This window comes from Haliotis rubra, unplaced genomic scaffold (genome assembly GCF_003918875.1).
Source record: "Haliotis rubra isolate DU_JTF1 unplaced genomic scaffold, ASM391887v1 Scf590, whole genome shotgun sequence".
Lineage (NCBI taxonomy): Eukaryota > Metazoa > Mollusca > Gastropoda > Lepetellida > Haliotidae > Haliotis > Haliotis rubra.
The window spans coordinates 247,501-517,500 of record NW_025767291.1 but is presented as its reverse complement, the minus strand read 5'-3'; the positions used below and the strand labels follow the sequence as shown (position 1 = coordinate 517,500).

At 40.6% G+C, this 270,000-nt stretch overlaps 6 protein-coding genes and 1 long non-coding RNA gene across 7 annotated transcripts in view; 4 read left to right on the top strand and 3 right to left on the bottom strand.

The window, feature by feature from the left end:
* Positions 1–43,626: 43,626 nt before the first annotated feature.
* On the top strand, positions 43,627–122,493 carry LOC124255061 (fasciclin-2-like). The gene is made up of 7 exons (XM_046688897.1): positions 43,627–43,867; positions 117,071–117,248; positions 117,679–117,815; positions 118,983–119,114; positions 120,519–120,656; positions 121,222–121,335; positions 122,357–122,493. The coding sequence occupies exons 1-6, from the start codon at positions 43,813–43,815 to the stop codon at positions 121,254–121,256; spliced, it is 675 nt and encodes a 224-aa protein (XP_046544853.1). The 5' UTR covers positions 43,627–43,812; the 3' UTR covers positions 121,257–121,335; positions 122,357–122,493.
* On the top strand, positions 122,397–172,705 carry LOC124255060 (neural cell adhesion molecule 1-like). Its single transcript, XM_046688896.1, has 14 exons — positions 122,397–122,534; positions 123,394–123,537; positions 123,925–124,093; positions 125,683–125,879; positions 126,968–127,073; positions 129,022–129,189; positions 129,999–130,139; positions 130,727–130,854; positions 132,415–132,619; positions 134,190–134,204; positions 158,984–159,161; positions 160,202–160,270; positions 164,484–164,583; positions 165,217–172,705. The coding sequence occupies exons 2-14, from the start codon at positions 123,517–123,519 to the stop codon at positions 165,505–165,507; spliced, it is 1,788 nt and encodes a 595-aa protein (XP_046544852.1). The 5' UTR covers positions 122,397–122,534; positions 123,394–123,516; the 3' UTR covers positions 165,508–172,705.
* LOC124255063 lies at positions 137,566–154,180 on the top strand. The gene is made up of 3 exons (XR_006892616.1): positions 137,566–137,579; positions 142,882–142,887; positions 150,817–154,180. It is a non-coding gene; the product is annotated as an uncharacterized LOC124255063 (long non-coding RNA).
* A 34,535-nt stretch (positions 172,706–207,240) lies between the features above and the next one.
* LOC124255064 (uncharacterized protein DDB_G0271670) lies at positions 207,241–207,900 on the bottom strand (the record flags this gene model as incomplete). Its single annotated transcript, XM_046688898.1, has 1 exon — positions 207,241–207,900. A coding segment is annotated over one exon (660 nt), but the record flags the coding sequence as incomplete, so codon positions are not given.
* Positions 207,901–208,086: 186 nt separating this feature from the next.
* Positions 208,087–209,976, bottom strand: LOC124255057 (putative uncharacterized protein DDB_G0271974; the record flags this gene model as incomplete). The annotated part of the gene is made up of 2 exons (XM_046688895.1): positions 208,087–208,140; positions 209,920–209,976. Coding segments are annotated over 2 exons (111 nt in total), but the record flags the coding sequence as incomplete, so codon positions are not given.
* Positions 209,977–211,656: 1,680 nt separating this feature from the next.
* On the bottom strand, positions 211,657–215,181 carry LOC124255056 (uncharacterized protein DDB_G0271670-like; the record flags this gene model as incomplete). Its single annotated transcript, XM_046688894.1, has 2 exons — positions 215,171–215,181; positions 211,657–212,680 (listed from the first exon to the last, which is right to left on the bottom strand). Coding segments are annotated over exons 1-2 (1,035 nt in total), but the record flags the coding sequence as incomplete, so codon positions are not given.
* A 33,679-nt stretch (positions 215,182–248,860) lies between these two features.
* Positions 248,861–270,000, top strand: part of LOC124255051 (integumentary mucin C.1-like) — a 44,490-nt gene continuing 23,350 nt past the window's right edge. The window contains exon 1 of the mRNA XM_046688891.1: positions 248,861–249,117. Coding sequence (XP_046544847.1) covers positions 248,878–249,117 — 240 coding nt within the window. The 5' untranslated portion in view covers positions 248,861–248,877. The remainder of the gene's footprint in view (positions 249,118–270,000) is intronic.

The window sequence follows — 270,000 nt, the reverse complement described above, 5'->3', positions numbered from 1 at the left end:
ACTCACTACACGAGCAAGGACGAACTGACACCGGTCATTGTTGGATTTAAATTAAACATTTGATAAAAAATAGAAATAAAAAATCACCGTACGACCTATATAATCTTAACGCAGATTTCAAATCGCGTATTCGCAAATCAAAACAAAATCCTAACCCCAGCGTGCGACATTGAAAATGGATTATAAAATACGCCTTGTCAGCGCTTTGATCGCTGTGCGTGCCTACGTTATGGTAAATCCATATCGCTGTCAGAGAACCCCGTCCCCCCGGGGACGGTCCCCCATAATGGCAGAGATGAGGCTTTAGCGGGGATACAGCAATCGCGTCTATTATTGATACAGTTTGCAGTGATGCCGAGTCACGGACGATGCCTGATTGTTTTCATTGTCGGGCTGATATTTCATAACGTCACAATTTCGTAATGGTATCGCTACTTTTAACATAACATTGACATAGTGGTGGCCATTTGTTCGACACGGTCAGAGGATCCGATTCCTGTGGAACGTATTTATTCAGAAATAATCTTTTACCAACAGTGAAATCGGTTTTAGGGGTCTGCCAAGACGCCACCTGTGCCCCCCTGGCCTAAAGCGCCGCAAATCGCTTAACAGAGTTGTCTCCCTTAGCTGTGCGCGGATTCGACGATAATGTCGTAATGTCAGTTATGAACCTTGCCATGGGGTTTAACGTCGCCGCTTTGACTGGTTCCGACTGATGTCAGTTGAGGTCTGACTTGTGCAGGTTACCATGGACACCACATTCAGACACGCCCTGTTTTGTCTGCTTGATACGCAGCAGCAGGCGGGGTAATAAAGTATAACATCATATGATCTGTTTTATGGCGTGAGTGGGATAGAACCAAGCTCCCGCTCTCCGGGTTGAACACGTGAAAGTTGAAAAGAAGACTGCTAAGTGTAAAGTAACGTAAACCACGTTTATAACGAACACGCTTAGTACGATCTGATGCATATGTCGAACTGTTTGGATGTGCTTTGTTTCTATTTTTTCCTTTTATATTTTGTTTACTTTATTTTATTTTTATTTTTTTTTTTTTATTTTTGGTGGGGTAGTTTTTGTTTTTGTTTTGTTTGTTTTTGTTTTGTTTTGTTTTTATTTATATATTTTTATTATTTTTGTGTTTTTGTTTGTTTTGTGTGTTTTTGTTGTTGGGTTTGTTTGTTTTGTTTTAGGGGGTTATATTGCACTTGTATATTTTAGTTGAAAGGCATATAAGAAACTACGGTTATACCGAACAGCCTGGAGTCATCTCCGATAGACGTGACAGAGTTGCATTTAAGTTGAGTGAGTACGGTTTTACGCCGTTTTCAGCAATTTTCCAGCAACATCACGGCGGGGACACCAGAAATGGGCTTCACACGTTTTATTCATGTGTGGTATCGAACCCGGGCTTTCGCCGTGACGAGCGAACACTTTAACCACTGGGTTCACTCACTCACTCACTCACTCACACACTAAAGTCATGATACTGCTGATGACATGTGATGGAGTCACCGACTGCTGATGGTGGTATAAGGTAAAGTCGCTGTCGTGTCTGAAAGCGAACACGAGCGAACACTTCAGCCACTGGGCTGCCACACCACCCGGAGGCATATACAAAACGGGTGGTGGGGTAGCTTAGTGGTTAAAGCGTTGGCTCATCACGCTGAAGACCCGGGTTCGATTCCCCACATGGGTACAATGTGTGTAGCCTATTTCTAGTGTCCCCCGCCGTCATACTGCTGGAATATTGATAAAAGCGGAGTAAAACCCAACTCACTCACTCACTCACTCACTCACTCACTACCCAGCTCACTGAAGTCATGATACTGCTGATTACATTTAATGGAGTCACCGGCTGCTGATGGTGGTAAGATGAAGTCGTGTCTAAAAGTGAACTCGGGCGAACGCTTTAACCACTGGGCTACCCCACCGCCCGATTTATATACAAAACACCCCAGAATCAGCATATATACGGTGTAATTGTTGTAAAGGTCAGAACAGGAGCTATGCAAGACTCTAATAGATAAGGGCCAGCACATCAATATCTCTTTATGACTGTACTATACAGATGTGCCTCTGACATTTACCCAGCCGATAGTGTTCCATATGCGCATCGTAAACAAATTCGTTAGCCTTACGTGGCAGCGCCAGTTCCCCGGGGTCCAGAGGCAGGGTAATGCGGGTTTTTTGTTTAGCTGCATTAACGCGCTCAAACATAAGTGGTCCTGATATAACATGTGTTGAAAGAAAACAGATACGACGGAAAGATCAGATACATTCCTGCGTCATACATTTGACCCAAATTGTTTGAGTTCGGCTACAGTCCATTAAAGTGGGATATAAGGTCATGTCGTCTTGACGTATATGACCAGGGCGATATGCGTTGTCTCAGATTGGGGAGTGAGTGAGTTTAGTTTTACGCCGCACTCAGCAATATTCCAGCTATATGGCGGCGATCTGTAAATAATGGAGTCTGGACCAGACAATCCAGTGATAAACAGCATGAGCATCGATCTACGCAAATGGGATACGATGACATGTGTCAACCAAGTCAACAAGCCTGACCAAACGATCCCGTTAAGCGCCTCTAACGATAAGCATGGGTTACTGAAGATCAGTTCTAACCTGGATCTTCACCCCTAGAATATTGCTAAAAGCGGCGTAAAATCCAACTCACTCATTATGAACCGATTACTATCCATTTTGACTGGACTCACTCTTCTTAGCAAAATGTTTTGTAACTCCCCAATTCCAGCCCGTCCCAGGTATAGAAACTGGATTTTCACAGTCAGTAATTCCCTTGTCTCAAGAAGATGCTCCGGTTGTTAACCTTAAGTGCACATTAAACACAGAACGTAAGCTCTTGTGTTACATAAACTTATATCACATAGTCTTTTATGCAAAGTCATTTTTAGCTGACGTCATTGCTGGTTAAGCAAGAATGGCGGCGAAGTGGGCAACGTCAGATGTTTTATATGTGATTTCAGCTGGGCTAAAAAACGAACTGTGGGATACACAGTAATGTCCGATTAACTGTCAGTGAAACATTCCCCGAAATATATATGTACATTAGCAGGCTTTCGTTTGAAACACTGTTTTTCGTTAGAACTGAATGCGTTGACATTTTAAACGTGCACTTTTTGACCTCTATTAGCAATATGTCAAACTGGAAATCCCTGTCTGCTGCGTCTGCGCAGTTGTATTGTCAACTACGCACTAAGCTTCAACAGTGTACTAGTTCATGATTGGTTGGTTGGTTTGTTGTTTTACGCCGCACGAAGCAATATTCCAGCAATGATCGAGTCTGGACCAAACTATCCGGTTATCAACATCATGAGCGCGAAGTTCGTTGTACGCAAATGGGATACGGATGCCCGATCAACCGATGCCCGATCACCCGATCACCCAAGCATGGGTTACTGAAGATCAATTCTCACAGGGATCTTCACTGGTCTACAACAATTACACCGTATATACACCGATGCAGGGGGTGTTTTTAGACTAATGCTTAGTCTCTGAATATATATAATTTTGATAATAACAAACAAGCCCATTTAAATTGAAAAGGAGCCCTAGGGAGACCAGAGATTCAGAACCTGAGGAAATCTAGACTTGCTTTATTTAGGGCTTTAGCACTGCAGAGAGGGCTAGGCAGTGGGGAAAATAATGTGGTTCAGGGACTGTGAGACAGACTAGGGGTGTTTTGTACATAGGCGTTCGGTAGCCTAGTGGTTAAAGCGTCGCATGGGTTGCTGATGACCAATCGTTACCCGGATCTTGACAGGTCACTAGTTCATAACGGGAAGTTAACAAGGGATTTTGATAAACTTAATTTGAAGGCGTTGCTGTTTCGTCAATAAAACCATAAATAGAGTCTTCCTGTTTGACAACATTAACGCATATTTGTGGTTTATCTGTTGAAAGGCCATGACGTCATCGGCTTCCGCTGTGTGCCAGTGAACGTTATAATGTTGACCTTTCTATCTGTGCTGAAACTGTTTGTTGATAATTCGTCAGATAACATATCATATAACATTTATTACATTTAGATTACATGTTCTCAGTAAATATAACACTCGCTTCAGTTTCATATCAGTGCACGTCTCGTGAAAAATACAAAGTTCAGTCTACTCTCGGAAAACCTCGGTAACACTCGGGTAAACTCGGATTCACAAACAATAATAATAATGATAATAATAATAATGTGTCCATTTATATAGCGCCAAACTCCACACTAGGTATGCTCATAGCGCTAACGTGTGATGCCCATTTCTGGTGTCCCCCGCCGTGATGTTGCTGGAATATTGCTAAAAGCGGCGTAAAACCAAACTCAGACAGTCAGTCATAGCGCTAACAATTAAGGCACAGCACATTATTACCCCGGATAACCCAAGCTGCCTGTTAGGCGCTAGAAGGTTATAGTCATATGACTTTTTCTACCAGGTACCCATTTTCCTGCTGGGTGAACAGAGGACGGTGGAATGCCATTTGCCGAAAATCGTTTCAGGATAAATAAAACATTCAGTCAATCGTTTGTGTGGAGTTGAGTGAGTTTGGCTTTATCCCGCTTTTAGCAATATTCCAGCAATACTACAGCGGGGGAACACAAGAAATTGGCTTTACATATTGTACCCATGTGGGGAATCGAACCAGGGTCTTTCGCGGGAAGAGCGAACGCGTGAACCCCTAGGCTACCCCACTGCCCCACGCCAATCGTTTGAAAGAGTGATGTTTTGAACAGATCTTCAAACGTTGCATTTGCTGAAGTGAGTCATTTTCTCACACCACCCCATAGATCATGATGCTTCTTTGGTCGACTAAACCTGAGCGGATACTCTACTTCAAGTTGCTGCACGGGGAACGGTAGAATCAAAGAACGTTGAACAAGCTCTTTGAGGTGAGGTGAGGTGAAATTGGGTTTAACGTCGTGATTGAGAATATTTCGCTCATATGACGACGTGCATGGATGGTATGTATGTGCGGCTGCTTGTACTAGCCCAGACTGAAGCTGGTTTTATAGTGCTAGCTCACTGAGATACCATGCCGCAGTGAAGCATGAATACCCCACTCAGACACATTATACTGACTCCGAGCCGACCAGTCCTTGTTGTACCCATTAATGCCGAGCGCCAGGCAGGGACCAACAAGTACCATATTTTAACGTCTTTTGGTATGACTCGGTCGGGGATCGAACCCGCGACCTTCCGCTCTCCGGGCGGACGCTCTAACCACTACACCACGGAGGCGGTGAACAAGCTCTTTGACTTACAGAGGCGGTGAGGTTGCCAAAAAGCGTTCGCTCTTCAAGACACGAGTTCAAGTCCCTACATGGATACAGTGTGTGAAGCCCATTTCTGGTATGAACCGCCGTGACATGGCTTGAATAATGCTAAGAGCGGCGTAAAACAAAAGTCACTCGCTCACCTTTGTTTTCAGGTTGGCTACTGTGCAGTGTGACGATCAAAACGGTGAATTCAAAGTGACGGGCTGGGTTTATTACTATAAATTGAATTCCAGGATGCGAGTCAGGCTCACGTGACGCCATGCGACATGGAAATTAGAACATTCACGTGATGCACGTGCACCACGAGTCCCAGTTAAGCAGCGCAACGTCATGTCCAAGTATATTAACAGAATTTGAAGTCCGTAAAATGACACGTGTTCTTGGTGAGTGTATTGTCGCTTACCTTGCAATCTGCATTGATTGCACGTGCAGCACAAAGTCCTATGCAATATACAACCTATGCCACGTGACCAAGTGGCGATGTTTCATTGGATTAGGGCCTGCTACAGAGACGTTGACAGGCGAGGTTCAAGGTCTCGCCTCCAGAAAAGCGTGTCATTCGACGAACAATAGACTGACGTCATAACGAGAATGAGAAATGACGAGAGACCAACAGTGCATTGTGTCTTGAAGATATCAGGTCCAAATAGTTCGCAGTGTCTAACACAACGCAGTTAATATGGACACTAAATAAAAACCAACCTAACAGATACATAATGTTTGTGCTCGGGTTGCACAATTTGTGGGTGCGTTAGTGTTCGTGTGCATGTTGGCGTGTGTGTAAGACGGGGATTATGAGGTGCTGTATCTGAAACATAAACAAATAGGAGTAAAATAAAGTTTTTCTTGCAAGTAGTATCAAAATATCCCAAATTAATTGATATCTGTTCAAATTGGAAACATCGATTCGGAGGGCTGGACTTTGATCAGGGGACTGAGGAGGCCCCAAGCATCATGGCGGGTTACACGACTTGGACGAATTAAAACGTATTTAGTTTTTTATACCACTGACACTTGCAATAATATTGTTATTAAAAGCAAAGATTTTTTTCGGGGATTCTCATAGAAAAAGAATTATTTAAAGTGAGTGAGTATGGTTTTACGCCACTGTTAGCAATATTCCAGCAACATCACATTTCGCCCCACCGCCCCCCATTTTCTGAAAAGAGGAGTGTATCCATGGATTCCCACCTGCCAGGTTGTTCAAGGATCCTTACAGCATCAAGGATTGTCATATGAGAGAATGAATGAGTATGGTTTTACGCCGCTTTTAGCACCATTCTAGCAATATCACGGCGGGGGACACCAGAAATGGGCTTCACACATTTTACCCATGTGGGGAATCGAACCCGGGTCTTCGGCGTGACGAGCGGACGCTTCAACCACTCGGCTATCCCACCGCCCCTCATGTGAGAGAGTGCCCAAGGATTCATACAGAAAGCTAATTTCCGATGCCAGTCCAAAAAATACCTATCCTTGACAGTCGTGTCAAAAAAAGAAATTGTCTGTTTTGAAAATGTGTGTATGACGAGACTGAAGACTTTTTGCTGGCACAGCAATTTTATATTTATACGTTTCTTCCACGAACACATATACATGGCATTTTAACGGCCAGTTCTGGATGCAAATATATTGATTATCCACAGAAAGACAGTTCCAGGGGATACGCCACATGCCAAGGGTAACACTTAGAGCAGTCTGAGGAAACGCCTAGTCAATTGAGTGCATTCAGCAAATATTGATAAATGTGAAAACTACAGACTGACATAAACCAATGTTCGCCAGATGATACAATTAACAGTTATTCCCAGAACAGAATCTAACGTTTAAACGCCAGAATGGCCTCGGCGATGCTTGACGACCACAGCAGCTGTATCGCTGAGACAGGTCAATGCAGCGCCAACACGTGGGAGGAAGTGGCCATTCGGTGAAGGGGAAGACAAAATATATGATTGCTTTCACAGAGCTTTTCCGCAGTCGGGTTGGTGGCTATGGTTACATAACAAAATCGATATCGAACCTTCGTCTCTATACCCGAGTGATTGATGGCAGTTCCGTCGAGGGGTCGGGGAAGGGACAAAACTCGAATCTTAAGTGCGGGACATTTGACCAAGGACCAGTGCGTCTGTGGAAAGTTGGAAGATTTATATAGCAGTATGTGGATAAAGGACGAGGGTTTCGGGATATCTGACAGCTGAATATAGTCGCAGACGAGTCAAAGAAAGATCGTTGTGCTAAGAGAGCAACTATGTTTTCTTGTTTTTTATTTTATGTTTATCGTTACTGGCGTAGAAATGGCTTTACTTATCCTGATACAAAATCCCGAATGAGTGAGTATGGTTTTACGCCGCTTTTAGCAATATTCCAGCAATATCACGGCGGGGGACACCAGAAAAAATCCCGAATGAAATATAATCCCTTACATTATAGGAAAAAAGGATAAAGTATCCTATTCTTGCACACAAGTGCTCAAACAATACAGGACCCGTGAAGTTCCGGGTTAGAATTGATCTTTAGTAAGTAAGCAACCCATGCTTGTCGTAAGAGGCGATTGACGGGACCGGGTGGTCAGGCTCGCTGACTTGCTTGACACATGTCATCGTATCCCAATTGCATAGATTGATGCTCATGCTGTTGATCTGTGGATTGGTTCAGACTCGATTATTTACAGACCGCCGCCATATAGCTGGAATATTGTTGAGTGCGGCGTAAAACTAAACTCACTCACCATCTTTACTGGAGGTAGGAGAGCTATAATTATTATGATGAAAAAAGACGAATAAAATGTCATAATGATTAAAGCTATACCTCCGCCAGTAAAGTTTAGAAAAAAGGATAAAGTAACCTTTTCTGGCACAAAAGTGTTCAAAGAATACAGATCGTTTATTTCATTTTTTTGAATAATGAAAGGTACACCAGTGTTTCTTGGAGAGATTGATTGACCTCCTTAACATCAAAAAAGTAGTCTTGAAATGCAGATTTCTGGCTGTTGGAAACTATCTAGTCTTTTTCAACTATCGTACATGGTTTTTATCAACATGATCGTTAAGTTGGAGGACAAAAGGGATTTACGTTGGCGCCCCCGACCAATATCTGGCAACTGAATGCAACATTGCAGCTGCAATTGGAACCTCCGGAACCATGGGCTCCAATGGGACTGGCTGTTGATCTTTCATTAGACGCCCCGGAAGATTCCAGATACAACCTCTCAATTCCATCCAGGAGACCTCGCGTCCCAGAGACCAGTGATATTGAAGTAAAAACTCTTGAACACGATGTATGTTCGCATTACTGTTCTTAATTTGACTCGGTGGTCCAAGGCACATTACTGTTATTGCTATTATCATTATGTCTTACAGATTTAGTGTTTTTACCAGGCATTTTAGCAGGGCGCCCTGAACTTTTTATTTGGCACCCTGCCCTGCCTACAATAATTGATATTTACACTTGGAGGTTTTTAGTTTCTATTTCATGTTGAATTTAAGTGAAATATCTTTGGTCTTTGAGTCTTTAAGAATCATATACATTGTACATAAATAACTTAACATAATAATTAGAAATCCGTCATTGTGTGCACTTTTAAGAATAGGGGTGTCCATTTTGAAATTCTGTCTCTCTTCCCTTTTTGGATCGTGGGGAAAACACTAAGATTAAGAAAAATGCAGCCCAGGGGTTCTGTGACCCTGGCACAGTGAGGCTGGTTAAGCTAATCATCAGCTTACACACCCCTCCCCTTCTACATGCAGTCGAGACAGCGGATGGGACTTCCTATCGATACCTAGTCGAACCTATCAAGAATATGAAGAGAATATATTAACTCCCCAACACTGCAGTATTCTGCATTACCCAGAGTGTCAGAAGGGCTGTGCTCCCGGTGGAGAACCCAGACTCACTCTCCTGATCTGCGCCAAGAGACCAGGGGGTACCAAATCTAAGGCAATGGGGAGCCTGACGACAGTGTAGTTTGGATGCCAACCAGACGTGTACAAGGCGAGGTCCGCATCTGCCTTATTTTTCCTGAATCTTGCCAGGAACAGTAATGTCAAAAGGGGGATAAAATTCAATAATACAAATAATTCCTGATTACACAGTGTTAATCAAGAAACAAACAAGCAAACAAACAAACAAACAAACAAATCAACAACTGGGTTGTCTGACCGACAATGTCATTACCGGGTCACAACTGCGTCGTAAAACAATATTCCCCACGCATCCGTCCAGAGGTTATATAACCTGATCGATTCCTGGGTAAACAAACGTAATCAAATCGTAATTGATTTACAAACGAACACTTGATTATTCCCATTTTATTATTAATCTGGTGACCGCAACCGATTACTTTGTTTGTACAGATTTGTATTTGTCTGTCACACAATGCTAAATGTTTCAATCAACGATAGCGGCATGGCAAAATGGATGCGTGTCTGGTAAGTGCCGAGCTGCTTAAAGGAAATTGTCTGGCAATCTTGGCTGAAGAGCAGTTGCCGGGCAATACAGTGCCCGTCATCCCGGATGTGATTTGCCCGAGGTAAACTGATGGAGAAAATTGATAATCGTCGTGATTGGTTGTCAGGTGAACCTGTTCATTTTGTAGGGAATCAAGAAATTCTGATTTTATCTGAATTAAGTGCTTAACATAAAAGGGGCGAACAGTTGGATCTAATGGTCCGGCTGGTGGCGTCTGATCGTTTGTTTTGTTTGTTTGCTTTTGTTTGAAGCTCATCCAACAGTATTCCAGGTATATGGCGGCGGTCTGTATGTAATCTAGTCTGGACCAGACAATCCAGTGATCAATATCATGAGCATCGATCTACGCAATTGGACATGTCAAGCAAAGTTAGCGTTTCTGACCACCTCTTACGACAAGAATGAGTTGCTGAAGACCAATTCTTGTCCGGATCTTCACTGGTTGAGTCTGGACCAGACAATCCAGTGATCAACATCATAAGCATCGATCTACGCCCTTGGGACAAGATGACATGTGTCAGCGAGCCTCACCACCCCAGATCTTCACGGGTGTCAGAAGACGGGGGTCGTTGTTTATCAGTGACTTGATTTTTAGGCCCATAACGGAGGTTGTTAGTTTGTTTAACCACGTAAAAAGACGATAAAGCAGTGGGGTAGTCTTGTGGTTGAAGCGTTCGCTCGTCACGCCGAAGACCCGAGTTCGATTCCCCACAAGGGTACAATGTGAAAAACCCTCGTAGTATGCCAGGAGTCTCTCAGCAGGATAAGATAAGATAAGATATTTATTGCATAGCATTCCATGAAGAAACAGTGGCAATATTCTATAAACTACAAATATAAACACAGAAGGTACAAGAAATATAGATACATTTCATACATAAATGATGTACATTATAACGATTTTTTAGAAATCATGTGATATAATGACATGGAAATATTATATGAGGAGACTATGGTAAGATATAGAATTCATTTAAAGTTGTAAAGATGGTGACATGTTTTGGAAATTAATTCAGGACTTCTGTTCGTGAAAATTATTGGGAATTGTTCTTTTTTGAGAGTAGTAGTAAATTCTTGGTCATAATAAAGCATTGTGTGTATTAGTGATTCCCTTTCTTCGCTATACTTGGTACATGATATTACATGGTGTTGCTCATCGTCTAAGACACTGCACATTTCACAGAGACGTTGTTCTAAAGGGGTTGCAGGTTTTGTATATCTTCCAGGTTAAAGTTATAAAACCGGCATTAGACTTCTACATGCACATACACACGCACACGCACACGCACACGCACACGCACACGCACACACACACACACACACACACACACACGTGGTATAAGTGCAATTATCACCTCCCCCACCTTCAGCATCTTCATCTCGCTCCCCGGGAAGAGATCCGTTATGAATTATTGAGGTTCCTTTCCGTAGACTAAGGTTAGAGGTCAAACGTCTGGCTATTTTACGGTATTCCAGGGAGAACCAGTGTCAAGTAAACGTCTCGCTGCTACTCTATATGTTCTGTAGAAACATGGCAGAGATATGCCTAACATAACATGGCTATATTCATTGGAAAAATTGCATGAGGGATGATGTTTTTGTTAGACACCAGTGATTGTTTTTGGCTTGACGTGTTATTGTAAATTTAAAAGGTGTCCGGTTTCTCGTGTTCTTTTAATAAAAGTACGTTTGTGTTTGTCTGACAAACAGTCCCGCACCCTCAGAATATGACATGGTCCATTCTTTCGCTTTGGAGTTGAACAAAGGACATCTTTCTAGGACTGTACTGTGAGGTGGACCTTTCTAGGTCTGTACTGTGAGGTGGACCTTTCTAGGTCTGTACTGTGAAGTGGTCCATTCTAGATCTGTACTGTGAGGTGGACCTTTCTAGGTCTGTACTGTGAGGTGGTCCTTTCTAGGTCTGTACTGTGAGGTGGACCTTTCTAGGTCTGTACTGTGAGGTGGTCCTTTCTAGATCTGTACAGTGAGGTGGACCTTTCTACGTCGTCTGTACTGTGTGGTCCTTTCTAGATCTCTACTGTGAGGTGGACCTTTCTAGGTCTGTACTGTGAGGTGGTCCTTTCTAGATCTGTACAGTGAGGTGGACCTTTCTAGGTCTGTACTGTGAGGTGGTCCTTTCTAGATCTGTACAGTGAGGTGGACCTTTCTACGTCTGTACTGTGAGGTGGTCCTTTCTAGATCTGTACAGTGAGGTGGACCTTTCTAGGTCTGTACTGTGAGGTGGTCCTTTTTCTGAGGTGGAGGTCTGTACTGTGAGGTGGTCCTTTCTAGATCTGTACAGTGAGGTGGACCTTTCTAGGTCTGTACTGTGAGGTGGTCCTTTCTAGATCTGTACAGTGAGGTGGACCTTTCTAGGTCTGTACTGTGAGGTGGTCCTTTCTAGATCTGTACAGTGAGGTGGACCTTTCTAGGTCTGTACTGTGAGGTGGTCCTTTCTAGGTCTGTACTGTGAGGTGGACCTTTCTAGGTCTGTACTGTGAGGTGGTCCTTTCTAGGTCTGTACTGTGAGGTGGACCTTTCTAGGTCTGTACTGTGAGGTGGACCTTTCTAGGTCTACTGTGTGGGCTGGCCCTGTACTAGGCTGGCCCTCTCTACTGTGGGGTGGTCCGTTCTAGGTCTATACTGTGGGTGGAGGTCCTTTCTAGGTCTGTACTGTGAGGTAGACCTTTCTAGGTCTGTACTGTGAGGTGGTCCTTTCTAGGTCTGTACTGTGAGGTAGACCTTTCTAGGTCTGTACTGTGAGGTGGTCCTTTCTAGGTCTGTGCTGTGAGGTGGACCTTTCTAGGTCTGTACTGTGAGGTGGTCCTTACTAGGTCTGTACTGTGAGCTGGTCCTTTCTAGGTCTGCACTTTGGGGTGGTCCTTTCTAGGTCCGTACTGTGATGTGGAGCTTTCTAGATCTGTACTGTGAGCTGGTCCTTTTCAGGACTGTACTGTGAGGTGGTCCTTTCTAGGTCTATACTGTGAGGTGGTCCTTTCTAGGTCTGTACAGTGAGGTAGACCTTTCTATGTCTGTACTGTGAGGTGGTCCTTTTCAGGACTGTACTGTGAGGTGGTCCTTTCTAGGTCTATACTGTGAGGTGGTCCTTTCTAGGTCTGGACTGTGGGGTGGTCCTTTCTAGGTCTGTACTGTGAGGTGGTCCTTTCGAGGTCTGTACTGTGAGGTGGTCCTTTCTAGGTCTGTACTGTGAGGAAGACCTTTCTAGGTCTGTACTGTGGGTTGGTCCTTTCTAGGTCTGTACTGTCGGGTGGACCTTTCTAGGTCTGTACTGTGAGGTGGACCTTTCTAGGTCTGTACTGTGAGGTGGACCTTTCTAGGTCTGGACTGTGGGGTGGTCCTTTCTAGGTCTGTACTGTGGGGTGGTCCTTTCTAGGTCTGTACTGTGAGGTGGTCCTTTCGAGGTCTGTACTGTGAGGTGGTCCTTTCTAGGTCTGTACTGTGAGGAAGACCTTTCTAGGTCTGTACTGTGGGTTGGTCCTTTCTAGGTCTGTACTGTGAGGTGGACCTTTCTAGGTCTGTACCGTGAGGTAGACCTTTCCAGGTCTATACTGTGAGGTAAGCCTTTCTAGGTCTGTACTGTGAGGTGGTCCTTTCTAGGTCTGTGCTGTGAGGTAGACCTTTCTAGACCTGTACTGTGAGGTGGACCTTTCTAGGTCTGTCCTGTGAGGTGGACCTTTCTAGGTCTGTACTGTGAGGTGGTCCTTTCTAGGTCTGTGCTGTGAGGTAGACCTTTCTATGCCTCTCCTGTGAGGTGGTCCTTTCTAGATCTGTACTGTGAGGTGGTCCTTTCTAGGTCTGTCCTGTGAGGTGGACCTTTCTAGGTCTGTACTGTGAGGTGGTGCTTTCTAGGTCTGTACTGTGAGTTGGACCTTTCTATGCCTCTCCTGTGAGGTGGTGCTTTCTAGGTGTGTACCTTGAGGACATCCACTGTAGGATGCAATGCTGTTAATGTTCCTTTGTTGACATGGCTAGCTATAGAGTAGTCGTCACTTGCATGTGTATGTTTGTATGTCAGTGTCATCACTTTAGCCCTGGTTAGATGACCCTCCAGTGATGACGGCTTCATGAAGTCCATTCTCCGGCCACGTGAGCGCCCCGTGGTCCTCCCGTCAGCAGTTACTGAATCTCTCTCGCAATTCCCCCGATCGCTTAAGAAGGAAAGTGGACGTTTCCGAGGGGACGTTGCAGCTCATCGTAGGCATGGAACTGTCTGTCTATATACTGTGTAATACCTTTACTGTGAAATGTCTTTATATACATAATCATCCCCGGATCATACTTTTAATATCGCCATCAGTATCACATCGTCACAGCCATGGTGGGTGGTGGAGTAACCTAGTGTCACACCGAAGATCCGGGTTCGATTCCCCAATGTGTGAAGCCCATTTCTAGTGTCCCAAGAGTCGGTGCCACGCTGTTATCAGATAGGATTGTTGTTTTACGCCGCACTCATCAGATAACGGCCGTGGATAGCCCTGTGGTGTATGCGTTCGCTCGCCTCATACCGAACACCCAGGTTCGATTCCCCACATGGGTAAAATGTGTGAAGCCCATTTCTGGTGTCCCCCGGCGTGATATTGCTGGAATTTTGCTGAAAGCAGCGTAAAATTAAACCCACTCACTATCATGAATACACGGCTTTTGGTTGGGTCAGAAGGAAAGGTCGGACAGTTCGCTGTGCTCGTGATATGGTGTCTCACTCACCCGCTCTTTTTACTCCTTTCTGTAGCATCAGGTTCCACGTTGTTTACTATACCACGTTGTTTACTATACCACGTTGTTTACAATACCACGTTGTTTACAATACCACGTTGTTTACTATACCACGTTTTTATAATACCACGTTGTTTACAATACCACGTTGTTTACAATACCACGTTTTTTACTATACCACGGTTTTTTTACTATACCACGTTGTTTACAATACAACGTTTTTTACAATACCACGTTGTTTACAATACCACGTGGACGGGCCTATCAGAACATACTGGAGCCATGTTAGGAAGGAATATATCAACACTATTTATTAATTGACATCAAGAACATATACTTCTCGTCAGAAGTTTAGGCTCACTAGTGTAAATATAGCCACTTACGTCAGGCAACTGTTCTAAATTAAATTTTGCAACATATTCCATACTGTTTAAAGGTACTTTTTACACATGAACTGATGTGTTGTTAAACAAATTCGTAACGTTGAAAATATCATTGTCATGAGTTCAGTAAATGATGAAAATCGGTGAAAATTGGCAAATTCTTAACAAAAGCTTTACACCAAAACGCAGCTGTTCACATGAACGATATTTGCACATGCTTTTCAGCAATTTGATGCATGATCCCCATGCAATTCATCTGCATAAAGTTTGCAGTTGGTTCCCCCAAGTTAGTGGAGAAATCAATCTTCAATGTAACCATATATATATACATAACATATAGTGGGTGTTTTAAAGTGAGTCTAAACATTTGGAGAGAAGTATATTTTCAGATTTCAATAACACCTTTAAAATATGAATGTGTTACTCAGTCAAGTAGTGATCGTATGGTCAAATAAGGTTGTGCCAGTGATTAGCAGGTTATTAGGCATCATCAGCGCTCTCAGGAAAAAATGATTAATCTAAACCAAAAACGATTACAAAATACCATCAATTTATAAAGTGCTTAAGATTACATGTCACCCTAAATGTAATAAAGCGTTGATTACATCATTACCTCCCCTGGCCACACATCCCTCCCCACCGTCCAGCCCCGCCCTTTTTTCCAGGACAAAAGCAGTATATCCTGTATGATATTGTACATGAATAATGGCGGAGTTATGGGGTGAGTCATGTCGGCCTGGGAGAATATGTAAGTGGGAGATTATACCGGTAACATCACACCGCCAGGCCATGGCAGACACTGAACCTAGACCAGGGCAGATTCTGGTGTTGTGGGAGGAGGTGTAGAAGAGGGGGGGGGGGGGGGGTGTTGTTGTTTGATGCGGCTGGAAGAGAAGTAGGGGTAGAAGGACAGAGAGGGTAACTGAGGGAGGAAGAGATGAGAGTCGAGGCTATGTCTCTCTCTGCCCCATCTAAAACATCTCTCCTCCCCTCTTTCAATTCCTAAAACACACACACATACGCACGCACGCACGCACACAGGGAGCTGGGGCGCGAGACAGGCAGTAAGGGATAGGTGGACAGAGAGTGGGGGAGAGGGGGTGGGGGAGATGAAGTAAGAGAGGGAGAGGGAGGGGGGGCATGGAAAGTGGATAATAGACATTTAAGAGATATTATATCATAGATTTTTAATCCAATCAGTCTGAGCTCACAGCCCAAAAACACCAAACGGTTAGGATCAGGGTTCGATTCCCCACAGGAATAAAATGTGTGTAGGTAGTTTCGATTAATCGTTGATTTAACCCACCCGCTTTCTATTACCATGGGTACTAAGGGTTAGCACCTGTCCCCAGGCAACGCAGCTAGTGGCACAAGGTGACTAAATGAAATGGGAGACCAGTAACTGAGTTGTATGTCATCGGTTCCCTGTTGCCTATATAGATGTTCATGACATCACTCACTGGGATGACAGGTAAAAACGGGATATTTTGATATTTATATCTCGGTAACTGGTGAGTGAACGAGTGAGTTTAGTTTTACGCCGCTTTTAGCATTTTTCATCAATATCACGGCGAGGGACACCAGAAATGAGCTTCACACGTTGTACCAATGTGGGGAATCGAACCCGGGTCTTTGGTGTGAGACGAGCGAACGCTTACACCACCGAGCTACCCACCGCCCGTTATCTGGATGGTGCGGCGTAAAACAACATACGGACAAAACATCCTCTCTGATCACTGTGTGAGCCAACTCTCGAGGCATCCGCCGCCATTTTGAAAGTGGTTGTTAATGCAGATTACATCGTATAATTCAGTATCACATATACTGAAAATTAATCATTAATGTCGACGTTGACTCAGTCCTCAATTGTAAGAAGATGAGAGGATCATCTACAATTTATTCAGTCCAAATGTATTACAGCATTTGCATATTTTTGTATTTCTAAATATAAAAATATTTTCCAGTTGTTCCAGTCCATCCGTAAACTGAAAAGCGTCGCCATGGTAATCTACCTTTTCCACACATTAAAATCAACACGCAAAGTGCGCCCATTCAGCTGTACGACAATAAAGCTCATTGTGCAGAAACAATGACGTTATCGTTCTACAAATGGCGTTACCCTATACCTTCTCCCCTCTTCTCTTACCCCATCAATACAAATTATGTATTATATTGATGTCACGATGTCCCGGGCGTGTTCTGTCGCCTTCAGCAATGCTGGACTGCTGCATGTGTAAGCGAGTTGAGTTTTATTGGAAAATCATTGAATGTCACGAGTGTGTACCTGGTAGTCTGTATTGTCGATATTGTTGCTAATATGTGTAGTGGAAAATATTTAAAACAACACTCGCTTTACCATGTGGTTTTTGTTTGCTGCCTCGTAGTAAGAGCAGGTGGTAGTCTATCCTTGCTCCAAGGCTGTACTGAATGCTAAAGCCCATGGATGTATAGTAACTCTGTCCTTTAAAGACGCAAGTCTAGATAAGTGGACAAGGACGCTTGTCAGTTATTTATATTTGTTTATAGAAATTTTTATTTACATATTAATCATTACCTTAGAGACTTGTCCTGGTCTAGTGGTATTTGTGTGTGGATGAATGCACGTGTTTGATTTTAACGAACCGATCTGGGCCCTTATCTTTGAAACGTTCGTAGCCCTAAGAATTCTTAACTGATCGTAGCCAATGTGTTAAGAATGAGCTTAAGAAGGCCCTAGGGATACGTACAAACGTTTCGAGAATAGCTAGCCTGTTGAATATGGAACCAGTTTGAAACAAAGGTCTGTTTTGCTGAAAGACGAGGCCAGTCAACTGTGTCAACAATAATGTCAGTTTTATTCAATGTTTCGTTCTAAAAGGTGATTGCCGTCTCTAATTACTTCCAATATTCCAGGCCCACATGATTCAAATTCCAAATACCACAATCTAAATTCAAGCTATTCAAGACCCAAGAAATGAGACCAAGACAGAAATTCCAGAAACCGAAACCCAGACTCCGAAGTTCAGACTATACACCTTGACTCCAGATCCACATCCAGAAACTCCAGATCCAAGACCTCAGATCCAGACCTCAGATCCAGACCCTGACCTCTCGCCCAAAGCCAGAGCCAGAGCCAGATCCCCAAATTAGGATCAGACCTTCATCCCAGACCTCGGACCCAGACCTAGAATCACATCCAAGACCAAAGACCCAAGATTCAGGACCCTAGACTCCAGAATCCAGAATTCAGACCCAGATCCCCGTCTCAGACCCCGACCCCAGACCCAGATCCCCGTCTCAGACCCCGACCCACACCCCAGCCTCAAGCAAACCCACCACAAACCCACCCTAGCCTCCGGCGTCCAGCTCCCCGACCCCGGTCTGTGTTTGACCCCCCAGCATCTGGTCCCCACCTCTTGTTTATGGCAAGGGCCCTCACAGCCACCCGACCACCCTGTAATTATAAACAACAGACAGCACATCGCCACCCCGCTTGTCCAAACAACGTAATGGAACCCTTTCAATACATTAACCAATTCCAATAAATTGACAGACCACCGTCAAGTGACGGCGAGGTCGTTCATTAGTTCAAGGACATCTGGTGTCTCCGGTCCCTCTGTGTGAAACATGTACATTGATAGAGTTTCCACATCGGCAAATTATCTCCACAGATAAAATGTCTTTACATCGTCCTTGTTATTAAGGTATTGTGCCTATAATTACTTGATGATAACCCTTTCTCTGACGTAATCTCGGTTGTTGGTGTTGTTGGTGGTGGAGGTGGTGTTTCTGTTGTTTGACGCCGCATTCAGCTATATGGCGGCGGTCTGTAAATTACCGAGCCTGAACCAGACATTATAGCGGTTGACACCAATAGACCCAGGTTCGAGTCCCTCTTATGAATAAGTATTTTTTGTCACATTATATTATTATTATATTCACACACTTAACTGTTAAACTCCGCAGTCAGCAATATTCCATCCAGCTGTATGATCTGTGAATAATCCAATCTGGACCAGACAATCCAGTGATCAACAGCACGAGCATCGATCTGCGCAATTGGGATACGATGACATGTGTCAACCAAGTCAGCGAGCCTGACCACCCGATCCCGTTTGTCACCTCTTACGACAAGCATGGGTTGCTGAAGATCAATTCTAACCCGGATCTTCACGGGTCCTGTATTCTTTGAGCACTTATGTGCAAGAAAACCACGGATCTTCATGGCTAGCATTGTGATCAGCTGAAAGATAACCTGAATCCTTTTGCGTTTTAATATTTTCACTGACGTAATCTCTGATTAAGTGCACCAGCGACAGTTCAACCGTGAAGAGATGCATCATAGAAATTATATAACTGGTCTGACGAATGATTGAGCAATCAAGGAAATGAAATGTCAGTCGACAAAAATATATTGTACGCGGTATAATGAACACATATGTATGTACAATTATCATGAATTACCATATATTATCTTTGATTAGTTGTATAACGAGCTTCCTGGTCCAAAATTGCTTCCTGGTCCTGTCGATTTTTTATACTTCCCTTGAAATAGCTGGATATAGATCATCATCATCATCATCATCATCATCATCATCATCATCATCATCATCATCATCATCATCATCATCATCATCATCTTCTTCTTCTTCTTCTTTTAGTTTTTTCATTGTTGTAATTTAGTTCTAGCTACATTCATAAGTTGTTCATTGGGGCTCATTTCAATTCCAATGGAGTTGTTTGTTTGTTTGTATAGGAAATATATATACTGAGGGAAACAAATAAGGGAACACCACTTCATGGTAGTGTTCCTTATTCATTTTCAGATTTCCTCCCACAGCGCTATTCAAAGCTGGAGATGAACATATTAAAGGAACACTTGAATTTTCCTGTGTTCCGGTATTTCCGTCTCAGTGAGTGAGTGAGTACTGTTTTGCGCCGCTTTTAGCAATATTCCAGCAATATCACGGCGGGGGACACCAGAAATGTGCTTCACACATTGTGCCCATGTGGGGAATCGAACCCGGGTCTTCGGCGTGACGAGCCAACGCTTTAACCAATAGGCTACCCCACCGCCCTTACGTCTCAGTAGATTTTCAGTGTGAGGGGGTACTGTCCTAGGTGGCCATAGTCCGGTGGCGATTGTCCAAGTGGTAATTGTCCGGGTGGCAATTGTCCTAGACCCGGGTAGTGGTTGGGGGAGGGTGTCGATTGCAGTGGCAATGCTGTCACATCTCACGATCCACGTACACGTTACAATTATCACGGATAATATGACTGTATTCTTGTAGTTTTTGTAACAGTCGATGGTAATCAGTTTGCTATAGGTATAATCCACACACGTGTACAAACATATTCGTTTTTAAAGCACTATCTATTTACTTTGTTGCCGTGGAAACGAACTTAATATATGGATCTTGCTGACCCATTGCCATCGTCTTCACCTTTGCTGTCGTCGTTTTCGTCGTCATCATCATCATCCATCATCATCATCATCATCACCATCATCGTCGTCGTCGACGTTATCACCATCGCCATCTTCTTATCGTCGTCGTCATTTGTATAACCTTGAGTGTATAAAAGTTTGTATTTTTAACAGACAGACAGACAGATTTTACTCGGTAAAATGGCCTTCGGTACATAATACAATCAGATGACACATTGTATTTAATGAAAGAAAATACAACGTTGTAGTTTATTGTCTGTGTACCTTCCGTGAAGCTGTATTTCGTTACTGGGTGTATAAACGATGTAATGTACGAGTTGTGGAACGGTTACGTCGATGATAGGCAAATAGAAGTTGGAAGAACACGAAGCCATCTTTATTGCCTGTAGGCACGTTTCGGGGCTATTTACTCCATCAGCTGAATACTGAACGTCCGTGATGAGTTATGTGTTGTTTGTATGTTGTTTGTGTTGTTTAATGCTTCACTCAGCAATATTCAAGTTAAATGACAATGTGATTCATGTACTCGTTGGACTGTTTCCAGTATAAATGTTGCATTCTTGAAAAAAGCTGTGTGTCATTGAGTTATTAACCATGTATTTCATTAGCTGTGTTACTCTCCAGTGCGTTTTGTTAAAGTAATACACTATATATTTATATGTTGTTGACTTTTAAAGTCCTGTTTTATTGGCAGTTTAACTCTTGTTTTATTTTGTTAAAGGTACACATAATTGTTGAGTTTAAACCATTCTCTCTCATTGTAGTGGTAGAGCGTAACTCGATTTGCTTCTTTTGTTAAATGTTGTATGTTGTTAAGTTTTTTAAACGTTGTATCTTTCATTCGCTGTGTACAAGCAGCCGCACATACACATACACACGCATGCACGTCGTCATATGAGCGAAATATTCCTCAAGATCTTAAACCCAATTTTGTTTTAATTTGTGAAAGTTGCACGTTATTGAGCTTTAATTTTGTGTCTAATCAGTTGAGTAACTCCTGTTTCTTTTGTTAAAGTCGTATGTTGTTGTGATTTTAAAGGTTGCATTTCATTCGCTGAATAACAGTTGTACCTTTTGAATCAAGTTATCTGTTACTATTGTATTTTCACTGTTGAATCTCACAACCCGCAAACGCTGTATCCTATTTTCAGTTGAGATTTGTTGGACGTTGTGTATTGTTTCCGTTCTGTTTTAGAAGTGCCGTGGTTTAGTGGTTGTAGAAATGTTGCATCCACTTTTTACTATTTTCAATAGACGTGTTGTATTCATTGTTTCCGTTTTGTTTCAGAAACCCCGTGGTTTAGTGGTTGTAGAAATGTTGCATCCACTTTTTACTTGTAATTATATAATTGTAGTGTTATATTCATTGTTTCCGTTCTGTTTTAGAAGTGCCGTGGTTTAGTGGTTGTAGAAATGTTGCATCCACTTTTTACTTGTAATTATATAATTGTAGTGTTATATTAATTGTTTCCGTTTTGTTTCAGAAGCGCCTTGGTTTAGCTGTTGTATAAATGTTGTTTCCAATGGGTTAGGTAGACAGTGTATCAATAATAGTACGTTGTCCATCTGTCGACCATGATGCCGTCGACCCTGATGTTACCGTCCCACGCGCCTGATAATGATACACATGCGTCATCACAGGCCGACTGTGGCAGTTGGTGAAGTAGCTTGGAACAGAGACTGGGCAATTAATGGTCATTATCCTGTCCCTCGGCTCCCGGAGGGTCAAGTGACACAAAGGTAAACATCTGACCATTGTCCACCACGCCAAGAGCTCGCACGCCACCCTCGGGACGGTCAGCGTTGGCCCTCACCCGCGTTCGACGCCGCCGCTCCAGAGAACAGACTACCGTGTTTAGGGTGTTAGCATACTTCCTATGCTTGAGTGGGACACACTCTGACACATTAATTCGCTACTCAATTCAGACAAGGGCCGAACGGTGCTCTGTCATGAATTGCGGTAATAACGCTGGATAAAAACTACGTGCAATTAAATATCGCTCCGTGAGTCATTATCCGTGCGAGATTAATTAGCTTATTATCGGTAAACATGTCTCTCGGTTTGCTCCTGCGCAGGGGGTTTAAACAGGACATCCGCTATCAGTAAACGTTTCACATTATCAAATGTATGGTATGTGTTCCATGCTTCCCCGTCAGAGGTTAACCGCCTCTTGTGGATGTCAGTGGTGATAAAACACTCCTCATGCTAAAAGGGCGTCATTATTTTGATTAATAATTTCAAAATGCTTTGTTGGGTGCAGCGTTTTCACCATTGCCCAAATTAGGAATATGTAGTGTCTTCTCCCAGAAGCCAACTGTCATGTTTTACCACAACAGGCTAGTCATGTGACGGGTTGTGCAATGGGCCGCAGTCAAAACGAACGTCAAAATGTGTTGACGTTGTCTCGACATAGACATGGATCCACTCTCTATTTTGTTATATGGCGGTAGATGGACACGTACCTCTGTTTGGAACATGGCCTTATTTGTTTAATATATTTTTCCAGTGTGTTTATGGTTTTAATTTTATTTTGCTATTTTCTATTTACACATTCACCAGAAAAAAACATGACACCTTGATCATTCATCATTTATAGCTTGTTATTATTAGTGGTTTGGTTCATGGTAACACTTTAATATTTGGGACGTAGTTGGTAATCTTCAAGACTGCACGATTATGACCTGACAGCCATCGCTCACACACAGTTGCACACTTCCCTGCCACCACCGCTCCCACACAGTTGCACATTTCCCTGCCGCCACCGCTACCAATACACAGTTGCACACTTCCTGCCACCACCGCTCCCCACAGTTGCACACTTCCCTGCCGCCACCGCTCCACACAGTTGCACACTTCCCTGCCGCCACCGCTCCACACAGTTGCACACTTCCCTGCCGCCACCGCTCCACACAGTTGCACATTTCCTGCCGCCACCGCTCCACACAGTTGCACATTTCCCTGCCCCCCTCCACACAGTTGCACACTTCCCTGCCGCCACCGCTCCACACAGTTGCACACTTCCCTGCCGCCACCTCTCCACACAGTTGCACACTTCCCTGCCGCCACCGCTCCACACAGTTGCACATTTCCCTGCCGCCACCGCTCCACACAGCTGCACACTTCGCTGCCACCAGTTCCACACAGTTCCACACAGTTGCACACTTCCCTGCCGCCACTGCTCCACACCACACAGTTCCACACAGTTGCACACTTCTCTGCCACCACCGCTCACACAGTTCCACACAGTTGCACACTTCCCTGCCGCCACCGCTCCCACCACAGTTGCACATTTCCCTGCCGCCATCGCTCCACACAGTTGCACACTTCCCTGCCACCACCGCTCCACACAGTTGCACACAGTTCCACACAGTTGCACACTTCCCTGCCGCCACCGCTCCACACAGTTGCACACAGTTCCACACAGTTGCACACTTCCCTGCCACCACCGCTCCACACAGTTCCACACAGTTCCACACAGTTGCACACTTCCCTGCCGCCACCGCTCCACACAGTTCCACACAGTTGCACACTTCCCTGCCACCACCGCTCCACACAGTTCCACACAGTTGCACCCTCCCTGCCGCCACCGCTCCACACAGTTGCATTTCCCTGCCGCCATCGCTCCCACAGTTGCACACTTCCCTCGCCACCACCGCTCCACACAGTTTGCACACAGTTCCACACAGTTGCACACTTCCTGCCGCCACCGCTCCACACAGTTGCACACTTCCCTGCACACCACCGCCGCAGCCACACAGTTGCACATTTCCCTGCCGCCACCGCTCCACACAGTTGCACACTTCCCTGCCGCCACCGCTCCACACAGTTGCACATTTCCCTGCCGCCACCGCTCCACACAGTTGCACACTTCCCTGCCGCCACCGCTCCACACAGTTGCACACACAGTTGCCGCCACACAGTTCCACACAGTTGCACACCTCCCTAACCGCCGCCACCAGCTCCACAGTTCCACACAGTTGCACACTTCGCCGCCACTCGCCGCCACAGTTCCATTACAGTTGCACACTTCCCTTGCCTGCCACCGCTCACACAGTTCCACACAGTTGCACACTTCCCTGCCGCCACCGCCCACACAGTTCCACATTGTGCTGCACACTTCCCCCGCCACCACCGCTCACACAGTTCCACACAGTTGCACACTTCCGCCGCCACCGCTCCACACAGTTGCACACTTCCCTGCTGCCACCGCTCCACACAGTTCCACCAGTTCCACACAGTTGCACACTTCCTCGCCGCCACCGCTCCACACAGTTCCACAGCACAGCTCCACACAGTTGCACACTTCCCTGCCACCACCGCTCTCCACACAGTTGCACACTTCCTCGCCGCCACCGCTCCACACAGTTCCACACAGTAGCACACTTCCCTGCCGCCACCGCTCCACACAGTTCCACACAGTTGCACACTTCCCTGCCGCCACCGCTCCACACAGTTCCACACAGTAGCACACTTCCCGCCGCCACCGCTCCACACAGTTCCACACAGTTGCACACTTCCTGCCGCCACCGCTCCAATACAGTTCCACATCATTGTTGCACATTTCCCGCCATCGTCTATCAATACAGTTTGCACACTTCCTGCCGCCCGCGTCTAACACAGTTCCACACAGTTGCACATTTCCTGCCACCACCGCTCCACAGTTGCACACTTCCCTGCCGCCACCGCTCCACACAGTTCCACACAGTTGCACACCCCGCCGCCACCGCTCCACACAGTTGTAACATTTCCTGCCGCCATCGCTCCACACATTTGCACTGGTACTTACCTGCTTCCCAATTGCGCAGATCGATGCTCATGTTGTTGATCACTGGATTGTCTGGTCCAGACTCGATTATTTACAGACTGCCGCCATATAGCTGGAATATTGCTGAGTGCGGCGTAAAACTAACTCACCCACTCACTCATTCTGACTGACGGACTGACTGAGTGACTCGGTCACCACTCACTCACTCACAAAGTAACCATTCCATTTGCATGTACCATTCAGTTGGAGTTTACTTCGAGGATTACCTCACGGCTGGTCAGTACCATTAGAATGAACTCATTACCATGTGCCCTGATACACTAAGGGTAAGGGGCGGTAGCCTAGTGGTTAAAGCGTCCGCTCGTCAAGCCGAAGAACCGGGTTCGATTCCCCTCATGGGTACTATGTGTGAAGCCCATTTCTGGTACCTCCTCCCGTGATAATGCTGGAATATTGCTAAAAGCAGCGTAAAACCATACGCACTCACTCACTCACTCACACTGGGTCAATGACTGGCGATCGTTCAAATGCATCTGCGATCAGTAGAACCAGCACTCCAAAAGGGAGGCAACTGAAAGTCGTCGCCACTGACCACTGGACCACCCAGGTGGCCCTGGCTGTACCTTGTGGCTTGTGGGTACTGGTAAACTGGAAGCCATGAGCACAGGTGTGGTACAGGCAAACCAAGGACCCTAATCAATTTGGGATTCAAACCCACGAGCGAATCCTGACACAATTAGAGTACGTAGATGTAAGGAGTATAGTATCTCCTCAAAATGTACACCCTCAGAATATTTGGTTTAAAATTATTTTATTCTATTCAAGAAGAAAGAAACGGATTGGCAAACAAGCCTAGATGGCTTATATTAATGCCGCTCCATAATACATGTGAAGGTTCACATTTGTGCATGATACATATTTATAGTGGTTATAACAAGTTATCTCTGAATAATAACAATCATGGATATCGACAATTTATCTTGGTTTTGTTTCGTGGCCAGTTGATACAAATAAAAAATAAGAGAAGCTACAAAACTTTATGAATCAAAACGTTTTGTTGTAATAATGAATTGATGGACTGACTGTAGTGGAATATCCATATTCGTCTGATGAGATACTGAAACGATTATACTTATCACTGTTTAAGTCACTGTATCCCAATCTAAGGCGGCAGTGTATTATTTGACAAAATCGACCACCAAAATTTAGATCGAACATTGTGTTGGTATTAACTTGTGGTGTGATTGAATTCTTACACTGTCCAACAGAGGAAGCGTTTGTAGCATTTATAGGTAGGTCATTCCACAGTTTAATTGTATCGGGCAAAAACGATTTGGCATAATTAGTAGATTTGCATCTTATAGTCTGATAATTTTCATTATTCCTAAGATTGTAGTTACTGTTATCAGAAACATTCCCTGGAGCAAGATCACAAAGATAGTCAGGAACCATATGGTTTACCATTTTGTAAAATAATGTTAATTTAGAAGTTTCTCTCCGTTTCGATAAGGAAGTCAGGTTTGTCTCATGATATAGTTTCGCATGGCTCGTACCTCTAACTGCACCGCATATTGTGCGTAAGGCATCTAAGTGAAGGTTTTCTAGTGACAAGGACTGTTCGTTTGTACAATTGTCCCAGAGATGACAGCAATAGTCAAATAGAGGTAAGATAAAGGATTTATACATTGTTTCGAGAGTTTTGCGTGATAGTCTATATTTAAAACTACGAAGGCAATTAATCATAGGGCTAATTTTCCTTATCATGTCATTAATGTGGGAATGCCAAAGGAGGTTTTCCTGAAAAATAATGCCTAAGTGTTTATGAATCTGCACTTCATTTATAGGGGTACCATTCATCGAGAGGGGAGATTTCGTAGAAGGTTTCGTTTTGTGTGAAAACTGGATAGTTTCAGTTTTGTTTGGATTAAATTTTACTTGCCAGGTTTCCGCCTATTTAGATATCCTGTCTAAATCTGAGTTAAGAATAAATGTACTCGTATGGGGATCGTCGATTATTACATAGAGTGATGTGGCGTCTGTGAAAAGGCGTATATTACTTTCGATTCCATCAACTATGTCGTTTATTTATATTAAGAATAAAAGAGGTCCAAGGACTGATCCTTGGGGCACTCCGGCTATTATCGGTTTTAATTCTGATTTGTAACCTTGGATAACTACTCTTTGCATTCTATTTTGCAAATAACTTCCAAACCATTCCAATAACTTCCCATCTATCCCACATGATTTTAGTTTATGGATAATCCCTTTGTGCCAAACTTTATCAAATGCCTTGCTTATATCGCAGAATACAGCTCTTACTTCTTTTCCGTTGTCTATAGCTTTAGCAATATTATTATACAAATGCGTGAGTTGGTAAGCTGTTGAATCTCCTGGCATGAATCCAGATTGTAAATTTGAGAGGCAATTGTTATCTATCATGACGTTAAAGACATATTTAAACATACATATTTCAAAGACCTTGATATTAAGGCAACGGCTCTATAGTTCGAACAGTCGTTAATATTACCTTTCTTGTGGATTGGTATGACTGATGATTCTTTCCATATGTCTGGGAAAACTGATGTTTGAAGTTACTTGTTAAAGAGGTTAGTTAATGCTAGTGACAAGGAGGGGGATACCAAACGTAGGAAGCGGTTTCCTATACCATCTGGTCCACTCGCTTTGGTAGTGTTTAAATATTTAAATGAAACACCAACGTTAAGTTCCTTTTTCATTTACACCCGTTTCAGACAACCGTAAAATTCCATCTTAATTTACACCCGTTATAGACAACCGTAAAATGCCATCTTAATTTACACCCGTTATAGACAACCGTTAAATGCCATCTTAATTTACACCCGTTATAGACAACCGTAAAATGCCATCTTAATTTACACCCGTTATAGACAACCGTAAAATGCCATCTTAATTTACACCCGATATAGACAACCGTAAAATGCCATCTTAATTTACACCCGTTATAGACAACCGTTAAATGCCATCTTAATTTACACCCGTTATAGACAACCGTCAAATGCCATCTTAATTTACACCCGTTATAGACAACCGTTCAAATTCCATCTTAATTTACACCCGTTATAGACAACCGTTAAATGCCATCTTAATTTACACCCGTTATAGACAACCGTTAAATGCCATCTTAATTTACACCCGTTATAGACAACCGTTAAATGCCATCTTAATTTACACCCGTTATAGACAACCGTCATATGCCATCTTAATTTACACCCGTTATAGACAACCGTTAAATGCCATCTTAATTTACACCCGTTATAGACAACCGTCAAATGTCATCTTAATTTACACCCGTTATAGACAACCGTTAAATGCCATCTTAATTTACACCCGTTATAGACAACCGTCATATGTCATCTTAATTTACACCCGTTATAGACAACCGTTAAATTCCATCTTAATTTACACCCGTTATAGACAACCAAATGCCATCTTAATTACACCCCATCTTAAATGCCATCTTAATTTACACCCGTTATAGACAACCGTCAAATGCCATCTTAATTTACGTTAAATGCCATCCGTTATAGACAACCGTTAAATGCCATCTTAATTTACACCCGTTATAGACAACCGTATAGAAATGCCATCTTAATTTACACCCGTTATAGACAACCGTAAAATGCCATCTTAATTTACGCCCGTTATAGACAACCGTCATATGTCATCTTAATTTACACCCGTTATAGACAACCGTTAAATGCCATCTTAATTTACACCCGTTATAGACAACCGTCATATGTCATCTTAATTTACACCCGTTATAGACAACCGTTAAATGCCATCTTAATTTACACCCGTTATAGACAACCGTTAAATGCCATCTTAATTTACACCCGTTATAGACAACCGTCAAATGCCATCTTAATTTACACCCGTTATAGACAACCTGTTAAATGCCATCTTAATTTACACCCGTTATAGACAACCGTCATATGCCATCTTAATTTACACCCGTTATAGACAACCGTTAAATGCCATCTTAATTTACACCCGTTATAGACAACCGTTAAATGCCATCTTAATTTACACCCGTTATAGACAACCGTTAAATGCCATCTTAATTTACACCCGTTATAGACAACCGTCAAATGCCATCTTAATTTACACCCGTTATAGACAACCGTTAAATGCCATCTTAATTTACACCCGTTATAGACAACCGTAAAATGCCATCTTAATTTACACCCGTTATAGACAACCGTTAAATGCCATCTTAATTTTTACACCCGTTATAGACAACCGTCATATGTCATCTTAATTTACACCCGTTATAGACAACCGTTAAATGCCATCTTAATTTACACCGTTATAGACAACCGTCATATGTCATCTTAATTTACACCCGTTATAGACAACCGTTAAATGCCATCTTAATTTACACCCGTTATAGACAACCGTTAAATGCCATCTTAATTTACACCGTTATAGACAACCGTTAAATGCCATCTTAATATACAACCCGTATACCCGTTATAGACAACCGTTAAATGCCATCTTAATTTACACCCGTTATAGACAACCGTAAAATGCCATTAATTAATTTAACGTAAAATGCCCGTTATAGACAACCGTCATATGTCATCTTAATTTACACCCGTTATAGACAAACCGTTAAATGCCATCTTAATTTACACCTTAATAGACAACCGTTAAATGCCATCTTAATTTACGCCCGTTATAGACAAACCGTCATATGTCATCTTAATTTACACCCGTTATAGACAACCGTTAAATGCCATCTTAATTTACACCCGTTATAGACAACCGTCATATGTCATCTTAATTTACACCCGTTATAGACAACCGTTAAATGCCATCTTAATTTACACCCGTTATAGACAACCGTCAAATGCCATCTTAATTTACACCCGTTATAGACAACCGTTAAATGCCATCTTAATTTACACCCGTTATAGACAACCGTTAAATGCCATCTTAATTTACACCCGTTATAGACAACCGTTAAATGCCATCTTAATTTACACCCGTTATAGACAACCGTCATATGTCATCTTAATTTACACCCGTTATAGACAACCGTTAAATGCCATCTTAATTTACACCCGTTATAGACAACCGTCATATGCCATCTTAATTTACACCCGTTATAGACAACCGTTAAATGCCATCTTAATTTACGCCCGTTATAGACAACCGTTGTACACAAATCATGCCGTAATTGCCTACAATAAAACTAGATAACGTATCAAGATTATTTTTTAAAATTTAAAACAACCTTTCTTAACATTAATGAATTTGCCACAACGTTCTTGGGAAAATACCGGAACGATTCCCGCCTGTCTACACATGTGTTTAACGGTTATTTGAAAATATACACTCCACCAGAAACACAACCCCGACACTTGACCTAATTACGTAAGCTTTCTAAACAGGCGTGTTACAGTCATCAGCAGGAATAGTCTGTGATAGGAGAGGCTGACCTGACACTTTTACTGCAGTACACCACTCACCAGTTACTGTTGTTGTACATATAGATGGTGGTAGATTGTGTCACCTCACATATCAACGCCATGTTTAGGAACCTGAGACCACTTGACGAAAGGTGAAATTCACATGCCATCAATGAAGTGCCTATCAGGGTGATATATCATCATATTGTGGATGTATATGGTAGACATAAATTACTTTGTTTCTGGTCGCGTCAAGGCCAGTAGTGATGTACACTGATGATCAAATTTCATTTGTTTTGTTTCTGTTTGTTTATTTATGTATTTGTTTATTTGTGTGTTTTAATAATCCGGCTATACGCGGCGGTCTGTAAATAATCGAGTCTGGACCAGACAATCATGAGCGTCGATCTACGCAATTGGGAAACCATGACATGTGTCAAGCAAGTCAGCGAGCCTGACCACCCGATCCCTTTAGTCGCCTCTTACGACAAGCGGGGCTGTGGGGTAGCGTAGTGGTTAAAGCGTTTGTTCGTTACGCCGAAGACCCGGGTTCGATTCCCCACATGGGTACAATATGTGAAGCCCATTTCTGGTGTCCCCCGCCGTGATATAGCTGGAATATTGCTAAAAGCGGCGTAAAACTAAACTCACTCACTCTTACGACAAGCAAATGTTGCTGAAGACCAATTCTAACCCGGATCTGCTCTGTGACATATTTGCGATACGACGACTCTCGGCGTGAAGATCTGAGGCAATGTAGAGCCGCGGGGTGGTCTAGTGGTTAAAGTGTCCGCTCGTCACGCCGAGTATCCGAGTTCGAGTTCCCTGATATAGCGTCAACCTGACAATACGGACAGTACCCCTATCTGAACCGAGGGTGTATGGCGTGGGATGTAGTGATATAGCTACACCCTGATATAGCGTCACCCTGATAATACGGACAGTACCCACATCTGAATAGAGGGTGTGTGACGTGAGATGTTCCGAGGTACAATGTTTGAAGCCAATTTCTGGTGTCCACCGGTGTGATATATTTGGAAAATTGCTCAAAGCGCGTAAAACCTTATGTATTCACTTACTCTGATTCATCCTCAAAGAGTCTAGGGGGCGGTGGGGTAGCCTAGTGGTTAAAGCGTTGGCTCGTCACGCCGAATCCCCACATGGGTACAATGTGTGAAGCCCATTTCTGGTGTCCCCCGCCGTGATGTTGCTGGAATATTGCTAAAAGCGGCGTAAACTCAGTCAAACTCAGTCAGTCAGTCAGTCAAAGAGTCTAGTACACGTAAACCGTTGACATTTGACTGCAATCTGAATAAATAATCTAAGCTTGGGTTGCAGTCTTCAACACTATGGCTTTTGTCTGAAACTTTTCGTTCTGCCAAAAAAATGTGAGAGCAATGCTTGTTCATTGCATCAATAGTCATTAATGCTCTAAATGGTTTCCAAACAGCATGTCATCCGACAATGCGCAATCGACAAAGTGTTCAATCCATTAGACAATCATTAATACGTTGTGCTGACACCGTAAAGGGAAACCACTCTCAGTATCAGTATGAGTTATCTGCCCTTTACGGCCATGACCATTGCGACAGCTTGAGAAAATACATGTCTTTAATAAAATGATTCCCCACACGTCCCTACCTCTAGAAGTATAAACGACAGCTCGTTGCACGTTTTTCTTTTGTATGTGATTATTGTAATACGTTTTTCACCTGCCACTGGCTGGCTGTTAGGCTCTCAATCGTAATCGGTTAGTGCAATGTTTTCTCCGTTTTCTCGTATCTAATATGTCGTGTTGTGAAAGTACAAGTGGATACCGCTTGGTTTTATTATCAGAACAATAAAGATTTTTTTTGTGCTTGTGAACACAGCTCTTGCGTCGACTTGGGATCCAGCAAAATGTGCCCACATCAGCCGCACTTCATATTTCGTTGTAGAGTCGTGCTGAAGTATTTGTTGGTAGAAACAGCTCAGTGGACAAACATTGAAAGATTTCTAGCATTCGAACCCGGATTATAACAGAATATACCTGGTTCACCAGACGCACCGTGTCGTTTGAATAAAAGTCTGAGCAGTCCCCGCTTACATGTAATATATACTCTCAAAAAAAGAAACGCATATATGAATTTCAACTGTATTTTTATGTTTATTTTGAAACATCTTGTAAGCTTTATGAGTCAATGAAATATAGCGAAATTGCACACTGGGAATGCAGACTTATCCGTCTTTGGCACCAACTCGAGGAAAGTCAGTTTGAGTGTCACATGGAGACGTGTGGTGGCGCTGAAGTCAATACCTCGTGTGACCACCGTGGGCATCCAGAACTGCAAGGCATCGCCTCGGCTTCGAACGAATAAGTCTCAGAATCTCGTGTTGCCCAATCGCAGCCCACTCTGTCTGTAGTGCCTGTGCGAGTTGCTGAAGTGTCTGGGGCTGAGGGTTACGGCGTCGCACCCGTCTGTCCAGGGCATCCCACAGATGTTCGATTGGGTTTAAGTCCGGTGATCTTGAGGGCCAGGGGAGCACATTGATGTTGTGGTTCTGGAGGAAGTCTCTAGTGTGACGTGCTGTGTGGGGCCTGGCATTGTCCTGTTGAAACAACTCCCTCTGGCGATCAATGATTGGAAGGAGGTGTGGGCGTAGGATTTCGTCACAGTATCGTTGAGCTGTCAGGTTGCCCTGGATCATCACCTGCTACGGTAGGTGATCGCCCCCCACATCATAACACTTCCCCGGCCGAATCTGTCCACCTGGGGAATGCAAGCGTCGGCGAAACGTTCACGTCGACGTCTGTACACCCGCATTCTTCCATCGCGTCGTTCCAATAGAAATCGTGATTCATCACTGAACCAGATTCTACACCAATTCGGTAGGTTCCAGGCCTGAACGTTGGTGCACCATTGAACTCGATGTCGACGATGATGTTGTCGAAGCACAGGGCCAAAATAAGGTCTTCTGGCACGTAAAACAGCCTCTCTTAACCTGTTCCTGACGGTCTGTGCAGAAAGCCTCCTCAATCCGGGTATTTGTCGAGCGGTACTGGTCGCCGTAGCTGTTCGATGACGCAGGTGATGTACCCGGATGTAGCGATCCTGCGCCGCAGTGGTCGCTCGAGGTCGCCCACTACGAGGGGCATCTGCTACCGCATTCTGCCGGCGATATCTCTCCCAGAGCCGTGAAATGGTGCTTTGGTGAACATTCATGCGTCGGGCAACTGCACGTTGAGACTGTCCAGCTTCAAGCAAACCAATGGCGATATGACTGTTGCCTTCACTTAATTAGACGTGGCATTTTGCGTTCGTCAACAATATTCCAAATACCGTGAATAATCGACAGACAGCGATCAGCCTTTTATACCCATCATTGAGACTATCTGATCCCCAACTTTCATGTGCATTGCATGTGAATTGTGTATTCTGTGACACTACACGCCGAAATTGAAAATCATGCTGTTAAATACGGGTATTTTACGGATGGTGCGTTTTGTTGTGATGTTTCCAAACATAAACGCCATAGGACTCATAAACAGAGCAAAACCTTTTGTAAAATGAATCACGTTTTAATTCATTGCTACATGAAATTGCTATTTTCATGATGCGTTTCTTTTTTTTGGAGAGTATATATTTTGTTTGAAGGGGGGATTGGTTTGTTATATGACTCCATCCATCATGGCAATTAGGATGTATCAATTAATTTTACCAAGTCATCGTTCCGATACATGGCTTCGGTCTGCAAACAAATTGAATCTGGACCAGACAATCTCGTGATCAACAGCATGAGTATCGATCTACACAATCGGGATATGATGACATGTGTCAACCAAGTTAGCGACCCTGGGCCGGATTCACATTAAGCGACAAGCACGGGTTGCTGAAGATCAATTAATTCTAACCCAGACAGTGTCATAATTATTTGAGAATCCATGTGCAGATATTGAACCCCTTCGGAAAGTTGAGTATTTTCAGATTTCCGTGTGTTTTATTTTTAGGATTTGATTCCCGGTCAATCACACAACAGCGCTAAGAATATTAAATATAACACAATGTTCATCTCCACATACTGGTTCCCGCGCATTTCACTGGCTTTTCTCACTTCGCGGAGACCAGTGGAAAATGCGTACTGTGGCTTATGACGTCATAGTTTAAGATGTGACGCGCCACTCGATGGACACGTGACAGATGCATCTACTTTACTACAGTCGTGAGGCGGTCACGTGATATGAATCCGAGGCTGACATTAAGTCCCTGAAATATTCTTGTCGTTTCTACAAATGTATACTTACAAACTAACTCGATCACTGCATGAATAAATAAATACATCAATATATAAATATATGAATGAATGAATGAAATCGAATGAATGAATGAATTAGACCTGAGCACGCATTGATTTCAGGCCTAGAGTTGTGGGGGCTGAGGGGGTGTCGTTATATCGTCCAGCAACATCTTTCACAGAACGATAGTGTCCCTATTATTGAGGTGACGCTATATCTGGGTGTTGGTATATCATGGTGTAGCTATATCATGGTGTAGCTTTATCAGGGTGTAGCTACATCATGATGTAGCTATATCAGGGTGTAGCTTTATCAGGGTGTAGCTATATCATGGTGTAGCTTTATGAAGGTGTAGCTATATCATGGTGTAGCTATATCAGGGTGTAGCTTTATCAGGGTGTAGCTATATCATGGTGTAGCTTTATCATGGTGTAGCTTTATCAGGGTGTAGCTATATCATGATGTAGCTATATCATGGTGTAGCTTTATCAGGGTGTAGCTATATCATGATGTAGCTATATCATGGTGTAGCTTTATCAGGGGTGTAGCTATATCATGATGTAGCTATGTCATGGTGTAGCTTTATCAGGGTGTAGCTATATCATGATGTAGATATATCATGGTGTAGCTTTATCAGGGTGTAGCTATATCAGGGTGTAGCTATATCGGAACATCTCACGTCATACACCCTCGATTCAGATAGGGGTACTGTCCGTATTGTCAGGGTGACGCTATATCAGGGTGTAGCTATATCACTACATCCCACGCCATACACCCTCGATTCAGATAGGGGTACTGTCCGTATTGTCAGGGTGACGCTATATCAGGCTGTAGCTATATCACTACATCCCACGCCATACACCCTCGATTCAGATAGGGGTACTGTCCGTATTGTCAGGGTGACGCTATATCAGGGTGTAGCTATATCACTACATCCCACGCCATACACCCTCGATTCAGATAGGGTACTGTCCGTATTGTCAGGGTGACGCTATATCAGGTCCTGTAGCTATATCACCCTCGATTCAGATACATCGCCACGCCATACACCCTCGATTCAGATAGGGTACTGTCCGTATTGTCAGGGTGACGCTATATCAGGCTGTAGCTGTAGCTATATCACTACATCCCACGCCATACACCCTCGATTCAGATGGGGGTACTGTCCGTATTGTCAGGGTGACGCTATATCAGGCTGTAGCTATATCACTACATTCCACGCCATACACCCTCGATTCAGATAGGGGTACTGTCCGTATTGTCAGGGTGACGCTATATCAGGGTGTAGCTATATCACTACATTCCACGCCATACACCCTCGATTCAGATAGGGGTACTGTCCGTATTGTCAGGATAACGGTCAAACAGTATCGCTACATCTCACTTCATATTGTCCGCATTATGAGGGTGACTCTATATCAGGGTGCAGCTATATCTGTCCAGTAGTATCGCCAAACCTCACCCCATTGAGACTGATTACCACTAGTAGTTGATTCAGATACTGATAATGTCAGTCACGGTAAATGGCACGATGCTATAGTTAGACAATCAAGGACAATTATCTGGGTAAGGTTGCGTTGATATATTCCGTGCCGCGGTGTTTATGTGTAGGTCGGGTCATCTGCTGCACGACTTTGTGATGATGTACAGCGGAATGTGCCCTGTGTGATGTCCTAGAGTAATTGTCACATTGTCGCTGCATCGCAAATTAACAATGTAACAGAAACAAGCAATGTTATTTTGTCAAGCGGTTCTGGAGTGAGTGAGTGAGTGAGTGAGTTTCAGTGACAGACACAGAATACAGCACAATGTTTCAGTGAAGACAGACACGGTATGGAGCACAATATTTCAGAATGAGTGAGTGAGTTTAGTTTTACAACGCACACAGCATAATCCAGCTATATGGCGGCGGTCTGTAAATAATCGAGTCTGTACCTGACAATTCAGTTATCAACAGCACGAGCATCGATCTCGCAATTGGGATACTGAATTGGAACCGATGACGTACATGTGTCAACCAAGTCAGCGAGCCTGACCACCCGATCCCGTTAGATCCCGTTAGTCGGCTCTTACAAGCATGGGTTTCTGAAGATCAATTTTAACCCCGATCTTCACGAGTCTATTTCAGTAAGAAAGACATAGTATGCAGCACAATATCTGAGTAAGACAGGTATACATGATGCCCAGCTTACAGTGCAAGGGGCGGGTGAGTATGGCCTTACGTCACTTATAGTCTGTTTGCAGTGAAAACGTACCGATGAATTTCACTTTAAACAAAAATGTAAATCAAATTAAGTGAAATTAAGATTGCGAATCCTCATCATTTTATCTTGCCAAATGAACATTGAAATCTCAGAATTTTATTCAACTTAGGATAAAAGTTGTGTAACAAACGATCATAGATTCAAATTGCTATTATTGGTTTATATTACAAGGGGGTAAGCGCAGTAGATGGAACAGTGAAATAAATGCACGTGCGGTACGTGATGAGCGTTAACTTAAACCAACCCTTCTTGTTCTCGGTGTTTCATCTAATGTGCATACGCGCTTGTAATACAAACCAATAATTGCGATTTGAAATTATGATCGTTTGTTAAACAACTTTTATCCTGAGTTGAATAAGATTCTGAGATTTGAATGTTCAATTGGCAAGGTAAAATTATGAGGATTCGCAATCTTAATTTCGCTTTAATCGATTTACTTTTCTGTTTAGAGTGAAATTCATCGGTACGTTTTCACTGCAAACAGACTATAAGCTGAAAACACTCCGGGAGACCCCAGAAACAGGCCTCACACGTCACAGCCATTAAATTGTCCTATTCCTCAACCCAGTGAAAAAAGCGCTTGAATAACGTTTTACGCCGCATCTCTTTTTCAAAGGACATTTTACTTCTTGTAGTCATCAGACTTCTCTCACTGACTGTACAGAGTGGGCAGTACTTGGTCTCTAGTAGGTCTATTAAAGGCGTGTCGGAAGGGACTACTTTCAGATGAAAGTGGCTCAAGTGCTTTAAGTAGGGGAATGAGTTGTCTGACTGTTGTGTACGAAACCGGAACATTTGGGAAAAATTAAAACAAACGGTTTTCCTCCAAAATTCAGGGAGTGTCTGACGACGATGACGTTACAAATCTGTTTATGGTGGTATTTATTTCCGCATGGGTTATTGTGGAAAATTTGCCACACTTAGATATGGAACACGCGCAAGTACAAGCTATATACTAATTGCTAGTCTGTCTCATAGTCCCTGAACCAAATTTTTTTCCTTCAGCCCAACCCTTTGCGATGCAAAAGTGAGTGAGTTTAGTTTTACGCCGCACCCAGCAATATTCAAGCTATATGGCGGCGGTTTGTAAATAATCGAGCCTGGCGATGGAAAAGCCATAACCGAAGCAAGACAAGATTATCCTCAGGTTCAAGGCACACTGGGCTCAGTTTAAATGTAAGAAGTTGGTTCTATCAAAATTACATATTTTCAGAGACTAGGTTCGCTATTTAATGCCGTCTAATCAATATTTCAGCAATATGACGGCGGGCTTTAAATAACCATGTCTGGACCAGACAATCCAGTGATCAGCATTATGAGCGAACCGATGACATGTGTCAACCATGTCAGCTAGCCTGACCGCCCGATCCCGTTAGTCGCCTCCTACGACCAGTATTGGTTACTCAAAATCAATTCTAACCCGGATCTTCACGGGTCTATTTCAAACATACGTTGGTGAAATCAACATTCAGATGTTCTATCGCCCAGGGTATAACATTGTATCTTACAAGGAAACAGTAATCCAAAACATAACACGTCTTTCACTGACGAAGTACTAAATTTAGTTCCATAGTCTGTTTGCAGTGAAAACGTACCGATGAATTTCAATGTAAACAAAAAAGTAAATCAAATAAAGTGAAATTAATATTGTGAATCCTCACAATTTTACCTTGCCAAATGAACATTAAAATCTCAGAATTTTATTCAACTTAGATACAAGTTGTTTTACAAACGATCATAGTTTCACATCGCTATTATTGGTTTGTATTACAAGGGGGTTTGCACATTGAAACACCGAGAACGAGAATTGGTTCTATAGTTAACGCTCATCACGCACCGGTGCATTTGTTTGACTGCACTGATCCCTTTGTAATACAACCAACAATAGCGATTTCAATGTATGATCGTTTGTTAAACAACTTTTATCCTCAGATGAATAAAATTCTGAGATTTAAATGTTCAATGGCAAGGTAAAATTGTGACGATTCGCAATATTAATTTCACTTTATTTGATTTACTTTTTGTTTAAAGTGAAATTCATCGGTACGTTTTCACTGTAAACAGACTATATAGTAAAAAAATTGTCTGTTCACACATATTTCAATTATCTTAATTCAAATCTAATAATCGGAGACACCGGGATCACCTGGATTTGCGCTTGGCGTTCAGCGATAGCAAACCATTTTGAATTGCAATCTTCGACAAGGGAGTACTTGGTAACTTGCAACAAAGTTCAATAATGTATTATCATTTAGCAGCAGTCAACCGAAACTACCGGTACAAAGACATCGATGGTCTGACGGCAAAGAACAACACGTAGGTAAATATATATGTACTACATATATATTATGTGCTGGCTATCTGCCATCGAGACTCGAGCTCCGAGACAGAGGGGCATGACGCAACACACCTTGGAATATCGATCTTCATCGTTTCTGTGAATATTGTATGAGAACAGAGATGTATGTACCTGGGTATGAGTAGAAAACAACAGGATTACTGGGACAATGTCGCAAGGCGACTCAGTCATGCTTGTCGTGTTCTGTAGAGGTTCTCTGCAATCCAGCAGATCGGAAATTCATAAGCATATTCTGAGAAATGCAAATATACGAGCTCGTATTGTGAGTAAAAGTAAAATAGCATGTTCCTTTTTACGAGTACCAGTGAGAGAGATTGATTGATTGATTGTCAGGGATTTAGGCGATATATTTTCGCATAGGTCGGTAAGGGGTAGAGTCAGAGTCGTGCACACTATAATTTTGTATGAATCAAATTTACAATATACAACGCCCATTGTCTTTCACAGCAGTTGATACGTTAAGTTACGTATATAGGATATTCAAGGTCAACAGACACACTGAAACACTAACACGACCTTGGATTGGTAGAACCACATCAGCAACATTCAGCAACATCATCTGGGGCGCTGGGGTAGCCTAATGGTTAAAGCGTTGGCTCGTCACGCTGAAGACCCGGGTTCGAATCCCCACATGGGTTCAGTGTGTGAAGCTCATTTCTGGTGTCCCCCGCCGTGATGTTGCTGGAATATTGCTAAAAGCGGCGTAAAACCAAACTCAGTCAGTCAGTCAGCAACATCATCTACATTTCAGACACAAATAACGACGCAGCACTCAACGTATATTCAGCATCACTTCACATCAATATATTTATTATGTCTGTATTCAAGCCAAACATGCTTTTACAATCATATCAATTCGCACATCCGGAAGCCTACAGAAATTAACCATCCGTAACAAGCACATCCGGCAGATTACGAAAATTAACCACATACAAGCACATCTAACAGCCTACAATAGGAACCATACGTAACAAGCACACCCGGCGGCCAACAAAAATTAACCATGCGTTAATGTACGAAAATGTACCAAAGCACATCCCACATCCTACAATTGGAACCATTTGTAATAAGCACATCCCACATCCTACAATAGGAACCATTTGTAATAAGCACATCTAGCAGCCTACAATAGGAACCATTTGTAATAAGCACATCCCACATCCTACAATAGGAACCATTTGTAATAAGCACATCCCACATCCTACAATAGGAACCATTTGTAATAAGCACATCTAGCAGCCTACAACAGGAACCATTTGTAATAAGCACATCTAGCAGCCTACAATAGGAACCATTTGTAATAAGCACATCCCATAATATAACTACTAATCGACACACCACATTCAGTAGCTCACCACATTCAGTAGGTGAACACATTCAGTAGGTCAACACATTCAGTAGCTCACCACATTCAGTAGGTGAACACATTCAGTAGCTCACCACATTCAGTGGCTCACCACATTCAGTAGCTCACCACATTCAGTAGCTCACCACATTCAGTAGCTCACCACATTCAGTAGGTGAACACATTCAGTAGCTCACCACATTCAGTAGGTGACCACATTCAGTAGCTCACCACATTCAGTAGGTGAACACATTCAGTAGCTCACCACATTCAGTAGGTGAACACATTCAGTCAGTAGCTCACCACATTCAGCACCACATTCACACATTCAGTAGCTCAACACATTCAGTAGCTCAACACATTCAGTAGCTCACCACATTAGGTCACTACCACATTCAGTAGCTCACCACATTCAGTAGGTCACACATTCAGTAGCTCACACATTCAGTAGGTGAACACATTCAGTAGCTCACCACATTCAGTAGGTGAACACATTCAGTAGCTCACCACATTCAGTAGGTGAACACATTCAGTAGCTCAACACATTCAGTAGCTCACCACATTCAGTAGGTCAACACATTCAGTAGCTCAACACATTCAGTAGCTCAACACATTCAGTAGGTGAACACATTCAGTAGCTCACCACATTCAGTAGGTGAACACATTCAGTAGCTCACCACATTCAGTGTAGCTCACCACATTCAGTAGCTCAACACATTCAGTAGCTCACCACATTCAGTAGCTCACCACATTCAGTAGCTCACATTCACATTCATTCAGTAGCTCACCACATTCAGTAGCTCACCACATTCAGTAGCTCACCACATTCAGTAGGTCAACACATTCAGTAGGCTCACCACATTCAGTAGCTCACCACATTCAGTAGGTGAACATTCAGTAACCACATTCAGTAGCTCACCAACACATTCAGTAGCTCACCACATTCAGTAGCTCACCACATTCAGTAGCTCATCACATTCAGTAGCTCACCACATTCAGTAGCTCACCACATTCAGTAGCTCACCACATTCAGTAGCTCACCACATTCAGTAGCTCACCACATTCAGTAGCTCACCACATTCAGTAGCTCACCACATTCAGTAGCTCAACACATTCAGTAGCTCACCACATTCAGTAGCTCAACACATTCAGTCAACACATTCAGTAGCTCAACACATTCAGTAGCTCACCACATTCAGCTCAACACATTCAGTAGCTCACCACATTCAGTAGCTCAACACATTCAGTAGCTCACCACATTCAGTAGCTCACCACATTCAGTAGCTCAACACATTCAGTAGCTCAACACATTCAGTAGCTCTACCACATTCAGTAGCTCAACACATTCAGTAGCTCACCACATTCAGTAGCTCAACACATTCAGTAGCTCAACACATTCAGTAGCTCAACACATTCAGTAGCTCAACACATTCAGTAGGTGAACACATTCAGTAGCTCAACACATTCAGTAGCTCACATTCAGTAGCTCAACACATTCAGTAGCTCAACACATTCAGTAGCTCACCACATTCAGTAGCTCAACACATTCAGTAGCTCAACACATTCAGTAGCTCAACACATTCAGTAGCTCAGTACACAGTAGCCAATACAACTGTATGTGTATTGTGGGGTGGAGAACGGGTGGTTGGGGTGGTGGAAAACGGGCGGTGGGGCTGGTGGAGGCGAATCAGTTTATACATCACACAATGTTAACACTGTGTCGATGCTACAGGTGTTTCAAGCCAGCCCCGACCACACAATGCATTTCCATCTGATTATGATATTATTCATCCTAACAATATGATCTCATAACACACTGGTGAATCGATTCTCTGCTGCACTGTATGCCGAGCTTGTCACACACCGCACTAACAAATGTTCGCTGCTGTTCTGGAATGCAAAGTGCATCTGTGAGTTGCCTTTACATCGGAGAACTACAGAAGGGTTATAGAGACATATTGTCCAGGGTGCCGTTGTACAAAACAACCTTAGCGCTAAGGTTACCTTAAGTCTATGTTAAGGTATAGGAGTTACGGTCACCTTAGCACAAAGATCGCTTTGTACAACGGCACCATGTACGATATACGTCACACCATATCCCACAACCACTCACACACGCGCACACCGCCATTCATTCCAGTATGAATTCGTCGATTTCGTGGACGATCACACACATACAGTGCCCTACAACATGCGTTATCGCGACCAGGTGGTTGATAGTTCTGTAATATTAATTATTTAAATGAATTAAAAACGTGACTGAATGTAATGGATGATTACTTGTGCAGTCAGCAGTTCCAACTCTCACCACGCCCGGTCAATATTCACCGATGTTCGAGGCCGCATGCACGTGTATCTTCCATTCCCGTGAACATGTTTTGTTTACATAATCCACACATGTATGAAATTTCATGATTCTGTTGGATAACAATCAGTTCACTAAGGACGTATATGTAGTATTTTTCGATTGTCAATGTCTCACGTGAGTCAGTGTTTCTTTTTTTCTGGATAAATTATTCTGACGAAATTAATGTTTAACATTATCGCTTAAATATAACAATCTAACAACGGTGGGCCTATCTATATAAACAAAATATCTTATTACTGCTGTTTCTATAAATATTACTTTGCTAAGCCAATATACATCTTTAATATCATTATCTACTGCAACTTTCCTGAACAAACCTGTTCACAACAAAGCCCACGTGATAACTGTCAATTCCCTCGTTTTCGACCTCACCCATCACACTTCCTGTTGAGATCCTTCCGCTACATGAACTATACCCTTGCATCAACATCTCGGGTATCTCATCAAAGATGTGCACGAATGCGGAAATTTAGTGGGTATTATCAACAATTACATCACATCTCCAGTTCTCGTAACGGTTTATTGCGCGAACGAAAAAAGTGCGACCGGCTTGGTAGCGCGTAGGAATATATCAAGCACTTGCTCCAAGTCGGAGTAGATGGGAAGGCTGTGAGTGATTATTGTGCCTAAGAGAGGGAAATAGACTACTAACAGACGTTGCTTGGTCAAGCTTGAGGAAGGACAGTGTCCAGAATGGATTTATCTATTACGCCTGTTGTGTTGTCATTGCTGCTCATAGGAATTAGCTGTGAGTATTGTGAATTAGTGTGTGATCACTGTCGGAAGCCCAGCTTCGACATGACAGCGTTATTCAAATGATGATACCCAGGTATCGCGCGAAATTGTCACGTTTTTGGTGTGTATTGTGTTTCTTTTGCAAAATCGTGACAGGATTACACTTTCTATACCTCATAAACAAGGATTATAAACCATTGGAAGTATTGTCCAAGAATATTCCTGACGGAATGGCGAAAAATATCAATTATGTTGATCTATTATGTTTATGAGCAGGCTTCTGCAAAGCAGCGACAGTGGAGGTCTGAACTGACTCATCGAAGCCTGAAGCGCAGAACAACCGCTTCTCGCTTCGTATCTACCCAGTTAATGTATGACTAATGTATATGAACATCAATATTTTAATTTGCATCATTTATTTCTTTCCAAAGAAAACGGTTTTCGAAATTAAGGTCAAATTCAGTGAACACATTTGAAGGATGTTTCATCAATGGAGGATCGGTTACTTACATGACATTTACAAAACTTTGAATTTACGAGTAGGTTGATTTTCGTGAATGGTTGAGACACTTTTTTCGAATTTACGTTCGGGTATTTTATCGATAGTGTTGCTCAGCATTGTTAATATGAAGTGTTCCACAGAGATTAGCAATTGGTCCAAGAAGGGGTGATTGGCAAGCCTTAATTGCAATTAATTTTAATTGCCTTGTGTTTTTCAGTAGCCCTCTCATGTTAATTGGGTAATGAATTCAGCGAAGTGTCTTGGATTAGAATTCGAGATCAAGGGTCATTGATTCGGTCCAATGAGTCTGAGTAATAGTTCTTGATTAGGAATTCATGCCTTTGTTTCAATCGTTCCACAAATGACATGTGGCATGTAGATCTAGTACTTTTTGAGTAATAATATATCAAGTAAATCGTTAGGAAATCAGGCTTACATGGGTGAGATTTTCTAGAGCAATTTTATCATCATGTAAAAAATATTCAAATTTATTTGGCTTCATTGTCCAGCCTGTCAATTGAATATATGCAGAACAAGATAGGATCCTTTTTTTTCGCCTTTCGTGGAATTTTCTTTGATTCTGTTTGAATGAGTTAGGCCCTGGTGGTTTTTTATAAAAATCACAAAACTTTCATTTGAGGCAACAATAATTCGATCAGGATTTTAGCTAGTAATCATTTTCTTCATAGAAGAACTATTGTTCCTTCAACTTAGTGTTTGATGTCAAATTATCTTCAATTTTGGTCATCACTCTCCATTTTTAGCAGGTCTAAGGACATGCATGGGTTTATGAAAATTTGTCTACTTCATTCCAAGAATTCCAGGGCAGAATGTTTCTATGTATTATGACTGATAAAATCTTTTGGGCATTATTTTTTACAAAGAATGTAAGAAAGGCTCTTCCTGTTCATAAAGATTTTTATATTTGTGAATGTTTTGGTCCATGTAAAGAATAATTGCCAATCTATTTAACTGATTACCTGCACAAGTGAGTCTTTGAGCCATTTCACTTCTAACGCAGATACTCATGTTAAAATCATGTTCTAGATAATTCTGCTCGGTGGGCTTCCAGTGCTATCAGGATTCCATCAGGGTCTCTTGGTTTCAAAGGCCACAGGAACTGTTTCCTTGATGCTATCACCCATGACAAAGCATTGCCATGTTTTTGCTGGAGCAAGATTTCCAGATAAATTTGTTATTTCTCGCTTCCCAGCTGTCGATTATGACAAGGCTCTTTGTGAGACTGGATACATTTCTTGATAAGCTGCAAGAACTCTTTGTGGTTATGAACATATCATATGTTCTTACTAATGAGTTGTCGTTTTAGACCATATAACAATACTCTTCTGTAAGATATTTTAGCAGCAGGATGCAAAATTTTGATAAAATATGAAAAAATATTTTATAGGTATGTGCTAATTTGTGAATCTAATCACCAGAGTATTGCAAGTCCTTTAGAAAATATCTTAGGGTGAATTTTAATTGATCAATTCCTACAACATTCTTGCTCTAAAGACCAAATTGATTGTCTACAAACAAAACCTATGAAGGACAAGACTAAATGTTCAAGCTGTCTGCATGTGAACAGCATGCATTGTCGTCCAGCCGTAGATTGACCTGATACTGCTTTGTAGTTGTCCACGCAGACAATAAGCATTGTCCTCAGCTTCATGACATCACCAGCCTCCCGTGGAGCCTCCATCACTGGAGGCCGCAGTAGAATAGTCGTCCTACCATCTCCAGTAGTAATCGTAAACCAGGGGTAATCACCTCCACTACACAGCTACTGGGAATAGATACACAGTCAGGCCGATATTTTACCATCAGCTAAGTGTAGGACTGCTTCTGGCCATCCTGGCTTCAAATAACAGCCCTGAAAAATAAGTGTAAAATGGATGAGGATGAATTTGGTACAAAATTAGATGGGCCTTTTTAGTGTGAAGCCTCATGGCTGGCGATTGTGGAGTATTGATTGTGTCATTATCTTCGAGTCTCGTGCATCGGAAATGGACCTCTTTAAGTGCACACATTATTTTATTCATATGAATATTCGGAAGTTGTGGTCACAGTTTCATCAGGGAATAAATAGTTGTACAAATGTTGCATATTTTTTAAACGAAGCCAATACTTCTCACACGTCGTAGGTGTTTGTGTTGTGCCACAGCAGCTCACAAGATCATTCCTGGGGAAACTGTCAACTTAACACACAAATACAAGCCAGTCGATTTTAGCCTGGACCATATTCACGTATAAGTAGCATCCCAATTTTCCTGTCATTATCAAAGTTCAGACATAAAATATACAACTCCACATTGCGGTCGAAATGTCAGTGTCCGTGGTGCTGGGACCGGCACGGTTGCCAGGTGTAATCATCTTCAATCCCAACTTCATCCCTGGTTCGGCTGCTGGTGGTAGGGGCTTAGTGGATAACATCACATGTTAGTTGTTACTGCAGTAAGAGATCCTGGGCTAATATTTGTATTTAGGCAGGGCGGACGGGAGACCATATCCTTGTGTCAACCTACAGTGACCAATGCACTCGGTTAGGTCCCCTGATTCAAGTTTGATAGGAAAAAATAAAACACTTAAACACCCACTGGTGTGACTTTGAATTTGAGTTACTGAAGGTGTTTCACAAAAAATACTCATTGTGAAAAGAGGTATATGAAATAGAAAGTTGCCTGGCATTAGGCTCAGAATTAGAGACTTTATTTGTATTTTGCTGTGCAGACTTTATCTCGGTATTGTTGTTAATTTTGATAGACAAAACATGTAAGTTTTTCTGAGATGTGTGAACTTTGTATGCAGTAGCAGTATTGTATTTGTGGAGGAAAGTCAAGGGTCTTGCCATAGTGCTATTGTTAATACTGACAGATTGAAGAGGAGGATGGGGCATCGATTTCGGTAATATAGGACAGTTTCAAGCAGTGAGATAAGTTGGCTTAAATGCTTTCAGAAATGTTGATCAGAGGCAATGTAGGATTTTTGAAAATCATTATTATAAAATTTTAGTAATGTAGGAACCTTAAAATTTCAAGAAGTGAGGTTGAGATAAGTTGGCGTAAGTGAATAGTTGATCAGAGGATGTCAGGTTTTTGAAAATCATTATGATGAAATAGGGACATGGATGGTATCTTTTCCAAAATCACTTTTTGTTAAATGTGGAATAATATGTACACTGGTGGTTGTGTTTTATGCAACTGAATGAGTATGTAATTTCAGACTGGTGGTTGGATTGAGATTTTGGAGGAAAACCCTCTTCCTTTTCCACAAGGTGATCATAGTGCAGTACTAAGCAATCGATCATGTTTTCTCATAATCGAACACAAACAATTCTGGAACACTTGTTTTCATTAACAATATTTTTCACAAGGTTGGTTTTGTCTGTTACATTTCATAAGCACTCCAAGCTCGTTTCAAGTCATGATTGAATTTATCTTAAAGACTTTAAGAAATTTATGTTCCTAACATACTAGTCATCCTTTAAAGATGTCAAATTGTGCAAAAGAAACCCCAAATAACTACATGTTTTTTCCTTAGTTCTATGTGCATTAACAAATTTCATTAATGGCACTAACCAATTTTTGGATGATTGATCGGTTGTAATGAACCAATCATCAATTATGAGATTTTAACCAATTCCCAACACTAATGTAAGCCTGAAAAGCTGATGACATCCTACTGTCGTATTGTTTGGGCTGGTTGTGAAAGCTGATGAGAAAGAAACAGAATGTCACCCATTTTTCACACATCTTACACGCACAAGTATTTCGGTTCATGGCCTGTGTTGTAATTCAGCCATATCAACATACATATCAAATCACATCTTCCCATATCGTTGCAACCTATCTGAGTTCTCCCAGCTTCTAGATTGGTGCCAGTGCATGTTGATACGAGCACTGTCCTAACACATGTTTACCATGCTGAATTGTCATTAGTTTATTTTTTTTACAAAAAGTAAATTATTTTCCATTTCAACTCCAGTGATTATAATGTGACAGATGGCATGATATGTGTTCAAGAATTAAAAAAAATCCTTTTCACATTTGATGACAGACCAAAATGAAAGCAGCCTAAACAGTGCATCTGTGAAAAATATCGGTTGTAATTTCATTCATTGGCTTAGCGCGCAAGTTACACTTTCTCATGAAATTCCTCAGCTGTTACAGTAAGAGAGGTAACTTCAGCGAAGTTCCTCATTCCGACCGCCATGAAGGATTTCACTACAGTGAAATCAGCTGTGCTAGACATTGAGAAAATATGTAGTCTGGCACGTGTCAGTGCCCCGTAGTGTGCCCCTGCATTAGTTCCGCCATGCTGGTGCATGTCCCTCGCACAAGCACCGTCTCCACTTACACAGGAAACAGAAGGTAGATCGTGTTGTCTGTTTCCACTGAAGGAGGAGTGATGCCGGTCACGTGGCGCGCCTTCGCAGCTGATGCTGTTGTACATTTGTCGTAGACTGTGTTGTCTGTTTCCATGGACGGAGGAGTGATGCCGGTCGTGTGGCAGCCGTCACAGATGATGCTGTTGTACATTCGTTGGTGAATGCAAACACATGGTTCATGTCTGAGACTTAACTAGGTCTTCTTGTTAAAACTGTTCCAGATACATGAAATACCGTTTTTACATCAAGCACAGGTTGTCTTCATGCATCAGATACAACCAATTGCTACATGAAAGACTTCAAAATTCATGCTTGACTGCTAGTCAGAGGCTACTAATTTTTGAAGAAGGCAAGTAAAAATCAAATGATAGTAATCCTCACTGGCTAGAAGCATTTGTGAGGTATAATTTTGAATGAGTGCTCAGCTATTCATTTTTGTAACAAATTGATAATGAATAACACTGACAGATAAATTATGAAAATAATAAACATTTTGTTTTGTTCAAGCAATACTAACTAAACATATTGACCAGTCACAATAAAGTCTGTAGGACAAAGGGGTCTTATCTCACATACCAGTAGGCCTTTTGACCCTGTTTGCTGACTTCTGTAGAATTCAAGCTTCTATAGGTAAAAACATTCCATTTTACTGGGAAAATTGACACCAAATTGCAGGTTTTCTAGTTCCTGGAATCGTGCCCAAACTCATATCTTCATAGCCATGCTGAGTGACAGATCTTATTCCAGCCTGGTTTTGTGTATAACTGTATCATTTGTCGGAGAATACAGACCTTTGAAATTTTCAAATTCTGTCTTTGATATGTTCTTGCTGGTCATTGGAAACAACTTGCAAGTGTCTCGTTTCTTCAAGGCATAGTGTGATGGTCCTTTAAGTAGTTTCATACCCAGAGTCAACATGATTAAGTTAGAAGGTTTGTTAGCCCCGATAAGTTGTACCTTTGGTCATTTCTCATCACAGTGGCATGGCATTACTAAGCAGGGCTACAGATAAGGGGCGTACAGGCGTAATGTACCCCTCAAAATCAATTAACTTGGGACATAATATAAGATTTGATGATTGATTCGGTGTATGCGCACATAAATATCTTCAAACGTTAGCATTTAATTTCGTGCATATCATGCAAATGGAAATCTATTTCGGATAAATACTTGTTGTTAAGTTTCTTTAAGGAAATGACGATATGACACATAAGGAAACCCCGACAGTAGGAATCCCTTAGCGTTGCCATGCAACGATCAGTCACTATTTTTCGTTTTCTACCCAGAATTAGTTTCATACCCAGAGTCAACTTGATTAACTTGTCACCTTTTCAAATTTCTCTATCACAGTGGTGACAAAATTACTAAAGTCTACTTCAAAGCAGCTGGTGATATTGCTGGAATATTGCTGAAAGCAGGGTCAAACTAAACTTAATAACTCATTCACTCACTAGTTACCAGGAGGGGCGGTGGGGTAGCCTAGTGGTTAAAGCGTTGGCTCGTCACGCCGAAGACCCGGGTTCGAATCCCCACATGGGTACAATGTGTGAAGCCCATTTCTGGTGTTCCCCCTGCGTGATGTAGCTGGAATATTGCTAAAAGCGGCGTAAAACCAAAACTCAGTCAGTCAGTTACCAGGAAAGGTTTCACATCTGTTGGTTTTCGTGAATATTGAATGAATCTAGGGCTGGGACGATACACTATGTCACGATACGATACATATCGCGATATTTTACCTGCGATACGATACGTATCACGATACATACACCTTGAAAGAATGACAAAGTATCAAGATTTAAAATGATTTATTTCAAGGTATTTGTGTTTAACAATAACACTATTGTAATAAACAAACAAGTAACTCTATCATACTTGCATATTTTTCTCTAAATAAGTACTTTATCATGTTTAAGATAATACTGTTTTGAAAAAAGTCATGTATCGTTTTGTATCGATACACCAGTCGACGATACGATAGCTGTATCAAACTTAAATGTATCGTGATGTATCAGTGAATCGTCCCAGCCCTATGAATGATTGTCCTAAAACATGTCGTACTTGGAAATAATATAGAAGAGTGTCCTGTCTCAAGTTGATAGTTTATGAACAAGTATTATGAACAATTCCCTAATGCTATTTGTCTCCCAGCTGAAATTCAGCTGAAAGCAATTACACAAACTGCTTCACCAAACTGCTTCAGCATCACTTTGCTCTTAACGATAGTTGTCCAAACTTTAGATAATGTTTTATCTAGTTAACACTCAAGTAAATTACTCAGTAAATGTTTGCTTGGTGTCATAAACTGGTGGTATTTTCTAGCTGCGGTATAATGACCGTATTCCCTATCAGCAGACGCAGCACATAGCGTACATACCTAGATAGATTGTTGTCAGAAGTCGGCACGGGACATAGGAAAAGGCTAATTATACTTAATGGATGATAATCGGGATGAGTTCTAACTAGTAGCAATTACAGAATGTCGAGCCTCATCGAACTATCTTTCCCTGAATCTGGTGTGGCGTGTTGCTGAGGAGTGACATTTTGTGGCAATGTTCAATGCTGATTTGGTTCGAACAGGATGAAATTGTTGGTATTTGTGTAATTTATGGGTTTCGATAACTTCCTCATGTTGATCGATTTCAATAAGTTTCAAGGAAATGACTGCATTTTGTTTGTTTCTAGAGTTTGGAAGAACTTGTGTATTTAAACACAGATTATATGGTGAACATTGTAATGGCGAGAACAACGACAAAATTACACACAGATTGTTAGCTGTACGGGTGGAGAGTACATTATTAGAAAAAAATGAATAAATGGGACAAATGTAAAAAAAATGCTGAATGATTTGCAATGGAAATTAAAGCATTTAAAGTGAAAAATTGTATTTTCAATGACAATCGAACACTCTTTGAATGAAAGGTATTTGCTTTCCCTTGGTTATATTAATGTTTCCAGTCCAGTGGGGAGTACAGTGAAAGCTGTTTTTCATGGGTTTTTTTCAACATGTCGGTGTACAGTGTCGTATTGTAGCTGGAACTGAAACAGAAAACCTGTACTTATAGATTTTGGCATTTTATGAATAATATGGATGTAAGGTATTGGGTGGAATAGATTTAAATAACTGATGCTCTAGCCCTACAGAAGCCACTCAACAGTCAAGGATTTGCCGGGCCGGTGGGGTAGCCTAGTGGTTAAAGCGTTGGCTCGTCACGCCGAAGACCCAGGTTCGATTCCCCACATGGGCACAATGTGTGAAGCCCATTTCTGGTGTCCCCCACAGTGATATTGCTGGAATATTGCTAAAAGCGGTGTAAAACTAAACTCAGTCAGTCAGTCAGTCAAGGATTTGCCAAAAATGTTTAACAACTTGTGTTCATGTTGAACCTTGCAGTTACATCACTCCAGCACTACAGTAACTATCGGTAAATAATGGTAAATCCAATCTGGACCAGATATTCCAATGACTGATGGCATGAGCTTCCATCTCCACTCTACGGGGAACAAAGGCCTGCGTCAACCAACTCAGCAGGCCTGCCGCTCGATCCCATTAGTCACTACGTGACAAGCATGAGCTGCTGAAGACCAATTCCAACCCGGATCTTCACGTGGTTGAGAAAAATTGTGGTGATTTCTTAGCCTGGTGATCTCACAGAAATTCGAGAGAGAGTTCCACTGAGGAGATGAGACTTGTGTAACAATCAATAGCGCAGCAGTCTCTGTGTAGCCAGGGTGTGCTAGCCTGACTGTTCTAGGCCAGCTCGGAACAAAAGGTTGTCTGGGAGGCTGTGTTTCCTCCATACTCTGCTCGCTTTCAATGAAAAGACTTCCTTGTGGAATTTTTTATCGTCCCGATGGAAGACTCCAATTTAATTAAAACTTGATTCTAGTCCCTTTTTGTAATGTCTCGAGAAATATTTAGTAGCCTGAATGAGAGAGTATATGTAGGGATATATGTAGGATTAGTCTCGTTAGCAGAAAAATTGGGGGAAAATAAAAGTTAAGTTGTTCAGAATTGAAATTTGTTAAAGTTAATATTCTTCTCATGTTTAAGAGTCTTTTACATTGAAATTAAATATTAATTCAGTGTTATAGTGAGTGAGTCTGAGTCAGATTCCCACCAATATCACGGTGGGGCCGCTTTCAGCAATATCCCACCAATATCACGGTGGGGGACACCGCTTTCAGCAATATCCCACCAATATCACGGTGGGGGACACCGCTTTCAGCAATATCCCACCAATATCCCACCAATATCGGTGGGGACACGCTTTCAGCAATATCGCTTTCAGCAATATCCCACCAATATCACCGGGGGGACGCTTTCAGCAATATTTCAGCAATATCCCACCAATATCACGCAATGGGGACACCGCTTTCAGCAATATCCCACCAATATCACGGTGGGGGACACCGCTTTCAGCAATATCCCACCAATATCACGGTGGGGGACGCCGCTTTCAGCAATATCCCACCAATATCACGGTGGGGGACACCGCTTTCAGCAATATCCCACCAATATCACGGTGGGGGACACCGCTTTCAGCAATATCCCACCAATATCACGCCTGGGGACACCGCCAGCAATATCCCACCAATATCACGGGGGACACCGGGGACGCCGCAATATTCAGCAATATCGCACCACCAATATCACAATATCGGGGACACCGCTTTCAGCAATATCCCACCAATATCACGGTGGGGACAGCTTTCAGCAATATCCCACCAATATCGCCGGGGACACCGCTTTCAGCAATATCCAGCAATATGGGGACACCACCAATATCACCAATATGTGGGGACACCAGGCCTGGATTTCTGAAACAAACTTAAGTTTTTACTCAAATCTCAAACAGCAATATCCCACCAATATCACGGTGGGGGGGAAACAGCAATATAACTCAACTGCATTTTTAAAATATAAATGCCCCCACCAATATCCACCAAACTCAAATTGTCTTCTATAATTTGAGTTTAATACCAATTTCAGTTCATTCTGTGGAATGCATTTTCAGCAATATCCCACCAATATCAGACTTAAGTTTGGGGACACCAGAAATGGGGTTCACACATTCCATCCATGTGGGGTATCGAACCTGAGTCTTCAGCGTGACGAGCGAACACTTTAACCACTAGGCTACCTCACCGCCCCCAATGTGATAGTGAAACATTAAAACCTGGTCCTGCTGTCGGGGTAAATACAAGTTAACAGCATGAATTATACTTGTTATTACTTGAGTTGGGAGCTGCAGATTGACCTTTAAAATAAATCGTGGATCTGTGTGATGTATGTTTTTGTTGTGAGACGAGCTTGCATGCTTTTGATCATTAGCAGACATTGGTGGACACCACAATCACTAATCAAGTCGCATTCACAGAGACAGATAGATGTGTGCCTTGGAGCAAGTCCCTCATTAATGACGAACAAATGGCCAGACTTGAGAACTGAAGGACTATAATGCCCCAGAAAGGCAGATAATCAGTGTCCCCCTTGTAGCCCACGCCAGCACACATGATTACTTCACAGTTTTCACAAATCAAGTAGAGATTAGACATTCTTGCATTTATTCTACTGTCCAAACCTAACACTGTGTTCAAAATTAAAAGACATTCTTGGATCTAGGAGCTTTGTTCAGTCTTAAATTTTTGGGATTGAAATATTTCCTTTGACATTTAGGGTTTGACAAAGTCCTTTGACAATTCTAATGCTAAAATCAGAGCTTGTGATTTGATTTTTGTCAAGTGTTTTTTGTTAATGGTTTATAATATGAAGAACTTTACCTGTAGTTTAAAAAATACTTAAATTGCACTGAGCAGGATTTTTTATAATCGTGGGTTAATTTGATTGATTGTCAGTTGATGGAAAATAAATAATGTTGGCCTGATTTTGGTGTGTATTAGCAATATGAATTGGAAAATGGGCAACATCGGTTCAGGTTTATGGTTGTATTTTGAAAAGAAAAAAACCCCTCCTCATGCAGATTGTACTCTTTTTCTGAATGTTGGATTTTTAAGGTCATTGCCTACAAATGTACTGTTTTTATTGTGTTTCAGTGGTGGGTCATTTGGTTTTCGTTCAGTCAGATTGCTAGATCTTCACGCTAGAAAGATTGTAACTCCCAAACCTTGACATAGACTTATGGCAGTTTTCTTGCATTTTGAAATCACCAGAGATCAGACCATCTGTTTGCAAAGTATAAAATCTCAGGAAGTTTACCCTGCCATACCTATTCCTAAGAGATCACGTTTTGAAACTGTTAAAACTGCAAGTTTGATGGCATCTGAGATCCTTAACCATCAGGACTGCTGATCAGAAAGTCACTAAATTCATATCAATAGACACTCTATGATTTGAAGGCAGTTTACTATATCTGAACACAGGTAACTCGGCAATCATTCACTGGGTCGGCTTGAGGTCACAACAGGAATAAATTCCCATCATTGCTCTCATTGTTTTTAAGCAGCTTGTTCTAACAGGCGGCAAATTGGATTCTTTTGAGCCAGTGGGCAGTCAAATCATGGCTGATTTGCTGGGGGGGTGATAGTTATAGCCATATGCTCACCATCATGATCCGCCATCATAGCAGCACGCGTGATACCACCATCATAGCAGCGCATTGATACCACCATCATAGCAGCACCATGATACCACCATCATAGCAGCACGCGATACCACCATCATGACGCGATACCACCATCATAGCAGCACGTGATACCACCATCATAGCAGCGCGTGATACCACCATCATATGATACCACCATCATAGCACGCATTGATACCACCATCATAGCATTGATACCACCATCATAGCACGTGATACCACCATCATAGCAGCACGTGATACCACCATCATAGCAGCATAGAACACGTGATACCACCATCATACCACCATCATCAGCAGCGCGTGATACCACCATCATAGCAGCACGTGATACCACCATCATAGCAGCGCGATACCACCATTGATACCACCCATCATAGCATACGCATTGATATACCACCATCATATACCACCATCACGTGATACCACCATCATAGCAGCACGCATGATACCACCATCATAGCAGCACGCATTGATACCACCATCATACCACCGATACCACCATCATAGCAGGTACCACCATCATAGCAGCACGCATTGATACCACCATCATCGCGTGATAGAGCACGCATTGATACCACCATCATAGCAGCGCGTGATACCACCATCATAGCAGCACGCGTGATACCACCATCATAGCCGCATTGATACCACCATCATAGGACCGCATTGATACCACCATCATGGGAGTTAACGCGATACCACCATCATAGCACGTGATACCACCATCATAGGAGCATGATACCACCATCATAGCAGCGCATTGATACCACCATCATAGCAGCACGTGATACCACCATCATAGAGCCGCGTGATACCACCATCATAGGAGCACGCGCATTGATACCACCATCATGCGTGATACCACCAGCACGGATACCACCATCATAGCACGTGATACCACCATCATAGCAGCAGCGCGTGATACCACCATCATAGGACGTGATACCATCATCAGCACGCGGATACCACCATCATAGCAGCCGCATTGATACCACCATCATAGCAGCACGCGATACCACCATCATAGCAGATCACGGATACCACCATCATAGCGCACTTGATACCACCATCATAGCAGCACGTGATACCACCATCATAGCAGCACGTGATACCACCATCATAGGATGCACGTGATACCACCATCATAGGAGCAGCACGTGATACCACCATCATAGCAGCACGTGATACCACCATCATAGCAGCACGTGATACCACCATCATAGCAGCACGTGATACCACCATCATAGGATCACGTGATACCACCATCATAGCAGCACGTGATACCACCATCATCAGATACCACCATCATAGCAGCACTTGATACCACCATCATAGCAGCGTGATACCACCATCATAGCAGCACGTGATACCACCATCATAGCAGCACGTGATACCACCATCATAGCACGTGATACCACCATCATAGCAGCACTTGATACCACCATCATAGCAGCACGTGATACCACCATCATAGGATCACTTGATACCTCCATCATAGCACGTGGTACCACCATCATAGCAGCACAGAGACTTGAGTGCCAGCCTGCTGATGGTGAAAGATAAACTGACTACCTGAAAACTGTTTATTGTTGGTGAACAATAATGTATAATGGTACGCTGCATGTCAAGCTGATGAGCTGAGATGGCGTTGCTATCACACACAGTGAAGATGCTTTGTTGATAATGATGCAAGGTTTGTTTGAAGTAAATGCATTCAGTAGGATGGTGGGAATTACTTTGGTTTGGTCGTCTGTGAGGATTCTTGTAATTAATTGAGAGGGTTTGTATTTTGTTTAATGATAGACTCGGCAATATGCCATATGTGAGGTGGTGAATATATCCAGTGTTTTTCTGAAGATGTCGCTCAGCAGGAGGACTCATTTCGAGTGTTTTTGGCTTCCATGATGATCGGGTTCACCAGGAGGTGAGCTGATTACATGTGGTGTATTACAGAGGCAGGAAATAAAAACGATGCAGTTAGATAACTATTTCTATTACAATGCAATCAGAGAACTAAACTTTGGGTTTGTGTGGAATAATTAGATTTTTGAAGAAAACAACTTGTCCCACCAGTTTCAGCCTAACGGACGTGTAACCAGGGGCATCCCTGCCTTGGAGGAACCCAAAGTTTGCCTAGATTCAAATACTATCAGAGGAAATCGGGGATGCCAAGGACCCCTTTTGAACTGTTGTTAGAAACATTGGGTCTATGTGGAATGACTGAATTTTAAAGAAGACTCCCTTCCAGTAGACTTGCTAGTCTCAGCCTAAATGACCAGTGACCATGTGTATCCTTGCCTTGAAAGAACATAAAGATTGAGGCTTTGCTTAGATTTAAATACCTCAGGAGTAGTGAGTACGGTGGTAAGGACCTGCTTTTCATGCACACTTCATTGTCATGATGTCATGGCTCTCCATAGACCACTGCAAGGTCACCTCATTATTGAGCATTGTATTTGTGGTGTGATAACCATTTGCTTGTTTAATCCTCGGTAATGGAGCAGAACGCTGATGATGTAAGTGAACTAAACTATCCCAGTATGAATCCTTGATACTAACTGTTCCCGCCCTGGGCAAGACAAACAGCTCGGTTGATAGAGTCTGATAGGGGGTATGTTTGTTTATCCAACAGATTTAATGGAGGGATGACCAATATGGATCAGGCTTCTCATGGCCTGGACGTTGGTCAAGCGTGGTGAGGTTGTGTACCCCCTGGGGTCTGAACAGGACTCAACAGATAGGATTCATGCTTGAATATTTCAGCGCTTGTGGAATAATTGCATGAATGAGTTGTATGGCCCAAAACTGATCCAAACTTAGTTTTAAGCATTTGTTTCTGTAGATTCTAAAAGTTAGACCGTTACCGGTTTGCTCTGTGTGGACTGAAGTAGTCATTATTGGACTTGGATTAAAGACACATGGCTGAAGTCCTACACTGGTGTGGCATCCGAGCTGTGTTGACTTGAACACCTCCAGGTAGTAACGAGGGAGGCTAATCATTAACATCCCTGCATTCAGCAGCAGGGATGATAACATGATGTCCTGTTATGATGACTACATGGATGATAACAGCACGTATATCCCCCACTGACTACATGGATGATAACAGCACGTATATCCTCCACTGACTACATGGATGATAACAGCACATATATCCTCCACTGACTACATGGATAACAGCACGTATATCCCCCACTGACTACATGGATGATAACAGCACGTATATCCTCCACTGACTACATGGATGATAACAGCACATATATCCTCCACTGACTACATGGATGATAACAGCACATATATCCTCCACTGACTACATGGATGATAACAGCACGTATATCCTCCACTGACTACATGGATGATAACAGCACGTATATCCCCCACTGACTACATGGATGATAACAGCACATATATCCTCCACTGACTACATGGATAACAGCAACTGCACATATATCCTCCACTGACTACATGGATAACAGCACATATATCCTCCACTGACTACATGGATAACAGCACATATATCCTCCACTGACTACATGGATAACAGCACATATATCCTCCACTGACTACATGGATGATAACAGCACATATATCCTCCACTGACTACATGGATAACAGCACATATATCCTCCACTGACTACATGGATAACAGCACATATATCCTCCACTGACTACATGGATAACAGCACATATATCCTCCACTGACTACATGGATAACAGCACATATATCCTCCACTGACTACATGGATAACAGCACATATATCCTCCACTGACTACATGGATAACAGCACATATATCCTCCACTGACTACATGGATAACAGCACGTATATCCTCCACTGACTACATGGATGATAACAGCACATATATCCTCCACTGACTACATGGATAACAGCACATATATCCTCCACTGACTACATGGATAACAGCACATATATCCTCCACTGACTACATGGATAACAGCACATATGACTACATGGATAACAGCACATATATCCTCCACTGACTACATGGATAACAGCACATATATCCTCCACTGACTACATGGATAACAGCACATATATCCTCCACTGACTACATGGATAACAGCACATATATCCTCCACTGACTACATGGATAACAGCACATATATCCTCCACTGACTACATGGATAACAGCACATATATCCTCCACTGACTACATGGATAACAGCACATATATCCTCCACTGACTACATGGATAACAGCACATATATCCTCCACTGACTACATGGATAACAGCACATATATCCTCCACTGACTACATGGATAACAGCACATATATCCTCCACTGACTACATGGATAACAGCACATATATCCTCCACTGACTACATGGATAACAGCACATATATCCTCCACTGACTACATGGATAACAGCACATATATCCTCCACTGACTACATGGATAACAACAGCACATATATCCTCCACTGACTACATGGATAACAGCACATATATCCTCCACTGACTACATGGATAACAGCACATATATCCTCCACTGACTACATGGATAACAGCACATATATCCTCCACTGACTACATGGATGATAACAGCACATATATCCTCCACTGACTACATGGATAACAGCACATATATCCTCCACTGACTACATGGATGATAACAGCACATATATCCTCCACTGACTACATGGATAACAGCACGTATATCCTCCACTGACTACATGGATAACAGGACGTATATCCTCCACTGACTACATGGATAACAGGACGTATATCCTCCACTGACTACATGGATAACACGATATATCCTCCACTGACTACCACTAGTACCAGGATAACAGGACATATGATTTATTTTGTTTCTTCGGATAAATTAATGTAAATTTTTCTGCTTAACTGGAATGAAACTCTGGTTAAAGGTACTTGATGGAGCTGGCATTGGCAGTAATTGACACAGAAAAGAGCAACTTGACAGTCTACTTATTTCTTAAATGTTAAATTGTAGCTGCTCCAGAGCCGTATGAATTCAGAATGGTAGTTACACCCCAACATTGCCGAGACTGTCCTGGGTTTAATTACAACCATCTTAGTTGGACTGGGAGATGGGAACTTGTCTTGTGAGTGTGAAACCCGAGAGTGAAGCTCAGTTTGAAGATACTGATGTGAACTGTGTTGCACCTGGAGGCTGAGGCAGGGGATGATTAATTTCATGACAACATGACTAAATTGTACCAAAAGCCATGGAAAAATGAACATGCCAGTCCAACCCCATAATTAGTCATCTTTTTGATCGGCTTGTGTTGATCTGTACAAAAATGAGTAGATTATTATATTCTAAATGATTACTGACAAGGCATGGTGCGTAACATGCAACAGATTCTGTTCGCATTCTAAAGAAGCAGCGTAATTTGCAATCCTAAGAATATATAACATAGAAGTTGGGTTTAATGTTGCATTCAGAATTATTGCACTCATATAAATATTTAAGTGCCATAAACATGTATGTGATACCCGTTTCAGACAAAGTAATAGTTTAACAGTTTTAAGATTTCAAAAGAATGTTCTGTATATGCAAACATAAGCCCAAAACTCACCACAAATAACTGTAATATCACTGCCTAGGCATTAAACAATAATTACTCACTAACGCATATTTGACCTTGTTTTGAGAATATAATTCAACCTCAGCATACCTAGTATATAACTTTACGAAACAATCCTAAGATAATATTATCCTAACCACCTTGCACACTAGTAACAATAAGACAATGTTGCACACCGACAGATGTCTGTAACATTAGCTCCCTCGTGGGGAATCCTTACCTTCTATTTCGTTTTGGTCTGTTGGCACCTTTGAAAGCGATGTTACCTTAGTCGGCGAGAACATGAAAACGGTATTTTGATTCATGGTATTCTTCTGAATGCTTGAGAAAGAGATGGTACATACTTGGCTTCTTCTGTAACATCTCTGAAGTCTTCATCTTTCGGGAAGAATATTATATTTTTTCTAGACTGGATTGACTTGCTGTTTGACTCTTGTAGGTCAGTGTCAGTGTTAGGTGGGTAGGAGAGGGGTCAGAGGTTTCTTAATGCTTGGGATAGACTTTCCACCATCATGCAGTGTGTGAAGCCCCTTTGTGGTGCCCCTTCTGTGATGGTGCAAAAATATGGTAAAAAATATTTAAAAATGTTTAAAAATGCAAAGAGACGGTGGGGTAGCCTAGTGGTTAAAGCGTTCGCTCATCGCATTGAAGACCTGGGTTCGATTCCCCAGATTGGTACAATGTGTGAAGTGTGACCCCCAGCCTATTTGGAATAGTGCTAAAAGCAGCATAAAACCATGCTCACTCACTCATTAATGTCAAATAGACGTGGGGTAGCCTAGTGGTTAAGTGTTTGCTCATCACGCCGAAGACCTGGGTTCGATTCCCCACATGTTACAATATGTGGAGCCCATTTCTGTTCCTGCTGTGATATTGAAATATTACTAAAAGCAGCGTTAAACTAAACTCGCTCGCTAGTTTCAAAGTGTGTGAAGTATGAATTAGCGCCAGATCCCGATGTCCAAGTAGGATCTGAAGGGTACATATTACATGAGGCACTTGAGGTGAGTGGACAGGTGCTAAATACTTCCACTGGCTGTGGTCAGTGGCATCAGACTCTCTTCAATCAGGAGAGATTCACCCCCTCAGAATCATCCCCAGACCCAGAAGAATGCTATTGTCTGATCCTAGATACACATCGGATTACCTCCAGCTGGGCCACATTCCCACACCGGTCAAGTGTAACTGTCCAGTCCAGCTAAGTGCTCACACATGTGGCCAGGTCCTACCACTGCCAGATCCTATCACAGCTAAACCAAACAGATTGTCTTCTGGAGGCAACATTCTACAGTGATGCAGATTGTCCATGGGCACGCTGATGGTGGGGAGATACAGGACAATACTGACCAGGGTATAAAACTCATATCGGATTAACTTCAGATATTTACTTTTTGTGGTAGAGCCTGCTATCAGTGGTCAGTCTCGTGATGAGGGCCTTTCAACAGCTTTATCACAAAGCCCCTGAAAAATGAAGTGGATTAGTGTCATCTTAGAGCAGTCAGTTGTTAGGCTTTGACCAAATATTCCCCCCACACATCAAGTCAGGCCAGTGTCTGTTGCTAGATTTACAAATATCTAACAAGCTGCCGCCTTATCATTCGCAGGCACAATTGGGATAAAATATGGGTGTTTCTTGCAGTGATCTATTAACACCATGTAGACAGAATATAATGATTGAAATATGATAGATTGAAAGTTCAAATTACAGCAGTATTCAGCTCAGACTGACTGAGTTTGGTTTTACGCTGCTTTAAGTAATATTCCAGCAACATCACGGCGGGGGACACCAGAAATGGGCTTCACACATTGTGCCCATGTGGGGATTCGAACCTGGGTCTTCGGCGTGACGAGCCAACACTTTAACCATTAGGCTACCCCACCGCCCTATTCAGCTCAGAGCAGACCTCCATCAGAATGTTGTCAGTAGGTTTTAATGTAGATTTGATAATGATACTCTTAAAGTATGCTTTATTGGACTCTAGCTTCTGACTAGTAAAAGTTTTATATCTATATCTGTTATCATCTAGTTATTTTATTGCCCTTCATTGACAGGGTTTTATGTTTTGGCTTTATTTATTACGGTTTATTTCTTATTCGAATCCTCGTCACGACATGGCTGCAATACTGCTGATGTGACGTTAAATTTTACCTCACTCACTCACTCCGACTAGAAAAGTCACAGACTGCTATTAACATTGTCTGAAATTAACTTAGGGTTACATGGACATTTTTGTAGTATCACGATATATTGGTCCATAAAAGTTAATCATTGTCTATGTGCAAATAAAAGTATATTCATAAACCTAGAATTGAATGCTACATTTGAACTTGGCTGACCTGTGAAATGTTTAAAAATGAAATTGTTCCTTCTGAGTTTCCATCTTAACCCCTATCAGTATCAATCTGGTTTGATTATTTTATAAAGAAAAATCTGAAATCCATATTATTATATGGGTCTGATTATTTACAAACATCTGTCATAGCAACAGGGGCGTGGGGTAGCCCAGTTGTTAAAGCGTTCGCTGGTCATGCCGAGGACCTGGGTTCGATTCCCCACATGTGTGAACCCTATTTCTGAAGTCCCCCGCCATGAAATTGCTGTAATATTGCTAAAAGCAGCGTAAAACCATACTCCCTCACTCACTCCCTCCCTCACCCAAAGCCAGAATAGTGCTGAGTGCGCATGCCAAAATAATGTCTTAAAAGCTCGGGTGTAAGACCTCTATTAGTATATTTCACCAAGTTATCAGCTTTAGCTGACTGATATAAGTCCCAGTAAATGATAAGATGGCGAAGTTACTGGTTGCCATGGACACTGAGACACCAGGGATGGAGCCCACTGACCCCTTAATGCCACTTATATAGTGAGTGACTTGTTAAGTAGAGTCTGACAGGTGGATTTCCATGGCAGACACGTTGTGAAGACCGTTGACACATCACACAGATCGGGAAAGTTAGATTGGGTCTTTGCATTGCTGTTCTGACATGATGGTGTTGAGATCTGTATCCCAGAGACCAGCTTAAATCCTACACCTAGGATCTCTGAGCATTGGTTGCTATTTAACTCTCTAGTTAGATTGGGTCTTTGCATGGCCGTTCTGACAGGATGCAGATCTCAACACCATCATAACGACTCACATCACTCACCCACCGACTCACATCACCCACCCACTGCGAGCATTGGTTGCCTTTTAACTCCAAGTTAGATTTTAGTTTTTACATGGCTCAATTTACATGATGGTGTTGAGATCTGCATCTCAACCACCAGCTCACATCCCACGCCTCAGGTCTCTGAGTATTGGTCACCTCTTAACTCAAAGTCTTTGAAGAGCAGTTGAGTCTGCAGGGATTTACAGGACGCGAATTCCTGCGTCCTATATGCATAAAAATTGACAATGGACGCAACAAAATTTATTAGTGCGTCCACAGGGACTCCGGAAAAGTCTAAATACTTTTTGTACAAATTCCAATCAAGTGTCAATACGTTATCACTGAGTTTGCTACTAGCTGGGTTATGGTATTATTTGCAATTTAATTACTGTAACAATGTGATGATCATGATACACAATACAATAAAAGTATAAATAATAATATTTAAGTATCTGGGACCCCCATTTTGTTGTCAAGGACCCCTGAAAATTAAGAGTATGAGTCCCAGGGACCCTGAAATACAGAACTCCATGTAAATCCCTGAGTGTTGTGCATGTTAAGACTGTTGGTAGACTGTGTACAGACTGTTTACTGACATATAGTCCCTGAAATAAAGTGAACTGTTTCAATAGTTTTTCAATATATATACCTATCTACAAAATATAGAAAAAAGTTCGAACAGAACCTAAAACAGTACTTAGTTTTGAAGTTGAGGCTATTTAGACTGTCAAAACATTTTTTGAGTTGGACTCCTTTGTAATTTTTTGTCTAGGGTCAGACTTACTAGACAGAAATAAATGGAGGTAGACTTGTCATCTGAACTGATATCCCCAGATAGCCATCATTGATGTCAGATGAGATTGTTCAGGAACAGCAGGTCCCACCACTCAGAGAGGAGTGGATCCCCAGTCATTGACACCCAAGTGTAAGAGATCTGCCAGTGACAAGATGGGCCACCAGATAAAGCACTTCAGCATAGGCTATGACAGAATCTTTCTAATTTTTACTTAGGCAAAATAAAAAAAATGTTGTGGTTCCGATTACCCCTCTTGAAAATTTAGGATAGGTAGGTAGGAATATTTAAAAAAACCCATTTGTTTGAGAAGTAAAGGGCGAACTAATAACAGTTTTATCAATGTGTAATTGTTTATTCCATCATTTCAACATTCTTTATCAGAATGGCCATTGTCCGTCAGTGCCAGGAAAAAATAATAGTATCTGAAAGCTTATTTTATTTATTAAAAAATATAGGGTCGGCACCAGAATTCAAGGGTCGGTCAGGTAATCGGAACCACAGCAATTTTGTTTTAGGCCCCAAGGATTTTTCATTAGACAATGCTTAGTCCCTGAATATATATAATTTTGATAGAACAAATAAGCCCAATTAAATCAATTAAATTGAAAAGGAGCCCAGTGAGTTGGGAGATTCAGGACCTGAGGAAATCTAGACTTGCTTCATTTAGAACTTTAGCATTGAAGGGTGGGCTAGTCATTAGGGAAAATAATGCGGTTCAGGGACTATGAGGCAGAGTAGGTTTCACATCTACATGTTTTCTTTCTTGACGTTGAACACCAGAAGTTGTTTTGCTTCATTGGGAACAAGTCTATCCAACTGCTCCATGGCGTGTCTGGTAATTACCTGCATGTTAAAGTCTCTACACATTCTCCATGGTGAAAGATCAGGAAAGCAATAGGAGGGAGGGAGGGTGGAGGACGGAGCTAATTGTCTGCCTCATAAATCAGTCTGTGAAATAAGTAGGAGATTCCCCCAGCCTGCTTCAGCTTATCCACTCCCTTCCTGCTAACTACCTTGTATGTATCTGCTGCCTGCTCCACCCATTCCTGGACCTCTGCCCTCTTCCCTGTACCTCAGATAACCTGCCTCCTTGCCCGGCCTTATGGTGGAAGAGTAGTCAGTCTCTGTCTCACTGCCTCCTTGCCCGGCCTTGTGGTGGAAGAGTAGTCAGTCTCTGTCTCACGAACCACTCCAGTTTCCCTTCTGTCCTGCTCTCTCTCCATCATCCAGTTCGTTCTCCAGATCTGAATGAAGCAAGTCCAGAATTCCCTCAGCTTCAGCTGGAATCTCCTAGCTAACTGAGACTAATTTTTAATTTAAATGGAGCTGGTTGATTCTGTCAATATTAATCATTTTCAGAGACTTCCTATTCACTTAAGAAGAGATGGGCAGAGAAATTTTGTCCTAACAGTCTGTGTACTAATTTTTCCACTCTCTTAATTCTCAAATTCTCGCTTCTGAAAATCAGTTGCATGTAAACATGATTACACATATGTCCTGGGGAACAACAAGTCGACACAGTGACTGTCGAAGTGCAGTGGGGGAGACTGATCAGGATAGATGTTTTCTGATGGTGAATTTACTTTTAACTTTCTGTACTAAAGTTTCCACACTGTTAGGTTGTCAAGTTCTCTTGCAGTGTAAACTTGAGCACCTAATTGCCGATTGATGAAGAACATAGATGTTTTCAGGTGCTTACATTATAGACTAAGTGGATAGTGGACAATAAAGTGATCGTAACCATATGCTTAACACTTACGACAACAGTACAAGCACCTTGTAAGTCCCATACTTAACATAGACTGATGACAATCGTATCACAAAGATGACCGTAATTCCAATACTTGAATATGGTTTTATAACAGTTGAAGCACAAGGTGGTCGTAACTACCATACTTAATCACATGACAATCTTACTGCTAAGATATCCTGGTCGTGTGGCACTTTTGACAATAAACAATTTATTGAGGAGTTCGTTGATTTTGAGAGTGTCAATATCGAGGAGGACTTTGCTGAAAGTAGCTTTTATCTCAGGCATGTAGAGGACGCTTTGGCTTTTAAAGTTGTACATCAAGGCAGCATTGATGAGATCCACCATTAGATTATTTGAGACTTGTTCCAGGCTGGGAATCGATTACATTCACGTAACTTACGCCTTACTCAATGTATTGATGGGCAGAGTCCCTTGTGACATGAGAGTGTAGATCTTGGTAGAAGGTAACATTATCATAGCCATATAGGGTGTAAAGAATGAACAAGTCGGTTGAAATGGCCAGTATTGCATTATGATTAAGACACCAAGATCTGCCGTGTGTGTGCATGTGTTGATTCAACAAGCAGCCTGCCTTATCGATAGCATGTGTGAAGAAACAAAAACCCTTTTGATCAATGAATAAAATATCATATTTGCACATGCCGGAACTATTTTCGGACACCAAAGCGGCATCTTGATCCTTCCTCATCCTGGAACTGTGACAGGATTACGCTTTGTTTCAACCAAATTCAATTTCGTTAAAACCTTCCCGATCCACTATAGCAGGGCTGAATTACTGAGATCGGCTGAACGTGTGACACGACTTTGTTGCAGGATGTGCAAATGTCTGCTCCCAGCATGCATCAGGCCTCTGCTCGAGCAAAATAACGATGTTTCCCGAGGAATTCATTAAATAAATTGAATAAACTAATGAATAAAATCAACAATAGCATTCATAAAAGTTGTCAAACGACACATATAAAATTACTATTTCCATCTTTTTGTGCGATCATGTAATGTAAGTCAAGTCACTGACAACTGACATCTCGGCTCATACGCCGCCTCAATCTTCAGCGCCGGACCACGATGTTTAATGCGAAAATATGTACATGAAGCATTTTTGTCATAGGTCATAACCTAGCACGATCACGTCCAATAGGTTCCATAATTTCACGTATATGTAGCGATTTCTTGCTTAATATGTTCAAAATAGCGTTATTTTACCCAAAACTTTCGCCTAAATCTGGAGATTTTTTCGTTTCACGAGGACGGTATCCATTGCCGTAATATGATTGGCTGCCTCATGTCGCGTGTCTGATTTTGACTAATCACGACCCTTAAAGCAGACTGTAAGCGAAAAGCGTCATTAGAAACCAATTTTATCAATAAAATCGCTTCTTACAACTGTGAAAATACTCTCGGCAAGGGTTCAGTGATGTTGTTGAGGTTCAGAGCTTCGAACGATACCGACATCAAGCGATTAAGCCTGCCATGTTTTCATCTGAAGCTTCAGCGGAGGTATTTTCCGTTGTTATGTCATGTTACCCGGCGGAAAGCCACAGATATAGGGAAATAGGCTTGATCATACATATTATTTAAGAAATCTTTTTATAATAATTTTCTGATTACGAAAAATGAAAATATGAAAGAAAAAGGCACGGACATGTTATGACATGTCACAAATTGAAAATAATCGCCATAGTTTTTGCTTCCTTCAGTGGTTTATCGGGAGGTTATAAATGTAAGCTTGCATTTTCATTAAAAAAAAATTATTTTATTTTACAGAAGTTGTAGTTGTAGTATTTGAATAATATTATAAAAATAAACGTCATATTTATCAACAGTAGGATTAGATCTTTTAAATGGTGTATGGGATGTAGTAGCAATAACGTTTTACAAGCTTATAATTTCCTTCATAAACATAGGCTTCATCTGTGACCTCAGAGTCTCTGGGAACTCGGTGTCATGGCACTAAATGCCTCTGGTTGACTGGTGTTGAAAGAGTTAATCATTTTCAGAGACTTCATATTCAGTTAAGAAGAGATGCGCAGAGAAATTTGGTCCTAACAGTCTGTGTACTAATTTTTCCACTCTCTTAATTCTCAAGTTCTCGCTTCTGAAAATCAATTGCATGTAAACATGATTACACATATGTCCTGGGGAACAACAAGTCGACACAGTGACTGTCGAAGTGCAGTGGGGGAGACTGATCAGGATAGATGTTTTCTGATGGTGAATTTACTTTTAACTTTCTGTACTAAAGTTTCCACACTGTTAGGTTGTCAAGTTCTCTTGCAGTGTAAACTTGAGCACTTAATTGCCGATTGATGAAGAATGTAGATGTTTTCAGGTGCTTACATTATGGACTAAGTGGGTAGTGGACAATAAAGTGATCGTAACCATATGCTTAACACTTACGACAACAGTACAAGCACCTTGTAAGTCCCATGCTTAACATAGACTGATGACAATCGTATCACAAAGATGACCGTAATTCCAATACTTGAATATGGTTTTATAACAGTTGAAGCACAAGGTGATCGTAACTACCACACTTAATCACATGACAATCTTACTGCTAAGATATCCTGGTCGTGTGGCACTTTTGACAATAAACAATTTATTGAGGAGTTCGTTGATTTTGAGAGTGTCAATATCGAGGAGGACTTTGCTGAAAGTAGCTTTTATCTCAGGCATGTAGAGGACGCTTTGGCTTTTAAAGTTGCACATCAAGGCAGCATTGATGAGATCCACCATTAGATTATTTGAGACTTGTTCCAGGCTGGGAATCGATTACATTCACGTAACTTACGCCTTACTCAATGTATTGATGGGCAGAGTCCCTTGTGACATGAGAGTGTAGATCTTGGTAGAAGGTAACATTATCATAGCCATATAGGGTGTAAAGAATGAACAAGTCGGTTGAAATGGCCAGTATTGCATTATGATTAAGACACAAAGATCTGCCCTGTGTGTGCATGTGTTGATTCAACAAGCAGCCTGCCTTATCGATAGCATGTGTGAAGAAACAAAAAAACCTTTTTGATCAATGAATAAAATATCATATTTGCACATGCCGGAACTATTTTCGGACACCAAACGGCATCTTGATCCTTCCTCATCCTGGAACTGTGACAGGATTACGTTTGTTTCAACCAAATTCAATTTCGTTAAAACCTTCCCGATCCACTATAGCAGGGCTAGTTACGAGATCGGCTGAACGTGTGACACGACTTTGTTGCAGGATGTGCAAATGTCTGCTCCCAGCATGCATCAGGCCTCTGCTGCATTCAGTCTGTAATTCACAATAGAGCCAAGTGGCGGCCAGTGTAATTGATTATCTTTGCCTTCAAACATGCAGTTTAGAACATGGGGCGCGCGGCATCTTCGAGGCCATCTTGTGTTCAGTAATGGCTCCTGCCCCACTGACAACTGCAACCCAGTTCCATGTCAAGACAAGGGCTTCTTTGCTCCCTGCTTGTACTGGCCTAGGGGAATGCCTGTCAGGGAGCCTTCAGTCTGTCTCACAGTCCCTGAACCATGTTATTTTCCATACAGCAGGGTCTTCCCAGCAATGCTAAAGCCTTAAATGAAGCTGGTCTAGATTTCCACAGGTCTGAATCTCTGGTCCCTGGGTCTTCTTTTCAAATTAAATGGGTTTATTTGTTACAGTCAAAATGATATACTTCAGAGAGTAAGTGTTAGTCAAGGGAGCCTTGTGGTGTAGGTTGTCTGAATGAACTGTTTAGAGAAAACCTAGACTGGTGCTTAGTCTCCGAATGTATATAATATAGATAGAAACAAACCAATAGTTTTAAAATTAAAAGGAGCAGAGATTCCAAACCAGACCATGAGAAAATCTAGAATGGCTTCATTTAGGGCTTTAGCATTGAAGAAAGAGCTGGCAGAAGGCAAACTGATGTTCGGGGACTGAGAGACCAGGGATTCATCGCTGCCTGCATGTACTGTCTTGGGTATTGGCTTTCAGGGAGTCTTCTGCTGTTGGTTGACTGAACTGTTTGGAGACAGCATATCTGCGAAGTCAGATTAGTGCTCTTTCCATAATATTTTTCTGTTTGATTTTGTTATTTTTTGGGGTGAACTTTGGGTGTTGTTTGACACTGACACTGGGTGGGGTTAGATTGTCTCCGATGGACTGACAGATCTACAGGAGGAGGCTGTAGGTTGGAGATATGCAGGATCACATCACTCAGACACAGCAGATCTGACCTGCAGATTCTTCACTCAGGATTGGGACTTAGATATCAGATACAACAGAAGACCTCAAGGACCCCAACACCACACTTTGTTCTTATAAGGAAATGAAAACTGACATCGTTTCCGAGACAACACACTGTCATGTTACAAATGAAAAAAAACCCATAGGGCAATATACACAGGGATCCAAATGCCATGTTTAAGTTTCTTCTATGCAAAGTCTATGATCAGTCACAAAAAGAGACAAATGTCTTGTTTTTTGAAAAGGTGTTTTTTTATATCTTGACATGGAAGTAGTCTCAGTTTCAATGTTTAGGGCTTCAGCTTTGCATTTGTTTTTGGTTTTTCATTTTTACATGGAAGTAATGTATATCAAAAGTACTTTAATTCTTCTACAGCGAAATTGTCCAAATGGCAGATCATGTGAATGAGGAAGTTTTCAGCTCCTCGATATTGATTATTCTCTCTGCATCATGGCAGGGGATGCTTTTAATACCCAGCGATCATTGTTCCCACGATTTGAACCCCGAACTTTGAACCAATTCCTGACACACAGGGGTAACCCCACAACTAAAAATGGTTTTACGCCACTGCTAGCAATATTCCAGCAATATCACACCAAGGAACATCGGACATGGTCTTCGCACATTGTCAGTGTTCACGAATAGCGTCTGACCCTCTGACAAATCTGGCAGATTCGAAAAAGGTCTGATAGAAGTCTACAACCTGCCGGCCCCAGTGTCTGACTGTATATTTCACAACGACTTTGACCGAAGTTGTTATATGTGACATGTGACACTTGTTTGCAGTTTGTAAATCTTATACTTGTTAATAATTTAATGCCAATTATAAGAAATGTTACATCTGAAATGTGTGTTTAGTTTTATTCTTTGGGTCCTGTGAATTTTCAATGGGTCAGACAGATACCTGAAACTTACAGGACCCACTGTCCTGTTACTTTGAAACACCATTCGTGAACACTGCATTGTACCCATGTGGGGATGGAATTCGGGTGTTCGGTGTGCTGACTGACGCTACCACGGACACAAGTAACAGTCCAGACAATCAGAACACCAAATTTCTCAGCAATGTGTCAACTTCAGTTGACTTTCAGCCCCCATCCTCTAGCTCGGCACGAGGAGGAGTTGATGTCGAGGACAACGTATTGATTAATTCTCATCTTCTATTCCACGAATAAACCGAGTAATTGCTGCAAGCGTATTCGCCAACCATTATTTGAGATGGTCAGTAAATTGCTGGACGTCAACTCAGGCTGTACAACGTTCTGTGGTTGGAAGTAGGAATCACGAACTTTGATGGCCAGCGTACTCACCTCCCTGATGACGTCGTCCCATAATTGATTAACTGACCGAACCCTAAGTCACGCCACATCTAGACATCATCAGTGACTTGTGGCAAAGATCTCAGGTTAGCTTGAGATCAATGACGGTTCCAAAATTAACTTGTGTTTGCGTGACCAGGACTTATAATATTGAGAACGAGTGACATAGACCAAAAGTGATATGTTATATTAACTCCATGTTTTATCATTAGGGAGGTCACTTAGTGAAGCTGATCAGTGAAAGTAGAGACAAACATGAGTTTTGTACCCTGTAATTTTTGCTACTTCGCAAAGATTAAGATGATGACACTGTGTGAGGTTTACGCATTATGATAATATATGTTACAATATATCAAATTGTTTGCCCAAAGGTTACTCTGAATCAATAGGAACTTGAAGACACGGATGATATTTTTTATACTACTAAAGTCAATAGTTTCAATAGTGACAATTAGTAATCTGGGATTGGGAGAGGCAGGGGCCATGGGCCATTTTGAACATTAGAATAAAAAATGGCCCATTAAAATTTTGAAGTGTAATATTGATACAAGGGTAGTGGTCCATTCTAAATTCAGAAAATGGCTTATAATCTTAAAATGTCCCATTGTCAAAGTCCTCTATCCTAATCCCTGAGCAGGGCTCCAGATAAGGGCTGTATCGGCGTATGTACGGATAAAATATATGCACGATACGGTAGGAAATAATTTAGAAAACATAGCAGATACGCACCACAGCAATGGTGTACGGTCTTAGAATCATTTACAGACTGAATTTCTTTTGTTTTATTGTTTTTTCTACCTGTTTACACAAGAGTAGCAATGTTGTGGTGCATATATGAAATGAAACAGAAGCTTACTGATACTCCATTAAATTCCATTCTGTAATCGAAATGTACTCTTTAAGTTTTTCCAGTACTCCTATATTGAAAAAATAAGGAGTACTTACTGCTGGTGTTGAAAACTTATCTGGAGCCCTGCCTGAGTAATCATGGAATATTAATTGGGTAAAAAAATGTTAGCAGTTGTATTTCAAACCTGACTTTAACTGGACAGCAAGGATTATGTTAACTTCAGAGTGGAGCTACTTCCGTTTGTGTAGCGACGTGGATGAAAATGTCCATCTTTGACATTGTTGGCAATTCTTTTTTCATTTCTTTCATTAATTAACAGTATAATGAAGATTAGATTTTGCTCAATACGATACTATTCCTGTTGTGTTGCAATAGTTGAGATTTATTGCAGCACTATTGCAGTAGTGTGGGTTACTGTCACAATCACATCACTCTGATGGAGTTTAACCTGTGAAGATGCGCGTGAAAATTGGTCCCCCATGCTCGTCGTAAGAGGCTACTAACAGGATTGGCGCAGACTTGGTTGACACATGTCACCATATCCTTTTGCGATGATCAATCTTCATGGTGTTGATCACAGGATTGTGTGGTCCAGACTTGATTATTTACAGACCGCCGCCATATGGCTGGAATTTTGCTGAGTGTGGTGTTGAACAACAAACAAAGAAACAAACAAACCGATGGAGTTCAGTTGGTAATCGTTTTTCTTTAATGGAGGTGTGACACTGAGTGTGACTATCAGCCATTATGGTGTTGAGGAACCTAAGTGTCCGCACACACAGTCGTCTTTCCATGGGGATGAAATCGATGGTTGTGTGTACTGTTGGACAGGACTAGTCCCACAGACAAACATTGCTGACACCTACAGTAGGGAGGTTGTCGGAATAGCGACTAGTCCCACAGACAAACATTGCTGACACCTACAGTAGGGAGGTTGTCGGAATAGCGACTAGTCCCACAGACAAACATTGCTGACACCTACAGCAGGGAGGTTGTTGGAATAGCGACTAGTCCCACAGACAAACATTGCTGACACCTACAGTAGGGAGGTTGTTGGAATAGCGACTAGTCCCACAGACAAACATTGCTGACACCTACAGTAGGGAGGTTGTCGGAATAGCGACTAGTCCCACAGACAAACATTGCTGACACCTACAGTAGGGAGGTTGTCGGAATAGCGACTAGTCCCACAGACAAACATTGCTGACACCTACAGTAGGGAGGTTGTCGGAATAGCGACTAGTCCCACAGACAAACATTGCTGACACCTACAGCAGGGAGGTTGTCGGAATAGCGGCAAGTATTATCAGGCGATATTGAAAGGAATCGTGTAGACAACTAGTGTCAGTCCAATGCTGAGTTCTTCATGAATAATTTATAAGCATTTTCTTGGATTTATGCGACAGTTTGCATGTTTTGCCAGCTGGAAAAATGCCACATTATCTGTTCACCACATTCATGATCCACTTCACATCCAATTTGATTTTTATGGGATAGCTCGCTCTCAAAAGGAAGTCGTAATACAGATATTCACGTCCGTATTAATGAAGTTGGTGTTACCGTTTTTACTTGTGTTCTCTATGTTTTTGATAGTTTTTGCCGAGCAGACAAGTGACTTTCTCTCAGCTTGTTTACAATGAAAGTTAGGGTTGTTGTTTTTTGTTATTTTTCTAGAGAATACACTTGTTATACAAATAAATATAAAAATAATCAAAATACACCAAAGTTGGGTTCTTTTTAAAAAAAAAATATTTAGTACTTTTGATCATGTTTTATGAAAAACTATAACATTTTAATGCTAAACTTTCATGAAAAGAGGTAAAATGTTAGTTTGTGTTCACAATCTGTCTACTCTTTTACAATTGGTACTATCTGGCAGAACAGAGTGATTGTATGATGGAGCTTTATGTTTCATTCAAAACATAGTTTGTATGTGGGTGGTTGTCTATACCAGTCGAGACTAATGAAGGTTTTATAGTGGAGAGACCTCTCTGACGCAATATACATACTCTGATCTGTCCGGATCTTGTTCTATCTCCTGTAATGTCAGGCGCCAGGCCGGAAATGCGACAAGCATCATCTGTTAGGGGCTCGCTGACTTGCTTGACCCATGTCGTATCCCAGTTGTGGTGATCGATGTTCATGCTATTGATCACAGGATTGTCTGTCCCAGACTTGATTAATTATAGACAGCTGCCATATAGCTGAAATATAGACGAGAGCGGTTGCTGGTTTATAACAAACCACAAACAAGCAAACATCTGTTGAGGTCTTTTGGTGTGATAAAAACAGGGGATTAAAACACATACATTCTCTCGTGGTAGATGACCTGTCTACTGGACCACTGTGAGCAAGATAAGCGAAAATGTAACAAGACTGGTCTTGGGACGAGTGTTGCGACTGTTACAAGCCTAAACGGAATTTCCTCATTCTGTAGGATTAAGGATTGGTGTGTCTGCTCCTGTGTAGGCCAAGTAGACGAAACACCCACCTTCAGGTCAATTGGCAGACGGTCTGTCGGCTGGACCACAGTGAGCTTAGCAGGAGAGGTGAAAATGTAAGGAGACTGGGTGTGGGGACGAGTCTTGAGACTGTTACAGGCCTACATGGATATTCCTCATTTAGAAGGATTAGAGATTGGTGCGTCTGTTCTGCTATCGGCAAAGTAGTTGATTAATCAATAGTATTTATAGAAGCTGGTAGTGGTCAGTGTTTGGAGGGATTAAGTAGGTTATGCTGGTCAAGGGAAGCAGACTAATTGTATTAGGCCCTGTAACATGGATTAGGCATTGATAGTGGGACACTGGTAACCTATACTGCTGACATGGTGACAATGGATTAGTGTTTGAATGATCACCAATGTAAGACAGTTGTCATTATGGGTGAAACGGTACGTTTTTACCACGATATGTTGCGTATTGCGGTACAAAGCCCTCGATTCAGTCCGGTATATGATATATGATCATAATGCAGAAAATTGACAAAGAAGTGTTACGATTTCTAAACATTTTAGAAAAGGTTTAAAAGGTAAATAAAATGACGGCGTGAAAACCGATAATACCAAAAGATTTTAATTGAATTACGGCATACTGAACCGAAGTCAAATTACAGCGGTTCTACTAATACAGCGGTATACTGTTTCACTCCTAGTGGTCATTATGGACTGGTATTGGAGGTCGAAAGTGAGTCATCTTATAGTATGATACGTGAGGCTGTATTGTGATGCGCATCAAGATGTTGTAGAACTCCAAACTTTGAATTCGAGAAGCAGTCTGAAACATCATTGCTGAATTGAAGTTTATAAATAGAACCGAAAAAATACAGCACACCCTTTGTAGTCAATGCATCTGGATTGGAAAATGGAAAAGCCAGCGTAACATTTGCTAAATTTGACGATTATGTCATGTCCCAGCTGCCTTGGAAACACTTCCAGCTTCACTTGGCCGGCTCGAGGTATGGATGATGGTGCCATCAGGCTCATTTACTTGGTTGACGTCATTGTATTCCAATTGCGTAGATCGATGTTCATGCTGTTGATCACTGGATTGTCTGGTCCAGACTTGATTATTTATATACCGCCGCCATACAGCTGGAATATTGCTGAGTGCGGTGTTAAACAGCAAACCCAACAAATTGATTGTTGGTTCTTTTGGTGATTCCGAGTTAGAATTGGTCCCGATCTCAGCAACTAAATGAGGCTCCTCAAAATGCTTTTTGCATGAACATAAAGTCTATAAAATCATTTCAGTACACTACACGCTCCTGTGTTAACAGGCTCATCTCTAATGGAAAACTTTATGTAAATAATTACATATATTCTGCAGAGACAAATAATCCATAAGATCTTTCAGCCAACGTTCCCGTTTTAATGGGATCAAATCTAACATACATATTTTTATGATCAAAAACAGATGTGATGCAGATATGGTGCGTGCCTACATTTGTGCAAACCTTGGGAACCTTGACTTAATGAGGAGCACTTACATTAATGCTTCATTGTAAATATCAGTTCTTGGTTATGCAGTTTTATTACATTTACTACAGACATGTATTTTTTCATTCCATCAATTCGTCATCCCGCAGTGTAGCAGTGAAGTGCATGGTGACACGGTTCATAATGGGTATTTAAGCTGAGACTAATCTCATATCGCTATGCACCCCGCAGTTAGTCGGCAAGGGAGGTAACCTAATCTGGTGGAGGGAGCTGTTGTGTGTGGCTAGCAGGACTCGTGCCCAGTTAACACACTGATGTATGATGGAAGGGCGATTATTATCCTGCACTCAGCATTCAGAGGCTCCTCAAATAATGCAATATTTATCATTTCTTGTCTCCTCATCCTCGTGTTGCCATAGAAACAGGCCTACCACGACAGTTGCATGTTTGAGATATGAGGGTTATCTATTTCTCTCACTGTGTGTTTGACAGGCTCAGGCTCTTCAGACGGCAAGCAAATTACTGCCGATGTAGTCTCCGAATTGGCTTCATCTAGCATCGTGGCTGTTATCGCAGAATGAATTACCTCCTTTCATTTCATCAAAATAAAACGGATTAGGAAAACATTGTACCAGCCGAGGGTTTTGGTCACTCGTGTGTAGGGTCTTAGTCACTATGGGGGCGGTGGGGTAGCCTAGTGGTTAATGCGTTCACTCGTCACGATTAAGACCCAGGTTTGATTCCCCACAGGGGTACAATGTGTGAAGCCCAATTCTGGTGTCCCCCCACCATGATATTGGTGGAATATTGCTGAAAGCGGCGTAAAACTAAACTCACTCACTTAGTCGTGGAAGTTAAGTATGAAAGGTAAAGGGTGTTGTTATACATCTAATACTGTAGTAAAATATCATGATATCAGGAGATCCCTAGATTAACAATGTAAGTATCTAGGGCTGGATATGGATCATAGACATTGATAATCGTTAACTAAATGTCAATCTCTCTCTCTACTTCTCTCGTTAAGTATCGAAGAAGTAACTTGGAGCCAAAATGCTAAAAAATGTCTGAAAGAAATGAATATCTTTTCAGACACTGGTGAGTTCTATCAGACATGTTTTGCATGGGTTACAAACGAACCAGCATCCTGAACATAATTTAAAACCTGACTTGTGTATTGTGTGAGTAAATTAAAACTTTTGTCTATCACAAGTACGATATCAATGACGCTATTGTCATATTGATAATCTTTAATAATTTTTCCTATCAACGATATTTCCGATTATCGATATTTTAGCCAGCCCTATAAGTATTCCCCATAATGCTGCCAAAAGGGATCTGAACAATCGAGGTTCTAGTAAAATGCCTCAGAATTAACTTGTCTCCAGCTGCAACTCTCTCTCTCACTCTTTGTTTGTATTAGCTGCTCTGATCTTCTTGTACAGTTAAGGGAGCTAGGTTAGTCTTGTGAGTAAAGTGTTCACTCATGCCCCAAGCCCTGGTTGTTTTCTCTGCATGGTTTCAATGTTTTGAAGTTTGAAGAGATTATTGGAGGATGCCAAAAAGAAGGGTGTAGAGAATTTATTGTAATTGTCGAACATTAAGTCGAAATAATGTTGTTTTGTCTCTGAAATTATTTTTTTTTCATATTGTTTCAATTTGAGTGTGACAGTGCATGCAGAGTTTTACTGCTAACAGTTTCACGGCCTGACAGTGGTACGAAGCTCCTGGTTCTCCGTCTCCTCCTTGCCCCAAATATTGATCAGTGTTCTCCTCGCTGTGTGAATTTGATGGATGTAATGCCAAGGTCGTGGGCGATTGATTGGCTGTAAAGTCAACGCAGTATCGCCTTCAGGGTTCTGATTTCTCTGGCTGCTCTGTGAACAGCAATTACTGTTAGTGACAGATGAACAATGTCGCAACCGTCCTGTCAAGTATAAATATATTTGGAGGTTTTGTGTAATTACTGTGAGTTGGACAGGATGTTGTAAACTGGGGGAGTTAATACATCAGGCGTGTAAAGGTCAGATTGTGACTGTATGTCAATCTCCGTCATTATCACCACCCTCCAGTCTGAAGTCAGTGTTGTAATGGCTTCTGGAACAATAGGAAAAATGTCTGATTTGGATTTAATTTATTGTTTGCCTTTTACCGAGACATATTTCATTGTTCCAGTGTAGACCAAGTTTGCATGTACTTGATAAAGGACATTTCACACTAAAATGGCCTTAATTGACAGTGATTTGCTCTAAAATCCCCATATTTAGCAAAACTTATCAAGTTATGATTTTACAGGAAATTAATGCATAATAAAAATACCTTGCAGTGATAGTTGGTGTCAATCTCTGTTGTGAAGCAAAACTTTTCCAGTGCAGCAATGTAGCTAACAGCTTCTTCCCTCGGATTGTTTGTCTCACATTTGACCAACCTTGTTTGTGTGTATCTGACCAACCTTGTGTGTATCGGACCAACCTTGTGTGTATCGGACCGACCTTGTGTGTATCGGACCGACCTTGTGTGTATCGGACCAACCTTGTGTGTATCTGACCAACCTTGTGTGTATCTGACCAACCTTGTGTGTATCGGACCAACCTTGTGTGTATCTGACCAACCTTGTGTGTATCTTGAAGTATCGGACCAACCTTGTATGTATCTGACCAACCTACCTTGTGTGTATCTGACCAACCAACCTTGTGTGTATCTGACCAACCTTGTGTGTATCTTGTGTGTATCGGACCAACCTTGTGTGTATCGGACCAACCTTGTGTGTATCGGACCAACCTTGTGTGTTGTATGTGTTTCTGTAGCTAGTTAAATTGTTGAATGGGACAGAAGAGCCCCTAAAAAGGCCTTACATTTGATGGCTGGTAATCTGTACGAATCCTGGTAGAGAACTTGACCTTCTCAGTAAAATTTCAGTGGTACAACGAATAGCTTTGAAACATTAGTCTGGAGTTAAAAATTAAGGTAGGCTTTGTAGGCTAGTAAGCTGATAGATTGCAGCTGATGTAACACACAATTACTACAGCAATATGTGCCATTTGACAGATTATTGGGATGTTCCAGAAGGTCTGTGTTGAGTTAATATGCATTGCAGCAAAATTAAATTCTTCCAGAACAAGCTTCTAGATCTAAACAGATCTTTGTCATTTTATTTAATTTAATTTTTGATGCTGCCCTAGGTGACTGAAGGCTTCATTGCCATAATAATTTAGTTATCATTTGATTAACGTTGAACTATAGCCATATTGGCATGGTCGCAGATGCTGTTGCCTCAGTCAGTCGCTGTGTGTAGAGTTAGGGCAGGCGTTTGCTGTCATCTGTAATTTTAGGAATGAAGCATGGACAAACTTTGACAAGGGGACGAACTATGACAATTTTTGTATGAAATCTACATTTGTGGTGAGATATATACACCTGCACCTCAGTCAGATACATGTTGAATAATGCATGGATCAATTGTACCCCTTTGGACACTGTCAGTATAGGATGATTTCTCAGACATTTCCCATTGGTTAGGTGACCCTATCTAAAACTTACAATGACTCACCCTGCACCACATGCTCATAATATACCCACTCCAAAAATACAGTGGGGTACCCACATTAGCTAAATCTTATCTGGAGTTCATGCACACGCTGTGACAATGACAGATCAAAACCATTGGTAGATGTTAGGACCCTAAATTGGTCTACTTTTCTCCATTCCACGACACCATTGGTCCAGTTGACACCACTGGTGACTGACTCTTCACTGTTGCTCACACAGATTTGTGATTAATGTAAATAACTACATGTTTTTAAATGAGTTGCGACTACAGGGGTGTTCCCGTTTGAAAGATCAAAACCATTCTAGATGTTTTAAATTGTAAAGTCTTCTTTTCTGTATTCCACGGCAGACGTCAACATGACCAAAGTACAGATGTTTATATGAGAGGGGTGTTCAAGACCAAATGTTGGACGAAATGTTGCCAGTTGTGTCGGCTGAGAAGAAATGCCGCCTATCCTTGAAGTGTCTACATTAGTGGTGTTCCGATTAATTGAAATTATCGAAGATTGGTCGCAGTGACCAAACGACCAAACAATCGATCACATTTTCTCATAATCGAACATAAACGATTTTGGGACTACTGTTTTAGTCTTTGAAATACTTGACAATGGAACATATCTTAGAAGTTGTCAGGGCCTGAAAACATGTTTTTTCTTAGAAAACTCCATTAATTGAAAAGTCATGACTGAATATTTCTCTAAGACTCCAGGAAGTTTATGTTCATGATATATTAGTCATCACTTTAAAGTAGCAAGTTGCAACATGTTATACATATCTGCAGTAACAACCTGGATAGGAAAATCTGAAAAATGACGCTAACCAATTTTTTTCGATGATTGTTCGTTGGTAATGAATCAATCATCAATTGTGAGATTTCAACCAATTCCCAACACTAGTCTACATGCTACACCCTGGTGATCTTGTTGCCGTCAGTCATGCCATACTGCGCTGTGTAGACCACACTCCGGCAGACTCTATCAATGAGCAGACTGTTCACTATTTACATCATAAAGGGGAATGTTATTTATTTGCTTGTATAAATAGCTGTAGTTGTGACAGCTTGCAGCCTGGGCTGGGATGGTTGTACAACTGAACACGGACATCGCCCACAGTGTAGTGTGAATTAATCTACATTAACTGTCACTGCCCCACGCTAGGGGCTCAGTTTTACTTGCATTATTCCACCTTGAACCCTAGTTTACCTGCATTTTCCCACCCCAGGGGCCAGTTTACCTGCATTTTCCCACCCCAGGGGCCAGTTTACCCATTTTCCCACCCCAGGGGCCAGTTTACCTGCATTTTCCCACCCCAGGGGCCAGTTTACCTGCAGTTTTCCAACCCATAGGCCCATTTCCCTGCAATACCACAGTCTGCGTCCCGGGAAAAATCAAGGGTTTTGCAGGAAATGCGAGAATACAGTACTTTGAGATTTTATTTTACACATTACTGGACCAAACATTCGTACAGTGAATATCATTGTCTGTCTCTTGGCACACTGTATATATTTCCATTTGATAGATTTGTGTGTACTTGGCTCACATTCCCTCGGTGCCCTCATCACCACAAGTAGTCCAAGCATTGCATTGTCCGTAGCCTGTTAACGTGACAGGATCATGCACTATATATGACAGCATTGTTTGAAATCAAGCATGAAGTCAAGAGTCCTTATCAAGGCCCTTATGTCGGAAGATTTATGGGCTGTAGACAAGCTAACATGGCAGCCACCCTGAAGGTTCCCAGGGTCCGAGGATGTTTAGACAGTGACAAGGAGGTGGCCATATCAGACTAATACACAGCTCACTTCAGGCTCAAAATTTATAGCATCTTAGATTTGGGGAGGAAATAACCCTTCCATTAGCCCTGATAGATTTTCACTTGTCAATAGACTAGTGGTTGTCTTCAGCCCTGTTTGGGGCGGTGGGGTAGCCTTGTGGTCAAAGTATTAGCTCGTCATGTCGAAGACCCGCGTTTCATTCTCTACATGTGTACAATGTGTGAAGCCCATTTCAGGTGTCCCCTGCCATGATATTGCTGCAACATTGCTAAAAACCCAGCTCACTCACTCACTCTCTCAGCCCTGTTGTGTGTAATGTACATGAGGACAGTATTTACAGTTTTGGTAACTTAGAACGGACCTGTGAAGATTCAGGTTAGACCTGATCTTCAGCAACCCATGTTTATCTGAGAGGCGACTAGCAATCGGGTGGTCAGGCTCGCTGACTTGGGTGACACATGTCATCGTATCCCATTTGTGTAGATGGATGATCATTGATCACTGGATTGTCTGGTCAAGACTTGATTCTTAAAGGCTGTTACCATGTAGCTGGAATATTGCTGAGTGTGGCGTTCAACAAACTTAGAACACCGTAAGTTGTGTTTATGTTCTAAAGCAACCATGCTTCAGTTTAACGCCCTGAATAATGCATGACAACAGTACCGATTCACAGTAAAATATCAATAGATATGCAGAATCAAAATGTTGTTAAATTTGCAATTTACTTCAAAGCAGGCTGTTGTCGTAACAGTTGTGTAACGATTCCGTAATACAGTATTGTATCAGTTTTCAACTCATGAATTGCAGTACATACAAAACATTACAATGCAGGTTTTATTGATGTAAAAAATGTGAATAACAGCAAAACTGTTTATGAAGCAGCAAGTCTTTATGTAAATTGTCTGGTTCTCTGGTAGACTATAACAGCAGAATCTGCATATTGGGCCCAAGATTATATGTTTCTCTGCTGCAAGATCCAATCTTTGCTGCCAGAAGTTTGAAACATATTTCAGGGTTGTGATTTACCTGCAAACTTTGAGAGAATAGGAGCTTTTGAAATATAAGTACTGTGTCATCATATATACATCGTGTCACACCTATATCATCATATCCCGATTGCGTACATCAATGCTTTTGATCAGTAGATTGGTTGGTCCAGACTCGATGATTTACAGTCTGCTGCCATATAGCTGGAATATTGCTGATGAGTGAGCGTTAAACAGCAATCAAAATCAAATCAAATAATAATATCGGGATAGGTATTGTATCGGGCTCACAGTGTCATTTCTGGTTCCTACATTGTACAGTGTATTTGAAGTTGTTCTGCCCATCCCCAGATATTGCTTCAGAAGTCATGATACACAGGCATTTAAATTAGGGCTGTAACGAATACACTATGTGGGAATATGATACGTATCATGAATTTTGGGTAACGAATACGAATAATTATTCACGAAAACAATATTGTTGTTAAGTTCCACTTTATGGAACGCCCATGTTGACAGTTCGCAGTGTTCGCGAAGTGTCTGACCCTCTGACAAATCCGGCAGATTTCACAATGACTTTGACTGAAGTTGTTATATGTGACATGTGACACTTGTTTGCTGTTTATTTTATCTTAATTTTTCTTATGTTTGTTACTAATTTCAATGCCAATTATAAGAAATGTTAAATCTGAAATGTGTGTTTAATTTTATTTCATGGGTCCTGTGAATTTTCAATGGGTCAGACAGACATCTTAAACTTACATGACCCAATGTCTTGTTACTTTGAAACACCGTTCGTGAACACTGAGTTCGATTTGTCACAGCAATAACCACTGATCTCATGACACTCAAATTTGGTATGTAATAGTTCTAGTCGACAGTACCATGTGCAGTCTACACTACTGCAATGCTAGTACATGTTCCATTCTTGCACATCTCACTTTGGAAAGGACATAAGGGTTCAAGTAAAACATGCTCCCTTAAATTTTTTGTAAATATTCGTTAATATTCGGTTCTGGTGACCACAAATAACGAATTTAATTCATGAATGGCTACGGTTCTATTCAGTGAATATGCGAGTGAATCGTTACAGCCTTAATTTAAATCCTCTTTAGGTAACAAGGCTTAGACAGGGATTACACCACTTTGTGTGACGGTTTTGAATATATTTCCTGCACCATATCATTACAATAACAATCACCTGGGCTGGAGGTAGTCAGTCTCACAGTCCCTTAAACATAATATTTTCCTTTCGCCCAGACCCTTCTGCAAAACTAAAGCCCTAAACGGAAGCAAGGTCATATTTCCACAGGTTCGATATTCAATCTTCCATCTCACTGGGGCTCCTTTTCACTTTAAGAAGAATTATTTGTTTTTATCAAAATTATTTATATTCAGAGACCAAGCGTTAGTCTAATCTGGAGGCTTCCGTGTCACAACTTGTGTGTGAAAGAGACATAGTACTCAAGTTTCAGGTCTTGACATAACATGTTATTTCTGTAATGAGGGGGACTGTGTTCGTGCTAAGCCACCAGCCACATATTCTCAGTTCTTTATGCATGTGTTGTACATGCTGAGGAACTAAATTCCAGATTTAGTGAACATTCTCACATTTCATGATGTTGATCACTGGATTGTCTGGTCCAGATTTACAGACCGCTGCCATAATGCTGGAATATTGTTGAGTGCAGTGTTAAACAACCAACCAAGCAGCCCACTGAGGAAATATATTCTTGATTAACATATCCACATTTCATTGGCAATGATAGGGAAGAATATTGGTTTCTTGTATGCCATGGTATCCACATTTCATTGGCAATGATAGGGAAGAATATTGGTTTCTTGTATGCCATGGTATCCACATTTCATTGGCAATGATAGGGAAGAATATTGGTTTCTTGTATGCCATGGTATCCACATTTCATCGGCAATGATAGGGAAGAATATTGGTTTCTTGTATGCCATGGTATCCACATTTCATCGGCAATGATAGGGAAGAATATTGGTTTCTTGTATGCCATGGTATCCACATTTCATCGGCAATGATAGGGAAGAATATTGGTTTCTTGTATGCCATGGTAAGGTAAAACACAGGTTCCTTGTTGTTCAACTGATTTTACCTACAGGAAAATAAATGGCCATTTAGAAGTGGTCAGGGCAGGTCAAGGAGTGAGTGAGTTTTAATGCCGCTTTTTGCGATATTCCAGCAGTATCATGGTTGGGGACACTAGAAATGGCTTCACGCATTGTACCCATGTGGGGAATTGAACGTCTTCAGCATGACGCTTTGACCATATGTGATGACGTGAAGGGATTGTGTGTAAGGAACTGAGTTTGGTGTCTTTTCAACCAATGTGGTTATTCCAGTAGTGAACATACAGCTTGTTTATTTGTATGTGTTTCTTACCCATGAGGAATTTCCGGGTTAGAATATTGATCTTCAGTATCGACTAACAGGATCGAGTGGTCAGGCTCGCTGCCTTGGTTGACACATGTCATGGGTTCCCAATTGCGCTGATTAGATGTTCATGTTGCTGATTACTGGATTGTCTGGTCCAGACTCGATTATTTACAGACCGCCGCCATATAGCTGGAATATTGCTGAGTGTGACGTAAAACTACACTCACTCACTCACTCACTGTATGTGTTTCTTTTGTGGATGCTCTTACTTTTTCAAAGTGTTAGTCTGCATCAGTGCTAAACCTGGTCAGTGCTGGAAACTTGAGGCCCTCTGGTTTACTCTGTCTCATAGACCTTAGGGAATAAATCGTAAAAAGGAGTCTAGCAGGACGATTGGGCAAGTCAAGAGGTTCACTCTGAAATTAACAATTCATATGGGTTCCTTTTGGAAATTACTTTTCACATTTTTAGACATATAGTTTCAAATAGGACAACTTAATTTCTGGAGCTAGATGCCTGTCTACCCTTTTCTGTTAGAGGAAGAACTTCAGATAGGACGGGAAACGTTTTGCTCCGATACAAGTGCTGCTATGCACTACATATTGACCATTGCAGACTATGTCAGTCTGGGCAATCTAATCATGGCACCAATATGGCAGCTCGGACATTTGACGTAAGCCTCAGTCAACACGATGGTGATCCTTCAGCTATGACTGGCGGCCTGGCTGTGGGCTGTATGCCGATCTCCACAGCCTTAGGTCGCATGCTGAACTCCAATGGAAACAGCAGAAATCGGGATGAAAATCCAGTGGTTCTGGAAAAGTAGTTCCAGCCTCTGTTTGTTCCGCTCGTTGGAGATGTAGGTACTTCTTGTGATGGTGGCCATGCTGGGCCTCACAGGACTTACATTGTGATCACACACTGAAGATGTGATCCTACTGTAATAGTGTATCACACAGTAAATGTGTGATCACTGATTATTGTTGGTGTGTTTGTACAGTGCTGGCATGTGGATCGCTGATGATATTGATTAACAAGGGCCAATATTGGAGCTATTTAAAGTGTTTGTGTACAGAAATGTTGAAGAATGTATTTGAAAACTAACAAATTGAAAAACATAATTCAGGTGGTGAAAAATGAAATAAGTGAATTTTATTATAGTCAATTTAAATTGTTTATAACAATACCTTGTATGAGTAACTGAATAGGAAGTACTTGAGTTTTTTTTGCCCTTGAGTGCTGTTTAATGATTTGCAAGTGTGTTGAAAGCCTATATATATTGCAAGTAAGAAAGATATTTTATGTAAAAATGGTCAATATTAATTTGATTTTAGAGTAAAAAGCAAATTAAACATCTCTACATTTGAAACGTGATATTCCATTATCACTGCTTTGGGAATTAATCTAAACTTCAAAATATTAAAATGAAACAATATCAGTTACAATTTTTCCCGAGCAATTCCTTTGTTTGAAAAATTCAACTAAATCATAATTAGATTGATTTATTGCAAGAACACATTTGATGACAGCTAGTTGTCAGGGATGTATTACAGCAACAGCAGCAGCAACTACAGGGACATCGCTGTGACCTCCGAGCGTGATACCTGATCTCCTGCAGTCTGCCACCACATCTGTTGCAGCTGCTGCTGCTGCTGCTGTGAATGTTGTAGGGCTGGCTAGTAGTACCTGGGCTATAAGTGTCGTATCTCCCAGTCTGTCACACATATACACACTGGCGTAGCTATCATTCAGGAATGTGCTGCAACCTTGAAAGCATGTATCATGTTGTATTGAATATTTCTGGAAATGTGATTGTAATGATTTGTAATCCTTTTGTAATAAAAGAAATAATGACTTTTTATATACTCTGATTACTTGTTTCCATATTGACAGGGTTGGAAGAACAATATAACAGGTATAGGTGGAATCAATATTTATTCCCATGTTAATGCAAAATAATAAAACTCAAATAGATAATGAAATTTTGATAAACATTTATTACCAAACATGTTAATGTATCCACAACCGGTAGGGTAGCCAAGTGGTTAAAGCTTTTACTTATCACGCCAAAGACCTGGGTTCGATTTCCCCATGGGTACATTGGGTGAAGCCCATTTCTGGTGTCCTGCTGTGATATTGGTGGAATATTGCTAAAGCGATGTAAAAATAACTCACTCTTAAGCCTTCTTGTTCTCTGTGGGGCGGTGGGGTAGCCCAGTGGTTAAAGTGTTTGTTCGTCACGCCGAAGGCACGGGTTCGATTCCCCACATTGGTACAATGTGTGAAGCCATTGCTAAAAGCGGCGTGAAACTAAACTCACTCACTCACTCTTGTTCTCAGCGTGAGACTGTTTGAAATTTAATGACAATAATTTCAACAGGACAAACCCTAGTGTAACCATAGTAACGCAAATTGATACAGTTCGTAATTATAATCCTTCATCAAATGCACAAAAAGTGTGAAACAGTCCCTAATGAAAGTCAAAAGGGAAAAATAAAAATATATATGGAGAAGGAAGATAGGTAAACATTGTAGCCAATGGAATGCATGCAGAATATATACATGGCGTAGTGTTTGCTATGATAAGCCTTGACACTCTTCGACCAGAAGGTGCCGACATTGGATATTGTTTGTAGAAGACAAAACAAAGTCTGTATCTTTCATCTGTTATCACCTGATACAGGAGATGAGATCGGGACTTTCATCAGCTTTCCAAATTGTCTGCCACTTGCGATACAATGGAGTCAGAATGGAGTGAAGGGTTGGATTTGATTCGTCATGATATGTCTGTCGCTGTATCCAGATATTTCAAGGTTAAGTTGCTGAATAGATGTAAACTTAGATACTTTAAATCATTATCCTAGATAATACTCTGTGCCATAGTTGTTTAAATCAGTATCCTAGATCATACTCTGTGCCATAGTTGTTTGAATTTTGTGTGTTAGCAATTTTTTTAATTGTTCATAAAGTTAGTGAGTGAGTTGGGTTTTTACGTCGCTTCTAGCAATATTCCAGCGATATCACAATAAGTGACAGGGGTGGAAATAACCCATTGCCCGACGCCCCAGTCCAGTGTTTTTTTCTGTCGGGCTAGCAAATTTGTATGTCACGCTGTACCGGTGTCCAGTTGACTTTCCAATGTTAATTATGTTGTTTATTTAAAAAATCAACAAGAAAATCGGCCGGTATAGTGGAAGAATTATCAGGGCAAGTGATTTTATGTGTGCCACTGAACCGGAGTACACTAGCAATTTTAAAGTTGTTTCCACCCCTGGGTGACACCAGAAATGGGCTTGGTATATTGTACCCATGTGGGGCCTTGGTGTGACGAGCAAATGCTTTAACCAGTAGGCTATCCCGCCATCCCTGTTCATAATGTTAACAGATACTCTGCGAAAACCAGGGTACAAACTAGTTAGTACAAGGGGGCGGTGGGGTAGCCTAGTGGGTAAAGCTTTGGCTCGTCACGCTGAAGACCCGGGTTCGATTCCCCACATGGGTACAATGTGTGAAGCTCATTTCTGGTGTCCTGTTGCTGGAATATTGCTAAAACTAAACTCACTCACTCACTAGTTAGTACTAACAGGTTTGTAATGAATATGTAAAGAGATGAATATGATACATTTATGGTGCCTCGAGGTGATATGCTGGATTATTGAAACAAATCAAATTCTTGATTAGATATGACCAGAATATAGAAAAAACACACACAAAAACCCACGATTTTTCTTGATTATCATGTGACTTGAGACTTGAGAATGAGTTGTGTAAGTTTTGTGAGATGTTAGGTCATGACCAGAGCCGTAGCCGTACATTCAGACGTTGTTTCTGTGGAAGACGAGGCAGATCAGCTTCAGACCCTGAGGCTGTGACTTGGCAGAGAACACAACCTTCCCCATCTGTTCTACACCTGGGTCTCTTGTTTCAATTCAGGAAATCAACAGCAAATGTTCGAGTTGTTTTTACAAAGAAAAGTTATAATAAGTTTGTTTATAGACCTGAATTCACATTAGTACATCCACATGGGTGTAAGGTGATACTGTAATGGGCTCCTGTAGGGCATACAGGTCTGTGGCCACAGAAGGTACAATAGCAGTCGTGGACAGTCGCCAAATGGTGAAATTCTGTCAGGTGTTGTTGCTAAAATATTTCATATATTAACAGACATTAAAGCAAAAATAACGGCCTTTAATTTATGGAACAGGTGGAATATAGGAAACACAGATACAACCCTTTGTACGCCACTTGCTTTTCCTTGTTTGGGGATAAAGTTAGACTAATGCTTAGTCTCTGGATATAGCTAATTTTCATAGAAACAATTCTTTTTATATTGAGTAGGAGCCCCAGTGAGATAGGAGATACTGAACTCAGTGTTCACGAATGGTGTTTCAAAGTAACAGGACATTGGGTCCTGTAAGTTTCAGATGTCTGTCTGACCCATTGAAAATTCACAGGACCCATGGAATAAAATTAAACTCACATTTCAGATTTAACATCTCTTATAATTGGCATTGAAATTATTAACAAACGTAAGATTTATAAACAGCAATAAACAGCAAACAAGTGTCACATGTCACATATAACAACTTCAGTCAAAGTCATTGTGAAATATACAGTTGGGACACTGGGGCCGGTGGGTTGTAGACTTCTATCGGACCGTTGGTGATTCTACGGATTTGTCAGAGGGTCAGATGCTATTCGTTAACACTGGAACCTGAGCAAAGACTTGCCTTGCTTCATTTTGGGATTTAGTACAACAGAAGGGAAAATACAGCGCTTCAGGGACTGTGAGACAGATCAGTGTCCTGTGTTCCTATGGGATGATATAAGATGTGACGATAGTATGATGGGACAATTAGCACATGTATTGAAATTGACTGGGACAGCCTAGTGGACGTTCATTAATGCATAAGGAAGTCATGAACAGCTTAGCGTGAGTTTTCCTTGAGTTGATTCCCAAGAATTCTGTTGGTGTTATTTCATTCGACTTCCACAGACGTGCAAATTATGTATTTGGATAAAAGAAATCAAGTATTGACAGACCAGACTTCAGTGAATGTTTACTTGAATAGAAATGTCAGACTGTTTTGAATGTCAAATCTTGTTTGAAGTGACCATATACAGTAATTCACTAGTAATAATTAGTAATGTAAGTTCCAGGAAATAGTAGTGTAAAAAATTCTTGAATGTCAAAGTTTGTGTTATGTGTGAACATGCATTTGCTCAGACCGCCTCTGTGGTGTGTAAAAATCCGCCCGAGTCGCGGAAGGTCGTGTTGATCCCTGACTGCGTCATACCAAAAGACGTTAAGATATGGTACTTGTTGGTCCCTGCCTGGCGCTCGGCATTAATGGGTACAACAAGGACTGGTCGGCTCGGTGTCAGTATAATGTGTCTGAGTGGGGTATTCATGCTTCACTGCGGCATGGTATCTCAGTGGACTAGCGCTATAAAACCAGCTTCAGTCTGGGCTAGTACAAGCAGCCGCACATACACATACACACGCATGCACGTCATCATATGAGCGAAATATTCTCAAGCACGACGTTAAACCCAATTCCACCACCACCAGTAACAGATCAGGGTTCTCGACAGGCCATTATTAAGTCTCCTCGTCCCTGAACCACATTATTTCACATCCACCCAACTCTCTCTGCAATATGAAAGACGTAAATGAAGCAAGTTACATTTTCATCAGGCTCAGTGCGTCTCCTTTTGAATATAAATCACGTTCTATCAAAATTACAAATTTTTAGAGACTAAGCCTTAGTCTATCCAAGACGTGTTCATGTTAAAATGTAAGCCGGGGATCTCCTACGAGCTGTGTCTGTATTTCGGTTGTTCACATCTGACAATGTGTTCTGGAACATGGTCCAATTACCCAAGTGCTGTTTGTGTTGGGGTTCAGTTTCCTCCAGCCATGATTCTTGGCTCTGGAAGTCTATTAAGAGTTTGAAGACCTGGCAAGTGCATGGCTGTGATCACTCGTGGAGTATTGGCGAAGTTAAAAACTGCTGTTCATGTTCTGCGATCGGCATTTTATGTTCAGAGACTGTAGGGTCTGGTGGCTGCAGTGGTGCCTTTGTGCTGGTGCTGTGGTGCGGTTGTGGTGGTTGTGCTGTAGGGGAGCTGTTGTGCTGTTGTAGTGGTTGTGCTGTGGGGGGTGGGGAGCTGTTGTGCTGTTGTAGTGGTGGTGCTGTAGGGGAGCTGTTTGTTGTTGCAGTGGTAGTGCTGGGGAGCTGTTGTTGTGCTGTAGGGGAGGTTGTTGTGTGGGTGTTGCAGCGGTGCTGTTGGGGTGGTGGTGCTGTGGGGGAGCTGTTGTGTTGTTGCAGTTGCAGTGGTGTGGTGGTGCTGTAGTGGTGCTGTAGGGGAGCTGTTGCTTGGTGCAGTTGTAGTGGTGGTGCTGTAGGGAGCTGTTGTGCTGTTGCAGCTGATGTAGTGGTGGGTGTTGTTGGCGGTTGTGGTGGTGGTGCTGAAGGGGAGCTGTTGTGCTGTTGCAGCGGTGCGGTTGTGGTGGTGGGTGTTGTTGGAGCATTGCTGTTGGGGTGGTGTTGTAGGGGAGCTGTTGTAATTGCATAACAAATTGTTGGTCTTGATATTTTGATACATTTTTATGTGAAGATCTGAGAAGCCTGCAAGGCATCAGTAGTCGGATCAGTTGTTCAACTGCTACAAAACACTCTCAGCTTGACAGATGGCTGATGATACTAATGGATAGCGTGTGAAGCTGGTTCGCAGTTTAATCCTTGGAGTTTTGCTGCAGTTATCTGAATGTTTTGGTTTAAATTTAGAAACTTGTTCATCAATTGACTATAAGCCATTTTGCCCCTTCCCTTCCTTACTAGGTAGGAGCAGTGGGTAGCTGAGCGGTTAAAGTGTTCGATCATCATGCTGAAGTCCTGTGTTCCATTCCCAACATGGGTACAGTGTATTAAGTCCTTTTCTGGCATCCAGTGCCCTGATTTTGCTGAAAGCGGATGAAAACCTACTAAGTTCCCACTAAGTTGCTGGGGATGTTTCAAACCCAGAATCCCCATATAGTGGGATCCCATATTGGTATCGGAGTCATCTGTACGCTGTATTTCTGGTTCTGAGGTTCATTGGCAGGTTCACTCCACCTGGTATCAGTACATTCCTGTGTCCCAGTGAACCACCCGTGAATATCCGGGTTAGAATTGGTCTTCAGTAACCCATGTTTGTTGTTAGAGGCGACTAACGGTATCGGGTGGTCAGGCTTATTGACTTGGTTGACACATGTCATCGGTTCCCAAATGCATTGACAGTGCTCATGCTGTTGATCACTGGATTGTCTGGTCCAGAGGTGCTTATTTACAGCTGCCACCATATAGCTGGAATATTGCTGAATGCAACATTAAACAGCAAACCGAGCGAAGTCATAATACGTACCTGGGGCAGATGTCCGGACCCTGTAGCACTGAGACCATGTGAGACACATCCAGGTGCAATGTCTGGTGGGAGAAGCACTTCCTGCAGGTGCCCCTTGGTCAGTGATTGGTGGGGCTGACCAGACAAGGCCACACATATTTACACAGTATGTTTGTTGTGGGGTTGGCGGGATACTTCATGATGGATAAATAACTTCTGGTTCGTGTTTTTGTAACCTTTGTGAGATGCTTTCTTTTCCATACTGGTCATCAATAGCCAGTGATTAGTTGCCGATTATTCTGTGAGATAAAACATAACTTGTGATTTGTTGAGGATTTGTTGTGGAACAGAACAGTAGTTGTTACTTATTAGCTGACAGTTCAGTGAGATCATGAGTAACATGTGACTAGTAGCCTATTGTTCAGTGAGATCATAAGTAACATGTGACTAGTAGCCTATTGTTCGGTGAGATCATAAGTAACATGTGACTAGTAGCCTATTGTTCGGTGAAATCATAAGTAACATGTGACTAGTAGCCTATTGTTGGTGAAATCATAAGTAACATGTGACTAGTAGCCTATTGTTCAGTGAGATCATAAGTAACATGTGACTAGTAGCCTATTGTTCAGTGAGATCATAAGTAACATGTGACTAGTAGCCTATTGTTCAATGAGATCATAAGTAACATGTGACTAGTAGCCTATTGTTCGGTGAAATCATAAGTAACATGTGACTAGTAGCCTATTGTTCGGTGAAATCATAAGTAACATGTGACTAGTAGCCTATTGTTCAAGTGAGATCATAAGTAACATGTGACTAGTAGCCTATTGTTCGGTGAAATCATAAGTAACATGTGACTAGTAGCCTATTGTTCAATGAGATCATAAGTAACATGTGACTAGTAGCCTATTGTTCGGTGAAATCATAAGTAACATGTCACTAGTAGCCTATTGTTCAATGAGAAAAAAAGTAGGTGATTTATATATTATTTTGTGTTGAGACTGAAAGTAGCCTACGATTAGTAGTCAGTTGTTTGATGGATTGTAGCTGGTGATTAGTAGCCACAAAATAAAGTTATTGGGAGACAGCAAATAGGGGTCTCTACAAAAACTGAGATCTTAGGAAAGTTATAAAAATCAACTTTGAAATTGCATTCAAAGTTCATGAAGTTTTATGAGAAACGTTGAGTCTGAAAGTCCAAGACGAGTGACATGGAGAAACATTTGCAGTGAAAAGGTATTTCTAATGTGCTTGAACCAGATTATCCTTTGATGTGAAGATGCTCCGTACAGCAATATCATAATTCTACCATGAAAATTGGCTGTAACAAATTCGGTATTGAAACAGTATTAAAATATTCAAGTGAAATATTACATTATATTTTTTTTTAAGATAAGTCTGCTGTGTCTCAGATGCCCGACCTCATGTCGCACTGGAGCGCATCTCCGATCTGGTTTCAGAACCAAGGCTTATTTTCTCAGGGCAAAGCAATCTTCTTGAGAAAAAAGGGATCATTTTGGAGATACATGGAACAGTTTTCATTAGCTTTGTCGTAGATTGGTTCAAGATGCCAATCTCTCACAACCAGCTCTCCCCAACCCACGGTATTATAATGAATAAGGTATTATGACGCCAGGTCATCGTTCAAGCTCCGCACAGTGCCAGCTGTTGGTGTAGTGAGGCCTCTTCCATAGTGAAGCTAATGGAGCAGATGGCACCGGCAGTGCGAGGACCAATTACAGCAGCAGCAGCATTCAGGATACATGATGTGGGATGGTTGTGATGGCTGAGGGTCTTCAGAGATCGCGGTCTAAGTTTAGACCGGTTTGATCCCTCATAATTGAAGTGTTAAAACCTTCTGGATCTTCTTAATCAGAGTGTTTGATCACTCAAGCTAACTGTTTTCTCACTTTGTTCATGGAGGTTGTCCTTATTTGCTGCTCTGAGTGGTTTTCCAGCTAGTGAAATGTATGTGGACTTTGTTAGACTTCATGATTAGGTAGGATAATATATTGCTGAAGTGTTCGATTAATGGTTCAGTTGATTGGGACAATGAAGTGATATGGTTTTACATCGCTTTTAGAAATAATCCAGCAATATCGCAGAAATGGGTGTACACATTGTACCCCTGTCTGTTTCATGGCCCCTGAACTCTATTATTTTCCAGGTGGTGGGGTAGCCTAGTGGTTAAAGCGTTTGCTTGTCATGTCAAAGATCCAGGTTCAATTCTCCACGGGTACATTGTGTGAAGCCCATTTCTGGTGTCCCATGCTGTGATATTACTAAAATATTGCTATAAGCGGCATAAAATCAAATGCACTCACTCATTCACACTATTATTTTCCCTACTGCCAGCCCTTTCTGTAATGCTTAAGTCCAAAATGAAGCATGTCTAGATTTCCTAAGGTTTACGATTTCATGTCTCTATGGGCTCCTTTTCAGATCAAAAGGAATTTGTTGTTTCTATCAAAATACATATATACATAGGCGGATCCGCACCCCCCCTTTTGTCCTGAAAGTTTATTAAATGACCATTGAAACTCGGGTGAAAATGAAGTGTGCCCCCTTCCTTTTCTCAATAACACCCCCCACCCCCCCACACCCTTGAAAAGCTGTATCCGCCCCTGATATACACAGAGACTAAGTCTTAGTCTTATTTTACCTATGTAGGCTTTCAGCGTGCCGTGCCAACGCTTGAACCACTAAGCGTATTTACCCTGCTCCTCACATTTATAGAAATTAGTGCATATTGTGCTGTACAGTACTCCTGGACTTTTTTGTCAAACAACATTTTCAAAGCCTTTTTGTAGTTTCTGCACTTCCATTTCAAACCCAGCATTACAGAGAAAGGGTGTTCCAGTTCAGTGATTGTCATAATGCAGACTGCAGATGATGGTCTAACTAATTCAGCAGCCGTGCTGATGGAGGCTGATCTACAGGGCAACCACTGGCTGATGGTGTGTGTGACCCAGATTCAGGGTTGCGCTGATTGAGCTGCTGGTGTAGCAGCCAATGTCCTCACCTTTGAAGTCCCAGGAACAAATGGTGTGATGCTACACTCTGACCTGACATTTCACTGTCCTCCCAGGAAGCTGCCCTGCTAGCTCAGTCTGTCTCAGGGTCTGGGGCAGTGGGTAGCCTAGTGGTTAGAGGGTTTGCTTGTCATGCCAAAGACCCGGGTTTGAATCCCCACATGGGTATGTGTGAAGCCCATACCTGGTGTCCCCTGCTGTGATATTATGGAATATTAAAACCAGAAAAAACATGCTCAGCTCACTCGCTCACTCACCCACTGCCCACCCCTTCCTGCTATGCTATAGTGCTAAACAAAACAAGTTTAAGATTTCCCATCTCACTTTGACAATTTTATGATTATTTGCTAGAGACAGTTAATTTGGGCCTGCTCAGTCAGTGTGTGTTGTTCCTGAAACACTTGTTAGCCAGTGTTAGTCTCTTTTTAAAAAGAATTACACGTTGAATACCTGGGTTTCAATTCATGTTTATACATTTACGTCCACCAGAACACATTTTGTGAAGAATTGGGGCCTGTGGGGTTTCCCAATGGTTAAAGTGTTAGCTTGTCACGGAATATTGTTGAATCGGAATGTGTGAAGCCCATGTCTGGTATCCCTGCAGATTGCTGGAATATTGCTGAAAGCGGCCAAAAAACTAAACTCACTCACTCCCTCACACCCTGATGAAATTCCCCAGCTGCTGTACATCAGCCGGTTTCATGTCAGTGTGTTGCTCGTTGTGTTTAAGTATCAGCTCAGCTTGTGATTCTTAATCATGTCAATCAAGAAGCGTGCATGTTTCACACCTCTCTTATCTGGGCTGTATCTGCCTGACTTGTTGAACTGATTCCAACTGGCACCAGTCCCTTGTTCGTTGGACAGGGGTTGGTTCCAGATGATGCAACTTCATCCAGCGTATTGTCTGTAACTTACGATGTTACTTACGATGGAACTTGGGCTACGATCACTCTGTGGAACGAAATTCAAGAGTAATGGAGTCTGTTGAACTTACTTCTGGCATGGTGTCTGTTTGCGACTTGTTTACTCTGTTTTTTACTCTTTGAATAAATCGCTTCGCCGTTGTCAAGTATGTGTGGAAATAGTTAAGTGAAGGAAGAAGTTCGGTACAGTCGTTATGAAGAAGGAGTACTTGTAGGTTATGAGTGCTTTATGGTAATCTGCTGCTTGGAGACGGGTGTTTGTAGCAGAGTTTCAGATATGCACTGAGAGTTGTTGGGTTGAGGGGAGATGAGGTGGTAGATAGTTCCTTGTTTGCTTTGGTTGTGCAAGAAAACAGTGGTATTTTAGGAGACACTGCTAACATTCCTTGATTCATTACAGACTTGTAGAAGAGGTGAAGATTGATGTCAGTCCATGTGGATTCATCTGTTTTATGACGTTTGGTCTTGTCCGCAATTGTATCGGGAGGAATATTCTCAATGGTTTCATGGAATCCTGAGTTGGAACTTGACAGTTAAGCAGTCATGGTTACGGTTTTGAAGGATTCTGAGGTTTGCAGCAAACACAAGATTATTATTATGCCAAAGCCTGAGTACCTGAATCTCTATTTCCATAAGCTCCGACAAGCATGAGGTACTAGGCCTTCCCTGACCCGGAATCTCCACGGGGTAATGTACTCTCCCAACCACTGCTACATGCAGTGTGTGGAGCTTGTATTTCCCATTCATCTAGCACTGTTGGGGTGCATGGTATGTCTGCTGGAACGCTTGCCCCATAACTGTGGTGTGTAGAGCAGGAAGCCTGTCTTGTGACTGTTTGGTGGAACTCACAGCCCTGCCTGGAGATTCCCTAACTGGGGATCCCCTGCTTGGAGATTCCCTAACTTAGGATACCCTGCCTGGAGATTCCCTAACTGGGGATACCCAGCCTGGAGATTCCCTAACTGGGGATACCCTGCCTGGAGATGCCCTAACTGGGGATACCCTGCCTGGAGATTCCCTTCCTGGGGATACCCTGCCTGGAGATTCCCTAACTGGGGATACCCTGCCTGGGGATACCCTGCCTGGAGATTCCCTAACTGGGGATACCCTGCCTGGGGATTCCCTAATTGGGGATACCCTGCCTGGAGATTCCCTAATTGGGGATACCCTAACTGGGGATTCCCTACCTGGGGATACCCTGCCTGGAGATTCCCTAACTGGGGATACCCTGTCTGGGGATTCCCTATTTGGGGATACCCTGCCTGGAGATTCCCTAATTGGGGATACCCTAACTGGGGATACCCTGCCTGGAGATTTCCTAACTGAGGATACCCTGCCTGGGGATTCAATGAAGGGATGGTATCTTACTCTACTAAGGTGGCAATAATGTAGCAGAGCATGGACTCATGTTTAGACTAGTGGTGGTCCGATAATTTGAAATAATCGAAGATTGGTCGCAATGACAAAATGACCAAGCAATCGACCATGTTTTCTCATAATCGAACACTTTTGGAACACTTGTTTGCATTAACAATACTTATGACAAGGTTGGTTTTGTCTGTTACATTTCATAAACATTACAAGCTCGTTTCAAGTCAGGATTGAACTTATCTTAAAGACTCCAGGAAATTTATGTTCCTAACATACTGATCATCCTTTAAAGATGTTAAATTTGCACATGCATTTTTTTTTTTTCAATTTGCAAAAACTTGAAAGGACTACATGTTTTCTCTTTATTTTTGTGTGTGCATTAACAAACATAACAGAAAACTTTGATAAATGACGCTAACCAATTATTTTCGACGATTGATCGGTTGCAATGAACCAATCAGCAATTATGGGATTTTAACCAATTCCCAACACTAGTTTACACTACAGTTTCCACATCGTATCTGTTCCCCCATCTCATTCCATAACTCACAAACAATCCCTGTTCCCGCAACATATGAGGTGTATCTGCGGCCTTGTTTATTTATGCATGTCAACTTCTATGAGGACATCGGCATCACAGAGTATATTCTTACTCCCTTTGTCAGGTGATGGAGTAAAAGAATACTGCGAAACTGAATCCCTCATATCATAAAAATTGATATCCATAAAATTTCCTCCGTTTTGTCTTACAAGCTCTGTATCCAGGGTGAGTTGAAAGCTTCCCAGCCCCATTAATTAGTGAGTGAGTGAATATGGTTTTACGCCACTATTAGCAATACTCCAGCAATATCTCAGCGGGGCACACTGGAAATGGCCCCAATAATTAAGTACATGCAGAGGCCCAGATAAGCTCCGTATCCGGGTAAAATACGCATAGAAAATTTCAAATATTACGCACTGAAAAATAATTGTTGTGTACCAATTACGCATTTAAAATGTTAGATACGCAAACAGTTTAAAACAAATGCGTACGGAATATATTTATAAAAATCGCTTGCATAATGAAAAAGACATCCATTGCTATCAAGTTGTACTGTCAGTATAGGATGAGTGATTTTTCATTAAATCATTTCCAAGATATTTAAGTTGGTTTAGATTAGGTATGACATAAGGCAGAACATACCTGCTTAGTAAACTTACTCAATGACATGATACTTATGTGAGTAAAATGACTGAAATACGCACATATTTGAAAGCAGTGGGTAACGGGAAATGAAATACCCATTCAACATTTATAATACCCACTCCAAAAAAATACAGTGGGTACAGTACCCACAGGAGCTAAATCTTATCTGGAGCTCTGACATGCACTGGTCAGCGAGATACCGTTGCCTTTACAACACCCACAAGGGTGACAGTGGGTAGGAAGGCCACCTCTTACCCTGAATATCTGAAAGTTTTCAACTGTACACTAATGAACAACAGCAAAAAAACTAACTGACGAACAAACCCTATTTTTGGGGTGAGATTCAAATAGGAAACACATTATTTGTTTTGGCCTTACCAAGGGTACCTTCCTCCTGACTTGACACAGATGCCTCCGTCATGGAGTTGAGGCTGTGCTCTACTTCCACAGGAAGAAACAACACGCTGGGGCATCTGCTCCGTGGCGTCTGCTCCTCCTGCGTTCCAGCAGACTTTAGCGCTCCAGCAGACTTTACCGGCTGTCCCTATGGAATAAACAGAACACCTTCCCATTGCAGGAATTCCGGACATTCTGGAAGATTTTGTCTCTGAAATAGATAGTTAAGCTTTCAGTTGAAGGTGGGGAGGTGGTCTTCTGCAGGAGGTAGCTGATTATTGGTGAATACAGAATAATGGCGTTTCCATGGACACTGGAACTCTTATTACTTCTGTAACAAGTGGTTATTTGTTACGGTTCACCAAAACATCTCAGATGGAACAGAATGGGTGAATGTCTAAATCTGGGACTGATTGTTCGAACATGTTCGACATCTAGGCGGAAGTATGCTGATTTGCTTATTAAGGTCTTCCGATAATTCAATAACGCTAATGACATTTGTTGGAGAGGATGGGGTTGGCGGGGACCTTGCAAATTCAGCATCTTTTGGTTTAGATTCAGTAGAAGGTTGAAAGGATTAAGAAGACTGACAGACGATAATTCTGCCTTGTCCTGAATTCCAACATTTTGTGTTCTGGTTTCTTAGAAATCAGCGCTAAATCTGGAATTCCAAATTAGGAAGTAATTGGGGCAAAGGTGATCAAATTTGAATTTTAAATATTCTTATATTCTTGCATTGTGAGGAACTGGGAGTTTGTGCTGCCGACCTTGGGCTGATTATTGGCCTCTAAAAATCCTTGGAAATGAATAGATCTTTCAAACAGCATATTATTTAAGAAAATCAACTCATTGGTGTAAAAATACCTGAGGACTGGGCTCAAGGGAGAGGAAAGATGCAGAGAGAAAATGAACATCCAGTATAAATGACAACTTGTAAATTTTCTTGACTGGAGATGGGGCTCCAACCTCAGGCTGCTGACAAAGAGTAAGAAAATACTGAGAGAGTATTGTTGCAGGTTACACTTTAACTCCTGGACGTGTGAAACATTCCAGGGGTTACGGAGGAGATTCTACCCCAAGACGAAGTCGCCATATAAAGCATGATTGCATATCAAGATATAAGTATTGTTGACGCTGTATTGATACAAGCTTATTAATATCAAAGATACAAAAACACCAAGACTTTAGTCAGATAAGGAAAGCTTTCAGGATGAACAACTTGCTTGACCTGAATAAAGAAGTTGTTCATCCATAACGTTTGTCCTTACCGGACTCTCTACCTTCTAAAAATGCCACTCAAAGAAGATTTTAGTCAAACGGTCCATCCACCACAATAATCTGTAAACCAACTGGGAAAGTTACCAAGCACTGTAGACTGTAGGTATAGTTAAATAGTCTCACAGTCCCAGAACCACAATTCTACTATGGCAATGCTTAGCAAGTCTAGATTTCTTCAGGTTCTGAATCTCCCTCTCACTGGGCTCCTTTTCAATTAATATGGGATTAATTGAGGGCTAATGGGAAAATAATGTGGTTCAGAGACTGTGAGGGCGACTACCCTACAAGGTACACTCCTGGAGTGTGGTCACACAAGTAGATTACATTTAAATAGAAAAAGGAGCCCCAGGGGACCAGAGCCTGAGCCTGGGGAAATCTAGACTTGCTTCATTTAGGGCTTTAGCATTGCAGGGAGGGCTGGCAGGGAATATAATGTGGTTCAGGGACTGTGAGACAGCTACACTGTGTCCGGTAGGCTACTCAAAGGGTATTTCTGACCGATCAAAGGAAACAAGACTGCACAAGCGTTTATTTCATCCGGTATAAGCTCTAGCAAGATCAAAACAGAATTAGCCCGCGGACTACAACATCTATTTGGATAGGACTGTCATCGACCTCCATTGTTTTCCTACAAGGCAGCAGGCTTGGACCCCACCAACAGCATCAAAGTCACATGAGATCAAGGGCGCTGGCCTCTACCCATACTACGGTAACTGTTTTGATTGTAACAAATAAACCATTTAAATTGGAAAAGGAGCCCCAGAAGGATATTAGCCTCCGCAGGGACCAGTTTTAGGGCTATGTATATATGTTATTAAGCTTAAGTATTATTCACCTTAAGCATATACTGGGGCTAATGTGGTCACAAGGTGGAGTCATAAAGGGTACAGGGCTATACAGGTACCTCCTGGAGTGTGTACAGGGGCTACCGCACAGGGCTACAAGGGTACACGAGATACCACGAGGTACACCTTCCTGGTGTGTGAGTCAGCACTACAAGGTACACGAGGTACGCTAGGTACACGAGGTACACCTTCCTGGTGTGTGAGTCAGTGCTACATGAGGTGTTGACAGAATGTGTGCCATGGAAGGCTGCACACTGTAAACAAACAAGGCCACAGATACACCTCTTGTGTTGTGGAACAGGAATTGTTTGTGAGTTATGGAATGAGATGGGGAGCAGATAGATGTGGAAACTGTTGTCTAAACATGGGCCCATGTGATAAAAAATGCTAAAGGCCAGCCTGGGTCAGTCCATAAAGCCTCGCTCTAGTTGCCTTTACTCATAATAATCCACTCCCACTCAGGGAAGGCAAACAGAGCTTTCAGATTTACCATGAGTCTGTCTCACAGTCCCTAAACCACATTATTTTTTATTCCGCCCAACCCTTTCTGCAATGCTAAAGCCCTAAATGGAGCAAACTAGATTTGCTCAAGTTCTTAATATCCCTTCTCACTGGGACTCCTTTTCAATTTAAGAGGAATTGTTCATTTCTATCAGAATTATGTGTATTCAGAGACTTATTCACCATGGACCAGGGGCGGTGGGGTAGCCTAGTGATTAAAGTGTTTTCTCATCACACCGAAGACCTGGGTTCGATTCCCCATATGGGTACAATGTGTGAAGCCCATTTCTGGGGTCTTCCACCGTGATATTGCAGGAATATTGCTAAAAGCAGCGTAAATCCTTTTCTTACTCTCTCTGTATCCATACTGTAGGGCAATAATTGTGTCTGACTTTTGTCATTTCTGCCTAAAAGTGGCTGTGGGGTAGCCTTGTGGTTAAAGCGTTGGCTCGTCACGCTGAAAACTCAGGTTTGATTCCCCACATGGGTACAATGTGTGAAGCCCATTTCTGGTGTCCTCTGTTGGATACTGCTGGAATATTGCTAATAGCGGCAAAACTTCACTCACTCACTTTGTGGCTCAGGTGAAGCTGTACAATCTCTTGATATTCAGTAATATGACAATATAGACTGAACTACAGTTGTAATGAACCCAAAGGGTCCACGGACGTTATTTCATTTATTTCATTATTTCGACTAAAATATACCGCAGGTGGATGAGATCGAAGATTGGTCGCAATGCCTAAACGACCAAGCAATCGATCAAGTTTTCTCATAATCGAACACAAACAATTCTGGAACACTTGTTTGCATTAACAATATTTTTCACAAGGTTGGTTTTGTCTGTTACTTTTCATAAGCACTACTAGCTCGTTCCTTGTCATGATTGAAATTATCTTAAAGAGTCCTAACATATCAGTCATCCTCTAAAGATGTGAAATTTGCAAATGCATTGTGTGCAATTTGCCAAAAAAAACCCAGAAAGAACTACATGTTTTTTCTTTGTTTTGTGCATTAACAAACATAACCAGGAAAATTTGATAAATGACGCTAACCAATTATTTTTGATGATTGATCGGTTGTATTGAACCAGTCATCAATTATGAGATTTTAACCAATTCCCAACACAAGTTTGTTATAAGCATGTATACATTGTTTGCTCTATGCGATATATGATGTTCTTCAGCGAATCCAATGTCAGCTTTCAAAAACAACCTGCACAATTTCTTTGCTGTTTACACAACAGAAACATTCCCACCATTTTGTCTGCAGATGCCATCACTCTCAGGTATAAAATAACATATTATAACACTTCAATAGGTTGGACATTTTTTGCAATCAGGCTTCCCTGATTTGTTGTCGAAAATCGATACATATGGATGAAGATATGGCTGAAGTTAGGATGCAGAACATTTGGAACTGTCTCTACAGTGATTCATGCTCATACTTAGTCACTGTATTAGGGAAAGGTATCACATTCACCTAATAGTGATTTCGTTGCAGCTTGTGCCTTGCTAGCAAAATAGACTACTCAAGGCCATTGTTTGTTTGGGAACCACCTCAAAAATGTTTTTGTTAGCATAGACAAGATTTTCTTCATTATTTGAAGCATATTGTTTCCCTAATCGTATGTACATAAACATATGATTCGTCAATTTACAGCTGGAGGTATTTCAATAACAGATTATGCTTGTGACAATGATAAATGATAGCACTTTCCCAACACTTCTGGATTCATATATGCAGGTAAAGACTCTATGTTATTCAGTATCGCTGAAATTAAGGATTATTCTGTGATTAATGTAGCATGGATGAGACTTTTGCCCGACCTCCAGGAAATCAATAAATAATGTGTTATTTCTGTTCTCTGAATTAATCGTGATTTGTCAAATGATAAATAAGGTTTACATTAGGGCTTTCATTAGGCTTTCTTAAAGTATTTTTTAATACTTCGAGATTATTTTTTTGCCCTTTGCAGTATTGGAAAAACACTCGTGATCAATTCCTCTGCGTTACACTTAATGGAACTTCCTTCTTTGAGGTGTGGGAAGCTAGTGAAGGTTAATAACTGAACCGTTACGCTTGAAGGTGATTGGGAGTTATGTCTTTTGTGAGTTCCTGTTAGAAGTCTTACCTGTATGTAATCATGACCCTTGCAGTGATAAGGGAATAGCTATATATGTTGCCTTTGTGAGTTCTTATTGAAAGGGGGCAGTAGGGTAGCCTAGTGGTTAAAACATCCTTCATCACATCAAAGACCCGGGTTTGATTCCCAACTTTTTTATGATGTGTGAAGCCCATTTCTGGCGTCCCCTGCCATGATATTGCTGGAATATAGCTAAAAGACGGGTAAAACTAAACTCACTCTTATTGAAAGTCTCACCTTTCAGCAGTGATGCAATAGAAGAGATTGGGGAATTATGGTATATATCTTATACATGTATATCCCTTGTGGGTTCCTGTTGAAAGTGCAGTGATAACTGCAGAAGGGACAGGGGAATTATTGTATATATAGTCTCATGTTCCTGTGAAAAGACTCATATGTCTGCATTGATGTTTACAATCCCAGTGATTGGGGAATTATGGTATATATTTCCCTTGTAGGTTCCTGTTGAAAGTGAATGATGACCATATAATTGGTCAGGAATTGCAGCATAGAGTTCGAGGGAAATAATGAAATAATAAATATTTGTGATTCACTGAATCTACATATTAGGTATGAAATATACGATCATTTGTTTTTCGTGCCAACTGAAATGTTTATCTCATCAAGTTGCCCGACCCAGTTGACATTGTAATGAAAGGATATGTCCAGGTGACAAGGTGAAATAAACATGTTATTTGCCATTGTTCTATTTGGTACTTATGTTCCTACTTTCCGTAATGTTAATTTCAGAAACATGTATCAAATGTTATATTTGGCATTAATCTTTCCTAGAGAATTAAGAATTGAAGTACTTGATGGACTTTAATTGCTAGCATTGAAGTCAGCCTTCTAACCCACTCAAATTCCACAATCGACAGGGTAGTGTAGATCATTTAAAACAGTCGTGTCTTTGATATTATGACAGACTAAATGTAGTTTCAGCATCTAGTATTACTTCTTTCAAGTGAAATGTAATTGTTATGTATTCTGCTGTATTTCCCCAGAACATGAAACTGTTTAATCTACATATTGAACAGGCAAATTTACATATGAAACAGATGAATGTACATGTTTCACAGCTAAATTATACATCAAATCTACATATTGAACACACAGATGTATATGTTACACAGGAAAATCTATACTTTAAAGTGACATATTGAAAGGGCAAATATATCTTTTATATTAATATGATAAGCAGTGTTTTAATTGAAGTATGAACTCATGAATTCCATGTTATGACCTAAACGTTGATGGTTTCGAACCCCTAGATTCAGATACAATCTAGAAAACCTGAAACACAAAAACATGTTTAGATATGACACAGATAATGCCGTGAAGATCTGGGCCTAGATTTTCGAATCTCTCTTAGCGTTAAGATAGTCGCAAGTGCCATACCTTAACATTAACTTACGACTATCTTAGCGCTAAGAGAGCTTCGAAAATCAAGGCCCTGGGTTAGTAGTCTTCAGCAACCCACGTTGTTGTAAGAGGAGAACAGGATTAGGTGGTGAGGCTCGTGGATGTGGTTGACTCATGTCATCGTATCCCAATTGCGTAGATCGATGCTCATGATGCTGATCACTGGAATGTCTGGTCCAGACTTGAATATTTACAGACCGCAGGCATATCGTTGGAATATGGCTGAGTGTTTCATGATGGAGTGGTTCTGGTAACTCGAAGATGAGAATGTGTGCTGGAGGCAGCATAATAATGGTGACTCTTGCATTAAGCAACATTTACTCGGGTACGGGTGGTGGGGTAGCCTAGTGGTTAAAGCGTTTGTTCATCACCCAGAAGACTCGGGTTCGATTCCCCACATGGGTACAACGAGGGAATCCCATTTCTGGTGTTTCCGCTGTGCTATGGCTGGAATATTGCTGAAAGCAGGGTAAAAGTCAGAAACACCAAAACAGGATTGAATGGTGAAGCTTAATTATTGGGTTCACTGCTCATGCAGGGTGAATCGTCACTCACTATATCAATCATTGGTTTGTTGGGTCCAGACTTGAATACTTTCATGCTGTCATTTGGCTTAAATATTAGGAGTTTGCCATCAAACAACTATAATTTTTACAGAACGTCAGGAATTTTGTTGGAAGGTTTAGCAAGACTGAGTGTAAGCTCCTGTAATTTTGCCTGATTATACTGCGATCAGTGAGGCGTGACCAGCAGCATGCTGGTGTCAGTTTTGTAGCGCTAATCGATATCTAATCCAAACCCTACAAGGCTGCTTGTTAATTTGTGAAGAAGTCCCATTATCTATGTGTCAGGGGGTGTAGGTATCGGCGGCACCTGAGACCGCCGGAACCGATGACGAGGATGACATCAGCTGTATATATATAGGGTTAGTCAGCCATGTTGGTTGTTGCCATGGATGATGCTGGGAGCTCAAGTCATGTCGCTCGACATTGATTGCAGAGTGGATGCATTGCAGAGTATTGTACAACAGCCCGGGAGGGATTGTGCAGAAGTGGCTCAAATGTCGCTTTAATAATTAGAATTGGCGCTTGATTTATTTCGAAATGGGAATCTGTTGCCTATGAATATTGAAATGAGGGTAGCACCACCGAAGGCCTTAAATTTGTTTATTTCTGAGATCTGATAGAATTCGATTGATTGATTTAGATGGCGTGCATGGTTTCTGGGCATCAGTTGGAAGATTGCAGGATAGCCATGACTCAACACCATTGGAATATAGCAGGGTGCAAATTGGCACATCTGTCGGGTCTTCTCATGTTTACATGTCCGAAGGGCAATCGAAATGTCAGTCTTTAGATAATCGCTATTCTGTGAGAGAGGTTTCTGGGGACCTGCGGTCTTACCCAGAATACCTACAGAATCATTTAGCATCAAATATTATCTGAAACTGTTTATTTGCATATTGAAGAGGCAAATTTACATATGGACAGATAAATATACATGTTTCACAGGTAAATTACAATGGAAATGTCAGCGTTTAGGCAGGCTCTGTTCTGTGGATTCGGGGGCATCTGCAGTCTTACCTAGAAAACCTACAGAGGCATGTGTCACAGGATGTTCTTCCTACAGTTTCTGACCGCCTCCGTGGTGTAGTGGTTAGAGCATCCGCCCGGAGAGCGGAAGGTCGCGGGTTCGATCCCCGACCGCGTCATACCAAAAGACGTTAAATTATGGTACTTGTTGGTCCCTGCCTGGCGCTCGGCATTAATGGGTACATCAAGGACTGGTCGGCTCGGAGTCAGTATCATGTGTCTGAGTGGGGTATTCATGCTTCACTGCGTCATGGTATCTCAGTGGGCTAGCACTATAAAACCAGCTTAAGTCTGGGCTAGTACAAGCAGCCGCACATACACATACACACGCATGCACGTCGTTATATGAGCGAAATTTCTCAAGCACGACGTTAAACCCAATTTCACCTCACCTCATACAGTTTCTGCCAAGTTGTATTTTGAAGTAATTGGTGTTAAGCATTCTGTCTGATGTATTTTCATACGGCTGAATAATTTTGAGACATCCAGGCTAGAACAATATAATAAATATAAGTGAAGAGACTACACAGCTTGACTTCGTCTGTCTCGCAGTTCTGAACCACATTATTTTCCCCTACTGCCTATTCCTCCCAGAAATGCTAAAAGGCCTATATGAAGCAAGCTTAGATTCTGAATTTCCCATTTGACTGGGCTCCTTTTCAATTTAAATGGGTTTATTTGTTACTGTCAAAATTATATATATTCAGAGACTAAGGGTTAGCTTATGTTGACTGTGTATATTAGAATAAGGAGTTAGTCATCTGAAGAATTAGGCTGAAATGGCTACTGATGGGCATGGCTGCCATGTTTGAGTGTCCAGACAATCTGAGATGAATGCCAGAGGACATTGTTAGGTGAAAATTATCACTATGAAGGTTAAAGTTGTTAATGTTAGTGCCTGGGGGGATTAGGTCACAGGGCACAGGTCACAGCCTCATTTGGGATCCAACTAACGAGGTCACAGCCTCATTGTGGATCCAACTAATGAGGTCACTGCTCTGATTATTCTGGACTCTGCCAGCAATGTAGACTAACGCTTCGTCTCTGAATATATATATAATTTTGATAGTAACAAATAATCCTATTTAAATTGAAAAGGAGACCCAGTGAGTCGGACTACCAGCGATGCCAATGTATTTTTTTCATCATGGAAGTCAGTAAAAATATTTTTGATATTTATTATCATGATAAAATGATATTTTATCATGCTGTTATCTTGTCCTACATATCGTTAAGCTATTCCACCTCACTCAAGGTGACTAATAAAAATTGACTTGAAACAACAATATTCATTTCTGACCCATTACAGTTGTTCGTACATAATGCCAATCCCATCTTTTCTCCGTGTTCAAAATGGGTTTATAATTTTGTTTTCAGTGAAATTATGAAATTTTGATGTTTTAGTGTGTTTGTAAATTAATCCTGCTGGAGTTACTTCCCTTGCCTGAATATTCCAAGGAAGGATACAAGCTGATGAACTTATGTTCAAGGTTAAGATACCATCGCTAGGTTTGCTGGTCCGTGTAGGATTTTAAGATGGTTATATAATTCCTGAATCCAATTGTTTATTTGCTGTTATACACCACCTTCCACAGACAACCAACTGTCTGATGACAGCGAGTCCATATATGAGTCGGCAGAAGTCGACCAGATGTTATTGTTAATAGCAATGATCCACCCTGTTGGGGAGTGATGACCAATGGCCACTTTCAAGATGTAACTAAGACTGACCACTTGGTTCATAAAGTCACTTCTTACAACAATATATTGTTTGGATCCTTTCCATTTCTGACAGACCGCCTCAGTGGTGTAGTGGTTAGAGTGTCCGCCCGGGAGAGCAGAAGGTCGAGGGTTTGCGTCATACCAAAAGACGTTGAAATATGGTACTTGTTGGTCCCTGCCTGGCGCTCGGCTTTAATGGGTACAACAAGGACTGGTCGGCTCGGAGTCAGTATAATGTGTCTGAGTGGGGTATTCATGCTACACTGCGGCATGGTATCTCAGTGGGCTAGCACTATAAACCCAGCTTGAGTCTGGGCTAGTACAAGCAGCCGCACATACACATACACACACATGCACGTCATATGAGCGAAATATTCTCAAGCACGACGTTAAACCCACTTTCACCTCACCTCACCTCCATTTCTGACCCCAGTGGGTTAGAACATCCAGGATGAACAGTATCTGTTACTTCTGTGTGAGAGGACATAAAATCATCGGCCATTGAAATTCTTCCATGAGCTCTGCCATTGCTGAAATAGCAAATGTGTTAACGTAAATTCCAACATTTATACCAGAGCTGTAAGAATCAAATATCATTGATATGATACAAACGATTTCCTTCTGCAGTTAACTCTTTAATGATGGAACATGGCAAGAACTGAATGTATTGTCATCTGTCCCAGTCAGTTATTCAGAGATATAGCATGAATATGAGATGAACAGTATCTGGTCTTGCCCATGTTGGACAGGACATACAATTCTCCTTCTTCAATTAAATTACTAAATGTGTTGATTGGAATTTCAACATTTATACCACAGCTGTACGAATCAAATATCAATCATATATGATACAAACGATTTCCTTCTATAGTTAGATCTCTTTAATGATGAAACATGACTGTATTTTAATGGACGCCAGTCAATTGTTCAGGGATACCATGAGTGTAATATTCACATTGTATTCTGCTACAACATTGTGTGCAGGGATATGAGCGTATATACACCAAGTGTTGCCACTGCAACAGATGGCAAATTGTGATACGATGTCGTACATCAGCCGTGTCTGATGATGGATCTACTTTCTGGCAACACTGGCCAAGACAATAATTCTGAGGATGAGTTCAACTCATTCTATTTAAGACTATGGTTTTATGCCGCTTTTAGCAATATTCCAGCAAAATCACGGCAAGGGACACTAGAAATGGGTTTCACATTATGGGGGAATCAAACCGCTTCTTCGGCGTGACAAGCGAGTGCTTCAACCACAAGGCTACCCTACCTCCCTCTTCAGTAGATGATAAACACCCATCAAAACAATCAGGACATTTAAATTTTAAATAAAATTAATTTTTTTACATGCCTGCAGGAATTTTGTACAGACCTTGGGCCATTAGGAAAACAAACCAATACAACGCCATACACTGACATTTCAAGGATTTGCTCAATAGTTACTTATAGTTAGTTAATACCAAGGAACATTATAAGTTGATAAACTTTTTCCTTCAAGACAACATCTATCCTCAAAATCACTGAGATGATGAATGCTGCAGTGGTTGTTTGAACTAATGTGTGTGTGTGTGTGTGTGTGTGTGTGTGTGTGTGTGTGTGTGTGTGTGTGTGTGTGTGCTTGTGCTTGTGTGTTGCATGTGCGTGTGAGTGCGTGAACATAACAGGTTGCTGTGTGAGACCTGCCCCTTCTGTCATTCCGAGCCGTGAATTTATGATATAAACTGGGATTTCAGGTTGATAATTTGAAGCATTAGTGTGGGACATCAATTTGGAATTTTCATTTTATTTCAACATATTAAAATCTTACTCAATCTATCATGGTGTGACCTTGCCAGCCAGGATATGTGTTGTAGATTGAGGATTCCAGTAAGTAGATTATGATCATCACAAACAAATGATTCACTCAGGTTAACAGACTTACGTAAATTTCAGAGGCTGGTCGCTACGTGCAAATGAATTCCTTTGTTAGCTGTACCAGGGTTCTGACTACTATGACTGTACGAGGAAATTGGAAAAAACCACTAAGCAGGTGCTCTGGCATCCAACTTAACCATATATACAGTATTGATTATTCATCGGCATCCAGAATAGTTACGGCTATCAACAGAATACATTATTAGGTGTACAGGTCGGGCAATGCCCCAGTGTTACAGTTGACTGAGTGCGTACAGCCAGGTTCGACATGGTCCAGGGAACATGGCGGAAACTCCGTCTTCTATTGTCTATCCACAAAGAAAAAACCAATAACGTACTTGGTACCGTTCATGGATATGTCTGCAGCCATTATTGCAGTATTGATCCAGCAAGACCACAGCAGACTCTGGGCTAGACTAATGCCTAGTCTCGGAATAAATATGATTTTGATAGAAACTAATTATTCTATTTAAGTTGAAAAGGAGCTGTAGAGAGATGGGAGATTCAGTAGAAATCTAGACCTGCTTCGTTTAGGGCTGCAAAATTGCAGAAAGGGCTAGGTGGAAGGGAATAAAACGTGGTTGAGGGACTGTAAGGCAGACCAACTGGTCCTAATGGTGGCGATGACGAGGATACCATCACTGACGTCATCTGTATTTGTTTGTATACATTTGTATTACAAACATATTTCTACCTCTGATGTAAGGAAAAGCGATTCAGGATTCCAAATAGTGCTTAATTTGGGTCACGGTGCCTCCTGCGGGTGAAATATATTCAATGTTGCCTGGTGGCACAACTAAAATTATAAAAATAATAATCACCATCATTCATTTTATGGTAAATACCATAAATTTGACTTATTCAAACTAAATTATTCAAGACCTATTTTTGCATCCCATGAAACTGTTCACTCAATCACAGTTTATCATGGGTAGGGCCATTTTAAATGTGTAGTTTGTGGGTTAGTTTATGGGTCCAGGCCCCAATTTCTCGAAACAAACTTAAGTCTGAGTTTTGACTCAAATTTGAGAAAACGCAGGAAAATGCATTTCCCAGAATAAACTGAAATGAATATTAAACTCAAACATAGTAGACGATTTGTTTTTGGTGGATATTACTTAAGTTGTTTGGGTTTTTTTTATTTTAAAAATGCAGTTGAGTTAAAAATTCAGCTGTTTCAAATTGTCAAACTCAGTTTAAAATTTGAGCAAAAACTTAAGCTTCTTTTGAGAAATCGGGCCCAGGATAAAGGAAGCTGAACTATTCTTGCTGTCTTGATAGTGTTCAGGAAATCCAGATCTCAAGTTTACAGGCTTACAATATGTTAACTGATTTATTAAACATTAAATTGCAATGACATAACTGTTGTGATGTTTAAAGTTTAATTGGATCATCAGAAGACAAACCTAAATAACCTGTCTGGCGCCAATGGCACCCTTTGAAAAAATTACAGTTCTATCATTAATTGAAGAGAAACGGCAGGCACTGAAAGCTGAAGAAACTCCGAACCCTTTCTTTGGTTATCTTTAATTCACCTAGTATACATTAATGAATAGATAGCAAGTATGATGGAGTGTTACATGTGGGTGGTGAGACATCAACGGGTGATGAGCAGTAGACAGGGAGATAGCATATTGATACGTTATCGCTGATATCACAACTCTACCATCCGTTATCTCTGATATTGAATATATTTTATGGATAGTAATTAGTTTCCAGTGGAAGGAAATATGTATGTTTGTACTGACTGTTTTAGTTGGTCAAGCAGGGTTTTACGGGACTCGTGATTCCTGCGTATTGGATGCAGAACTTTGATGAAGTACCCCCAATCTAAAATCCTGTGCATCCTTGTGGACGCAATATAATTTTTTTCTGTGAAAGAACTTTATAAGTTTGTATCGATATCCCATATTAAAATATAAGCATTCTGTTTACTATCATTATCCCAATGACATTGAAAGTAACACATATTATAACCTAATGATTATCAAATGGGAAGCATCCATGATCATTGATTTCATGATGATTGACTCCCAATTTTGGAAATGGACTCTCAGAATACATATGCCCTGAGTCCCCAGGACTCCCATTTTCGAAGAGCTATGTAAAACCCAGGGTCAAGGGACTCTGGAGGGGCCGGGGTTAAAGTGCAAGGTTTGCCAAAGAATAGGGTTTGATTCCTCACTTTGGTAACAGTCTATTGAGCTCATTCTTGAATTACAATAAATTAGACGAACAATGAAATACTGCTGTAAGTGATAAACTAACAATAAATTAGACGAACAATGAAATACTGCTGTAAGTGATAAACTAACAATAAATCAAACTGAAAGTAAACCTTAGAGTCATTAGTCACCTCGATGTTTCCACAAATGGATGCCCTTCATCATTCTTAAGTTGAATGGGGGCGGTGGGGTAGCCTAATGGTTAAAGCGTTCATCATTCGAATGGGGGCGGTGGGGTAGCCAAGACCCGGTCATGCCGAAGACCCGGGTTCGAATCCCCACATGGGCACAATGTGTGAAGCCCATTTCTGGTGTCCCCCCGTGATGTTGCTGGAATATTGCTAAAAACGGCGTAAAACCAAACTCAGGCAGTTAAGTTGAATGTATGAATTTAAAGATTGTGTAAGTCTCATAAACTGGCTATTATCAGAAGTTAGTTCATGAAGATTGGTAATAATGAGTTGTCAACATTTGTACATGTTTCATGTTCAGAAGTCAAGTGGCGGGGTATAAAACCCAATATTGTTTGGATGCTGGCCAGATCTGTCCTGGACCATGGCTAACATGTACACAGGAGAGGCAGCAGATGGCTTTGGTGGCTGTGCATTGTGTAATGAATAACGTCTCGCATATCCCAGCTGGGAGCTATTACCCGCACTGCCCAGGGGAGAAGGGCGGGGAATAACAACAATTACCCTGTAGTAGTAAATCATTGAAACCTTGGACTGATTTTCCCTTGTTGGGAGGATTAGCAAAATTGCCAAGCTTTAAGTCAAATTGGTTGAACTTTTGAATATTTGGAGCTATGATTTTGTGTAGGAATCTATTTTGATTTTCTTGGTATTTTGGTTGTTATGTTAAAGTGAATGTGTGATGTTTATTAAATAATGTTATCAGCTATAATTGTGAAAAGAAATTTGTCATGAAGGTGTTGGGATTAATTGTCTTTTCAGTCTGTTGATTAAAGACTGCTTGTCTTCACATTTACTGTTGAAAATGTGTTAAAATTTAAAGAACTGCAGCTGTAAAAAATAATACGTTTTAGAGGAGAGAAATGAGTTATGTTTTAAAATATTTCATGGACAACGTGTTACTACAGTACCCAGAGTGAAGTTGTTACACTCTCATAGAATCCCGAATGGATGGTATTGGATGTTCAAAGTATATCAGAATATTCAGGTATATTGAAATCTGTATCATGATATACTGTATGATTTCAAATTTTGAATTCGCAAGCAATCTGAAACATTATTGCAAGAATTACAGTTCATAAATAGAACCAAACAAGATGTTGGTGGGAATGACTTAACCATAAGTGTAGGAGTGCTCATGCACAGGATTGATTTTATTATTATTATAGGATATCCAGGCAACTAGTGCATGCTCACTGGTATTTTGCCCTCGATCATTGATGTCAATCTCAACGGCACATTATTATCAATCTCAACTCCCTGGGGAGTATACAATGCAGCCACTAACTTCTTATCTAACGAGGTACCCAAAGCTTGGAACACATAGTCACAGTACTTTGTGTTCAATTACAGGTGTTTGCACGTATTCATGTGGCCAACAGGGAAAGGGTTGTGACACCTGAAAGAGTCTGCACAGAAAGTTGATGGTGGTGGGGTAGCACTAGTGGTTCGCCCAATCGCTCTGATTTATGTGGGAATTAACTTCTTTATCTGTGCAAACTTGCATTTTGAATTACAGGCTTGTCATGCTGAAGACCCAGGTTCGATTTCCCCACATGGGTATAATATGTGAAGCCCATTTCTGGTGTCCCTTGCCGTGATATAGCAGCAATATTGCTTAAAGTGGTGTAAAACCATACTCACTCATACACTAAACACATAATAAAATTGATCATTTAAAATCGTCAATAAATCAAGCGTTATATTGTGATATGTATCATGGAAAGAATGGACCTCAGTAAACCAACCTACTGCTAATACTGTGTATCCTTACCATTATATACTGGACAAATATATTTAGGTAAATTTTGAAATTTCGAATAATTATCTATTTATTCATTGATACACTGATAAAATATCAATCATAAAAATACCAATATCCCTAACTTATTTTGTCCAGTATATATTGTAAGGATTGCTAATTGCTGTGCAGTCTTAACGGCAGTGGTCATAAGGAATCGATTAGCTATCCACATCAAGAAGCTATTCTGGCCACCTTGTTGACCTGTGCTGACACCTACAGGATATTCCTGACCGCCAGGGAATTCAAGTATTTTTCTGGTGTCTAGTATTAAGCAGTTCTAGGCCGAGCAGCATGGCATCAAAAGTCACTCCCCAAACATCCATTAGTGTTGCTATATGAAGCAGCCTCTCACAGCAGCTGTGAGATCATGAAAAACCATTAGGTAATTAGTTGGAGTGTCTTGTGACGGCTGGAAGGGCTCGTAGTCTACACTGTCATTCTTTTTAATGAATATTGGCCAGGATAATCAAGTTAAGTACATAGTGTCCAAACGTATGATTGTGGATCAAAGCTTCAAGGCCAATCTAATACTGCAGTTGTCAATCACGAGCTTGTTGGGTCCGTATTCCTGGGTTATTCCTGCACTGTGAATGGCTCTACTGTCAGGGGGTTTGGGAAGTACATTACTGGGTTGACATGATCAAAGTGTTTTTATCTCTTTTGTAGGGGGTTTGTGTCTTGGATGGATTATTGCTCATGTGTCTAGACCTGCTTAGTGGTCGATGCCAAGTCTGTAGAAGAGCTGTAACTTGGACGTGGGATTTTGTCCTATTCATGCTAGTCATGTAGATATGCTTATAAGTAACAGTTTGTCGTGGAACTTGTGTTTCACTAATAACAGAAACAATGGAAATGAAGAGATTGCAAGGTTGTAATATTGGAATTTAAGAAAAAAGAACTGAAAATTTTGCACAAAATATTTTTTTCAAATAGTTACAGGGCATGTTATAAATGTCATATAGCTGACCTGGTTACAGGGCATGCTATAAACATCCTATAGATGACCTGGTTACAGGGCACATTATACATGTCATATGGCTGACCTGATTACAGGGGATGCTATAAATGTCATATAGTTGACCTGGTTACAGGGCATGTTTTAAACGTCATATAGCTGACCTGGTTACAGGGCATGCTATAGATGTCATATAGTTGACCTGGTTACAGGGCATGTTATAAACATCATATAGCTGACCTGGTTACAGGGCATGCTATAGATGTCATATAGCTGACCTGATTACAGGGCATGTTATAAACATCATATAGCTGACCTGATTACAGGGCATGTTATAAACATATAGCTGACCTGATTACAGGGAATGTTATAAACGTCATATAGCTGACCTGCTTACAGGGCATGTCATAAATGTCATATAGTTGACTGCTGTGACTATTTCTCTCCTTTATTCTACTGTGTTTCATCCTTGTATATATCTTTCCTTGTTTGTTGCAGATGCCCAGGAAATTAAGCTTAACCCAGATGTTCCGAGTATAAGACGAGAAACAAACACGAAAGGATTAGTATTATACTGTCAGGCAGACGGGTTAGCAGATGACCAAAATGCAAACTTGGAATGGTTGGACAAAGCAGACAACGTCATTGGACCATACAACAGTGCGGAAATGTCCAGGTAGGGAGGCTGGGCATCAACCCTCTCACTCACCTCTCATTTTCACGTTTGTCTCCAGGGCTCCATTTAGTGCTTTGTTACTTGCACTGGTGCAACCCAATATTACTAAGTGCAACCTAGTTATTTGTCTAACTTGCACCAGGTGCAAGTCAATTTTTGAGCGGGTAAACTTCTGAATAAAACATCTGCATAATTCAACAGCATATTTCTGATATTACATAGTGCAATAAAAACAGTGCACTGAAGCAGACCATATTGATAGCATGGCCTACCAGTTGACATGACTGTGATATCCCCAGTTAGCTTATATCTCCAGGCAGTATGTCGGATATCCCTCCTCACAACATGAACTGAAATAAGATGAAGTAAAAATATACTGAAAAGTGTTGTCACCCCTTCTTGTTGCAGTTGTCACCCCTTCTTGTTGCAGGATCTACTCAATGTCGATTGGTAACAGTAACCGCCTGCAGTTTGACACGCTGAAGAACGGAGATGAGGGAACGTATACGTGCCGAGGCACAATCGGAGGCAACACCTTGACCAAGGATATACAGCTCAATCTCTACGGTAAACATGTAACAGTAGGGCAGCAAGGATTCACCCAGACCTCGATTCGATTCAATTTTCGATACTGGACCCTGAAGTAGATCATTTTTATTCTATTCTACATGCAAGTAAAAACATCAGATTTCATTTAGCCTCCGTGTCTGCTTTTTTAGCGTGAAATCCATCGTCAGCTTGGTGATGTCTACTAACAATAATTCTTATTGGATAATTAGCACGGTGTCAGCCAATCACGTTTCTCCTTATTTCAGCACTCTGAACTGCTCGAGTTTGAGTCAAAATTATGTTTTGGCTGGGTGGAAATAATCTAAATAGGTGTTCAAATATCGAATCGAAATAGTGAAAGTGGTTATCAAAAACGAAACTGAGGTCTCAGATTTGATTTTCTGATAATCTGATGGAAATTTTGTGAGAAGCTGTTCATGTTAGATGTGTGGGTTATCTGGACCTGTGAAGATCTGGGTTAGAATGAGCCTTCAGCAACCAATGCTTGTCGTAAGAGGCGACTAAAGGAATCGGGTTGTCAGGCTCTTTGACATGTTATCGTATACCAAGTGCGTAGAACGATGATTATGATGTTGATCACTCAGGGCTCCAGATAAGAGACGTATCGGTGTATGTATGGATAGCAAATATGCCCGATACAGTAGGAAATAATTTAGAAAACGTAGCAGATACGCACCACAGTAATGGTGTACCATCTTAAAATCATTTACAGACGTATTTATCTGAAAAAGTATTGTCTTATTATTTATTGACTTGGGTGCCATTGTACAAAACTGTTTAGCTAAGATCGCTTTTGTACAACGGCAATGTTTACACAAGAGTAGCAATGTTGTGGTGCATATATAAAACGAAATACAAGATCACTGATACGCCATTAAATTCCATTCGGTACTCTAAATGTACTCTTAGTTTATCCAGTACTCCTATATTGAAAACATAAGGAGTACATACTCCTGATGTTAAAAAAGTATCTGGAGCCCTGATCATTGTATTGTCTTGTCCAGACTTGATGATTTACAGACTGCTGCCATATAGCTGATTGCTGAGTGCAGCGTAAAACAAAACACCAAGTATTAAATTAACAACTCGACTATCTTAGCCTTAAAGAGCAAAAATCTGGTATGTATCCTCTTGTTTATATTACTTTATCACTGCTGTTTACAGATGGAATCAAGGTGTCCTCCAACCACACTCAGCAGCCAAACATCCACACGGATGCTGTGATCAAGTGCGACGCAACGGCAAACCCTGCACCCACGGTACAGTGGCTCTTTGGCAACAGGAGCGCCGTCAGAGGTCAGAACGCTTCACACGTCACTATCGTTTTAAATAATGTGCTTCCGGTTACACCTCTTTAAAATTTAGAATAGTTTGGAGTTTTGTTTTGATTTTTCTTTTTACATTTTTGGGGAAGTAAAGTACAAACTAATAACGCATTTCTCAATGTGTAATTGTGTATACGATCAAGTTTGCGGCCTTCATGTCGGAATGACTGATGTCTGTCAGTGCTGTGAAAATAAAATGGTATCTGAACGCTTATTTCATTCTTACTGCTTAAAATAAATGGGGTTGGCATCAGAATTCAAGGGTCGGTTGGGTAATCGTAACCACAACATCTTTATTTAATGGCCATATTGTAACTCTGTGGCTTTCTGTCAGTGGTACTGTAGATTCGTTGGCTGGTCCAGTACTGCAGCCAGACTGTGTATTTGCGGGATTCCGCTAATTCTACTTACCTTGGTGCTTTATTAATGAATGTATGCACCAACAGTGGTGCAAATTTTAATTTATTACACGTTTTTAGATATCAGCTGCGCAATTAATTTCAAAATACAACTATTTTCATTGAATATTCGGAAATTAGAATCAAAGTATTGAACTTCCGGAAACGAGGCTCCCTAAGCCCTGCTCATTACTAGACGTCTATTTGCATATGAAACTGTAATATGAAGGAGCTTGTTTCACTGTATGGAGCTCAACTTGATGTATCGACTTTACCATAGAATCATTTTGGCTGTCAAATTGTCAAAGAGAAGGATTACATCTTTTTTGTCCTTAAAGTTTTGTCCTTATGAGAAGGATTACAGATTTTTTAACCCATGAAGGTCCGGGTTAGAATGTGCCTTCAGTAACCCATGCTTGTCGTAAGAGGCGACTAAAGGGATCGGGTGGTCAGGCTCGCTGACTTGGTTGACACTTGTCATCGGTTCCCAATTGCGCAGATCGATGCTCATGCTGTTGATCACTGGATTGTCTGGTCAAGACTCGATTATTTACAGACCGCCACCATATAGCTGGAATATTGCTGAGTGCAGCGTAAAACTAAAATCACTCACTCACTGACAGATTTTTTACGGCTATCTATCTGAAAAATCTGTCACTTTTGGTTATTGGCCCACATTAGGTAGAGGACAAGTGGAAATCCTGGCTGCATCACTGTTGGCCTTCAGTGTGTATAGGTTGTGGGGCGGTGGGTTAGTCTAGTGGTTAAAGCGTTGGCTCGTCACGCCGAAGACCCGGGTTCGAATCCCCACATGGGTACAATGAGTGAAGCCCATTTCTGGTGTCCCCCGTCGTGATGTTGCTGGAATATTGCTAAAAGCGGCGTAAAACCAAACTCAGTCAGTCTGTCAGTCAGTCAGTCAGTGTATAGGTTGTATACCATATAGACTGGAAGAACATGTCTGGTGATGTTTGTAGGTGACCGCTACAAGCAGCTGGACCATGGACTGGAGATCAAGAACATCACCAAGGCTGACAACGGAGTCTACATCTGCCTCATCACTGTGGAAGAAATGTTCGATTCGCTGCCGTTTGCCGTCACTGTCAAAGTGACAGGTAAGTTGAAGTTTTCATTCACAAAAGGGCGATGAGGGTAGCCTAGTGGTTCAAGCGTTCGCTCGTCACGTTTGATTCCCCACATGGGTACTGTGTGTGAAGCGTATTTCTGGTGACACCCGCCTTGATATTGGTGGAATATGCTAAATATTTATATTGCCCAAAGAGACGACTATCGGGATAGGGTGGTCTCACATGGTTGACACTAGGGCTGCAACGAATACACTATGTGGCGGATATGATACGTATCATGAATATTGGGTACTGAATACGAATAATTATTCATGAATACAATATTCTAGTTAAGTTATTTATGCACAATATGGACGCCCATGTTCACAGTGTTAATTTGTCACAGCAATAACCAGTGATCTCCTGACACTAAAAATTTGGTATGTAATAGTTAATCAACAGTACCATGTGCGGCCTTGGCAAACTCACATGACTTGCGCTACTGCATGGCTGAGTGCGATGTAACAGAACAAACCAACCAATCATATTTTCATGAAAACCAGCAAATGGATTCATATATTTGCCTTTTCTAAACCTTGATTCCACATTTCAGTCCCACCTTCCCTGAAGGGCCCCCCCAACTCGTAGTACACCCATTGTCGGCAAGAGGTTCGAGATGACGTGCGTGGCAGATGGCACTCCACCACCATCATTTACATTCAAGAAGGTGAGAACGCGTTTCGCCCTCTGGCACTTTGTTTAGGATAACTTGAAGTGGTCAGTGTTTGTGTTGGGATTCTGGTAAAAGATCCTCTGTACCTTATGCGTGGGCCTAGCTATCAATATATATCATAGAGATTGATCATCGATAAATGAATGATCGATTATCGATAAATATTAGAGAAGTAACTTTGAGCTAAAATGCCTAAAACCTGAAAGAAATCAACGCCATTTCAAATGAGTGATAAGTGGTGACGTATTTAGCCTTGGTTACCGACAAAACACGTCCTGAATAGGGCTGCGCAATATAACCGGTTCAGACGTGAAAATGAAAACGATACGTATTGCAATACGCTGATCGAAAATCGGTATTTTGACTTGCATTTGGAAAACTTCGTAAAACTCGGAAATGTTCGGATATGTCCTTGTTTCATTTGTGCCAAATATTATTCACATTTTTATTTTATCATGATTAAAAGTTGTTATTAAAGCTTAATCAAGCATAGTGATTTTGTTGTGTTTTTGCTCTATAAATCAAGAAATAACTCGATTATAAGTAGTTTTTGTATAAAATTACTTCATGAAATATATTGCAATACATATCGCAATACATGCTTTCGCATCGCAATATATCGCAATATGAAAATTGTCTTCAATACCCACCCCTAGTCCTGAACATACTTTGTGAGCAACCCATGAATTAATTCCGAACTTTGTGTATTTCCTGATTAAATTATATAATTATTTTATCACAATAGTTCATTTTTGATATTAACAATTACACAATTTTCATATCGATAATCATTGATAATAATTCCCATCGATGATGTTTCTGATTAATGATCATAGCCAGTCCATCCCGTGCAAGTAATTCTATGAGATCCCCTGCCGGGATATTGCTGGAATATTGCTAAAAGCGGCGTAAAACCATGCTTACTATCTATGAGACTTTCAGATCAGAAAAGTTTAGCAATGCTATCTGTGCCTATCTTGTGCATTGTGACACACTGTCTCCTCCTATGTTCCAGGATGATATTGTTCTGTCGGGAGAGAGATACAAGGTGAGCATCGTCAATGACGTGAATGGTGTCAACCAAGGCATCCTGGTCATCGACGAGCTCCAAGACAGTGACGAGGGCACGTACTCCTGTGTCGCCCATAACCAAGGGGGGGATGTGACCGAGTCTGTCTTCATCAATACCATTGGTGAGTTTACAAGCTAAGGGAAATAACTCTTTGATTTTGTTTTGTTGCGTGGGAACATGTTCCTTTCTGACAAAGGGAAATAACTCTTTGATTTTCTTTTACCATTTGGGTGAGGTGAGGTGAGGTGAAATTGGGTTTTACGTCATGCTTGAGAATATTTCGCTCATATGACGACGTGCATGCGTGTGTATCTGTATGTGCGGCTGCTTGTACTAGCCCAGACTTAAGCTGGTTTTATAGTGCTAGCCCACTGAGACACCATGCCGCAGTGAAGGATGAATACCCCACTCAGACACATTATACTGACTCCGAGCAGACCAGTCCTTGTTATACCCATTTATGCCGAGCGCCAGGCAGGGACCAACAAGTACCATATTTTAACGTCTTTTGGTATGACGCGGTCGGGGATCGAACCCGCGACCTTGCGCTCTCCGGGCGGACGCTCTAACCACTACACCACGGAGGCGGTCTTTACCTTTTGGGGGGGCGGTGGGGTAGCCTAATGGTTAAAGCGTTGGCTCGTCACGCTGAAGACCCGGGTTCGAATCCCCACATGGGCACAATGTGTGAAGCCCATTTCTGGTGTCCCCTGCCGTGATGTTGCTGGAATATTGCTAAAAGCGCATAAAACCAAACTCAGTCAGTCAGTTTTACCATTTGGGAACATGTTCCATTCAAACTAAGGGAAGTAACTCTTTGATCTGAACATGCTCTGTCCTGACTAAGGGATATATGCAAGCACACTAGTTTTTTCATTGGCCGTAACGTGTGTCTGTGCCTGTTGTTTGCTGATAAAATCAGCATTCCTTTCTCCTAAGATCAATGATGATATTACCAATGTGCCCCTCGCATCCTTCAGTGCCTCCTATCATTGAGCCGATCTGTAAACCAGTCCGAACCTGAGGGTAATGCAGTGGAGCTTGCGTGTGTTGCCAAGGGCGACCCTGCCCCGACAGTCACCTGGAGAATCAAGGGATCTGACATGACCATTTCAGACAGTCAAGTGAGTTGCCGTCCAGCTGTTCTTGCTAATGGAGAGTCCCTCAATATGCTCTGACATGTATTTCACAGCTACTTTTCCACAAGAGGATTGTATATTACCTCGCTTCCATTCATTGGATCAGTTGCCTACTGGTTAAAGCGTCTGATCATGATGCTGAAGGCCAATGTTCGATTTCCAGGAAATTCCTACATTGGTCCAATGTTTAAAGCCAATTTCTGGTATCATGATGTTGCTGGAATATTGCCAAAAAAGGTGCTTCCATTCAGTTGGTTTCAAACATTTGTCAGTTTAAATACTTAATCATATGGCGTGGCCCTTCCTCAATGAATGACAAATGCAAATTACTCAGTTACTTTGACTATTATAATGTGTGTTTGAATATTACAGGACGAAGGAATCAGCATCGAATCGTCTGTGGATAAACAGCCTCTGATCCAAGTGATGACTGTGAAGCTGAAGTTCGCCAAACTGGAACCCAAACATGCCAACAACTACACATGCTCAGCCTCCAATGAAGCAGGAACTCAGGAGGCGGATGGCCGAGTGCTTGTGGAGTGTGAGTAGCAGATCAAGCTGACATCTGTAGTATCTGGGCAGTGTGGGGTTGTGTCCCCTGCTTGGGTCTGTGTGGAAGTCAGTGTCATGGTTTAGCCTATCACTTTGTTGCTTACGCAATAAAAATCACATTTACTCAATGAATTACAAATCCGGGAGTATAAAATGCAGCAGAATGACTTAAAACCCAATAGGTCCATAATACCTTGCATCCTTTACACAATTAACTAAATTGGCTTGCATATGATAATTCGTTGTGGCAAACTTCGATTATCGATTTTAAAAAAAATCAGTCGATAACACTGAATACTATCTTCAAGAATAACAAACGATTGGTGTGCATGCAAGATTCGTAAATACCTCCAGGTAGGCTCGCAATCGCAGCCGTAATACAGGAAGTCAAGTCTATTTATAGCTTGCCAAGGGAGCAGTCGTTTCTTTGTGCAGGTAGTGGCTTGCAGTGTAACAACAGTTTTGGCGTGGATGCATATAATATTTAGACCCATGTTTTAATTACATGTTTAAATATGCAAGCATTGATGAAGGTTTCATAAATGTAGTATGTTATGAAAGCGTGGCTTTAACAACACCAAATACTCATGAGAAATATAACACGTGATCGAAACAAGTGGTTTGATTGGCTGACCAAACTGTCAACAAAATGCCTGCTCTCCCGCACGTGGTACGCTTTGAGAAGACATTTTGTATTTGCGAAAGGCTCAATTTTTTCGCCGAATTCACGGACAAGGTTGGAGATGGATAGCTTTATTGATATTTGTCACATCTACTCTTAGATCTATATCCGTTCTATTCTGATTTCTGCATCGAAGTCGACACTTAGATCTTGAGTTCAACGTTTCTCAGTTTTCACTCACAAATAGTTGACGGATGTGTTGTTTAGCTGTAAAAAGTGTGATCTTAATTCATATTTGTTGTCAAATACTCCATGATTTTAAAGATCCTTTCGGCAAAGTGTTTTTTAATCCATTTCTAAGAAGCATGGGTTACGATCTCATGTCATATGACAGATCTTTATTACCAGCGATCTTGTAGCAGTCGTCTCATCCAGCTGGTCTTGTGGTCATAAATCCATGCTTGTAGTCGATCATTTATCGATGATTGATCGACAGAAGACATCGATAATCGATCATGGTTTTAGAGGTCGATTCTCAACACTAACATCGATACTTTTTCTAAGAGGATGCAATTATCGATACATTCAAAACTGTATCGATGTTTAGATTTGAAATTATCGGTTTAAATAGGTTTATGTATCATGTACATTTTGCAATTGGATCATGTTTTTTGATGTTATGAGAGTTATAAGTGATTATTTTTATGCACAAAGATGGGAAATTAGAACTTTTTAATCTCTGAGAATCAAAGATGTTGATCTTTTCATGGACAATTATAAAATATGTAACATTAATGTTCAAAACTAAATTTACGCAATAATGCCGCAAACATATGTTTCGTGATACGTATCGAATCGTGACATGGGTATCGTAGTACGTATCGATTCGTGAAACTTACGTATCGTGACATCCCTAGACATAACCACAGCATGCTGAGTCCATGGTTTTGTTCCAGTCAAGCCCAACTTCGCAGACACCCCCTACACGTCAACCTACAGCTGGCTAAACCAGAAGACGGAGATCAAGTGTGTGGCAAACGCCGTACCTCTCGCTGTCATCAAGTGGAAGCATAATGGTGCCATTATCGCTGACGGACCCAACTTCCAGATCAGCTCCGAGAGAGGAATTCGACAGATGACCAGCATTCTGCAGGTTTGTTGGTTTTCAACGTGTTTAATGTAGGGGTGTTTGGGTTAGCCGAGAGGTGAAAGCTTTCGTCATGCAGTGATACCAACATCTGCAATTTTATCGTTGTCGCTACGAATTTTAGCATCAAAATACGTCAATAGGATTTCACTAGAAATTCTAAAATAAATTGAAGGAAGTTGAATAAAATTTGGATATATAGATAAGAACATATATTTTCGTTGATAAAATACATTTTACCAAAAAGAGATGACATGAAAAAATGATAATTTGGAAATCTGCTGTTGGAAGTATGTGAAGTTAAAGCTTCACTCTTTATTAGTGTCATATTATCTTTCTCAGAATCCGTCAAGATTTTAAGTATATAGTTGACTACTAATTTTATATTCAAACTATTAATTTTGATTCTTGAAGCTACTAATTGCAACACTTTGGGGTTGGCATTTCTTGTCATGCTGAAGACCGGGTTGGATCCCCACATGGTACAATGTGTGAAGCTCATTTGTTGTGTCCCCCGCTGGGATGTTGCTGGAATATTGCTTAAAGCGGCGTAAAACCCAACTCACTCATGAAAATAATGTGCTTGGGTGAAATATAAACGTTTCGCACAAAGACCCCAGACTGGGACTCACATGTTTTGTTTTATTCCTGTTTATTGTTGATGCCACACTCGGCAATATTCCAGCTGTATGGTGGAGGTTTGTAGTAACTGAGTCTGGACCAGACAATCCACTGATCAACGTCATCAGATTCGATCTATGCAATTGGAATATGATGCAGTTTGTTGTCTTTAACAATGTCTCTAACAACAAACATTGGTTGCTGTAGCACGATTTCCACGCGGATCTTCACGTGTGACTCGCATGGTGATCATTGCTACTTTCAAAAACAAATTTACCTCATCAGACAGGTCGGAGCAAAGAGTTCTGTGGAACCGATTTATTCTGTCTGCAGACTGTTCTGTGTAATTTTATGAACATATACAACTGCAACAGCAAACTCATTACTCCGAAGGTTTTATCTCATTCTTTTTAATGATGAATTACGATTGTTTTCACCAGCAGTAAGTCCGACATAACTGGTTTATTTTGCAGGTTTCCGTGAACGTTGAGAATGAGAACACTATCTTTGGGAAGTTCACCTGCATAGCTGAGAACTTCCATGGCGAGTCTGAGAACGAGATAACCTTGCTTCAAGCAGGTAAGTATTATTATAGGATATTTAGATAGTGCTCATATCCACGCAACTAGTGCATGCTCAAGGTGCTGGTATTATTTTCCCTTGATCATTAGATGTCAGTCTCAACGGCACATCGTATTATCAATCTCAACTCCCTGGGGAATAACCAACACTAGCAGCCACTAGGAGTTATTGTGGCTTTCTCATCCTAACGAGGTACCCATTCACAGCTGGGTGGACTGGGACACATAGTCACAGTACTTTGTCCAAGTTTACTGCATGTTGCTGTACCCGCAACTAGGTGTTTGCACGTATTCATGTGGCCACCATCTGGTCATATACCAACGGATTCGTGGGTTGTTTTTAAGTGCACAGGGTTGTGTACTGTACACTAGGGTTGTTACAACACTGAAAGAGTCTGCACACAAAGTTGACTCCAGGGATTTTACACCCGGTCACAGGTGGGCTCGATCCTGACACCTCAACCTCGCTGGATCACTAGCCTGGTGCCTTAGCCAGCTCACCCACCGCGCAGTGATAGCAGATCTCCATGGCTCCATGTTATAATGATAAATAATGTACGAGCATGCTCTAAGTGCACACAACATATGGACATTATTATCCCGGCTAACCCAAGCTGCCTGTGAAGCGTTAGGTTGATAGTCATACAGCTTATCCCACCTGGTACCCATTCACTGCTGCTTTAACAAATTCAGGTGAGACCACATGTGCTTTGTTGTGGCGCAGGAATGAAGTTAAGTTGTGTAATTCAAACACTCATCCAAGAACGCTCCGTGACCAATGTTGCTCAATTAGAATTCTATGCGCAAGACGACACTCCACTATAGTGTATAGCATGCTGGAGCTCGGGGATTTTACGAATTCTCGACATGCAACTCAAAGTGTCAATCAGTGGGTAATCTGGTCTGTTTTTGATCATTTTCAAACCCAGGGATTTATCTAGGATTCCAAACTAAGAGCTCCATTTGCACGGAAAAAAATGGGGAAAACAATTGTTTGTTATTAGGAATTTCTGAATTTTAGATGGGTGCTGGAACATTTCAGTAACAAGTAATCTTAGACGCCAGGAGATGAGGCGGAGGAGCCTAATGGCTAAGGCGTTTGCTCGTCACACTGAAGACCCGGGTTGAATCCCCACATGGTTGCAGTGTGTGAAGCTAACTTCTGGTGTCCCCCGCCATGATATAGCTGGAATATTGCTAAAAGCAGCACAATACCATACTCACTCACTCATTGAAGCCAGGGGCCTGTTTCACAAAGGGATTGTAGCGCTAAGGTGATCGTAACTCCCATATGTTAACATAGACTTATGACAGTCGTAGCGCTACGATCGCTTTGTGAATCAGGGCCCGATCGCTGTGAATCAGGGCCCGTTCTTTAACATAGACTTACGATCAGAGCTCAAAGTTTATCGAAGTTCTCAATGACACAGTCGTAACTCCCATACTTTAACATAGACTTTACGACATGAATCAGCTTTCCTCAAAGCGTCGTAACTCCCATACTTTAACATAGACTTACGACTTTAGAATCAGGGCCCGTTAACATCGAGGACTCCCATACTTTAACATAGACTTACAAATCGCTTTGTGAATCAGGGCTCAAAGCGATCAGAGTTTCACGACAGTCGTAACTCCCATACTTTAACATAGACTTACGACTGTCGTAGCGCTACGATCGCTTTGTGAATCAGGTCCCAGGATGCTGTTCCACACTGATCATAGTTACAATGCAACAACTGTCGGAAGATTATGTTAAAGTTTGGCAGATACAATCAGTGTTTTGATGACTATGTGGAACGAGGCCCCGGTGAAACGCAGGTAAAAAATGTGTCCTATTCTTGGAGCATACTGTTTAAACTATTTCTGGAGAAAAACCTTGTTTCTCTTGATACTCCTCCTCAAATAAATGTATTGCTTCTGTATCTGATGTTCACTTTTAATTTCAGTTGTGCCATCTGCCCCAAGTATTTCCATCGATGGAGTGTCTCCCACAACCATCGACCTGCTGATAACCCCTCATCAAGAGACTGGCGGCCAACCCATTATTGACTACAAGGTTGTGTACTACGCAGAGGGTGATGAACAAAACAAGGTCACACGAATGGCTCCTGTCAGTAAGTGGACTTGTTAATTAATCACATTTAAGACCAAAATCCTTCTCCACTCTTGTCTTTTTGGCAATGTTCTTCTCTCATGCGACACCCGTGAAGATCCGGGTTAGAATTGGTCTTCAGTAATCAATGCTTGTCGTAAGAGGCGACTAACGGGTTCAGGTGGTCAGACCCGTTGACTTGGTTGACACATGTCATCGGTTCCCAGTTGCGTAGGTTGATGCTCATTCGTTGATCACTGGATTGTCTGGTCCAGACTCGATTATTTACAGACTGCTGCCATATAGCTGGAATATTGCTAAGTGTGAATATGTCCCCTAGCATGTGTGATATTCCCTGCTAGAATGTGTGATATTCCCTGCTAGCATATGTGATATTCCCTGCCAGAATGTGTGATATTCCCTGCTAGCATATGTGATATTCCCTGCCAGAATGTGTGATATTCCCTGCTAGAATATGTGATATTCCCTGCTAGAATGTGTGTTGTTCAATGTTAAACAGTGGCGGTGGGGTAGCCTAATGGTTAAACCATTCACTCAGCACGTTAAGATGCGGGTTCGATTCGTTACATGGGTGCTATGTGTGAAGCCCATTTCTGGTGTCTTCCGCCGTGATATTGCTGGAATAATGCTAAAAGCACCGTAACACCATACTCACCCACTCAATGTTAAACAACAAAGAAACGTCTCGTGCAATTCTTTCTCCCCTTCTACCCCCTCAGTGCTCCTGTACTGACAGTTCATCTGAGTTCTCTCTGTCATGTTCGCTGATTTCAGTATTAACTTTTAATAATTTGACTTTGTGTTTCTCAGGCGCAAATGCCCAGGAATTGCGAACACGGTTCCTCATCGATAATCTGAGTGCCGAGGTACGATACTACATCAGCGTGGAGGCTCGCAACAACGTCGGCTATGGAGCCAAGGCTGAAATCTCGGACACAACACCAGCTGTCCGTAAGTTGACACCTGACAAAAGGAGCTTGACAAAACTTATACTTTAGTATATATCAGGGATGTTACGACTCACGCGCACATTCAGTGAGTCATGCCATATACCCCAACATGAATTCAGTTCGTGATCACTGGAATCAAACAGTGTAGTTTTCAAGAAGGAGTTTTGGAATCACATTATTGTTTCTTATCTGGGGGAGATGGGGGTAGCCATGTGGTTAAAGCATTTGCTTGTCGTGCTGATGACCTGAGTTCAAATCCCCATATGGGTATAATGTGCGAAACCCAATTCTGGTGTCCACAGGGATGAGAGTTTTACGCGGATCCGCGGAATTCCGGGAATTTCATAAGGCCAATCGTCTAAATCCGATAGATGCTAAACCCCCGGCTAGTTTTCAGAGTTTTTCTCAAAACTTCATTCTCATCCCTGTGTCCACCGCCGTGATATTGCTGGAATATTGGCGATAAAACATACTCACTCCCTCACTTTTACCAATTTACCCAGTCTCAATTCCTCTAGAAAAATGAGAAGACTGAGGTTTGAAACAAGACTTAGCATCACTTGAAATGACATTGTTGTTTGTCTTCAGGGCAACCAAACCATCCAAAAGTTACCTCCCCTAGGTCTAGTGATAATCCTAACAGCTACAAGTTGGTTTGGGAGAAACCGGAGACTGGCGGCAAACCTCTGACTGGCTATAAGGTCAAGTATTACCAGGTACGTATCGTCCCCATGGCTGTCATCCATGACGTGATTGAAACAGATGAAAGTTCCACCTTGTGGACGTTTTGCTCACAGTGCAGGGTTGTTCGGAGCTGTCCGGCGTGCGATTTCGCTGTTTTCAACCTGCACTGTTGCATGTTAACACTGTCTGGATCAGGTGATCTTCAGTAACAGGCTGCACCTGGTGCAGGTAACACTGTCTGGATCAGGTGATCTTCAGTAACAGGCTGCACCAGGTGCAGGCAACACAAAATCCTCCTGCATCTTAAAGCAGCCATGTATTGTTTTGACTGGGAAGTAAGTGACTGGAAGTAATACGTTTCTCTCTGCATGACTTGTTTGACGTGTCATCATATCCCAATTGCGATGCTTACATTGTAGATCACTGGAATATCTGGTCCAGACTTGATTGTTTACAGACCGCTGCCATATAGCTGGAACATTGCTGTGTGTGATGTTAATCAGTCAGTCCATCCATCAAATGAGAAATTTATGCATGTCCTAGTGTCCCAATTCCATCGATTGTCATGTACCTAGAATTTTGCTACGTGCACATTGAGAAGCATACAAACCTTAAAACAAAGCACTAGGGGTGAAACGGTGCTCTTATGGTCTTACCAGGGTAAGGTGCGGTACAAATCCTTTGGTTCAGTCTGTTTTGGTTCAGTGTGTGAGTTATGATCATAATGCAGAAAATTGACAAGAAGTGCTAAACCTTACAGAAATGCATAGATTTTGACAAAATGTTCCATTTCTAGACATTTTAGAAAATATTTAAAAAGGTTACTAAAATGATGGTACAGAAACCGAAACTACAAAATGTTTTGATTGTATTGCGCCATACCAAACCCAGGGCAAAATACAGCTGTATAGCGCCATACCAAACCCAGGGCAAAATACAGCTGTATACCGCCATACCAAACCCAGGGCAAAATACAGTTGTATACCGCCATACCAAACCCAGGGCAAAATACAGCTGTATACCGCCATACCTAACCCAGGGCAAAATACAGCTGTATACCCCAGGGCCATACCAAACCCAGGGCAAAATACAGCTGTATATACCCGCCATACCAAACCCAGGGCAAAATACAGTTGTATACCGCAAAATACAGTTGTATACCGCCATACCAAACCCAGGGCAAAATACAGTTGTATACCGCCATACCAAACCCAGGGCAAAATACAGTTGTATACCGCCATACCAAACCCAGGGCAAAATACAGTTGTATACCGCCATACCAAACCCAGGGCAAAATACAGTTGTATACCGCCATATACTGCCATACCAAACCCAGGGCAAAATACAGTGGTATACCGCCATACCAAACCCAGGGCAAAATACAGTTGTATACCGCCATACCAAACCCAGGGCAAAATACAGTTGTATACTGCCATACCAGACCCAGGGCAAAATACAGTTGTATACCGCTATACCAAACCCAGGGCAAAATACAGTTGTATACCGTCTCACCCCTACAAAGAAGCTTTTAACATTAGGCTTATCGCATTCAATGTCATATTTCTGTTTCATGGAATTGCGTGTGTGTGCAGGTGGAACTGAAAGCTGATGACCCGGAGAAGGTGGAAAAGGTTGTTGGCGAGATGATCACCAAGACGATTGGCAAGGGTGATACGACCGAGATTAGTCTAACTGAACTCATGCCCAACTCGGCCTACGAACTACAGATCACTGCCATCAACGCTATCGGAGAGTCCATGGCCACAAATAAAATATTCACAACACCACCTGGCGGACGTAAGTGATTCTTTATGCTCGGGTGTCTACACCGATATGGAAACTGGCAGGACTTGTTGGACATATTGTCAGCTGTTACCTTGAAACAATTTATGAAATGCTGTAATGGGTCTGGCTCTTTGATGTAAGGTTGGTGCTGAAGCATGTCTGCACTGCTGCAATCTCGTTCTTGTATCCCCTTGGGATTGTCAGACAAGCTTAGTGGTTACCATGCTGTCTCTGGGGATTCTGTGAGAGACAAGGTCCTTGGTTGACCATGCTGTCTAGATATTCTGTGAGAGACAAGGTCCTTGGTTGACCATGCTGTCTAGATATTCTGTGACAGACAAGGTCCTTGGTTGGCCATGCTGTCTAGATATTCTGTGACAGACATGGTCCTTGGTTGACCATGCTGTCTGTGGGGATTCTGTGACAGACAAGGTCCTTGGTTGACCATGCTGTCTGTGGGGATTCTGTGACAGACAAGGTCCTTGGTTGACCATGTTGTCTCTGGGGATTCTGTGACAGACAAGGTCCTTGGTTACCAAACTGTCTCCTTGTGGGAATTGTAAGGCAGGTCCTATATTCAAACCCTGCAGAGATGTATGCCTGAATATGTCCTCAATTCGCCATACTACCTCCATGTTTAGGTTCCGAGGTCAAATAAATTCTTTGTTCCCAAAGGCAATTGAAGGTCATTGGGATGGACGAATAATCTGTTGCCCTTGGCGATGACCTCTGGCTTAACCTGTCCCGATTCAGTTCTTGACCCGCTATAAGACAGTATTCATCCCCCATTCCCTTTAAAGATATGACTCAGGTGGAATATAAACATGGCTTATTGAACTTCATTTTGTCTTTAGAGAACATAAGAACCAAAGAGAAAATCTGCTGAAATTTCAAATGCAGTGTTTTCCTGTCCAGCAAACATGCCAGTTTCCATAGAAACCCTGTTCTCTGTTGCATTTGTTTCTATCATGACAAGACTCAATTATGAAATTTTGAAACAAGTAAGTATGTGATTTGGAGATGTAATGTCAAAATTCTTTCAACAATGATTTTAACTGAGGTTTTATTCTGGTTTTATTGGTGGAAACATCTGCGAACTACGGTATGTTGCAGACACATTAATACCTTGAGAGAGGTGTTGTTCACTCACAAATTCGGCTCATGTGCCATGTTATTCCAGAACAAGGAGAAGGCAATTCTGTCATGGACAGATTGTCTACACACTTTTGAGTATAATTGTTTTAACAAAATCATGAAAATGTTCAAAATTCTAACATTGTTAATCATTTGTATGATCAGGTGTTTGGCTCATTCACAATTCCAATTAGTTATTGCTAACAAGCAATGTAAACTTCAAGGGTCAACACAAGTTTTTTAAAAGAAAAAAAAGTCTAAATGTTTACAAATGGTATAGCATGAGCCATGTGTTTGTTGTGGATTCAAAAGAAAATAAATTGGAAATTTTCTAAATGAATTAAAAAATCTACTCCAACCCATTACGTACTTAATATCCATTGTAGCGAAAGACCACACATTCCTTAACATTGTTTATTGCAGTGAATGTGTATTGTTTATTTTTCAGTTCCTAATACAGGCAGTAAGCTATATCTTGTATTGTTCACTATCATTCATCCCCATGTCGATATAACCTGTGTAGTGCTCTACAGGCAGATTCCAAGCGTTCAGGGCCGACTCTGTTAGTACGTTGCACGTGGTAGATTCCACAGTCGATCTGTGTCCGTGGCACCTTGTTTATAACCACATGTGTTCTAACAAATGAGGGCGTTGTTAGCCAAGAGGGTAAAGCATTTGCTTGTCATGCTGCAGACTGGGTTTGAGTCTACATGCTTCAGTGTGTGAAGCCCATTTTTGGTGTTTCTACTGCCGTGATATTGCTGGAATATTGCTGGAATATTGCTAAAAGCGGCGTAAAACTGAACTCACTTACTCTGACAAACGGTCCCTGGTGGGTGAAATAGGTCCTCGGCTCTAGATGAGAAACTTATTGAGTGAGCGAGTGAGTTAAAATCTTACGTTGCTAAACTCAAGGTGAGAAAGTTATGGTGTGTGACCTTGGCTGATGGTGTGCCTTCGTACCTCTATCAATGGATCTTCACTCATCACCCAGGGAGCTGTCAGACCCACTCCTTGAATGTCACGGCTGGAATATTGCCGGAAATATATAACAACATTCACTCACTTCAGTCTCCTGGCCGAGGATCGTTTGGGTGTGTTTGGTCCCACGACTGTGATAATCTCAAGCTTTAATTCGAACAATGAAAGCTTGTTCTGATTCGGAAAAACGATTACGAAGTTTGGTTTTCCCAGACTGCAAGTCAGATTGAGTGGATTAAGTCAGAGGAATATTCCTTGCATGTAAGGGCATTTTTCATATGAATCTTGGGAGTGACGGTGAATAATTTGTGGATGTTAATCTTGATTTATTGTCTTTGTTTCTCTGTTATGAAGAAAGTTGTTGTGATCTCTAGTTACAGATGTCTATGCCTGAGTCTGTTCGGTTGGAATGACCTGTGTGTAGTACGGGAGACGTAGCCTCTCTTAGAACTAACATAGCAGCCTAGTCATATGGCATTTGTTGTAAGGTAGTACACTGCATAATTGTGTCCAATGGAGGAATGGGTTGGTCTAACATCAGGGTTTTGTAATGTGGTCGCTGTGTTTGTGGCCAGGTTCAGTTGGATGGTAGATCGATGCTCATGATGTTGATCACTGGATTGTGTGGTCCAGACTTTTATTATTTACAGACTGCTGCCATATAGCTGGAATACTGCTGAGTGTGGCGTTAAACAACAACCAAACAACCAATCAGTTTGCCTGTGGTCACATGACAAGGGCACGCGGAAAGACAATGTCATTGTGCGCATAATCATTGAATATACAAAAATCTATAACTACCAACATTCGATGATCACGTCACAAGGGCACATGAAAGGACAATTTTATTTTAATTAAGAACATTCGATGATTACTTGACATGGGCACGCGGAAAGACAGTATCTGTTTACTTAATGAACAAAATCACTTGAATCTGTCGATTTATCTTCCAGAATATACCAGATTGGGTGATTTCTTCGACTTGAATCAGGATGTGGTTGATAAATTTACAAACTGTATTGTGCATCAGTTTTACTTGCTCCAAATAAATATACAGAAAGGCGTTTATATTCCTGGTTTGGAACAGTAGTCAGCAGCAGTAGACATCATTATGGAATTTTGATGGAGAATGGCTGTGCAGACCGGTTACGATGTGTTATGGAGAATGGAGGCCATTTTGTTTTGTATTTGTTATAATCGTGAGAAATTTCACAGGCTGGAATTCAATCCTTGGGTGAAGATGTAAGAACAATATAGTTTACTGACTCAAGCTTAAGAAGTTTGCAAAGCCCCTTTTATGTGGCACGTGAACCTATTGTCCGATACTGGGATCGTACATACTGTAGTGCATAGTCCCTGCTGGTGGGAAGAAAGAGTTAAGTTTGACCCAAAAGCGAAGCTTGTTCTCATTTTTGAATATGAAATGAATTATTTCATTATTTCATTTTTACAAGAATAATTTGGGCAAGAGTTAACTCAAGTTTGAGCAAGTGTATTTTGTTTTAGCGACCGCTCCGATGCTGCAGATATTACAGGGTATCGATCTTCGTCGTGTTCTCATTTTCGATATGAGATGAATCATTTTATTCTAGTTCCTATATACAGGAATATTTGGGGCAAGAATTACCATAAGTTTAAGCAAGTGTATTTTGTTTTAGCGACCACCCCAATGCTGCAGATATTACAGGGTATCGATCTTAGTCGACAGAGAGTGGGTAAGAACAGGCTGTGTTGTCGACCTGACGTTCCTACTAACACATCCTGTTCCTTCTGTTCAAGTTGTTACACTTTCCTTTTCATTGAAAAACTAATTGACAGTTTGGCCCTGGAATTTGACCCACGGGTGTATTTTTTGTTGTTTGATGTTATTTCAGCTTGTTTCTTGAAAATGTTGTTTTGAGATGAACGTTTCTGTCTCTTCTCTATGATGTTGGGTTTAGACAGTGTCACAAGGTGTGTCACCTGTGATGTGACGACATGTTGGTGTCCTGATTGGCCATAGATTTCCGGGCACCAACCACGAGGACAAACTGACGAGTCTCGGGATTCTGTGCCAGGAAGTTTGGTTGAAGTATGCCACAAAAGTTGTCATATCACAAAACATTATTGCCTTCAACCTGCATTTATCTAGTGGTGCCGCTAAGTATATTTGGATTTTCAGTCATTACGAGTTGTACGTCTATCGTTTCAGTGCCCCAAACCTGTATTGTTTAAAAGGCCCCAAAACCTGCATTGTCCTAGTGATGCCCCAAACCTGTATAATATAACCTGGTGATGCCATAATTTTGCAATCCTGCAATATCTCAAATCTGTATTGTCATAGCAATGCCCTAAATATGTTTGATATGAGGATTTCTAAAGCCATTGTGATGTCATCAAGCTGTATTTTTCCAATATCCAAATCTGTACTGTCATAGCAATACCCAAATCTGTACACTGTAAGGCACTCCAAAGTCATAGATGTCCTAAATCCTTCATTACAAGAGTGTCGGAAATCGGCACTGTCGCTGCGATGATCACGTGAGCGTGTTCCTGAAGTATGTTCTCTGACCTGGTTCACTGTTGAAGCCAGAGTGACTGATTATCTCCCTTGACTGAATGCTGACTTATGCTTGTAGTCACTGACGATGGAATCTCAGGAGGTGGTGTCGTGGCCGACACTGGGCCCCAGACAGGAGGAGGTACTTTATTCAATGCATCGTCCATTCAGCATGTCGCTATGAAACCCTCAGAACTTTCACTGCCTCAGTGCTCTCACATTACATGTATCGCCTATTACGAAGTTTGAAGAAAAAGTCTAAACAAATTTTCCTCAATGTCTGAACAAATTTTCATCAGAAAAGAAATGTTAAAACATGTATAACGATTAATTGGGAAATTTGACTCAAGGACATTTCAAATTCAGTGTTACGTTTTCTTAAAGTGATTTCTATTGAGGCACGTGAAAAGTTGAGTGTTGAAGAACTGCTCCCATGGCTGTTGATGCACCATGGAGAAATCTGTGTTGCTTTACAAGGGCTATTGATGTGTAAGATACCAAGACGAAGCACTCGGTCTAGATCTGTTGTACCCAAATGTGCTTTCATTAGATGAATGTTAAATGTTGCTTAGATGCAGCCGGAAACCTACATACTACCGCAGGAAGACCCCAGGGTGGTGTACGCTCTACCTATTTCCACCAGTTGAATTAGTTTCTGTTCTATGTGAATGATCAATATGTGTATCACTTTGTTCTCTCAATAATCTCCGGCCATCACTGTTCATATTATTTTGCAGGAATGCTGAATGTGCTTTTAGATTTGTTTGGGAAAGTATCTGCGTTACATGGGTGATGGGTGGTCCCATGGGTCCTGCGCTCATTTGTCATGCTGAAGGTCTGGGTTTGAATCCCAATGGTTGTCTGTACCCCTGCTGTGACCTGGCTGTAACATTGCTTCATGCAGCGTCGTACGTAACTTGTAAACAATGGAACTGAAGATATTTGGAGTACAAGACACAGCTGCTTTGTAGAATTCCATAGACGTTGTGCTTACGTTGTGTCACTACTGTCAACACATGCCTTATATCATCATTATCTGGTATTGTAGAATCATAGTGATTTGTTTTAGTAAGAGGCTGTCAGTCTTGGATTCACTGGCTATGTGTTGTCGAAATAATCATGGTCCAGATCCACAAAGCATTCGTAACGTTACGACCTGTCGTAACTCTAGTTTATCGTAGGCTTACGAACACGTAGCTCTACGAACGGTTTGTGGATCGGGCCCCAGCTCTGGTTCCCGTGTTGCACACACATTCCGTGGGTTTTATTTCCTTGTTTAACACAGATCTATGTGGTATACTGCCTGCATGACTCGCACACCGTCAACAGCGGGACACCCCAGCCATCCCCTGTACATTGCTTGATCAACTCTGTGTTAAATATTGATGAGCCGGAACTTCCAGCCAAGTTAAACTGTCTACCATCTCTGTCTAGATATACAATCATTATTAACTGTATCCTCTTTCAGCTTCTTGTAGTGCCAATTATCTGTTTCTGTGTTGAGATCAATGACGCTTCATTGTAAATTCTCTCTGGATTCATTGTTCCTAGTTAAGCTCATAAAAGTCTTCTTATTGAACTCCTATTTAATTCTGCTACAGCTCATTCTTAAAACTTTTTTTTCAACCATTTTCACCTGTATGTATTTTCTGACTCATTATTATGAAATCATGACTTTCAGTAAGTATCTAGGCATCTATCATAGGAAGGTTCTATGTGCATTCTAACGACGATCATCAACCTTGATAAAAATAATCATGTCGTCTCTTGTATTTCAGTAAGCATAATTAATTACGGGCCCAAATGGCCCAGTTTCGTAAGGTGGCACAGTTTGCCTTGCAGAGTTGTGTCCCTTGGAGACGTCTAAGAAACCTATGATTCTGGGTTTGAATCCTGTTTCACCCCGATTATGTGTCTGGGTTTGTCAGCACCATGCCAGTGGTCGTGGGTTTCACCGTATCGGCAGACATCTCATGCAGCCATCACTGACTGCTTCCACCCACATCAGGGGCGGTGGGGTAGCCTTGTGGTTAAAGTGTTCACGTCGAAGTCCCGGGCTCGATTCCCACATGGGTACAATGTGTGAAGCCCATTTCTGGTGTCCCCGCGCCGTGATGTTGCTGGAATATTGCTAAAAGCGGCGTAAAACCCACTCACTCACTCTGCCCACAATGAGCTGACATGCCATGATGTAACTGGAAAATTGTTCAAATTGGCTTCAAATCTAACCCTCCCATTCATTAACTGATATACCAATCAAGTGATGACAAGTGTTTTCCATGCTGTATACAATACGTTGCTATTAGACCCACAGTCAGGCTTGAATCAGCAGGGTTTTACCCAGTTGCTTTAAGTGTGTTGTGTACTTGCTAGCCACGTCCTCGAGTAGCCTGGCCGTCACTGCATCCTCGTCAGAAGATTCAGGTAGATTTAAAGTACTCTGCATCCGTTCTCAGCTTGGTGCTTGTCTTGCTTGCCTGTCTCGGCAGGAATGGTCAGCCTTGATGCCCTGCCGTGCCTGCAGAAAACTGCCGATGTGAATCTCAAATTATTTTTGTATGTCGTTCTATTTCAATATCCGGTTTGATCCCAGGGACAAGTCTGAGTTTTGTTCCAGTATCAGGTTTGATTCCAAAGCCAAGACCCATGTAGTATACTAATGACAGATTTCAACCCAGAGCCAAGACCCAAATTCTGTTCCAATGTAAGACTTCAACCCAGAGCCAAGTCCCAGGTTCTGTTCCAATGTAAGACTTCAACCCAGAGCCAAGTCCCAAGTTCTGCTCCAATGTAAGATCCCAACCCAGAGCCTAGTCCCAAGTTCTGTTCCAATGTAAGATTTCAACCCAGAGCCAAGTCCCAGGTTCTGTTCCAATGTAGGACTTCAACCCAGAGCCAAGTCCCAAGTTCTGTTCCAATGTAAGATTTCAACCCAGAGCCAAGTCCCAAGTTCTGTTCCAATGTAAGATTTCAACCCAGAGCCTAGTCCCAAGTTCTGCTCCAATGTAAGATTTCAACCCAGAGCCAAGTCCCATGTTCTGCTCCAATGTAAGATTTCAACCCAGAGCCAAGTCCCAAGTTCTGCTCCAATGTAAGATTTCAACCCAGAGCCAAGTCCCATGTTCTGCTCCAATGTAAGATTTCAACCCAGAGCCAAGTCCCAAGTTCTGCTCCAATGTAAATATCAACCCAGAGCCCAAGTCCCAAGTTCTGCTCCAATGTAAGACATCAACCCAGGGCCTAGTCCCATGTTCTGCTCCAATGTAAGATTTCAACCCAGAGCCAAGTCCCAAGTTCTGTTCCAATGTAAGATATCAACCCAGGGCCTAGTCCCATGTTCTGCTCCAATGTAAGATTTCAACCCAGAGCCAAGTCCCAAGTTCTGTTCCAATGTAAGATTTCAACCCAGAGCCAAGTCCCAAGTTCTGCTCCAATGTAAGATATCAACCCAGGGCCTAGTCCCATGTTCTGCTCAATGTAAGATTTCAACCCAGGGCCAAGTCCCAAGTTCTGTTCCAATGTAAGATTTCAACCCAGAGCCAAGTCCCAAGTTCTGTTCCAATGTAAGATCCCAACCCAAAGCCTTGTCCCAAGTTCTGTTCCAATGTAAGATTTCAACCCAGAGCCAAGTCCCATGTTCTGCTCCAATGTAAGATTTCAACCCAGAGCCAAGTCCCAAGTTCTGCTCCAATGTAAGATATCAACCCAGGGCCAAGTCCCATGTTCTGCTCCAATGTAAGACATCAACCCTGAGCCCAGTCCCAAGTTCTGTTCCAATGTAAGATCCCAACCCAGAGCCAAGTCCCAAGTTCTGTTCCAATGTAAGATATCAACCCAGGGCCTAGTCCCATGTTCTGCTCCAATGTAAGATTTCAACCCAGAGCCAAGTCCCAAGTTCTGCTCCAATGTAAGATTTCAACCCAGAGCCAAGTCCCAAGTCCCAAGTCCCATGTTCTGCTCCAATGTAAGTTCTGTTCCAATGTAAGACATCAACCCAGGGCCTAGTCCCATGTTCTGCTCCAATGTAAGATTTCAACCCAGAGCCAAGTCCCAAGTTCTGCTCCAATGTAAGATTTCAACCCAGAGCCAAGTCCCAAGTTCTGCTCCAATGTAAGATATCAACCCAGGGCCTAGTCCCATGTTCTGCTCCAATGTAAGATTTCAACCCAGAGCCAAGTCCCAAGTCCCAAGTTCTGTTCCAATGTAAGACATCAACCCAGGGCCTAGTCCCAAGTTCTGTTCCAATGTAAGATTTCAACCCAGAGCCAAGTGCCAAGTTCTAATCCAGTGTAAGATTTCATGGTAAAAGTAAAGTTTCCAGTTCTGTTTCAACCAGCTCTTCCCTCACCCAGTCCCTGTTGTGTGTAACTCTGTGGGAATCTGTTAGCTGGTGAAATTCAAGTAGAATCTATTCTGAGTTCTATTCAAGTGTCTAAGTTTTAATCCAGACACAAGGTCTTGTCACACCCAATCCTTAAGCAGTGCAAATGTATCCTTGTTGGTACAGCAACAGCTGAGCAGATGTCTGTTCCAATATCAGGGTTTTACCAAAAGACAACTTCCTATCTCAACCAAAGCCTTGTTATGGTGAGTGGCCCCACAAGTAAGGTGCTAGGCAGTAGCAGTGCTCTGAGCTAGGGATCTTTCACATGTAATTACTGTCACCTTCAAATGACTCCCTTAATTCAACCCTTCTGTCCCATTGGACACCAGTGGACACCTGGCTAGCTTTTCTCGAAACTTCTTAAGCCCTACGAACTTCTTAAGCCCATTCTTAACACATTGGCTATGATCAAAGTTAAGAATTCTTAGGGCTACGAACGTTTCGAGAAGAAGGGCCCAGTGCATTTTGTCCGGGTATAGGAACATTGCATGAGTTCCTGGCCCATCCAGGGAGAAAATTATTTCTCATTTCCTTATCCATGGCTCCAGTGATCTTTATTTTGCCTGCACAATTGAAGTTTGGTCTCCATGATGTGACTAGGTTTATGTTAACCCATAGCGAGGGAAGATAAGGGGCCAGGAGTGGACCCTATGGGTATCCAGGGTTAGAACTGGCCTTCAGCCACCTATGCTTGTAGTTGGCATAGTCATTGCACTGTCATTGTACCGATGGTTTGCTTGTCCCAAGCTGGAACGTTGACAGGCTGACTTCATACAGCTTCACTATTTCTGTGTGTAGTCATAAAAAGACAGGGGCGGTGGGGTAGCGTAGTGGTTAAAGCATTCGTTCGTCACGCCGAAGACCCGGGTTCGATTCCCCACATGGGTACAATATGTGAAGCCCTTTTCTGGTGTCATCCGCTGTGATATAGCTGGAATATTGTTAAAAGGGGCGTAAAACTAAACTCGCTCACTCACTCATAAAAAGACAAAACAGAACAATAAATGTTTATGGGTCAGTGATTAAAAGTCCTAAGCAGCAAGAGTTGTACCACAGTTACCTGGCAAGCTGAAGCACTTTTGTACCAATGATTCCTGGCAAAGTGAGGAACTGTTGCAGAAGTGTACCACCATTGTCTGGCAAACGGAAACGATATTTAGAAGAACTATTCCATGGTTGCTTAGCAACCTGAAGCACTGGTGCAAGAGTTGTACCACCGTTGCCTGGCAACTGGAGGAACTGGTTCAAAACTGGTTCAGTCATTGGAACAACATAACTCAGCGTTGCTAGTTCCTGACCAACAGGGTCAGCTGTTGAATAGAGCCTCAGTAACAATTGTGCTGAAAACGGTCACATCGTCATCAGCTCTTAATTGTCTGAAGGGACCCGTGAAGATCCGGGCTAGAATTGATTTTCACTAAACCATCCTAGTCTTAAGAGCCAACTTACAGGATCAGGTGGTCAGGCTTGCTGAGTTGATTGACACATGTCATTGTATCCCAATCACTGGATTGTCTGGTCCAGATTCGATTATTTACAGACCGCAGCCATATAGCTGGAATATTGCTGAGTGCGATGTAAAACTACACTAAAGTCACTCACTACTTGTCTGAAGGAGGTTTTGACGATCTTGTTTGCCCTTTCCTCGAAAGAGGACATCTGTAGTTGATAGATTTCATCTGTCCTTGTGCTTCTCTGCTGTCATCATTGGTGCATAAGCAGTAGAACTGTCTGTCTAAATGTGAGATTTTTTCTGTTTTTTACGTATCTGCTACATAAATATGCTGACATCAGATTCTGACTTGAAAATCTGCAAGGAACAGAGCTTGGTTTGTGTATTGCATCAAGTGACCATATTGCTTTTGAATAATTGAACTGGAATGTATTGAGCAGGAGGTTAGATTGGTCAGAAGGTTGTTTGGTGTTGGTTCGGGATGAGACGGCAACCTACAGCCCTTGTGTCTTGTGACAGGAATAAATCATTTCGGCCTTCACAACACTGAACTGCCATGGTATGACTGAAATACTCTTTGTAACTTGTTGACTTTAAGTTAATTTCTTATGTCTTGTGACTGAAGCTTTCTGTCCTTACCATGAGGTCTGTGTACAGTTAATGTCAGCTGCTGCCCAGCTACTGGAATAGTGTTCGAGGTGGTGTAAATCTCATTACTCTGTCTCCAACATCTAGTAGGACTTTCTACTTCTGGGAATGCATTTTAATGACCTTGAGATGGACATTTATGACCTTGTTTGAATTTCTAAGATGTTTTTTAAAATGAAACTCTCCTTTGTGTGATTTGGTTGACAAGGATGAATCGTATTGCCACTATGAGCTGTGAGAGCTTTTCTCTTGGAATGTTCTGGATTTAGTTCTCACAGATTTGTCTTTGTCTCAATATGCATGCTGATATGTGGATTAACGAGTGTACATGTTGTTGATGTGGCAGATCGGCAGGACTCCAGACACCAGGCTAAATCCTTGACTATATACACAATACCAGACTAGATACACAATACCAGACACCAGGCTAGATACACAATACCAGACTAGATACACAATACCAGACACCAGGCTAGATACACAATACCAGACACCAGGCTAGATACACAATACCAGACACCAGACTAGATACACAATACCAGACACCAGGCTAGGTACACAATACCAGACTAGATACACAATACCAGACACCAGGCTAGGTACACAATACCAGACTAGATACAATACCAGACTAGATACACAATACCAGACACCAGACTAGATACACAATACCAGACACCAGGCTAGATACACAATACCAGACACTAGGCTAGATACACAATACCAGACACCAGGCTAGATACACAATACCAGACACCAGGCTAGATACACAATACCAGACACCAGGCTAGATACACAATACCAGACACCAGACTAGATACACAATACCAGACACCAGGCTAGATACACAATACCAGACCAGGCTAGATACACAATACCAGACACCAGGCTAGATACACAATACCAGACACCAGGCTAGATACACAATACCAGACACCAGGCTAGATACACAATACCAGACACCAGGCTAGATACACAATACCAGACACCAGGCTAGATACACAATACCAGACTAGATACACAATACCAGACACCAGGCTAGATACACAATACCAGACACCTGGCTAGATACACAATACCAGACACTAGGCTAGATACACAATACCAGACACCAGGCTAGATACACAATACCAGACACCAGGCTAGATACACAATACCAGAGACACAGGCTAAATACACAATACCAGACACCAGGCTAGATACACAATACCAGACACCAGGCTAGATACACAATACCAGACACCAGGCTAGATACACAATACCAGACACCAGGCTAGATACACAATACCAGACACCAGGCTAGATACACACAGACACCAGACACTAGATACACTAGATACCAGACACCAGGCTAGATACACAATACCACAATACAGACACTGAGGCTAGATACACAATACCAGACATACCAGACACCAGACACCAGGCTAGATACACAATACCAGACACCAGGCTAGATACACAATACCAGACACCAGGGTACACAATACACAGACACCAGGCTAGACACAAGGCTAGACAATACACACATACAGATAGACACCAGGCTAGATACACAATACCAGACACCAGGCTAGATACACAATACCAGACACCAGGCTAGATACACAATACCAGACACCAGGCTAGATACACAATACCAGACACCAGGCTAGATACACAATACCAGACACTAGGCTAGATACACAATACCAGACACCAGGCTAGATACACAATACCAGACACCAGGCTACATACACAATACTAGATACAGACACCAGGCTAGATACACAATACCAGACCAGGCTAGATACACAATACCAGACATTAGGCTAGATACACAATACCAGACACCAGGGTAGATACACAATACCAGACACCAGGCTAGATACACAATACCAGACACCAGGCTAGATACACAATACCAGACGCCTAGATAGATACACAATACCAGGCTACATACACATACCCAGTTGTAGCCAGCTTGCACACTTATTCAAAACACATTTTAGGTAAGTTAATTATAGCAAAGCCAGATTTGCAGACTTTACTCCCCAAAAACACCCATGAAAGAAACAATATAACAGAAGTTGATCCTTGCTATGTGTGACCATGAGGGTGAACTTGCATGATGGTAGCAGTTGACATGCAGAACATAATTTGGTAGGGGGAATGCTCTGTTTTGGGGGAAGTATTGCCTAGCCGGTTCTGAGGTTACGGGAAATGAGTCAGTAGCCCGACTATTGAGCCTGCCAGTCGATGACGTCTTGGTGCCACCTTCAGGACAGAGGCAGCAGCTGCCAGATGTAGATGTATGGATGTTGATAGATGCACAGTTTTGTCACCAAGTCCAGGAAGATGCATGGTGGTGCCATTTATCATTGCATGAACATGGTTTTATATTTAGTTGAGTGACGATTTTTTTTCCTTTTTTATTTTTACTTATTTTTGCAAGTGCATGCCCTTGCTTGGAATGTTGTCAACCATCATCATCATTATCATCATCATCATCATCATTAGCTAACATCACCTCTTTGCCTAATCACATTTTGAGGTATCATGTTGTTGTCATTTCTCAAATTCCACTTTTTCGGGGGAAAAAAGAAGCCAAAATTCAATTTTGTTTTAATTTTCTTTTTTTTAACCTCTAGAAACACAATAATGAATTTTGTGCTTCCCTACCAACTACCCATCAATCTAACCACATCATGTCTGTGTGTCTCTCCCTGTGCCAGGAATCCCACAGCAGCGACAACGTTGCACCCGCCAACTCCTTCCCCCTCCTCCTGCATCATCACCACCACCACCATGCCCTCAATCTGTCTGCTAAGTGGGTTAGGAGCACACAAACCTCTATCAGGCACTTTCTCTCTTTCTGCACTCAGTGAACAATCTGATCCGTACACATCTTGAACACCATCGTTAAACAGTGATTTACGCAATGCTGAAAGGTGTGTCTGGTATGCTTATGTAGAGACTGTATACAGAAAAAAAACATATATATCCCGTGCGAAAGGATAATCCCGATATACTGTATTTTCCTCGACAATTTCTCCACAACAAAATATTAAGTTTGTGCTATAAATATAATTATTACCTTTTACATTCAGTGCAACATGCTTCCTAATTACATTACAGAATCACCATTCTTCCTGTAAGCCTTGAAGTTAGTAATTGAGGGACCTGTAGTTTTGTAGGGCAAGGTAATACCCTGATGTTTCATCGGGATACTGAGATATTATGTACTGCAATAAAATTTAATTGTGAGCTCATTTAGTTGATGGGGGGCTGCAATGGAGTTCATGGCATTATCAAATGCTATCGTTTTAGCTATCACTCGCAACAATCTCAACAATCCTAATATCCCTAAATTGAGTAGTATGTATAAACAATATAGAACAGTCCGTCTGAAAATATTTTATACTATACTTTGTAATGATAAATCCTAAGGATTACTATGTTGATAAAGCTATTTTTAGTGTGGGGTAGCCTAGTGGTTGAAGCGTTGCTCATCACGCTGAAGACCTGAGTTCGATTCCCATCATGGGCACAATGTGTGAAGCCCATTTGTGTTGTCCTCTGCCGTGATATTGCTGGAATATTGCTGAAAATGGCGTAAAACTAAACTCACTCACTCACTCACTATTTGTATTTGTTAGTTATTTCTGTGTGTAATTCATGCAGACTGATATAAACAAAGACTCAAGGGAACCAAGTTATTTATTTTCCTCTGCTAAAAAATAATAAAACATGGACGTAAGTTTGAATATGACAAGTCCGTGCAGTTAGCCTCGTTTAAGAAAAAGTGAAATAGAATTTACCAGTGATATTTATGTCACATGAGAATTGGTGCATGGAAGTCTTTTAGTGCAGCTCAATGACAACCTTTAAATGTGGGAAATGAAAACCATTATGCACTAATGTATTACTTTCAACCACATCAGATAAACAAGGTTATGACAGTGATAATATCATGAAGCTGGGGAGTACGCAGATAGTCAAATAGTCATAAGAGAAGAAATGAACTGTAAGGGCAGACACTGGTACTGGGAAGTCAGCCTCAGGTTGAATAACGAAGTTGTTAAGTCAGTCTGTGTGTAATTGACGTTCAATGATATACACTATCTCATTATGCCAAGGATTTATATAGTCATGTTCAAAGGCTGATATTTCGCCACATTCTTAAGCAGGGGTAGAATTTTCCCTAGTTGCAATTAAAAGTTCTTATTATAGACGTAACTGTTATTGCTGGAAGGAGTTGCAATGCACCTAATAAAAAGAGAGACTGTATTAAAAATCCCATGAATTTAAATAATATGAACAGTTTAAGGGGATCAAAAATATCAGTTTAATTCTCAAAATGTCGGCCTAATATATCTCCAAATACTGAGACTGTTGTTTGTGCAGGATGTTATATAAAGAGCAAAACAAAATTAGAAATCGTATATTTCTACAGTTTTTTTTTTTTTTTTTTTTTTTTTTTTTTTTTTGTTTTTGTGAGCAACAATTTCAAAATAACCCCCCTCAGAACTATTCTTAATCTTTAACTTTCTTTTTCAGTTTATGAATTTAGTGTTAGTGTAAGCGTGCTTAATGCCATGTTCAAACTGCTTTTTGAAATAAAAACAGATGTCCTTGTGATTTGAAGTGCCAGAAAAAGAATTTAGAGAAAGGTGCTGTGCAAAGTGATGGTTGCCATGGTAACCATACACAGATGTTAAAAGTGACCCAGGTTAGTTCAAGTATACAACTGACAAATTAGAATACAATGGGTAATTTACATGATAATTTATTTTTATAAGATGATTTAAGTCAAAATATCTAAATATGTTCCTCAGACAATTCCCCCAAAATATAAAAAATTCCATTCACACTAACTGCAAGACTTTTACTTATTACTTGATTTTTCTTTTTCCATACATACACCATTTTCAAGCTTACACCCTTCCAAGTCTTCTTGCTGACACTGCACCTTCCCTACCTTTTGATACGGCGCCTAGGTCACATACCGGCCGTTGGAGCCAATGTATCCCTACTATGTCCACTTCCAACCATTTTACTCATAAGAAGATCGTGCCACCCTCCCCCTGGCCTCCTGGATGGGACCACAATGCTATGCCTGCCTGACCCACCCTCCTCCATACCATCCCTACTTCCCTGCACATGGGTGGGATTAACTTGCCACGCCCACTTCCCTGTCGTTGGTAGTGATCACTCTCCCCAACCCCTCCATCTTGAAGGGACTACACTACCTGTCTCTCCCACACCTTCACTGCCCCCCTCCTTGCCCCTAAACCTTCATGGGGTCACAGTGCCGTGTTATCCCAGATGCATCATGTCTGCCTGTATGGGACATCGGCGCCATGCCTACACCTGCTGCTTTCCCTAGGTGGGATGCAGTGCACATTCTCTCTCCCCTACCCTCCCCACCCATCCACCCACCCCTTTGGTGGGACCGCACTATTCGAGCTGCATCTCACCTGTTTTTTATTTGGCTCTTTCAGTTCCCGTGACCGGCAACGCAATCTCAATGCACGTGAGCCTGTCGTCCCTGGTGGTTGTGTCTGCTGCCCTTCTGGCACGTAGTCTGGCCGTATGCTGATAATGGCGACGTCGCGGCCGCCTCCCCAGTCCGTCATAGGCAGGGCAACTACGAATGAAAGAGTGAACGCGAGGTGCACATCAAGATTATCTTTGAACCGGAGACACTGGAACCCGGTGCACCTGGTCCCAATCTATCAATCATTCCAATTACGGCACAACTTGCAGTATGAAAAGACATCAACATACACAAATTTACAATGTGTGCAGTTTACTCAATGCTTGACAGTTCAGCTCTGACTGCTGCTTTGTAACGTATGTGTGTTAGCAGAAAATGAAGGCTTCGATCAAACAGCGGCTGCATCCGTTTAAATACTCACATGTCATCCAGTTCAATCCAATTGAAGTCGATGACATTAGACCCGCTGTTGACCATCCTTCATCTTGCTGCTAACACAGGTACATATCGATCTAGCATCTGGTATTGTAACGAATGAAGTAAGTCAATCTGTTATGATTTTGTGCGCCACCCTCAAAAGCCTAGTCAAGTTTAGTGGTACGTATGTTACGCTTGCTGCAGTCGGATCGGTGTGTGTAGCAAGTATTTTTTCAATGTTGGCCTCTGAATGTTGATGGCGAATGACTAAGGTAATGGGTACTCGTTCTGTGCCATATAAGATGTTAAGGATATTAAACGCAGATATCAAAAGCTCTTGGATGTTTCAATGTTGAGTACTTGGTGCTTGATCGAGTAACACTTGTAACCAGTTTTGATCACACCTCGGAGATGTCACCGTTCAGTGTTGAATATTTGCTGATAAATATTCTTTTCATAATTTAATTACGCAACAATGCTGTTTTGTTTGAATGTTGAATATTTACAAGTGTGAATCATGGTTAAACCATGACAGTGTGTATATTTTGGTGAGACCATTTCATTGGTGTGAACAATATTTTGGGGGGGAGGTTAAATTGTCTACGTGTTGTGTAAAGATCTGTAAAACAGAAGGGGAAATAGTGAAATTGAGAATCTTGGAACCAATCCAACGGTCTTCACATGCTCACCAAATTAGACAGCACTGTTTTGGCTTGTATTTGAAAAAAAATTAATGACTTTTTCTTTTTTATACGTTGACTCTGATTGGAAGGTCACCATTGTTTAATACTTAATTATGTTCTTTATATATTCCTTATACAGTAAAATTAAAATGATTTTATGAAACTTCAAGGTTGTGGTATTCTCAATCAGGGCCAAGACAATATTACAAAATATTTTAATCTGAAATATTTTGCTGAAGATAACTCTTCGTTTGAAGACGTATTCTGAATGACAAAGTTTGGCTTCATAGAAGCTGATGGTATTAGGGCAAGCGATTATGATGTGACTGTGTGCCACTCAACACTATTCAGATAATCTGTTTGAAATTGTTCATAGGAAACCTGCAAAGTGTACCCTGTTTTCAGTATAAAACTGCTGCATTCTTGAGTGTTTCTGACATCCTGCTTCATGGCACCGAGGGTTGTCGTTGGTGGGAGGTTTCAGTGTTAAGAAGAATTTCAATTAATGTATAATGACAAAATTATTCAAACTACTTATAAGACGGATTTGCATATTTATGGTAATTCTGACAAGATATTTGTACTTCGTAGTAGATTTTCTCCAATGTGGATATTATTAACCAGCTTCCCTGTTTCCTAGCAACATTTCAAATACATTTTAATTTGAATGTGAGAAAAGAATATTTTTCATTAACATTTAGGTTTGATTGATTTTTAATTTCAATGTGTTTATATTTATTTTATAAATGTATTGTTTTCTATGAGTAGTGTAGTGGAACTTATTGGTACGTCATTCTGCACTTACCTACTGTCACTTATTCTGTACATGAAAAGCTGTATGCAGTATTGTGAACAGCCTGAACAGCTGGCAAATTAGTTCTTTAGACATTTAGCTCGTGTCATAGCTGGGCATAACATTCCATATGCTTAGTCCATATGCCAGACAGGGGATATTTTCATGATGTATTTATAAGTAGTGTGTTACCTGTAGAAACCAGACATAATCACTCCACTGCTAGCATCTTCTAAACCTGTTCGTGGGGAGGGACCAGCCGTAAACCGTTTGTATTTTGTTGGTTCGATCTCTAGGTGACTTGGCTTACGTTGGTTGGATCAGAAAGTGTACATTTATTCAATTGGTTCGGTCTCTAGGCGACATTTGGCTTTCGTTGGTTGGATCAGGAAGTGTAAATTGGCATTTACATGGATCAGAAAAAGATCATTTGTCTTCATTTGGTTTGATCAGAAAGTAAAGATTTATATTTAGTTGGTTCGATCAGTTGGTGACGTTTGGTTTTCATTGGCTTGATCGGAAAGTCAACAATGGTATTTACTTGGTTCGACAAGAAAGGGAGCATTTTTCTTCGGTTGGTTGGATCTGAACTTGAACATTTGTCTTTAGTTGGTTCTGAGAACATAATGAACATATTTATTCAGTTTGATCAGAATGTGAACATTGTTCCTTTAATTGATTTGATAAATAAGTGTACATCTGTATACAGTCTTTGTCTTCAGTTACTTTTATCATAAAGTGGATCTTTGAACATTTGAATTCTTCAAGACTTCTTCATTTTGTCAAAGTATCCTCGCTTTGGATGTTTTTGAAAAATCTGCATTCTTTCATGTAATCATGTCACGATGAAATGCTAAATAACATTTGAAATTATACCTGGTTCCAATTTGGTTTTACGATAGTGCTGAAAGAATTTCTTTTGTGGTACATATTTGTACATGTGGGATATTATTCAGTATTAATATCAAGCGATAGAGAACACTAGTTGTAGCAATCGCATTATGCCAGTTTGACATTATACATTGGACAATTCACCTTCATTGTATCTCTTGCCTCAACATGCTCGGTTGCGGCCCACAGGGAAACAATCAAACCTCATTTCTCTTCTGACTTGTAGGATAATTTTGTTGTTTCTGAAATCCTGGTTTCTGTTTGTTTTGTGATCTATGTCCAGTTTCCTCCTGTTGGTGCATGTCTGCTGCTGTGGGGCTTGTCAGAGTCAAACTAGGGACCATGCAGTCATAGGCTCAGAAGAATATAGTGTTTGAGCTGCAGTTGAACAGTGGGGAAAGTGTTTGAGAAGTTGAACCATTGGGGAAAGTGTTTGATAAACAGTTGAACCAGTGGGGAAAGTGTTTGATCTACAGTTGAACCAGTTGGGAAAGTGTTTGATCTACAGTTGAACCAGTGGGGAAAGTGTTTGATAGACAACTTAGCCCAAAGGATGGATGCCCTGTCAAAATTAGAGTGATCTGTTAGAATCTGAGAAGTAACTCTGGAATGCACCAATCAACATCCTCAATTTCCCGTTACTGTTGTTATTGCTACATGAGTCACTGCTGAGACAAGTCATCGTGTTACCATGGTAACCAGTTTATAATATTTTGTGTCCCAGTCTGGAGTCTGCTGCTTGTTTCCCTTCTAATACTCAGGGCTCCAGAACATGTCTGTGTGGTTGCTCAAGGGAGCCTCATTGTGGATTCTACATACAGTGTGTTACGTTGTTTCTGTCTGATTCTACACACAGTGTGTTCCTGTACAGTTTGACTTGTAGCTCCAAGTGTACATTTCCTAATAGGTGATTATCTCCCCTTCCCGTCATAGCTTCTGTCTCATGTGTCCTTCACCCTTCTTCTCTCTCCACCACTATGCAAGACGTGCAATCACATATTGGGTTCCTTTTGTTCGTCCTTTGTCAGTGGGCTACAGATCGTAAAACCTGTCGAGAACCTGTTATCTTGGGAAAACAATAATCAAAAAATGGTTCTGTATTTTGTCTTGTTAAGAACACATTGTACTCAGATGACGACTTTCTGATTGTGTGGGTCAAGTTTAAGATTTGCTCCTCAAACGTGTCTGTGTGCCTGTACTCTGCACTCAACCTTAAACATGGCTCACAGCAGATACTGGTCCACGACACCTGCACACACCAAGGCCCAGGACACTATCTAAATAGTCGAGAAATATCTTCTAGGAAAGCTTCTCTTTGACAAGTGGACGTTATCTACAATGTAGATAAAGTGCTATTGTTTTCGTATCAATTGCTGCTTGCTGTTTTGTTTTAGGTTTAGTTTGACTTAAATTTGAAGTCAAGATTGAGAATTTTGCAAATACACAATGTCTGACATCATTAGGTTCATCACATCGCCATCGCCATCGGTAGCATCATCCTTAGTCAGCATCATCATCCCGGACACATCGCTCATATCCAAATCAAAACTAATCTTCATGCTTAGAATATAAAAACTATGGATCTTGGAAATACTTAAATCATTTGAGCATCCGAGGAATTGTTGTGATTCATTACCCCACCACTGTAGATGTTGTCCCAAGTTTCACATGGTATCTTCAAATTGTGTTGTCCAAACTGCAAAGTATTAGATGTGGCTTGACATTGTGGCAATATAAACTCCATCAAGCTATCGTGCGTCGAACTCAACACTACTCAAGTGTCCCTTGTCAATTTTGTGCATATATATCTATCTACATATTGTCTACGCCAAACAGTTTCACAACCTAGATGTTCGAGTCCGCACTTTCGCCTTATCAGCATGTGTTCTAGTCCACAGTTCATACTTTGACCTTCTGTAATTACTAAGATTACTAGAAATATGCCTTGACAGACGCAGAGCTTGTAAGGTCACTCATTCAGTTGACTCAGTATGTATTTTAGTGTATTGTAATGCGAGGCTGATGAACTAGCTAGTTCTCTCTGATCAATGTTTGTTGAATGTTTGTATGTTTCGATGTAGTTTTCTCTGTCATAATTCACTTGTAATTTAACATTTTCATGTTTGTTTATTTTCCATTTAGTAATGAGTTGAATAAAATTTTTATTATTACTTCGGCTTTGGAGGGTCGTTATTTACATCGGAGGAGTATATTTGTCCGATTTGAATTCTGCCAGATCTGCAGAAGGTGAAAAGAACCCACTGTAGAAACTACAAATTATCTCCCCTGGAACAACACGTATTGTCTTCAGACCAAGCCCCAGCAATTGATGGTTTGATAGGGCAAAACACATGTCGTCTGTCAGGAAGTTGCCTGAACATTATTCTTGTGCAGGTTAATGGTCTTTATTGTCAGATAAACTATATATCCTTGAAACCGGAATTAGCAGTGCAGAGTTGTGTCTTTTGACCGTGCCAGAATATTTTATTGACTTCGTAGTCTTCCAAATAATTTTATGACATGCTCAACAATTTACCAGTTCCTCATAGATGCACTGTGTAATCCTACAAGTGCTTACCCTGCAATTATCTGAGACAGAAGTTTTGAAGGTTAGTGTGACGCCCTCAAATAGAACTTTATACGCCCTCAAATAGAACTTATGGACACATCTGTTGATAGTCATGCTCCAACTGAAGGCATTCCTGTACAAGGATTCTTCCCTTGTCAATGGGTGAATCTGCTCCTCTTGTTGATGAATCTGTCATTCACTCCAGTCCTGACCCTCAGCTTGACATGCTTTACGTGACCTAGATTTCTCCAAAATGAGACCACATCAGGCCACATCATACCCTACATACAATTAGCTTTTCAAAGAGTGATGATATGTCCATACAGGAGAAGGGTCATTAAGTCGACTCTAAACCCGAGCCTGCTGCTCTCATATTGAGTTTGGGTGGTGGGGTAGCCTAATGGTTAAAGCGTTCACTCCTCATGCTTAAGACCCGGGTTTGATTCCCCACATGGGTACAATGTGTGAAGCCCATTTCTGGTTTCCCCCCACCGTGATATTGATGGAATATTGCTAGAAGCGACATAAAACCATACTCACTCACTCACTCACCTATTGAGTTTGGCCTTCCTCCAAGAAGATGAAGCTGATGAGCCCAGTGAAAACTTCAGTCTTTTAACTCATACTCTGGATGTGTTTTGATTGATGTTCATGCAGTCATGTGAACTCATATTTAGCTGTGAAATGTCTCTACTATCCTTGGACAGGCCTTATTTGATCCTCCAACTAGTGTCTCCCCCACTTGGTGTGTGGGACGTACAGTGGATTCAAGATCTTGTTAATTATGTGTGCTACTGAAATTATAGATAGAATCATGTGGTAACTCTCTCTCCCTTAACATATAGCAGATAGTAATTTATAGGAGCTAAGTGTGTCAGAAGATACTGACTTGGAATCTGCCTCTAGTCCGGATGTGCTTTAACCGTTATGCCACAAACACTTTCTTCCACACATTATGTGCTTTCACCTGCTTGATGTGCTCTCATATGTCACTCAATTGTTGTGCACACTTTTTCACTTCACCTCTCATTTGTGCTCAGTTCTGCGATAGTTCTCATTTCACTTGTGCTATATAGTTCACACACTCACTTGTGCGGAAACTTTCATATCACAAGCGTGTGCTATAACTTTTGTGTCACACTGCCACTTGTGTAATAACTCTCATATCACACACCTGTGCTATAGCTCTCATATCACACACTCACCTATGCTATAGCTCTCATATCACACACTCACCTATGCTATAGCTTTCATATCACACACCTGTGCTATAGCTTTCATATCACACACTCACCTATGCTATAGCTCTCATATCACCTGTGCTATAGCTCTCATATCATCACACTCACCTGTGCTATAGCTCTCTATATACACACTCATATAGCTCACCTCTATATATCACTCACCATGCTATAGCACTCATGCTGTGCTATAGCTCTCATATCACACTCACCTGTGCTATAGCTCTCATATCACACACTCACCTGTGCTATAGCTCTCATATCACACACTCACCTATGTTATAGCTCTCATATCACACACTCACCTGTGCTATAGCTCTCATATCACACACTCACCTGTGCTATAGCTCTGCTATAGCTCCCATATCACACCTGTGCCACTCACCTGTGCTATAGCTCTCATATCACACTCACCTGTGCTATAGCTCTCATATCACACTCACCTGTGCTATAGCTCTCATATCACACACTCACCTGTGCTATAGCTCTCATATCACACTCACCTGTGCTATAGCTCTCATATCACACTCACCTGTGCTATAGCTCTCATATCACACTCACCTGTGCTATAGCTCTCATATAACACACCACCTGTGCTATAGCTCTCATATCACACTCACCTGTGCTATAGCTCCTCACCTGTGCTATCACACTCACCTGTGCTATAGCTCTCATATCACACTCACCTGTGCTATAGCTCTCATATCACACTCACCTGTGCTATAGCTCTCATATCACACTCACCTGTGCTATAGCTCTCATATCACACTCACCTGTGCTATACTCCACCTGTGCTATAGCCTCATATCACACTCACCTGTGCTATAGCTCTCATATCACACTCACCTGTGCTATAGCTCTCATATCACACTCACCTGTGCTATAGCTCTCATATCACCTGTGCTCTCACCTGTGCTATAGCTCTCATATCACACTCACCTGTGCTATGCTCTCATATCACACTCACCTGTGCTATAGCTCTCATATCACACTCACCTGTGCTATAGCTCTCTGTGCTATAGCTCTCATATATCACACTCACCTCACCTGTGCTATGCTATAGCTCTCATATCACACTCACCTGTGCTATAGCTATCTCATATCACACTCACCTGTGCTATAGCTCTCATATCACACTCACCTGTGCTATAGCTCTCATATCACATCACTCTCACCTGTGCTATAGCTCTCTGTGCTATCTCACTCACCTGTGCTATAGCTCTCATATCACACTCACCTGTGCTATAGCTCTCACATCACACACTCACCTGTGCTATAGCTCTCATATCACACACTCACCTGTGCTATAGCTCTCATATCACACTCACCTGTGCTATAGCTCTCACCTGTGCTATATCACACTCACCTGTGCTATAGCTCTCATATCACACTCACCTGTGCTATAGCTCTCATATCACACTCACCTGTGCTATAGCTCTCATATCACACTCACCTGTGCTATAGCTCTCATATCATCACACTCACCTGTGCTATAGCTCTCATATCATCACACTCACCTGTGCTATAGCTCTCATATCACACACTCACCTGTGCTATAGCTCTCATATCACACTCACCTGTGCTATAGCTCTCATATCACACTCACCTGTGCTATAGCTCTCATATCACACACTCACCTGTGCTATAGCTCTCATATCACACTCACCTGTGCTATAGCTCTCATATCACACTCACCTGTGCTATAGCTCTCATATCACACTCACCTGTGCTATAGCTCTCATATCACACTCACCTGTGCTATAGCTCTCATATCACACTCACCTGTGCTATAGCTGTGCTATAGCTCTCAGCTCTGCATCACACTCACCTGTGCTATAGCTCTCATATCACACACTCACCTGTGCTATAGCTCTCATATCACACTCACCTGTGCTATAGCTCTCATATCACACTCACCTGTGCTATAGCTCTCTCACACTCATATATACACACTCACCTGTGCTATAGCTCTCATATCACACATTCAGCCACCTGCACTAGTTAGCTTACATCTAAAACTGCATTGTTCACAACATGTCTGTTGGTATCTTGCCAGTATGTGCACTCTGGGATAATGCTTATTGTCTTACTTGTGTCACTAACTTGCATGTATGTACCTTCTGTTCTTTGTTTTAGTGAAGACATCAGTAGCATCAGTATGTCTTGTCACATAGACACTGTGTTCTGCTCCTGTGACTTCTGATAGTAAAACCCGTGAAGATCCGGGCTAGAATTGGTCTTCAGCAACCCATACTTGTCGTAAGAGGCGACTAATGGGGTCAGATGGTCAGATTTGTGACTTGGTTGACACTTGGAATAATAATTCATACAAAATTCATTATTCATTATTACCACTACAAGCAATATATTAGGATTCAGATATTAGGAAAATATAAATATAGAATATTGGTTTCATCATGATCAGTAATAGCCTAGATAAAGACTCCAGTCGAAAGTAATAAAACTCATCTTACAGACATCCTATTGAATAAGGTATAAGTTATGACTGCACAGTTTCACAGATGTCTCCAGATAAGTCCCAGCCTAAGGTATTAAGAAATCAACTGTTAGTCACACCTTTCAGTAAGACAAAAGCTCGGTCTACACTGTTGAATAATTGCTGAACCCTAATATATTGCTTGTAGTGGTAATATTGAATTTTGTATGAATTATTATTCCATGATAGTATCCCAATTTTGTAGATCGATGCTCATGTTGTTGATCACTGGATTGTCTGGTCCATATTTTATTAGTTACAGATCGCTGCTATATAGCTGGAATATTGCTGAGTGCTGTGTCAAACGAGAAACAAAACAGGGAAAAAATCTTACAGTAAAATAGTAAAACTAAATATTTGGGAGAAATCAAGACATAGTATAATCATATTGTATTATTGTGAAATATAGAGCGAAAAATCCTATATCTCTATTCAAAATCTATGTCTATGTACCCATCTAAGGTAAGTCTGATATTCGTTCATATCATAGTGCTCTATTAGACTTTTACTGTTTGTCAGACAGTATTTGTAATGTTAATGACATACAGATACAAATCATTCTTTGTACTCCGCTCATGTTGTTCTTAGCTTGTTGCAGGGCCGCAAGCCTGCCATTACTGACTAACATAAGACTCTTAACATGCCCCAATTTCCTGATTTTCTTCAGAAACAGAAGGAATGGCCACTGCTGCCATCATTGGCATCCTGATCGCCATCATCATCCTCTTGTTCCTCGTCATCGATGTCACCTTCTACTTCACCAAGCAGTGTGGCCTGCTATGGACAATCAAGGGGAAGGTTACTGGAGGAGAGGCTGGAGGTGAACGGGCCGATGCGGAGGCTGCGTAAGTGTCAACCCAGGGCAGTTATCAGAAAACTGGGTTCAGTCTTCAGATGCTGTTCGCTGGCATTGGTACAAATACTATTGGCTGGCATATGTACCAGGAACTTACATCATGTCTGACAGCAGGAACCAGATTGGTCATTAACTTCTTGTAACCATGTAATGCAGATCCAATAGCAGACAGACCAAGTATATGACAGACCAAATATAAGACAGACCCAGTATATGACAGACCAAATATATGACAGCCCCAGTATATGACAGACCCAGACCCAGTATATGACAGACCCAGACCCATTATATGACAGATCCGGTATATGACAGACCCAGACCCAGTATATGACAGACCCGGTATATGACAGACCCAGACCCAGTATATGACAGACCCGGTATATGACAGACCCAGACCCAGTATATGACAGACCCGGTATATGACAGACCCAGACCCAGTATATGACAGACCCAGTATATGACAGACCCAGACCCAGACCCAGTATATGACAGACCCAGTATATGACAGACCAGTATATGACAGACCCAGTATATGACAGACCCAGTATATGACAGACCCAGTATATGACAGACCCAGACCCAGTATATGACAGACTGGCAGACCCAGTATATGACAGACCCAGACAGACCAGTATATGATAGACCCAGTATATGACAGACCCAGACCATGTATATGACAGACCCAGTATATGACAGACCCAGACCCAGTATATGAAAGACCCAGTATATGACAGACCCGGTATATGACAGACCCAGTATATGACAGACCAATTATATGACAGACCCGGTATATGACAGACCAGTTATATGACTGATCCAGTATGACAGACCCAGTATAACATGCACTCAGTACAATGCAAATCAGGTCCAACACACACACAGTACAACACACACACAGTACAACACACACACACAGTACAACACAGACACAATACAACACAGATCAATGTGTGACAGCAGATGCTGTAGAACAGATAGGTCAAGGGCTCAACTCTTTCCACCAGACTAACGTTTTCCTCTCCATTACAGCGATCATGAGAAAGAGGCTTTCATCAAGGATGGGAAACAGGACAGCGAGGAGCCATCAGCTAAAGAAAAGTAAGTCTTCCACAGGGCTCCCTTACAACAGATACAAATATATGGCTGCAGATACACATGGTTGCACCTGAGGAGATTCTTGGGTAGAATTGGTTCCCAGCAATTCACTCTTGTTGTGAGAGGCAACCAAATGGAATTAGGTAACAGACTCACGGAATTGGTTGATAGTGTGTTGTCCCCACCAGTGATGTGGACAGATGCACCTGATTCACTGGATTGTCCCAACTCATTTACACTCTGAAATCATACAGCTTGAAGATTGCTGTATACATCATTAACATACTGACACACACAGCCATAACGGTAGGAGAGAGTTTGGTTTTATGCTGCTTTTAGCAATATTCCAGCAATATCACGGCAGGGGACACCAGAAATGGGCTTCACACATTGTACCCATGTGGGGAATCAAACCAGGTTTTCAGTATGACAGGAGAATGCTTTAACCACTAGACTACCCTGTCATCCCCCAATACTGTAGGAAAGCACAGCTGGGTAAAGCCTTCTGTCTGGGTTCTAGAGAGGACAGGACCGCCTCCGTGGTGTAGTGGTTAGAGAGTCCGCCCGGAGAGCGGAAGGTCGCGGCTTCGATCCCCGACCGCGTCATACCAAAAGACGTTAAAATATGGTACTTCTTGGTCCCTGCCTGCCGCTCGGCATTAATGGGTACAACAAGGACTGGTCGGCTCGGAGTCAGTATACTGTGTCTGAGTGGGGTATTCATGCTTCACTGCGGCATGGTATCTCAGTGGGCTAGCACTATAAAACCAGCTTAAGTCTGGGCTAGTACAAGCAACCGCACATACACATACACACACATGCACGTCGTCATATGAGCGAAATATTCTCAAGCATGACGTTAAACCCAGTTTCACCTCACCTCACCTAGAGAGGACAACCGATATGTTCAAGTATAATCAGTTGTCCAAAGATAAAGTCTAAAGTCAATCAGTGATTGTCAGGATATTGATGTTTCAGTTTGGGTTTGGCGAAGGAAGTTGAGGATGTGGATGATGTTGAGGATGTGGATGATGTTGAGGATATGGATGATATGTGGATGATGTTGAGGATGTGGATGATGTTGAGGATATGGATGATGTAGATGTGTGGATATTGTACATAGGCGGCATTCAGCAATATTCCAGCTATACGGCGTCAGTTTGTCAATAACCCAACAATCCAGTGTTTTTATAGTGTAAGGCATTGGATGTAACTGATTGTAAAGGTGTTAATGTGAGGTGTCTGTTTCAGTGTGGATGTAACTGATTGTAAAGGTGTTAATGTGAGGTGTTTGTTTCAGTGTGGATGTAACTGATTGTAAAGGTGTTAATGTGAGGTGTTTGTTTCAGTGTGGATGTAACTGATTGTAAAGGTGTTAATGTGAGGTGTCTGTTTCAGTGTGGATGTAACTGATTGTAAAGGTGTTAATGTGAGGTGTTTGTTTCAGTGTGGATGTAACTGATTGTAAAGGTGTTAATGTGAGGTGTCTGTTTCAGTGTGGATGTAACTGATTGTAAAGGTGTTAATGTCAGGTGTTTGTTTCAGTGTGGATGTAACTGATTGTAAAGGTGTTAATGTGAGGAGGTGTTTGTTTCAGTGTGGATGTAACTGATTGTAAAGGTGTTAATGTGAGGTGTTTGTTTCAGTGTGGATGTAACTGATTGTAAAGGTGTTAATGTGAGGTGTCTGTTTCAGTGTGGATGTAACTGATTGTAAAGGTGTTAATGTCAGGTGTCTGTTTCAGTGTGGATGTAACTGATTGTAAAGGTGTTAATGTGAGGTGTCTGTTTCAGTGTGGATGTAACTGATTGTAAAGGTGTTAATGTGAGGTGTTTGTTTCAGTGTGGATGTAACTGATTGTAAAGGTGTTAATGTGAGGTGTTTGTTTCAGTGTGGATGTAACTGATTGTAAAGGTGTTAATGTGAGGTGTCTGTTTCAGTGTGTGGATGTAACTGATTGTAAAGGTGTTAATGTGAGGTGTCTGTTTCAGTGTGGATGTAACTGATTGTAAAGGTGTTAATGTGAGGTGTCTGTTTCAGTGTGGATGTAACTGATTGTAAAGGTGTTAATGTGAGGTGTCTGTTTCAGTGTGGATGTAACTGATTGTAAAGGTGTTAATGTGAGGTGTCTGTTTCAGTGTGGATGTAACTGATTGTAAAGGTGTTAATGTGAGGTGTTTGTTTCAGTGTGGATGTAACTGATTGTAAAAGGTTAAAAGGTGTTAATGTGAGGTGTCTGTTTCAGTGTGGATGTAACTGATTGTAAAGGTGTTAATGTGAGGTGTCTGTTTCAGTGTGGATGTAACTGATTGTAAAGGTGTTAATGTGAGGTGTTTGTTTCAGTGTGGATGTAACTGATTGTAAAGGTGTTAATGTGAGGTGTCTGTTTCTGTTGTCAGTGTGGATGTAACTGATTGTAAAGGTGTTAATGTGAGGTGTCTGTTTCAGTGTGGATGTAACTGATTGTAAAGGTGTTAATGTGAGGTGTCTGTTTCAGTGTGGATGTAACTGATTGTAAAGGTGTTAATGTGAGGTGTCTGTTTCAGTGTGGATGTAACTGATTGTAAAGGTGTTAATGTGAGGTGTTTGTTTCAGTGTGGATGTAACTGATTGTAAAGGTGTTAATGTGAGGTGTTTGTTTCAGTGTGGATGTAACTGATTGTAAAGGTGTTAATGTGAGGTGTTTGTTTCAGTGTGGATGTAACTGATTGTAAAGGTGGTAATGTGAGGTGTTTGTTTCAGTGTGGATGTAACTGATTGTAAAGGTGGTAATGTGAGGTGTTTGTTTCAGTGTGGATGTAACTGATTGTAAAGGTGTTAATGTGAGGTGTTTGTTTCAGTGTGGATGTAACTGATTGTAAAGGTGTTAATGTGAGGTGTTTGTTTCAGTGTGGATGTAACTGATTGTAAAGGTGTTAATGTGAGGTGTTTGTTTCAGTGTGGATGTAACTGATTGTAAAGGTGTTAATGTGAGGTGTTTGTTTCAGTGTGGATGTAACTGATTGTAAAGGTGTTAATGTGAGGTGTTTGTTTCAGTGTGGATGTAACTGATTGTAAAGGTGTTAATGTGAGGTGTCTGTTTCAGTGTGGATGTAACTGATTGTAAAGGTGTTAATGTGAGGTGTTTGTTTCCAGTGTGGATGTAACTGATTGTAAAGGTGTTAATGTGAGGTGTTTGTTTCAGTGTGGATGTAACTGATTGTAAAGGTGTTAATGTGAGGTGTTTGTTTCAGTGTGGATGTAACTGATTGTAAAGGTGTTAATGTGAGGTGTCTGTTTCAGTGTGGATGTAACTGATTGTAAAGGTGTTAATGTGAGGTGTCTGTTTCAGTGTGGATGTAACTGATTGTAAAGGTGTTAATGTGAGGTGTTTGTTTCAGTGTGGATGTAACTGATTGTAAAGGTGTTAATGTGAGGTGTTTGTTTCAGTGTGGATGTAACTGATTGTAAAGGTGTTAATGTGAGGTGTTTGTTTCAGTGTGGATGTAACTGATTGTAAAGGTGTTAATGTGAGGTGTTTGTTTTCAGTGTGGATGTAACTGATTGTAAAAGGTGTTAATGTGAGGTGTTTGTTTCAGTGTGGATGTAACTGATTGTAAAAGGTGTTAATGTGAGGTGTTTGTTTCAGTGTGGATGTAACTGATTGTAAAGGTGTTAATGTGAGGTGTTTGTTTCAGTGTGGATGTAACTGATTGTAAAGGTGTTAATGTGAGGTGTTTGTTTCAGTGTGGATGTAACTGATTGTAAAGGTGTTAATGTGAGGTGTTTGTTTCAGTGTGGATGTAACTGATTGTAAAGGTGTTAATGTGAGGTGTTTGTTTCAGTGTGGATGTAACTGATTGTAAAGGTGTTAATGTGAGGTGTTTGTTTCAGTGTGGATGTAACTGATTGTAAAGGTGTTAATGTGAGGTGTTTGTTTCAGTGTGGATGTAACTGATTGTAAAGGTGTTAATGTGAGGTGTCTGTTTCAGTGTGGATGTAACTGATTGTAAAGGTGTTAATGTGAGGTGTTTGTTTCAGTGTGGATGTAACTGATTGTAAAGGTGTTAATGTGAGGTGTTTGTTTCAGTGTGGATGTAACTGATTGTAAAGGTGTTAATGTGAGGTGTTTGTTTCAGTGTGGATGTAACTGATTGTAAAGGTGTTAATGTGAGGTGTTTGTTTCAGTGTGGATGTAACTGATTGTAAAGGTGTTAATGTGAGGTGTTTGTTTCAGTGTGGATGTGGTGAACGAGACAAACAAGTCTGGAGAGGAAGACAAGATGAAGGAGCTGGAGCCTGAAGATAAAGAAGAGAAGCCAGTCACAGAGTCTGCGGTAAGTCATGTGGGGGTCACAGAGTCTGCGGTGAGTCATGTGGGGGTCACAGAGTCTGTGGGGAGTCTTAGTAATAAGCCGCTTATATGGTGTTCATGTCCAGCTCTGGGCGCTAGGGGTTACACAGTCAGTAGTAAGTCATGGGGGGGTCACATGGTAAATGAAGAATTGTGGGGGGGATACTCTGTCAATAGTAAGGGACCATTCATAATTTATAGCTTTTGGGGTGATGATGATTTTAAAGGGGGTCACCCGTTATTTTCTTCAGGGGAGGTAGAGGGATTATCAATTTTGTACACATGTACTGGGGGTGGGGGGGGGTTGTCATCAATTTTGTACACATGTACTAGGGGGTTATCAATTTGTACATAATAAAATTTAAAAATTTTGCTTCCAAATTATGGAAGGGAGGGTCATTGATTTTGGGGTCACTTACTTCGTACAGAAATTTTAGCAGGGGTCATTCATATTGTACATTCTTCTCGATAAAAAATCACCCATAAATTATGAACAGTCCCTAAGTGGTAGGTATTAGGATCAACAGTCCATTGGAATCAAGTAGCAGTCACATTCTAGTCTCACATGAGAAAGTTTTGTAGCAGAAAAATAAGCAACACATGTTTACCTGTGCAGGAGGAGGTAAAAGAAGAGGCCCCGCCCGCCAGTTCCCCCCAGACAGAGAGCCCCCCAGCAACTACTGCGGAGGCGGCGCCGGCAGAGTCAGCAGTTCGAGCCACAGGGAGAAGACAAGGACCCGAAAGTGTAGTTGGAGCTAAGGGAGATAACCGCTTTGCTGTCAGGTTGGGCTTCAAGTTCGTGAATGAAACTGTTCATGTTTTTTTAATGTTTTCGGAAATAACCAAGTTGTTGACTTGCCTTTCCAAGGCATCTTTTGTGTATACCGTATCACTGCTTTCAGAATAGGGGACCAAGTCCTGTCAATAGAGAGCTAAAACAAGACATCTACATTTCTAGTGGTTTGGTCGAAGTGTTAGCGACATGTTCTCTATCTCCGCAACCAGATTTCCGTTTTACGTTTTGTTAAGTCTCTTCTGTGTTATTTTGCTTACAGTACATCAAAAGGGTTTGGTGTTTTTCTCTCAGTTATCGCCGTTTTACATGTTTTTTGCTCATTTGCATAATGCTGAATACTCATGACATGTCTCATATTTGATGTTTTCAAGCTCATGGGTTTTCAAGTTTTTGGAAAACAAGTAGTTGTGACGGTTTTGGAAATCATTCCTTTTTTACATTATCCATACAAGTGGACGAGTTGTCATAGCAACATTTTACTGAAATATGGTTCACATCTTACGGACATGATTCCTTGTGGACGTGTCTTGCTAGCAGACTTGCCTGTACATATTTCAATGGGGGGGTGTTTTGCATTTAGTGGACTTACCGTAATTCAGTGCCATTTACACTTTTTGTTTTGTATGATATTGGAATCATGATTCTCATATGCTTCTATTTTTGTTTACACTTCAGATCTGAGTGTGTTCACACATTTTGTGAAATAACAGAGAGTAAATAATCTTCATATACCACTGACTTCTTTAGGAATAGTCTTTTTTTGTAAATATTACATTTAAGTAGACGTAAATAGTAAAGTCACTGCCTTTTGAATATAGCCCAACCTCATTATTTACATATATACATATGTATTTGTAATTTTTTGTCATTAATGACTAATATAGCGGCGGGTAAAATGTTTTCATTAGATTTTTATATGATTGGATCAAGTAATTGATGACATTTTTCTGTAACTCTGAGAAGGTCTTTGTTCAGAGGCTTTTATTGACTGTGTTCAATATTCAAATTGAATTCAATGGCTTTCAAGAAAATGGTACTCTTGCACTTGAAAGTAGTTGAACATCGAAGTGATGAGATTTTTCAGGAACACTGACTAAAGTTAACATCCAAACGATGACATTTTTCAGGAACACTGACTACAGTTAACATCCAAGTGATGACATTTTTCAGGAACACTGATGTATCAGAGTATTTGAAGTTGAAGCAAATGTGTTCAGAAAAGGAATGAAATGCTGGATGGTGTTTTACATGAATTGTCGGAAGGAGGACTAGTCACACAACAGGAGGAAAATGGGGATTATTCAGTTAACAAACGAGCTAATTACAAACTAATTCAGAATAATATTGTTTGAAAAATGACTTTAGAACTTGTGGTACATGTTTAACAAATACTAGTTCTCAATGATTGCTGTGTGAAGTTTCGAATTTTTATAACATTTTTAGAAGCAACTAGTTGTATCTTGGTGGTATCCTGTTCAGAGAGACGAGTGTGATGACCTTGACCTCACCCGATATTATTGACACCAGTGTTGACTCAACAAGACAACAGTCATCAATCCAGGATTTATTTCCTCCATTTTTTGTCATACAAACTATGTTTATTTTTTGTGTGTACAATTTTATATTTTGTGTTCCGACAGGGCTGCAAAACTTGATTACTTGTTTTTAGATTTTCTTCCTCATTTATACACATACTTTGAAAATCATATTTAAGTGATGCATTTGGATTTTGGATTTGTTTCAGGGCATTACTTTGGTAATTCTTGCTGATTTGTCGTTAGAAATATTTGGGGGTTTAAAATCCCATTGTGTGATCTGAATAGTGTTTAAGAACAAATAATCAATTTTCTAAATGACTTTGTGTAATCATGAATAATAATTTTAAGCACCAATAGTTTTTATGTTTTATTCACCAGTTTTACATGTTTTATTTTATTTACAGCATCTATGTTAGGCTTTTTACAAGTTGACATTTTTACTTTTAGTCAGTGTGTAGTTAAGGCGTAATCTGACACTGGGACAACGTTAGCTTTGTGTTTAGATGTAGAAATGTTTCATGCTTTTGGCATGGTTTTGAAGCTTTAATTGTTAGTGATTTGTTGTAGATTTCAGAAGTTAATGATTATGATTGGTTGTCAATCAGTGATGTTATACACCATAGGACTAGCGCTAGACAGCCAAGTTGTCTGATTCATAGCTGGAGTTTAATTGTGTTGTAAAATGCTGTAAAAAGGGTATATTTTTAAATGTCCATTTTGGAAGCTTTGATCTTTTCAAGTTCTGATGAGAGCATTTTACTGGGTAGCAGGGATCGAATGACACTATGTATGAAGCCCAAGAATGATAGTACAGCGGTGTTCAGAGCATGACCATTACTACAGCATTATTCATGAATACCCTGTAAGAGATCCTACAGGTTCATGAATACACAGAAATGTCCTATGAAATAAAGCTGGTAAGTCGTTCATGAATATCCAGGACAAGACCATTTTTACAACATTGTTAATAAATATTGTATATCTCTTGATATAATATAGAGATAGCACGATATTGGTTCATGAACTCACAGAAAAAGACCACTGGCATATCTTTGTTCATGAATAACTAGAATAGGACCACTAGTACACCACTGTTCATGAATAATTTACATCAGACAACTGGTAACCATTGTTAATGAATTCCTTCGATAAGACCAAATGGTAACAAATATTCATGAATAATTTACATCAGACAACTGGTAACTATTGTTAATGAATTCCTTCCATAAAACCAAAGGGTAACAAATATTCATGAATAATTTAGGTCAAACAACTGGTAACCATTGTTCATGAATATCCCTGACAAGTCAACTGGTATCATATTGTTTAAGAATTTTCGGGACAGAACCCTTGTAAAATATTGTTAATGAACCCAAGGATAGGACCAGTGGTATAACACTCCTCCAGGGAAAGGAAGGTCCATGTTTGCCTCTCAGCAGAGCTAGTGTAGTGACATGTATTACTATAGCATTCCATTAGACGTTTTTCCATTCAGCTCTTGTGTGGTTTACAAGGAGTGTTTGTAGCATATTGTGTTTTATCGATATTAGCTTTTACTGTGTACGGTTCAGTGTTGATGACAATGGAAGTGTTTTTGTATGAAGGTTTTCTTGTACATTTAATATAACCTTATCCTGCATTACTTTGAATGTATATTGTCAGACTTTCGTAGCAACGGGACAGGGGAACAATAACACGAACTCTAATTTTCAATTTTTGCCTTGGTAGGGGATGTGTTGATTATATACTGAGAGAAACAAATGAAGGAACACAGGTAAATTCAAGCTTTCCTTTAATATTTTTCAGTTTTCATAACCAGCTTTGAATAGCATTGTGGCAGGGAATCTGAGAATAAATATAGGAATACTGCCATGAAGTGGTGTTCCCTTTTTGTTTCCCTCAGTATATTTTTGGTGTAATAAATTGTTCTGTGTGCACCTTCTATTACTTCAGATCTACTGAGTGTAGTCACGTTTCAGATGACATATTTTCAAGTAATGCCACATGTAGTTTCTGATCCAGTCTATCTCCAGGAGCTTTGCATGACATGTTTGGTGACGACTGTGCATTTGGGTTCATTTGATGTTGTCTTCCATTTGTTCCGAACAGCACAGAATTAGCAGGTGTCATGGAAGGCTGGGGTGTTAGTTTCTACTTTTATCAAATACTCTGCAGACGCTGTTCTGTTTTATCATGACATTTCATACTGACACAAGGTAGTCTGATTTTGACCAAAGGAACCCAAGATGGTCTGTCTTTGACCATGGAACCCAAGATTATATGGTCTTTGACCATGGAACCCAAGATGGTCTGGTCTTTGACCATCGAACCCAAAATGGTCTGGTCTTTGACCATGAACCCAAGATAGTCTGGTCTTTGACCATGAACCCAAGATGGTTTGTCTTTGACCATGAACCCGAGATGGTTGGTCTTTGACCAGAGGAACCTAAGTTGGTCTGTCTTGTACCATGGGAACCCAACTCGGTCTGGTCTGTCTTTGACAGTGGGAACCCAACTCGGTCTGGTCTGTCTTTGACCATGGAACCTGAGACGGTCTTTCTTTGTCCAGAATAACTCAAGATGACCTTCTTTGACCTAGAAACTAGCATGTCAATTGTTATGTTGAAACCTCCATATTGACTTTGAGCATGACCAGTCATTTCTTACCTGCCCCACATGAGCAAAATGCTTCAAGTCTACTTGTTCCCCAGCTTTTGCAGCAGTTGATACATGGCATAGACTCTGAATCCACTGAATGTCATATCACTGTCTCCGTCCAACACTAGTCTGGTTCTGGCTTTGTAGGCTGTGCACTGGGTAGAACCACATCTAAAACCCTACGTCCTTCTCAATAAGTCCACAATCATCTGTAACTTACAATGTGAAATCAGATCTTTCAGGCTCTTGTAGTCAAAGGCAGAGTTGTCTATTCCTGGCAGTGTGAAGCAAGGAGTTGGTAAGGTCATGACATCCTTTATATCAGTGACATTCAGGCCACTGTAGACGTTGAAAGGTCGCCCAAATTCAGTCAGGGCAGTGTTAACAAGGATGGGGTAATGATACGACATGCTTTTTGTCAGGAATCCGTCAGATGTCACATATAGGAGAATGTGCCTGCAGCAAAATATTATTATCAATAATGTATTAAAGCATGAACAGTAATTTCCAGTAGGATTTCAAACAAACATTGTATGACAGTAAGAGGATTTATAGGTCTGAAGATGGATCTGATGGTTGTGATTCATATTTCGAAGAGTTATTTTTCTAAACATGAAATGTAATGGTTCACTGTTTTAAGCTTTAAATTTTCTTGACAGATCATTGGCAGTGACAAAATAAAAACAATATTTTCACATTGTATGTCAATATAACAATGATGTTTGACAAATGTTGGGCAAAGGTTAGATACTCTTACTGCTTGACTGTTGTGTTCACATTCTAGAAGTTATGATCAAATAGGAAAGAAACCTGCAATTTTTAAGAATATGTTATAGATATGTTTTTCAAGGATGCCTATTAACAGCAGATCTCTGTAGATGAGAATATTACAGCTTAAAAATAAACGTGCAGGTTGTAGCATCTGAATATTTCAGTCGAAGGTAGTTTCCAGTTTCAGTGTGAAGGACAAAACACATGCAGCACAACGCAAAAAAACATTGTCAATTTCATGTAATCATGAATAATTGTAAAGCTAGTTCAATTAGTGCTTCTATAGTGTTTTGATTAGTGCTTTCACTTGTGCTTTACTGGGTGCTTCCTTTATTTCTTGTCGAACTTCAGCACCTGTTAGACTATAGATCTTTTTAACATTGAAACAATCAAGCATTTACTTGCCTGGCTAAGCCAGTTTGTGTTATTGTTAAATGTGTCATGGGGCTTGGAACATGTCAAGCATTTATGGTGTTTCTTTTGTAGTCCACACCATGAGGTTTTATAGATCTACATTAAAGTAACAACATTTCAATGAAAAGATCAAGGACAGTAGAGTCACCTTGTCTCAGCCAGAGTACTATTTAGTAACACACAGTCATGAGATGTTTGCTGGATGTTCGTTAATTAACATTTTTCTTACTGATTTGTTTTTTGATGACGAAAAAAGAATTTTAAAAATCTTTAAATTTTAAACATGACGGCTGTAAATTTTGAAGTTGTTATGTTTATTTTTGTTGACAATATTATTTTCCAGTCAGTTAACCAGTGCAGTTTTTTGTACACTTTTGCCTTTCCTGGTTTCTTTCCAGCTTGTGGTTTTCGCATAGCACCATACTATGTAATAGTAAAGTGATATATTCAGGTACTTCATAACTTCACGGGCACCTCGAAGGTTGTCGATCTTCAATTCTACAGCTTTATTTTGTTCCATGAACTGAAACAGTTTGTTGATGAACAAGCTTTAATGTTCACTCTTTTTTTCTGGCAATTTGTATAATCACGGGTACACTTTGAATTCCCTCATAATGACTTTACTTTCAGTTCATGTTGAAAAAAAGTTGTATAAAATCATGTTGTGTTAAAGTTTGAATCAAATCCAAGCAATCAAAGACCGCAATTAACCATTTGGTAGAATGTTACAGTGTTTGTTGTTAGAATGTTATTGGTGTCAGCAGATCCTGTCCAACCATGATCATCAGTACAATAGCTGTCACAAGGATAAACATCATTTACTGGTCTCCAAAAGTAGATTTTAATCACAAATGTTTGGAATTGAAAAATATATATTATATCATGAATACTTTGTTACGCAAAGTTGATTATTCATTGAAGCTTGCATCACATGTGTTACAACACAGCATAACCCCCCAATAATTCCATACATTAGCAACAAAAAATAAATGACAATGATGTTAAAAGACCAGTTCTGTGAAGTATATTTTAAAAAATTTGGCTCTGACTGTTAGTTTGGAATATGACCAAGTATTTTCAGGTGGTTGTTTAAGCAGGATGTGTTCTTTTATAGTGCTGACTCTGGTGTCCCCCGCCGTGATGTTGCTGGAATATTGCTAAAAGCGGCATAAAACCAAACTCAGTCAGTCAGTCAGTTATAGTGCTGACCTAATTATTGGTGAAAAATATGGCAGAGTATTGACAGTTGGTGCAGAAATGTAGAATCAGGAATAATTATATTGTTACCTCAAGGTAATTGACAAGTTAAGCGGCTTACTCGAGAGATCCTTTCAGAGAGTTCTGTGGGATAAGTTCCATTCAGTGAAGTGGTTAACCTCTATGTAAATAACTGATATCTGTTTCCATGGCAGCAAGCAATGATAGAAATATATTGATCTACACTTCCATCACAGAGACTGCTTAGCACAGACATTTTGAGCTTCATTGTTCTGATATTCCTATGAAGCGTGATGATGCTGTATTTTCAGCAATAGAGGCACAGGGCCAGTGTGAGATTAGAGCTTTTCATATTCAGGGTAAAACTGGCAAAAGAAACGAAGACAGCAACACTTACCAGTCCCATTCTTTCATACAGCAAACAAATGGGAGATAACTCTGACAAGGCTTAGTGTATTGTAATCACTGCTATGTTCATGATATTACAGCTTATCGTAGACCATCTGATTTCTGATTGATGTAGAATGTTTACTCTTGGGGTAATGTTGTCAGAGTGGCGTTCTGCTGTGATTTGCATTTGCCTCTTGTCCTAGCAGCTGTTGCTTGCTGCGGCTTCCCAGGGATATCTGTGTTTACTGTTGCCTGGCTCTTACTCACATTCTTTATATTTGTACATGACTGTTGTCAATAAATGTCACGAAAACACTCTCTATATTTGCTTGTGCTTTTTTGTTGGGGTACTTTGATATTCCAGGGGATGTTTTTGTTTTATACTATGCCAGATAGTAGGTCTAGTGACAGATGAGGCATGTGGATGTAACGATGTCTGGTGGAGCCAGGTCTGGTGATGTACTGCATATGGAGATACACCCAGGTCTAGATGTGACAGATGAGATCTGTGCTTGAAGCTATTTCTGGTGGACCTAGCACTGGAGATGTACCGACATCTGGAGATACACCTAGCACTGGAGATGTACCTACATCTAGACATACACCTAGCACTGAAGATGCACCTAGATTTGGAGATGAACCTAGATCTGGAGATGAACCTTGATCCGGTAGCAAGAACTGGACTTGAAAAGTACTTCAGACCCGCACATACACAGGCTGCTATATTATTATATCTGTTGTACCCAAGACAATATTTACCTGGGAAGCACAATCCATTTACTTGTTATTACTTCGTATAACAACTAATTAAGAACTGATATTTGAGTATGGGTATATATTCCACAAATCTGAACATCACAATCACGAATACCATACAATAACCCTTCACTATTTGGACAATGGTATCCATGTGAGAACCTGGGGTAGCATTAGTATGTTAGGCAACTACACTGGGCAATCTGTTTACAGTGGTTTGCCTCCGTTTTTGTGGAAGGAGCCAGCGGAACGTTATTTTTTCCAAACACGTTTCTCTAACCTCAACTTCACCTTGACGAGTGGTCGTCCATCATACTAGACAAGAAATCCTTACGTCCACATGATGTTGATGATTATGATGATGATGATTAACGGAGACTTTTGAAATGTAGAATACTGACCACAGTTTGTATTGATAGACAAGTGGCAAGACACCTCTTGAACTGAACACGTTTGTTGTATCTGGTGATGGCCGAGCAGAGATAGGTCAGAAACCTCAAACGTCGAAAGAGACTGCAAGACATTTGTAACATCCACATGACAGGGCCGTAGGTAGCCAATTATTTTACAGATTATGTTTTGTACATTGACATAAAACACTTTTGAGTGTAATATACCCCCATCGCAGCCCTGAAATCCACACCTCAATTAAACCCCCTTTACACAGGACAACGACACCTCTGCTTTCCTTCTGCGTTCTAACACTTTTCAGAACGCCACTGAACGCTCAAAGGAGGCACGACGAATGCAGAGAGAAGGCAGAGCCATCGCCATGAAGGCAGAAAGAAGGCAGACCCAATGCCAAAAACGACTCAGAACGCCACTGAAGTGGCGACTATTGAACATGCTCAAAACAAACGCAGAGTGGTCGCCGTCATGGTTGATTGATCACTGGCCGCAGAGGAAAGGCAGAGCCATCGCAGAGTGAAGGCACAACGGTCGGCAAATGGACGTCACATAAAACATCTTAAACTGCGGCGTTGCCCCTGCCTTCTCTCTGCCTTCATTGTGCGTCCGTTGAGCATCCATTGGCGTTCGTTGAGCATCACTCTGCCTTCATTCAGGGACTAGCGCATCCCTTTGAACAACCACGGCGTTTGCTCTGCCTTTACTCTGCCTCCTCTCTGCCTTTCCAGATTACATATGAATAGGTCTTGTACTGCTTATTTCCACGGTATTTGAAAACACACAATATTCACACATTGATACTTAATTTTGAAATCCAGACATCCATAATGAGCTCATAAGACTAAAGAAGAGTAATGATGAACATCATCAAACGATACCATCTGCATAGCAATTCAGTTCCATACACAACACTTCAAATCATACAGTCCTGCCATGGAACTGATATAGCTGCATTGTTGAAGTACAACTTCAGATACTCTCTCAACTGTTTTCCTGCTCGTGTGTCTCTGTTTAGATCAACTACTTGTGCAACATCATGCATATTTGCTTCTTGTCTCCATTATCCAGGTATGCGGTCAGGGTTATCGTCTTCAGTGTCAAGTGCAGCATTCTGTAGCGTTGGATATCGGTCTCGCATTGTATTGTGAAAACAAATGCATGCTTCAAACACATCCCGGACTGAATTAGGCACCAACTGCATCGTTGAAAGTAGAACTTGAAATCGCTGAGCCAAAATGCCAAACGCATTTTCAACTACTCTTCTTCTACGAGAGATACAATAGTTGAAGATCCGTTGCTACTTAGTGAGTGCCCTGATTGAATATGGCTTCATCATGTAGGTTCTGAGGGCAAATGCATCATCTCCGAGTAGGAAGAATGGTATGTCACGGTCATCATTCGGCAATGGATCAGGAGTTGGAAAGTTTATTGTGCCATCTTCGAGGCAGGTCTTCAGTTCAGATTCATTGAGAATCTGACTGTCTGACATCGTTCTAACACCACTAAGTTCCAACGTCTCTGAAAGTCATCTGCAACGGCTTTCCACATTGGGAGTTCCTTGGGCATTTGACAACTTCATTCTTATATTCATCTCAGATAGCTCTGCAAACCAGGCTCTAAATTTGCTCGCCAATTCGTGTTCTGTTTGGCGGTTCTTGGGCCAACCCGTTGGAGGAATTCGTCAAAAAGGGCTGGCTCCATTCTCAGATAATTGTAGAATGACCCTTCATCTTCTAGACGTAGTTACCGTCTGTGTTGCATCAACCATGGGGGGACCCACTGGATCCTCAATCTTCTTCTTCAGCGACTATTTATCCTTCTATTTCAGATGGCAATGGATCTCTGGTTGAAAAATAATGCTTGCTGACCTTGCAGAAAAGCTATGTGCAAACGTAGTTCATTGTTCATGCTTACTGAAGTCGTTATACGATGATTTCACTTAGCCTGCTCGTATGAAACTAATAATAAAATTTCGTAGCCAGGTACTTATATACCTAGAGTATGCAGGTTGCCGAACTGTCGCCACAGAACGCAGAGAGAAGGCAGAGCGAGCGCCAATGAATGCACAAGGAAGGCACAACGGTTGGCGAGAAGGGAGATGCAACGCTGAAGGGACGCCGTTATTTGCATTTGAGGGAAGGCAGAGAGGACGCCTAGGACGCTCAAAGAACGCCACTGAAATGTCAAAAATGACAACCATTAATAAATCAAATAAGGAATCCAGGTCCATGACATAGACTACCCGGAGCCCTATAAACTGAAGGCATATTGTGCAATGCCTAATGATAATTAACGAACAAAAGACTTAAAGGGGCACTGATCCAGAGCAATTTCCGTGGACTGGTTGTTGCTTTTGTTACTGTTTTTCTCCCGTGAGTACCCGATGATATCCCAGAATTCATGACTCTTTTGTTACCTCTGCTGCGGTACCCTCATGTGCAATTGATAGTATAAGTATAGACTGATCAGAAAAGATGAAATATTTTGTACTCGATAATCTTCATTATTTTGATAGCAAATGAAAACATTTTGAAGTTTAACCATATGACAGTGGTAAAAAATGTTAGGACTGAAATAACGAAGTCAATGTGCGTCTTTAGATTTTGTCTTATAATCCTAATTAGTTTATGCATATGTGAATGCATTTTGAAACTTAAAAAAATGCACACGATCTGCTTATACTTAGTGAATTTATAACATGACTGTAATATCTAGACATCTTATAGATTGCCAACGTGAATCATATTTCACACACACGCCCAAAGTGCGACCTAGTGTATGTTGTCTGTCTCATTACACTTCAGGGCAAAAAATGATTCTGTTGAATGCTATGACAAATAAATAAAAACAAAATGCAAATATTAAAATTAAAACAGACCAAAGTATACTGAAAGCCATTAAAAATGCAATTTGACATTCATACTTTCTTTACTCACACTAATTTCAACATATATAAACCTAACTGGCAGATATGTTTTAAGTGAACATCTGTGAATAATTTCATCTGAAAATGTCCATTCAACAACAACATCAGTGACGCAACAACGACATCACACAAAGGAGGGGTCACTTGCAGTCAATATCGTGTGTGTCCACCGTGCGCTGCAAGACATGCTCGCAGTCTTTGGGGCATTGAAAGACACACATTTCTCAGGAACAGCTGTTGGATGGTCTGCAGCCTCTGATGGTCTGTGGTCTGATCATGACACCACCCCCCCTCCAAAACGATCATATTCAAGGACACAGTTTGGAGCAAGTCTTTCTCCTTTACGTCGATAAATCTGTTGACGTCCATCTGCAAAGGATAAGTTAAACCTGGATTCATCTGAAAAAATTACATCTGGCCATGTCCTGTTGCCAAGATTGGCCCCATTTGCTGCCCATCGCTGTCTGGCAAGTCTGTGGCGATGCAATAAGGTTGGACCACGGTACGGGTGACGACACCGGATGTTGAAGGCAGCAAGGCGTCCTTGCACCTTTTTGGGCGCTGAAATGACGTTGACTTGTCCCAATTGTCCTCCTTGCCTAATCATCAGCTGTTTGGAACCGATTTCGCAAGTGTGAAACTCGGATATTGCAGTTTTGTCGAGCTGTTATCACAGGTGGTGCACCAGGTCGCGGACGATCAGCAACACTTCCGGAAGCCCGAAAACGTTGTCTGAGTCGACTTACAGTGGATGGATGCACATTAAAGTGCCTGGCAATCATCACATCTGAAGCACCTTGGCCGACCATACCGATAACCTGATTCCTTTCGTCTTGTGTCAAGTGTGGCATTTTCTCAAAGTGATTGAGTTCCACAATTCCTTGTGCTTTTACAGGGCCTGGGTGCAGGTAATGCATGTGCACAACGTGTTTCATGAATGTGGTTGTGTTTACGAGAAATGTCAAAGGTTCAGTTTTAAGTATCAAAGTTCATGTGAGAGGAATGCTCCGGGACTCGAACTCGAAATGGGCCAGAATAACAGCCTTTTATCCCTACATCCTCTGTATCGCAGGAAAAAATCTTCAATAGAACTTTTGTAAGTTTCAGGACAACAAATACCAATTGCGTTTTTAATGGCTTTCAGTATAGTTTCTCGTTCCTTTAATTATTTGCTCTTTGATTTGGGTATTTTCTCATCATTTCAAATATTTTCTTGAAATTTCAAGTATTTTCTTGTTCCTTCAAGTAATTTCTCGTTGCTACGAGTATATTTTCGTTACTTCAAGTATCTTTAAAAATAAATTGAAAAGTCGAATAATTTCTCCTTACTTCAAATATTTTCTTACAAAAAGTCGACATTTCAAGTTTTTGAAAGAATCTTGAGGTAACGAGGAAATGCTTGAAATAACAATGAAAGAAGCTTAAACTAACAAGAAAAACTCGTAGCAACGAGACTTTTTCTAAGTAACGAGTTAGTACTGGAAGCAAAGAGAAAAAAAATGAAATACAGAGAAACTTCGCTGAAACATACTTTATGCTGCAAAGTGACAGCATTGCCATTGGTTACTAATTACATTCATTTACTGAGAACATTTACACGACGTCTCGAGGAGCGAGTGACATTTTAAAAAGGTAATGATATGTTGGCGACAAATAGATATTATTAGGAAAACGGCAATAAATTCCCCACTATGTCTGTAATACGAGTACCATTTGTATAAGATCAGTGGATCTTAATGGGGTGAAGTATTAGTACTTCGATTGTTGATTCAGCTGATCGATGTAAAGTATCAAATGAGTGTTTTGTGCTTGGTTTTTAATGTACGAAAGCCTAATGCTGCCATATTTGCAACATAAAATATTTTTTTAATTTCTCGGTATTTCAATTATTTTCTCCTTGCTTTGAGCATTTAGTCTTTACTTGGACTAATTTTCTCTTCGTTTTAAGTTTCTTTAAAAAACTTGAATTTTCAAGTATTTACTCCTTGATTCTCGTCTTTTCTCGTCACTTCATTTATTTTTTCTTTGCTTCGATTAATTCCTCGTTGCATCAAGTTACAAAATGAAATTGTGAATTTTTGTAAGAATGTATGTAATTTTTTAAATAAACATGCAATAGAGTCTGCAAATGGACAGAAAGAAGTTTTTCAGGCTACCAATCGACTTCTTTTTAATGATAAGTACATTATATTACCTTCTCACTCGACAGTAGAGGAACTGGTCAATCGCTTTTCAAACTTCTTTTCGGAGAAGATTGCAACCATCTGGCTTTCACTAACTCAGTCATCGAAGGACGTAATGACTCCCACGTCCTGCAAGTTGGATATATTGCTCTTAAAGGCTTTGACTCTGTAACTGAGACTGAAGATATGAAACTTGTGTCAACATTACCTCCCAAATCCTGTCTGTTAGATCCAGTGCCTACATTTCTACTCAGGCAAACTGCTGCCTCTTACACTCCCATATTAACCAGTCCCTGGCAAAAGGTGTTATGCCTTCGCAGCTTAAATCGGGCATGATCACACTACTGCTCAAAAAGGAAAACCTGGGCCCAGAACAGTTAAAGTATTACAGACCCGTCTCCAAGTTGGCATTCATTTCTAAACTCATTTAACGTGTAGTAGCTACACAACTCACGGCACACATGGCTGTGAACGGCTCTCAAGAGATATCTCAGTCAGCCTATAGAACGTTTCACAGCACGGAAACTGCACTTCTGAAAGTCCAAAATGAAATCCGTCGAGGTATTGACTCTGACGGAGCACAAGTTCTTGTCCTTTTGGATCTCTCATCAGCTTCTGACACCATTGACAATCAGGTACTACTCTCTACTCTATCCAAGAGGTGTGATGTTGGAGGAACCGCTCTAGCATGGTTCTGATCTAATATATCTTAGGCAGACAACAGTCTGTCGTTGTCGATGGACATATATCATGCTCCCATGAGCTAGAGTTTGGTGTTCCTCAAGGATCTGTCCTTTGTCCGCTGTTGTTCACCATATGTACTTCCCCACTCGGTGACTTAGTGAGATCTTTTGGATTGGGTCTGCACTTATATGCAGAAGACATCCAGATATCTAGCCTTCAGATCTTTAGAAAACTCATCAATGACAGCAGCATTTGCTCGTTTGGAGCATTTTGTGGATAGCATCAGAAAATGGATGTCAGGTTATTTTCTCAACTTAACAATGACAAAACTAAGTTACAAGTTTTCACAACCTCACGTGTGCAATCAAGACTCACTCTGCCAGTATTAAGCATAGGAAGTTGCTGCATCAAGCCCAGTTCACAGGCTCGAAACTTGGGCGTCATCTTTTAATTAAGAAACAGCAGAGAGTCCACAATACAGGAGCAAGAGACATCACTGGAAGAAGGTAACACATTACTTCTATACTGCATCAGCTCAACTCGCTACCTGTGAGATACAGGATTGGATTTTAGTGATTCTACGAGATCCTAGCGCTCTACAAATATTTTCATAGATAGATAGATTGATAGATAGTTAGATAGATAGTTAGTTATATAGTTAGATATATAGATAGATAGATAGATGGAAATTTGAAGTAACGAGAAATTATTCGAAATTTCAAGTTTTTAGAGAAAATTGATGTAATGAGAATATACTCGAAGCAACGAGTTAATTGAAGCGACAAGGAAATACATAGGATTTCAGAAAATATCTTAAATGACGAGAAAATACTCGAATTAATGAGAAAGTTCTCGAATCAAAGAGAAAAGACTCGAATCAACGAGAACACACTGGAATTTCATTTTTTATAAGAAACTCGAATCAATGAGAAAAATATCGTATCAACGAAAGACCAGTGGAATTTCAATTCTTTAATGAAACTTGAAGTAACGATAAAATACTTGAAGCAACCAGGAAATAATTGAACTGACGAGAAAATGATAGAAATAACGAGAAAATACCCCAAAGCACCGACAAAGTAATCGAGACAACGAATAATTTGCTGAAAAAATATTTTAGTGAGTGAGCAAGTATAGTTTTACGTCTTTTTAGCGATATTCCAGCAATATCACGGCGGGGGACACCAGAATTTCACACGTTGTAGCCCTGTGGGAAATCGAACCCGGGTCTTCAGAGGACGCTTTAACCACTAGGCTACCCCACCACCCCGAAAAAGTATTTCAAAAACCAAAGTGGCAGCAGTAGGCTGTCATATTCATTTTGTGGTAAGCACTCTTCCTGCTGTAGTATGGCGGTAAATGCCCTGATGTTCGATGAAATAAGGCGGTGTTACAGAAATACAATACTAAATCAGATCATCATGATGCAAATAGGAAAGGCCACAAGGTGACTCGTGTGTTGATATTGACAAATGTGTATTCATAAAAAAAAAAACATTAATTTGTCCTTATCATTCAATCTACAGAACACAATAGAGTCATCACTGCTTACATATAGACACACACGGACGATGGTGATAACCAGTGTTTGTGTTTCGTTGATCATTTCCACAATAGCTGAAACTCACGGGTTCGAGATTATCCAACGACAGTTTAAGAAATCAGTCCACCAGTTCAGCTTCAATGTATCGGTTCAAGAGAAGACGAAGGTGGTGTCCGCCTTGAATTGCTTTGTCCAATGTCGTCAGTTGACCGGATGCCTTGGAGTCCAATACCGAAACCCCACGTCGTCTTGTACGAAGTACCGCCTCTCCAACAGCACGCTTGATCCTCCCGTGACACCTGGTTCTGATGTTTGGTATGTTTCAGGTAAACAGACAAGTTTTTATTGCAAACTTATCAAACCCGTGAAGATCCGAGTTAGAATTGGTCTTCTGTAACCCTGGGTAACATCATCTTCAACTGAAATGACTCTTACTCTTATCATTTGTTATCCCATGTTGCCAATAGCTTTCTATTTGATGAGGACGTTTACATGACGTCATCTGTAATGTTGAAGGTATTTCTGAAAATTTCCAAAAGGGTCTGATGCACAAACATATATTTGAGAAGGAATACGCATGGCATGTGATCGTAGATCCTTTGCTGAAACAGGTAAATGGGAAATAATAGAATTAAATAAAGCCAACGGGATTTATGTTTTCTCGTGGCACGAAAGGCGTGATTTGGGGGACATTTAATCAAAAGTTCATCACACCTTTTTCGTTTGATATTGTAATTGTTTCGTATCAACATTACAACATGAATGGCGTGATTTTTGGGACATTTAATCAAAGGTTCATCACACCTCTTCATTAAAATTGCAGTTGTTTCGTATTAGCATTACAATAGCTGTTGCATCGATACTTCTTCAATGGTGCAACAATAGCATCTGTATAACAATATGTGTGCTACCACAGTGAATGTTCTGATGATAATGGTGATGGTGATGATGATGATGGTGATGATAATGATGATGGTGATGATGATGATGATGATGATGATGCAGATGCAGATGCACACACGATATATATAGTTGTGTGTATATCCACAGGGTCTTACAAGTACGTCGGTTGTTTCACAGATGAAGCAGACTCGGCCCGTACGCTCAAAGGAGTAATTGCTTTGAAGGTTGCTGGTTTGACGACAGAGATGTGTAGGCTGATCTGCATCAACTATTCCCTCTTTGGTACAGAGGTACAGACAGCCCTATTGTCAAAATATCAATTGGCTAATTATAGTTATATTTATGATTGTACATTATTTGTTCTGTTGCTAGTACTGTTAGGGGTTCAGTCCAATAATCACTGGATTGTCTGGTGCAGCCATTATTATTAACAGATCGCCGGTATACAGCTGTAACATTAACAAACTCTCTCAATCACTCACTCTAATTGCAGTATGGGATATCAAATAACAGTATACCCCTGAAGATAACCCAGTAGCCGATGCTTGTTGTAAGAGGTGACTAACAGGATCAGGTGGTTAGGCTCTTGTACCTGGCTGACACATGTCATTGCATCCCAATTACTTAGATCGGTGCTCATGCTGTTGATCTCTGGATTGTCGGGTCCAGACTCGACTATTTACAGACCGCCGCCATATAGCTGGAATATTCCTGAGTGTGGCGAAAAACTAAACTCACTCACTCACTCTAATTACAGTATGCAGTCGCGTGCTTCTGCGGTGACGTCATGAACTCCAGGGCTAGGAAAGTTGGGAGTAGTCGGTGCGGAATGCCGTGTGAAGGTGACCCCAGCACGAAGTGTGGTGACCGCTGGATGATTTCAATCTATAAAGTGGTTCCCTGATGTTCTATTGGCTGATCTCAAGTGCCTCACATCCCAAATGGTGCTGAAAGAGACCAACATGGACCAATCCTCTCACCTGCTTTACTGGAACACTGTCTGTATGTTCCTGATTTTTCCCTTCCGGTTTGCAAAGTTTCTAAGTCTCCTTTCCAAACACGACCCAAAGGAATGTTAGTAGTTACTGTTAAAAACATTCACCCTGTGTTATTATGTTAACCAACAGAAATTAACTGAAGCTGCAATACCCAATAAGTTATATATTCTGACAAAAATATTCGGCCTGTGTTATTCTAGATCTGTTAACTAACAGAACTTAACAGGAACTACAATGCCTATTAAGTCAAATATTATGACCAAAACATTCAGCCTTTGTTATTGTTTACCAACAGAAATTATCTGGAGCAACAATATGTATTTAATCAAATATTCTGATCAAAACATTTCGGACTCCAACATCTGTTTTACTATGATAATTAAACGGATGTTTCAACATGTGGTATTCATCGCCATGTCAGGTTGATGCTGTGATAGGTATCAAGTCGAGCATCAAGTCTGGGATTTGTGCAATCTGAAGCAAATCTGGGATTTTTTCCGTTGTGTGAGTACTGCGTTTTACTCATCTCAATGTATTGGTTTCTTTTGTCAGTTGCATTATAACTGTTTATAATTAAGAAATAAAAATGCTTTTCTTCCCAAGACATTTATAATTATTATGCTGAGTTACATTCAAAAGGAATGTGTGTGTGTCAAATAATTGAAAATGCTTTCCTTCCTGTGCCATTAAAACTTATTCTGGGGGCGAAGGGGTAGTCCAGTGGTTAAAGCGTTCGCTCGTCACGCTGAAGAGCCTGGTTCGATTGCCCACATGAGTACAACATATGAAGACCATTTCTGGTGGCCCCCGCCGTGATATTGCTGGAATATTGCTAAAAGTGGCGTAAAACTAAACTCACTCGCAATGATTATTCTGCTGAGTCACCTTCAAAAAGAACGTTTGAGCATCAAACATGCTTCCCATCCAGTTAAAAGTACGCTTTCACTTCAGATATAACACATTCATCTGTGCTGTCTACTTTACATTCTACCCTTCTCCCGAAACATATTATGGTTATTAGAATAAACAGGGAATCTGTCCCGAATGTCTTTTGATATCAAATATATCACTACGGGTTGATAAAGTTACAAATATCCGAGGCTTGCCAAGGATAATTTTACTTTTTTCAACAAGTGTTGATATATTTGATATCAGAAGACACGAAGTATTGTGACGTCATCAAATTCATGACGTCATAGCATTGTCAGGGCATTGTGCAAAATCTACTGTCAAATGATATCTCCTAGGAGAACTCACACAAGCAATATTTCCTGTGGAACACAGTTTTGGATGATAAATCACTTGGATAAAGAAATGGCATTTAAATATTAAAGTTAAGGTAAATATCGTTTGTCAGCTGGACTATAACTGTTCATTGTCTATGATATTGATTTCAAATTTCAAATTACAAATTGATCTTACAGTTCATTTAAGAAAACAGAAAGTAAATTTACTGTCTCGATATTTTTCAACTTTAAGAACATTATGGTCATGCTGTATAACTTTCACACATTCATTGTACGTATATATTCAATTGTTAGAAAATTAAAAGCATCTGGGTTTTTAACAGCCGTTAGAAAAAAGGAGGGATATAACAATCAGCATATCTTCAGCCCGTCTACTTGCATGCTGTCTGTTTGCTGCTTCTGGAGTGAGTGAGTTAAAATTTTAAGTGACATCGGCAATATTTCAGCCATATCGTAACTAAATCAGTGATAGTTTTATGATTATCAAAAGTAAATTATATACTCCTGTCAACGAAGGACAGTAAATTTAAAATAAGCATTTAAATCTAAAACAGTTTAACTATTGAAGACGATACAATATAAAACAGGCTATAGATCGCCAACAACATAGCTGTGATGCCGCCTCCTCTCCCTGGACCAAGGTTCTGGAACACCACAGGACCCACTCTCTGGTTCAGCCTATTCCACCCCATACCATGATGTTTGCACCTCTCCATGAGTCTCTTTCCATAACACATTGGTCTGAGTAACGCTGGCCACGTTGTAGCCATATTCTTGTTCTGCCATCTGCAGTTGATACGCAGTACCAACTCTCATCTGTGAACAGAACACTTCTCCATTGCCTGCATCGCCAGTTTTGGTGTTGTAAGGCAAACTGTAGACGTTCACGCCGATGACGAGGGGTGAGGATAGGTCCACGGTAAAGTCTACGGCAATGGAGGTTCCCGCTGTTAAGACGTCGGCGTACTGTATCAGTACCGATTGGTCTTCCGTGTGTTCCCACTGTCTGGCGTGCTGTTTCTGATGCTTGCATGAAGGGATTCTATAGGTTCCACTACACTAAATCAGAATCACATGCTTCCTGAGCGAGGACCATATGTAAACAACTGAAGAGACAGAGACTTGTGACAGCTGTGATTGGATGAAATAGTGTAAGATGTTTATGCTTTCTAAAAGTACATCCATCCAGTAATTAAGACTGACCACAATTTTAAGTATTTAGTGCTGTCATTTTTATCACCATGACTTATGCTTATTGTGTGTACAGATATTTTCCAGTAGGTGACATTTGGTGCGGAACTGAGGTTGATGTGTTCCGCTTCCTGTGCTCGGACGATGAGCCGGGCAAGTTGGTCAGAAATTGTGTTTTATTGTAGTTTAAAGGCCAGAGTGTACCCATGTGTACATGGAATGGCTGTTCATAGGATGGATAATTATTTAAAAATTATGAGGTTAACATAGAAGTCTATGGGAAAACATTTGGTGTAGTGTAACCTGTAGGGTTCGAGCAGTTTTCAGTAATTCATACTTTACATGCTTTCCTGTGTTTATTTCACAATGGAAACATGTTAGCATTAATGTAGAGGCAAATTTAAAGGCACTGGGAGTAAAGATCTGGATGTTGTGAGTGGAATAGATTGCTTTAGTGTCCTGAATATGAACGTTGCTTCGTTTTGTGGTTGAACAGTGATAAGAGACATCCACGGTGAGTCTTACCATCAAGTTAGGAGGTAAACGTACTGTGTTTGGAAATTAGATGAATGTTAGACCGACATTGATAGTCTCTAAATTTCATTTGAAGCTGAACGCGTAGCGTGAGGTTTCAAATGATTCATTTTAGAGACTATCAGTTCGGTCTAACATTCATCTAATTTCCAAACACAGTATGTTTATCTCCATTCTACCATAACCGATTTAAAATCGAACATCCTCGTCCTGCGGAAGACAATGTGTAATCCGGCATGGGACGAGAGGCGTATTGAACTCGTTTGTGAATGGAGTGGTAGGTGCCGATCGTATTTTTTTTAACATTGCAACATAAAAAATATTCTGTCCAAAGAAAACAAACTACTGGTTATTCAATGCAATAATGTAAAACCTAAGAGCTTTGTTTTCATAATCATAACTCCACACGACCGAAACCAGCCTATTTTCTTGGAAGTAGACAGTTACGCAACAGTTTGAAATGGCAGACGAGCCAGTGTTTAGATTTTGCGAAAGGTTGAAACTCGAAGTGACAGTGGAAAATACTTGACTGACAGTCGAATCTGAACCCTGCAGAATCGAAGAATAGACCCTTTTCTGATCGACGTACGACCTGTAACTCATCAAAGACTGTTGATTTTTATGACCGGCGAGCGTCGATGATGATTTCACATACGTGCGTCCACCCCCGCATGCGACGAAAGAGTGACAGTGCTGCTTCACAGGCCCCCACTGCGGGTCAGAAAATCGATAAACTAGGCCCCGGTTTAGTATCAACACCCCCTACTATATAATACATAAAGGTTCATCATGGAAATACGGCGACATGATCGAAAACCGGACAATTACGCACACATCAATCAATATATCCTATTTTAAAGGCCTCACCGGGATCAAAAGCTTTTGTCCATATTTCCTATGTGTGTAGGAGGAATATACACGTGCTCTCCGTGAGGGTGCATTTGTTGGAGGTTTTTTAATTGCCAAAGACCGAGTTGCTGTGCCGGAAGTATACCAAACTAGCTCGACTTCACTACCTCCGGCGATCTGATTGGCTAACACATTACACTGAATGAATGTGTTTCTTTAAAAATATTTGTACTCGTTTTTAAAATTATTCTTACCAAGATAAAACATCAGAAAGTGACATCTTGGATGATAGACGTTTGAGTTTCCCTCTCATTTTTAGCACGTGCATTTGTTATCATTTTATTAACCAATTTGATTGCGCTGACGACCTAGTTTTTGTACACTTCCGGCACAGCAACTCGGTCTTTGGCAATTAAAAAACCTCCAACAAATGCACCCCCACGGAGAGCACGTGTATATGCCTCCTACACACATAGAAAATATGGACAAAAGCTTTTGATCCCGGTGAGGCCTTTAAAATAGGATATATTGATTGATGTGTGCGTAATTGTCCGGTTTTCGATCATGTCGCCGTATTTCCGTGATGAACCTTTATGTATTATATAGTAGGGGGTGTTGATACTAAACCGGGGCCTAGTTTATCGATTTTCTGACCCGCAGTGGGGGCCTGTGTGCTGCTTTGTGTAAATGCGACTAACTCGGGATTCCTTGGAACATTGTTCTCATCATTTGGGACTGGATTGTGGCCAAGTTTTTTTCAAATTGTACGAACAAAGCAGTGACAGCCTTGCTGGGAAGGTGGCAGAGAGCGGAATTCTCGTGGTTCAATTTTTGACATTTTGAACGATGCAACGGGACATGATGTTGCATGAGAGGCATAAATTTTGTGTTTCGCCTGACCGTTATCTTGCGAATTTCCCATTCTAAAAGGAAACAAATATCCCATTTACCAGGTAGGTAAATGTTTACGAACGTTTTGCTGCACAAATAGGGATAGATAGGGATGTACTTTTACAAGGTTTTCTGATTTATATGTTAGATATTGTTTGTTTATGTTTGAGGCATTTGTGTATTGTAATTGAGTTTGAATATTTTTATAATAGCAGGTAATAATTGTGATAGTGAGGTTCCCTAGTAATTGTGGAGGAGAAATCGTATAACTGTATTTTTCGAGTTTTAATAAATGTTTTATGAGCATTTACATCACGTCTGTTGTGTTTATATTAGTCATGTTGGTGGTCAAGCTGAAGTAGTGCGGCAGTGATGTATACGTGCGCGGTGAAGCACCGTGAAATCAGATGCATTTTCAATCCAAATTGATAGCATCTAATTTTATTGATTGACCAATCAAATTCGAGCATTTCACGTAGCCATGGTAGAATAATGGTTCCCTGGCTTCTAAATTTGTTGAAATTGATGAATTTGACAACCCATTAGGCTAAAATCACGACTGCCACAAAAATGTGAGTGTCTGAGTTAATCTCCTGAGGGTCAATTAGAAGTCAAATGATAAGAATATCATGAAATATGTTCACTGCTGACAGCAGAACATGTCACAAACCCTTGTTTTAAATGAAAACAGTGTAACATATGATCAATTCTTTCTGTCTGACCCCTTTTGCATATGAATCTACTTAATTTTCTTTTCTTTTTTTAAAAATATACCCCTTTTTTCACTCATAGGAATTTCAAAATTATATTTTGCTTTATCAGCAACTGTCTCATTGCTGTTATGGATTTTATGATTTGACATTTAATGTAATCTCAACCTTATTTTCAGCTTACAGAATGCCTGTAGGTGAATGGGGAGGTGTATTTTCAGCTTGTAGTCTGTTGTTGGCAGTGTCTAATCAAGCATACACCCTTTGCTTCGATATGCTTTACCGCCTTGTAGAAGTTGCAGTTATTGGACATGTGGGTATATATAGTGCATTTAAGTGCCCCAGTCCAGTAAAGGCACCACAATGTCTCACTATCAAATTCCTTCACTCAGTCATCGTCATCCGTTAGAAATTTCGGACAGTGTCTCCTTAATGCCTCACTGTGCAGTATTTCAGTTTCCCAGACATGAATTAAAGGTTGTACATCAACGTCAGAAGCTGATTAGATGTAAATTATAACAATTGACACTTGTTGAATGTAATAGTAAGGGTCTGAATTCACATTTTATAGACAGGAGAGTGTTCGATATCTTTAGACGATCTCCTCAGTTTACCCAAATACACTATGTCTTTCTGTCACTCAGTAACCCATTAGTTATTGCAGAGAAACTCTGTTTTTAGCTGATATTGCCAAACACTGTTAATTGTAATTCAAAATATTCAGGGTAACCAATAAACTTCAAAAGTTATGTGGATTTTTTCACTTTGTTCCCTCTAAACTGGCTTATACATGAAATTGGCAAGTCTAACAGCCTCAAAACAATACACAGTAAATAATTTTGATTTTCTGGAAGTATTTCATCGTCTTAGCTTGATGAATCAATAGATTCAAGTGTAAGTTCTTATCATGCTGTGGTCTAAAAGTGATTTCATCTGTTTAAGGGGTCATTTGCCTTGATAGACTAACAGACGGCGGGGTACTCTGGTCAGTGTTTCAGACTACAAGGCATAATCCAACCCCTCACTTTATACTTTCGGGCAAAGTTCATCATCCAACCTTACACATGTCCGGATGTTAAAGCTGCTTAATGTTAAACCTGTCCCATTTCTGGCCTGAATTCCATAATTTTTGTCGTTCAAAATATATTTTGGATTGATATGATCTAGGCAGCCCCTGTCATGCATGGAATTAACCCATGACCCCCCTTCTTTTGTGAGATAAGAGTAAACTCCCATGGTATATGTATGATTTGAAAACTTTCTCTATTAATGCAGAAGTGCATTTTGCAAAGCTTTTGTGAAATAGATATGATATTACTCTTACAGCTCTGTCAGTGCAGCAAATCTGAATATTCTTGTGCCATATAGATATGTTGGACAGGAAAAAGTAGTGTAGCTTCATGCAATTATATGTTTTTTCTGAAAAGTTACATGTATATACAGTACATAAATCACAGGTTTGCCTAGGGCAGATGTTTCTAAATTTTCCTATAGGTTCCACTACACTAAATCAGAATCACATGCTTCCTGAGCGAGGACCATATGTAAACAACTGAAGAGACAGAGACTTGTGACAGCTGTGATTGGATGAAATAGTGTAAGATGTTTATGCTTTCTAAAAGTACATCCATCCAGTAATTAAGACTGACCACAATTTTAAGTATTTAGTGCTGTCATTTTTATCACCATGACTTATGCTTATTGTGTGTACAGATATTTTCCAGTAGGTGACATTTGGTGCGGAACTGGGGTTGATGTGTTCCGCTTCCTGTGTTCGGACAATGAGGAGGGCAATTTGGTCAGAAATTGTGTTTCATTGTAGTTTAAAGGCCGTGCCTGTACCCATGTGTACATAGAATGGCTGTTCATAGGATGGATAATTATTTAAAAATTATGAGGTTAACATAGAAGTCTTTGGGAAAACATTTGGTGTAGTGTAACCTGTACATGCTGTCGCACAGCATGGCGGTCTTGTCGTCTTGTGGCCACCCTTGGTCTGCCAGTACGGGGACGATCATTTGTGGTGTTGGTGGCCCGGAAACGTTGCTGCAGCCTGTAGGTGGTCCGAACGTTGACCGGGAAGTGATTGGCAAAGGTTTGTGCAGTGTCGCCAGCTTCAAGTCTTCCCAGCGCCTGGTTCCTCTGAGCTGTCGTGAGAAGGAGCATCCAGCTGACGCTGTAATGTGAATGTTTCAAGCAGGTTTGTGGGGTGCATTTTATAGGGCTGGTCCTTGTGAACAGCACGTGCAGCATGAGTTGCATGGAAAACATGGCGAACACCGTACCATCTCCGTGATCAGGTTGTGTTTTTGAGACCATTTCCTGGGTTCCATTCTGAGTTTGGGAAGGAATGTCTTTGCTCAGGTTAAGTTGGAGATGTTGTCAAAAATATACAATCTAAACATTAAATGAGTTTCCAGTTATCCGTTTCTGCGAAGGAAAATTCCAAACTGACGTTTCTTTTGCTGCCTAGTATAAATAGGATTTCAGAATTAATGAGAAAATATTCGAATTAATGAGAAAATACTCGAATCAAAGAGAAAATTTAATGAAACTTGAAGTAAGGAGAAAATACTTGAAGCAACGAGAAAATAATTGAACAGACGAGAAAATAATTAAAATAGCGAGAAAATACCCACAAACACCGACAAAGTAATCGAGACAACCAGAAAATTGTTGAAAAAAATATTTTAGTGAGTGAGCGAGTGAGCGAGTATAGTTTTACGTCTTTTTTTAGCAATATTCCAGCAATATCACGGCGGGGACACCAGAAATTCACACGTTGTGGCCATGTGGGGAATTGAACCCGGGTGTTCAGAGGACGCTTTAACCACTAGGCTACCCCACAGCCCCGAAAAAGTATTTCAAATAACAAAGTGGCAGCAGTAGGCTTTCATATTCATTTTGTGGTAAGCACTGTTTCGGCTGTAGTATGGCGGTAAATGCCCTAACGTTGGGTGATATTAAACATGCATGTAGTCACTTTAAACAAGGTGGTGTTACAGAAATACAATACTAAATAAGGTCTTCATACAGCAAATGGGAAAGGCCACAAGGTGACTCATGTGTTGATATTGACAAATGTGTATTCATTAAAAAGAACATTAATTTGTTCTTATCTTCCAATCTACAGAACACAATAGTCATCGCTGCTTAGATATACGCACACACGGACGATGATGATAACCAGTGTTTGTGTTTCGTTGATTATTTCCACAATAGTTGAAGCTCATGGGTTCGAGATGAACCAACGACAGTTTAAGAAATCAGTCCACCAGTTCAGCTTCAATGTATCGGTTCAAGAGAAGACGAAGGTGGTGTCCGCCTTGAATTGCTTTGTCCAATGTCGTCAGTTGCCAGGATGTCTTGGAGTCCAATACCGAAAACCCACGTCGTCTTGTACGAAGTACCGCCTCTCCAACAACACCTGTGATCCTCTCGTGACACCCGGTGTTGATGTTTGGTATGTTTCAGGTAAACAGACACGTTTTTATTGCAAACTTATCAAACCCGTGAAGATCCGAGTGGGAATTGGTCTTCTGTAACCCTAGGTGACATCATCTTCAACTGAAACGACTCTTACTCTTAGCATCTGTTCTCCCATATTGCCATATGTTGCCAATAGCTTTCTATTTGATGAGGACGTTAACATGACGTCATTTGTAATGTTGAAGGTATTGCTGACAATTTCCAAAAGGGTCTGATGCACAAACATATATTTGAGAAGGAATATGTATGGCATGTGATAGATCCTTTGCTGAAACAGGTAAATGGGAAATAATAGAATTAAATAAAGCCAACAGGATTTATGTTTTCCTATAACACGAAAGGCGTGATTTTTGGGACATTTAATCAAAGGTTCACCACATCTGTTCATTGATATTGCAGTTGTTTCATATCAGCATTAAAATAGCTGTTGCACCGATACTTCTGCAATCGGTGTGCAACAATACAGTATCTGTATTGATATATGTGTGCTACCAGTTCGCCAGTATCACCACGGTGATTGTTCTGATGATAGTGATGATGATGATGATGGTGGTGAAGGTGATGGGGATGATGATGATGGTGATGGTGATGGTGATGGTGATGGTGATGGTGATGGTGATGATGGTGATGGTGGTGATGGTGATGGTGATGGTGATGGTGATGATGGTGATGGTGGTGATGGTGATGGTGATGGTGATAATGATGATGCACACACGATAGAAATATATCCACAGGGTCTTACAAGTACGTCGGTTGTTTCACTGATGGATCAGGCTCGGCCCGTACGCTCAAAGGTGTAAATGCTTGGAAGTTTGCTGGATTGACGACAGAGATGTGCAAGCTGATCTGCATGAACTATTCCCTCTTTGGTACAGAGGTACAGACACCCTATTGTCAAAATAGCAATTGTCTAACTATAGTTAGGGCATACCTGTACTGTGTTTGACGTATACCGGAGGTTATATAGCCGTAAATTTAGTTATATATAACGATATAATGTTAAATGTGCGGCTATATAAGCACCGGTATACGTCCCCAATCGTCAAACACAGTACAGTTATCCCCATTCTAATTCAACTCGTTTTACTCTGTTTTTCGTAAAAGAAATTCATTATTTAAACCAGGTCAAAGTTCGTCTAGGTCAAAGGTTAATCATATCACTCCTTGAACTTACTCCATCGCCAGAAATAGTAGTTCCCTATTCAAACTTCAACACGTTTATTATGTGCACACTGTCCAAATCTGACAATGATGAATAATTCATAGTGTTATAACTGTATAAATGAAGTTTGAATAGGGAACTACTTTTTAGTCCTAACTGCCAATTCACCCGATGAAGGGACCTGGAATGGTCTCGAAACGTCGTGAGAGAAATTAAAAAGAAGTTTAATCCATAAAAATATCTTGGACATCAATGTACAACTTCCAAATGCCACTGAAAGACATACAAGTGTTTGGTCAACAGCCCGTTGCGGGGAGTTGTTTGAACTTAAAATTAGATTTATGATACTGTTTTGTCGTTTTTTAACACGCATTCCACCCATTTTAGCTGGATAGGGGGGTTAATTGGCCAAGGGCTTCTGCAAATGACAATATCCCTGAAAAACAGCGTAACCACAATTGTGTAGGAATACATTCTAAGGTTTTGGTGAATCGGTTTTCAAATTGCGACCGTATATGCTGATTATACGGTCGGAAATTTATAGCATTGACCAATCAGAACTCGTGTTACATACTAAGTTGAATTAGAATCATATTTATGATTGTACATTATTAGTTCTGTTGCTAGAACCTTTGGGGGTTCAGTCCAATAATCACTGGATTGTCTGGTGCAGTCATGATTATTTACAGACCGCCGGTATATAGCAGGAATATTGCTTAGTGCGGTGTTAAGCAGCAAACAAACATGTAGGCCTTCCGATAGCTGGAATATTCCTGAGTGCGGCGTAAAACTAAACTCACTCACTCTGATTACAGTTTGCACTCGAGTGTTTCTGCGGTGACGTCATCAACTCCAGGGCTCTGGAAGTGAGGAGAAGTCGGTGCGGAATGGCGTGTGAAGGTGACCCCAGCACGATGTGTGGTGGACGCTGGAGGATATCAATCTATCAAGTGGTTCCCTGAAGTTCTATTGACTGGTCTCGAGTGCCTCACATCCCAAATGGTGCTGAAGGAGATATGGACCAATCCTCTCACCTGCTTGACTGGAACTCTGTTCCTGACTTTTCCTTCAGGCTTTCAAATTTTCTAAGTCTCCCTTCCAAACATGACACAAAGGAATGTTAGAAGTTACATGATTACATTCAAACATTCAGCCTGTGTTATTATGTTAACCAACAGAATTAGCTGGAGAAACAATAACCTTTAAATCAAATATTCTGTTCCAAACATCCAGCCTGTGTTATTATGTTAATCAACAGACATTAGCTGGAGCCACAATAACCTTTAAATCAAATATTCTGTTCCAAACATTCAGCCAGTGTTATTATGTTAACCAACAGAATTAGCTGGAGAAACAATAACCTTTAAATCAAATATTCTGTTCCAAACATCCAGCCTGTGTTATTATGTTAATCAACAGACATTAGCTGGAGCCACAATAACCTTTAAATCAAATATTCTGTTCCAAACATTCTGCCTGTGTTATTATGTTAACCAACAGACATTAGCTGGAGAAACAATAACCTTTAAATCAAATATTCTGTTCCAAACATCCAGCCTGTGTTATTATGTTAACCAACAGAAATTAGCTTGAGCCACAATAACCATTAAATCAAATATTCTGTTCCAAACATTTCGGACTCCAACATCTGTTTTACTATCGGATAATTTAACGGATGTTTCAACATGTGGTATTCATCGCCATGTCAGGTTGATGCTGTGATAGGTATCAAGTCGAGCATCAAATCTGGGATTTGTGCAATCTGAAGCAAATCCAGAATATTGCTGCCAGCTGAGTACGGTCATATGTGCAAGTATTTCCTATACCAATCTAACACACGTTCGTCATTCATTATTAATCCTGCAAAACGATCTAGAGAAAAATTAAGACATATTAGATAACGTTTCCCGCTAATTCAAAGACGCCTACATGCATGATTTCCAAACTAGTTGTACATCAACAAAGGCATCCTCGTCTGTGATAGCCGATTCTCCGTTATGTGTGTACTGCGTGTTGCTCATCTCAATTTATTGGTTTCTGTCTTTCAGTGGCATTTAGAAGTTGTACATTGATGTCCAAGATATTTTTATGGATTATAAATTATAAAGAAGTTTAATCCATAAAAATATCTTGGACATTATTGGTTTCTGTTTTTAGTTGCATTTTAACTTTTGGTAATTAAGAAATAGAAATGCTTTTCTTCCCAAGACATTTATAATGATTAGGCTGAGTTACATTCACAAGGAATGTGTCTGTCAAATAACTGAAAATGCTTTCCTTCCCATGCCATTTATAATTATTCTGACCCGTGAAGGTCCGGGTTAGAATGAACCTTCAGTCACCCATGCTTGTCGTAAGAGGCGACTAACATGATCGGGTGGTCAGGCTCTTTGGCTTGGTTGACACATGTCATCGGTTCCGAATTGCGCAGATCGATGTTCATGCTGTTAATCACTGGATTGTCTGGTCCAGACTTGATTATTTACAGACCGCCGCCATATAGCTTGAACATTGCAGAGTGCGGAGTAGAACTAAACTCACTCACTCACTATAATCTTTCTGGGGGCGAAGGGGGTAATCTAGTGGTAAGAGCGTTCGCTCGTCACGCCGAAGACCCTGGTTCGATTCTTCACATGGGCACAACGTGTGAAAACCATTTCTGATGGCCCCCGCCGCGCTGGAATATTGCTAATAGCGGCGTAAAACTAAACTCACTCACAATGCTTATTCTGCTTAGCCACCTTCAAAAAGAACGTTTGAGCATCAAACATGCTTCCCATCCAGTCAAATGTACGCTTTCACGTCAGACATAACACATTCATCGGGGCCCTCTACTTAAGAAATACGTTATACATTATAACGTTAAAGCAATCGGTCGCAAGCGTCCTCGTACTTTAACTCTAATATTTCAGGGCGAAAGTGAGCTTTATTACACTATACATGGTGGTAGAGCGAACTGTATTTCTTTTCTAAGATGCCAAATTTAATACTCTCTCAGGATAATTACGATTAATTTAAGGCAGAAAACAAACGACGGTGTCGGTGACCTAAATTTAGAATCCTCGCACAGGGCTAACTGGCGCGCTGTTCTATTGATGTGTCTGCCCACCAGACACAGGTACATCACGAGACACAGGTGCATCATTAGACACAGGTAGATCCCCAGACACAGATGCATCATGAGACACAGGTACATCACGAGACACAGGTACATCACGAGACACAGGTACATCACCAGACACAGGTACATCATCAGACACAGGTACATCACGAGACACAGGTACATCACTAGACACAGGTACATCACCAGACACAGGTACATCACCAGACACAGGTACATCCCCAGACACAGGTACATTCCCAGACACAGGTACATCACAGAGACAGACACAGGTACATCACGAGACACAGGTACATCACAGAGACAGACACAGGTACATCACCAGACACAGGTACATCACCAGACACAGGTACATCCCCAGACACAGGTACATCACGAGACACAGGTACATCACGAGACACAGGTACATCACGAGACACAGGTACATCCCCAGACACAGGTACATCCCAGACACAGGTACATCCCCAGACACAGGTACATCATCGGACACAGGTACATCACCAGACACAGGTACATCACCAGACACAGGTACATCACCAGACACAGGTACATCACCGAGACACAGGTACATCACCAGACACAGGTACATCACGAGACACAGGTACATCACCAGACACAGGTACATCACGAGACACAGGTACATCACGAGACACAGGTACATCACCAGGACACAGGTACATCACCAGACACAGGTACATCATCACAGACATGGGTACATCACAGGTACATCACGAGACACAGGTACATCACCAGACACAGGTACATCACCAGACACAGGTACATACATCACAGGTACATCACGAGACACATGGGTACATCACCAGACACAGGTACATCACCAGACACAGGTACATCACCAATACACACAGGTACATCCCCAGACACAGGTACATCCCCAGACACAGGTACATCACCAGACACAGGTACATCACGAGACACAGGTACATCACCAGACACAGGTACATCACAGACACAGGTACATCACCAGACACAGGTACATCATCCCAGACACAGGTACATCATCCAGACACAGGTACATCACGAGACACAGGTACATCACCAGACACAGGTACATCACCAGACACAGGTACATCACCAGACACAGGTACATCACCAGACACAGGTACATCACCAGACACAGGTACATCACCAGACACAGGTACATTCCCAGACACAGGTACATCACCAGACACAGGTACATCACGAGACACAGGTACATCACGAGACACAGGTACATCACCAGACACAGGTACATCACCAGACACAGGTACATTCCCAGACACAGGTACATCACTAGACACAGGTACATCACGAGACACAGGTACTTCACGAGACACAGGTACATCCCCAGATACAGGTACATTCCCAGACACAGGTACATCCCCAGATACAGGTACATCATCGGACACAGCTACATCACCAGACACAGGTACATCACCAGACACAGGTACATCACGAGACACAGGTACATCACCAGACACAGGTACATCACCAGACACAGGTACATCACGAGACACAGGTACATCACCAGACACAGGTACATCACGAGACACAGGTACATCACGAGACACAGGTACATCACCAGACACAGGTACATCACCAGACACAGGTACATCATCAGACACAGGTACATCACGAGACACAGGTACATCCCCATACACAGGTTCATCACCAGACACAGGTAAATCCCAATACACAGGTACATCAGGACACAGGTCCCCAGACACAGGTACATCCCCAGACACAGGTACATCACTGAGACACAGGGACACAGGTACATCACAGAGACACAGGTACATCACCAGACACAGGTACATCACCAGACACAGGTACATCCCCAGACACAGGTACATCATCGGACACAGGTACATCACCAGACACAGGTACATCACCAGACACAGGTACATCACGAGACACAGGTACATCACCAGACACAGGTACATCACCAGACACAGGTACATCATGAGACACAGGTACATCATCGGACACAGGTACATCATCGGACACAGGTACATCACGAGACACAGGTACATCACCAGACACAGGTACATCACCAGACACAGGTACATCATCAGACACAGGTACATCACCAGACACAGGTACATCACCAGACACAGGTACATCACCAGACACAGGTACATCACCAGACACAGGTACATCCCCAGACACAGGTACATCATCAGACACAGGTACATCACGAGACACAGGTACATCACCAGACACAGGTACATCACCAGACACAGGTACATCATCAGACACAGGTACATCACGAGACACAGGTACATCCCCATACACAGGTTCATCACCAGACACTGGTAAATCCCAATACACAGGTACATCCCCAGACACAGGTACATCCCCAGACACAGGTACATCACAAGACACAGGTACATCACCAGACACAGGTACATCACAGGTACTTCCCCATACACAGGTTCGTCATTAGACACAGGTACATCACGAGACACAGTTACATCACAGGTACTTCCCCATACACAGGTTCATAACCAGACACAGGTACATCCCCAGACACAGGTACATCACGAGACACAGGTACATCACCAGCCCCAGTTACATCCCCTGACACAGGTACATGCCCAGACACAGGTACATCCCAAGACACAGGTACATCACCAGACACAGGTACATCACAGGTACTTCCCCATACACAGGTTCATCATTAGACACAGGTACATCACGAGACACAGGTACATCACAGGTACTTCCCCAGACACAGGTTCATAACCAGACACAGGTACATCCCCAGACACAGGTACATCACGAGACACAGGTACATCACCAGACCCAGTTACATCCCCAGACACAGGTACATGCCCAGACACAGGTACATCCCAAGACACAGGTACATCACGAGACACAGGTACATCACAGGTACTTCCACATACACAGGTTCATAACCAGACACAGGTACATCCCCAGACACAGGTACATCACGAGACACAGGTACATCACCAGACACAGGTACATCCCCAGACACAGGTGCATCACGAGACACAGGTACATCCCCAGACACAGGTGCATCACGAGACACAGGTACATCCCCAGACACAGGTACATTGCCAGGCACTGGTACCTGTGTCTGGTGATGTACCTGTGTCTGTGTCTGGTGATATACCTGGGTCTGGTGATATACCGGGGTCTGGTGATGTACCTGTGTCTGGTGATGTACCTGTGTCTGGGGATGTACCTGTGTCTGGGGATGATTCTCATCCTGCTGTAATTGCCACCCCAAACCATCGCGATCGGGACTCATCTACGGCTTATTATCGTAATATATAATATTGAGGTAATAATAGAAAACGTAGCAAAAGTTCACAGTTTTTTTAATAATCTGTCCAACATAAAAGAAAGCAATCTGGGGGCAACCAGATGCAAAAAACCGCAAGATAGCGGAATTGACCATTAACACATGAAATATGTCTATATAGCAGCAGATAATACTGCTACTGCCATCGTCCATGCAAACCACCGTTGCCACTTCCTGGCATTCATATGTGCTGCCTACCTTGAAATCTACCTGTTTTCTCTTAAGTAGTTTCTTTAAATAATAAATCAGTTGGTTGCACAAAAATCATTGAAAGTGTCATATATGTCAATAATTAAGAGAAAGTAACTCTCATTGCGGAACAACTGAACTCTTTAACTAAAAAACGGAATAAAGAGTTATATGACAGTTTGGAAACCCACTAAATGGTGATTGTTTTTCACTCGTAGATCTCTGGAGCAAATCATACAAAAGCAAGCTGACGTTGATGAGATATTTTTTCCTCAATGACGCAATAGCAAATATGTCACTGTCAAAGTCTGTGAAAGTCATTGTAGACTGCCAGAATCTTATTCACTAAAGGATTTCCGGCAGGAAAACATTCTAAAGTCCTTCGCTCTGTGTACCTGACTGAGACACCACAAGTCAGCATGCTAAAACATAGGTGAGTGAGCTTGTGCCAGAGTGAATGAGTGAGTTTTGTTTTATGTGGATTTTAGTAATATTTCAGGAATATCACGACAAGGGACACCAGAAATTGATTGATTGTTGGCTGGTTGTTGTTGCACTCAGCAATACTCCAACTATATGACAACAGTCTGTAAATAATTTAGTCTGGACCAGACAATCCAGTGATCCATGCGCATTGATCTACGTTATTGGGATACGATTGCATGTGTCAACCAGGTCAGGGAGTCTGACCACCGATCCCGCAGTCGCCTCACGACAAGCATGGGTTACTGAAAAACAAATACGATGGTGTGTGTCAACCAAGTCTACATGTCTGACCACCGATCCCGTTAGTCGCCTCACGACAAGCATGGGCTACTGAAAACTAAATACGTTGGTGTGTGTCAACCGAGTCTGACCACCGATCCCGTTAGTCGCCTCACGACAAGCATGGGCTACTGAAAACTAAATACGTTGGTGTGTGTCAACCAAGTCTACATGTCTGACCACCGATCCCGTTAGTCGCCTCACGACAAGCATGGGCTACTGAAAACTAAATACGTTGGTGTGTGTCAACCGAGTCTGACCACCGATCCCGTTAGTCGCCTCACGACAAGCATGAGATACTGAAAACCAAATACGATGGTGTGTGTCAACCTAGTCAGCGAGTCTGATTTTGTTTCGACCCTTGGTGATGTTTCAACGTTAACTGAAATGACCTGTTACATGTACGACCTGTAGTCCCGAGTTGACTATGATATTGTATTTATTGTATTTTCTGGTCACGTTAATTAGTTTCTCTTTGATCCGAGTATTTTCTCATCAAATCAAATATTTTCTTGAAATTTAAAGTATGTTCTTGTTGCTTCAATTAATTTATCGTTGCGTCAAGTATATTGTGAAATAAATTGAAATTTCGATTAATTTCTCCCTTACTTCAAATATTTTCTTACAAAAAGTAGACATTTCAGGTTTTTGACAGAAACTTGAAATAACGAGAAAATGCTTGAAAAGGAAATGAGTGAGTGAGTGAGTTTAGTTTTACGCCGCACTCAGCAATATTCCAGCTATATGGCGGCGGAGAGTAAATAATCGAGTCTGGACCAGACAATCCAGTGATCAACAACATGAACATCGATCTGCGCAATCGGGAACCGATGACATGTGTCAACCAAGTCAGCGAGCCTGACCACCCGATCCCGTTAGTCGCCTCTTACGACAAGCATGGGTTACTGAAGGCCAATATTCTAACCCGGAACTTCACGGGTCTGAAATGGAAATGAATGAAACTTGAAGTAACGAGAAAAAACTCGTAGCAACGAGAAATTATTCGACGTAACGAGTTAGTACTGGAAGCAAAGAGAAAATAAATGAAATACAGAGAAACTTCGCTGAAACATACTTTATGCTGCAAAGTGACAGCATTGTCATTGGTTACTAATTACATTCATTTACTGAGAACATTTACATGACATCGTGAGCAGCGAGTGACATTTTAAAAAGGTAATGATATGTTTGCGACAAATAGATATTATCACGAAAACGGCAATAAATTCCCCACAATGTCTGTAATACGAGTACCATTTGTATAAGATCAGTGGATCTTAATGGGGTGAAGTATTAGTACTACGATTGTTGATTCAGCTGATCGATGTAAAGTCTCAAATGAGTGTGTTGTGCATTATTGGGTGTTAAATGTACGAAAGCCTAATGCTGCAAAGTGGCAGTAAAATATTTATGGTACAAAGATTGCAGCATAAGGCTTTCTTAGAACGAAAGTCTAATGCTGCCATTTTAGTACGAAAAAATATTTTTTCAGCCAGGTTTCTCAGTATTGTACTTATGTTCTCTCTGCTTCGAGTATTTACTCGTAACTTTGTTTGATTTCTCCTCTCTTCGAGTATTTTCTCATTACTTCAATTATTTTTTGTTTTCTTCGATTGATTTTTTATTGTTTTTTATTTGTTTCTTTTCATGTTTTTTTTTGTTCCCAAGGGTACATCGTTACACACCAATTCACATTTTGTGAGACAGAATTCGAAATTACGCAAAAGTTCACATTTTCAGTGTTTTGACACATACAGTTCAAAATTACGTACCGAATATAGAATCACCATTTTGTGTTAAGATTTTGAAGGTTTTTATTTTTAATTGCAATGAACTTTTCCGCATTAAACATTTCTCTCAAAACAACAAAAAACCTTTGAAGTATGTAGGTTAATCCCAAATAAATGTATATATTGTTTGGCAGTTAGGATAATATGATTTAATAATCTATCACTGTATAATGCACCAAACCAAACAAGGTATTTTGTTATTTTAGTTGTGTTCCCAATATGTGTATTCATCCAAACTTCATGTTCATTCCAGAATGTTTGTGTTTCTCTAAACATGACAAATACTCTCGTTCAGCTCATTAAAAAAACCAGCAAACAGAATTAGACAGTTCATTTTAAGTATAGATAATACCATGTGAAAGCTTGTATCGGAAATCAAGTAGTTTGACATTTTTGAAACCACTTCTGTAATTCATAAAAATCTGAGTCCCATCTGAGCCTTTAATGCCATACATTTCCTTCAACTTGTCAAAGGATGAGAAACCAGGTCCTTTTATCACACAGGTCCTTAATTGTCAGAATGCTTTTACCTGCCCAGTTTCTATTGTAATGTGTTGGGTTTTTTCCATCTGACTGTGAAAAAGATATTCTCCAATGAAGTAATGAAATCTTTTGGAGGATTAGGCAGAGTATTGAATATATGAACAAATCTTGACATAGCCAAAGTTTTTATGACAGTTATTTTGCCAATAAGTGTCAAGTGTCTTTTCCTCCATTGTGAAAGCAATCTATTTATCTCATCTAGTCCTTTTCTTGTATTGATTACCCACAAATTATTAACATCTGTGTAGAATTTAATACTCAAGACTTCAAACACACCCTTTTGCCATTCTATTTTAATGTCTTACATAGTATATCCGTACTATTTCTCTTTCAACTTATCCATATTGCTTTTGTCTTATTAATGGTCATTTTAAGTCCTGACATTTTATAAAAGAAGTATTAATTTCATCGATAGCAGCCTTTACCCTTTGTTCATTTCCATCAAGAAATAGTTCCGTATCATCTGCATATTGCATATTGGTTTAATTTATACTCATTATTGCCAGTAGTAATACCTTTGATGTACTCAATACTTCTAATCATACAACCAAGTATTTCAGCGACAAAAATAATGAGGTACGGTGACAGAGGGTCACCTTGCCTGTATCCATGTTCATTTACGAAAGAAATCAGTGAGTTTACCATGTTCGATGACGTAGAATGTTGTTTCATATGTCAGTATATTTATCCAACGAATGATTTCAGGACCAAAACCAAATTTGACTTAAACAATATTCAAGAACTCTTTTGATACTGGGTTTCTAGAAATAAGCTATCATCAATCTTAAGCTGTAATTCCTTTGGATTATCATAACTGACTGGTTCAGATATTGTGTATTCATCAATGGTTTCTTTTATAGCATTTCTAACTTAAGTTTCCATAATCTGGGAAGCAAGGAATTATTAAACTCCCAATAACCTCTCCCTCTTTCTTGGTTAAGAGTTTGGAAAAAATAGGGAAATAGTAGAATGATCAGATTTATATCCTGGTAAAATATTGGAATAGGTTAGGTCACAAATGTCTTGTGAAATAATGAACAAATCTAATCTAGCTTGTTCCCCTGGATATTGTTCCACCACGTATATCTCTTTTAAACGTCACATGCAACCAAAAAATCAAACATAATTAAAACATAATTATCACTTATTCAGGACATATAATATACATTGCTGGTTACGAAAAAATATATAAACAAAATTATAAGCGTACAATCGCAAATCGAAAGTGCAAAATTGTGTACTTCGGTTTACTTCCCCAGAAACGAAGCAGCCGGGATACCGAACCCAGTCAGAGCGGGTAGGTGTGCACTCAAGTGTAACGGCTGGTTCATTTGCAGATGCCTTCACGGCTAATTGTGTGTGTATATATAGAGAGATGTTGGGTTTTGTAAATAAATGCTCATTTTTTGTGTATAACATTTTGCAATCAACAGACATCATAACATGTCATGTGTTCAAGTATCACACCTGCCTGTCTGTGTAATTACATAATGTGACAGAGACCGAACTCGGGCCATAAATCAATGCATTTTGTTTATGGTGTATAGCCTGATTGGAGTTAGGTTCAAATTGCATGTGGTCAGTGATAGCAGCTGTGTATTGAATATTGTCATTAGCAGACAGGCAGGCAGACACACAGGTGTCAATAAAACAAGACATTGAGTTTTGTCTGTGACAACGACATATCTATATCACAGTTAAACATTCTGTCAACGCTAAATAATGACATTGCTTTTAAGTATCGAACTGAGAAAGTGTCTCGGTAAGAAGAACGTGTGGTGAAATAGACAAATGAAATTATATAAACAGTTAATTTACTGTCATAACATATAAAAAGCTCGCGCCTGTGAGATATCAACAAAACATTAGAAAAATAGCTCACACCAAAGCCTTCACCGAGTATTCACCGGACAACCTGCTTCCAAGATGCGCGAACCTATTTACTTGCGCACGTGCTATGAGCGCAACCCAGCTGTTGAAACCCGTTTTCCCCCGAAAAGTCTGGGGAAAATTAGTGAAACGTTTGAACTCCGATTTCGCGCGTTTTTTCATCACGTTATTTTTCAACTTTATAAGTTGAATTTGCATTTTGACGATTTGTTTCGGTATGTCCATACCGAAAGGTATCAGAATCTGCAAAGTTGTGTTTTACGTTGCATGTGACCTTTATTTTTATTAAATTCTCACAGAATATCGAAAAGTTGTAATATTCAAGACAGTTCAATACCTCTTCCCTGGAGTTTGGGTTAGTTATGTATTTGTAATTCTCTAAATCTATTGATGTGTCTAAGACTAAGTTCCAATCACCCACAATAACAATAGATTCATTTCCGAAATCATACATATTTTCAAACATGTTTCTATAGAATTTGGGTTATCGTTATTTGGTCCATAGAGATTAGTAAGTGTAAATCGTTCATCTTCTACAGTTAGATCTGCGATGATATACTTTCCATTTTCATCGATAATGATTATTGTTCTATGGATGGTGTAGTCAATATCATTAATCAAAAGTATTACGTCGCTTCTTGCGCTAGATTTATTGGGAGCTTATACATTGCAGACCCCGCTCATAACTTCCTTCCTCTTATATTTGTCAGCTAAACCTCTGCAATTTGATGGAATCATTCTAATTTTTTGTGTCTTGGTAATTTCAAATGGCGATTTTGTTATGGAAACAATAAGGCTCTAAGATAGACATATATACTGATAAATGACATGGCAGGTTAGAATTGAATGTAATTATACAGGTTTTAAGAGCGTGCCATTTAAGACATGAGAAGTCAATATGGTAAGTGTAGTGTCTAACAAGCGTAACAGAGGGGAACATGTTTGCTTCCATTCATTTCTCGGTGCTCCTATAATTTGAAATAACTTGAAATTTCAAGTATTTTCTAGTTACTTCAAGTTTCTTTCAAAAGCTTGAAATGTCGATTATTTTCTCATTACTTCAATTGTTTTTTTTGTGCTTCAATTGATCTCTCGTTGCTTCTAGTTTATTTCAATAACTTGAAATTTCGAGACTATACTCGAAGCAACGGGAATTTAATGGAAGCAACAAGACAATACTTGAAATTTGAAGAAAATATTTGAAATCATGAGAAACTAATCTAAGGAACAAAAACAAAAAAACTTGAAATTTCAATTTAAAGAAACAACAACTTATATATAAATTAAAGTAACGAGAAAATGAATGAACTAACGAGAACATAATTGAAATAACGAGAAAATACTCCCAAGCACCGACAAAATAATCGAAACGACGAGAAATGTTGCTGAAAAAATGTTTATGCTGCACATGTGGCAACATTAGGTTTTCGTACTAACGCTGTGGTAAGCACTATCTCTGCTATATTATGGCGGTAAGGTCCCTACCGTTCGATTATATAAAACATGCATGTAGTCACGTCCTTAAACAAGGTGGTGTTACAGAAATACAATACTAAACCAAATCTTCATATTGCAAAGGGGGATGGCCAGAAGTCACCATGTGTGTTGATACTGAAAGATGTATATTCATAAAAATGACCATTCATTTGTTGTTATCTTCCAGTCTAAAAGGTACAATGGAGTCGTTGCTGCTTAGATATAAACACACATGGACGATGGTGATAATCAGTGTGTTTGTTTCGTTGATCATTTCCGCAAAGGCTGGAAGTGATGGGTTCGAGATGATCCAACGACAGTTTAAGAAATCAGTCTACCAGTTCAGCTTCAATGTATCGGTTCAAGAGAAAATGAAGGTTGTGTCCGCCTTGAATTGCTTTGTCCAGTGTCGTCAGTTGACCGGATGCCTTGGAGTCCAATACCGAAACCCCACGTCGTCTTGTACGAAGTACCGCCTCTCCAACAGCACGCTTGATCCTCCCGTGGCACCTGGTTCTGGTGTTTGGTATGTTTCAGGTAAACATACAAGTTTTTATTGCAAACTTATCAAACCCGTGAAGATCCAAGTTAGAATTGGTCTTCTGTAACCCTGGGTAACATCATCTTCAACTGAAATGACTCTTACTCTTATCATTTGTTATCCCATGTTGTCAATAGTTTTATATTTGATGAGGACGTTTACATGATGTCATCTGTAATTTTATCATCTGTATTTCTGAAAATTTCCAAAAGGGTCTGATGCACAAACATTATTTGAGTAGGAATATGCATGACATGTGATCGTAGATCCTTTGCTGAAACAGGTAAATGGGACGTAACAGAATTAAATAAAGCCAACGGGATTCATGAAAGACGTGATTTTGGGGACATTTAATCAAAAGTTCATCACACCTCTTCATTAAAATTGCAGTTGTTTCGTATTAGCATTACAGTAGCTGTTGCATCGATACTTCTTCAATGGTGCAACAAAAGCATCTGTATAACAATATGTGTGCTACCACAGTGAATGTTCTGATGATAATGGTGATGGTGATGATGATGATGATGATGATAATGATGGTGGTGATGGTGATGATGAGGATGGCGATGGCGATGGTGATGATGATGATGATGATGATGATGATGATGATGATGGTGATGATGATGGTGATGATGATGATGATGATGATGATGGTGATGATGATGGTGATGATGATGGTGATGATTATGATGATGATGATGATGATGATGATGATGATGATGATGATGATGATGATGATGATGATGATGATGATGATGATGATGATGATGATGATGATGATGATGATGATGATGATGATGATGATGATGATGATGATGATGATGATGATGATGATGATGATGATGATGATGATGATGATGATGATGATGATGATGATGATGATGATGATGATGATGATGATGATGATGATGATGATGATGATGATGATGATGATGATGATGATGATGATGATGATGATGATGATGATGATGATGATGATGATGATGATGATGATGATGATGATGATGATGATGATGATGATGATGATGATGATGATGATGATGATGATGATGATGATGATGATGATGATGATGATGATGATGATGATGATGATGATGATGATGATGATGATGATGATGATGATGATGATGATGATGATGATGATGATGATGATGATGATGATGATGATGATGATGATGATGATGATGATGATGATGATGATGATGATGATGATGATGATGATGATGATGATGATGATGATGATGATGATGATGATGATGATGATGATGATGATGATGATGATGATGATGATGATGATGATGATGATGATGATGATGATGATGATGATGATGATGATGATGATGATGATGATGATGATGATGATGATGATGATGATGATGATGATGATGATGATGATGATGATGATGATGATGATGATGATGATGATGATGATGATGATGATGATGATGATGATGATGATGATGATGATGATGATGATGATGATGATGATGATGATGATGATGATGATGATGATGATGATGATGATGATGATGATGATGATGATGATGATGATGATGATGATGATGATGATGATGATGATGATGATGATGATGATGATGATGATGATGATGATGATGATGATGATGATGATGATGATGATGATGATGATGATGATGATGATGATGATGATGATGATGATGATGATGATGATGATGATGATGATGATGATGATGATGATGATGATGATGATGATGATGATGATGATGATGATGATGATGATGATGATGATGATGATGATGATGATGATGATGATGATGATGATGATGATGATGATGATGATGATGATGATGATGATGATGATGATGATGATGATGATGATGATGATGATGATGATGATGATGATGATGATGATGATGATGATGATGATGATGATGATGATGATGATGATGATGATGATGATGATGATGATGATGATGATGATGATGATGATGATGATGATGATGATGATGATGATGATGATGATGATGATGATGATGATGATGATGATGATGATGATGATGATGATGATGATGATGATGATGATGATGATGATGATGATGATGATGATGATGATGATGATGATGATGATGATGATGATGATGATGATGATGATGATGATGATGATGATGATGATGATGATGATGATGATGATGATGATGATGATGATGATGATGATGATGATGATGATGATGATGATGATGATGATGATGATGATGATGATGATGATGATGATGATGATGATGATGATGATGATGATGATGATGATGATGATGATGATGATGATGATGATGATGATGATGATGATGATGATGATGATGATGATGATGATGATGATGATGATGATGATGATGATGATGATGATGATGATGATGATGATGATGATGATGATGATGATGATGATGATGATGATGATGATGATGATGATGATGATGATGATGATGATGATGATGATGATGATGATGATGATGATGATGATGATGATGATGATGATGATGATGATGATGATGATGATGATGATGATGATGATGATGATGATGATGATGATGATGATGATGATGATGATGATGATGATGATGATGATGATGATGATGATGATGATGATGATGATGATGATGATGATGATGATGATGATGATGATGATGATGATGATGATGATGATGATGATGATGATGATGATGATGATGATGATGATGATGATGATGATGATGATGATGATGATGATGATGATGATGATGATGATGATGATGATGATGATGATGATGATGATGATGATGATGATGATGATGATGATGATGATGATGATGATGATGATGATGATGATGATGATGATGATGATGATGATGATGATGATGATGATGATGATGATGATGATGATGATGATGATGATGATGATGATGATGATGATGATGATGATGATGATGATGATGATGATGATGATGATGATGATGATGATGATGATGATGATGATGATGATGATGATGATGATGATGATGATGATGATGATGATGATGATGATGATGATGATGATGATGATGATGATGATGATGATGATGATGATGATGATGATGATGATGATGATGATGATGATGATGATGATGATGATGATGATGATGATGATGATGATGATGATGATGATGATGATGATGATGATGATGATGATGATGATGATGATGATGATGATGATGATGATGATGATGATGATGATGATGATGATGATGATGATGATGATGATGATGATGATGATGATGATGATGATGATGATGATGATGATGATGATGATGATGATGATGATGATGATGATGATGATGATGATGATGATGATGATGATGATGATGATGATGATGATGATGATGATGATGATGATGATGATGATGATGATGATGATGATGATGATGATGATGATGATGATGATGATGATGATGATGATGATGATGATGATGATGATGATGATGATGATGATGATGATGATGATGATGATGATGATGATGATGATGATGATGATGATGATGATGATGATGATGATGATGATGATGATGATGATGATGATGATGATGATGATGATGATGATGATGATGATGATGATGATGATGATGATGATGATGATGATGATGATGATGATGATGATGATGATGATGATGATGATGATGATGATGATGATGATGATGATGATGATGATGATGATGATGATGATGATGATGATGATGATGATGATGATGATGATGATGATGATGATGATGATGATGATGATGATGATGATGATGATGATGATGATGATGATGATGATGATGATGATGATGATGATGATGATGATGATGATGATGATGATGATGATGATGATGATGATGATGATGATGATGATGATGATGATGATGATGATGATGATGATGATGATGATGATGATGATGATGATGATGATGATGATGATGATGATGATGATGATGATGATGATGATGATGATGATGATGATGATGATGATGATGATGATGATGATGATGATGATGATGATGATGATGATGATGATGATGATGATGATGATGATGATGATGATGATGATGATGATGATGATGATGATGATGATGATGATGATGATGATGATGATGATGATGATGATGATGATGATGATGATGATGATGATGATGATGATGATGATGATGATGATGATGATGATGATGATGATGATGATGATGATGATGATGATGATGATGATGATGATGATGATGATGATGATGATGATGATGATGATGATGATGATGATGATGATGATGATGATGATGATGATGATGATGATGATGATGATGATGATGATGATGATGATGATGATGATGATGATGATGATGATGATGATGATGATGATGATGATGATGATGATGATGATGATGATGATGATGATGATGATGATGATGATGATGATGATGATGATGATGATGATGATGATGATGATGATGATGATGATGATGATGATGATGATGATGATGATGATGATGATGATGATGATGATGATGATGATGATGATGATGATGATGATGATGATGATGATGATGATGATGATGATGATGATGATGATGATGATGATGATGATGATGATGATGATGATGATGATGATGATGATGATGATGATGATGATGATGATGATGATGATGATGATGATGATGATGATGATGATGATGATGATGATGATGATGATGATGATGATGATGATGATGATGATGATGATGATGATGATGATGATGATGATGATGATGATGATGATGATGATGATGATGATGATGATGATGATGATGATGATGATGATGATGATGATGATGATGATGATGATGATGATGATGATGATGATGATGATGATGATGATGATGATGATGATGATGATGATGATGATGATGATGATGATGATGATGATGATGATGATGATGATGATGATGATGATGATGATGATGATGATGATGATGATGATGATGATGATGATGATGATGATGATGATGATGATGATGATGATGATGATGATGATGATGATGATGATGATGATGATGATGATGATGATGATGATGATGATGATGATGATGATGATGATGATGATGATGATGATGATGATGATGATGATGATGATGATGATGATGATGATGATGATGATGATGATGATGATGATGATGATGATGATGATGATGATGATGATGATGATGATGATGATGATGATGATGATGATGATGATGATGATGATGATGATGATGATGATGATGATGATGATGATGATGATGATGATGATGATGATGATGATGATGATGATGATGATGATGATGATGATGATGATGATGATGATGATGATGATGATGATGATGATGATGATGATGATGATGATGATGATGATGATGATGATGATGATGATGATGATGATGATGATGATGATGATGATGATGATGATGATGATGATGATGATGATGATGATGATGATGATGATGATGATGATGATGATGATGATGATGATGATGATGATGATGATGATGATGATGATGATGATGATGATGATGATGATGATGATGATGATGATGATGATGATGATGATGATGATGATGATGATGATGATGATGATGATGATGATGATGATGATGATGATGATGATGATGATGATGATGATGATGATGATGATGATGATGATGATGATGATGATGATGATGATGATGATGATGATGATGATGATGATGATGATGATGATGATGATGATGATGATGATGATGATGATGATGATGATGATGATGATGATGATGATGATGATGATGATGATGATGATGATGATGATGATGATGATGATGATGATGATGATGATGATGATGATGATGATGATGATGATGATGATGATGATGATGATGATGATGATGATGATGATGATGATGATGATGATGATGATGATGATGATGATGATGATGATGATGATGATGATGATGATGATGATGATGATGATGATGATGATGATGATGATGATGATGATGATGATGATGATGATGATGATGATGATGATGATGATGATGATGATGATGATGATGATGATGATGATGATGATGATGATGATGATGATGATGATGATGATGATGATGATGATGATGATGATGATGATGATGATGATGATGATGATGATGATGATGATGATGATGATGATGAATGAGAAAAACTCGAAGCGACGAGAAATTATTCGAAGTAACGAGAAAGTAGTGGAAGCAAAGAGAAAATAAAGTTTCTGAGAAACTTCGCTGAAAAATATTTTATACTACAAAAGTGACAGCATTGTCATTGGTTATTAATCACATTCATTTACTGAGAACATTTACACGACGTCTCGAGCAGCGAGTGACATTTTAAAAAGGTAATGATATGTTTGCGACAAATAGATATTATCACGAAAACGGCAATAAATTCCCCACTATGTCTGTAATACGAGTACCATTTGTATAAGATCAGTGTATCTTAATGGGGTGAAGTATTAGTACTACGATTGTAGATTCAGCTGATCGATTTAAAGTCTCAAATGAGTGTGTTGTGCATTATTGGGTGTTAAAAGTACGAAAGCCTAATGCTGCAAAGTGGCAGTAAAATATTTATGGTACAAAGATTGCAGCATAAGACTTTTTTAGAACGAAAGCCTAGTGCTGCAAAGTGGCAGTAAATTTATGGTACAAAGATTGCAGCATAAGACTTTTTTAGAACGAAAGCCTAGTGCTGCAAAGTGGCAGTAAAATATTTATGATACAAAGATTGCAGCATAAGGCTTTCTTAGAACGAAAGTCTAGTGCTGCAAAGTGGCAGTATAATATTTATGGTACAAAGATTGCAGCATAAGGCTTTCTTAGAACGAAAGCCTAGTGCTGCAAAGTGGCAGTAAAATATTTATGGTACAAAGATTGCAGCATAAGGCTTTCTTAGAACGAAAGTCTAATGCGCCACTTTTGTCCGTTAAAATACTTTTTCAGCCAGATTTCTCAGTATTGTACTTATTTTCTCGCTGCTTCGAGTATTTACTCGTAACTTTGTTTGATTTATCCTTTCTTCGAGTATTTTCTCATTACTTCAATTATTTTTTCTTTGCTACGATTGATATCTGTTTTTTATTTGTTTCTTTTCATGTTTTTATTGTTCCCAAGGGTACATCGTTACACATCAATTCACATTTTGTGAGACAGAATTCGAAATTACACAAAAGTTCACATTTTCAGTGTTTTTGACACATAGAGTTCAAAATTAAGTACCGAATATAGGTGTCCATGTTGTGTTAAGATTTTGAAAGCTATTATTTTTAATTGCAATGAACTTTTCCACATTGAACATTTCTCTCAAAACAAAAAAGAAACCTTTGAAGTATGTAGGTTAATCCCAAATAAATGTATATATTGTTTGGCAGTTAGGATAATATGATTTAATAATCTATCACTGTATAATGTACCAAACCAAACAAGGTATTTTGTTATTTTAGTTGTGTTCTCTATATGTGTATTCATCCAAACTTCAAGTTCATTCCAGAATGTTTGTGTTTCTCTAAACATGACAAATACTCTCGTTCAGCTCATTAAAAAAAAACAGCAAACAGAATTGTCAACAAGTTTCATTTTAAGCAGTTCATTTTATGAATAGATAATACCATGTAAAATTTTGTATCGGAAATCAAGTAGTTTGACATTTTTGAATCACTTCTGTACGTCATAAAAATCTGAGTCCCATCGACAGTAACATTAGCGAAAGATGCTTGTCATTTAAGACACACTTTAGGTAAATCATCATTAGAAATCAAGGCTTCCTAAAAAGTTCTAGAGCCTTTGCAAGATTTCAAGAAATTCAAATGACATTCAGTTATTAGTATATGAAACACTGAGTTAGTTCTAGAGTGTCTAATACGCGTATTATATTTCCAAGACTCAGGCAGTATAATGAAAACATGTAAATAGTCTAGATATGTGCCTTTAATGCCATACATTTCCTTCTACTTGTCAAAGGATTAGAAACCAGTTTTGTTACACAGGTCCTTAATTGTAAGAATGCTTTTACTTGCCCAGTTTGTATTGTAATGTGTTGGGTTTTTGTAATTATGGTTAAACCATAGTGGTTGGGCTAGGACTTCATAAATATTATCAGAACTCACATAACTTCTTTACGATATGTGTTCCAAGCTTTCAAAACATCCTTCCAATAAGGATATCGATGTGAATTACTTGATCAACATTTGCACCAGATTTTTAAATGAAATGGAAATTAAACGGAATATCACAGGGATTTTCAATTGTTGTTTTTCTACAATACGATCTCAGGCTAGTTAGTTTCAAAGCTTCACAAAAAGTTACAGTATCAACCATCTTTAATCCACTATTTTTGTATACTCTTTTTAAATTGTTCCTTTTGCTTTTATCAGCTTTGTCATTCTATCTGACTTTGAAAAAGATATTCTCCAATGAAGTAATGAAATCTTTTGGAGGATTAGGCAGAGTATTGAATAGATGAACAAATCTTGACATAGCCAAAGTTTTTATGACAGTTATTTTGCCAATCAGTGTCAAATGTCTTTTCCTCCATTGTAAAAGCAATCTATTTATCTCATCTAGTCCTTTTCTTGTATTGATTACCCACAAATTATTAACATCTGTGTAGAATTTAATTCCCAAGACTTCAAACAAACCTTTTGGCCATTCTATTTTAATGTCTTACATAGAATATCCGTACTATTTCTCTTTCAACTTATTCATATTGCTTTTGTCTTATAAATGTTTATTTTAAGTCCCGACATTTTATAAAAAAAAGTATTAATTTCGTCAGTATTAATTTACGCTTTGTTCATTTCCATCAAGAAATAGTTCCGTATCATCTGCATATTGGTTTAATTTATACTCATTATTGCCAGCAGTAATACCTTTGATGTACTCAATACTTCTAATCATACAACCAAGTATTTCAGCGACAAAAATAATGAGGTATGGTGACAGAGGGTCACCTTGCCTGTATCCACGTTCATTTACGACAAAAATCAGAGTGTTTACCATGTTCGATGACGCAGGATGTTGTTTCATATGTCAGTATATTTATCCAACGACTGTTTTAAGGACCAAAACCGAATTTGGCTAAAACAATATTCAAGAACTCTTTTGATACTGGGTTTCTAGAAATAAGCTATCATCAATAAGAAGGTGTAATTCCTTTGGATTATCATAACTGACTGGTTCAGATATTGTGTATTCATCAATGGTTTCTTTTATTGTATTTCTAACTAAGTTTCCATAATCTGGGAAGCAAGGAATTATTAAACTCCCAATAACCTCTCCCTCTTTCTTGGATAAGAGTTTGAAAAAAAATAGGGAAATAGTAGAATGATCAGATTTATATCCTGGTAAAATATTGGAATAGGTTAGGTCACAAATGTCTTGTGAAATAATGAAAAAATTTAATCTAGTTTGTTGCCCTGGATATTGTTCTCCCACGTATATTTCTTTTAATTTTCATTAAATTCTCACAGAATATCGAAAACGTTGTAATATTCAAGACAGTTCAATACCTCTTCCCTGGAGTTTGGGTTATTTGTGTGTTTATAATTCTCTGTTGATGGGTCTAAGACTAAGTTCCAATCACCCACAATGGCAATAGATTCATTTCCGAAATCATACATATTTTCAAACATGTTTCTATAGAATTTGGGTTATCGTTATTTGGTCCATAGAGATTAGTAAGTGTAATTCGTTCATCTTCTACAGTTAGATCTGCGATGATATACTTTCCATGTTCATCGATAATGATTATTGTTCTATGGATGGTGTAGTCAATATCATTAATCAAAAGTATTACGTCGCTTCTTGCGCTAGATTTATTGGGAGCTTATACATTGCAGACCCCGCTCATAACTTCCTTCCTCTTATATTTGTCAGCTAAACCTCTGCAATTTGATGGAATCATTCTAATTTTTTTGTGTCTTGGTTATTTCAAATGGCGATTTTGTTATGGAAACAATAAGGCTCTAAGATAGACATATATACTGATAAATGACATGGCAGGTTGGAATTGAATGTAATTATATAGGTTTTAAAGGTGTGCCATTTAAGACATGAGAAGTCAATATGGTAAGTGTAGTGTCTAACAAGCGTAACAGAGGGGAACATGTTTGCTTCGATTCATTTCTCGGTGCTCCTATTCTTTTAAATAACTTGAAATTTCAAGTATTTTCTTTTTCTTCAAGTTACTCTCAAAAGCTTTAAATGTCGATTATTTTCTTATTACTTTAATTATTTTGTCTTTGCTTCCTAGGGAAGCGTAGTAGGGCCACGGTGAAAATATTTTTTGGGGTCACTACGTGGGACTTAGTATCTCCTACGTAGTCCATACTATCTTCTACGTAGGACTTAGTATCTCTTACGTAGGACTTAGAATCTCCTACGTAGGACTTACTATCTCCTGCGTAGGACTTACTAACGTAGGACTTAGTATCTCCTACGTAGGACTTACTATCTCCTACGTAGGACTTAGTATCTCCTACGTAGGACTTGCTATCTTCTACGTAGGACTTACTATCTCCTACGTAGGACTTAGTATCTCCTACGTTATTTTGTCTTTGCTTCCTACGGAAGCGTAGTAGGGCCACGGTGAAATTTTTGGGGGGTCACTACGTAGGACTTAGTATCTCCTACGTAGTCCATACTATCTCCTACGTAGGACTTAGTGTCTCTTACGTAGGACTTAGAATCTCCTACGTAGGACTTATTATCTCCTGCGTAGGACTTACTAACGTAGGACTTAGTATCTCCTACGTAGGACTTAGTATCTCCTATGTAGGACTTACTATCTCCAACGTAGGACTTAGTATCTCCTACGTAGGACTTACTATCTCCTACGTAGGACTTACTATCTCCTACGTAGGACTTGCTATCTCCTACGTAGGACTTAGTATCTCCTACGTTATTTTGTCTTTGCTTCCTACGGAAGCGTAGTAGGGCCACGGTGAAAATTTTTTGGGGGGTCACTACGTAGGACTTAGTATCTCCTACGTAGTCCATACTATCTCCTACGTAGGACTTAGTGTCTCTTACGTAGGACTTAGAATCTCCTACGTAGGACTTACTATCTCCTGCGTAGGACTTACTAACGTAGGACTTAGTATCTCCTACGTAGGACTTACTATCTTCTACGTAGGACTTGCTATCTCCTACGTAGGACTTTGTATCTCCTACGTTATTTTGTCTTTGCTTCCTACGGAAGCGTAGTAGGGCCACGGTGAAAATTTTTTTGGGGTCACTACGTAGGACTTACTATCTTCTACGTAGGACTTGCTATCTCCTACGTAGGACTTAGTATCTCCTACGTTATTTTGTCTTTGCTTCCTACGGAAGCGTAGTAGGGCCACGGTGAAAATCTTTTTTGGGGTCACTACGTAGGACTTACTATCTTCTACGTTGGACTTGCTATCTCCTACGTAGGACTTAGTATCTCCTACGTTATTTTGTCTTTGCTTCCTACGGAAGCGTAGTAGGGCCACGGTGAAATTTTTGGGGGGGGTCACTACGTAGGACTTAGTATCTCCTACGTAGTCCATACTATCTCCTACGTAGGACTTAGTGTCTCTTACGTAGGACTTAGAATCTCCTACGTAGGACTTACTATCTCCAACGTAGGACTTACTAACGTAGGACTTAGTATCTCCTACGTAGGACTTAGTATCTCCTACGTAGGACTTACTATCTCCTACGTAGGACTTAGTATCTCCTACGTAGGACTTACTATCTTCTACGTAGGACTTACTATCTCCTACGTAGGACTTAGTATCTCCTACGTAGGACTTACTATCTCCTACGTAGGACTTACTATCTCCTACGTAGTACTTAATATATCCTTTTTAGTTGAGAAATGGCTCCATACGAAATGTGAGTCAGTGAATATTCATGACTTACTATCTCCTACGTAGGACTTAGTATCTCCTATGTAGGACTTACTATCTCCTACGTAGGACTTACTATCTCCTACGTAGAACTTAGTATCTCCTACGTAGTACTTAATATATCCTTTTTAAGGATGGTTATTAAGTTGAGAAATGGTTGGCTATGCAGGACGTTACATAGTCGAAATGTGAGTCAGTGAATATTCATGACACTAACGCAGTGTTACTATACTTAGTTGGTTCGTCACGCCGAAGACCCGGGTTCGAATCCCCACATAGGTACAATGTGTTAAGCCCATTTCTGGTGTCCCCCGCCGTGATATTGCTGGAATATTGCTAAAAGCGGCGTAAAACCAAACTCAGTCAGTCAGTCAGTTGATAAAAATGACCATTCATTTGTTGTTATCTTCCAGTCTAAAAAGTACAACGGAGTCGTTGCTGCTTAGATATAAACACACATGGTCGATGGTGATAATCAGTGTGTGTGTTTCGCTGATCATTTCCACAAAGCCTGGAAGTGATGGGTTCGAGATGATCCAACGACAGTTTAAGAAATCAGTCCACCAGTTCAGCTTCAATGTATCGGTTCAAGAGAAGACGAGGGTAGTGTCCGCCTTGAATTGCTTTGTCCAATGTCGTCAGTTGCCAGGATGTCTTGGAGTACAATACCGAAAACCCACGTCGTCTTGTACGAAGTACCGCCTCTCCAACAACACCTGTGATCCTCCCGTGACACCTGGTGTTGGTGTTTGGTATGTTACAGGTAAACGGGCACGTTTGTATTTCAATCTGATCAAGTCCGTGAAGATCCGAGTTAGAACTGATCTTCAGTAAGCCATGCTTGTCGTAAGAGGCGACTAGCTGGATCGGGTGGTTTGGCTTGGTTGACACAACATGGTATCTCGGTTGCGTAGACCGATGCTCATGATGTTGATCAGCGGGTTGGTCCAGACTAAATTATTTACAGACCACCTCCATATCCCTGGAATATTTGTGAGTACTGCGTAAAACATGAATTCACTCACTCACTCACTCAATATGAGTGAGTGAGTTGGGTTTTACGCCGCTTTTAACGATATTCCAGCAATATCACGGCGGGGGACACCAGAAATGGGCTTCACACATTGTACCGAAGTGGGGAATCGAACCCGGGACTTTGGCGTGATGAGCCAACGCTTTAACCACTAATCTACCCCACCCCACCCCACTTAATCTGATCAAAGAATAGTAGTAACATATTTAGTTCAACTCATGGAGGATCTGAGGTGGAAAATACCTTTAAGATGAATAAAATCATAAACTCCAATATCCTTTTCTGTAAGAGATAAACAGGGTAAAAAGAATTCAGGTTATGAAACAATTGCATTAGTATAACAACAGTTGTGCCCATACAACTCTAGTATTACTATGGATTCAAGACTTCAACTTCAGTTGAAATGACATTTACCCTCATCATCTGTTATCCCATGTTTTGATATGTTGCCAATAGTTTTCTGTTTGATGAGGACGTTGACATGACGTCATGTGTGATGTCATGATAACGACTGACATTTTTCACAGCTGAAGGTGTTTTATCAGATTTTTTTCAAGAAGGTTTGAGGTAAAAACATGTTTTGAGAAGGAACATGTTCGGCATGTGATCGTAGATGCTTTGCTGAAACAGGTAAATAGGAAATAATAACAATTAAAAAACACACACACAGGATACATGTTTTCCGTAACATGAAAGGTGTGATTATTTTTGGGACTTAAATTAAAAGTTCATCACACCTTTACATTTCCATAGCAACTGTTTCATATCAGCATTACAACATGAAAGGCGTGATTATTTGGAGATTACATCAAAACGTTCATCACACCATTATATTGCCATGGCAACTTTTTTTATATCAGCATTACAATAGCTGTTGCACCGATACTTCTACAATGGGTGTGCAACAATAGTATCTGTATTACAATATGCGTGCCACCACTATTATTTGTTTTACTTCTGCTACTACTATTATTACTTCTACTACTGCTTGTACTGCTACTACTCTAATATTATTTCTATTATTACTACTACTGCTACTGCTTCTACTACTACTACTGCTACTGCTTCTACTACTTTTACTTCTACTACTACTACTGCTACTGCTTCTACTACTTTTACTTCTACTACTACTACTACTACTACTGCTACTGCTATTACTTCTACTACTACTGCTGCTACTGCTACTATTACTTCTACTACTACTACTACTGCTACTGCTACTATTACTTCTACTACTACTACTGCTACTGCTACTACTACTACTACTACTACTACTACTGCTGCTACTGCTACTATTACTTCTACTACTACTGCTGCTGCTACTGCTACTATTACTTCTACTACTACTGCTGCTACTACTGCTGCTACTACTGCTACTATTACTACTACTACTACTACTGCTACTACTACTATTACTTCTACTACTGCTGCTACTGCTACTACTACTACTTCTACTACTACTATTGCTACTGCTTCTACTACTATTACTTCTACTACTACTGCTACTGCTTCTACGACTACTACTACTTCTACTACTACTACTACTACTACTACTACTATTACTACTACTACTCTCACCACCACCACTACTACTGCTACTTATGCAACATTGTCCGAACAGGCTACTGTAGTAAAGTGCTATGTCAATATGCGATACAGATGAATGAATCTCAAATCAGACACATCGAGTGTAATAGCATGAACAACAAGACGCGAGCAATTCCATTTTTCACGGTGAGCGAGTATGTGACTTGGAGCATCGTGTCAGCATCACCACGGTGAATGTTCCGATGATGATGATGATGATGATGATGATGCACGACAGAGAATGTTCTCTACATGTTTGTGTATATATATCCTCCACAGCGCCTCACAGGTACCTCGGTTGTTTCACAGATGAATCAGGCTCGGCCCGTACGCTCAAAGCTGTAAATGCTGGGAAGTTTGCTGGATTGACGACAGAGATGTGCAAGCTGATCTGCATCAACTATTCCTTCTTTGGTACAGAGGTACAGACACTCTATTGTCAAAACATCAATTGTTTAACTATAGTTATATATATGATTGTACGTTCTTAGTTCAGTTGCTACTACTTTGAGCATTCAGTCCAATAATAATAATGATAATAATCCGTCTGTCTCTTTTGACAGCAACGTGATTGGCATGATTCAGGAAAAGAATGCTAAGCATGCAGGCCTCGCCTGTGAAATGTCTCGCTTGCATCCCAAGTAAACTGTCGTGAGGCTCCCCATTATTCTCGGTGCCCTTGGTTTGGTACCTCCTGATCTCTTGGCGCAGATCAGGAGCGTGCCCTGGTTCTCCACGAGGATCACAGCCCTTCTGACACTCTGGGTAATGCAGAAGGCTGCAGTGTTGGGGAGTCTCCGGAAAGGTCTTGGTGGGTTCGACTAGGCAACGTTTCCTTGGACAAGTCCCATTCGCTGTCTGGACTGCGTGTAAAGGGGACTGTGCCAGGATCACCCGAACCCTCTCTGCTGCATAATATACTGAAAGGCAAAAGAAACACCGTAATATTGGAAATGACATTAAAGTATCTATTGATTATCCGAACCTATTTGTTTTTAAATACACACCGGAAGTCATGTTGGGGGAGATATGAGTCGTGGTCGTATAGCCTGTATTGCCCATTAAAGTATTGTTTGCGATTGAGGTTTCAAATGTTTTTGTTTGTTCAAGGTCACGAGTTCGCACAAACGCAACATTGAAATCGACATGCACGTGTATCATGCATGAATTCAGGCATAAATTGCCGGCTTGAATGGCAACCGTTCACTTGTTTCTAATTTATGCCTGAATTCATGCATGATATATCAAAGAGATGAACATGTTTTAAAATGTAGATTATAAGTTGTTCACTGGTCCCTCGGGGCCCATGGGTTGATGTACCCCCCGAAGGGCGAGGGGAACATAAACAAACATCGAGTGAACAACGTATTTATCTTACCGAACACCTTAATGTTAATTTTGAATTGTTTGAAGCACGGGTACAAATCTTTTTTGTAGCCATCGCTAGATTTTGCTGACAAGAAAAACAGATTTAGAGTTATCTACCTTCCATCGATTTGCATTCGCATAACATCGGTAATTTCCGTACATCATACGTGATTCAATGTTATTCGAGATAAAGAATTAATACCACGAAGTACCAAATGAGTTGCCACTGACAGCGGGGTACATTGAAATGTTACTCGCTTGTAAGCGAAGAGATAGAAGAGCGCTCAGCCAATAAGAAAGCCTCATTTATGTGTGAGGTAAGATAAATGTACATGGATCACATATAAAGTATTGTGCGTGTAATGGAATTACAGTAAACCCCTGAAGATAACCCAGTAGCCCGTGCCTGTTGTAAGAGGCGACTAACGGGATCAGGTAGTCATGCTCGCAGACTTGGCTGACACATGTCATCGTATCCAAATTACCTAGATCGATTTTCATGCTGTTGATCTCTGGATTGTCGGATCCAGACTCGATTATTTACAGACCGAATATTCCTGAGTGCAGCGTAGAACTAAACTCACTCACTCACTCTAATTACAGTATGCATTCGAGTGTTTCTGCGGTGACGTCATCAACTCCAGGGCTAGGGAAGTGAGGAGAAGTCGGTGCGGAATGGCGTGTGAAGGTGACCCCAGCACGATGTGTGGTGGTCGCTGGACTATATCAATCTATAAAGTGGTTCCCTAAAGCTATATTGGCTGGTCTCAAGTGCCTCACGTCCGTCCTAAATGGTGCTGAAGGAAACCAAGTTTTGACTAATTTTTGTCCTTTTTGTTTTGCTGTGTGTGTGTGTGTGTTTTATTACGATAGCAAATAATACAATATTCATACAACTGGATATTACAAAACATACATATATTCAATGCTCAAATTATATAACTGAGTACATAAGTTTAATAGTTGTATGAATTATATACAAAGTACAAGATATAGGAATACAAGAAAGTAAGACAGTGGACACAGGAGATATCCCTTGCTTTACTGGAGCTGCGTCATTATGTTCCAGATTTTACCGTCTGGCTTTCACATTTCTCCCTACCAAACACGACGCAAAGGATTGTTAGAAGTTATATGATTGCCCCCGAAAGTTCTGATCAAAACATTCAGCCTGTGTTATTCTGTTTATCCGCAGAAATTAGCTGGAGAATAAACCCATAAATTCATGTTGGACCAGATCATTTCGGACTCCAGCATCTCTCGGATGACAATATGAATCTTTCAACGTGTCTTATTTATCGTCATATCGGTTGATTCTGTGATAGGTTTAAGTTTAGTTTTACTATGAAAAACATACTTCTGAAATCCAGTGCTATGATTTACAGCATGACAGACACAGCCTTACATCACTGAACCCTGCCGTTTCTGAGAAGACTATGATGAATTCGTAAAGACACTAGTGCAGGGGCTTATGTAGCAAAAATGCTTTCCGTGGGAAGTGCATGTTAATTTTTGGAACCACTAATAATTGTAATCAGTATTGCATATGGATTCAGAAAAACCATGGTTCCATTTTATGTGATGATTGTAAGTGTCATTCTGGGGTAACTGAACATCGGTACCCATAATCGAGCTGCAAAACCAATGTGAGAAAAACATTTTTATACACCTATCACAACATAGGCATGTCGTATATCAAAATGTACCTTGTGATATGTGTTTTACAATTGCCATTATATATCATGAATCTTAATAATATATGTATGCATAATAATCACTATGATCATAATTGCCTCTGTCAAAACCGAAGGTTTGTTGCAGAGGGTATGCATTCAACCCTGTTTGTGTGTGTGCATTTATGTGCTAGCATGTTTTCTCAAAAACTACCAGATGAATTTCAGTGAAACTTACTGGATCTCTTGGGTATATCCCCAGGACAAATCAGTTAGATGGTGAAGAAAGTACGCTCTTCAAAAAAATTCACTGAAAAAATTGGTCTTATTCAATTACATGTCAATCAACGAAAGTAAACGGTACAGAATTGAAATTATGTAGAGCAATACATTGGTATCTCATGCACATTTCACAAGAATGATAGTCATCATAGTCATTACTGCTGTCCACGAGGTGACGTTGACGTTACTACCTTGTATGGCCACCTCTAAATGCTAGAACTGCACGACACCTCCTTGACACAGATTGAATCAGTTGTTGGATGTTTCGTTGTGGAACCCTTCTCCATTCCTCCTGCAGCATGTTGAACAATGTGTAGCCTCGATGGCGGATTACGAAGTTGACGTACACGTTTATCTATCTGATCCCACAGGTAATCAATTGGTTTCAGATCCGGGGATCTGGAGGGCCATGGGAGGACATTGATGTCGCTATTGTCCAGGTAGTCCACTGTAGCACATGTTGTGTGAGCTCTGGCGTTGTCCTGTTGGTACAGCTCCCTGTGGCGGTCGACAAGGCGATGCACGCGAGGACAGAGAATCTGGTCGATATATCGAGCGGCCGTAAGATTGCCTTGGACGAGCAACAATTCCGATCTGCAGGTGTATGAGATGGCTCCCCACATCATCACACCATCTCCACCAAATCTGTCCACTTGCCTGATGCAGTTGGATGCAAAACGTTCATTGCGTGGTCTGTAGACACGTTGTCTTCCGTCACGTCGCTTGAGGGGATATCGCGATTCACTGAACCATGTGTGCCTCCAGCTTCCAAGGTTCCATGGCTGCACCGCGTTACACCACCTGACTCGTGGACGTTGATGTAATCATGTCAGAGAGGGGGCAACTTTTGGACCTCTGGGAGACGGTTCCTGATTGTCTGGTCGGACGTTCTCCGGGCTCCAAACCGTTCTTGTGCTGTGGCAGTCATCTAGGTGGGTTACCCGGATGTAGCGATATTGGGCTGGTGTGGTGACTCACGGTCTTCCTGATCTTGGAAGGTGGTTTGTCTAAATGAAATGTACAAAGGGATCCCACAAACGAGTTATTGTGCTGGGATGAATACTGAAGGTCCTCGCCACGACACTCTTTGGTTCGCCAGCTTGCAATCGTTCAATGGCAATATTTCGGTGGGCACCGTTGAGACCTCCCATTTTCATATCTAGTATTTGCAAGGGTCTTGTTTTGCGAGATGCATTTGGGTCGTTTATAGTCAGAGGATGTACTCGTGCTTTGCACGTAAAAAGCAATAATAAGGTATTTAGTTTAGGTATTTATAGTTTTCGTTTGTCAGCTTGATAATAATTGTTTTAATTCAAAATAAAGAATGTTTTCCTTCCCACGACATTTATCATTATTCTGTGGGGTCACCTTCAAAAGGAATGTTTGAGCCGAACGAGTAAGAATATTTCTTATCCAGTCAACTGTACCCTTTCACGTCAGGCGTAACACATTCCTCTGTGCTGTCTATTTTACACTTTTCCCCGAAACATATTACATTCTTAGAACAACCATTTAAGTGGCATTTAAATATCGTTTGTCAGCTTGATTATAACTGTTTATTGTCTAGATATTGATTCATACAAATTGATGTTATGGTTCAATTATGAAAACATAAAGTGAATTTACTGTCTCGATACATTTCAACTTTAAGAACATTATGTCAGATCAGTCTTGTGGTGTCATTTAATGATCTACTTTCTTGGTGTTTTGGGTGGTCATTTTCTGTTTGATCTCGTGGTGACAATATGAACTTAGCATAACTGAAACAATTTGTCCAAACTTCTGGATGAAACCTTCTATGCAGTTCATCCTAGTAGTGGTGCATTTTCATGATTTGAGTGTTATATTGGTGGCCTTCGGTCCTGTGCACAGAACTCAGGTCACAAATCAGTTGAAGTTAAGCAGCGTCGAGCACGGAAAGTTCTTGGATGGGTGACCGTGTTTGGCAGCTTGACTCCTGAAAGTTTCTAGGACTTCAGTCCTGTCCCACAACGAAGCACATCTGACACATGTGGTCTCACTTAGGCAGGTGAGTTTGTTTCAATTTGCCTCTGTTCACCCAGCAGAAAATGGGTACCCGGTGGGATGAGTAATGTGACTATAACCTTCTAGCGCCTAACAGACAGCTGGAGTTATCCGGGGTAATAATGACCTTCGCTACTGATTGTGCTATGAGCATACCTTGTGTGGAGCTTAGCGCTATATAAATGGACACATTATTATTCATTATTATTTTAATAATTATCCAGTTCATTTTTACAAGACGTCAAGTTAATGAGGGAGTTTGAGTGGGTGAGTTTAGTTTTACGCCGCAATCAGTAATATTCCAGCTATAGGGTGGAGGTAATGAAGGAAGTGCACTTTTCTAGAGTTCAATACCCGTTGAATATTTCTGCATAAAACTTCTTATACTGGCTTCGTTATGGTTCCTTTCAATGATTTGGGATATTGAATTGAGTGAGTTCACACATTGTAACCATGTGGGGAATCGAACCCGGGTGAACACTTTAACCACTAGGCTACTCCAACACCCCCTTTTAGATATTGAAAAGTACTAAACAACGTCATTGTTTTCGTCATTGAACTGAAGGTTTCCAAAGCTATTTATTAAAATACGAGTATAAGTAGAAACGTAGCATAACTCTATGTCCAAATTACACCAGACCAAGATAAAATGTCAAAGGCTATTAACTCGCTTATTTTGATAGACATTTATTGCAAGTACATGTCTTACATTATTGCGATTTTACAAACTTTTTGTTCAATCATGGAAGGTGACTTTTAGAAAGCTTTTACCCGTAAATAATACAACCTTTGCATTAGTATTATCCTTCAACCGTAAGAACCGTATGAGTGAGTGAGTGAGTTTAGTTTTACGCCGCTTTTAGCAATATTCCAGCAATATCACGGCGGGGGACACCCGAAATGGGCTTAACACATTGTGCCCATGTGGGGAATCGAACCCGGGTCTTCGGCGTGACGAGCGAACGCTTTAACCACTAGGCTACCCCACCGCCCCAAGAACCGTATGATCATGTGGTATATCATAAAGGTACTTTATTTTATGAGCATTTTTTCACCTTTAAGGACCTTGCTATTATTCTGAATATAGTAATACTAAAACGTTAACTGAGATCGCTGAAGTTCCCAGTGTGTCATACCTACTTCCCCCAGTATTTGATTTAACCAGGTAAGCTACAGTCGCTTCCATGAAATCAATGTGTATTCATTTACACATGGTATGTAGAATTTCTAGAGCTTAAGTTTTTTGTACCACTTATGGCAGTGCTGATTGATGCATAAGCTACAATTATTTCTAATGACACAGAACATAAATAAACAGCCTGTAAAACATGGCAACAGCCAAATACTTAACATCCTATGCATGGTTGGTAGTCTTTCTATGGAAATTTTTATGCTGTAAGTTACCAACAATGAACTTCAATCTTTATTCAGTACTAAAGAATGTCACAGGCAGGTAGTACATTTAAAATTTACATGAGTAGTTAGAAGTCATTTACAAATTCTGTCCTATAACAATCCTTTTTCTTAAACTCATAGTGAAATATATGTACATTTCCAGATTAGATTCTGTAATAATGATGTGGTAGTATCTGTTAACAGTGAAATTTATTTTCTTACACTTGGATGCTTATAATAGTATGGCTTTAGTTATTTCGTATGAACAGGACAGATTAGAAGGCAATGTAATACGTCCTCAACAGTATTCATATTACATAACTGTCATAGTCCGTTTTCTCTTTGCACACCTGCATACCTGCCAGTTTCAATAAATATTTCTTTACCTATATCATAGTTCTAAAATACGTCATATTTTCCTCAATCTTATATAAATAATTGTGACTTTGTAAAATAGGACTAAACAGCACGTTTTGTATATTTTATTCAATAACGAGAATACTAAACGCTGTCTCAGTTAGTGTTGATCTTCATTTTCCAAGTTGTAAGATAATTAGCATTATGTGTTAAGCTTTAAGACTACATGCATGGTCCGGCCCAAGTCTATAATCTGTCAGTATCGATATACGCTCGTCTTCATTCCCAAGTTTTCTTGATAAGCCTTATGTACTAACTGTTAAGACGACATGTCCGGAGAGAGCAGTAAACATTACTCTATGATAACACGCTCTCCGAGAAAACTGTTAGATAATCTTGGTCATTTCTGCACTCTCAAGTCTTTCAAAGCTACGAGGTAATCTTAAGATTTAGAAAGTCAGCAGTGTAGATTAGCAGCATTTGTAAGTATTGTTTAAAGAAGTGACCATTGAACGCGCGACCATATCACGAACTCTGAGAGCATCGGTGGTATTTATAACGGCCATTATTCGGGGCATTTCACTCATGAAATGCACCGAATAAAGACTGGCCACTAATCGATGCTTCTCTTGGTTATTTGAAGGTGTTGCGGTCCAAAGCTGATTCCCCGACAACAAATTCTAGGTATTATAATTATCCTAGACCAAATATAAACCCTAAAAAGGTTACTATAAGGTCAAGGTTATTATACCAACAATAATATTGCGTGTAATCATAGAAACACAAATGAAAACGAGAGATGGAGGAAGTTGGTGGAATATTCTGCGGTGTTTACTCTTCTGACGTTTTGTCACTATACTGGTGTTTCTGGTGGTGAGCTCCAGTGCCTTGGTCTTATCATAAGCTAAGTGGAATTTATAAGCATCATGCTTAGTTACCTTCAAAGAGAATGTTTGTGTCAAACCATTAAGAAGCCAGTCCATCCATGGCATTTATAATTATTCAGCTGAGTCACCTTCACAAAGAATGTTTGTGTCAAACCATTAAGAAGACAGTCCACCCATGGCATTTATAATTATTCAGCTGAGTCACCTTCACAAAGAATGTTTGTGTCAAACCATTAAAAAGCCAGTCCATCCATGGCATTTATAATTATTCAGCTGAGTCACCTTCAAAAAGAATGTTTGTGTCAAACCATTGAAAAGCCAGTTCCACCCATGGCATTTATAATTATTCAGCTGAGTCACCTTCAAAAAGAATGTTTGAGGCGAAGGATTAATAAAACTTCCTATCCAGTCAACTGTGCGTTTTCACGTCAGGCGCAACACATTCATCTGTGCTGTCTACTTTACACTTTTACCCGAAACATATTATGGTGTTTAGAATATATCACTTGGATGAATAAACATATAAGTGGCATTTAAATACTAAAGTAACGGTAAGTATCCTTAATGGTGGTTTCCAATATTCTTAAAGAAAAGTTCAAAATACTAATACTATAATCTTTCGGGAGTTTCATGCAACTCTCTTTGGTACTTAATGGGGAGTGTTTACACTGTTCGTACCTTTCCCTACATGGCCATTGAAGCCCTGGTCCCCTGATCAGAGAAAGATCTGTCTTACTTTACTTATTGACGGTCACACATTTCAATTGTTGTGTGTATTTTCATGCCATAATTTGTTTGCAATTTTTTAGTAATATTACGGACGGGATACGAAATGAGCTTCAAATGTTGTACACATTGGGATATAGAAGCTGGGTTCTCAGCATTATTTGTTATCCCTTTCTCCTTTCTTCGTCCCCTCTTCTCTCTCTCTTCTAATCCTCAGTTGCTGGTGATCTCTAGCACGTTTTTATATATTGTATTGTTGATAACATTTGTTTAATTTTACAGTTTCATGTTAGTTTTGATTCTCAATCTGTGAAAATCTAGTTATTTTACTATCCTTCGTCGACATGTTTGTTATGATTTGACTGCATTTATTATGAATTTGTAATTTGTTAAAGTCACGATATGGCTGAAATATTGCTGATGTGACTATAAATCTTAACTCAGCCACTCACTCAATTCTATCTCGCCCCTGTCTCTCCCATCGTATAAAAGACAAGCTGGACACCACTGGAATATACACAAATGGAACACACACCCCACCCCCACCCCCACCCACCCCCACCACACACCTTCAAACACCTCTATCGCTTCTCACCGTCTGTCTTTCGACGCAGCACATCAGACCGGAAAAAACGCATTTCAATAAGTTTTTCTGTTGTCAGTTCTGTGAAAGTAAGTAAAGTGTCTGACAGAAACTCTGTACATAAATGTGTATGCCAGATTCGTTGAAGTCACAGTAGTTTAAGTTGCATAATAACTGAACTTGATTACATCAATGGGAGGCAGGGGTACTAAACGTGCGGGGGACATACATTATCTTAAAATACTTCTCTGTTGCCCTCGACAGAAGGCACACTATGCAATTTTCCAGGTCTAGTGATGTACCTGGGTCTAGTGATGTACCTGGGTCTGGTGATGTACCTTGGTCTCGTGATGTACCTTGGTCTGGTGATGTACCTGGGTCTAGTGATGTACCTGGGTCTGGTGATGTACCTTGGTCTCGTGATGTACCTTGGTCTGGTGATGTACCTGGGTCTAGTGATGTACCTCGGTCTGGTGATGCACCTGGGTCTGGTGATGTACCTGGGTCTGGTGATGTACCTCGGTCGGGTGATGTACCTGGGTCTGGTGATGTACCTGGGTCTGGGGATGTGCCTTGGTCTAGTGATGTACCTGGGTCTGGTGTTGTACCTGGGTCTAGTGATGTACCTGGGTCTAGTGATGTATCTTGGTTTGGTGATGTACTTGGGTCGGGTGATGTACCTGTGTCTCCTGGTATACCTGTGTCTGGTGATGTACCTGGTTCTGGGGATGCACCTGTGTCTGGTGATGCACCTGTGTCTGGTGATGCACCTGTGTCTGGTGATGTACCTGTGTCTGGTGATGCACCTGTGTCTGGTGATGTAGCTGGGCTGGTGATGTACCTGGGTCTGGCGATGTACCTGTGTCTGGTGATGTACCTAGGTCTGGTGATGTACTTGGGTCTGGTGATGTACCTCTGTCTGGTGATCCCAGATGATACAACAATAAACATTGTGGTGTGATCCCAGATGATACAACAATAAACCAGATGATACACAATGCTCATTAATGTGGAACAGATTACATGGTGGTGTGATCCCAGATGATACAACAATAAACATGGTGGTGTGATCCCAGAAATGTTATTGGTAATTCATGATCCAACATGGTGGTGTGATCCCAGATGATACAACAATAAACATGGTGGTGTGATCCCAGATGATACAACAATAAACATGGTGGTGTGATCCCAGATGATACAACAATAAACATGGTGGTGTGATCCCAGATGATACAACAATAAACACTCGAAAATGCACATGAAACAAACTCAAACAGTTACATTGCTCACTTGAAGATGACAATTATAAAGGCCAACCTTTGGAACATTGGTTGGGATCGGGCTCCGTATCAACCGAACTCATGTCCTTTATTGTCCCTCCAGTCTTGGTCACTGCACATAGAACTCACTAAACCAATAAAGGAATTGAGCAATACAACCTGTTTACAGAAGCAACCAAGCCTTACATAGTGCCCGAACGAAAGATGTACGTAAAGAGACTATTAATTCTTAAACCCACGAAGGACCGCCCCCGTGGTGTAGTGGTTAGAGCGTCCGCCCGGAGAGCGGAAGGTCGCGGGTTCAATCCCAGGCCGCGTCATACCAAAAGACGTTAAAATATGGTACTTGTTAGTCCCTGCCTGGCGTTCGGCATTAATGGGTACAACAAGGACTGGTCGGCTCGGAGTCAGTATAATGTGTCTGAGTGGGATATTCATGCTTCACTGCGGCATGGTATCTCAGTGGGCTAGCACTATAAAACCAGCTTAAGTCTGGGCTAGTACAAGCAGCCGCACCTACACATACACACGCATGCACGTCGTCATATGAGCAAAATATTCTCAGGCACGACGTTAAACCCAATTTCACCTCACCTAAACCCACGAAGACACATTTTTCTCTATTCCCACCAACTGCCCCAAAGGTGATTAATTTCAGTTGTTTTAGATGGTAAAGGGCTACGATGATGTAAATTCTTGCACACGATTGCGGTTTGTAGTCTAACGTAACGCAAGACTGACCGTAACTACTCAGGCAGTCATCCATACCTCCCAGAAGACTCTGTAATGTGGAACAAGCAAATGGAAATCAATAAACAATTTTACCAGAAACACAATAAAGTACATTTACACTTGCAGAATACTACGGACCACCAATATTCTGTCTACAACATGGCTATCTGAAGGAGACAGACAACTTTAACGTATGTCATTTCATACTCATAAGTCACCATTCTTCTTCTACTTTAGATATTAGGGCCATTGAAGTATTATTAGTTATTGAGAGGATATTATACACAGCTCTGTTACACCTAAAACTGCTTTCCAAGCCAATACAGTGTCTTATCCTGCTCAGGAAATACTTCCTTCATCGACATCAACGTGTAGCATGACTCTTCTCTAGATTTGTCACTCACTGTTTTTGTCAAAATCACCTGCTCTAGCTTTTTCATCCTTAATGTCTTCTGAAAATGATAATAATATTCTTAATTGGTCATTATTTATCAAACATAGCATGAGACTAAGAAATGTACTGTTAAACAATTTAAAACGCAAGAGCGAAATTTTACAATAGCCTGTCATTTTGTTCTCTGCATTATATGTATTGTATACTGTATATTATTAAAATTCAATAAACTCTTTTGACTTAATTTTGACCTTTTAACCGAATTTGAAGTGTCATTGCATGAGGACGTTTGTGGAAGTGACGATTCCCCAACTACGCTTTCATCAGTAATTACATCTGATACTCCACCTTCCATGGGGTGACATTTCACAAAGTCAAACTGGTGTCTATTCAACGACAGTTCACTTACTTCATGTCAATGGACAAACAAATTAAAGCCTTAAATTTTAATGATGTCACTGATTCTATTCAGGCGTTTTCTCTGATGTTTTAATTGAAATTTGCGAAAGAATGTATGCATCGACAAACGCACATGATTGAATGCAATCTGTAGATAAACAACGTAAGCTATGGAAACAGTCTGCCATCACATTGTCAGTACATTGAATAAACAATTTTGTACATACCTGTCGAAGCCTGTCGAACAAAATAACTAACCACCGATTTTGGCGAAATGACATTTCAAAAATATATTCATGAACATATCGTTAGGTACGGCAACACAAACCTGATCCTTTCCCTCCTCTACCTTAAGCGGGATTCCAGTGACGAAGGTATTCAGGTGGACTGAAGATGACTATTATTCTGTTGTTATCCCTACAATATAAGTTGTGTGCTTCTCTCGAGGGTAATACGGCCTGATGTACGCCTCTTTGTAGCAGTGTCACCCGAGCTACAAAGAGGAGTACATCAGACCGTATTACCCGAGGGAGAAGCATACAACGTATTTATCGTACCGCCATGTTAAATGTACACAATATCATTTTATTTTTTGTTAAAGATCGTAACCGACTATATGACATGCAAACAAAATGGCGTCTGCCTCTCGACTGGATTTTTAACATCAGTGAAACATAATCTGACAAGCATAAAACTGCTATAGAAATTGTTAATTATGCTTAAGCTGAGTGTGCAAACCACTGTATGAAATAGCTTAAATAAAGCAGTGAAAGTGGTTAAAATAAATCTGTACAAAGTGAACACAAAACAGCTGATCGAACTGCTTTCGGACTCCGGGCACGGTATGCTTCGTATTATGACGTCATACGATAGTTAGCGCCTGTTTCTCGGCGGTTACCGTGGCAGCGGGTAATATTTTTCTAGTTATCACCCTCCTGGGAGGGTGACACGGAAACTTGTTAAACCGTCATTGACCTATGAAATTAAAGTATTTTACATGAAGGTAAGATAAAAATCCATATTAAACAGAGCTTTTCTGTCTTTTGTTCGATGATGTCATGAAGCTGTTGTCATAATATCTGGGTGTCATTCAATGAAAATATAATAATTCCAGAAATAAATGTTCCTTCGTGAACATCCATGAATAGTGATGAACTATACTATTCACACTTTGCTAAGGATGAAATCATGGATTCAACAAAAACTATGATGTAGGGTCAAATTTGGTTTAAATATCTAAGCTTATTGTAAGCATGGATCCTAGGTTTCGGTATGTCACTGAGTCCTGTGCATCCCATACCTGCTATTAACAGGTGTTGTGTACTTGTCAATGACTTTTTCAATGATTTGCAAAATGGTTCATGGTGCCATGAAAACCATTTTATTGTTACTCATGGATCAAGTGCATAAGGTTAGATTAAAGTGCCTGTTTGCCTAAAGAGAGGTTACCATATTATTATTTATCCAGTTTTAAATGGATACAATTTCAAATTATAAATCTACGTTTAAGTAAAGTTGTGAATTTTTGTGATCCCTAGCAAAGTGTAAGTAGTATATATGTTCATTGGACCATGCAGAACTGTGTTCTATGACCAAGTGACAATTGCTGGGGCCTTTCCCCGTATTATTGTTTCCAGGTCCAGTCTTTCTGGTTCCAAAGAAGATTCTCCCGAACTGAGAATGACCATAAACCTCAACGTTCTCAACAGTCACTCTCTCAGTCTGCTTCCAATAACAGAATCTGTCCAGAATCGGACACGACACACCTGAGATTCTAGGCTTCATCTGTCCAAGTCAGATCTTACACTTGTCTTGTTATGTCAAGTATTTCCATCCCACCCCGATTCACGGCATCACAACACCGACTCGGATCTTTATGCTGGGAATCAAGGGTTTCCATATGGTTTTCTCCACCATATGTTCATGGTATCCGTTGATGAAGATGTGCTTGAGATGATGAATGTCTTCACTGAGGCTGTCTGAATTGCAGATGGCTTTGTTTAATCTGACACCTTTGAAGATCACTGTTAGAATTGATCTTCAGTAACTCATATTTGTCGCAAGAGGCGACAAACGGGATCGGATGCTCATGCTCTTGATCACTTGATTGTCTGAACCAGACTCGACTATTTACAGCCCGCCGCCATATGGCTTGAATATTGCTGAGTGCATCGTTAAGCAAGAAACAACAAAGATGTTTGATCTGAGGAGGGTGGTTTGACATGTAGTGTATGAACTGGTCCATGTGGGTTAGTTTGCAGTAGACGACAGTGTGGATGTTGTCTTGACCGTTGTCAAAGTGTACATCGAGGAAGGCTGCTTGGTCGTGTTTACATGTTCCATTGTGAAATTGATTCAATGGGTTGTAGGTTGGGGTAGTCCAGTAGGACTTCGTGGTCCTGGTCTTTGTCTAGGATGGTGAAAGTGCCATCTACATTTCTGTACCAAGAAACTCGGATGATGAAATATATACTCTAAACATGGCTTATGAAGTCCGCTAAGAAAATAAACGTCCACTTGACAAATCAAATGACTACTGGCCATTTACTGGTATGTCATCAGAGGTTTTCACTAACAGTAGCGGTACATGTGCACCATCAATTCTGACCACATTCCATAATGTGGTTATGCTTGTTTGTGTACCCCGAAACCGAAGCCATTTATAAGGCATCTGCTACTACATTAATGCCAAAACCTCGACGTGATCATACTGATCCTTCAAAATATTGACTCTATATTCTATATCCTCCTATTTTAGCTATGATAGTTCAGGGCAAAGTGTACTTTATCATCCAAAACTGGGTTCCACAGGAGATATTGCTTGTGTGAGATCATACGATATCTCCTTGGAGATATCGTTTTGACAGTAGATTGTAGTAGACATTGTGTAGTAGACATTGTGTACAATGCCCTGTCAATGCTATGACGTCATGAACTTGATGAAGTCACAATGCTTGTCTTGAGGTAGTACAGTGTTCAGAGATGTACATTTTTCTTTAAAAACTAATGAAGAATGATTTTTGATGATAGAGTCTCATCCTCGTGTCTACTAATATCAATTATATCAACCACTCGCTGATAAAAGTAAAAATATCCTCGGCAAGCCTCGCATATGTGTAACTTTATCAACTCGTGTTGATGTTTGATATCAGTAGACACTTGGGTGAGATTCTCTATTTATTACACAACACATGGGGGGTAGAGCGAACTGTATGTCTTACATAGATTAGAACCGTGGGCTACCATGACTCTGAATATGCATGCACCGTGCAAGTAATGTTTCCACATCTGCACAGGGAATGGTTCACAAAGTATATTCACTAAGACGTTGAACCGATTCTTACGTTGAGGGTAAACTCAACATGATCAGTCGTGCATGTTTTCGTAAATATGGCATGTTCAGTGACGGTTCCATCGTCTGAGCTTCCTTTGAACAATAGACACAAAAAAGGTTAAGGTTATGTCCCTTAAGTACAAGTGTCATCCCTCCAACGTTCTTTTGTGGTCGCAATTATCTATTGCACATTTTCAATGAGGATCGATGGTTTCAACCAGGCACGCTTCTACAGACCTGGAGAGCTGAGAAAAAATATATATATGTTGCAGCTACCAGAACCATCTCCGCCATTTGGGAGTGAGTGAGTTTAGTTTTACGCCGCACTCTGCAATATTCCAGCTGTATGGCGACGGGCGACCATTTGGAAGAAGTATTAATTTGTTGAGAACAGTTTCAACAGTAGTGGTGTTTTGTTGTTATTTGGAGAACTGTGTTAATGTTGTCGTTAATACTACAATCCTTTAAACCCCCCAGTTTAGTTGATAGTTTATGCAAATGCGTGTTGATCTATTCAGCAAATATCTTGTAGTATATTTCACTTTCCTTGTGTGTCCTATTAGTTTACCTACATCGCGTGCCAACTTCTCTAAAACGACTGGGGGCGGTGGGGAATATCAAGGCGGGGAACACCAGAAATTGGCTTCACACATTGTACCCATATGGGGAATGGAACCCGGGTCTTCGGCGTGACGAGTGAACGCTTTAACCACTAGGCTACCCTACCTCCCCTTGTGGCTTTGTAGTGGTATGGTGTGGGCTTACTGGAAACACACCTTAAGTAAGTCACGGATATGGCACTGGGCAGTGTTGCCGTGCCAACAACCAGGAGGTACACGTTGTGCGTTGTGCGCCGACAGACGTCGGTGTGTATTTCAGGATGGCAACGCAAGGGCATACATGGCTCGTATTGTTACAGAATACCTCAAGCGGTAAAATATGACCACCTTACCATGGCCAACGCTCAGTGCATACAAACGTGTCTGGGATATACAAGGATATACATGGATATATCGGCTTTTTTCAACGAACTTAGCGCTGCTATGCCGGTAGAATGAACCAAGTTGACACTGGACGTTTAATTATGAGTCGAAGTCGGAACTTGCTTGAGAATAGAGGCGCATTCATGCGATATTAATGGGTCTTTTCTATGGCCAATCAACTAACAAAATCAATGGTCATAATGTATACATTCAACGACTGATGCAAATTTAAATCAGATGCCCTCATTACCCTGTTATACTACTGACCTAATTATAGTTCTGACATATCAATATTTGTGACCCCATGCAGATCCCGCTCAGTCTTCAGTAACCCCTACTTGTCGTAAGTGGCGACTAAGGAGATCGGATGGTCAGGCTTGCTGACTTATTTGACACATGTCATCGTATCCCAGCAGCGAAGACCGATGCTCGTGTCGTTGATAACTGGATTGTCTGGTTCAGACTCGATTATTTACAGACCACCGCTGGAATATTGCTGAGTGCCTAGTAAAATGACTAACAAAACGAAAAATCTTGTGATGTCCTACAATTTTAATTGTATAGATTGTTTATAAAGGGGCAGATTTTATTGCCTCTTCATTGACTTTTCAAAGGCATTTAACACTCAAACGATGTTCTGCACTCATTGAGTGAGAGTGGTATAAAGGGTAACCTTTTTTATATAATTTCATCAATGTATAATAATTTATTTGCTCGTGTTAAACGTATCTTCTTGTCTATGTGTGTTACCTGTAACGAGTCAAGGATGTGTTCAGAGGCACACATATGTGTTATATTTATAGACAGGTCATGAGTGAGTGAGTGAGTGTACCCTTGTGACTGACTGAGTTGCTGTTTTACGCCGCTTTTAGCAATATTCCAGCAACATCACGGCGGGGGACACCAGAAATGGGCTTCACACATTGTACCCATGTGGGGATTCGAACCCGGGTCTTCGGCGTGGTGTACCCTTGTGGAAGGTAAAGGTAGTCAAGGTGTTACCGTTACTTTGTCAGTTAATGTCTTGTGCTCCTGTATGTTTTCTAATGATGTCTCAATAAAGTCCAACACTTGTTCACAATCGCAGGTAAAGATAACAAAATATAATAATAATATAATAATGGCGATTATAAAACAAAAACAGCATATAACTAGTGTATAAAATCATATATTGATACACAGCTACATACACACATGCATAGGATACATTAAAGGTCACATGCAACGTAAAACACAACTTTGCAGATTCTGATACCTTTCGGTATTGACTTACCGAAACAAATAATCAAAAATGCAAATTTAACTTATAAAGTTGAAAAACAACGCGATGAAAAAAACTGCGCGGAATCGTAGTTCAAACGATTCACTAACTTTCCCCCAGCGCTTGGGGGAATTGAAGTGGTTTCAATAACTGGGCTGCGCTCATAGCACATGCGCAGTGAAATAGGTTCGCTCAGCTTGGAAGCGGGTTGTCCGGGTAATATTCGGTGAAGGCTTTGGTGTGAGCTATTTTTCTAATGTTTTGTTGATATTTCACAGGCGCGAGCTTTTTATATGTTATTACAGTAGATTACCGATTTAACTGTTATATAATTTCATTTGTCTATTTCACCACACGTTCTTCTTACCGAGTCACCTTCTCAGTTCGATACTTAAAAGCAATGTCATTATTTAGCGTTGACAGAATTTCAAACTGTGATATAGATATGTCGTTGTTACAGACAAAACTAAATGTCTGTTTTATTGGCACCTATGTGTCTGCCTGCCCGTCTGCTAATGACAATATTCAATACACGATTTCGATCACTGACCACATGCAATTTGAACTTAACCCCTATCAGGCTATACACCATAAACAAAACGCATTGATTTATGGCCCGAGTTCGGTCTCTGTCACATTATGTAATTACACAGACAGGCAGGTGTGATACTTGTACACATGACATGTTATGATGTCTGTTGATTGATGTCTGCATGATTTACAAAACCCAAATGTCTATATATACAGCCGTGAGGGCATCTGCAAATGAACCAGCCGTTACACAGCGCTCTGACTGGGTTCGGTATCCCGGCTGCCTCGTTTCTTGAGAAGTAAACCCAAGTACAAAATATTGCACTTTTGATTTGCGATTGTACGCTTATAATTTTGTTGTTATGTTTTTTCATAACCAGTAATGTATATTATATGTCATGAATAAGTGATAATTGTGTTTTGATTATGTTTGACTTTTTTGGTTGCATGTGACCTTTTACCTTTAACAATTTTCCACACAATTATTTTAGACAGAATCCCTTTTCTTGTTCATTTCTCGTTTACTTGAAGGTACAAAGGAAGGGCGTCGCCTGTTTGTACTTAATGTCGACACACGCAGTTTAAGACCTGGGCCCACTTGCACAGAACGATCTTAGCGCTACAATTATTGTAAGTCCTTAAGATCACGATCTTAGGCTTCGGTTACAATCGCCATCTACTTGCACAAAGCAATTGTAGGCTAAGATCATTGAAAGTTACAATCAAAACTTACAATTGGTCCAGACCAATTGTAAGGAGCTAAGATCATTTTAGTCATTTTAGAAATGGCATTCAAATTAGTGTCTGTTTCACGCAAATAATCAGCTTTACGTTTTGGAGATTGCATTTATATTGCATAAAACTGTGTGGTTCGCCTCGACACTTCAACAACACGGAGAATGCACAACCGATTTAACGTCGGATGCATTGTTATTTACTGTAGTGAAACACATAACTATCGTGTCGATATCACAAAGTACTATTCCCACCCGATTCAATGTTGGAATAAGTGTGAAACAACATACCTTCTTGATAATAGTGAATGGTGTCCGCGTGCGATTAACAATGGCCGTGACCTTTTCATTAACTCAAGAGCAGATAATTTTACTTTATACGCAAGATTGGAGTGGTTTCCCTTGGCATGTGCCGTTGCCGTACAGTCTTCCATGCCCATTGCAGAGCTCAACATACTGATATCTCTTTTCGGTCATGGAGTGATTTTGTCTTAGTTTCTCATTAAAGTAATCTACAAGTAGATACAAGTTAACGTGCAAAATCAAGTTTCTTTCTCATCCATAAATCTAAATTTGATTATGCAATTTAAATACATGTATATACAAGTAGTCATGAAATAGGGATATACACATGATGAGGCATTAAAAAGTTATGTTTCAAAAGAAGTTCACTTTAAGAAAAATATTTATCAACGCAATAGGGTTAAATAATTAATATACGGTGAATACGTATTTAATAACTACTCTCTTGAAATATTATTTAACACACGTATTTCCCTGCCATGCATTCTTTACAACACTTCTGTAGCCATTATTTTATTGTATTTTATTCTCGGATATATTTAGGATTTTACAACCACCCCCCACCCCACCACCACCAACAGCTGCGTATTAAACAATGTCTCATTGACAACCATTGGCAAATCATACATTTAGGTGTTATATCATAAGGAAATACTGTTTATATTTGTTATTTTATGTTCCATAATTAAGTCACTAAATCTAGATTCAAATTTATTCATGTATTTTTTCGTATTTCAGTATTTTCATAAAACATGGGTAGGTATTTCTGTGTTTGCAATACAACATTCTCAGTTCATAAATCAAGACAGTTCGAATGTAGAAAAATATATGCTATCGTCCATGTAATCGGTTCCTTCTAAGATTTCTGGGACTTTTTCATGAAAATTCTGCAAGGTGCGATTGAGGGAGGTATGTATTGTGTACTGGGACCAGTATCACTTTTTATTTGCGCAGCATGCTATGCGCACTTTCAGACAACTGTAGACGGGAGTCGAGTTTAAGAAATTCGTGCCTCCACCGTTGAAGAGTTCGATCTTAGTTAAGATCGCGATCTTAAATACATGCCGCCTTACAATCGCTCTAAGATCGGCTTTGTGCAAGTGGATTAGGGCAATTGTATGGTGATTGTAAAGTTGATTGTAAGGCCCTAAGATTGATTGTAACTAAGATTGCTCTGTGCAATTGGGCCCTGAAGGGAGCATGGAATGTTCCGAAAACAGAACATGAGTAGAGTCGCTTAAAACTGTGTTTGTCTTTTTAATTATTGGCTGTTCATAAAAATTGCCGATACTTTCCAAAGGTAATCCAATTGTTTTTGCGGACGTATTGAGAATTTTGAACGTTTTGTTTTTGTTTTGAACAGACAGGTTCCCATACCAGCTGAGAAAGTTGAAAGTCAGAACACTCTGAAGAACACTTCTATAAAAGAACATCATAATGGTTTGATCTAACTTGAAGAGTTTTCATGAACAACTCACTTGTGAGACCACTTGTGTCACGTGTGATTCGTAGTGGGGCAGGACTGAAGTCCTAGAAACTCTCAGGAGACAAGCTGCCAAACACGGTCACCCTTCCAAGGACTGTCAACCATCCAAGGACTGTCAACCATCCAAGGACTGTAAACCATCCAAGGACTGTCAACCATCCAAGGACTGTCAACCATCCAAGGACTGTCAACCATCCAAGGACTGTCAACCATCCAAGGACTCTTTGGGGACTAGATAAAGGCTTAGAGACTAGAGGCATGAAAGTTAATCTAATTAATATTATTGTGTTTGGAAATGGCACCTTAAAGTTATATAAAAAGTGGTTTTATGAGGGTACATCTATAAGAAACAGTATCTTTATATAAATACCTTGCGCTTGTATTAACCCCTAAGGTTATGTAGAGCAACGATCAGAAATGTTTTGTAGGACAAGCAAAGAAGGCAATACTGCTTTATCAGTTAAGAATTGCCAAACATGATTTGCCCAGATCTGTTACTACATTTGATTGTATAATAACACGTATTATGTTTCTGTTTTGTTTGTTTGTTGTTTTACGCCGCACTCAGCAACATTCCAGCTATAATCTGGACCAGGCATTCCAGTGATCAACAGCATTAGCATCGATCTACGCAATTGGAATATGATGACATGTGTCAACGAAGTCAGCGTTAGTCGCCTCTGACGACAAGCACGGGTTGCTGAAGACCACTTCTCGCCCGGATCTTCACGGGTTGCTGAAGACCACTTCTCGCCCGGATCTTCACGGGTTCAAGAAATAGGACACCAAGCAACCTTCACTGCACTTTTTTAAGCAAAGAATACATGATAATCTCTTTCAGTTACGACAAGCGTCCTTACATGCAAATCATAGTGTTAGCAAGCCTTTTCAAATATTGAAAAGTATTTTTAGCACGGATGATCTTCCTGAAAATTTGAGAACATCCCACTCAAGGTTTAGATGTTGCAATATCAAACATGCTGATGAGACTGGCAGAGATGGTCGTATAACATAAAATGAAGGATGTTCTCTGTCATGGAAGCTAAAAGGTAATGTTGCTGTGGAGGTCGAATTGCACATTTGCTACGTTTGTCAAGTCTGAGTGGTTGATGTTTCAGCTAAAAGCCTACCATTAACGATTCCATATCTGTTTCTAAGTATAAATATTGATGTTTTTAGAAATATCAGTCATGTACTGTATCATGTACTATAAAACCATCCTCCAGTGGTATATATAATGTAAAACGCGCACGAATGATCACGTTTTTATGGGCTGGAAGCCTTATACTGAAGAACACAGTCTGAAATTTACTTTAAAGGTCACATGCAACGTAAAACACAACTTTGCAGATTCTGATACCTTTCGGTATGGACTTACCGAAACAAATCATGAAAAATGCAAATTTAACTTATAAAGTTGAAAAACAGCGCGATGAAAAAAATTGCGCGAAATCGTAGTTCAAACGATTCACTATTTTTTTTCGGGGGAAAATTGGTTTCAACAGCTGGGCTGCGCTCATAGCACGTGCGCAGTGAAATAGGTTCGCGCAGCTTGGAAAAGGGTTGTCCGGTGAATACTCGGTGAAGGCTTTGGTGTGAGCTATTTTTCTAATGTTTTGTTGATATCTCACAGGCGCGAGCTTTTTATATGTTATGACAGTAAATTAACTGTTTATATAATTTCATTTGTCTATTTCACCACACGTTCTTCTTACCGAGTCACTTTCTCAGTTCGATACATGTACTTAAAAGCAATGTCATTATTTAGCGTTGACAGAATTTCTAACTGTGATATAGATATGTCGTTGTTACAGACAAAACTCAGTGTCTGTTTTATTGACACCTATGTGTCTGCCTGCCTGTCTGCTAATGACCATATTTAATACACAACTGCGATCACTGACCACATGCAATTTGAACTTAACACCAATCAGGCTATACACCATAGACAAAATGCATTGATTTATGGCCCGAGTTCGGTCTCTGTCACATTATGTAATTACACAGACAGGCAGGTGTGATACTTGTACACATGACATGTTATGATGTCTGTTGATTGCAAAATGTTATGCACAAAAATGAGCATGTATTTACGAAACCAAACATCTCTATATATACACACACAATGAGCCGTAAGGGCATCTGCAAATGAACCAGCCGTTACACTTGAGTGTACACCCACCTGCTCTGACTGGGTTCGGTATCCCGGCTGCTTCGTTTCTTGGGAGTAAACCCAAGTCCACAATATTGCACTTTTGATTTGCGATTGTACGCTTATAATTTTGTTTATATGTTTTTTCATAACCAGCAATGTATATTATATGTCATGAATAAGTGATAATTGTGATTTAATTATGTTTGATTTTTGGTTGCATGTGACCTTTAATTTCAAAATACTGTACTATAAATGCATAAACAGCGAGTATTGAACTGCAAATGATGCGATTTCATCAAATAAAGTGAATACATTAAATAAAGTGATTTCGTCATCTGAATTCCATTGTGTGGACAATCTAAGAGAGGTACGCGGTAAATTGCTAAAAGGTAAAGAACGAGGTGTGGTATATTTCACGATATTTCCCGATAAAACATCATCATACCATGACATCTTTTATCGAGACTCAGACGTTCGCCAGCGGCTTAATGAAGTCGTTATTTCCTTGAGGGTAGGGCGTTGCTCGGAATAGACGTAGATTAGCAACGCAAGCATGATGCATTGTTGGTATCTCTAAAGAGAAGTATCTGACACGTGGTCCATTAGCGTGCAGTGAAACACTACTGGAAAAGTATATCCCCTTGGAGAATACCCTTATGATTTATTTCCTAAGCAGAAACAGTATGAATTCGAATGTTACAATGGACTCTGAAGTATATTGCGAATGGTCTTAGGTGGCGGTGTAGTTCATTGTGCAACAGTGTTCAAGTGTGCTACAGCCTTTACAGTGTTCCATTCAGCAAGAGGCAGCCTGTCGCTATGTGTAGAGTTGTGTAGATTTGTGCTATATTTGGACTGAGTGAGTGTGAGTGAGTTTAGTTTTACGCCGCACGCAGCAATATTCCAGCGATATGGTGGCGGTCTGTAAATAATCGAGTCTGGATCAGACAATCCAGTGATCAACAGCACGAGCATTGATCTGTGCAATTGGAAACCGATGATCTGTGTCAACCAAGTCAGCGAGCTTGACCACCCGATCCCGTTAGTCGCCTCTTACGACAAGCATGGGTTACTGAAGATCAATATTCTAACCCGGACCTTCACAGGTATATATTTAGACTGAGAGTTCTGGAAAAGCATCTGTCTTTCCAATATACTCTAAAGCAGATTATTATGGAAAGTTCCCGACCACTTAGTCTGTATACGAGGGCATACATGTCCTTTGTCTCGGTCATCTTATAGTGATAATAATGATAATGTGGGTACTTATACCGCGCAATACTCCACACCACAAAGTGGCATGCTCAAAGCGCGCACAAACAGCACAACATTATTACCCCGATAACACAAGCTGCCTGTTAGACGCTAGAAGGTAATAGTCATATGACTAATACCACCGGGTACCCATTTTTCTGCTGGGTGAACAGAGGCAATTTTGAACAAAGTCACTTGCCTAAAGTATGACCACATGTATCACATGTGTTTTGTTGCGGGGCAGGACTGAATTCCTTGACACCCTCAGGAGTCAAGCAGCCAAACACGGTCACCCATCCAAGACCTTTCTGCGGTCAACGCTGCTTCACTTCAACTGATTTGTGACCTGAGCTCTAAGCACAGCCCTTGAGTTTCTACTGTCACTCAAGAAGCTGTTATGTGAAAATACTTTTTTATGTTTCACATTGTTTTTATTGCTATAGTCGCTGCTTTCATATTACACTGCCCTTGAGTTTGTCACATCTTGTACTGCCATTGTAATTCTTAACTAGAGATTGGCACTGATTTGTAACCCTAAACATCTTTGTTGATATCACATGTCGTTGTTTCACACACAATTCTTTCCCCTCCTGATTTCCAGTTAACTTATTGTTTCAAATTGGCCGATACATGTTTAATAAATGAAATTAGGTCTGTGCCTACGAATACATGCAACATTGCACTTTGAGAACACGATGACTGGCATGACCATATACAAAACAAAAATCGGTATATTGGTGTAATTATATACTGCCCATTGCACTTTGAGAACACGATGACTGATATGACCATCTACAAAACAAAAATCGGTATATTGGTGTAATTATATACTGCCCATTGCAATCGTTGTTAAATAACTACACCCACAATAAAGCCGCTCTGAAATGTTCACCTTGTCACGCCCCTGTCACGCCCATGTCACGCACCTATCACGCCCCTGTCACGCACCTGTCACGCACCTGACACAGGCCCACAGAATCCAATATTAATGCAACAACATCATCCTTGAAAACAGCGCGTATTGTCGTGCCAGGATGGTTAGTATTAATGCAATCCTTACACCGTCTCACACCCAGCCCTAAGTTATCGAACGTGTCGTCACGGTCAGTGCTACATTATCTTCAGTTGTGTTTAACGACATTGTTCTAATCAATATTTTATTGCACCAAACATTTTAATGATTTGTCAATAAGAGATGATAACGACATCAGAGTGACACAACTGACTATTGACTACCACTGATGAAAGATTTTGAAGACACCCAACGGATTTTCTGGAAATTAAAATCTACTAAAATGGTAATGCTTGGATATTTACCGTTAAGGCATTTGGACATCGCTAATCGATTTACACTTTAACAGAATGCTAAAGACCACGATTTCGTACAATACATAAATAAGTGAATGGACGCAGAGTATGTTGCTGGAAGGGATGATTTGCATGAACGAATTTAACAAAAAAATGCCATATTCGTTTGTCGCCGTATCGTCGACAGTTTATCATAAAAAAAATTAAATTTTTAATAATAATAGTTTATTACTGTGTCATATGTTACATGTAGTAGTACGTTTTGGCACCTTACCTTATACAAACACCGGGCCAGTTCTGGCCTAAATGACACCAGATAAATACATATATTTTTCAGTAAATTGAATAAAAACTATTATAAAAAATATTCATATATATATATATATATATATAAAACTATATATACATCAGTCACACCGTTTCACACTTCATGATCTCTCAGAACTGTTAAAAGGGAGCTATATTATTAATATCAACCTTCTCATCTCTCGTAGAGTATTTACCACCCTTTTAAGAGACAGTTGGTAATATACAACTAATCACAGAAGGAATAAAATACATTCAAATATACATAAAAGAATCACTCATTCACAATACATTCATTCACATACAAGTTACATAGATTATAGTGGTATATAGATCAAAGCTAGTCTTGCAATAACCTCCTATAATACATGAATTGCAGAGATTTACAAAAGTCATATTGGATATGGTCTGTTTCCATCAGCCAGCAGAATTTTTCTTGTGGTGGAAGATTAAGAAAATTATCATAAATCTGCATGCACTTATAAAACAGTTTTTGACGGATAATGACACGCAGTGGAAACTAAAATTGAACTTACTCATCCTAGAAAGCATCTGATTCCCATTGTCCCATTTGCGAGTGTAACATACCAATAAAAGATTTGCAATCTTGTTATCCGATATTCTGAGACAACACACTGCCACTTGCTATCTGTAATTCTGCATAACCAATAACATTATTATTCCCGAGAGAGGGTCTGGTACATTCTATATCACATACATGCAGGGCTTGGTATCAATTTTATATCATCAGACACTAATGTGTGTCTTGCTTTCCTATTTTCCAGTTTAACATACCAATATAAGCCTTGTTATGCCGTGTTCTGGAATGACATACCGCAAAGTGTCTTGTTATACAAAGTTCTGAAAGATGACACTTGTTGTTACCCTGGCTGGCATTTAGGATACCACACACATCGTCGTTCTGTATTCATTAACTCTCAGTCAGGTTTCCTCAAAACACGCCTCTTGATCTTGGTAAGAAACGGTCTTCAGCAATTAAGTCTTGTCGTAAGAGGCGACTATAGTCCGTTTGGCTCAAAATCGGACCGATGAATTGCAATCTAACTCGAAAACTACTAAACATATAATACTGAATGAAACACTGATCATAATCAAAACATCAGACAAACCCTGTGATTTTTTTGCAGAATTTATGTACTAAAAATAAAAAAGTTGTTTAACAAACTGTCATTACAATTTTGAAACCGTTTTACTATTTGCTACGAAGGAGGACTGCAAAGAGAGGAACAGCCAGGTGTACGCGGAGCACGTGCACAAGTGCCGACAAAGTAATTGAATCATTTACCTGTGCTGTGCTGTCTCCATCCTTTCTCGTACACCTGTCTGTTCCTCTCTTTGCACCCCTCCCTCGTAACAAATAGTGAACGGTGTCAAAATTTTATCGATAGTTTATAAAACCACTTTTTTATTTGTAGGACATAAATTCTGCAAAAAAATCACAGAGTTGGTCTGATGTTTTGATTCAGATCAGTGTTTCATTGAGTATAATATGTTTAGTAGTTTTCGACTTTGAGCCAAACAGACTATAGCGATGGGTCAGTCTCGTTCGCGTGCATTCTGAATGTCATCGTGTCCCAACAGCATAGATCGATGGTCATGGTCTCAATCACTGGATTGTCTTGTCCAGAAACGATTATTTAGAGACCGCCGTCCAATAGCTGTAGTATTGTTGAGTACGGCATTAAACAACAAGCAAACAAACAAACAAACAAACAAACAAACATACTTTTCTACTAGAGGTATATGTCTGGGTTTATTCCTGAATCTATATATGGAATATTGTCCTTCGCTAATTCTTGTTCTGTTTAATAAGGATCACTATACGATGTCAAAACTACCAACAAAGTGAAAGTATTAATTAAAGCACCGACTGTCTTTATTATAAAAACGATGTATATACGATATATGTTTTTACCGTAGTACGTGACGGAACGCCGTATTGATTCCATTTATACGTATGAATGCTCCAATCAACATCATGGCTCTTCAAATATTTATGTGCAGGTGTATATTGAGAAGCGCCGTGTATTGAACGCTATTTGCCCTGCTCGTCAGATAGTGTAGGGCCACACCATGCAGACGTTGGTTGTTCAGCTGTTGACATTCTACAGTGTATATAGGTGTATTACATGTCATGGCCAGGATGTGTTCCTTACCAGAGTGACGCCCTCCTCCCTGGTCTGTGATTCTCTGTGTACCTACACAACCAGGTGTGGCTCCTACTTCTGGGATGCTGCCACCGGATCCTGCCACCTGCATGCAGGAAGAGACACCGGCAGCAGTAGATGGGGTCGGCTGCTTGTTCAGTATCAGGTAATTACAGCAAAGATTATCATTTTGGAGAACTAAATTTAACCCTTATTATCAGTCTCAGGTTGTTAAAGCAACGATTATGCTTTTGGAGAAGTAAATTAAATCTTTATTATCAGTCTCAGGTAACTACAGCAAAGATAATATTTTCAAAGAGCGTACGAAATTAAATCCGTAAATCAATTCTAGGTAATAACAGCAAAAGTGCTCTCTATATATTGAGTTTTATGTTAAATCCCTATATTCAGTAGCTGTAATTGCAGCAAACATAGTTATTTTACAGAGAGCACGGAATTTAACTCACATATATCAAGATTTAGTAACTAAAGCAAGTACGCTCTCTCTATATGGAGCAGACCCGTGAAGATCCGGGGTAGAATAGGTCTTCAGCAACCCATTCTTGTCAGAAAAGGCGACTATGCTTGTCGTAAAAGGCGACTAACGGGATCGGGTGGTCAGGCTCGCTGACTTGGTTGACACATGTCATCGGTTCCCAATTGCGCAGATCGATGCTCATGCTGTTGGTCACTGGATTGTCTGGTCCAGACTCGATTATTTACAGACCGCCGCCATATAGCTGGAATATTGCTGAGTGCGGCGTAAAACTAACCTCACTCACTCACTCACTATATGGAGCACAAAGCCAAATGACAATGACAGTGATTGTCATTGTCAATGTGACAAAGTTAAATCCTTATATTCAACCTCAGGGAAATACAACAATATCCTTATATCCTTATCTTTAAGAGAAATCTTTATGAAGGAGCTAGCAAAGCGAACACACGTTTAGTTGCGAGTAGTTTTTTTGAGAATAATTTAAGAAAAATCATACTTCGGTCATCTTATGCTTGATGGCAATGAAAAACAGTCCTACCTTAATAATTGGGTTTACTGAACACAGCATTAGCTCGTGAGGGACGTTTACCTGATACAGCATCCGGGTATGAGTGGTTTATTCCTTAAACCATTGGCGTATACGTGTGGTTCAGTAGATAAAGCATTGACGTACAAGTGTGATATATTTGTTAAACCATTGGCGTATACGTGTGGTTCAGTAGATAAAGCATTGACGTACAAGTGTGATATATTTGTTAAACCATTGGCGTATACGTGTGGTTCAGTAGATAAAGCATTGACGTACAAGTGTGATATATTTGTTAAACCATTGGTGTATACGTGTGGTTCAGTAGACAAAGCATTGACGTACAAGTGTGATATATTTGTTAAACCATTGGCTTATACGTGTGGTTCAGTAGATAAAGCATTGACGTACAAGTGTGATATATTTGTTAAACCATTGGCGTATACGTGTGGTTCAGTAGATAAAGCATTGACGTACAAGTGCGATATATTTGTTAAACCATTGGCGTATACGTGTGGTTCAGTAGACAAAGCATTGACGTACAAGTGTGATATATTTGTTAAACCATTGGCGTATACGTGTGGCTCAGTAGACAAAGCATTGACGTACAAGTGTGATATATTTGTTAAACCATTGGCGTATACGTGTGGTTCAGTTGACAAAGCATTGACGTACAAGTGTGATATATTTGTTAAACCATTGGCGTATACGTGTGGTTCAGTAGACAAAGCATTGACGTACAAGTGTGATATATTTGTTAAACCACTGGCGTATATGTGTGGTGTATTAAATAAAGCATTGGAGCATAAGTGTAGTTTATGAGATAAAGCATTGGCGTATACGTGTGGTTCAGTAGATAAAGCATTGACGTACAAGTGTGATATATTTGTTAAACCATTGGCTTATACGTGTGGTTCAGTAGATAAAGCATTGACGTACAAGTGTGATATATTTGTTAAACCATTGGCGTATACGTGTGGTTCAGTTGACAAAGCATTGACGTACAAGTGCGATATATTTGTTAAACCATTGGCGTATACGTGTGGTTCAGTAGATAAAGCATTGACGTACAAGTGCGATATATTTGTTAAACCACTGGCGTATATGTGTGGTGTATTAAATAAAGCTTTGGAGCATAAGTGTAGTTTATGAGATAAAGCATTGGCGTATACGTGTGGTTCAGTAGATAAAGCATTGACGTACAAGTGTGATATATTTGTTAAACCATTGGCGTATAAGTGTGGTGTATTAAATAAAGCATTGACGTACAAGTGTGATATATTTGTTAAACCATTGGCGTATACGTGTGGTTCAGTTGACAAAGCATTGACGTACAAGTGTGATATATTTGTTAAACCATTGGCGTATACGTGTGGTTCAGTAGATAAAGCATTGACGTACAAGTGCGATATATTTGTTAAACCACTGGCATATATGTGTGGTGCATTAAATAAAGCTTTGGAGCAGAAGTGTAGTTTATGAGATAAAGCATTGGCGTATACGTGTGGTTCAGTAGATAAAGCATTGACGTACAAGTGTGATATATTTGTTAAACCATTGGCGTGTACATGTGGTTCAGTAGACAGAGCATTGACGTACAAGTGTGATATATTTGTTAAACCATTGGCGTATACGTGTGGTTCAGTTGACAAAGCATTGACGTACAAGTGTGATATATTTGTTAAACCATTGGCGTATTAGTGTGGTGTATTAAATAAAGCATTGGAGTATAAGTGTAGTTTATGAGATAAAGCATTGGCATATAAGTTTGGTTTTGTAGATTAAGCATTACGTATAAGTAGAGGTTTATTAAATCTGTTTGTAGTCGACACCACAAAACCCTTTCTCGCATTGTAATTATGATAGGGCTTCAAATCCCTGGGAAAACGCTCACCCATCGCTGGGACCTGCTAGCATTAGCATACTGGTAGTGATTAGAAAACACATGCTCATGATATATTCGACTTAGGTTTTGCAGAGATTATTTGTGAATATTGAAACTATTTCAATATTCACAAATAATCTTAAAGCAGATAAGATCTTAAAGCAGAAGCGATTCCGACGATGCGTGAAGACTGATTTGTCGTTTTATTTACAGTAGATATTTTGTTTTCAGCCAGTAACATTAGTTCTGAATTCCAACATCTGAAAATAACCCTTCTTACTAATTACCATTAATAATGAAAGCAAATTCCAAGACTCGTGTAATGTGATATTTGGCACAAATTTTCATGCCTATTCCTCGTTCAGACAAGCAAACTATACTGAGTCAAAAAAGAAACTTCACAAAATGTAATTTGAAAAATAATGAATAATTTTTCTCTGATGATACATCTATGTATCCGAAATGGGATCCCTATCTTTCGACACTAGAAAAACGTTAGCAAAACCCACTCAAACCCATCCATTCGCCGTGCAAATGACGTTAGTGCCAAATCAGGTTTTGCACGTGCAGTCGATCACGTGATCTTTGCATCGGAGTTTTCTTCATATGCACGTGTTTGCATTGGCCTCAAGAATTGAAAAAAACACTTTTAAACCACAGTTCTAACGGTACTTGAAATGCCACGATTGTCAAATGTGCAACGTGAACGTGCCGTTGGCATGTTGCAAGCAGGAAGATCAGTTATTGACGTCGCAAGAGCAATGGGATGCAGCCGTCGTACTGTGTATGACTTGCGAGGTCGTCTACAACAAACTGGCACCACTTCTGATCACCCAAGGTCGGGTCGTCCACGTGTGACGTCACGAGCAGAAGACCGTCAAATCGTCTTACGTCACCTACGTGACAGATTTCTGCCGGCTACACGAACCAGGGCTGAGATGTTTAGAGGTCGACTGTCCTCACAGACCATTCGAAATCGGTTGCGGGCTGCCAATCTCCATTCTCGACGTCCATATCGTGGGCCAATGTTGACGCCGTTTCATCAACGTCAACGTCTGCTGTGGGCCCAACGTCACCTCCGATGGACCCAGAGAGACTGGAATCGAGTCGTCTTTAGCGATGAATCAGGTTTACCCTCAGATTCGCGGACGGCAGGCATAGAGTCTGGAGACGACGTCGTGAACGGTATGCCCAATGTTGTGTACAGGAAGTCGACAGATTCGGGGGCGGAAGTTGCATGGTGTGGGGTGCTTTCTGTGGGAACAACCGTTCCCGACTTCTGGTCATCCGTGGAAACCTCACAGCTGCTGCTTACCGCGACCAGGTGCTCACCCCTGAACTCATTCCTTTCATGGCGGCTCATGGCCCAGGTCTACAGTTCCAGCATGATAATGCTCGGCCGCATACCGCGATGTTGACACGAAATTTCCTTCAAAACGCTGGAATCAACGTCATGGACTGGCCATCGAGGTCCCCTGACCTTAATCCAATAGAGCACGTTTGGGATGCACTTGGGAGAAGGCTTCGTGGTCTTAGGAACCAACCTCAGAATTTGCAGGAACTTGGCACTGCCTTGCAAGAGCAATGGCGCAGAATCCCCAACCACGTGTTCACAAGCATCAGGCAGTCGATGAGGAGACGGTGTTTGGCAGTGGTGGTGAAAGCGCGGGGCTGCCATACACGATATTGAACTGAGAAATTTCGCACTTTTATTCTTGTGACTTGACATTCTGTATACCCATGTTTTGGAACGGCGGTGTAGCCTAATAGAACTGATTATGGCACTGTCAGTGTATCGAGTACATCACACAGATCTCAGCAATGAAATAATAACAATTTAACCATCTTACCATCTCTTGTTCTTTTATAGTGCCCTGAAGAAAGAATGTGAAGTTTCTTTTTTTTGACTCAGTATATTTTCTACCGGAGGTATATGCATCGGTTTATTCCTGCATAACAAGTGTGAAGAGTGTCAAGTTATACATTACAACTATGAATTCATTAAGAAACTGTATTTTCTTTTTCAATGATTATTATATTTGCATACATTAATAATCACAATTGACATATTAGCATATTTTTTTTAAAATGCATCATTTGTTAAATAGTTTATAAAATATGACACAATAAATGTAAGCGTATAACCGTTATTTTCAAATTATGCAAATTTATATTTGCATGCTAACAAAATTTGACACAATGTCATAATACAGCTTTGGAGCGTAGATGCCGTTTTCAGTGTCCCCCGCCGTGATATTGCTGGAATATTGCTACCAGTAACACTAAATTCCCTCACCCACTCATGATAGAGCTGGGTGGTTGACAGTAATTGGATGGGTGACCGTGTTTGGCAGCTTGACTCCTAAGAGTTTCTAGGACTACAGTCCTGCCCCACTACGAATCACACGTGACACACGTGGTCTCACCCTAGACAAGTGAGTTTGCTCAATGTTGTCTCTGTTCACTCAGCACTGAATGGGTACCCGGTAGGGTACGTTATATAACGGATAACCTTCTACAGCCTCCCAGGCAGCTTGGGTTATATGGGGAAATAATGTATTAGCGCTTTGAGATTGCACAAGTCCAGGAAACAGGCACTATCTAAAAAAGCCACTATAGTTATATGTACTTATTTACCTGGTGAATGAACATAATGGTGTGTTTTTCACAGTAATGCAAGTAAATTGTTAAAATCGTTGCATTGTCCCAGGCAAAGTCGTTAATGAGTTTTCGATGTCTGTCAGTGCCATGTAACAGTAAAAGTTAGAGATTAATGGTCTCCGCGCAGATAGTTATTGCTGTTATTCAAGTGTGTATTTTCAGTATGGAACTGTTACCTGTACTCAATAAGGCACTCAATATAACGGGATCGGCTCTCCATTCCGTTAACAAATACGTCCTTTGGAACACTCAAAATCATGTGAGGATGACAGTGTGAATCTATTGGTGTTAACGAAGATAATTAATTAGGTACAAGCTAAAAGGGGTTTACGTCGCTTTCAAGATTACTGCAGTTTATTAGCGACGCACGTGTCTTATGCCCTAGATGTTCAACTCATCCGATTAAGTGAAATGTTGGTAATTGACGGGCTGAAACACGGGTCGGAGTAAATAGAAAGAGTAAATAGGAGTGACAAATAGACTACCTAAAACGCTCGACACGGGTCGGAGTAAATAGAAAAAACTGACGAAATGAATGACGCTAATAAATATTCTGACTTCGTGCACACGCCTGGGTCCATGTTCACATCACCGTGGCCCGATGGCAGCTTGCGCTTAGTTGAGCAAGCGTTTGCCTGAAACATTCTTGTGTGTACTGGTCGACTGGAACCGAAAACAATGGATTAAAAAACATTGCTTTTGTAACGGAAGTTGTCAGTTTTCGCATGAACTCATCGGCATCGCTTCTGCTTTCAGATCTTATCATAGCTCCCTTGTGAATATTGAAAGGTAGTCTCTTACTACCACACATGACAGATTTGAAACTTCACAATCATTCATGTGGTCGCTTCATGAAATATCGAGCATGTTGTGCAAGGTTGATTTTAAACACAGGCTGAAATTGTGTCTGCACAGGACGTGGACCCTTGGGTGAAATGTCACTGTTGTGTCATGAAAAAAGGTCGACGTCCTGTCCCTTTGATCTAATGCCAATTAACAGGGGATTAAAAAGACAAAAACTAATCCAGTGTTTTCATAAGGCGATCATCCGGATTATGCGGTTCAGAGCACAGACAACAGGAGAAAAGTACTTTATTTCGTCCACTTTATTTCACATACAAAACCATCCAACATGAAGGAGGTGCGATACAGTATCTGCAAACTTAGGGTGCTGATTTGTCTATTCCTAAGATCACGTCTTAGGACGTCCAGGCGACGTTCCAAGTCCATGTATTTCTTTTTTCTTTAATGGACGTTTCTGTCCACCGCCATACTGCAACAGGCGGAATTTGCTCTTTAGCATGATACCCGTGAAGATCCGGGTTAGAATTGGTCTTCAGCTCCCCATGCCTGTCGTAACGGAATCGGTTGGTCAGGCTCGATTTGATTCACACATATCATCGTATCCCAATTGCGTAGATCGATGCTCATGCTGTTGATCACTAGATTGACTGGTTAAGACTCGATTATTTACAGATCGCCGCCATATAGCTGGAATATTGCTAGGTGCGACGTAAAACTAAATTCACTCACCCTTAGCAAGATGTTTAGCAATAAAACATGAGGTCGCCTTTTCCTAACAATCTCTTCAGACAAGAGTATCACCCTTCCAGATGGTTCCACTGGAATATATGGAGGTCAGCCTCGATGCAGTAGCTGGTGATGTCTCACTGATGTCTCGGGAGCGTAGGTCGTCGGGCATGGTCGCTAATGTGTCCAACCACAGCTCCTCAACCTTCAAATAGACATTTATCAATACCATGCATGATATATCTATACTACCCATCAAAAGTTTAGACTCTTATATATATATATATATATATATATATATATCGGGCATGGTCGCTAATGTGTCCAACCACAGCTCCTCAACCTTCAAATAGACATTTATCAATACCATGCATGATATATCTATACTACCCATCAAAAGTTTAGACTCACTTATATATATATATATATATATATATATATCGGGCATGGTCGCTAATGTGTCCAACCACAGCTCCTCAACCTTCAAATAGACGCATTTATCAATACCATGCATGATATATCTATACTACCCATCAAAAGTTTAGACTCACTTATATATATATATATATATATATATATATCGGGCATGGTCGCTAATGTGTCCAACCACAGCTCCTCAACCTTCAAATAGACATTTATCAATACCATGCATGATATATCTATACTACCCATCAAAAGTTTAGACTCACTTATATATATATATATATATATATATATCGGGCATGGTCGCTAATGTGTCCAACCACAGCTCCTCAACCTTCAAATAGACATTTATCAATACCATGCATGATATATCTATACTACCCATCAAAAGTTTAGACTCACTTATATATATATATATATATATATATATATATACGCATATAAATGTATATAAGTAGTACAGGTGTTCAGTCATAAATATTGCATAGATAAATAAAAACAGAATGCCGTTTTTCTCCAAGTTTGTTTCGTTTCGTTGCACAACTTCCTGAAGAGTAAAGAACGAAACATGTTGGAGAAAAAACGGCATTCTGTTTATATTTATCTATGCAATATATATATATATATATAATTCGAAGATGAATTTCTCTGCAACTCGGGAGAACCAACTGCAAACCTTAAGCAGATGGGTTGCAAGAGGATCATGCATCAAATTGCTGAAAAGCATGTGCAAATATCGTGCATGTGAACAGCTGCGTTTTGGTGTTGAGTTTTGTTAAGAATTCGACAATTTTCACTGAGCTTCACCATTTATTGAACCCGTGATAATAATCTTTTCAACGTTATGAATTTGTTTTACAATACTCCAGTTCATGTGTAAACCGTACCTTTAAAAAGTATGGAATGTTTTGCAAAATCTAGTTTAGAACATTTGACTGAAGTAAGTGGCTACATTTACACTAGTGAGTTTAAACTATTGATGGGTCGTATACATACTGTTTTCACCCAGTTTTTTCCTTACATATCCAAATTGAATGAAACATGTCCATCACTGTAAAATTCACTCTCATATTATGACATTGCTGACATTTTGAGTAAAATACGTGAGTGAACTATGTTCACGTCTTACGCGATGCTCACGTTGTGGAAAGTCTTCAAACAAAACCTACTAGCGGATTACACTCTCCTACCCAGAGTTCCGTGCGGCAAGCCAGCAAACAATATGTGTTGATGACCTTTTCCCGTTTTAATCGAACATCAGATCGTGGAAAATATTGGAGGTGAGAACGTATGGGAAAACAGCAGATGGTAACAGTCTACAGGTTTAAACGAAAATAAGACTAATGAGGACTGATCTCCTGATCGTGAACATGATATTGACGTTTTTCTTCAGATATCAACTCCTTGTTATCAGCTTTTTCAGCTCCTCTTTATCAGCGATAATTATGGTACCTTAATCGGGAGTTTTGGTCTTCAGGAATCCATGCTTGTCGTAAGAGGCCCCTAAAGTATCGGTAGATGCATGTCACAGTATCACAAATGCGTAGAAGTTCTAGAACGATGCTCATGATACAGAACATATTTTATGGATGACAACTTCTTTATTTCTTTATCCATAAAATTTGTTCTGTATTGTATCAACTTCTAAAATGTAACTCAAACAAGTGATGCTCATGCTGTCAATCACGGGATTGTCTGGTCCAGATTATATACAGACCACGGTCATATAGCTGGGATATTGCAGCGTATGCAATAAACAATAAAAATACATAACGTGTGTGCGTTTGTTTGTTGTCTGGGTCACACAATCCAGTGATTGACATCACGAGCATCGATCTACGCAAGTGGGTTGCGATTATATGCACCAACCACATCAACTATTCGATCTCATTAGTCTAGATCTCTTACGGCAAGCATGGTTTGCTGAAGACAAATTCTAAACCAGACTTTCACGGATCTGAACAACCAACATAGGTTATACTATTATGCCTTCCTATTTCTACAGCCAGTCTAAAGTTTCTTTCAGTTGCATTTTTTGAAGTTGGAGAGTCAGATAAGGACAAACTTTATCGATGAACAACTTCTTTAGTCAAGTGATGCGACGTTTCGATACAGATTCTTGTGTCGTTGTCAAGCAGATACCTGTATCGAAACGTCGCACCACCCGAATAAAGAAGTTGTTCATCGATAAAGTTTGTACTTATTACATCTAAACTGAGACAAGACATGTTTGTAAATACTGGAAGAACTGCTGAAAGATATGTTTCCATTTAACATTGCTTGAAATCCACCATACAGCTTACATTTCGAAGACATTTGCACTGTATAATGCCATGTTTCTGACAAACATACAATCTGTTCTTAAACAAACATATGCAGACATTGACATATCCAATCTCCTGAGCATGATGCGATCTATTATTTTCAATAATTGTCCCATGATTAACAAAATGTATCTTTAACAGACGGAAATTTGTATCAAGGTCATCTGATTCATTTTCAGACAATGAGCCCACCCGCTGAAGAAAAATGATAGTTTCCCATAGTGCTCAATCATTCGAGCGTCGTCTCTTCTTAAATGTTACATGAATAATTGATGGATTAATAATGCAGATACATGCAGGCACTGCGAGAGCTTGATACCTTTCAAATACCAGCCACAGTACAATACTATAATCATAGTTCAGAGACTGGTACATCAACAGCTTCGAAAACACGAAATATCCGAATAAACGTTCATGTATTTCTTCTTTGATTGGCCTTCTAGAAGGTGGGTAGATGAAGAATGAGGACTATTTTTATGGACATACAACTTCTTTATTCTATATAGCCGACGATTCGACATATATTCTAATGTCGTTGTCAAGCAAGTGGTTGATTCATTTTCTGGCAACACCACTTGTTTGACAACGACATGAGAATCTATGTCGTCGCCTATATAGAATAAAGAAGTTGTATATCCATAAAAATAGTCCTCATCCTTTAAACTTTCATGTACTTACGACTCGTGCAGGTCCGTGTTGGAATGAACCTTCAGTAACTCATGCTTGTCGTAAGAGGCGACTAACGGGATCGGGTGGTCAGGCTCGTTGACTTTGTTGACATATGTCATCGCAGATCGATGCTCATGCTGTTGATCATTGGACTGTCTGGTCCAGACCCAATTATTTATAGACCGCCGCCATATAGCTGGAATATTGCTGAGTGCGGCGTAAAACTAAACTCACTCACTCACTCACTCATGTACTTACGTTCAGAATCGGTTCAGACATAAACGCTGAGTTCGAAATAACCCGTGTGCACTTACACCAGGACACTGTGACATCTTAAAGATTATTTATTCAGGCTTATATCCGCAATGTTTGAAAATACGATTGATAATTTCATCATTTCTTATCCAATTTTGATGTGAACATCTTTGGGGGAACCTGCGTAAAGGGATATAATGTATACCTCGTGAAGTTTTATTGAGCTAACTGACAATAATAGCGCAACGGATGTCTCATCAGCCATACGTTTTCGAGAAACACATGCACGACATGCACGAGTTTTCATCTAGATTTTATGAGATATTTATAAGCATTGAAGTGACTTTGGAACCATTTAAGTTGAAAAACAGTGTGTGTAACCTTTGTTACACTACTTGATACACTTTGTATCTTCATTGTTTGTACACAACCCCTTTGATACCCATGTTCTGGTGGCACACGTTAGCCGTCGGAATATATCATGGCGTAACCAACCTGACTCGTCACTCGGGTTCTGGTCCGGCTGCTGGACTTTGGGTGACTGTTATTAAGACCTCGACCAGCTTTGATGTTGGCTCGTAGCTGTGTTCTCACGTAAAACGTAACCCCAGGGGTTCACCTCATGTAGAATATGTTCCGGTTAATGGACGATGGGAGACTGTCATCTTCACTAGCTTTGATGTATGCTGGTAGCTGTGTTCTCATGTGAAACGTAACCCCATAGGATTCACCTAATGTGGAATATGTTCCAGCTAATGGAGTTTGGGGACTGTTGAGGTCACCTTCGCTAGCTTTGATGTAAGCCATGTTCCCATGGGATCCGCCTCCACCAGTCACATGGAACCTGTTCCGATGTTGGACCTTGGCTGACATTTGGTCACCTGTTAATTGTGTCCAGATAGTTCCAGAAACACGAAGAGACACACATGGTGATTGTGGCGATATCTCGGCTGGCGTTGTCCTGACGGAACTGACTTCCTGTCACTGTTGGTGTGGCGCACCAGTGGCTGCATGACTCCTTGGCTGCCCGATTCCACCGTATGGTGACCAAACGTGTCATTAGTTCCAGTAGCTGCAAGACTCCACCCTTGTACCTACATGTATGGGGGCGGTGGGGTAGCCTAGTGGTTAATGCGTTGGCTCGTCACGCCGAAGACCCGGGTTCGAATCCCCACATGGGTACAATGTGTGAAGCCCATTTCTGGTGTCTCCCGCCGTGATATTGCTGGAATATTGCTAAAAGCGGCGTAAAACCAAAATCAGTCAGTCAGCCTACACGTATGGGTTTTTAGATGCCACTGTACGGTGACCAAACGTGTCATTAGTTCCAGTAGCTGCAAGCCTCCACCCTTGTATCTATGGGTTCTTAGATGCACTGTATGGTGACAAACGATGACGTAAGTTCAGCTGGCTGCACCACTGCACTCATGTACTCTACTTTATGGTGATCAAAGTTGTCCTCATGTACTACATGGTGATCAAAGTGGCGATCATCTACTTTATGTGATCAAAGTGGTGATCATCTACTTTATGTGATCAAAGTGGTGATCATCTACTTTATGGTGATCAAAGTGGTGATCATCTACTTTATGATGATCAAAGTGGTGATCATCTACTTTATGGTGATCAAAGTGGTGATCATCTACTATATGGTGATCAAAGTGGTGATCATCTACTTTATGATGATCAAAGTGGTGATCTATTATGATGATCAAAGTGGTGATCATCTACTTTAGGTGGTGATCATCTACTTTATGATGATCAAAGTTGTGATTATCTACTTTATGGTGATCAAAGTGATCATCTAAGTGATCAAAGTGGATCATCTACTTTATGGTGATCAAAGTGGTGATCATCTACTTTATGGTGATGTGATGATCTAAGTGGTGATCATCTACTTTATGGTGATCTAAGTTGTGATCATCTACTTTATGGTGATCAAAGTTGTGATCATCTACTTTATGATGATCAAAGTGGTGATCATCTACTTTATGGTGATCTAAGTTGTGATCATCTACTTTATGATGATCAAAGTTGTGATCATCTACTTTATGATGATCAAAGTGGTGATCATCTACTTTATGGTGATCAAAGTGGTGATCATCTACTTTATGGTGATCAAAGTGGTGATCATCTACTTTATGATGATCAAAGTGGTGATCATCTACTTTATGGTGATCAAAGTGGTGATCATCTACTTTATGGTGATCAAAGTGGTGATCATCTACTTTATGGTGATCAAAGTGGTGATCATCTACTTTATGGTGATCTAAGTTGTGATCATCTACTTTATGGTGATCAAAAGTGGGTGATCATCTACTTTATGGTGATCAAAGTGGTGATCATCTACTTTATGGTGATCAAAGTGGTGATCATCTACTTTATGGTGATCAAAGAGGTGATCATCTACTTTATGATGATCAAAGAAAGATCAAAGTGACTGAAAGTTGTGATCATCTACTTTATGGTGATCAAAGTGGTGATCATCTACTTTATGGTGATCCAAGTTGTGATCATCTACTTTATGGTGATCTAAAGTGATGTGATCATCTACTTTATGGTGATCAAAGTTGGTGATCATCTACTTTATGGTGATGATCATCTACTTTATGGTGATCAAAGAGGTGATCATCTACTTTATGGTGATCAAAGTTGTGATCATCTACTTTATATGGTGATCTAAGTGGTGATCATCTATCTATGGTGATCAAAGATGTGATCATCTACTCTATGGTGATTTATGGTGATTATCTACTTTATGGTGATCAAAAGGTGATCATCTACTTTATGGTGATCATCTACTTTATGGTGATCTAAGAGGTGATTATCTACTTTATGGTGATCAAAGAGGTGATCATCTACCTTATGCGGTGATCAAAGCTGTGATCATCTACTTTATGGTGATCAAAGTGGTGATTATCATACTTTATGGTGATCAAAGAGGTGATCATCTACTTTATGGTGATCTAAGTGGGTGATTATCTACTTTATGGTGATCAAAGTATGATCATCTACTCTTTATGGTGATGATCATCTACTTTATGCAGGATCTTATGGTGATTATTATGGTGATCAAAAGTGATCATGTCTACTTTATGGTGATCAAAGGCAGGATCATCTACTTTATGGTGATCAAAGTGATCTACTCTTTATGGTGATCAAAGTGACGTATCTACACTTTATGGTGATCATCTACTTTATGGTGATCAAAGTGGTGATTATCTACTTTATGGTGATCAAAGAGGTGATCATCTACTTTATGGTGATCAAAGTGGTGATCATCTACTATATGGCGATCAAAGAGGTGATCATCTACTTTATGGTGATCAAAGTTGTGATCATCTACTTTATGGTGATCAAAGATCGAAGTGGTGATCATCTACTATATGGTGTGATCATCTACTTTATGGTGATCAAAGTGGTGATCATCTACTTTATGGTGATCAAAGTTGTGATCATCTACTTTATGGTGATCAAAGTGGTGATCATCTACTTTATGGTGATCAAAGTTGTGATCATCTACTTTATGGTGATAGTGGTGATCAAATGGGTGATCATCTACTCATATGGCGGATCAAAGCCAGGATTATTTACTTTATTTATAGATCTCGTGATCTTCCTATGTTATCTGACACCGCTTTCGCTCAGTCAGATACCATAGGAAGGACACTCGTTTCGTATAATTCGATTGTAATGAGACCTCGTGTAGTATTCTCTATTGATCTCACGCCACATCTCCAGGGAAACACAGTTTTGGATGATAAAAGCTGACTCGACCATCAGTTTGAAAAGTTTGAACTCACGTTGCCAACATGGCACGGTCTTCTCCCAGTGTCGCTTCAACGAGGTCAAGGACATCCAACGACATGCTCAATGGAGCGTTTCTGTTGAATGGTGATCGACCACATGCTGTTGAAGACGATGACCAAATCGTCCGACACATGTTACGAAAATGGGGAAGATGCAACTACTTGTATTGTCTCGCTTTGTCTTCCACAGTTCTAGGACTGTCAGCTGTCTATCGAATTCCATTGACTCGTCGTAGTTTTCTCATCGTGGGCTGAACTGTAAAGTCAAAGTTATTGGCAATATTCTGTCAGGCTCGCTGACCTGTTTAATACATGTCATCGTACTGCGTACTGTGTAGATCGATACTCATAATATCAACCCCGGTCACCCTATTCACAGTCTTGACATTGAACTGTTTTGGCTTTTGAGATTCCTAGTGCGGACTTACATATTATAAACGAGTGCACAATATCATGATTTTCACAGAATTCAGTCAAGAGGCAGGAATCATTTTCAGCGGTGTCGTGGTAGCAAAACAGCTGGGTTCGTCGTAGGGCTGCGCAATATAACCGGTTCACCGGCTCATACATGAAAACGATACGTATTGCGATACGCTGATCGAAAACCGGTATTTTGACTTGCATTCGGAAAACTTCGTAACACTCGGAAATCTCCGGATATTTCGTTTTTTCATTTGTGCCAAATATTATTCACATTTTTATTTTTAATCATGAATAAAAGTTGTTATTAAAGCTTAATCAAGCATAGTGATTTTGCTGTGTATTTGCTCTATAAATCAAGCAATACATATCGCAATACATGCTTTCGCATCGCAATATATCGCAATATGAAACTTCTCTGCAATACCCACCCCTAGTTCGTCGCTTATGAACAGATTTCCATAATACTCCTCTATGTTTGGAAACGATCCCAAAATATGAGGTGCATACGTTTCTGGCACTTCAGCATATTTGAGTGACATTTAATATCGTTTTTGTTTATATCAGCTTGCTTTTATATCAGGTGTGGCCTCAGGAATCCTGTCCACAACCGTCTCCGTGGTGTAGTGGTTAGAGCGTCCGCCCGGAGAGCGGAAGGTCGCGGGTTCGATCCCCGACCGCGTCATACCAAAAGACGTTAAAATATGGTACTTGTTGGTCCCTGCCTGGCGCTCGGCATTAATGGGTATAACAAGGACTTGTCGGCTTGGAGTCAGTATAATGTGTCTGAGTAGGGTATTCATGCTTCACTGCGGTATGGTATCTCAGTGGGCTAGAACTATAAAACCAGTTTCAGTCTGGGCTAGTACAAGCAGCCGCACCTACACATACACACGCATGCACGTCATCATATGAGCGAAATATTCACAAGCACGACGATAAACCCAATTTCACCTCACCTCATCTCACCCTGTCCACGGACCGATTCTTCCTGATTGTTGGTCCTTCTATTGATTGGTGTGTTTATCGAATGTCAATCCATAGTTGAATAGCGTTTTCCTTCGTAAATGGAATCGATTTCGTACGTTTCTGGCTCGATATGTCAAGGGACGCGTAACTCTTACATCATTTCTGGATTCACTGAATCTCAATCGAAAAGTGGATAATTACTTTCACATAATGTGATCTCTGGAACCAGAGTTATTTACACTATGTCTGTGAAATTGTAGTGTCACAAATCATTCGCTGAATCAAGTATCTATATATGTCTCAGAGCAGACATTTACAGACATTGTGTAACCATTTAGATTTATGAAGTGGTATCGTGTTAACAGTTACATCTACCTCAGTCCATTCCTCTTCAAAGCAGCAACTTATAGGCATTGTGTAATTCACAGGTAAATAATGAATAATGTGTCCATTTATATTGCGCCAAATTCCACACTAGGTATGCTCATAGCGCTAACAATGAAGGCACAGCACGTTATTACCCCGGATAACACAAGCTGCCTGTTAGGCGCTAGAAGGTTATAGTCATATGACTGTTTCCACCGGGTGAACAGAGACAATTTTGAACAAACTCACTTGCCTAAGGTGAGACCACATGTGTCACATCTGCTTCGTTGTGTAGCAGGACTCAAGTCCTAGAAACTCACAGCAGGAGTTAAGCTGCCAAACACGTCACCGGTCCCAGGACTGTCCGAGCTCGACGCTGCTTAACTTCACCGATTTGTTAACTGAGCTTTGAGCACAGGACCACACGCAACCAGGTATTGTGCAACGTTTTGTTAGAAAGTCATCACTGGTATCATCTTAACAGTAACATGGCTCGTCAATCTATTCCAACACACCAGTACATTTAGACAAAGAGAAATATAATAATGGAATAATAAATAATAAATGGATATTTCTTATGCGCCATAGTCCATCCAGAGCATGCTCAAAGCGCTACATATAAAAAGAGTGACTAGAGTTCAAGAAGAAGATATGACAATTAGCCAAAAATAACCGTGAGAGTATTTTACAGTTATAGGTTGTAGACTTTTGAAGAGGAAGGTTTTGAGTCCTGATTTGAATGCTTCTAGGGATGAAGCATTTTTATGGGAGTAGGAAGACTGTTCCATAGGGTTGGTGCTGCAAATTTGAATGACCTATGGCCAAAGTGTTTGAGACGAACTTGGGGAACTGAGAGAAGATGTTGATTCTGAGAGCGGAGAGAACGGGCAGGCATATATGTTGACAACATCTCAGAGAGGTATGGAGGAGCTAGGCCGTGTTTGCAGCGGAAAACAAGAGTGCAGATCTTGAAATGAATTCTTGCTTCAACCGGCAGCCAATGCAGACTCTGGACGATTGGGGTTATGTGAGTCCATTTGGATGTTTTAGTGACAACTCTGGCGGCAGCATTCTGAAGTTTTTGAAGTCTGAAGAGAAGATCATTGGAGATTCCAAACAGTAGGCTATTGCAATAGTCAATCCTGGAGAGAACAAGTGACTGAGTGAGAACTTTAGCAGCATCTGTGGTTACAAGATGGCGGATGTTACCAATAGAGTGGAAATATAACAATGGCCTCACACATAACTCTGGTTCTCCTTGAATCGACTTTGGCTTCTTTGAGCTGTGGAAAACAAATGACAATGACTTCTCTCATATATATAAACGCGTGGCGATCCGGGTTAGAATTGATCTTCAGCAACCCGTGATTGTCTCCATCCGTGAAGATCCGGGTTAGAATTGATCTTCAGAGCCCATGCTTGTCTCCCTCGTGAAGATCCGGGTTAGAATTGATCATTCCCAACCCATGCTTGTCTCCCTCGTGAAGATCCGGGTTAGAATTGATCTTCAGCAACCCGTGCTTGTCTCAATCCGTGAAGATCCGGGTTAGAATTAATCTTCAGAGCCCATGCTTGTCTCCCTCGTGAAGATCCGGGTTAGAATTGATCATTCTCAACCCATGCTTGTCTCCCTCGTGAAGATCCGGGTTAGAATTGATCTTCAGCAACCCATGCTTGTATCCACCCGTGAAGATCCGGTTTAGAATTGATCATTCCTATCCCATGCTTGTCTCCATCCGTGAAGATCCGGTTTAGAATTGATCATTCCCAACCCATGCTTGTCTCCCTCGTGAAGATCCGGGTTAGAATTGATCATTCCCAACCCATGCTTGTCTCCCTCGTGAAGATCCGGGTTAGAATTGATCATTCCTATCCTATGCTTGTCTCCATCCGTGAAGATCCGGGTTAGAATTAATCTGCAGCAACCCATGCTGGTCTCCACCTGTGAAGATCCGGGTTAGAATTGATCATTCCTATCCCATGCTTGTCTCTACCCGTGAAGATCCGGGTTAGAATTGATCTTCAGCAACACATGCTTGTCTCCACCCGTGAAGATCCGGGTTAGGATTGATCATTCCTATCCCATGCTTGTCTCTACCCGTGAAGATCCGGGTTAGAATGGATCATTCCTATCCCATGCTTGTCTCCACCCGTGAAGATCCGGGTTAGAATTGATCTTCAGCAACACATGCTTGTCTCCATCCGTGAAGATCCGGGTTAGAATTAATCTGCAGCAACCCATGCTTGTCTCTACCCGTGAAGATCCGGGTTAGAATAGATCTTCAGCAACCCATATTTGTCTCCATCCGTGAAGATCCGGGTTAGAATTGATCTTCAGCAACACATGCTTGTCTCCATCCGTGAAGATCCGGGGTTAGAATTAATCTGCAGCAACCCATGCTTGTCTCCATCCGTGAAGATCCGGGTTAGAATTAATCTTCAGCAACCCATGCTTGTCTCCACCCGTGAAGATCCGGGTAAGAATTAATCTGCAGCAACCTATGCTTGTCTCCACCCGTGAAGATCCGGGTTAGAATTGATCTTCAGAGCCCATGCTTGTCTCCCTCGTGAAGATCCGGTTTAGAATTGATCATTCCCAACCCATGCTTGTCTCCCTCGTGAAGATCCGGGTTAGAATTGATCTTCAGCAACACATGCTTGTCTCCATCCGTGAAGATCCGGGTTAGAATTAATCTGCAGGAACCCATGCTTGTCTCCACCCGTGAAGATCCGGGTTAGAATTAATCTGCAGCAACCCATGCTTGTCTCCATCCGTGAAGATCCGGGTTAGAATTGATCTTCAGCAACCCATGCTTGTCTCCATCCGTGAAGATCCGGGTTAGAATTGATCTTCAGAGCCCATGCTTGTCTCCCTCGTGAAGATCCGGGTTAGAATTGATCATTCCCAACCCATGCTTGTCTCCCTCGTGAAGATCCGGGTTAGAATTGATCATTCCTATCCTATGCTTGTCTCCATCCGTGAAGATCCGGGTTAGAATTAATCTGCAGCAACCCATGCTGGTCTCCACCTGTGAAGATCCGGGTTAGAATTGATCATTCCTATCCCATGCTTGTCTCTACCCGTGAAGATCCGGGTTAGAATTGATCTTCAGCAACACATGCTTGTCTCCACCCGTGAAGATCCGGGTTAGGATTGATCATTCCTATCCCATGCTTGTCTCTACCCGTGAAGATCCGGGTTAGAATGGATCATTCCTATCCCATGCTTGTCTCTACCCGTGAAGATCCGGGTTAGAATTGATCTTCAGCAACACATGCTTGTCTCTACCCGTGAAGATCCGGGTTAGAATAGATCTTCAGCAACACATGCTTGTCTCCATCCGTGAAGATCCGGGTTAGAATTAATCTGCAGCAACCCATGCTTGTCTTTACCCTTGAAGATCCGGGTTAGAATTAATCTTCAGCAACCCATATTTGTCTCCATCCGTGAAGATCCGGGTTAGAATTGATCTTCAGCAACACATGCTTGTCTCCATCCGTGAAGATCCGGGGTTAGAATTAATCTGCAGCAACCCATGCTTGTCTCCATCCGTGAAGATCCGGGTTAGAATTAATCTTCAGCAACCCATGCTTGTCTCCACCCGTGAAGATCCGGGTAAGAATTAATCTGCAGCAACCTATGCTTGTCTCCACCCGTGAAGATCCGGGTTAGAATTGATCTTCAGAGCCCATGCTTGTCTCCCTCGTGAAGATCCGGGTTTAGAATTGATCATTCCCAACCCATGCTTGTCTCCCTCGTGAAGATCCGGGTTAGAATTGATCTTCAGCAACACATGCTTGTCTCCATCCGTGAAGATCCGGGTTAGAATTAATCTGCAGGAACCCATGCTTGTCTCCACCCGTGAAGATCCGGGTTAGAATTAATCTGCAGCAACCCATGCTTGTCTCCATCCGTGAAGATCCGGGTTAGAATTAATCTGCAGCAACCCATGCTTGTCTCCACCCGTGAAGATCCGGGTTAGAATTGATGTTCAGAACCCATGCTTGTCTCCCTCACGAAGATCTGTGTTAGAAACCTATGCTTGTTGCAAAAGGCGACTAACGGGATCGGGTGGTCTGGTTCGCTGACTTGGTTTCCACATGTCATCGTATCCCAGTTACGCAGATTGATGCTCATGCTGTTGATCACTGGATTGTCTGGTCCAGACGCGATTATTTTCAGATCGCAATATAGCTGGAATATATTCAGTGTGGCGTTAAACTACAAATACACAATTGTTTTCAAATCACAATCTTAACAGAGAGAATTTTGCAATAACGCTATTGCAGCATTTGCTATTGCAACTTTGTAAACAAATGACACTGCCACGTAACATCTTTTATGTCGGTAACACTCCCCTCTTTCAAGTGAGTGCACATCTGCGTCGTGGGAACTCACTTAAATATTCTCTCTTTTCCCCCATGTTCTGCAAAGCCAACGAAGAATATTACCTGTATTTCCTGGCAACAATGTAACAGAACGGGAGGGACATCACAGTTCAAAATTAAAGAATTATAAGCTCAGCGGGTTTATCTGGTAGATTTCAAATCGATTTTAGTGAAAGTCTTTTTAAAACCAACAAGGCGGAGAAGACAATAAGTACGGTAGGTTCCTGGATCCATAACTTAGAATATTAATGGATTTTCGTCTCATCTGCCTCTTCGAGACAGCATGTTTTTTGGTTTTAGTGAATTATTCCTGGTAAAACATTC

Excerpts from the sequence above, each read along its gene's own strand:
- LOC124255061 (XM_046688897.1), top strand. The coding sequence starts at position 43,813 with ATGGATTTATCTATTACGCCTGTTGTGTTGTCATTGCTGCTCATAGGA. Across the intron at positions 119,115-120,518 it reads CAACAGGAGCGCCGTCAGAG|GTGACCGCTACAAGCAGCTG; the intron begins GTCAGAACGCTT and ends TGATGTTTGTAG. Across the intron at positions 120,657-121,221 it reads CGTCACTGTCAAAGTGACAG|TCCCACCTTCCCTGAAGGGC; the intron begins GTAAGTTGAAGT and ends TCCACATTTCAG.
- LOC124255060 (XM_046688896.1), top strand. The coding sequence starts at position 123,517 with ATGACCATTTCAGACAGTCAA. Across the intron at positions 123,538-123,924 it reads TGACCATTTCAGACAGTCAA|GACGAAGGAATCAGCATCGA; the intron begins GTGAGTTGCCGT and ends TGAATATTACAG. Across the intron at positions 130,140-130,726 it reads GGACACAACACCAGCTGTCC|GGCAACCAAACCATCCAAAA; the intron begins GTAAGTTGACAC and ends GTTTGTCTTCAG.